Genomic DNA, 208,031 nt, shown 5'->3' on the forward strand with positions numbered 1-208,031 from the left:
GATGGTGAAACATTTCTCTGACAATTGACCCTAACCCTAGTTTTAAACCCTAAACCTTGGTTTAAATCCTACTTTGAAACTCTAACCCTAGTTTTAAACCTTACTATGAAACCCTAACTCTAGTTTAAGTCCTATGTTGAAAGCCTAACCCTTGTTTTAAACCCTAATTTGAAACCCTAACCCTAGTTTTAAAACTACTTTGAAACCCTAACCCCTAACCTTAACCCTACTTTGAAACCCTAATCCTAAACCCTTACCCTAACCCTAGCTTGAAACCCTACTTTAAAACCCTAGCTTTAGTTTTAAACCCTAAGCCTAGTTTTATGATGACCTGTTGTAATGCTGATTGTGTGTCAGCAATGTTACTGCGGCGGCAGCAGTGCTTGCGTGCAAACACAGGGAGGCGGCACCCACCGCATTTCCATCAACTCAACAGCTGGTGAGTATGAGCAAAAAACACCCAGAGGCTATTCAGGATTACCTCCCTTCAATAGCTCCAGTTCCGAATATAAGCAGGAAAGAAACAGAACTTTGCACATTGAAAATGATGTTCAAATGGGTACATACCATCGTGATAAATTGATTTGAATACCTTTGATATGAATGAAATTCAGCTTGTGCTTTATTGCCACCCTGTTGGAAATCATATTACACCATGTGCTACAGTGCAATAATTGGTTTCTGCTGTGATGTTTGAAAAATACAAATTAAGTCAAATATTAGTTCCTGTGCAAATTTCTCCCCGCAACAATGGGGAAATTAAACACACACACACACACACACACGAGAATCCCAATTCTCTGTGCAGTTTACATTCAGCACACCCTGTGAAACAGTAGTCGTCTTTTTACAAAACGAGGTGTTTTTCTATTCATGGTGGGGAGGTAGCAGCTAATGTGCTCATTGCAGTGAAAGTACTTCAACACATAGCAATTTTATCAGAGCATATCCAACAAGACCTCTGTGGAACACAGGTTTTTCCGCCCTGCCCTGCCCTCCCTTTGACTTCACTTGTCTAATTCCGGCTTCAAATAAAGGCCTGTGAACAACAAGTGTTCCCCAAGTAATGCTCCCTGCTGATTGAAAGCCATAACTCTCCCTCGTCTATCTCACGAGGACACTGCCCGTTTGTAGGGTATCTCGTTTGCCGTGACAGCCAACACACGAGCTAACACAAGCGCTACGTTAATGATGCCGGCCTATGACATTTCTAAAGTATCTTTCCACTCGTGCCTATGCGGTTGTCTGTTCGCAGCACATCATCTTCTGTAGAAGAGAGCTGTATGCTATTTTCAGATAGAGAACCCTTTTAAACCCTTCACCTCCTCTCTGCACTTGATTTTCCTGGAAGCCGATTGGATTTCTGCTTACCTGCATGCCGAATGAACAGCAGGAATCTTTGTGACAAGTGAAACAAGTGCAGGAATTTGTGTCTCTTCTGACCCATGGGCAAAGAAAACCCAAAGTATTTTAGCGTTGGTTCTATTACTGGCATGATATTGAACTTTAACCCTAGCAGTGTGGGATCACGAACATTGTTTTTTATCTGCTTCGTAGAATTTATCGTGAGTTACTTCCATCGAAAAAACGGCCCGGAATATTGTTTAGATGTTCCGAGACACAGTAAATGGTTGATTATGTCCGCCAGCCTTTCTAATTTTGAACACTAACTGAAATCTCAATCCTGGTCATTTAGTATAATCATGCAAATGTAATCAAGCCAAACATTTTGGGTGCTTCAGATACTGTGGTTAAGGCTTGTTTACGTTCAGGCATGACTGCACACGGCAAGGTCGATAACATCCATGGCCTTAAATTTATCCACGTTAGTGCAACATTGGTGACCTCTGAGTTTACATTGAGAAATATTCCCACCAAGTTGTGTTGTTGCATCTGCGATGGAGGACTTTAAATTTGCAATCTTGACTGGGAACACCGAGGGGTTGTTCACATTTCACTAGTTTGACATTTGTGTATTCATCTTGAGAGTGAGAGGAAGAAAGTGCTTGTAACATAAAATAGAAAGAATTGTTTTGTGCCGAATATTTTATGCTCTCTGGTTGCTGTGATTTTCACTCCATCAACTCTGGCGATGTTACAGTTGAAAGCAAGCTGGTGAGAACTCATTTTGTACATGCGGCGCTTCATTCGCTCTTTCATCGCTGCTCTTAGTGCAGACGTCTCATTCTGATTCACTGTGGGGACTGCATGTATAACTGAGCAGAGGGCCAACAAATGTAATCATGTGTCTGTAGATGGCAGCAAGACTCTTGGTCTATCCGTCTCAATAACATGAGGGGAAAAGGCTCTTCTGTCTTGGCTGTCAAGGACCACGGATAAAATTGAAATGAATATAATACTGCATGAAGGATAAAAAAAAAAAAAAAAATCATCCATGAAATGAATTCCTTGGCTGTCCCGCCATTTGCAAAACATGACTCCCCACCTGTGCACCAATTCGAGCTTAATTGATGTCTCAATGCACGATTTGTCCTCTAAATATTTGTATTGGTTTGCTAAAAGCCATAACATGCAGATATGAATTACTAGAGCATGATTAATTCAGCTTCCATCACACATCTTCCATGACTCATTTAGCAGCAGAAGCTCTACAGAATATTTTCTTCTCTCTTGTTTAACCTGTAAAGTGGATTTCTGGCTGATTGTATTGTATTTTGCTTTTTGAGCAGTGACATAATATTTGAATCTGCATTCCCCTAACGTGTGAGCCAAAAACAAACAAACATTCAGGCTGTGTATTAAAACCTGTCCCTGAGCTGCCTCTTGGCTTGAAGGGCCTGCAAGTCGGTGGATATGCACGCGCTGAAGAAGAGCAACTTTATCGGCTCCAGTGTGCTGACAGGAGCCTCTTATCCTTCTGTATGCACATCGTGCAGTTTGTCACTCACTTGTTCTGTCAGCCTCACTTCAGCCCTCGCCAGCTCCCTGAAGCGTAGCGCCCAACATCTGGCCCTCCGTCCCCTTTCGGGTCATATCCAATTCAGGAGGATGCACGGGATTCTGAGTCTTGAGGTGTCTCGGACTTTCTAAAGACGGCCTGAGCAGATGGTCCAAGCGTAATAAGGTAACTTTTTTGTCTGCAGGAAAGACAATCACGCACACAATTTGTCATCATCTTGGAACTGATGGATTTTTTTGTGCTTGATTTTCATGATAAAGTGAAGCACTCATCTAGAAAAGTTTATGCCAAACCTACAGGTATTCAATTATTGCTGGTCTTATCATAGTGATAGTTACTACACATAAGTGTATATTTTTGCACATTGTATATATCATGTTTATTTTTTTGCAGGAAATGGAATTTGAAATGTAAATGTACATGCTGGACCGGTCCCCAGCAAAGTAATAACTGTACAACTATAAATAAACGATATGCAATTAGTATTCTGCAAAAAAAACCAAGACATTTCTTACAGAAGACAGCAACAAATTTGCATGCTCGACCAGTCGGTCTAATTACATCTGTGGGTTGTTTAAAACGTACGATGATGGTGGCAGGGCTTGAATTAAACGGCTTCTTTGTGCCGACTCCATGCCTTTAAAGCTTTCATTACTGCAAGTGCAAGTGATTTAGGTGATCAAAAAAAAACCCTGTGAAGGTCAATATTTCTGATTTGATTAGAGATCCCTATAGTCATTAACTCTTCATTAAAAAAATGTGTTATGTGAATAAGTTTTTGGCTGGCATTTGATTTGACAAATGTGTAATATCTCAAACCTGACAATTAGCTGCAATGACTGTGACATATTATGGGGACTTTTTACATCATCTGGAGAAAACTGATTGACTTATTGAACATTTATCACAGCCACGACACAATATTTCTGTTTAATATAGTGATCCAGAGACAGCCTGCTGTTTTGTGTGTGTATTGTATACATACCGATAGAGCACAGATGTTTACTTTCCTAACTGACTTGAAACTGAGCAGCACTAACACAAAAAACACTGAGTGTACCACAATATTGCAATAATAATAATAATAATAATAATAATAATAATAATTAATAATGTTTTTTATTTTCAAGGCAATAATTGTATTGGGATTATGACATATTTAGTATTATATTGAACGAGATACCCCAAGGCATAAGTACGTCTGATTCCCACCCATTCACTTCACACTGTCTGATTCATTTGCACTAATTACCCGTCATTCAAATCTACAAATTAAGTAAATGTCATATTTGGAAACTATTTTAGAATATTTGGAAATGCTGTTAATGCCCCACTTCTCTTTGGCTTGCATTTTCCCTCGATTAGGCAATGTCTTATGAGACAATGTGACATTGTTTTATAATTTAGTTGTTGATCACTCAGAATTGCCCTGGAGCTTGGCTGTGCCTGCGTGCGTGCAAATGTGTGAATGGGGTAATCTAAAGAGGTTATTTGGATGTAAAGGGGTTGTGTGCATTAGAGGCATCATTGGTAGCGTGCAAGCCAACTACTGTTTGTCATGTGGGCTTCAAGTTGCTGTCAGTGGCACCCGCAATTGCATGTTGAAGCAATGGCCTCTGGAAACCTCGCTGTCCTATAGCGTGCATCTTGTGAGTCTGTTTTTCTCACGCATTTGACACTGGGAGTGTCAACAAGCTTGATAGCCAACACTTGGGTCAGCGAAATACATCCAAATGCACTATACCATGTGCACGCACGCACGGCTTCGCATTATAAGGAATCTGAAGGGAAGATGTAGGCCTAATTAAATGAGGGGATCTTCTATTTGGATGAACACATTTGAGCAAAGTAGCAACATCTACTTTCCACATGACTGTTTAACGCTACACAGCATTGACCCATGACACGAACAAGATACTCCCTACTTTGTTTTCATCAACCAAAAAGTGCAGAGATAATGATCAGGTGTGTAATTGTCACGTCAACTGACTGAGGCAAAGATCATTCAGTCAAAATATCCACTAGTCACCTTCCAGACCTGCAGGGGGCAGAGAAAAAACAGCCAGATCACAATTCACCAAATGTCCTGTCAGATGCCAGGGATGAACTTATTGCCTACAGACCAGCATGTGAGCTGGGGGAACAAATACGTCTGTTAATGAAAAGAAAAAAGCTTAAACAGAGAAAGCAAAGAAAAAACCCCAAAGCTACTTCTCAGTTCCTGGTCAGCAACTGGTAGGAAATTGACTTGGATGTTTGGTTTATGCTTAGTTTGATGAAATGTTTGGTGTGAGCTACAAGCTGTGTTTATCTGAATTTTGAGTGGCTCAATCAATTTGAAGTATTCGCAATGGCAAAGTGGATGTTTATGTTATGCATATGCTTATGGTGAAACACTCAGTTACTAAGTTCCTTATTTATTTTCACTTAGTTACCTATGCTTCCTATTTTCCTGGTATATTTATGAAATTACTGAACTTAGTTCAGTGTAAAATAATGCAATGTTTTCTTTGTTTAAGGTTATCAATCTAATCACCCTTTAATTAACCTTACAATAAACTGCAAAAAGACCAAGGAAAAGCGGAAGATCTGAGTCATTTTAAGGACCGAGGCCCTTTTTCAAATTGGGGCAAAGAACTGGGGAAAATCAGTACAACTTGACAGTGATGATTATATGAAACTCTCAACTACTGTATTACATAAATTTACATCGATGTTAGATAGCAGTAGGGTGGGAGTGCAAAATGACATGTTATCAGAAAAAGATAATTGAGCAAAAATTTACTTTGTTGTATAATTTCACACTTGATAAAAGTATTCCCCCCCCCAAAAGAAATAATAATTTGCTTATCCTGTTCAGGGTCGCAGGGGAGTGCCGAAGCCTATCCCAGACGGCAATGGGTGAAAGGCAGACAAGACCCAAAACTGGTCGTCAAAATATCGCAAAAATATTTGTCGTCGTTGGCACCTCTAGCACACATGCAAACTGTAGGTCTTCCCCTCTACCAGTGCTTTCTTTATGATTCATTTCTTTTGACACACAGTTTGTCGGCTCAACATGCTAATGGATGAATGAAATCACCAGCAAGGATCAGAAGATGTGCCAAGGCTGCCTTAGTCAAGCTGCCTTTTGCATTTAGTTTGTATAACTGACGGCGTGTGTTCTGAGTTCCTTTGACTGCATTTTGACTTAGTTCTTTTGACGACGATGAAGCTGGCGGTGACGCATAGTATTAAGCGTATCGTCTTCAAAGGTCAATATGAATTTGTCTTGCTTGTCCTCTGGGAGAAAATAAACTGGTGGGCCTCAACGGTCTCATTGCATTATGTAACTGATGCATTGTGTTGCGTTCTGTGACTGGTCTGCAACACATGATGTACGAAATTGTTGCTGGGCGGAGAAAGATCAGAAATGTTGAATTCAAACTGATGAAAATGTTTTTTTGTTGTTGTAAATATTTTCTTATTTTAAATTTGAAAAGTTGTCACAATGGTGACAAGAGACTGGGAAAGTTGAAGAGGTAAAAAAAAAGCACAAAAAAAACAAAAAACATTTTGAATATTCCACAGTTTAATTGAAAGGTGGTGAGCGTTATGATTGGTTATACTCAAAATGTTTGTCCACAAGTAAAGATGGGCTGAGGTTCACCACTTTGTAAAAAAAAAAAAGGTCAGACAGTTAAAAACAACACTCAACATACAATTGAAAGGAATTAAGGGATTTCATCATCTATCTATAATATCATCAACAAATTCAGAGAATCTGGATAAATCTCTGCACATAAGTGCTATGGCTAAAAATCACCATTGAATGCCTGTGACCTCCAATCAGTACTTTAGTATTAAAAAAAACTCAGGAACTCATCGGGAAACCATTGTCAGTTAACACAGTTTGTCGCTCTCTATACAAATGCAAGTGAAACCAGACCATGCAAAAGCGTATCAGCAACATGCACAAACGCTGCAGGCTTATCTGCGCCGGAGTTCATCTCAGATGCAGTGAAGCAAGGTCCACATTTCAAATTGTTTTTGAAAATTATGAATGGCGTGTCCCCTGGGCCTAAGAGGAAAAGGACAATCTGGATTGTTATCAGCCAAAGTTCAAAAGTCAGCATCTGTGACGGAATGGGGGTGTCTTTGTTGCCAACTTGCGTATCTGTAAAGGCATCCTTAATGCTGAAAGGCACGTACGGATTTGGGAGTAACATATATATATATATTCTGCACGTGTGACAAATGTGTGGCTTTGTAGTGAACGGATACCAGCAGTTCCGACCTTGATGTCTCTTCTTGTCTTGAAAATGAGCAAAATATAACCATGGCGGACTGTTGAGCATCTCAACATATCAAACGAGGATGGGAAAGGATTGCCCCTACCAAGCTTTAACGATTCGTGTCCTTATCGTAGTTCCCAGTGTCCCAACTTCATTGGAATTTGGCTTTGTATTTCATACAGCACACTACTGTTGAGTACAGTCTTCTCCCTTACGTTGAACCACAAAACGACTTTCTAGGAGTGCACATTATGGAAGGCCATTCAGTCAACGGTAACTTGGACTCCCACGAAGACGTGCAGTGTGTGCACACTGCGCCCGGGGGTGCTTTGCTACAGCGTGTTTGACATACATACACATCAACAACCACAGTCGGCTCATTATGATAATTCATTGGTCCTGAAATGAGAACGTGCTGCTCAGATCCTGCGGGTGAAGCTTAGCGTGCCTTCCTCAATGGTCTAAGCTGGAAAACAATATGAACTGACAACCAACAAGTCAAGTGATGTGCTGCTTTTTTTTTTTTTTTTTCTTGCGATGCTTTCAAATCTGCAGAATAGTGATTATATTGTATATGTTACACTTGACTTATTTGATATCTGTTGTTGCAGACCAATATTATGAATTCACACAAATATCCCACTTAGCCTGGAATTGGCTGGCAGCTTGTTCGGGGCACGCAACGCAAGCTGGAATAGGCTCCAGCTCAAATTAGACACGAGAGCGGATAAGCACAATGGGAAATGGTTGGATGCATTCTAGTTTTCTTCAAATACCAAACTAAACTCAAATATGTACAGAAGGTGGTAGATTTCACCTATTCAATTCAATTTGACCTATTTTATATTACTTATTTTATTTCTTGATTGTTAATTGTAACTTTTGGGTTGATTCGATGAGGGAAGACAAATGTGTTCTTTCCCTACAAGAATAGAAGGACGAATGTATGAGCAGATTGACAGACGAACGAATGACTAGATAAACCTCAAGGGTTCCGATCCGCCACCAAACAATAAATTCTACAAGGAGATAGCACAGTAATAAAAGATATCCATCTGATTCACTCAGCCAGGTCACTTCCATGTAGGTCACCGGGTGATTCATCGTACCGTCATCATTGCACGACGAAACGACATGAAGTAAAGCAGCGTGATGCTTCCATCTATCTCCGTCCCGCTGGGTCATTTTCATTCTGTTTGTGGCTTAGCACCCTGACTATTTGTACCCTGGACTATATGGCCATCCTATCTGCCTTGACAAGGAGGATCTTGCCAGACGCTCATTTGGAAATGGGTTAGGGGCGCGTCATCAATTGAGATGCATCTGAGGATGGAGCAGTCATCGCTAATGTGGATATAGCTTCAATCAGGCTGTAGACGGTTATCTATTTGCCCGAGCGGGCTCATTAATGCCAACCCAGTGACACTACTGAGGACCATTTGCAGTGCCAATTTGTTTCTCCGTTGTGCTGCATTGTCAGAGTTCTGCTGGGATCAAGCAGCTGAAATTTTACAGAACAGTAATATTTGTTGAGTGATTTGATCATACAGATTTAGAGCAAGTGGATGGTATAAAGCGAGAATATTCACACGGACGTCGCAAAATATACTGTGTAAAATCTCGCTTTGGGCGTCTTCACATGATACCGAATGTACGCACATTCCCAGTCGACTGGACCAATTTCCTCCCAGGGCAGATTTATCAGGTTGAGTGCCATGCAGTGATGTAACTGGGCGCTGACCTCATTAACTCCTAGTGGCAAGCGCCGCCAGCCTTCACACAAAGTCACAATGCTGCGTAGATTTTGTTGAATGAAGCAGTCAAAACAAAACAAAAAAAATGCAAATAAAATTGAATTAATTACATCACAATTATTGAATACCCAAGTTAGACAGAATATGATTACCGTTTTTTAAAACGAGACTTTCTGTTAAAGGTCTGTTTAGCATGTTCCTGCTCTCAACGGAAGGATTTCCCGCCTTGTAAAGTCGTTTTTATGCACATTCATTGTTCACTTTTCATGGATTCACCTATCTGCAGAATTTTTGAGGGAACTTATTGTTTGTTATGTTCTGAAAAACTCATGCTTTGGCGACGTCTTGGTTTTAAGGCTAATATTGTCAGGACTCAATAGTTGGTTTAAACATGGCAAAGTTGGTAAAACTGAGGATTCTTACTTAGGTAACTGATGCTGATCTTGTATCGTATACCAGATGGACATTTTTACTGCCTATGCTGCGTAAAGGCAGATAAGCATCCACTCGCTGCCACATATCTCAAACTCTGGTCGTTTTTAAACCCGCAATCTTCATAAAATGATGACTTTTTGTGGCCTATTGTGTGCACTCATAATTTGAGAAAGCCCTCCATTTAAAATCCATGGAGGTTTTGGGCCATCCTACCAAGTAAATGATTGTATTTTATTTCAATTCAAAATTTCTTCTTCTCCTGACCGTTTGACCGTTTGTTTATTTTTTTGTAGCCTCTATATTGATCAAATTAATCTTTGTCTCTCTGAAACAATGATAGATGGCATAACAGGCCATTTCTCATTCCAAAAAACAATTGGTATGATATTTGGCTTAACAGATGCACAGAGAATCCAACAGGGTCTATCAACAGACAAACCGATTGAGGCAGTGGAGTTTTGCTTATAACAGAATTCCCTTGACAACACAACAAAATCTGAGATTGCCACTCTTTAGTGCCTTTACATATAACAATATTTAGATTATATTATGCAATAAAATGTATAAAAGATGCATGAGTAAGGTTTGTAAAATGTAAAAAATACATTTGCACACAGTCTCACAGCGAAGCCGGGTTTGCTCTGGCCTGCCTGTCGTTCAAAATGATCGCTTTAGTTTTTGCCATGTTCAGTGGTGATTTCTTCTCTTTCAATACATAATATAGTACAATATCACTTTTGTTAGAATGGCATCTAAAAATCTGCATTACTACATAAAATGCGTTCATCTGGTTCTTTAAACAGGACCTTATTCTGGAATATTTCCACACTTCCTTTGTTGTTCGCATTGTTTCAGCCTTTGCAATCCACAGACTGCTGTCATAATGAAGTCACAGAAGGAAAACAAAATGAAATGCAAATTAGTGCTGCCTACTGGATTTAACTGGAACAATTCCAACACAAACCCTAGGCATGAACAGTCAGCCAACAGTTGTGGTTTTCAGTTCATCTTGAGAGTTTGGCTACTTAAATGGTGCGCTCTGATTTTCCCGTCAAAAGCAACATTATACCCAAATTTAAAATTTATTAGTTTAATTTCAAGTGGTTAATCTGAAATTAAGAATGACAAATTTGCTTTATGATAAACAACCGTTTTAAATTGAACCTGAAAGTGTGGGATTCCGCAGCCACTGAAAAGCGAGGCAGGCGGGGCCAACCCCTCATCCCACAATGCTTCAATTTACCCACATAGAATGTTGACTTAAATAAACACACTTTGACCATTCCTTTATAAACTCTCATTAATTGTTCATTTTAAAATCACAAACTAATTAGCTGACATTGTGTTCAAAACAAATTGGACCGTCCTCAGTCCACCTTAACCATAACGCATCCTATTGCATATAAAATCGCGGTGAAAAAAAGACAACCAATAAATGTTTGTATTTTTCCCCCCACAGATTAAAACACTGTGATTTCATCTGTATGAAAACAAATACAGCCATTTCTAGATTGTCTTTTTCAAATGTGACAAATATATTCATGACATTTTGTTTGGGGTTGTCATAAAGCCAATTTAAATATTTCAGTTTGGGACCCATTGAAATAACTGGCTTGTTTCACCTTAAGATATTCGTTGACTTACCGTTCAACATTTCATCTTGTACTCAATAAATTATTCACCTCACTTAAAACTAAAATATTAGACGTAATGATGGATTGCTTTGTTTATCCATTGTTTATTTTCCGGGGTATACAGACACATCAAGTTTGGTTGGGGGTGTACCCCACCCATAGTAAGCGAGGATATGGCCGCCCAAAACCAAAGTGAGGATAAGTGGAATAGAATATGGATGGATGGATGGATGGATGGATGGATGGACGGACGGATGGTGGATGATGGAAGATCTAAAAATGCAATTTTGACCTAGCACACAACCAAAAACTGTTTTTCTTTCTCAGACATCCCATATTTTTCCAAACTTCAGATACATATTCATCAAGACTTCAGAGTGGACTAAACTAATCTAGATGTCATTAAACATTGAGCTGCACTTTGGTCTCTCCCATAAGTTTTTCCCTCATTCATTGCACTTAATGGAGCATGTGGAGATTAGCTGTCAGCTCCCCGATGGTTATTTCATTTTTCACCACTCGTTTTAAATGTTTAAACAAAAGGGTAGCATTTTAAAATGTGTGACCGTACTCTAGTGCCAAATGGAGTTCTGAGATTTGTCAAATGACATGAATACATAGCGAATTAGCAATCAATTGTAAATGCTTTTCTTGTGTTCTCTGGAATAACTGAATTATATATCCTATGAATTATCATTTAAAAAAACACATTGAAATTTGCTATATTATCATTGTCTAAACTACAAATTATAATTGGGTCATTTGTGAGCAAATTAGACATGCAACACAAGAAGAGAATAGATAAAAAGTGCTGTTTTCATTTGTAAGGCAAATCCCCATGTTACAAAGAGTCTGTCAACACACATCTTTGGGATGTTTACGAGCAGGGTCTGTGGCAATTGTTATTTTAGGCACATCAGCTTGCTGTGTCGCACACATTATCCTCGAGCCAAAAAAAACAAAACAAACATTATACATAAGAATACCGGTCCAATGGGTTGCTCCAAGTATACACGAGTGCGCACTCTCTTCTTTCATTGTTCCCATGCTGTTACCATAGCAAGCAACAATTCATACTGCTTGTTTTTTTTTTTTTTTTTTTAAGTATGAAAAAGAATGACGATTGTTTCCTGTCCTTCAGCATCCTAAGACTCACAAAATCTGCTGCAACAAATACCAAAGGATAGAGTCTCCCTGTTGTGGTTTCCTTGGTGGATACTTGTGCTTTAATGATTGTGATTCCAGTCGTTTATCTATTTATGTATTGGAATTGTTATTTGAAGCAATCCATAAGCTACGTTTTTCTTTGTCAATTTGCACTGTGTCTCTGATTGTATTTAGGAAAGGAGTCCAGCCAGCATCGTGCCTGCTCTATTCATCAGTGGTTGTTCACAGCCGATGATACATTGGCAGCTGACACTTGTGGGCCACTTTCATGGGCCACAATGATAATCACTGAATACAATATTGCAGGAAGGTGTTTTGTTTTGTGTGTGTGTTTTTGAAATATAAAGCTGTGAGCCATCCTATTGACTAAAAAACCCCATCGGTCAGCTCTCTATTGTTTAGTCTGATCTTGACTTTCTATCGGATAGGCATGCTTCTCTCTGGAGGAAAAAGCAGGAGCAAGCATGAAAGCAGCAAAGAAAATGTGAATGTATCAGTAAATCAAGTTGATTCGACTTGAGATTTGTGATGACTATCTTCAGGCTGTGTTCTATTTGGAGCAAACCAGTAAGTTTGCAAATGTTTTTAGGTCACCAAATATACCATTTGTGTAGTTGAATTGAACAAGGCTAGCTCAACAGTTTAAAACCTTCATAAGTATTCTTGTCAGGGAAAGCCAAAGGGTTTTTTTTTATCGTTGTTTTGTTTGAAGAGGGTTTATCTGTGTGTGTGTGTGTGTGTGTGTGTGTGTGTGTGTGTGTGTGTGTGTGATGTTTTCATGGTAAGATGTGCACCATGCACCATGCCCCCCCCCCCAACACCACTCCCCAAAAAGCCAATTGCGCTTCAGATCTTATAATGATGATGCCTCAAGCCATGGAGGATGAACACATTCATTGAATTACTCCTCATATTGTAATGGATGGAACAATATTGGAGAGAGGAGTGGAGGGAAAGCAAAATATTAACTTCCAACACCAACTCGATGCCCATTAGTCTTTTCCCCATTGTCAAATTTGGTCTTTGCTAATTGTTGCTAATGTATGTTTTGCCATTTCTCCCAAATATGCAAAGTACATGAAATTCACACCCCACATTTCAATCTGATTACAACTCCATGTTATGAAGTGATGAGCTGTCCTGCACTGCACATCTCCCGATAACATTGTTATTATTGTGGCTACACTTTAAATAATTCCATAACAGCAGTTGTAATCTTTTTGAAAAATATGCATTAAATTCCACACAGCTCACTCTAAAAGTCATTAGACGCTTCAATGCATGCAACAGCGGAGACGGACGTTCCTGCCAGTGGAGCCGAGGAAGCATCCCGCCAATCTGTTTCTTTTAATAATCAATAGTTGTAAACAGAAGACAGCTGGAAACTGTCGTCTTAAGACTACTGCAGTGTGACTGCTTTTTTGGTGGGATTTGTGTTACTCTCCTGCACTTCTGTGCTTCTGGCCTTTGCTAAATCTAATTCATCACTACCCAAATAAACTGTCAGCGCACACCTCAGAGCCAGCAAACCCAGAATTGAAGACATTTTGGATGCAGACACTCCATGGTGAGAAGACTCTGGGGCTGGAAGAAAATCTTTTCGGTTGACATTTGTCTCGGGTGTATATTCATAACAAAAAGGAAGAAATGAGAGAATTTAGCTATGCCTGAATAATTGACAGCTAAGTTTGATAGTGATTTTAGTACACTTTATATATCGTGTCTACATCTGTTTTATGTCTCATCTAAAACAAGTTTAATTTCCACAAACCTCTCGTGATTTATTTTATTTTTAAGACAGCAAGCAAAGAATCCTATTTAAAATCATCCAATTAAACTCACCTCTTGTCCATAGCCTTAAAGTACTGCAACAAAGCCAGTCAAACTTTTTTGGGGAGAAGAATTCCTTTGAGGCTTGGAGTTGAAAGACGGCACGAGTAAGCAGTTTTTATTGGAACCGAACCGTGACGCCACCTACTTGCGGGACTGCTCCACAATGGTTGTGACCTGGATATGTAGAATTGACAGAAAGACAAAATATTTTATTTGAATGCTTGTGCGTCTGGAGTTTGGGCTTGAGCTGCAGAGAAAGCATTGTCGAAAGCATTCACTCGCAGACAAAATCTGATTGTGTCATTGGGAAACTCTATGGAGCATGTTAAATATTTACAGTCCAACCGCTGTGCACGGTGATATTTATGCAATAATAGTGGAAGTCAAAGGCAAAAAGGTATCCCTTTCCAGAGTCAACACAGAACTCAGGAGATGACACTGCACAGTAAAACGCCCTTTAAGTTACTCATTGTTTTGCCCTTGTGCACAGATTCATAAAAGATAATGTGAAATTTTATTGATCCCTGTGGGGAGGTTCTCTCACAGCAGTAGCAAAGAAATTGGTTTTGGTGGAGAAAAAATGAAAACAACAAATAAAAACAGAATACTAAGAGTGCAAATATAGTCATATGAAAAATGTCAAACATGTAGGCCAAACTTAATGTAGGGTTACATTCCACATGATAAAATGGAGCCGCACACGCATTTTTAATTACATTTGCAGCTTTTCATATCTTGGACATTAAAATAATACCTTATTGGTGCAAAACGCATCTCAGCCTATTCGGTGACACTTTTTCAAGTTTGATTTGGTCCACATGTCCAAATCAATTAGAGTATTTCATTCAGCCCAAACTTTATTATCATCATCACATAACCTCAACTGTGCAGACAACATTGTACCGTAACATTTAATTATTTATAATATCTGTATAGGCAAAGGTTAACCAGTTAGATATTTATCTAATAAAACAACTTTTTAAACTTTAATTCTGCCACCTCACGATAGCTGAGATATGCTACAGCACGTTCGAGTGAGATTGAATGGTTCAGAGAATTGATGGATGGATGAATATGAATATTTTATAAATATTACCACGTTGGTGCACCACACTAAGTTTCATATAATTCTAAAACAAAACCCATCACTAATGAATTTGAAAAAATACCAAAATACATCAGACTCTTATAACACTCTTATCATTGGCTCTTAACTGTTTTTTTAAATATTTGAATGTCTGAACTCTACGCAGTTGAGACCAGAATGTAGCTGAGGGTGGAAAAAAAAGGTTTGACTGCAACAAGAAGTCATTTTTGTCATTTGAGCTCTCAGTCACAAAGTCAGCACCCACTCTCCATTATTGCAAACGTTCGCCCGGCATCAACAATGCACCATAATGGCAAATGTCCTTTTTAATCAGTCCACTATCATATAGGAAGTGCAAAAAGCAGAAGGTCACTTTTTTTGTTTGGAAACACAGCATCTGGGGAAGCCAGAGGTCACAAGTCTTATGTAGCCAAGCATGTGGTGAAAAATAGCCACGGGCTTAGTTTCTAACATCACATATCATTAGAGCTTAATTAGTAAAGTGGGCTTCAGGGACAACGCTTTCCATCTGCCTCAGTTTGACATACCTCGTCCTTCACATTTCATCCAGAAGAAAATCCGGGTGTTGCACCACCACCTGAAGATATTTTATGCAACAAATATGCACAAGCAGGTCTTTTATTTATTTTTATTTTTGCAATGACAAGCAGAGCACCATCATTTGTTTGATGTTCTTGGTTTCCAGACAGGAAAAAAGATCAAGCATAATATAAGAATGAATCAACACCGAATCGTGCATCTTCATCTTCACTTCTGACACTTTCAAAAAGCGAAAACACGGCATTTCAATTAATCCACACCCAAATTTCATCTGTTTAATAGTTTCCTGCTACATCAAAGTTCACTTTCAACAAACTTCAGTGGAAATGTGCTGTGGCGGGCGCCCTCAATGCAACGAACGGTAAAGCAATCAACAAAGCGACTGTTCTTCCTTGTCCCGGTTTGCTCCTCTGCCGTGTTGTCGGCCGACCTGGCTTCTTCTGACCTGCCGATGCGCCTGCAGTTGATATCAAACCATCACTAATCCCAGATTAACACATACCTGCCTTCTGTCACTCCATGTACCTTAAGCGTATCCACTGACGATCGCAACAACTGATTGTTGTCTTGTGCCTTTATCACACTAAAACCTGAGGATTTAGTTCCATGCTCGTACTAAGTTGATCTTGTTTTTAATTTTGGCTCCAGGGTTACTGCTCACCCGCCTGCCTCTATGTGCTCACTTGAGCATTTTATTTAAACTCACTGACTGCAGGCCACGTAAAACGATGTGGCAGGCCAGCTCTGGCCCTCGAGCCATTAGTTTCACATTATAGCACATTTTCTGCTTACATTCATGTTATACAGCCTCCCGACTCAATCACACACGTGCACACGCACACAGTGCAAATGACATATATACAATGGATGCATGGATGGATCGTTTTTATTTTGATGTATAATTTATTTCGGTTTTGATCAAGTTTTGTAGGTGTTTTAAGCACCTGCTACCTACTTTTGCACCCCCATGTAAATGAAAATTTTGAACTTATATTGTGTAAGATTATCACGAGTGTCACCCAGAATTCCTTTTACGAGTTTTCTTCCGCTCGGACCTCATCCACATTTGGCGTGCCTTGATGGACATTTTGCTAGAAAAGAAAGGGATGTGATTGTGTATAGATTCCGCCCCCACTCCTCTCTAGACATTTATGTTGAGCACAGAGAAAAGATATGAAGGCATTGTTTCCTGTTCTTAAGATGAATAGAGACTCATGATAAGTTTTCCTTGTGTCCATCAAGAGTGAATCGAATGCATCACCTCTATCTTGTAATAACAACAGTGTAGAGTGTGGCTTTGAAGTATGTGTCGTGTTTAAGAAGTTGGTGAGTTCTTTTTGTCTTGCAAACTCGCTTTTTGACAGGAATGAAACATTTGGTGAGCGTATCTTGCCTCCACATCCAGAAAAGATCTTTAGGTAGGTTTGATAATTTATGTACGTAAATAAAGTTATCATTTCAAAACCGTATTTTGTTTACTTGAGTGGTCTTTCTCTAAAATTCAAATTTTGTTTGACTATTTTGAACATTAAAGTGGGGAAACGATGCAAAAAGACAAGAATTTGAGAGCGCAAATCGTTTTTCACAGCAATCTAAATACATTCTCCTTTCTCTTCAAGTTTAAGGAGCAAAGATGGCTGAAAGTTGGTAGTGAGCGTGCATTTCCTATTCTTATACAGACTATACATTTGTCAGCCTCCCAGTGCCCGCCCACCAGTCTTGTCAAAGGCTGCGGCCCCCGCTGTTCATGTTTGCCGCTTTACTGCAAAAAAAAAAAAAATCATTAGAGGGGGGGAGGCTGAAGGGAAATAAATGTCTTTTTCTGCCTCATCAGTAAGATTCAAACTGAGCGTGAGTTATGTAAGGGCTGCTAAATTTATCAATGCTCATTTTATGCAAAGCCGGAGCTCCTGGGCGCAGACTGTGTAATGTTCAGAGCGAGAGCAAGGCTGTTGTTTCCCTCCAAGCCTTTTCTTACTTAGTATTAATATACAGAAGCGAGACATTTTTTTTTTCTTTTTGCATCTTTTTCCTGTAGAAAAGGCAGATGTTTTCACTCAAGCATGCACAGACAATCAAACCGAAGATCAGTCAATTTAGAGATGCACTTACACAGGGGATTACAGTCAAGTGGGAGTGGCAAGTGATATGATGCATTTCTTCAGTCATTTTTTTTTTTTTGTGAATGAAGCCCAGTAAACTCAAGGGGCGATTTATTGAAAGAAATAACACAATCTCTGTACCCTACAAATTGGTCTCAGTGCACTTTGGACAAGCTCCACTCACCAAATCCATTCCTGAAAACATCACCTACTGCTCATGTTTATTCCTAACTCCTCATTTAAATCCTGAACCGTAACTTAATCCTGGTTCTGAACCGTAACTTAATCCTGGTTCTGTCATTTGTTATTTTCCCTCAGCTCTAAACCTTAAGATTTCATATTTATCACTTGTGAACAGATACATTTTTTACTCTACTGTTTGTTTCTGTTATACCGGTTCAGGGTCATCAGTCAAGCCTGCTTCCAAATTTCTGTCCAAATGACTTCAAACTTGTATCATTTATGGTTATATTAGGCACCTGGAAACATTACATAGTTTATCTTACTTTACAGAAGTTTTGTAGTAATTTAACAAGATCATTTAGCAACAGATCATACACCACATTATACATGGTACACTCAAGCACCCATGTATTCTTGACACAAATTAGATCCAGTAAAATAGCTGATCAAAAATGAAATTAACAAATCATTTAATGCTCAGGTTTTAATTAACATTACAGAGAGGGGGAATGCAATGGAGTACTCACAAAAAGAGTCCAAACTGCTACTACAAAGAAATTTGCTACCGAAATTGCATTTGCAAACAGTGCATCATGTCCGGATTGAAAATGAAGTCACGATGCAACTAACGCTACATTAATGCGATTATTGCAATTTGGTTGTATCTTTAAATTGTTTTATTTGACAATCAATCAATTATAGCTTCTTTACAAGGAAGGATGGTGCGGGGTTCACCACGTTATGAGCATGGCCATAAGCAAATAGTTCACCAGCTTAACAACATATCTCAACATAGATCTGCTAGCGATTTCGGGATTTCATGATCTGCGGTCTATAAAATCATGAAACAATTCAGATAAAAACAATTTTTTGGTTAGGTTTTTGTTTAATTTGGATCACCATGTTAGGCTTTTTTGTGACTGTATGATCTAATTGTCAACCATATGAAAATGTGCCCAGGTGGCATTCATGTGTTTGTAGACCATCGTACTTGTAAACAAGTTTTAAGAAGAAAACAAAAAAGCTCCAATCTTCATGAAACCAATTTTAAAAGTTCATACGCCAACTCTTGCTGCTGTCGACATTTGTTTTGTTTTTTTTCCTCTCTCTGAGCTTTACACTGAAATCTCACAAGACAAAACAAAATCCTCTTCCACACAATCATCCCAATTCAGCAGTGCTTCAGACACTGTGCGTCTTTCTTTAGCTCCCTCAGCTGATCTGTGCGTTTCATGTAGATGTGATCGTAACGCATCATTACACATTTGCACCACAACCAGTGTTCCCATGTCCAAAATGGAGGAGGAGAGCTGCGGCGTGCCGAGCTTCTGGATCCCGATCAAGCCTCTTTGCAAGGGATGTGTTTTTGCCACAGCTCACACTGCCTGTTACCATGACAACAAACAGAGATTGCCCTTCTATACAATTTACCCATGTGCTGTTCAACACCAAATCCATTCTCTTCCCTCCTCACTGTGTCAAGAGACTACACGTCTCTGCGTTCTCTGCATCCTCGAGAGTCGGTGGAATACGCTCCAATTGATCTGCTGCAGACGAGTTGAGGAAGATGAATCACATGACTAATTTAGATGTCACTACGATCACCGCCTTCTCTCGACTCGCCTTCAAGTGCTTTCCATTTATGAAGGAGCTGAAGAATGAACTGATGTGCTTTTCATACACGCGTCAACACCAAGGAACATATTCACCGTTTGGGGCTCGAACACATAGCCTGGCCCACAGTGTGAAACAGAATGAGGTGGAAAGGACACAGTCACCTGTCTGTGTCCAGCACATGTTTGCAAAAATGCATTTTTTTTTTTTTAACCACAAACCAAAATAGGTTGTTCTCCTCCACTTTACTGTAGATCCAAAGGTGCTGATGGACAGCCTTACACGCAATGGGAGGCCATCAAAGACCTGCTCTGTACACACACCAAGGTAGACCTAGACCTGTTTTTGGACATCTCCACCTTTGACCTTTATCCATGCTTTCAAATGTCAGAGCTGGATGAGAATCTGTCACAGTGTCTATTCTGGGTTGACTGAGCACAGTATATGGCTTTATGGAATGAGCAGCAGAGCTAAATAAAAATTTGAGAAATCTTCTTTGGTATTGCCAAACAGCTTCTTTTTATGTTGCCATTGACTCGTGTGTCGAGCTTCTGGTACTAAAGTTCTGTGTAATAAAGGATGGCAGAGCCAGGCCACAAAATGGCTGTTTTAAAAAGACAAGACTCCAAAGTATGATTTGCGTGTAAGTAAGAAAGTACCATGGGCTGATTTAATTGCCATTTGTAGACAAGGTTTGCAGGATGATATGGCAATCTGGAAAGCCAAAGTCCAGACCCAGAGGTTCTTTTGCACTGGTTTTGGAACTGTGTGAGCTGAAACCTGAAAATGTGGAGGACTATGCCAAATTTTCCCTACGACAGTTAAATTGTAGAGGGGACACAAGGAATGCTCTGCTGATTGCCAAGTCGATAGAGCCAAATCTTTTTGTGGATGTGGCAGTGGTTTTGAGTGGCATTTCCATCATTGGAAAAAATGAGGCTTGTCTTGGTTGGAGGCAATTTTATTGCACGAGAGATATTGAGATGAGATTCTGCAACCAGAAGCCATCTGTATCTCCAGTTTGGGACCAAACTCTGTCCTCCAAAATCACAATGTTGTTTACTATTGGCAGAGAGGATTTTCCTCATTGCTCTGCTGCTCATTTTACAAATGTCTATTCCACATAATGATGCCCCATTTGTGAGAAATGCGCATTTGTGGGAAGGGTAGCATAATACAATACAATATAATACATCTTTATTCATACAGCATTTGATTGGCTCAGTCGGTGTGAAATACTTTTACCAGTACGAAGCACGGTATCTGATCACAGACACCCGCCAAATATCTTTTGCACACTTTTTTTCTTTGTGTGCAGAAAGTTTTGAAAGCTAACAAGAATGTTAAGCCTAAAAACGTGTTCCAAGCGCTACTGGGCTTTGAGATAAATCCACTAGAAATGGGTAGTTGTTTGATGTAATGTTGCTTTGATTGCTGATCCCTCTACTCTTCCTTGTGTCTGTCTCCCTTGCAGCTCAAAATTGATTGAACAGTCATGTGTGTCAAGATGCTTTTATTGAGTGCCCGTTGCTGTAACCGTCAGTAATTTATGGGCTCGAAGAAAGCTAGGCTAAAATGCATGTTGACACTTTAATCTGACCTTGTTTGAGTATTTAACATCCAGACTGCAGTATTTGATTGGAAGCCAAATTCCTCCGGCGTGTTTACTTAAATCGACTAAACATCAAAGTGTTACTTCAATGATGACTGAGCAAAGCTGCACAATTGTAAGAAATATCAACATTTTAACTCAAAATGGGCATTTTTAACATCATTTCTGGTAAATAAAAAAATAAATGACTAAACAAATAAATAAAAAATGACTAAATAAATAAATAAATAAATACATGACGAAATAAATAACTAAATGACGAAATAAATAAATAAATAAATAAATAAATAAATAAATAAATAAATAAATGTCCATCCATCCATCCAGCTTCATGAAAGGCTGCAGTAAGGACCCTTGCATATTTAATGCTGCTTGTTCTCCTCAGTGTTATGGACGAGCTGGAGCAAGCGGCAGCGTACACCCTGCATTGGTCACTTGCCAATCACAGGGCACATTCAAACCATGCATGCATGCTCACATCACACTTATGCACAGTTCAACACTATTCAACAATTAGGCTAGCATCCGTGTTGAACATCCAGTCCAGATTTGAACCCAGATTAGACCCACAAATTTAGTAACTGTGACACAGTCACAGCATAACCACGACTTCATACACATAAAAAAAATAATACTTTTTTCCTTTGCGCACTTGCACTCTTCCATCGCTCGATCGCTGTTCTCGACCTCTCCTGCTGTTACTCCTGCTATCAGGAAATCTTCTTTCACCAAATTCATAAATCTCTTTATAGTCTGCCTCTTTGCCTTCAACCCGGCAGCTCCATTTCCAATATCTTTGTCGCGATATATCCGGTACCCCTCCTCTGCTCATGTTCCAACCATCTCAGGAAAATTAAAAATCTAGTGGAGCTGACGGGGCACTGTCACACCCTGCCCACAGATACAAGTAACCTGTAATCCGTCTTTCTCATGTAGTGAATGGATTGAATTGTTCGCAATTTACTCTGTATGGAGTCTCAAACAACCAACATTAGAGCCATAATAGGAGGTGATAACTGTTATTCAGAAGTCATCTAGGCAGGGTCACTGATTGTCCTGTCAGTTGACTGAGTGTGAACAGTCGATCAGTCCAAGACCATTCAAGCTAAATGTTTCCCTGGAGGAGGTCACGGGGTGCATTCATAAATCAGATGGCCAACTGCCATTTCTCTGGATGTAAAAGAAAGGTTTACTGTCTGTGGAACATTGAACACAATTGTTCTGCTTCTCTCCAGCGTCAGGCATCAGAGGCATTGTCTGAGGAGGTGAGCAGGTTTACCTTTTAGGATTTGGCTGATTGGGTTTCAGCGGCTGGCATTGTGCTGTATTGCAGCATTGAGTTTCCATGAAGGAAAATGGTGGAGACCAAGTTCACTGGCATGGCTCCATCCATGTGACTAGATATTGTTCCATGTCAGGTGTCATTTTACACCTGTGAGTGAGTACTCCTTTTCTGGAAGGCCAAAGCATGCGCTGACTGGAGTAACTGGAGATGACTGCACACCAACTTGTTTTCTCTTTTTTAATATTCATTCTCAACCTCAGACTGATAGCCGACATGTTTTTCATGGTGAACCCTGAATGTATTTTAAATTTGAATTGTAATGATCACATGTACAGCTTGAAAATGTGCTATACAATGAATTTGATATGTTCCCTCCTCATTCATGTTTGCATTCAGGTGAACAGGGTCACTCTAATACTAATAATTATTGATAAATGCTCACGAGGACACTGTTGGATAATTGCAAAAGGAAACTAAATGGTCTACTAAATAAAACCAAAGATGTGGGAACGCTGTCACAATTGTGCATGATGGGAGGTTTAGCTTCCATCATATCCATACCACCACAAGCACTTTAATTTGAACCCAATGAAAAATGAATAATTTTAGAAATGACATTTTGATGTCTTTCCCATGGCCTGTGAGTGAAGGTAAAAAGGTTACACCCTCACGGGATAGCTCCATGATGTCTGTCAACTGGCCTGATGGATGAACTGGTGTTTGTCCAAGAGTCAAGTAATTGCACCATCCAACACCCATTTAAAATATTTAAATGGTGTTCAGCATGTACACTCAGGACTCGGGTTTCAGAAACAAGCACTGTAAAAGGCTACGGTCGAAGAAAACGTTCGGTCGCTGACTTTTTCCCGCCTCCCCATCACGCAGGGCTCGAACTGATGCCTCCATCATCACCGGTTGGAGAGCGCAGAACTCTGACCTTTGATCTAAAAGCCTGGTCTGACAGTTGAGTAGAACACAATCCATCAATCAAAATTTTAATCCGAAAATTTTGTCCATATAAACGTCCATTGACACAGGCGTTCATAAACTTGACTCAACAATTCAGTCAACGAAGACTAAATTGATTCATAAATTATGATTTGACTAATTAACCTCCTTTTTAACTCAGGATAAGTGTTACAATTCATGGTATTTTCTGACCGTCTTCCCTAAGTGCCTCTCTCAGATTAGTAGCACTTGTCGCTTACTTGACCCACCAATTGGTGCCAAAGAAAGAGGCCCAGTCATCAACTGGATCCCAGGAACGTCGCCAGCTCTACTGATCATCACCATTGTGTTTATAAGGGATTCTTGCTTTTTGAGCTGGCTGGCTGTGATTTCAGGTGAACAGTCTGTCCTTCTAGGCTACATATTGAACCGCTGTCCATTGTATTTGCCTGCAGACTCGATAAGAATGTTTGAGTTGTCTTTGTGTAGCACGGGCAGACTGCCCGGATTTGTGATCTGTAGACCGCAGTGAGAGAAGCACTTTTCACATGTACACGGTAATTTTAAAGCCAAGTTGCTATTAACTTGCTGCCCACTATCACTATCATTGTGTGTGTGCTGTTGTTTTTCTCCTAATGAATGCCCCCCCCCATTGGATGTGCTCTGGTACCAAAACTTCCAGCACCCCTAAACGTCTGGTGCTAGAACTACCCCTGATTCACCAGTTGACCAAAAAAAACAATGGACACAAAATGTTTTAAGAATTTTTATTGAATATATTATTTTCTTGATTCAACATTGCACATAGTCCATTTTCAATCACATCTCATATTGCTGCCTATAAAATGTTGTGAATGTAGAAAATGCAGAAGTCAGGAAGGTTTTAATAAGAACAAAAAAAGGATCATTAAAGACTCCAAAGATACAACGCAAACAGGTGTGTGATAGAGAAGAAGAAGAACTCAAACATACTTTGTTTAAGGATGCATTGTTTTTAAAACAAAGCTTCATGCAGGTTAAAAGCAAGGCTGGCCAAAACTCACATGGATATTTCTTACACCTCAACTGTAGAAATCTTATACATGTTTATTAATAGTCAGTCATTCCTTCGTGGAAAATGACAATGGAATGGGCCTTTTGAAGCGCTTACGCTATAGCAGCTACAGCTATAGAAAACACTGCGACTGCAAAGTACGGAAACTTTGCAGCATGCATGCAAAGAGCATCTTTGCTGACTGCGTTTGCAGATGATTCGACAATGACTGATGGAGATAAACCCAAGTCCTCAAAATTGACCTTAGCTGTCCACACTGTACCAACTTGCACGTGAAAGCAAGAATAGAAGTCTGTGCAACCTGTCAAATATTTCTGAACTCAACTAAATCTTCATGTTTGTATTTTGGACACATCTTTCATCTGCTGATTCATGACAAAATACGCCACGGCCAACAAAAACTATTCTATCTCCCGTCCCGTGTCTTTAATTTCACCTTACCAATCGACTCGAATGTGTCACTGCTTGCTGAGTGATGGCTGGTGCCAAGCGTGCTCGCACACAGCAGCAGTGAGCGACGCCTGCGTTGCTTTGCTCAGGGGCACTCTGACAGCCTTGCATTCATTTGCTCCTCTCCGCCATCTAACACAGGACGCTGCATGAATGAACATAATCACTCTGACAATCTGCCGTGCCACTGCATGTGTGGTTTTTTTTTCCCCCCAACCACCACACTATGTTAACAATATAAAGTGTGGTGGTACATCACAGTATCCACAATATTCCTTTTTGCAATTAACTTCATATGCTAAGACCTTTCAACCAATGTGTGTTTTGCTGTGTATGATTTTCCTGATTCAATTATACATCCAGTCAGTCCAGCCATCAGCAGCCAGCTACAATCATCAGATTGTGTCCGATCTTCCTTCCACTTAGTATTGATGGTCTTCTATGGGATCGATGTATCGAGTGATTAGATTGATTTGATCCTCTGTTTGGTCTCACCGAAATAGAGATCCACATTTTTATGTTTGTTAATTGATTATGCTAGGAGACATCTTGCAATGCTGCATTTGAGACTAGGAGATTAGAAATCTGGATTTCACAAATGCGTTTTGCATCATTGAATTTTATCGCCTGTCTGTTGGCATTTCTGTATGCTAGTGAAGAGTACTTCAAGACCGATTTAGGTGGCCCTCAATAAATTAGAATATTAAGAAAAGTTCATTTATTTCAGTTGCTCAATTTCAAAAGGAAAAATGATGTATTATACCAATCAATACTTTTCTGAAAGTTAAATGTCTGATTAATAATTAAAAAAAAAAAAATCAGGGAATTCTTTTTTTGAATGATGATTTTTGGGTTCCCGTAGCTATACGTTATGTTGACTTTTTGAATCAAACAACTGAAATAATATTTTTCCACAACATTCAATTTTAGAGCGATGCACTCATTCAGGGAAGTACACAAACAAAGGGTCACTGCATAGCTACAGTGAATGTTGGTAAAACATCAAATGGTCTCGTAAATGTTTGGTCAGATGGATTCATACACAGCATGAACACGCCAGCAGTATTGTGTGATTGCACCTTACAGGTCTTGCCAGCAGGTCCACTGTATGGTAATTGGAGAAGTCATGTCTCAGAATAACTGTAAACTATGTGTGATGAGCGTGGCCTCATTGCCCTCCTGTGGCTATGACACCTCTGTCCTCTGTGCACATAGCCTCCGTGTGTTTTCTTGCTGGAGGCTGGCCTCATTAGAATTTCACGTTTCTCCTCTCACCTTGTTGCGATTGTTGTCTGATGGCCCCACCGGCGTTAGTGTTAACGTGGAAGCCGGCGGCTAGCGTGGTCCCGTGTGAGGTAGTCAGTCATTCATCTGTAGGGCTTGCTAAAAATTCTCCATTATTTCAATTACAAATTAGTATCATAATGAGGAGTTTGAATTCACCAGATGCGATAAATGCAAAACGAGAAGACAAGCCTCTGAAAACAATGTTGAATGGTGATTCAGTGCAGGTAGGATTTTTTCTTTTTATTTACTGTGTCGGCCATATACTAGTAAAAGTACAATACGTATTTACTATTACAGTATACAAAACCACAGAAACAATTGTTTATCTGATCTATTTTCTGAAACGCTGACCCCCACCCTAAGAACAGTCAGATTTTCTAATCACCCCCCCACCACACTGTTGTCTTTTTGATTTCTGATCAATGAAACATTAATTGTATAATAAATATATGATCTGAGTGACACAGCCACTTGTTGCTAGGCAAAATTTGCAGGACGTTTGAACTTAAACAGGTCACTTTCTCGCCCCCCCAACCCTTGCACAACACACTCCACAAATGCTATATTATATACTTTACTATAATATCCCTGAAAAATATGACTTTTGATATTTGGTTGAATATTCTACTGCTCAAGAGAATGATGTGACAGTTTAGAAGATGGATATTAATTGTTACAATATTTCTGTAATGTATTGAAACTTTATATATTCATACATGACAAAATCCAAGTAGTTATTGATCCTCATATGGAAAATATGACTTGACCTTGTTGTGTTTAGCATATCAACGGGGGGTCATTGTGATATTGCAGTGTTATCATTCACATCAGCAGTGTGTGGAAGAAGTGTTGCTCGGCTCAATTTGCAATATTCTGTAAGCATAATCTTTCAAACCTCCATACTTAGCACAAACTGAACATTTTTCTGTCATTATTCTTTCACTCTTTTTTTAAAAAAAAGTATGAATGACCACTTACATAATGTGTTATAATGGCAGGTTAGAAACCTTTTCCAATTAGTAGCGTGTGCTATTCAATCACCTCGAAAATCATGATTAGTGTCTGCTGTGCTGACAAAAGCAGATTTAAGGGACTGTGTCACGGCTAGTTGACATAACCGCAGCCTCAAACCACCTTCATTATTTTAATTAATAGCCCACTTGAGGAAGTGGGTCAGTATGGTTCACTTAAACGGATTCCTTTCCTTGTCTTTTGTTGCTGTTTGATGGGCAGTGACTGGAGGTGTTGACTTTAACACCATCAAAACTCGCTCTTATTTGTCAGAAAGACACAATCAAGCATGTACACGTTAGTAGGAAACAAATATTTCTTATCGGTAAAACACTTTCCAACCAGGAAGACTTCAGTGTTTGGTGCAAACATTGGGCAAATAAATAATGTGCAAACGCTGCATTCAGTACTGCTTGTATGTTGGAAATTTCCCTCTAGGAAATGACAAGATCCAGCCTCAGTTTTAGTGAATATATAAGAGAAGAGAAAAAAAAAAAAAGGTCATTGTGAATTATTTTCTGTCAGCGGACATTACTGCTTCTCTTCCTACATAGGAACAACTTGAAGCAATGTTCTGACTCACTTTGCATAGTCAGCGGTCAGAAATTTCCAACTTCTGAATTCTCGGGAATGCAGCATGTGCATACATGTGTCCTAACAATCTACACAGTATACATACAATGCTCGTTGTTTAGCAGTTAGTATTCTGAGAGTAAATACTTTGTGGATAGGTCCCAAAAATGTCACACTCCCCCCCAGCCCCCCCAAGATCATCAAATTCTTGCCTGCTTAGTTGATTCATATTCTCGGATGATAAATGTCTTACAGTGCACATTATTCAAGAGTTGACAAAGAAATGACTGAGTCTAATCTTATTGTTGTAGACGTTAAGAAGCTTGATCAACAGGATTTAGGTCCTTCTAACTTGTAACATGACACAATTGGTTCACTTCACCCCTGAAATACTTTTTCTATGCTATTTTTTTTTTGTTCAAACAAGAAACATCTCTGTGAATTTTATTCCAGTAACTCTGCTGTTAAGTGACAAGATAAACAGCAAATCTAGTTCCCAATAAAAACATCTTCCTTGTAGGGTAATTTACAACAACAACCACTGACATCAATTGTAAAACTACTGTGGCTATCCTGTATTGTTACAAGTTTTTATGACACTCTGGAAATACCAGGAACATTCAGTGAATAGCTTATTCCCCCACAGATACAAGGAGTGAGGTAATTACAGATATAAATTGTTCAAATAAAGAGCAGTAATGTGTACTTTGGATTTTCTGTAAAAGAGGGGAAATATTTATAAAAAGATATTGGGCTCTAAATCTGGGATTCTTAAGTGATAGTATAATTAAAACCGTGTGTTGAATAATACCCAAATACAACTGAAGATACAGTTCATAATGCAAAACTGCTATGTGAGTGAACAACATGAGAGAGGTAAGAGGGAGGCAATTAAGCTCCTCAGTGCCCAAACAACATTAGTCATCTTGTGTTTTCAAATAATGACTTTTTGATAGGCTATGTTTTAAATAAATAAATAAATCAATAAATTAAAATAAACATTTAAAAAAAAAAAAAGAAAGTAGACGTGTGAGAGCAGCATTCACAACAATATGAGCAACATAATCGTATCGTTGAGGGCAAAACAAACACTGATGATTATTATGATCGACGCTCGTACTATAACAGTCAAATAAAGTTTGAAAGTCTCAAATGACTCCGCAATACATCTCAGGACACACAAGTATAAATGTCTGCTATATACATTGTCTCCTATTCGGTGTGCATCTATAACACAACATCTGAGCACAACATAGAATAAGTTCAGGGTTTCACCTTTGGTTATGTATTTATCAAGGCTAGGTTTAAAAAAATAGAGAACACGCGTTCATGTTACTTTGCATACACTTAAAAGTGGAAACAAGTCAACAAAGCAGCTGGTCCATTTGTGGTTTGCATCTGAGAACAACCTAAGGTGTATTGTCTTTACGAGTGGGAATCTTGGCGATAGTACTGAAGAGTTCCATCCATCATCTAGGATGGAAGGTGTGTGTGGCAAGATATTTATGGTGGGGGTTTATGTGCCTGACATCTTTGTTTTGTTGAGAGTAGATGTTAATGTGCTGGGCGACGTGATAGCAATTTATCTTTCAGTCCGAAAAACAATTCAGTGTCAATGAGAATCGGAATGTTTAGGACACAGCTCGGACGAGGGAAAACTGGGTTTCAGGCTTTTGAGCAACTCGGGTCAGCCTTGTTTGGATGACAATATGAAAGCTCAAAATAGTACAGCTGACGGCACGTACAGGTGGAAGGACAAGTTACAATTTCATAACACCTACGAAAAACCTCCTTTTGACTTTGAAACCGAAAGTTGTTCTCTCTCTGGCATATTAAAATGTTCACAACTGTTTCTTACAAGACATTTTTTCCACGTGTAAAGAAAACATAAGTCTCATATCATCCCTTCATCTGTTTATGTGTGGAAATTAAGGCAATCATTCTGGGCCACAGTTTATTCATTTATTCAACCCTGCATGGTTTGTTTACCTATTTCAGAAAGTAGTAGTTCCACCCCCACATGCCCCCACATGTTGTTGAGCCCCCTCCAGCTGTTGTTTTTCTTCAGTGTCCACTCGTAGCCACTATGGTGGTCACAATGCTGCGATGGTGAGATGCTGGGTTTACGCCCTGTCACTAGCAGAGCTGCAACACACACAAACAGGAAATAGATTCAAAATGCCAGCATTTATTTTTTTTTTATTTTTTTTTTATTTTTTTATATTGCACTCCAAGGTGATGCCTCAGCTTTCAGCTTCACATGACCACCACACTCATTAGCTGCCAGCTCACACATGAGCACTGAGTGAGCTTAAATCACAATTTGAAAGTTTAGAAAACACCGATTTAAAAACAACCACAGGACAGTGTATCACTCTTTCTAATCGGCAAAGTTAGTCTTTTTTTTTTTTTATACCATTGAAAGCAATATCAGGCATTGCAGAAATACTCTAGCTACAGGGGTGTCAAACTCATTTTTGTCACGGGCTGCATCGTAGTCATAGCTTTCCTCGGCGGGCCATTACGATTGTCAACGTATTCCATTAATAAAAATTGCAAGTAATATCTCTTTTTTTTTTTAAAGTGAAGACAATTTATAAATTAAGTACTGACACAAAGCCAATGCAAAATTTGACTTGGCGGGCCAGATAAAATGATGTGGCGGGCCGTATCTGGCCCCCGGGCCTTGAGTTTGATATGTATGCCCTAGCACATTGAATATGTACAAATTGCTATCATGTTATGTGACGTATTAGTTGTTTTAGTTGTTTGTCTAACGTTGTAGGGACTTTTACTGTTAGAGTGTGTGTGTGTGTGCGTGCGTGCGTGTGCTGATTTCCAAATTGTTAGGCGTTTCGTTAAAGAAACATCATGTTACCATAGCAGTTAATGAAGCCACACAAAATTAAACGCCTATTGTGGTTTTGTTTTGAGCATATATGATTGATGTCATGTCAATTTTGCTTGTGTAGCACTTGTATGAACTCTATCACATTTTGTTCCAATGCAGCATGATGAGAGAGACAAGAGGCTCAATTTAAGTGCTGAGATTATTAATATGGTTAAACAACATATATTGGATACAGACAGGGCCTTACTTCAATCACTAACTGATGCTAATCCTATGCGAATGCCATCGTAAAGGCACAATTGCATAAAACCAGTTCTCAGCCATGACTATAGAACAATCAAAAACAAAACAAGTATGGTGTCGTGTGACTTCTTTCCGTGACTTCATTTGCGACCTCTGATCAAATGGCAGTACCCAAACCATGTATTTAGAAAAGGTTCAGTTTGTAGTCCTGACAAAAGCATTTCATGAATGAGTACTGAAGCAACAAATAACAATCATAACCATAAATAAAGGTTTTGTGCTCTCTAAAATGAATCAGTTAATGAAACAGTAACCAACAATAATATTGTTTTCACGCCAGTTATTTCCTTATCAAGCATTTCCGTTTTTCCGTCTTGCATTTCGGGCGACCGTATTGCAGAAGAATTGCTCCACGAGAGGTATGTGCCTATTAAAATAGAAGCTATAAAGAGGCTTATGCAGACTCTAAACAGAGCAGCTGTACAATTCTCCACCTCAGTAGTTTGAGGATTTCCACGTCGTCTCAGAGGAGCTGGAAAAACATTTTGTATGCAATCATAGCTGCAGTAGCAACAAGACAATTAGCACTACATAGTGAGCCTTTTACCTAATTCCCCCATTAGGATTTGACTGCAGAAGCAGTGTTTGTTGTGGTTGCTTTGCTGTCTACATAGGATTTAGTCCCCGCCACACAGAAGATTTAACAGATCTGTTTCAAATATTTTCCCAGTGTAAATACTAATCAAGAGGCATTGTCCCTTTAAAATGTATATTTCACCATAGATGTGAGTTTATCGTCTGATATCACGGCACTGACGGCGACATTTTGGGCACAATGGTTTTTATAATGAGTGTCCTTTGAAATAAAAATAAGCCATTTGTTGTTCACTTTGGTGCAGGAAAATGATTTGAAGACAGTGTTGGGCAGATTTGAAATGTTTACCAAATGTGGTAGATTGTTTGAAGATTTTGTAGCTTTCTTTATAGTAACTCACATTAGGTCTTCAGCAGCTTCATTTTGGCTTCAGATATCATGTCAATGCTCTCACTGCATGTGAATTTTGTCGATAATTGCTTTCATTTATAGACCATGGCCCCAATCATTCATGTAATATAAGGCCGAATTTACACTGCAGGGTTCAACTGACACAATTCACAGTTTATTCTTTTTTTTTTTTTGCTCGCCAGTTGTCCAATTTGGATAGCATAGCAGTGTACAGAGAAAAACATGTATTTAATCAGATATCTTTGGATCAGAATAAGACTTCTTCCAAATGTTAAAGCAAATTTGATCTGCATACCTCCCGACGTTTGCGCAGCATTGCTGGGCAGATTGGATTCACCGTCAATGTGATTCTGACATCATTACATTGATTAGTGGTATACACACGTTATACTATAGAAAGTGCCTGCCCAATATTAAAACAATATTAAACACTTCAATACGAAACAATAAATCTAAACAAAAACAAAAACAGACCATCAAATGTTGTGGAAATAGTGTACCTGTAGATCATTTAAAAAAAAAATTGCCAAAAGTGTCCAATGGAGTAATGCCAAAGTTAACTTAATTTAAAAGAATGGGGGACACAAAGTGACAAATATGTAAAATTTGTAATTTTTTTATTTTTACCTTTTCATGTCATCACTAACAGATGCTTGTAGAGGTATTTACTTGCAATTGTCAGAACAATTAAAAGTTGAAACGGGCACTTGGTTTTCCAATTTAAATAAAACTTAAAATTGGAATGTCACATTCTTAAAATAATGGCTTAAGTCACAATTGGACTTTTTTTTTCTTTAGTTAACAATATCATTTATTTGGATGCCTGCAAATAATATAGATGTATGTTTAGATTTGACCATCCAAGTACTCAGCTTCTAGTCCAAGTCAGCTGGGAATGGCTCCAGCATGTGTTTGCATGTTATAAACCATACATACATATAATTGCCCCCATACAGATAAAACGTTTTAGTTGAACCAATTATGACACAGTTTCGTGACTGTAGCGGCGAGGTTTGTCTCATTAGTATTCTTTGCAGTTAAAGTCTGGCTCCCTCCTGAAGGCTGTCAGGCTGTTTCACTACACTTCGACTTCTCGCCATTCTGCAAGATGTTAAACAGGATTAGGGTCAGCCCATAGAGTTGGAGCACCGTGTTTTGGATTAGTATTATCACCTATTTGCATGTGTGCACTATGCGACATTTCTCCCCAAAGACGCAATAATCTAGTCCAGAGATGAGAGAGCTGCCACTCATTAGTGGCGCCATGAAGTTTCAGTGATAGATCATTTCAACTGCAATGAGGAATCCCTTGAAAGTCACATATCTTTAAAGAAGCATGTAGATTTGAGCTAACTGGAAATGCATATCATAACAAGGAAAACATTGCTTAAATTTCTGAAGGTTGAAAATATAGTAATCGTCATGTGAATGTTTTGTGCCCTTCCCGATGATTTAAAAACCCAGAAGGTTAAAGACACTACTTTAAATCCTTTTATTCCTTTCTCAGAGCAATATGTTGAATTTTCTTGACAAGACATCCACTAGATAAAGAGCACGTTTCCTCCTCCGCGCACATCTCCGTGGGCAACTAACTGACTGGTATTGTGTAGCAATGCAGTCATGATTCAGTGCTGCACGTCATTGTTATTGCGGAACATTGACCTCTGTTTGAATTGCTGTGATGATCTAAGCGTAAACAAAATCTTGTCATAAGATTACATGCTCTATTTTCATAGAGAGTGCATGTGTGTGTACTCAGATGTAAAATCTGGTTAATTTTTTGTAAAATTTTTTTTACCGGAGTCATTTTATACATAAGTATATAAAAATCTTCAGAGGAGGACTACAAAGTGTAAGAACGTTTGCCGTCTTTGCTAATGATGGCGATCTGTGTGATCACAAGCAATAACACTACAGCTACTATCACTGTGGTTACTGTTTGGAAGCACTGATATTCTCTGATGACATAACTGACAGTCTATGCATATGTACATTTTCTGCACTTTTAACTTTTACATAGCTCTCTTAGCTCATTGCAACTGTGACATCATACTTTTTTTTTTTATGTGTAACACTTCTCTCAAAATAGTGCGCAACACTAAAATGTGCTTACTTCACCCTGCCACTGCATACAAAGCTGATTTCTTGGTTTGTAACCAAAAAATGGAAAAGGTCTAAACATGGTGGTTTTTACATCTACGGGATACTGGGGCTTGTTGTCACATGGGTAGGTCACATTGCAATTCTTTTATCCGTTAGAGAAATTGTATCCCCCTAGATCTTGTAGGAGAAAAGATGAGTGCCGACTGACCATTTTGCACAACCTAAATTAAAAATGCTGTTATCCAATTCATACGGGCCTGCTAGTGCACAGATTCAGGCAACTTTTGTATGACTACAAATATGGTTCCGTTTCGAGATAACTTTAAACTAGAAGTAGAGCGAGCAATCTGTCTCAGTTGTTTTGGTGTTCGTCAGCACATGTGACATGTCATGGCCTATGAACAATGCACTCCTGGCAAATGGGTATAGGCATGAAAGAATTGTCATTGGGTGTCAAACGAGTGAGGAAATTCATTTGTCAGGTTCTATTGAGTGTTTATGGATCTTCCAGTTATTTTACAGGACAGGTTTAGTAGGTTTCATGATACAACTGCAAATAAATTGGATTAATTGAGCCGAAGGACGTCAGCAAAAGAGATCAGTATGTTTAAGCAGAAGATGAAACTAGTGTTTTGGTTGTTGAATATATATATGATGACAGATTGCACTTGAGCTCACCTTCCCTGGAGACTCTCCTTTGAGACGCGAGCGTTCATGTTAATACTTTCATCAACAATTATGTGATCTGGGTGCCAGGAGCAGCTGAAACAACCTCCATCAAAGCTACGAGAAGAGCTTCACAGGCACGTCACCTGTCGGAAAGCCTTAGTGGCGGTCTTAGATGGTATTAGGACTGTGTATTATAGGACGCCGAGTGTGCCGTGCTGAAACGGTGTTTGACGGCTTATCTGACTGTCAGTGGTCAACTGTGGGAAATGTTGCAGGAAGTTCAATAATCCCATCAAGTGATTTTTACCACATGCGCTCATCATCAAAACGTTCTAACCTTGAGCAGGCGTGTCATGAATCTTCCGTTTTAATCCCATCAAATGACTAACATCAACAGATGGAATCGTCAAAAAGAAAAAGAATGTGTAGGTTTCTGGCTAATCACCACAGATCTAAGTGAAATTTTCGATTAATTTCCTCACAAATGAAGGCTTTCCAAGACCGAGAAGCACACGACTGACTGGAGAGTGCACATGCACATGATGCCTGGCTTCCCGCTTGCTGACACTAATCCAAAGGCGGTGGGGATTTTCTGCTTCTTGCTGCTTCTTGCCTCACGCTCCTGCAGGGCTCTCACATCCACTGTGTGTTTCCCAGTCACTCACACATACACCAAATTAGATGAACACACCATTCACACTATAAATACTCTGACCCGCATCGGCGTGGATGCAGCGACACAAAAAAAAATCGGCCACCAACCTGGGTGTCAGCACTTTTAGCGGAAAAAACTTGCACATCTGCTAAACGGTTATTGTTGATTTAGGCAGAATGGTGCATGACTGCGCACCATACTCAAATAAGTCCTGTTGCTGCATCCATGTATGCTGGCCTCATTGAGTATCACGTGTTGTGCGCATGAATGGCAAAATGTCAAAAGGAGGGAATGTTGTTTGGATGTCACTGAAGCCAGGAATGGTAAAAAAAAAAAGCTCCAAAGAAATGTTGCTTTATGAGCAAAGTACGAGGAATACAGCAAAAGGTGATGCTTCCTTTGTTGTCATTGATGGAGAGATTCTCTAAAAGGTACTGTTGGGCCTTACGTAAGCAGCGTACATGGCATGCTACATGAAACCAGATAGGAGAAGCAGCTGAAAAGTAGGTTAGTACCAATTACTTCCATGCCATCAGACAAATAATCTATAAATCTTTTTCTTCTTTACTATGACATTGATCAAATCAGACAGCAGTTCTAATCTCATCTTTCAGGCTGATAACTTGCTGACAGAGCGAAGCGATTCAAGAGTAAAATGTCAAACTTAAGACTGATCTCTTGATGTATTTTCCCTACAAGAACGAACAAGAATACAAAATCGAATGAAGTATATTATAAAAATGTACAGTAATGTCTGCAGCACATATGGAAAATATTGACAAAGAAAATATTGTTTGGATTATTATATGGCTTTGAAAAGAATGCTACTTAGCTTGGCACTCCAGTAATTTTGTTTCCAGACATTGATTGCTATGAGGGCCACTTCTTTCAACCCAATAGAATCACTTACAGGATGCAGATTGTTGCTTTTGTTCATATTGACTCGCACTGATGGTACATTCATCACATCTTTCCGAAAGTGAAAGCACTGACAACAAATTTAAATGCACCTCTGTAACCCTGTTGGTCACTCTGTACTTCTATCCCCAGCCTGTATTCCTATTGCATAGTTTACCATACATTTCACACACAATGCACCACCAGAGTTTCGTTTGTATTTTTTTTATTTATTTTTTTCAATCGTGTGAAGCTCAGCAAGTGTCCAGTGTGCTTTTATGTAAGATGAACTCTATCAAACAGTCCATTTGTGTCAAGGACTGAGAGAGTCATGTTCTTATGAATATTAAAGAAGTAGAGTTCAACGCAAAGGTCATGACGATGGCCATAAAATGCACCCGAGCAGTTTAAACTATTCATTGCACAATTACACATCCATCACTATCTGCTGCCCGAACAAAATGGCCCATCTTTTAGTTGTCGACCAATGCCCACACTTTCTAACCCTGCCGGACCTTCTGTTGGGAGGACGCCATGTGGCTATGAAGAAGTACACCATCTGGATACAGTGGTAAAGCAGGATGCAAACCCAAACATCATGCTACAGTGGCTCATGCTTATACTGCCATATGTGCATGTTAGAGTTGGGAAAGAGAATTGACATTCTTATCTTAAATTTGAAAATAGGGTTAGGGTTAGGGTTACACTTTGGAATCCGCTAATATTACAAAGCAATAAAAGAAGATCATATTTACTTGAGCAAAGCGAGAGGTCAAATTGTCCACAGTTGCCAGTCAATAAACTAGTGTAGGTGCATTATTTGGAAACTTTAATTTGAAATAACCCTCTAAAATGTACACTTTGCCCAAAAGCATTTGACATATAGGGGTGGTCAAATGTGCATTCATAATGCTCACTTTTAAAGTGACTTTGCCAAAACATGATTTCATTTATTACAGATGGCATATCCAGCTGCACTTTTCAGCAATGTGTTTTGGCATGTGTCCGGAGTGTGACTTTATGCGACAGGACGTACGGTTATTGCCCACTCAACCTCTATTTTTCCAGAGTCATGCATAGACAACACCAACAACATAAAAAAATTATGCAGAGGACTCCATTATATGCTTATAATAAGGGACTCATACACAATCATAACACACATCTTATTTCAGAGACATTACCTGCATTCATGACCCACTCTTAAAGATCAAAAAGCATAATTCAAACAATAACAGTAAGACAATAAGACGGTTGTAAAATGATGTGTTTCCGTAATGTAATGTAATGTAATGTAATGCAAGTGACAGAAAAGCCCTGCCTTAATATTTCATTGCATTCTATGACATGTTTCCCCTGCAGAGTGTTGAGACGTGTTAAACAGCAGAATTAATTTTTCCCCCAAAATCCCAGCAGCATCTCCTGTCTTTTCAATCACACCATTATTTACATCCACTTACCAGGAAGGGAAGAAATCATAATGAGTAAAACACTTAAGGCTGTGAGTCAAGAGATTTCTCCATTTATTTGCTGCTAATGCGAAATGCAGGATGAGACAAATCACAAATCCAATTCTCAAAAGCAATCAGATTTTTGGGGAAGCTTTTTAGAAGAAGCAACACAAAGGTCTTGTCAATCCCTTCTCTCGGTCTAAACGATGTGGCCTGTTTCTAATAACATCCTTGATCAGTTTTATTGCAGCAGGTGACATATAGCAGTTCGTATTAAGACGTCATCAATCGCATAAAACACGACACAAAAGTCACTATCAGCTATCACAAAATACAGATTACGCCACAGCTAAAACACTAGCGATATTCAAATGACAAGGAAGGGGAATCCTTATGTAACAAATGAATTAGATTGCAGTAATACCAATTTCAAGACAGACATGTCATTTATGGTGGAAATAGCACATGCTAATTAACGGTTAATTTATTACTTGTGAATGGTTGATGACCAGTCCAGGGCATGCCTCGCCTCTCGCCTAGAGTCAAATGGGACACGCAACACTCAGGATGGATGGATGGATGGATGGATGGATGGATGGATGGATGGATGGATGGATGGATGGATGGATGGATGGATGGATGGATGGATGGACAAATGGATGTTTGGACAGATGGATATTGTATCATGATAATCTCTTCTGTGGTTTGGCATCCCTGCTTGAGTTAGCCAAAGGACACAAACCCCATTGTGAGCTATTATATTTTGTTTGTGTATATCGTGCACATCTATTGCAAAGGCCTAAAGCTTAAGAACGGTTTCCAAACAATTCAAGCCTGCAGGGTGACACAGGCAACTGAGCATAAAATCAATTCAATACACTGTCTTGTTACACCATTTGTCTAAGTCTTATGAATGAGCAAAATCCATAGACTACAAATATTTACTATTTGAAAATATGACTGATTTAGAATCGATTAGTTTTTGGTCAATCAAGCTTCAAACTAAGGCCAGTTGAAAAATGAAAACAAAAGTCAGCATTCTAAGAGGACAAATCAAGCACATTTACAAACATCCTGCTAAACAGTTAAACTAGGACTATAACAGAAGAGTGATCTGCCCTTGTGTTTCGCATCCAAGCAGTTTGATCAAATTTGGCCAAAACAGCAATGAAGAGCTGTTGTTTTTTTTTTTGTATGTCAAGGTGGCACAAGTTTTCAATTTTCTTACTTTTCAACTTCAACTTACAACTTTTCTTATTGACTGCAAAGGATGTGATTGACAAAAACATATGTCCAATCACAGGCCAAATCCTGCTTGTTATCAGAGGCTATTATGTTTTTTTTTTCCCATTTAATTAGAAAAAAATAATTTGGACTTTAAAACGTCCTCCCTAAGTGCTAAGTGCACCCCCCTACAGAATGTAAATAGATATGCACATTTTGTACTGTACCAATTTTACCTTTACAGATCACTATCAATCATACAACTAATGAGAGAGAGCCAGAGTGTAATTTTTTTTTCAAGTGGAGCCAATTTTGCAATCTGCGACTGAAAAAGCCTCCTGGCAGAGCAATGAATCGAGATGATCACGCTGTACAACTATCAAGCAGAGATTTTATAGTGTCGAATATTTTCATTTTACTGTCAGTCTTCAGGCAGCACAGTTGCATATTGGTTATTGCTGCTGCCTCACAGCAAGAATGTTTTGAGTTTTAATCTGGGCCTCTGGGTTTTTCTGTGTTGGAGTTTTGCAACTTCTACATGTTTTTGTGGGCGCTCTCTATGAGCACCACTTCTCCTCATGAGGGTCGTAGCTATCTCAACTGTCTTATGGCAGCAGAGAGGGCATACTCTGAAATGGGTCGTCAGCCAATCACAGGACACCAATATATCGACAACCATTTGCACTCACAATCATATCTACGGGCAATTTGGAGTGATCTGTCGGCCTAACATGCATGTTTTTGGAATGTGGGAGGAAACCCAAGTACCTGAAGGAGACCCACACAGGCACGGGGAGAACATGCAAACCACACAGGAAGGCTGGAGCCCTGCACCTCTGAACTGTGAGGAAGAACTAACTAGTGCATCACTGTGCTGCCCAGTATCTTTCAGGTAAAATGTAACTACACACAAATAAGGTGTGTTTTTCATTGAATGGTGAGCAGCCCAGGCCTCATTATCGCAGATGGGATGGTGCCAGCTTCTATATGGAAAGTGGTGGAGCAAAATAATGGATGGTTGTTGTTTTTCTTAATTTTTTTCATAAGCATTTCTTATGAGAGTTTCCTTTCTACAGCCATATTTTTTTTAATTTGCAGTAAAAGACACACACACACACACACACACACACACACACACACACACACACACACACACACACACACACACACACACACACACTCTATTTAGAGATTACACTTGATTTTCCACAGCCATTTCTATTTTTTTTCTCTGAAGGGAGGGCTTCTCTCTGAAATCACCGAGACAAGTTTTAGTCTGACAACACTTCCATTTTAGGAATAAACAATGAGGTTTCCATGGCTCTGCTGAAATTAATTAATCATATAACTCTGAACAGAAATGTTCAAAATTTGTTCTGGAAAAAGGTTTGTAATTTTAAACCAAATATCCCCAAATTCTTCTCTTTGTCTGAGCAGTTAGCGTGTCGGTATCTGGTTTGATTGACAGTAGCTGGCAGGCAGGCAGATTGTTGCACAGCACTGAACAGAGACAAGGAGAAACGTGAGGCGACAGTGGGTCACCAGAAGGCGTTGTGAAGGGCCTCCCCTTCTAACAGGAACAAATATCTCTGGCGAGCACATTTTGAGTTATTTTAAGGTGCCTCACCTAATTGCGACAACAACAAGAGGAAGTTGGCAGTTCAGTTTCCAAATGCATGTCTGTATGGTGGCATATCATAAATATGTGTGTTAATCGGGCTCATTTTCAAAAGACTCTTTTAAAATGGCAGAAATAAACAAACGTTCATTTACAATCGTGAACAAAAAATGAGAACTTCCATATGGGGGTCTCAATGTTTTCTGACTTATTTCCCTGTAAAAAAAGAAGGGATGAAGTACACAGTGTACTTTTATTTATTATTACTATACTATAAGTGCAACATGTACTGTTTGCAAAGTAAAAATTAGTGTTTGGATAAGACTGCGGGCCCTCTTTTCATTCCAGTGTAGCGATTTTTTTCTCTATATTCACATCTTGCTAGGTTTCCTTTCAGTTTGGCACAATATATCTGACAGGCTGTGAGGCTAAAGGCCTGCAGAGTTCCAGAAGCTCAAAGGCGCGTAAAGGTTCAACCCAACATCTACACCTGGATACCATTGCGGTCCCTCCTCTCCCATCACCTTCTGATGGGTCCTTCACGTTTCACACATTCTGATCAAGGTCTGACACATTCTGTCAATGCTTTTTGCAGATGAAACAAACGCAGGGCAGCAGTTTGTGACCTCCTCCAAGTTGTGCCCTTATGTAATGTCATGTTGTGTTGCATTCTTTCCACTTTACTACAGCCGACTTGGTTTCTCATTCAAAGCGTAACTGCGTGTTTTTGACATCTTAAAAATCTGGCTTCCACGGAAATCATTGTCACGTTTGCCCATCTTGTTCCTCAGTGCTGTGTCATGTCCATCCCGTTTTGTCTGCAGTGGCCTGAAACATGAATACCTATTTATAATTGATGTGAATCCAGCATAGAGATGATTCCTTTCTTAAATGCCACTGAGGTTGTTTTCAGCTGAACTATGGGTGAAATGAAGCCTCCTTTAAGCATTTGGAATGCAGTTAAGCATTTGGACATAATTAACGTAAGATTATAGTGAGGAAGGCAGGTGACGCAAAAGTCTTTTCAAAGAGCTGAAAAGGTTGACTAAATAGGTTTTCTTTGTCCTTGGATATTGCTTGATTAGACAGTTGAGGTTAATCACAATGTAAGGAGGACTACTGATTGCGGGCCAGTTTCCCTGATTGTCATTTAATCTCATTCTAGGCTCAAATGTGATTCTTTCAATTGAGATAAGATTTATTGTTCTCCATAAGTGTTTTTACAAAGTTGAAAGGACAAGACAAACAAGGGCCAAGGTGAACACTAAACAGCATGTCTCAGTGCCATTGTCTTTCGTTCCTTTATATCTGATTTATTGTGGTATGGGAAAGCAATTAAAAAAATCAGATACGACTCTGGAATCTTAGATACAATAACAATTGAATCTTCTTGAATCTTGAATAACAAGATCAACTAACTGAACAACATATAATTGTAAAACCGAACTACCGCAAAAGTACACGAAAAACGTTATGAGCATGTATAAATGTTATTTTTCACAAGTGTTAAATTGATTTGAAAGCGTGATATCCACATCGGGGCACTTGAAAGTACATGTACAAACAACGATTATCGTCTCAAAAACAAAGCGATAGGACTTGCTCGGTCAAGTTGTGTTATCTACACTCAGGTGCTTGCCTGTGATGCAAACTTTGAGATCATGTTTGACTTTTGCTGTGAAGCACTCAGTTAGAAATAAACTACACTGGCTAATAATAACTGACAGTGTATAAGCCGCTCAAAGCAACAGTATTATCACAAAGCAAAATGTAGACTCATATGCATGACTCAAAGCGCAAGAGTTGGGTTCAGGTTCAGGACAGACATAAGCGGTCCAACACATGCACAGCTCTTAAAGTTTACAGCAAAAACAAACTCAAAAACCTAATCAGGTATTATTTGAAAAAGAATCATATTTAGCAATAGGTTAACTTAAGCTGGCAAGGAACCATATTTCCAAACTGAGAGTTCAAAAGGAACCTTGCACACCTCATTAAAAAGAACTAACCATGTGCCCCCCCCCAACCAATCAGCACAATAATAATAATGGTGGTACTAATAAAAGATATACAATGACAAAAACTCACAAAAGTTTTAAATGTTTCACTAAAAGGCACAAAATGGACTATGAAAAAGTATCCCAATGATGGTCTCATAAAGGGACATGAGCCATGGTTATGGCTGCATAACTCATCATGGTCATTTCATAAGACATTCTGTCTCAAACGGAATCAAGAATCTGCAAGAATAAAGAGTCATAAATGGTATCTGGATAAATCATAGGTTTTAAAATCTACAAACTACAGCAATCTACACACCAAAGTATATGAAGTCAACCAAAATATAACTTATAAACAACCACATTAAAATGACGAGAGGTACTGGAAGATATCAGCATACAGAACTATATTGTCTTCCTGTTTCCTGTTCTACAGCAGAGTAGCTGCATTTAAATGAAAACGACATGGTGTAACATTCACAGCATAATGCATAATTCAGACCACCACTGTGCCTTAAACGCAACTCCCCAGCTGTTACGTAGTCACACTGTGTAGTACGGCAGCCAAGTTCTCAAAGCGCAATGTTATGGTGCCGCAAAGCACATTAGACTTTGCCACAGAGGGAAGCATTCTTATTATTTTGCATCTCTGTCATTAAATTGGTAGAAAAACTGTTCCTTCTCAGCTAAGAGAGTCTCCAAAATGTTTTTTTTCATCTACTCACAGTCACTAGTCGTGGTAGAGTTTTCAATTGGAAAATAGCTCCTATCTTAGATTCCAGTTTTTGTTGCCATGGTGATGATTATGTTTACCTCAAACATTTGTCATTACGTGGCGCTTCTCCACTCTGACTTTGGGAACATGGCAAAGGGCAGTAATGAAGTCCTCTTCGGAAAGATGCACAACTCAATTGAGATTGTGATGTCATTTAAAATGTATCTAAAGCAATGTGGATAAATACTCATATGAAACTAAAAACCCTTATAAGGTCTTAACACCAGGATACCAATGCAATTTGTTAGCCCGTGTCTGATGGCATTTGACATTGCTTGTTAGCATTAAACTAAATGGCAAAGCTATGAGGCTTTTTTCAAAACACAACTTGTACAGTAATCCTCTTTTGTATGCTTAGTTTGACAGTCAACTACAACCAAGAGTGGCAGTGAACAGCAAGAATACATTTTTGAAAGAAATCTGTCAAATTACTGTTTACATGATTGAAGTTGAATCCACAGGCACCATTTGACATATTTGGTGATAGTCGAAGTACAAAATCTGATGACACCTATACTTGGGAAAAACTCAAAAGTCCACTCGCTCGTCTGTAAAGGCACCACTGTACTACTCTTGCAGAGTTATTTCAAATGAAAGTAGCTTCTCTCATTTAATGTAAATTATTGCGGAGAAAAAAACTCACCATGCTCACTGCTCCATACATCAGATTTTATAAGCGAGTAGCTGCTTGACTTCAACTCGCGTCAATGTTTTGTCTAATCCAATATTGAAGATCATGATGGCTTGTCTCCATAAATTAAAAAAAAAAACATCAGCATCTATCTAAGTTGCCTCTTAAGAAAGGACCACTTATTTTGGTCAATAAATATGTATCAGTATGATAGAGACATTCGATAATTTCAGTGTTATTCAAGCATTACATTTCAGTATGCTGTATGCAGCCAATCATTAAGTCCTTTTTGAGATTGCCTTCTCCATAAAAGGAAATGAAATATTCATCTTTGCTTGAGGAAAATTTTCAACATAATAAATGGGAACGTAACCCTCGAACAACATTAAATGGAAGCAATTGATCAAGGGTGACAGGCAGGATGGAGGCAGGGTGCACAGGGAGCACATTTTCACAATCATAAATTGGGAAAAAAAACAAAACTGACCAATCTTGACACTCTGTCGCTTTCACTGATTTAGTATCTAACAAAACATATGACCTTGCATTTATCACATGCATGGATTTGCACGTTTTTTTAATTAACTATTCAACTGTCATGAGGTCATCATTTACTAAGCTTTAAACCTGCAGAATATTATAACACAGTCAATCAAATACTAGACATTATTATAACAGTCACATCAGCGAGAATACTTTTCTTCTGACATCTTCATACACAGTCGATCTTAAATTTAGCCTACTCAGCATTTTTGATTCGATTTTAGTCAGCACAACTTGATTAGCTGTTAATTGCTTCACTCTACCATGCATGAAACACATCTGAAGTCATTGTTCCGTCACACATTTATTCAGGACTTTCCTTTGATTCCTTTTTGTCTGTTCAAGAACAGAGACAAAGAGACAAAATCATCTCACACGTGGCTTGCTAAATCGGCTGATTGGCTTCTTAATCGCCACATTATGTCATTTGACATTGCAATGATTTACGGGTGAAAGAATAAAGCAATTATGACAACTGCTACAAACACATGTTGACAGACAGTAAGTTTCCAGAAGTTCTAACACTAGTTGTGACTTTTTGGATTTGAATAGTACAAAAAGTGTTGTGATCAAAATGTCACTTCCATGAATGATATGGCTCTGAAATGCAGTAACCAGCGAGTCAGTGCAGGAAATGCTGTACCTATTTTTAACCACAAACATGCATTTTTTCAGCAGGGACACATGGGAGAGGGTTCCAATTAGCTCACAGGAAACCCACAGAGACAAAGAAAAAAAAAAAAAAGGGATGGCTCAGAGTAAGTCTTTCCTCACACTGCACCAGAGGGAAGAGGAGTCAACATTATTAAATTCTTTCAAAAGATCTCGGCTTTTATAACATGCAGGTATTTGTTTTTTATTTTTTTATTTACATTCGTAGAATTTCGTCTTAGGATTGTAACATGGACAAGCCCAGGAAGTATTTGTAGGTCAGAGTATTTTATCCAGTATTAAATCAAGACTTTGATTCAACAATTAAGTAAATGTTAATGATTTGTGAATGCACCTTTAAAAAAAAAAAAAAAGTTTTCACAATCAAATGTACAAAGTTTTTCTGGATACATTGTATATCTATATACATTTGTCTTGTCTTTGATAATGAGCTTGTTCTTTCATTCACATTAACTCATATTGTAGCTTTTCATTCATGGACACCCACTTACTCATTTATTCACCTCACCTTTTATTCAAGCTTATTGTAAATAGACTTTATAAAATGTGTTTTCATGAACTGATGGTCAACTCACCACAGTTCTCGGAAACACAAAAGATTCAAACATGAATTAAAGCATTACTACATTCGTTGTCATAACTGAAAATTTTAAATCCTCAAATATTATGATGCACAAAATCCCATTCTTTGGCCAACTCTCCAAAATGCTGTCAATTGCAAACTGGATTTTGCTTTTGCATTTATGCATTTGTAATGAGCAATTTTGCAAGTTATTACTTTGTTTTTTCACTCCATCACTTCTTCTTAGATACGCAAACTGGATCTCTTCGGTCTCTGCAATTCCAGCTGTGTGAATATAAAATGCTGGCAAACTGGACCGCAATGTTGTCTTTGCTTGTATGTCTCTTTTTGTGACTGACTGACGACCAATTCACGGTGTGGTCCGTTATTAACAAAATAGCCGCAGGCTGCAACCCTGTTGCCTGCTAATTACATAATAATTCCTTTGATTTGATGGTCGCGCATTGCGAGGTCAGTTTATAATGTGAGTGATGCAAATTTTAATTTGAATGACAGCTAATCTGCTTTGTCCTTCACAGCCAAATCAGTACCACTCCTTTAAACAAGTGATGTAATGCTTTTATTTCGGCACACTTTCAGAAAGGCAAAATTCCATTATCGAATGAGAAAGCCGAAAAAGATTTGACGGTATCTACTTTGTGCCAGAGTAAATTTAATTAGGCTATTTTTGGTGGGAAATTTAAGTGGTGAGTCACACTTGTGCACGTCCATCCATCTGTTTCCTAGCCGCTTTGGGTCACAGGTGAAATTGGAGCCCATAACATTTGATTTTGGATGAAAGCCCTCGGGTGATACCCAAAATTGCAGGTCTTGTGTACTTAAAGATGAAAAATATGATTTTCTACCATTTAACAATGATGAAACAGAAGGCAGCAGTTGACAAGCCTTATGCATAATTAAAATAGCTCTTTTAGTATTCTTGTCTTCTAATTATTCTCTATCCATCCAGTTTCCCATCATTTTGGTACGTGCGGAAGATTTATGCCTCACACAATGCGATACTAAAGCTGAGGCAAACGTTTACAAATCAGCCATTTGTTCGCTATGTAGTTATATGGAACTTTCCATCAGTGCTGAGGCAGCAATTTTACCCTGCCAAGTCGGTCTAACGAAGAGGCAAAAAAAAAAAACCTCATGATTGCATAAAGCCAGGAGTTGGCTGGATGGAGAATGGATTTACTGTTAGTGGCCTAACAAGTAAAACAAAAATCCTAAAAGAGGATGGTGTGGTTTTTCTTTCCATAATCCAGCAGACTACCAGTGACAGTTTTCCAAAATAGCAACATGGGCTGGACCAACAAAAAGGAAACTACAAAGTCCCTTGAATGGATGCAAGGATGTTTTCTAACCTCAGAGGTGGGCCTACAATGTGAGAAAAGCCAAAAACGGTTTCAATTTTTCCAGATTTATTTTGAAATAAGATGTCATTGCATTAGTAAGGTCAACCACTAACATAAAAAATGGACCTTTTTAACAAGCCTGGTTTGTATTGGCAATGTGGGATAAGGACCAAACTAAACGATGTCATTTCTCCATGTCAGTGAAAAGTTGCTTTCTAAGCCATTCACCGCCAATGAAAAAAATACTTTATGTTTTCATTTATCGAAACATAAGTCCGTTTTAAAAGATGACTTTGGCCCACACGTGTTTTTATTGACAGGCAAAATAGTGTGAGAGACAAGCAACATTAACATTGTTGACTTACATAACCAAAAAGAGCACAATACTAGAAATTAATAGGATGGAATCATAGAATTGGCAGAAAGAGACAAGGGGCAGAAGGGCAAGATAACAAACGATCTGAAGGAGAACTATTGGAGCATGAATAATTAAAAGCTTTCCGCCGCAGTCAAAGAAATAAAGTAAATTGTGGGAGCCAGTGGGAGGATGTGTGTACAAGTGGGGAGCGAAGCAGCAGCGCAGAGGGACACAGTCAAGCAGTGTGGCTTGTCCCATTTAGAGTATTTGCTGAAAACGAGGATGTGTAAGCAAAGTTGGCAAGCACAAGTGAGCTTCGAGTGAAGGCCACCATTGCTACATTCTTAATCCTGATCTTGTTCTACATTGTTGTCGTTGGCTAAATGTCAAACTTAACTTGGAATAACAACTGGAATAAATGCTTTTCCCAGTTGCAGCAGTTAATATTTGATTGTAGAGTTACAGAAAGAACCCTATTTGGAAACTTTAGAAAAAGCTCACCATTAGTTCTGGATTGTTAATTGTGACTCGTGAGAGAAACATTCAAAACCCCGACGGTTTCATCGATGCTAGAAAAAAAGCGCTCACGATATAGGACCACACCTGAACATGTGATTTGTTAAAAAGCAATATCAAATTATGAGTTTTGTCGCATGAATACATTTGGAAACGCTCTTACTTTGGATACTAATAATATTCAGATAATTCCTATTTTCTTGCTATTAGGTGAGTATTCCATCCAAAGTGTACATTAAATAGATGTTTTAGAGACTCTATATGGTCTGAATCCCCTTTTCACTGTCTAATCATAACAGGAAGAAGCAAACATACAAAGAAACACATGAGAAATTCTCTTTGACAAATATTTCACTCACTAATCTCGCTATAAATCTGACTTGTGAGACAAGCAAAGCACATATCACAACCTTATCTCACAATGTGCAGCTTTTTACAAACAATCCATTTCCCACCAGAATTCCTAGCATTTCTACTCTGCTTCCTCCCGCTCATCATCATAAGTGGGCAAAAGCCCCACAATACATCTTGACCGTTCAAGTGTAAACTAGTCACAGCAAATGTTATTGTTTATGGCAATGCTTCTGCATCAGTCTGACCCCTGACCTCCTGTTCTGGCTGTAGGGCTCATAGCGTCAGCGTCCAGTCTTTACATACATGTGAATTGGCACTATAGTGTTAAGATTCACAGCAACTCCTGTGCACAATTACAAATCAAAGCATTTTGCATGGATCGAGATGAAGTGTGTGTGTGTGTGTGTGTGTGTGTGTGTGTGTGTGTGTGTGTGTGTGTGTGTGTGTGTGTGTGTGTGTGTGTGTGTGTGTGTGTGTGTGTGTGTGTGTGTGTGTGTGTGTGTGTGTGTGTGTGTGTGGGGATCTCAGTCTTGACTGCCCATGAAAGTGAGTCATCTTCATGGAAGATAGTCAAGTCTCGGCATGCCGATTGGTCGAGGACCGCGTCCTCGTGCACAAATAAATGCGCGCGCATGCACACACAGCGAGATACACCCGAGGCCCTTTAGAGCAAGCATTAGTCACTCCACATAAAAGCATCTCGTCACTCCAAAGCAGGGGAGCAGAGAACAAGTGGGAGACAAGGTCTGTGGAGGTCTAGTCATGGCGGCCATTTTCCAACACGTGAAGAGAAAACCGAGGACGTCTTCACCTTAGAGAGTCCAGCTCAAGTTTGCATAAGGAGACCAGGCTCATGTTGGATCTGTGTCTCCCATTTCTACAGCGACCTTGTCTAGAACATGGCTGAAACCTGAGGCCATATGACTGTAATAGATGTTGACTGCGCATGTGACACTTACATAACCACACATTACCTATCAGCATTTAGCAGCAATAGCAGTCAAACTGTCGTCAAGAAAAAATTACGGTATACTTTGATTTCTGTGAGTTCTCCATCTCTAAGACAGGTTGTACAATTACGATTCACCATAATCAGGGATTGTCAACTGGTGGCCTGCGGTTCTCTAGTGGTCCAAGCGGTATTGCAGGTGGTCCACAAAATGGAGATGGAAAATAATTGTCACGTAAAATTGATTTATTTTCCAGATAAGTTTGTGAATAATATACAAATGATTTCAATGTAGCTGAGATTCCTAAAATAGACATACAGATGCAAATAAATAGCCTCATCATCCGTTAGAGCATAATAAAATAATGTTACGCCAAAGCAGTGGACCCCGAGTTGCTTCTTGATTATAATGGTGGTCCCCAGGTGAAAACCCCTGGTCAAAGTGTTGATGGACAGTGTTCCAGCATGTACAGTGACATTGAGGACACGTTGTCATCATGCAGCTGCAATTGAGAGAAAGGTTTGGAGGCTAAAGAGGATTTTTTTTTTTTTTACTGGTAGTCTTCATCAGATACTATGGGGGATGATGTACAGGTCAATCCTCTTACTATTTTGGGAAGGGCAGCATGCCCTTACCTTGGAAATAAGTGTCATCTTGTGCAACTAGTTCAAATAGGTAAAAACATTTAAAAAAAAAAAAAAGCCTACGAATCATATATTAGTAATATTGCTCCTTTATCCAGTTTCATTGTAATTTTTTGTTTCACATTTGTGTCGGCAATCAAGTGTGTTGTCCTTAATTATAATCAAATTCAGTGATATGAGCTTGTGGTAGAGAATGTGTAAAATGCTAAATAAAGATTCCAGTCCTGGACTAATAAAATAACAAATACACCAATGAAGCAAAATGTAACAAATTCTTATATAGCTAAATCATAGAGATGAACAATTTCCCTACCAATGAATGACTTGCTTTCTGTGTAGCGTTGACATGGAGACCGGTACCGCTTTCCACAAGCCGACCCAACCAAAACACAAAATGAAGGAATACTTTGGCCACAAAATAAACGGCAGCTGTTGAGGGCCTATCGTACTGTGTATTTAAAGTCACCCGTTACACAAAATAGTCAAATGTGACCCCATGTCATACTTTTCCAACAAAAATGTAATAGTTTCCATTTATCTTCTAACCTCGAGCAAGTGTTATTGGGGAGGTACTTTTTTTCTTGGACAAAATGTTATAATACACTTCTCAACCCTCATTGACTTTAATAGAAAAAGAACAAGAGACATTATCCAGAACAATGCATTAGATAAATCCAATGAGACAGCAATTGTGGCTCATCATAAGTTTGATTAGATCTAAACTCCGAAAACTTGGTTCAGTCGTTTTTTTTGCCCTTTTAATAACACCAATTGAAGTTATATTATATTGCTGTCACTTTTCCAACATGTGTGGATGGTGCTTCAGTGCAATGACAAACAGCTAAATGTGCGGGTAGTGGCGCAATTGTAGCATAATGGCAGTCGTGGCGCTCTTGGGTTTTAGTTGCTTTGAGGACTGGATGATTGCCTCCTCCCACACTAATAAGTAAAAAAAAAAACTATATGTGTCATTTTGCACCGTTAGGTACCTCAGAAACGTGTGGAAACCACAATTGCCTGTCGCCCTCTTCTTGACCAGCCTGGTCATATTTTGCTGTGGAATGGCATGACATTCTTCAAAAGGGATTTATTAGAGATTGCTGAAGGTATTTGTGGTTGTCACACTGTCACAGGGATCCTTAATCTTTCTGAAACTGAGAGCTACATCTTGGGTGATGAATGTGAAGGACTTCCTGTTAGACATTCCTCAACAACAAATTTGCTGAAATTACTTTTAACTGTGTTATTACTAAAAATGTACGAGATTCATATAATATTGTCTCTGAAAAAAAATTGCGAACTATGATTTAACACAGTGGGAAACAGATAAATATCAAGATGAAACACTTAACACTGTTTCTATAAAGCTGCAGGTGTTTACGTAAGAAGTCTCCGGCGTTAGCGGGGAGGCAAATGCATTCGGATTTATGTATTTATTGTGTATAATCTATTATATAATTAGTAATCAATTAATTTTCTGATCTGCTGTTAGCCACTGACAAATTTGCCTGGCAACAGTTGAATAAGGAAAGTACAAGCACTTGTTTTGTTTTTTTTTTACTTAAAGCACTGGATTAACATTATTGAAATTATTGTGTATGAATGAATGGATGGATGTTTTTATTTTGTAACACTTTTTGAAAGCGTCCTTTAGCGAGTCCAAAATACACTCTGAAAAATTTGGGATACTGTAACTCCATCAGGAGTCAAACGCTCATCTTCAGTATAAAGGAGACAGAGAAGCACTTCCTTTACTCTTTTTTTTTTAATAAAGAAAATAGCAGTACTATGACATTTTATTTGTTTGTGGCAACGATGGGGGTGGGTTCTGAGAAGTCCGGTATTTTCAGGTACCCGTTAACAAAAGTGTCTGTGTGTGACAGTGTAACTAATCCAGTTTTTGAGTATGTGTACTGACATACAGTAAATCTATAATTTATGCAATATTGCATTTGCCATGGATATTTTCCTGTCAGTGATGTAAACGTCAGAACAACAATATACTGTTCAAACTACAGCATTTGAAGCCCAACCCATTACATCATAGAAGGCATTTAAGCAGATAATTTCTCTGTTGGAGTTTGGGCAACACGACACCCAAGGCATATGTTTAATTAGCAGTGCAATGTACACGTCTAGGATGAAGTAACATAGTAAAGCTGGGGAAATTGTCAGATTAATGCAGCCGCTTGGAAAGAGGGGACGGAGAAGAGGAGAAATGACTCAGGTTGCTTCCTTTCAATAGAATAACATTGCTTAACTACCCAGTAGCTACAAGATGGTGTAAAATTACACTGGGCTTGTAATTCCCAGCGTGCTTTAATAACTGCTCTTGTCACAAAGAGCTTTGAGCATTGAGTTAGCAGTGGTAATGGGAGGTGACAAATAATGTTTATTAAATTCTCAATGGCCAGACGCAATCCAAAAGTTACCCTGGAGCAGTTAATGGGCATTTTTAAACACCCACTGACTGTTTTATGGTAATCTTGCAGTTTACAATGGGAATTGATTTTGAGAGGCCGAATAAAACAAAGATATATTATTGCTCTTATTTTAGTTTATTCCCCTGTATGTAAGAGCACTTGAATTCCTTATCTCACAAAAGCAATTTACTGAGACAGCAAGAGCACTTCATGACCACACTAACCTCCTCATTATCGGAACATACAACAAAGAAACCGTGTGAAATTGTCTCCAACAAATCTTCTCTTCATTATCATTGGAATGTTGTGTTTTAATTAAAGGTGTTTGTGAGCTGATGTTGTTTCTGCTACTGAACTCCACTGCGTTATGCTATGTGCTGTTTTTTTGGTGATTGGTCGCTGTGATTGGTCGGTGTACAAGCTGAAGACCACGTTCACTGTTGGATGATTTAATATGCTGTATGTAAAACAACGAGCACTAAAATGTACACACACTGCAATCCATCATACTGAGAGCCGTTTCTAATCAAAACAGCACAGCAGCCGTACACCATTTCAACATAACAATACTGCACAGCATATTAAATTAATACTAACACCTGAGCAGCAGTATTTTGTAAAAGCATGTTTGAAACAGCATGCGTATTCTGCGTATATTCTTTTTTTTTTTCATTGTCTTTAAATGTGCTTTTTGCTGATATTTAGACATGGATTGACTGAGAAGACTCTAACGCAGGGTTAAACTGAGTTAGTCCCACAAGAGATGAGAAAGCTTCAAACAGCTCAAATACTTCCATGAGGATAACTGCTGGGAATGTCCACTGGCAAACCTTCATCAGGCCTGATTAATGGAATAGCAAGACTCTCTAATGAGACTTTCCAGCTTTTTGACATTTTGTTCCGTTTTCTTGCCGGGTTGCTTTGGTTACCTCCAAGCAAAAGATTTGATCAGTGAGCCATATCAGATCATCCATGAGTAATTCTGAAAAATATTCTACAATCTTCTGAGGCATTGTGATGCTTTCAAGAGTATGTCTGATTAGAGTCTAATCAAATCCACTAAATCATAATCATTCATTCTTTAATGGCTCTGCAGCAGTGAAAACGTAAAAATCTAAAAAGGTCAGTGGGTCTTTTTCACAACACTCACTTGCACACATGGTCCCAATCACAAGCAATCAAAATGCATCTCGAAAGCAATCATTTTCACAGATTATTATTTGCCCTTGTGGTCGTGTTACATCAGCCTCAGTGGCTATTTAGGGCAAATGAGACATTACCAGCACATTCACCAAATGACATTGTTGAAGAAAAAAATATTCAATTTAGTCATAAAATTAGTGCCACGAAAATATTCTCAATATCTTCTGCTGTTTTGGGATGAATTGTGTGTGTGTGTGTGTGTGTGTGTGTGTGTGTGTGTGTGTGTGTGTGTGTGTGTGTGTGTGTGTGTGTGTGTGTGTGTGTGTGTGTAGGTTGGGTTTTCTGTCGTTTTGTAGGCTTATGTTTGAACTGCATATAGATCTGCTCACCATCGCAGTTTTAGTTCATCCCTAAGGTATGTTTGATCGAGTAGAGGTCAAATTTGTACTTTGTTTTGTGCACTGGGGCATGTTGGAACAGAAAAGGTTTGTCCCCAAACTGTTTCAACAAAGTTTTGATAAACTGAGGAATTGAGATTCAAGGGAAGTACGAGGTCGAGTCCAACAACTGATTAATTAATTGATTATGAACTGGGTAATTGCTTCAGTCACATACTGATCCCTAGCATCAGGACCAAATGAGGATTCAATGACTGGATAACTTCTACTTTGGGTGAATGCGTGTGAACAACCTTAGTACTATGACCAAACAACATTGCTAATATCCGAGCAACACCATCACCAATTCAGAGCAAACAAGTTTTTATTTTTTTTATTCCTAAAGTGACTTCCCTAACATCAAAAGAAAATGGGAATCGAACAACTGTCTCTCAAAACAAGTCTAGGATGGTTCATTTTCATCCACCTTCAGTTTCATCAGGCTTCCCTCATGGCCAACAGTCAATTCCTTTCTCTCAATGTTTTATCTGATTAAGAAGCACATTTGTGCAGGTGAAGGATGTCGTGTGACTGTCACCTGCATGCTAATGTTGTTGGCACTACGTGCTAAAAATTCTGAGCACAGCTTCAACCATCAATAATTTGGTGTACAGTGCCTCTAGAAAAGCTCAATACAAATAAGACTAGATTATAAGAGTTAAGATCACTACAGGGTTCAAAATAATCAGGTTGTCGTTGAAATTTGCGAGTCTAAATGTGCGTTTCGCTCCCCATATTGAAAAACAAAACTGCGAGCGGCCATAAGTGACTCAGCATGCTTATGTCACATATTGAGAATGCGGTAAATTGAGATAAATGTGGTGGCACTTCAATCCGAAACGCAAAGCGGAGACTGTGGCATGTAATCCTTGTAATACGGATCTTGCTCTAAAAATGAGAACGGCCAGTGTGAAGCCACTAAGTACCTGAAATAAGGTAAGATTAACGTAGAGCAAATCAAAGAGTCATGTCATTAAACTTTACTAATGTAACATTAGCCTCTGTTAGGACTCTGTTAATTATGATTACGGTAGAATTTGGGGCAGTACAAATGCAGTACATGCCCCTGACCATAATTCCATTATACAGGTGCTTATACGTTTTTCGTTTTTATCTGGTTTTGGTGGAGTCAAACGAAGGAAATATTTGTTTTCTCTCAAACTAGTGCTCCACATGTGACATTGCGACCAGCTTTTTATTTCCCTTCATTGGAAGCTGAAAGAGTAAATAGTTATAATATAATAAATATTTACGTTCATATTTTGTCATTTTCATCATAGGTGCAGTAGGATAGTGTCAAGGCTCACATGTTCAACCTTGTCATGGTGAACTTTGAATTTATCTGTGAAGCAGCTTGAGAAATTAATCATGTAGTAAAGTTTTAATGTGCTCATTATTGTAAACGCTTAACATTAGCTGGAAAATTCCACACTTTTACATATTTTGTTGCTTGCACAAACCTTGACTTCTTACAGTTTATTTATAAAACAGTTTGGAGATTGACTAGTAGGTTTCTTATCTTCTTAATAAAATGTTATATAAAGTTGAATAGAAAACTTCATTTTTTTGTGGGGGCTGTGAAATGGTCAAATCTCAAAGGTGCGCTTTCGTGATATTGACTCATAACCGTAAATGTGCTTGGATGTGCTGTGGTGTGGTGACAGACGCGAGCCCCCAATGTCCCTGAGCAGGTTTTTGGCTGCAGGTATGACTGTTTTCCTCAACAGTTAAATGGGCCATTTGTCAGCGGGGTCAGTGCGGACTTTCAGCGCTGGTTGTCAGCAAAATTTGCCAGTTGTTTTGTACAATAAGTGATTACAGTTTCAGAAAGCCAACTGTATCACAGCCACTGTAGTTAAAATAAACTTATACTGTAGTTGTAAACTGTGATAGTCACATCGTAGGACATAGTATGCATCCATTCCTTTTTTATACCAATTCTCTTCATTAGGATCACAGGTGAACTGGAGCCTATGACAGCAGACTTTGAGCAGTAATTGGTTCACACCCTGGACTGGTTGCCAGCCAATCCACACTTTGGTCAAATGTTAAATAGATGTAAATCATCACGTAAGCAGGAATGAAGCTTAAACATCAGCTCTTGTCATCTGAGGGTCTGTGGTGATGTATTAAAAAGGTGACTAGATGACATGACGAGGTTTAAACTTGCCATTGGTGTCAAGTCACGGTCCCCTTCACCATTTGCCTGAGCGAGGAAGAAGTGCTTTAACACGTTTTGTCGAATGTGGTAGTAAGTTATGCATATACCGAACGAGCCGCGCATTTTAAACCATTTACACATATAGGCAATTTTAAGCTTGGGCTTAACCATTGCATGTTTTTGGAATTTGGGGAGGAACAACCAAAAACCCCCTTAAGTACAAAGAGAACATACAAACTCCACCCAGGAGAGCCTGAGATAAGATTGAAGTTGGGAACCTCTCTACTGTGAGGCAGATGTGCTAACCACACAGTGCTGCCAGGCAAATAAGTTGTAATATTTTAGTAAGGTCCATGATCAGTGGCAGGACACGGTATGTTAAAGCTCCAGGGATGTGTGCATTTCACGCTGAAATGACTAAAGGTTCTCTTTTCGTGACCAGCATAAATCCTGCGCAACTTTGCAAAGGGTGTATAAGACCGTCCAACCATCCATTTTCTGAACGGCTTATCCTCACGAGGGTCGCGGGCATGCTGGAGCCTATCCCAGCGGTCTTTGGGCTGTAGGTGGGGGACACCCTGAACTGGCCGCCAGCTAATCGCAGGGCTCTTGTAGACAATCCTCACATTCATACTCACACACCAAAGGACAATTTAGAGTACCCAATTTACCTCCCATGCATGTTTCTGGAATCCGGGAGGAAACCAGAGTACTCTGAGAAAACCCCCGGAGGCATGGGGAGAACATGCAAACTCCACACAGGCCGGAGGTGGAATCGAACCCACGAGCTTTGTGCGGTGAGGCAGACACGTTAACTAGTGCATCACCATGCTAAGACCGTGTTGATAATTTTGCAGATGAACACGAGAGGGAGGGCTGCACTGCTGTGGGAGTGTTCACGACTTCATTTATGGCCAATCAAAACGCCTTCTTTCATTCCCTTTAAGTTTGCCCACCCATGCCTTATCGTTCTTGTGTGCCCATAGCTGTGCCACCCAGAGGGATGATTTAAAAAAATAGAATACATACAATTATTCAGAGGGTGTATTTATGAATAAAGCTACAGTGGACAAGCTGTCTTCCCTGCGTGTCGATGTTAGATGTGGTCTGAGCATGTGTAAGGTTTGGTTTTAACTATTAACCGAGTAGTAGTGATGATCAACTCCGTTTTTAACATTACCATGAATGGCATGAAATGTAACACAAACTTTCTGGCAACCTTGGATGTCCTCTGACCGGCGTGGGAAAACTTCTGAGAAATTGGCATAAATAACTCCGTTTGTCACATGGCCCGGGCCATATGGTCTAAATCTGCACAGCAAACACTGTCCACGCATGTGACACTATCAAAACCATTCAGCTTTGTTGTGTGGCTCGAAATGATACAAGCTGTTTTCACACTCGGCTCAGCAGCGCAGCACTAAGAATATGCCTGACCCCACTCACTTTGCTTGAAAAATATTTTGGATTGTGCCTATTGCCATAAGCTACATTACGTAAGTACTAAGTGTGAGGCACAAAGTGAAGATGGCCATGGGCCAGTAAGGCTGGGGCTGTTCCCGTGTTTGGTTTCGAATGAAAATATTGTGTATGAATAGTTCTTGTGAGAATATAAACACAGTGCAAAAAGTAATTACATGCTGCCGCAGTGATTTCGTGTTGATGAGAGCTGAGTGACAAGGTGCATTGTTCGGGTCCTTGTGTTGCACTTGTAATTTTTTATGGTTGTAAATGTGCTGCAGGGAGTTGTCAAACTACATATTGGTTTGTTGTTGTTGTTGTTTTTCAACATTGAGTGCAAATGTACATGACATTAAACATAGTATTGGCTCATGTAAAAGTGGCCTTCCTGTAAATGTGTAGACTAAAAGATTTAAAAAGGTACTCAAAAAAACTTTTTTTTCTTGAATCATGCTTTTAACAACTATTTGAAAGGTCAACAATTCTTAAAAGCATTGCCCATGAATTTAATTAAAAGGTATGGGATGAAATGAAATGCCCAGAAAATGCATTTCCCTCTCAAAGTGGATTGCTCAATTGTGGTGGATGAGTGGTACACAACCAATTTTCATGCAGCCAGCATGGGATTGATTCCCGCTTAGCGACTTTATGGTCTCTATTTTCATATGAACAAATAAATAGCACATATATTTTTGTGCAGGGGCAGCTCTATTTGGGTATTTGGCATACTGCAATTAAACTCACTGAGGGCGTTTTGTACGACACGCATCTGTGTGTATGGGCTGCAAGTACTGAATTATTATTCAGGTAAATAATTTGGTGACAGAAGTGAGACTAGACTTTAGACCAGGTGACTGTAGGTCTACGTTGTGGTGTAACGCTATTTTGCTGAACTTAATCCAGGTGCAGTTTCCGCACTCTGGTGGTTATTATATGTCATTCATGAATTTGAGATCATTTCAAAATCAAAAGTCAAAGTCAAAGTCCGCTTTATTGTCAATTTGTGCATCAAACCATGGTTCCCACCTATAGCTCCGCTACACGATCAAGAGGATGCTATTAAAATATTTTAACAATGATATTTTGTTCAACTAATTGATTCAAGTCAAGTCAAGTCAGACAGAAGACTTGACTTGACTAACTAATTGATTCGTACGATGATTTTGTGGGATTGTCCCACAGTGATGTCATACTTGTGAATGAAATACAATGACAACCACCACACGTGTCTGTTGAGTTCAGAATCTATCTGCCTGGGCTTATCTTAAATTCACCACAGTGAAGTTACATAACCTGCACCACACCTTAGACCAGGTTTTAGGATTTTTCTCACCAAATTGCCAGATGTGCCGGTGGGCGTGCAATCAAATAAGCAGTGCCTCAGGGCTCAGTTTGCAAACGCCACATGACCAAACCCAGCAAATTGGTGAGCTGTGGCATTTGTTACCCGAGCCCTGAGCAAGTGGCAGTAGATGGCAAAATGGCATTCTTTGGAGATGGGTAAAATTGGGTGGCTTTTCCAGCTTCATTTGTATTCCACAAATATAAATTACAATAGCGCGTTAAGACTGGACATAGAACATGTTATTGTGAAGAAAGGTTTTGACTTGACTTCTTTTACTGTCGTTATTGCTCAGTGGTGCTTTTGGCTGGTCTCAGTGAAACGTGCGGTTCAGGAAACACCTTTAGGCGGTCAAGCAAAGTTTCACATTTTTAATGAGGTGTAAGCACCAACCCTTGCTGGGTATAACTTTACACAGTGCTCATCTTCACGTTTAATTGGTCAGGTTACTGCACTGACAGATTCTCCATGGTCTCTAATTAAAAAAAATTGGAGGGCTATTAGGGAAATGCTTAATCTTTTTTTAATCACACACTTTTTTTAAATTTATAAATGATGTATTTTTTTTCATCTTTTCTTGCATTCTTCTCATTATTATCGTCATCTTGCTTCAGTGCTTGCTTAGGAGAAATCACGTGCATTAATTGCAAATTCAGTTTAATATACAGAACGTGTATTTGTTTTATATAATCTTGAAATGCAGCCAATCCAAATCATACTTGTGCAATTATCATGTTCTTTATTAGGATCTTTAGATTCCAGAAATATTAGGATCTTTAAACACAAAAAATACTTGCCAATTGAATTAAATTATCTTGCTCCAAATGTGAGCAACAATAGAGGTCATCAATAATTTTGAGATACATAAGCGTTTAGTTTTCCTAGACAGAATATATGAAGAAAATATGAGCATGAACAAAAATGTTGCATTCATATGTGACCATTTTGAGTGCTGGTACCTCGTGTGTCACAGTCAAGCTCATTCAAACGGTTTTGATGTAACGGAATATGCCAATATCAATCAGAGGGAACCTTTATGTATTAGAAAACAAGATTTACATCATATTTTGGATATTTGCCATTTTAAGCAGATTGAGCTTTTTCAGCTTTTTTTTAGGACTGAAATTTTGAAATAGTCCTTGATCATACATATGTTTTAAAGACAGGAAAGACAAGAATGTGTAATTTTGCAATAGCACCTGTTTAGCAGATGTAAAATTGTGCTTTTGATACAAAATGTGTGTTGTAACTGATACTATTATAACTTCAGGCAAATATTTGACTGTTCATAATTTTCATTAATATCGTGAACAAGAGAAACACCAGACTACATACCTTGGAAGACGTCCACATCCAGATGCGATAGTAATAGTCCTCTTGAGTTAAAAAAAAAAAAAAAAATGTGCACCAAGTCCAACTAACATGGGGAAGTTGCTCACAACCTCCTCACAAGGAGTTTCCTCAACAGAGTCTTTTTTGCTTCAATTTTTCCATTTGCGTCCGTGTAAAGGGATATTATCATTTGGAGGTGACTTACGGTAAATGTGTTTAGGGGCACTGACGTCGTGTGTTGAGGCCTGTTCATTAAAAACGTGGAGGGATAAGTCCTTCCTCCCGCTGTGTTTATTAAATGCGTTGATTCCTGTGCTTTGCTCCCATGGCGGGTGCACACGTACAGTACAACACGATAATTTCTAGCCCTGGTTTACGTGATGACTGCTAAATGCACTGACCTTTCATCGAGCTTCACTTCATACAAGTATCAGAAAGCTGAACTTTTTGGCTCTTTCAATCGGGTTTGAGGGCTCATTTTTACTGAGAATATTTTTGACTGTGTATTTTCATATTTTTAAATGATCAAATAATGTATGCCAGCCGACACTTTTTGTTCCTAAAATTGTAAATCGAGCGCAGATTTCTCTTGAGTGCAAACAAATGGCGACTATACTGCATAAGAGTAAATTGACCATCACTACTCTTTCCTGCTATTGACAGATGAAACTCATAAAGTGCGAGTGCAGAGCCTATTTTTCTATCATATGTGTCTAATTTGGTATAACCAGCTAAAATTAGATGAATGAATTTGGCATCAGTGTGTCCTATTGTTGTGGGGAAAGATGTGCATGGAACTATTGCGTGACCTGGTAACCATGGCGACCTTCTAAGCGCTTGTGGAGGAGGGCGGAGGGGGAGCTCTTCGGCCCGTGCGTAAAACTTGTTTGGGTGACTAACGTTATATACTTCGGGTGAATTGATATTTTCTCCGGGAAAAGAAAAACAAAATAAAAATATTTGTAATCACACGTCAGTCTGAATGGATTTGGAGTTCGTACTGTTCCTTCTGCTTATGTCTGTGCCGTTCCCTTTGCTGGGGCTTTTGTCCAGGCCGCAGAGAGACTCCGTCACCCCTTCTTCCATCTCCATGTACTCCGCTTTGTGTCCCACCGAGGAGCCGGATGCCGAGCCTTTATATTTGCATAAAAAGTTCGAGAAGTAGGGGAATCCCGACGGCAAGCTCTCAGCCACCGGTTGCGCCTGGTCCTCGTTATTGTCGGTCTCCCGGTGGTAAAAATAGTTGAAGTTGGACACAATGACCGGCACCGGTAGGGCGATGGTTAACACGCCCGCTATTGCGCACAGGGAGCCCACTATCTTGCCACCCACGGTGATGGGCTTCATGTCCCCGTAGCCCACCGTGGTCATAGTCACCACGGCCCACCAGAAGGCGTCCGGGATGCTTTTGAAGTGCGAGGTGGGCTCGTCCGCCTCGGCGAAATAAACGGCACTCGAGAAGAGGATGACGCCGATGACCAGGAAGAAGATGAGCAGGGCAAGCTCTCTCATGCTGGCGCGCAGAGTGTGGCCGAGAATCTGGAGGCCTTTGGAGTGTCTGGACAGTTTAAATATGCGGAAGACCCTGACCAGCCGGATTATTCTCAAAATAGCGAAGCTCATCGTCTGCTGCCCGTTTCCTTGATGCTGGGCCAGGTCCGTGCCCAGGGTTATGAAGTAAGGCAAAATGGAAACAATGTCAATGGAGTTCATGATGTTTTTAAAGAACGCCGTTTTGCTGGGACACGCAAAAAAACGGACTATAATCTCAAAGGAGAACCAAATAATGCAAACCGTCTCCACGATGAAAAAGGGGTCGTTGAAGGGCGTAAAACCGTGATCCGACTGCGTGGAGTTGTGTATGGGCTGCAAGTACTCTTTGTCATCCCTGAACTCGGGCAGCGTCTCCAGGCAGAAAATGACAATGGAGATGACAATAACCAGCACGGACACCACTGCGATGCCCCTGGCCGGACTGGAGCTCTCCGGATATTCAAATAACAACCAAAGTTGGCGCTTGAACTCGTCCTCCGGGAGAGGCTTCTCCTCCTCTTTGACGAAACCCTCATCCTCTCGGAACTTCTGTATTGCTTCCTCTCCAAGTTCATAAAACTTGACCTCCTCTGAGAATATGTCAAAGGGAACGTTGGCAGGTCTTTTCAAGCGCCCCCCAGACTGGTAATAGTACAGAATGGCGTCAAAACTCGGTCGGTTCCGATCGAAGAAGTATTCGTTCCTCAGCGGGTCAAAGTACCGGATGCGCTTGTCGGGGTCCCCCAGGAGGGTGTCGGGGAACTGAGTGAGAGTCTTGAGCCGAGTTTCAAACTTGAGGCCCGACACGTTGATGACAACTCTTTCGCAGCAGCCCAACTCGCTGTAAACATTTGCATATCCCGATTGAGGACGTCTGTCAGTGATCGAAACGGTTTCGTCATCATTAACATCCTCGTCCCCCTCATCATCATCATCCATGTTGCACCGAAAACTGGACCTTTGGAGTCCCTGCTCCTCCTCATCCTCGTCGTCCTCCTCCTCTTCTTCGGCGCCCTCTTCCTCCTCAATCATGATGTTCTCCACGGAGCCGAGTAGCGCCAGTTCGGAGTGGCGCAAGTCCCCGCCGAGAGAGGTTCGGGTGCGTCTCCACCCTCCGACGCCGCGTTGCTTTTTGCGCTCACTGAGGAGTCTCTGCTTCTCAGGATCCTGAGAGGACGAGGAGGAGGAGGAAGAGGAGGAGGAGGGGCGCGAGGCGGTACCGCTGCCGTTGGTGTTGCGAGACGGATGCTGGCGGTTGTTAAGGAGATGCGCGCCCGATGAGGCGCAGGGGGTTGTTGTTGTGGTGGTGGTGGTGGTGGTGTTGGTAGAGCAAGAAGACCCTCCATCCGCTCCGGATCCACTGTCGGCTGCTGCAGCTGCTGCCGCTCTGGACTGGGCTGCCTGGCGCTCCCTCTCCCGCTCCCTCTCCCGGGCGCGTGCTTGGGCATACCCGTAAGGCGGGTGGCTGTTGCACCCGCCGTCCGCACCCACCATTGCGAACTCCATTTTAAGTCAGAGGTTTCAGTCGATGAGCTAAAAAAAAAAGAGGCCAAATTGAAGTTGGAGCTGGAATGGACCAATCAGCTGATCAAAGGAGCCCACCCAGTCAAATCCATCCTGCGTGTGCACTCGTTAATGATTAATAATAATCTTTTGACACAGCCCCCCCCCCAGCATTTTATGACATAATTTTCCCAGCAAAGGTGAAGGCCGTGGGGGCCCGGCCTGTTACGCACATACCTCCAGCAGCATCAGCAGCAGCAGCAACAACCTTGATGTGGTCAGCATTGTGAGTCAGACACAGTATCTTTGGTGGTCTCCATCAGGTGGTTAATTTCACTACATCCGTCTTTTGATCATCCTTGCCTTGGTCACTACCGGTTGCCATTTTATGAGGCGCGTAAAAAAAAAAAACGATCCTTGCTATTATTCTAGGTCTGCTGACTAAGATCCTCCGACGTTGTCTGGAGCTGCAAGAAAATAGCACAAAACGATTCGTTAGTGAAACAGTTCAGACTACTAGGCATATTTGTGCAGTGAGGAAACTTCATTGTATTGTTATTATCGGGGTTAAGGCTATTCATAAATCCAATGCTGCGCGCCTTTGCTGCTCATTTATAAGCTCCTAACATGTATACTTACATGTTAAAAGGGACCAAACGGTTTCCAGATGTATCGGCCAGCGGGCGATGGGGTGTGCAAAAGGTGAGGATGCACTTCCAAATCTCCTTGTCAATATTGGATGTAGCAGCGGCGACTACCTCATCCACTACATCCATACGAGCTCTGACGCACTCCGAGAAGGGCACTTTTTGGCTGCTTGTCGACGTCTCAATTCAACAGCATCTGTTGCGACTTCATACCACCGTGTCAGCTCCATCGCCACACTCCCTCTCAGTGCAGTCGGTGGTATAGATTTAAAAAGGTGTGCGAGCGGCGAAAATGACATCGATGACAACCCCGCACAGTTGAAGCGAATGCATGCGAGGATAGGCAAAAGTTTCCCTTCAACCCGGTGAATGCAAACGGAGCCTGTATGGCGGAGTGTGAGCATCACACATCTGGATGTCTGCAGCTGTATCCCCCCCCCCACCCACCCTACCTATGCTCCTGTATCTCTCCTGTGTGCGCGCGAATGCGAGTGCGTGTGTGGCGGAGAGTCTCTCAGTGCGAGATTGAGGCGCGTTTACTGCAGAGCGTGCAGGCGGTGCTCGATCCTCCCCCAGTGGATGCACTCGCTCACTGCCACCGTGGTGCAGTCTCACACCTTTAAGCCACACCACCCCAAAGCCATCAATTAGACGTGTACACAGTTGATTAGGCATGATGAAAAGTGGCAGAAAGGAGGGAGGATCGTGAGGTCAGCCTTTTATGTCACTTTATGATGTTTAATCCCTCGTGTGTATGTAGAGCAGCTGTTCAAGTGCGCTCAATTTCCCGTGGGATCGATATCCGTCGATCTGCCTATATCCATCTAATAATAGCAATGCTGTTGTTCCAGTTGTTTAGTTGACTTGGTTGCAAAATTAGAAGTCCAAGGAAACAATAAAGTCTACGCTGAAAAATGATGTCACTGATCGGAAAAAAAGGGGAGTTGAATTGAAATTTGGTTCATCTGTCGGGCCTTACCGGGCTGGCTACACCTGAATGCCACCATGGCATATGCCGAATCTCATATGGAATATGTGAGTACATTGTAATATGGAATATGTATGTACATTGTTTTGCACTATGTTGCACTGTCATTGTTTTTAACTAGGCAAAGCGCTTGCATTTTACTGTATGAAAAGTGCTCTACAAATAAAGATTGATTGATCGATTGATTGGTCAATTGATTGGTCAATTGATTGATTGATTGATTGATTGATTGATTGATTGATTGATTGATTAATCCATGCAATAATAGAAACCATTATTACTATCACATAACGCTAGCGTCCAGATGTGTTGTGCTTGTAGCCGACATCATCTGGATGGATGGATAAATAAATAAATAAATAAATAAATAAATGTTATGCTAATCGGGTAGCTGACTTGCCATAAAAAACTAGTGGTTTGTGAAAAAAACAGAAGTCTTAACATATTACCCCAATGGTGAAAAGTACCATAAATTAAGAATGCATATTTGCATTATAATAAGTGAGTCATCAAAAGTTTGTCATGCAACCATCAAGAAGAGTAGATAAATACATTAAAGTTTTCAAGTAATGCATTGACAATGATTAAAGGTCTGTGCCACAAAGAGCCAAAATAATTTCGAATCAAGTACTCTCCAGGTAGTCAATAAGTCGCTCAACAGAAGTTTACGCAGGCATCTCATCCACACCACTGGCACACAAGAAGTCTCCTCAAACACACTCTGACAGTAAATCTCTTTGTTTATTGCACTTTTAGGTTTAATGCGGTTGTGCAGGTAATCTGTGGGTCCATGCAGCTCTGCGTATTTAATCAGTATGTTGCCCACGATACCTATTCCCTCTGAATTGTACAATTAATCTGACTGAAACACTAATTAGAATGAGAGCAGCTTGTCAATGCTGACTGTAAAGTCACCAGAAAATTCCCCTATTCCTCTCGGGAGTCATTCTCAACGGGAACATCTAGTTGTAATCTTCCTAAAGTGATAATTTGGTTTCCTGAGTGCTCTCGTTCAACTGGTGCCTGTAGCGGAGATATCGAATTGCAATGGTAGCGTATGCATTAAAACGAGTATTATTTCATTATTTCAGGGTTCCTATGTTTTGTGACATTTTTGTTTGGTGGTTCGCCAGAAGTTTATCAAACATAAGCTGTGTGCATACTTAAGAAACATTGACTGTAAGATTTTGAGCGAGTTCTTTTCTATCCTGAAGATTACGGCAACCTCCCACCTACAACACATTGATCATGCATCTAACTTAGCACAAGAGGGAGATGTAAGGCCACAGGTGATAGAAGGGGACAGAGTGAAAACGATGATGTTTGTGTGCACTGGAGCACCACAGGTGCATCTGTGCACAAAATCTGTAAACATGATACATAGCTGACAACACAACTATAGCTAAGTTCCATTAGCAGGAACACCTGCCATTGGGAGGTCCTTATTAATAAAGACTCCTTCGATTTTAGCAGTTCAGTTGTCAAGATATTTTTTACAGACTGTACCTTTTTTTCTGCAAAAAAAAAAACAACAAAACAACCTAGGATGTTCATACATCAGATCAATAAAGCCAAGTGGGGGAGTTGTCAAACTTAATTACTGTATACAGTAATTAAGTTTCCTATCATATATCGGCTCTTTATAAGACGTACGAGACGATCACCTCTCCAAGAATCCGTCTTATTTTCCATTATATGGTTCCATAACATCTTAAAATCTGTAGCCCTCTGCCTCAAAGTTGTAATTCTCCAAACATATATAACGTTGCACCCCAAGGCTCGTGCAAGATAGTAATAATCACAAATTATGAAGCCATTAAATTGTTAAGATGGCTGGAAGCTTTTTGTATAACATCTCTTAATGATTCCCTGTGGATCATTAGTCTTCTATCATTTTAATTCCTGCCGAACGCCACACCATTTGCAAGTATTGAGTCTTTAAAGTTCAATGTCAAAAGAATTATCCAATGGATATAAATTAAATTAAAGGTTTTCCTCCTCATTGTTTGGACTACACAATGGCAAAGGTTTTGTAGTTGTATGAGATGCATTTCTTGCTAATGCTAATTTATTATCGAAACATGTCACAGCAATTTCTGTTTAACAGTTGACTCATCAGATTCAGGTGAACGTGTGTTTGCCATAATTCCATGGCATAAATGATCAGTCAGTTCCTCGTATTATGTTCTGTGCAGCCCAGTGTTCTGAAGAAGGTTTCATTCATGGACTATGAATAAAACTGGCAAAATCGACCTGTTTTTATCCATCTCAGGGGTTGGCCATTTTGACAATTGCTGTTGACTGAAAATGACATTAAAGTTGCCAGGTCCTAGGTGACAACCAATCACAGCCCAGCTTCAGAAAACTAGTGAGCTTTTTAAGGGTAACAGTTCCCAGGAAGACACTTCATAAAGGTCCTTGGAGTTTAGGTGGTATTTCAGCAGAATGAATTGAATCCCTGGGGGGTGATGAGCCAGACAGAGCCTTGCAACCTGACCACTTTGTGGTACAATGTATCTTCTCTCAATTAATGCGCCACAATACAAACTATGTCCAACATAACACGCATGTATTTAGAATGTGGGAGGCAGTCGAAGACCACGGAGAAAGTCCACGCAAGCACAGAATGAACATGAAAATCCAAAAATTCAGACATACGAGGCTAATGTCTTCACCACTTGAATCCACCTTAATACCACCATCACACATTGTTGTGAAATTAAATACAAAAAGTAAAACTTTTTATTCAGAGTTGATTTCGGTTGAGAATGGATCGAGAATTAGTGACCCGCACTGCACCTGCAAAAGTGTTGACATTACCGAAACAATAGAGAAAAAAAAAGTGACTGCTGATGGATCTTCGCGGGTTTCTATTTTCTGTTGAAGCAAATGTCATTTTATTTTTCTGTGCTTGGTCCAAGAGATATGGTCAACCCCTCCTACGTGCAGGTAGGCGGGAAGGCTTTACCTGGCCTTATCTGCTGAGGGAAAAAGAGGAGGATTTACTGTGTCAATGCTTGGACTAAACACATGGAAAAAAACAAGACAGAGCTAAAGCTGAGAAGATTAACAGAATTTGCAAGAGCGGCCTTATTTAAGAGCATGGGGAGAAGCAAAGGATCACAAGGCGTTTTAGACATTTAGACATCAGGAGGACGTTCAAAGCGATAAAAGCCACTTCAAAAAGGTAGTATGACTTTGGGCAAATGTGAAACTCGGGATGGAATTTGATCACATAATCGTGATCAAACAACTGTGCATGGATATTGTACATTTTTTAAAATGATTAATTGATGCGATATATGCCATATCTGGAACTCAATGTTTTTGGACATCTTGATAAATTTCTTTTATGCATCCAGATATGGAAAATTCCAGTATGTTGAAAGTGAGCTCATGCTGATAGTTAGACAAAGGTCACCACTTTAATAACTTTATTAATAACCTGATCATCGCACGCTCAAGAGAATGCCTGAAAGATCAACAGATGCTGGTAGTATTTTCTTTAGATGCTCTCAGATATGTTCAGTATCAAATGAAGGACCAGTGGGGAGCCAGTTTGGAGACCAGAATTGTGGTTGAACCTTCTACAAATCAAGGAACCATCAAAAACGGGATTTTCAATTTAGAGCAAATACGACTTGCTGTGCGGGGTTTCCAGATGGGGAAACACATCTGAGTAACCGAAATACTTTGTTTGGTTTCAGATGACTAAAATTGACTCAGATTTTTTTTACATGACTTGTTTTTATAATGTTATGCCTGATCCCCTCTCGTGGCAGAAGCTTGTGCTGCACTCATCAGAGGATGCAGCTAGTTGTCATGGCAACAGTGCTGGCACTGGCAGGTGCCTCCAAGCATTGCAGTTTAGGCTGCACCCAGCGAAACGTCACCATCCCCGTGGAGAGCTGTGGCAGAACCGAATACGTCGACACCACCGTATGCGAAGGACAGTGCTACAATAAGGTACTGCCAAGATCTAAATGTCAACGACAGTTAAGCCTGAGCTTGACTTTCTGTTTTAGAAAATTGCCACAAAATTACTGGCAAGTATTAAAAAGATGCTTTCATCATTTTTAACATTCAAGCAGTTTCCCACGGCTGACCGACAATGGTTTGGAGGTGACCAGACATGCAATTACTCACTTACTCAATTACTCTCTCATAACCAGACTCTGCTGCCTGAGAGTAAGTAGCGACACCTCTGCTAACATTCAGAGTCAGTCTTTTTGCATTTCCTCAGCCCATTGGAGCATGTGAAACCGTTGAAATGACGCAGGCAAATAGAGAGTGTCTCAAAAGTGGCGTCGTTCTGCCACTCAAGTTGTTCTGTGTTTGCGACCTGGTTATCTTTGGCCATCACTTCAGTCAATTTAAAGGACAATTTGAGTTGTTAGGTTGACGCAAGCCCCCTTTCTGCCCATTTTGAAAAGTTGTTTGAAGAACCATTTTGATTCTTCTGCTTTCGATTGACTTTCGACTGTTATTGTTCTGCGACTGTATACTGATAGTATTTATTTCACTGTCTTAGTGGTTGTTAAATTCGTATATGTAAAGAGCTTTGTTTCAGATGCAATTGTTGTACGTATATGAATATACTATTGTATTGTGTTCTGTAAGTTACATTTACATTGGGATTTGTTCACATTTACAAAGTTTAACATTGAAGTCAGACTCATAAAATGGTCACGATTAATACATGAATCAAATTAAGTAAGTGGCTGTATCTTGTCGTTGTGTTGCCATCGACTCTAGCTTTCTCCCATATTCCAAAAGCAAGCATATTAGGGTTATTAAATACCAAATAGTAAAAGTTGGAACGTGAGGGTGAATGATTGTCTATACGTGCCCTGTGATTGGCTGGTGACCAGTTTTGGGTGTACTCTGCCTCTTGGCCCAAGTCATCTGGTTTAGCCTGCATCTCACTCAGGAGTCCTAAGCGGCATAGAAAACGGACGTTAAATTGATCACCTTTTGTTCCAATCTCATCATCTCCCATTTGGGGAGTACTGCTTCGCAAACAACTGTAGGCTTTTCTTCTGTCGGCAGGATCCAGTCTACCTGTCTGCAGTGAAACAGACCAAACAGAACGTCTGCGATGGGAACTGGAGCTACGAAGTGAAATACATCAGAGGCTGTTCCGTAGGTGTCACCTACCCTGTGGCCAAAAGCTGCCAGTGTACTTCATGTAACGAAGACTACACAGATTGTGGACGTGTTCCTTCGTTCATGCCAAATTGCATTTGAAGCTTGCTTTTTAGTTTCAATTAACATTGATACTGGAAAAAGTGTGTTTCCACATTCAAATGTGGAAGAAAAAAAAAAGTTAATTGTTGCTTTGTGTAATTGATCACATAAATGCCAGTAACTTGTAGTTGTCATAAACCAGATTTTGATTTTGCATTGAATTATTTGACTCTTTGTTCAGATGTCACTTTGCATGAAGTTTTGGGGAGATGACATTTTTCTGTACGGTTACAGAACATGACTGACATCAGTGGATTGAAATCTTTTGGTTGAATTTCCATAGCTGAGGACCGCATTGATGTTCAATCATCTGAGGTTCATTTGAACATATTTGGGGATAGATAATGGTTAGCACATCCACCTCACAGTTCAGAGGTTGCAGGCTTGATTCCATTTCCGGCCTTCCCTGTGGTGGAGTTTGCATGTTCTCCCCGTGCCTGTGTGGGTTTCCTCCCACATCCTAGACGCATGCTTGGTAGGCAGATTGAGCATTCCAAATTACCCTTAAGTGTGAGTGCATGTGTTTAGTGTTTAGTTGTTTAGTGTCGGCACTATTTATAGGCAGCAAGGACAAATGTGAGCAACAAATGTTTTTTGGCCATCATGAGATGACTGCATTCTCATACTCAATGTCATGAGTACAAGACTGTTGAGGTCAAGGATGGACATCTTAAAAAGAAAAAAAAAAAAAGTGACACCACCACCACCACCAATTCAGAAAATGTGTATAAAATTTATTCGTATGACTAGGCACAATAAAAAAAAGGTTTTCATGAGAATAAACAGAACAGGTTCAAACATAAAGGAAGGCAAAGCCAAAAGAAATTAAAATCCTCACATTGTACTGTGTTTAATTCTGTGATGGACAGTAATGTATCATGATGACCACTTGTAATAAAAACAGGTCCTTCATAAGCCCAACATTTGGGTTAAGTTGAAATATTAGGTACACTTAACGCACATTAATAAGATCCATTGCAACAGCTCCAATATTATGCCTCTCCCGTGTAGCTAAAAAAAAAAAAAAGCTAAGTATGATGTAATGCACTTCTACACCACTGGAGGCCACTACGCACGGAAACATTTGTGACATTTCTTGTGTAGGATTGGATCTAAAGCTCCACTGGATCCCATTCGATTGTGGCCATGCAGTGTAGCTACAGTTTATCTTGCTTTATTAAAAAGCAAATTTGTTGCGGATGATCTCTCCTCCTTCCACCTCCATCTGCTCATAAAGCCACTTCCTGTCACAGCGGCACTCAAATCCACACTTGCGTGAGCTGCAGTCGGAGCAGGGGTAGAAGCAACCCATGCAGTCCACATCCAAACAGTCGCACATGTCCTTGCCGTTGGACAATAGTCGTCCTTTGCTATCGTAGACTCTGCTCTTGGCTCCAAGACTCTGCCTGTGGGAGACATAGGAAAAAAGCCATGGATTGAAATGTATGTATGAACTTAACCGCTGAGTTCAAAGTTTGTATTATTGATCAGATGATCAACGTGCACCATTGCACTTCATACATTTATGGGAAATTGGGAGGAAGGGTTGGTGGAGCTTTACGTTTAACTTTTTTTTTTAGCAGGGTGCATAGTATTTGAAAAAAAAAACCCCACTGGTTTGGCAATAGTTCCATTATCTACACCCGGGGGTCTTACCTGTCAGAGAGTTTTCCACCGCGGCCACCTCGTCCACCCTAAAAGAAGAATAAGCATCTTCAATTAACTTAAATCATGAAATAAAATTCACGTGTCTCTAGCAGATGAAGCTGGCTACAGCTGGGTATGATGAATGGAAGGATAGATAGAAAAAAAAGAAAACTTACTCTTGCACTACCTCTCTTTTCTCTGCGGAGAATGGCCAACTCTCTCGCTTTGTCCCTCTCTGCCTGTGACCCCATGTTTGTGACACTGATATCCTTAGGAAGGGGCATCGATTGTCGTTTTCGTAGTTCAATCTATCAAAATATTTCGAAGAGGTTATTTATTTTGCCGCAATGGCAAGGAAGACATTTTTGAGCATTGTGAGCGAGGAAGCGACATATTGGACCCAAACCTTTAAAGCGTCTTGCCCGTGAGGGAACAAGGACGGCACAGCATCCTCCCTCAAAAACTGTTTTCCATTGTAGTCCCTGAAGCAGTCAGGTGAAAAATGTTCTGAACACAGGCAGGTGTTGGCAGTTGGGATGAAGTTTCTCAAGCCCAGACTCTGAACCCATCTGGCGGAGAGTGAAGGTTTGCTCAGTGGGAACCTGAGAGGAAGAAATTTTCATTTTTGAGAATAGTGTACCATTGCACCAGAAATTATGATTCAATAGCTTGTATTTGCCTTTGTTAAGTGAGGAAATAAAGCAAACTTATGCATGATGTACAACAACCTGTGACACAGCTCGGCCATAATCACAACATCAGGTTTAAATGCCCGTTTCAAGGGGACTTATCCAGATGATCATTTTATCATTTAAATGATATTCCTTATTTATTTTCAGGACAACGTGCTTAATTTGAGTTCAAAACACAATGTCTGTGAATTAAATGTTCAACTTAAAGAGATGGAAACAAAGTGACATTTACTATTACATTTAGGCATTTGTCACATAATAATCTTAATGACCACTTGGTAAAATCATTTGCATTGAAGGAACACATTACTTTTAGACTGTGACCTATGCACTTGTATCGCATAAAGACATTTTACAGAAAGAGTCTGAATTCAAAAGACCGGATAAAGATAAACAATTATGGAGTGTCGTAAATAATTGTACATATGACCGGGTTCACGATCGGGTTGTTAGGACAACGGGTACTGATGTTTGCCTGGTACAGTTACGTAGCAGTGTTATCTCAGGTTGAACAAGTATGATCGAGTGATTATATAAAAAGATAATGTACTGATTTGTCTCGACGTAGTTGCAACGTTAAGGTAGAAACAAAGTGCGTGTCTCCCTTATTAAAAATGGACTTTCTTACCGATAAAATCGTATGTCCGACCCCTTTACAAACTTATTGTTGCATCCCAATGACGCGCATGTGACGGGCATAGTGTCGTTGCACCCAAATGGATGTGAAAGAAACGGATTTAATTGTGCACAGACAGAGACTTGTGTATTCAGGTCTCCGGATTCCGCATCAAGTCGGTTTCTTCCGGGTTCCGCCAGCGAACAAACGTGTGGATCAACCACGCAACAGCGGCCTCTAGAGGAATTTATGTCTAGGCCTACAGTATGTAGTGTTTTGGATTTGGGTTTATTATTACTCTTGACAACATCATTGAGAAGTGTCTATTTGTATGAGAAAAGGCAAATAGTTCATAAAAAAGCAAAGACAAATTGATTTGTATCATGTGCTGCAGGTTAAAAAAAATTGTGTATTTATTCATTTCTAAATTGGCGTATTATTTATTCATATATATATTATTCATTTTCACTTTTTCATTTGACGTTTTTTATTACAGCAGTGCAATTCACATAGTTAAACTCACATAATACGTACACATTTATGAAACAGAGGGAAAATAGACTTTTCTGAACGACAGCCAATTTAATATCCAAATATTTTTGTTGTTGTTTATGTGATATTTTAATTGCTTGAGATTATGATGAGTTAGTTTTCGTTATAGCTCTTTTATAATATTACATTCGAAATTTTATATTGATTCCGCTCTGTGTAAAGTGAATCTATACTTTCACTTTTTGAACTGAACTACTTAAATTAAGGTTCACACGATACTCAAATGTTTTTAGATTATAGCTGTTTTCGTTCGAACAGGTGAGGTCCTTTGCAGCCATATGCTGGATGTTTTTGTGAATATGAATGAGTTTTCTTCACTTCCGGTGTCTTCTTGGGCCTCCGCATCATATGATGCAATTACGTTACGATAGCAAACATGCTAACTGGCTAGCCACGGTTGTCAAAATCGCTGTCAGTTAATACAAACGCCCGGTGTAACCTCAGTAAAAGAAGTGACAGACTCGCAAACCATCAGGCAAGTTTACAAATGTTCGCTTTTATCGCGTTTTTATTTGTCGCCCAGGGAGAACGAAGTTAGCCAAGTTGAGGTGTTACGAGAGAGTTCCTTTCGAATACGGGTCGATAACCTCCAGTATTGTTTTTGTTTAGCTTACCCATCAAAATGATTTCGTTGGCGTTGTGTGTCCTATTCAGACAAATTATCGAGCATTTTAAGATCGGTGTCACAATTCGTGACAGCACCTTTAACGGTCATTATATTTGTCAGCATTTGTTGGCTCCAAAGCTAACGCCCTTGCTGTGTTTTTTTAAATTTTATGATGCTTAACATCGGATTAACTTTGCTAGGATTGCTAACGTTGTTGTGCTAACATCGACACGTTCTTTAAGTATGTCATAGTAGAACTTATTCGGAGTTTTGTTAGGTAACGATCCATTGTTGACAAAGGCCTACGCTCACTCTGCACGATTACCTCTGTGCAATTGTAATAGTAGAAATGTTCCAAACAAAACAGTAATATATTATTTAGATGGCAGATACTGTATATTTATTAAATCAACTCAAACTTCGGACTACAATATTAACCAGAGACAGTTCTGCCTTCAATTTTAGTTTGAATGTTTTGGTCTGTTAACGTTTAATTGCGTTTGGCTCGTAAAAAAAATAATAAAATAAAGGCACCTGCTTAGTTGAATGAATTATATCGAAAGAAATGTTAGTCTGCTCGTCTGGGAAAAGAGTTTATAAATTTTTTCTAAAGTTGTTAATCCCTCACACAGGAACATATAAAGCTGTAGATTGATGACTCAACAATCAGGCACAACAAAGCCTTGGATTCTGTAGAATTTGGCCCAAATTACATAGGTTTTATGTCAAAATAATGAAAACAAAACTAGTTTACTGTCAACTGAAGCAAGTTGGCCAGCCATTAAGTGATTTTTATGTGTGTACAAAACGAAATGTGAACGGAGAAATTCAGATAAAAACATTGTCATATGAGACCTATTACGCTTCTTTAAGATCGCATGATGCAATATTACTGCACGAGTTTCTCCAATTTGACAGGCTCAAAAGTAAAGACATAATTGGCTAGTTAAAAAGTTGCAGTCCTTGTGATTGTCCAAATTCTGTAAAGTGGCTGCAAAGCTTTTTTTTTTTTTTTTTTTTAAATATATTTGTGCCTATTTGTGTTCTAGTTTGTCACTCAAGAGACATGCTACAATTTCCTAAAACTGCTATGTTGAGTCATCATCCCAAAATATTTTAAGTTCATATTTTGTTTCGTTAGTCAAGCCCCATTTGCTGGTCACAGAAGTGAAAACATTTCACAGTATGTGAAAGGGTGTGTACGAATGATGTACTTCTTCTTCTAGGAGTATTTGTGGGAACTTTGATTCATTTATGGACAACCCGTCCTTGTGAAAGCCCTGATTCTTTGCTTTCACACCAAGATGTTGCTGAGTATGGTGGTTGTCCACTTTTGCTTCACTAAAGGGTGTGACACCTAAAACTATTAAGCATGCTTGCACTGTGAAGACACAGACTCTTTAGTAGTTTAGCCTGGAGAACTTGTTTCCGTTCCGATGAGTTTGCAAGCGTTTGACATTAGTTGGTTGTTTAATGACTGTATGTGACAATTTACTTCGTATTGATGAGACTGCAATCTACTGAAAATGCCTCTGACATTTTGACACAGTTTATTGTGCTGATGAGAATATGCAGGAATCGTGCACTCATGCAACTCTTGGCTCAACATGTTCAGTTTTGACTTGAGTTAAATATTTGCACTTGGTACAGAAACGTGCCCAAACGACATGACAATTACCCCCTTCCAAAAAAACTGCAAATGAACTCTCGTGGGTTGAATATTGCTCCTATATTTGAAAATAAACTCAGTTATTTGTGCTCACTGAGTTATTTGTCTGTCACACATCATCATTAGCCAGTATTGTCACAGGTCACGTTCATCAGGCTTTAATTTAATTGTTTTATTTGAAATGTTTAATTCCCAGTACTCTATGAAAACAAAAGGTGACTGACCGATAAGATGCAGTGGACATTGGACTTGAACAGAAAATCAGTGTAAGGATGACAGGTCACAGGATGTTTTATAAGCAAGATCGGTGAGTTTTTTTTTCCCCCCTCATTGAACGTTCCACATCGGTTAAAAGTATTGTGCTTGACATCACATTGTTTTGCGGATTAACATTGTCAGACATTTTATGAGTGAACTGGATTTCAGGCAGGTGAGCTTTGTTTTTGTTTACTGGCCAAACCGCGTCAGGGGGTTTGCGGGGGGGTGCTCATCATTTGTCGTCTGCTATGTCTTTGTAAAATAGGCTGCTCCAACAGGAAAGGACTGGAGCACTGCTGGGGATTGAAGAGCCATGCAAGTGACCAATAGTGACCTCTTGTGTTCCCTCCCCCTTCCCTTACCCTGTTTTCCCTCTTGTCCCCCACAGAGCTTTGTAGGAAGGAACTCATCTTCTCTCTTTCTCTTATCAAGTCAGCGAAATTGAGTGCAATAAATTGCAGCGCATTGACACCTTCAAGATTCTTCAGTCAAAAAAGTCCTCCTTTGGTACAACCATCTTTGACTGGCTGAGACCATGATGGACTTGCAAGCAAAATAAGATATCAACATCAGAGGTAAGGTCAGTCTTGAGTCATGTCCTGATCTGTCAAAATGTCATGTTTTGGAGAATACATTTTCTTTTTCTACTTTAGTATTTAACAAACACAGTGTTTTGCCAGACTCTTGGACGTGTTTCAGATTCATGCTGTGCAGAAAATAATGTTTGACTTCTAACATGATCTATTGCTTGGAAAGGTTTGTTTAGCTGTGCAAGTATAGAAATGACAAAACAAGGTTCTGGTTTGGCCCAGAGCACATTGCTGCTTGTGAATTGTCTTGGGCTTTTGGGAAGTTTTCTGGTGAAATCCAGTGTGACCATTTGAAATAAACATTGTTTATTGCAAGGAATAGGGAAAAAATACTCTTATGTAAGGAATTTAATTCAGCAGAAAATATTATTTAATATCTTCAAATAAGCCCATCTACGTATGTGCTCTGTAGTTTTGCTATTACCTAATTATTTTATAATCTTATTTACAAATTGGTCTAGTCCAAGCCAATCGTGCAAATCATAGTCAGACAGTTTATACTATATTTCTTATTGTAACATTTAAATGAGTACAATTTTTCATCTACTTGAAAGGCATGTTCTTGGAAGCTTGGTTCAAAATAGCAAAGTCTGGGTCTGCTGAGTTTCCTGAATCCATCTGTAGGTGGCACATGACATACTTTCATTTCTGCTTTCCTGCATGCTTTTACTTTTATTTATAATTGTGCTTAAAGATTATTTCAATTTGGGTTTTGGTTAAGAGCACTGCGCCCCAACCGCCTAGTACCACTTGAGATATCACGTTCCAACATAACATTTTATTTAAATATGCCCTTGAGCAACTAGCACAATACATTGTACAGCTCTCATTGTTAATTCTGACTCCCCTCTGCTTTTTTTCTTTTTTCATTTTTTCCCCATAGGTAAATAGATTTCGTTATGACAACCAGCTGTACAGAAGATGTCAACGCTGCCTGTGACTGATATCCCAGATGTTGGTCATGGTGAGATATTTGTCCTTAATTTTTTGGGCTTGGATAAAATAGCATTGTGGTCAGATGTGAAACATAAATAATAGTAAGAAACCAAATTTAACTGCATTATACTCTAGATCAGGGATGAGCGACTTAAAAGCTAAGGGAGGGCACACATTTTCACCAGTGCTGCTTGGGGGGGGGGGGGCACATAACACCACGCGCTTCTTGACCAGATGTATGCCAAAAATGCTATTTTGAATTTGGACACAAGACGCGTGAACATGCAAAATGAGAGCGAAAAAGAGCTAAGTTCGTGTTAACGGGAAACACTCAGTGGTTTGCCATCAAGCGGCGTCACACAGGGATGCGTGGCTGGTCCTGACCTTTTGAACTGTGTCATTGACCACCATATGACCCAGGTCCGCGAGCAAATCACAGGTGTGACATTTGGCTACCTCAATCTGACTGACATACTGATGACACCACCCCTGTTCAAAACATTTTCATATTTGATATTTTCAATGCATGTCTAAAAGATCCACTGTCCCACCACATGAAAAGGTTTGAAGCAAACGACAAAATAACCAGAAACTTGATTTTTCCCCCCCCATTACAAAAGGCTCACTTGCGTGAACAGTACCATTGAAGGACAGAACAAAAATCTTGAACAAGGAAAGATTGAATATTATTGAGGTTTCATATTTGTCTTGCGTATCATTCTCAATTGACACAAAATTATTTGGCCCACACGCTTTAAAATATACTGCGACATAAGAGGCAGTGGGCGTGCAACTAAGACACGCCATCGAGTGGTGAATGGTGATGTTTCAATTTAAAACTACAGTTGGCCTGTGTATTTGCAGTTCAGAACCTGCTGATTCTTATATTGGCAGATTTGTTTCTCTGTTTTTCATATTATGTTCACCACTTTTTCCAAGATTCTTCCCCCATTTTATTTATAGAACATGCCTTGTGAGGAAATCGGTTCGGAAAATGAATGTATGTTGAATGTTTATCGGTGTTTTTGTAAAAAGGTTCTTCTTTCGTGTTTTTTTTTGTTTAATTAGTTAAATCAAGCGGTCGCAAGTCATTTGCTCATACTTGGTCTTCATTATATTATGACATTTTTCCAAAAATTGTTATTTGATGCAAAAAAAAATAATACTAGTTTTGTCCCAACTGGTTAGACGAGAGTAACGTTTTTGACGGAGCTGCGGAACTGCAACTTCATTGCATGGTGGAGAGCAATGGCAGCATGGCAATGAAGCACGAAAGCCTGCTCTCTCTTGGTGACCTGTCCCAACCAGATGACTTCCCTGGTTCATCTCATAATGGCCCAACTCCCACTGGGATTAGCAGTCCTTTGCCAGTCGAGCTGAGTGACACTAAGCCCGACGTGGGCGACACAGCCACCAGCACAGGTGAAAAATGACTTGTGAAAAATCGTTCCTCTGTACACCTTTTAACCATTGTTCAGTCAATTCGGATTATTTTGTCTTTTACATTGATTTAAATTCAGAGACTATTTAATATCTTTTATAAAATTGAATAGCCAATCGTCATTAGTACTGCAAAATGGAAGGGTTGAGTTGAATGTTACTCAATAAAAAGTCTACATTTAAAGATTAATACACCAACGGTCAGGCAAACAGAGAAAAGAGGTGTCACTGTTGTTTTTAAATATTAAGTGTGGTCATCCTGTAATATGTAGTTTTAGCAAAGTCTCAGTCGAGTGTAAAAAAGGTTTGCATTTTCAAATTCACACTAAGTAGATGTTTTGTTTGTTAAAATGAGCTGCTTTTCACCTCTATTTTACGTGCATGTTGTATAGATGGTCAGCCGGTAAAGAGAAAAAAGGGTCCCGCCCCGAAGATGCTGGGAAATGAGGTGTGCAGCGTATGCGGTGACAAGGCCTCCGGATTCCACTACAATGTGCTTAGCTGCGAGGGCTGCAAGGGCTTTTTTCGACGGAGCGTCATTAAAAGTGCCCAGTACTCCTGCAAGAACAACCAACGGTGTGAAATGGACATGTACATGCGGCGCAAGTGCCAGCAGTGCCGCCTGCGCAAGTGTCGTGAGGCAGGCATGCTAGAGCAGTGTGAGTGTTTCCATTTCAAATTTCACTGCCTTGTGTTTACCGCCAATGTAGTATGGTAGTATTTTCAGCCATTTGCAAACTCTGTCCTCTCTGGCACGCAGGTGTGCTTTCTGAGGAGCAAATCCGTCTGAAGAAGATGAAGAAGCAGCACGATGAAGAGACGGCCCGCTCGTCCGCAGTGGTTACGCCCACTCCTCCGCAGGAAGTAGTGTCACTGGATCCTCAGCAGCAGGAAATGATTGAGAAGCTGGTGGCCATGCAGAAGCAATGCAACAAGAGATCCTTTCTTGATAGACCAAAAGTGACGGTAAGTTGGTAGCTCAGTATTTTATTGAAGCAGCTTAATTCATCTTTGACCCCCCCCCCCTTTAAGCTTCACTCACATCCGACAGTATTTATTTTCTATGGGAAATTAACACTCGGCAAATCAGTGGTTGATGCTTCTCTTTCTCATTATGTATTTACAGTACAGTGAAATATTGGAATAATGAAAATGTAAATGTCATACCTTTATCAAACCAATATTATAGCTAAAATGTCATGATGAGAGTGTGCATGTCCACCAAACCACGAGCATGCATGCGGGGGTCCACTGTATAAGCATGTGGGTGTGCAGATGACTAAGCATGGTGACGATGTTTGTGTGTGTGTGTGTGTGTGTGTGTGTGTGTTTTGCAAATAACAACCACAGCCATGGCCGCAGAATCAAGATCTCCAAAATCGAGAAGTGCGTCAGCAGCGTTTTGCCCACTTCACTGAGCTGGCGATCATGTCGGTCCAGGAGATTGTGGATTTTGCCAAGCAGCTTCCTGGATTTTTAGAGCTCACGAGAGAGGACCAGATTGCTCTATTGAAGACGTCAACAATAGAAGTTTGTGATGTTTCTTCTTTCAATGTTGTCGCTGTAGTATTGACACGTTCACTTTTGCTCTGGTGACACGACATTACCTGGATTTTAATTCACCCATTTGTGTCACACACACACAAAAACAAATCATTTTCTGCTTTCGTGACCACGTCGGGGTTACAAATAAAAAAACATGACAGTTCATACCGCTTCTAGGCTTCTATAGGGGAATCGTCTGTCTCCATAATGCTGTGAATCATCGTTCTCCCCAATGTGTTGACTTTGTGTGTATAATACGAAACAAACAACGATGTTTGTCTTTGTCAGATTATGCTGCTGGAGACATCTCGTCGATACAACCCTGCCATTGACAGCATTACATTTCTAAAGGATTTTAGCTACAATAAGGAGGATTTTGCAAAAGCAGGTACTTTTTATTGTGCAATAGGTTTTATTATAATGTAAGCCATTACTCCATTAAAGGCAAAAATATCCAAATTTGTAATCTTTTTTTCCATATCCCTCTGTTTTCAATAGGCCTTCAGTTTGAGTTCATTAATCCCATCTTTGAGTTTTCTAAAGGAATGAATGACTTGCAGCTGGATGAAGCTGAGTACGCACTGCTGATTGCCATCAACATATTTTCTGCAGGTCAGATTCCCCCCCGACCAATGATTGTAACTATTCAGAAACAAGTCAAATGAAAACTTTTTTTTTTTTTAAAGTGATGTTAATGATTGGTTTGTATTTAGGGACATCTAATATGTTGTTTTCTGTCTGTTAAAGAGAATTCTGTTGTGCTCTTCCAATTTTTCAGATCGGCCAAATGTGCAAGATCATGATCTTGTGGAAAGGTTGCAACAACCTTATGTTGACGCCCTGCGCTCTTATATCACGATAAAGAGACCAAATGTAAGTGCCCACTCATTTATATAACCTCTTCTCTTATTACCCGCAGTGTGTCAACATGACTTTGTTGTTTGTCATACCGACAAGCACATCGGGTCATGACCGGAGTAACTTTTGGAGGCATCGGATTCAGCGATACTAACCTCTTTGTATCATTTGATTTGTTTTCTCAGGATCACTTGATGTTTCCACGCATGCTGATGAAGCTGGTGAGCCTTCGTACACTGAGCAGCGTGCACTCTGAACAGGTTTTTGCCCTTCGTCTCCAGGACAAGAAGCTTCCCCCGCTGCTCTCTGAAATCTGGGATGTCACTGAATGACTGCAGTCCCAATATCACACTCCTTGGCATGTTCAATCTTGACACGGACGTGGCACCAGTAACAGGCTTGAACCTGTCTCATCTGGTCATGGACGACTTGCCGCATTGAGCTTTTTTTGGGGAGCGTCTCAATGCCTTTTGCTCTCAGAGTCTGAAATGGTTTGTGTTCAGAAGGATTTTTTTTTTTTTTTTTTCTCTTAAGGCCTGTTCTTCCTTTTTGTGGATGTTGGCATGGTTTTGCCAACATGAAATGCCGGCGAATGGTTTGAATTATTTTTTCCTGATTCAATAATGTGTTAAGAGTGCGGTTCGATTCTTTTACAGTCTGAATGCTCTCGGCGTATAATTGCTCTCGCTTCATGTCATGATTCTAGCCATGCTTTTAAGTTAATTTATTCAGTAGTCTTGCCATCGATGAATTGGAAGTTTTGTTAGACGTGACCTTCTGCTGCAGTTTACGTTGATGGTTTTGCATCCAAGTATAAAAAATGTTTTGAGGCTTTTCATTACAGAGAACAAAGTTGGTGTAGTTGCTCAGGTAAACTAATGTGAAGTAGAGGCATCTTCTTATTCTTATTCTGCTTTCTTTTTTTTCTTTTTTTTTTAAGATCACTCGAGTGCCCAAAGGGATCCTTTTTATCAATACTGATGCACACAAATTATTTATTTTCATAAGACGTGTGTGGAGTGCACAAGTATCCACAAGATTGTACGATTAAATACTAACCCTTAATACTAGCAATCTATACATGGTCAGAGGTGTCGTCTAAGGGAACAAAGGTGTGGAAGAAATAGATTTCATATATGTTGGATCGGTGGTACTCGTACTACTGCCTAAAATTCCTTCATGTGAACATGCTCAGAAATGTCAAATGTAGAATAAAATTAAATGACCACTTTTGTCATGAAATATGAGATATGTTTATTTCCTCACAGAGGAAAGGTTGACCCGAAATTTTATTCCACATACTCGAGGATATGGCGGGTATGCAAACATATTTGTCAACACCTGGTAAGATCTCTTCTAACTTTATTAGGTGTGTGAAATAAGGACAGCAACTGGAGTTAAGTTAGTATGACTACTGACTTTCATGCGTTTAATTCCTCTCATGCAGTAAAAAATTGACATGAAGCAAAAATAAATCATAGGCTATAAATTTAAACATGTTTACTTTTACAATTTTGATGGGTTTTACATTCTTCAGGAAACTGAGTCAGAGATCACCTTTTTGCACTGTTTTAATGAACAGCCTGTCAACTGTATTCACATTAATCATTACATTACTGTAACTGTTGTTTCATGGCAAATGCCAGCAACCATTTCAAATTGTGTTTCATACAACAGTGGTAATTACTTTTTTTCCCTGACCTTTTACGATACTTAGCTATAATTTGTGATGATTTAAGTAATACAAAGACATTTACTTTTCACATAAGCACACAACACTTTGCAACACTTGCAGTAAAAAAAGCACTGTATTTCTCAATTGTAACAGGCAGGCCTGCTTTGGCTCTGCGATTAAGCTGGATGTTTTTTGAATGACTTTAATTTCTTATTGTATTTGAGTTTTTTTGAAATGATCTCCCAGATGGTCAAAATATTAATAGCTTTTTTCCATAGCAGACATTTGTGCTTATCAGAGTGAGAAACGCACAGATATTTCAAATATAATAAACAACTGATGACTATGTTTCATTAAGGTTCGCTGGCAAGCTTAAAAAGTAATTAGCTGCAATTTAAGTGGCACGGTACAATGTGCAATTTACAGTCATGGTTTCAACTGTGTTAAAGGTCTTAAATTACATCTGTCCAATACTTAGGGAGCAAAAGTTTGTCTTACAAACTTCAACAAATCAGAAGAAAACCGTACTATTTAATCAACTTTTTCAATCAAACTATTAATTGCTCATTTCGTTTCCTTGGTTGCATTTGACATTTAATTGATATGTAAAAGAAATGTATTAAATTATCAAATGCTTGATTAAATTATTAAATGCTTGATTTAAGCCAGTGGATAATTGACATATACTCCTGATGTCTTTGGTGTCTGCCATTTAAAGTAGTCTGTTTGATTATTCTAAATGGAGCAAAATTGTTCTCAAAAAATAAATTTGTTTGACTTAAGTCTTGGCTGCGTAGCAAATTGTGCTGTTTAAATTGTCATTTTTAATCTTGTTACGTTTTTTCTGTCTTTAAAAGGTGTATGTGTGTATGTATATTTATATATATTATATATATATATACACACACACATGTATAGTTATATATATATATATATACAATTATATTTTAATACTTGTAAGCCCTGAGAATCTTCTGTTTTGTATGTAAATTAAATTAAAGCTGTAGTATGACTGCTTGGAACCGGAATCATATTTTTGGATAGCCATCCATCCATCCATCCATCCATCCATCCATCCATCCATCCATCCATCCATCCATCCATCCATCCATCCATCCATCCATCCATCCATCCATCCAGCCCCCCCTAAAAAAAGCCTATTGACGCCACTGCTCCGAGGTATATCAGTGTAAGATTGCATTGTACCATCTTTTTTTTTTTTTTTTAGCCAACGTAAACTTTGTAGAGTGCCGTGCTCACCCCTATGCACCTAAAAATAAAAACTACTTATTTCATCAAACTAGTTATCTCTGTTCCACAAAATCTACGTATATACTGTATACCCCCCCCCCCCCCCCCCCCCCACACACACACACACACGCATCCACAAATACGAACAGTTTAATGCTTTTTCAACACTAAATGCCATTACAACGGTTCGAATGGGGGTGAGCACTTCGTAGTTCCGCGAGTCTTGATGTAGTTTCCGTTCTAGAAGTCACCCTCGCAATATGCGGATTGCGGAACTCCTCAGATGAGGATGAAGAGGAGGATGTTGTGAAGGCAGGTTGAAGCTGACCGAACTGGGTGGGAGGTGTAAACGCACACTTTGCATCCATTTAACTATGCCCCCTACGTATCGCTCGACGAAACCAAGCTCTCCAGACGACGCCTTTTCCTTGTCTCTTTAAATGACAAGTTGCATCGAGAGAGGCAGAGGACGAGTCAGGCGCACGACCGAGAAGGGCATCTTACTAAGCAGGCCGTCTGTCACCAGCAGGGCAGCTGGTGTTGCAGCCACTGTTAGCTGCTAGCTCGCTAACGTAAGCAGGTAAGGATGCAGTTTGTCAATGATGCATTTCTGCTTTTTATGTCATCAACAATCGCGACATGAACGTGTTTTCGCAAATTTGCCCTCGTTATAGGATTTGCACAAGTATTGCGGATACGAAACGATAACGCTACCAGGAGCAGCTAACTAGCTAATCCAATAGTGACGTACGAAATCACCAAGCTAGCAGTGGGGGCGAGAGAGGCAAGTATAAGTCAAGACAAGGCCTGTCAGATATTGCTGTTTTATTATTATTACTGATAACACCCGTAACAGCTATACGAATCAGTACAGCTTATTAGATTTGTCACCATGCCATCTACCTTTATTTAACCGTGCTCTCCATTGCTGGTTTATTTCATTTGACATTATACTTTTACATACTACTCGTACACTTGCGTTCAGATACCATAAGTGACATTTGCAGGCGTGACTGATCGACTTTATTTGTATGATTAATTTCGTGATGGTTTTTTTCCCTCACCCATCCGTCTGTCACACAGTTACTGTTTTTTTTTTTTTTTTGGGTGACATGACTAATTTTAAAGGGGAGGTCAACCCCCCAAAAATCTTTACAGTAAAATCTTGTATGTGCCCCCACGAGTGTAAATAAGGCATTTTAATTAATATTGAGTTAGTTATTTATGACTTATCTTTTTGAGGAAATAATTGAAATAGACAGCCCCCCTGTATTGCCTTTGTAAAAGACCTTTAAAAAAATGATGGCTGAATTGAGTATTTGAGTGTGAAAATTGTATTATGCCAAAAATAAATTCATCACATACTACACGTATACTTTTGTGTTGCACACCACATACACTCGTGCAGTCATGCAGCATTGAGTTGATGGCGTGAAAGGTGTGCAGAGTGTTGTATTGCTTGAGCTGGGTGACGATGCTTTGCTGAAGGGCACCTCGACAGTAGCAAGCAAGGAGACTAGTGTCTCTGCAACATTTATTTGCTATTTTTACACATTTGTTCAGCAACAGGAATCAAACCCTGGTCCTCCATCTGCTAAAATTAGTTGACAGGTCCTGCTGTTTATCAGCACCAGCACCCCTAAATCAGAGACTGCCACGCCCACCGTGTCCGATAATTCACTGGGATGGCTGTCTGTTTGCACGTTTGTGTTTTGCACGATGCATAGTGTTCTCTCTGCCTTGCATTGTGTGATGTGGCTGGTCATCGTGCAGAGTTATTTTTAAAATCTGTATTCATTCTAATTGGTCCACTGGCGGAAGCTGCAAGTGGGGCTTGTTGATTTTGCACTGTATGCTAGTCAATCCTGCCTGTTACTTTCCAATATATAGGAGAGCTGACCTTGTTGGGTGTCTTTTGGAAAATTAATATAGATTTTGGTGTGTGCCTTTTGCAGTTTGACTTGTGTGGACATGACAAAACCTTAACAAAAAGTGTGTACTTGATATCAGTTGTCCAAATTTATTTGCTGTTTGCTGTAATGGAGATGAGTTTTGTTTGCACAGCTGCTCAATTGTAACTGTTTAACAACCATAATGTCTGTTGTAGAAACACAAAGGTTCCTTTGTGTACAACGCAATACACGTGTCTCGGACTTATGATTGTCTGCAGTGTATTGAAAACCAGACGTAAGAAAAAATTGTGTTGTAGTTTGTAATATATTTTTTATTACCGTAATTTCTGGACTATAAACCGCACCTGATTATAAGATGCACCAGCAAAAAATCAAGGAAAATTGTGGGTTTTTTTTTTTTTAAATAAGCCACACCGTACTAAAAGCCACATGTGCACGCGAGTTATTTCCGAGGAGAATGATGGTACACAGAAAGCCTTTTTAAAGTTTTAACAACATACTTTTAATTTCTTTCCAAACTGTGACACAACAGTAATACCGCAGCAACACATAAATAACAGCACTAATAGGGCTGGATAAAAAAATACCAGTAAAAGTCACTGACAGCCATCTTCATCTTCCTCCTGTGCATTGAAACCATAGAAGTCTTCCTCAGTGTTCGATTGGAATACTTGATACTTCGCCGCACACTTTCTCAGTCTCTCTTTCGTTGTCGCTTTTATGCATTTCTTCTTGATTTTTCAATGATGAGAGTCTGTTCATGCTAATTTTATTCAAGCACAAAAAGCTAAGTTACATTCAACTAGCGAGCTAAACGTATGGCGCCAGTGTAGATGTGACCAGGAAATAACGAAAGGGTGATGCAACAAAATGTCATCAACAATAGCCCAGTGCCCCTAGTGACCGCAAGAAACCTCTACAATGCATGAGCAGCTGTAGTCCCTAAATTAAGAGCTAAATCGACTGCCTTTAACCTAAAAGCGGCCTCATATGCATATAATATAATGAGGGTTTGTGTATAAAAGCTTCCTTTCTTCAGTAATGTTTGTCTTAATCTCGTTCTGTCTCTTCTTTGTGTGAATTATACGGCACTAATTGCTTGGCGAATGGACATGCGATCAACACAATACTCTTCTCCCCAGTGACGGTGTCACATATCCCTCCGCCCAGCAAAGCGGTGCCGCACAATAGCGATCCACAGCCTTTTTTTTACGAGTATATAAAATTGATCAAGTCATCGTAAAATCCATAGATACGCCGCACCGAACGACAAGCTGCAGGGTTCAAAACTTGAGCAAAAAGTAGTTTATAGTCCGGGAATTACGGTAATTTTTATTGGTCAGACTTGAAAAGAAAAAAAGAAAAAAATACTGTGTTTGTTTGCTACATTGCAATTTGATTCAATTCTGCTTCACTCACACTGTTCGGAATGTTGTTCAAATGTGCAGTTAAGTTATTCACAATGTGTTTCTATGTATGATGTGACCTGTTGAAAGCAAAAAATAGCCACTGTAAATTGACCCCTTTATGTTACAGGTTCAATCGAGAAATTCCAGAACCTTCAAAATGATTACGACACTGTATAATCTCATAATACAATGGACATTTCCAAGCTTGGAATGAAATCATCTACTAACTAACAAGTCACCATTCATCACAGATGACGTGAAATATAAGACGTGGTCGATCCAATATGGAGAAAAAGAAACCGTGCCCACGACTCCTCGACTACTTGGTGGTGGTTGGTGCAAGGTAAGAATTTTCTTTGCCTGTTGTCAAAATATGTGAAGTTGTTGAAAACTATTCTCATTCTATTTTTGTTAGTTTTTCCAGCGGTTTACTCATATGAGCAAGCATGCAAAACGGAGTACAAGTAGTTCTGTGTCTGAATTTGCACTGGAGGACATAACCGCATTTGATTGTTCAGCAAAGAGGTGCAACTGTCAAGAGTATGGTTATAACATTTCAAGTGTTCATAGAAATGGTGATGAAGGTTCCGTGTTATTTCTTTACTTCTACGAAACCATAACCTTACCCAAGTATTAATTCTAACAATGTTGAAGTGCTGTTCTCAGAATTCCTTCTAGTATGAAGAATTGAAGCAAGCACAATGAAACTTTTTTTTTTTTTTGGAGGCGAATGAGTCACTGCTCTCTGTATATTGCGCCAATGCATTTGTTACCATGACAACTATGAACACAGCTCGGGTGCAATTGATGTACTGTTTTGTTGAGTCTAAATCAAAGTGTGAACTGCGAAGCCCATGCATGTTCCCACAAAGACAGTTAAAGTATTGATTGTACATATCTTCCCCTAGGGATGCAGCACTTCATCACCAAGCCGCCAAATTACTTTTGTCAATTAGTTTAGCAGATCTCTGTATGCAGTGGACACATTACCAAGCGTTGGTCTTTTCTCCCTCCCTCTCTCTCTTTTAATGTATTTATTTGTGTTTATGTCACGGATGTGACTTTAGCTATCAACATGTGTATTTTGATGAACTTGCCCATTTTTACACACATTTCAAAAACCGCCGGTACTATTTGTCACAGCCCTAGCTAGTTTCTTTTGTAATTAGCACAAAGCACTAAGATTGTTGTAAATGTATTTTACACGTTGCATACATTTACTTTCGCAAATTCATTCAAATCACTTTATTAGATATGCAGATAGATCCACTAAGCATAAAAAAGATGGAGTCCCCCAATTACACCAGTTACACGAATGTTATGATTCATTACAAATCTTGCGCTTCTCTATTTCCCATTTAGGCAACCGAGTAGCGACAGTGTGGCACAGACCCCTCAGCTTCTCCGCCGATATCCACTGGAGGACCACCACGACTTTCCACTCCCACCCGATGTGGTCTTCTTTTGCCAACCAGAAGGCTGCCTTAGTATACGTCAGCGTAGGGTTAGCCTTCGTGACGACTCTTCCTTTGTTTTTACACTGACTGACAAGGACTCAGGAATTACTCGCTACGGAATCTGCGTCAACTTCTACCGATCTTTTCAACGCGGGCATCACCGTACCCGTACGGATAAGGGTGGTCATGCAGACAGCGCAGCGCAAGGAGGGGACTCCACAAGTGAGGGGTCTGATGGGAGCACTGGAGGAGGCCAGTCTTCTGGGTTGTCACCATCCAACAAAGCCGAGTCAGCTCCTCTTTCTGCTTCTGGAGAGGAGATTGAACCGCCAGTTCCTGAGCTCAATGCCGGAAAGGCTGCAGAGCTCAGGCGCAATGCCGCCAAGATAGCTGCCAGGAATCGTAACAGTACACTGACCTCGTTGTGTATACTCAGCCACTACCCCTTCTTCTCCACCTTCAGGGAATGCTTATATATTCTTAAGAGGATGGTAGACTGCTGCAGTCAGAGGCTCACGCAACGTGCTGGAATGCCCCGTACATTCCAAAGGTGAGGAATGTTTGATTCCCGTGTGCTTCCGGGATTTCGAGTTAAGCAATGGGTTTTGCCTAAAATGTTTTACAATCATTGTTACAAGAATAACTTGTATGTCTTGTGTTCTTATAGTGTTGCTTTTACTCTGTTGTAATTACTTAATTACGCCCTGATTTACACACACATCTGCGTGCTGATAAAAAAACAAAAAAACAAAAAACACACACACACCATTTAAGAAAGCGTTCAAATTGATTTTGTAATGACATACAGTATCTTACTTGCATTGAAAATTGTGTTTTTAGGCAATTGTTTTTTGGACAGACTTGTGACTAATGACGTGATTAGTTTCTCTCTGCGTTTTGATGACTTAACATCAACAAAATACGGATTTTCCAAGAATTAAGTGAATTTAATCATTTGACTTGAAGACAGCACAAAGGATAGTAGCTGAAACTAAATCATGTACTCCTCTCCTCACTTGAAAGAGTCTATTTCTAGAGCCATCAAGCAGCACAGACTAAGTCATTGTGGTACTCCTGTTTGGCTTACTCGTGATAGCAATTTAAGAGTGACAAAGTGTTTCTTATCCTGTGTGAATGTCTTTTCTGCCAATACATTTAGATTCACAGTCATCATGGTCGTAAAACCACTAAATATTCGCTTGGAGATCGTAACTGAGCCTTGTCTATCACTTTGTTGTTACACCAAGATATAGTCTTTGCTTGTGTAAAAACTTCAGAAAGCAACCCAACACGAGATAGCTCATCATTTTTCTGTCTGACATGAAATGTCAGCAAATGACAGAAAAGAAGAGCCATTATATTGTGGCTGAAAGCATTTAGGTTTTTTTTTTGTTTTTTTTTGTCGTCTCCTTGCAGCGATGCCATTAACAGATTGAGGTCTCCAGTTGCCTTTGGTGAAGCTAATGGGTTTTCTCGCTCTGCCACAGACACAGACAACACACTCGGAAGTACTTGACACATTCATCATTTATTTTTAAATGCATAGTATCTGCTGTACTCACAATCATGCCGACACACACGTAACTACACTAAATGAAGATGAAGACTGTCGTAAAATCCTGCGCATCTTTAGTTTTTCTTGAACAACAGTTGCAGTAAACTCTTGAAAAGCCAAACAGACGATATCTTTCTCAACTACAACACAGATGCTGTTTCTGAGCCTGGGGTTGTTCGTGTGGCAATACTTCCGCTTTAAAAACGCTATCTCCTTGGCCCATGTGCCTCCTATTGTGATCGACTCCTGCTCTTTCACAAGTTGACGTATTTATCCAAAATAATATTCTGTTCTCCACAGAGACACAATGTGGCGGGTTTTCACCGGCGCACTATCAGTGGAAGAGAAGGGAAGCCATCTATTGGCTGACCTTCGAGACATTGAGTCCTGGATTTACCGTTTGCAACGTTCGCCCGTACCAGTGGCAAACCAGAGACGTGTGGATGTGGAAGTACTGCCTCATGAAATGAAACGACCCCTCACCTTTGCACTGCCTGACAACTCTCGCTTCTCCATGGTGGATTTCCCATTGCACTTGCCTTTAGAGTTGCTGGGTGTGGATGCCTGTCTTCAGGTTCTCTCGTGCGTCTTGCTGGAGCACAAGGTAAAAGTAGATCGATGAATTAATCCAGGATCTTAAATATGTTTGACTTGTATGTTGTAATACTCTCATCATTGTATTAGGCATTGTGGTTAAAACTCACCCACTTTATCAGTCGTCTGCAATTTCCACATGGTGCTTAACCTTTTAGTGCAAGATAAAGTCAAAATGGTCCATCAATGTGCATTACATAAATTAGTTGAAGTCTGTGAACTGAACGTTTGTGGTGTGTTTTCATGAATTTTGTGGCTGCAGATTTTTTTTTTGGACATAGTTCCCTGAAATAAAACTGAAACCGTCTACAACTTTGTATCCAGCAACTACGACATTTGGGATTTTCTTAGCAGAGGCTCCAGTTTAAGTTTGGGTTATTGAGATGAATTTTTTCCATTTTGGTTTTCCCTTCAGGTTATTCTCCAGTCAAGAGATTACAATGCTTTATCCATGAGTGTAATGGCGTTTGTGGCCATGATCTATCCTCTGGAGTACATGTTCCCGGTCATTCCCTTACTGCCAACCTGCATGGCCTCAGCTGAACAGGTAGATTATATCGTCGTGCCATTGGTGTGTGAAATTATTTGAAGAATGAATCAAGCGTTGTGTAATATGATTCAGATTGTGTCATCAAATATGCTATTCCATTCCAATGACAATTTTCTGCTTATGTGCGTACAAATGTTGAAGGACAGTAAATAAAACAAAAGAGATAAGTGTTTTCTTTTATTCTTCCCAGCTTCTTCTTGCTCCGACTCCCTACATCATCGGTGTACCAGCTAGCTTTTTCCTTTACAAATCCGACTTCAAAATTCCAGACGATGTGTGGCTTGTGGATCTGGACAGCAGTAAGGTAACTACAATCACATGATAAAGACTTTCCTTGTGTTACTTTTTTGACATTTGTATTTTTGAAACAATCCAAATAAATGGTCTTACTGCATTTGCAATTGTTTTTCAGGTTAAAGCACCTACAAATGCAGAGATTCTACCACCTCTTCCAGAGCCTGAAGCTGGTGAGCTCAAGAAACATCTGAAGCAGGTACTTGTACTGTGTGACTTCTTTAATTCTTACTTTTTTTGCCCTAAATCTACCTGTGCCACATGGTACATCTTTCTGGAAGCCAAGCATTTCTTATCAGCCGAACATTGTCGTTTTCCATCATACTTGTATCGTTTTGTTGCTCTGTAAGTCAATATAGAAACCTTTCTTCCAGCCGTGTGAAGAGTAGGGGCTTCCTGCCCCAAAAGACTTGTATGTATTTTGTCTAGCTTGTGCGAGCAGTGGAAATGGATTTTGTTGTGCACTAACAAAAAAAAATTGAATGTTTTTTGCTCTTTTCTGTTTTCTTTGCATGCTCTAGCTCTTGAAGGTAAAATCAGTTTTTAGAACCTTGTTATGTAGGAAAAAAATAGTATTGCTGTTAAGACTGGTTGTGACATATAATCCCTCTAACCCCTATAATTAAAGACCTCATCAGAATTTGGTTCTGATTCATGGAGACAGACACTTTGTATTTCTACTTCCATAATATTTCAAAAGTGTTCATTCGTTTTTATATGAACAAATCATGCTAAAGGAAGGTGTCTTAACTTTAATCCGAACATTTGCGTATACGAACCATAAATTAAATGATGTGGAATTATTTGTTCGGATTAGAATTTAAACCCATTAGGAGAATGTTTACAATGGTCTGGCTATATGCAAGGTTTTGCCCTCTTCGATTCAAAGAAGGCAGGTTTAGGTTCTATTCAAGCTGTGATTTATTTTTTTATTTTTTTAATATATATATATATATATATATATATATATATATATATATATATATATATATATATATATATATATATATATATATATATATATAATTTCAGTGAAACTTTCTCAAGACTGATATTGTCACATACACTTGTGCGTATATCAACGTAAATATATTACACTGTATAGCATTGGGTGGAATCCTTTTACCACCAAAATCATTACTTTTTCGAGAAAAATATGGCATGTTTTTGCAACCATGAATCATTAAGTATGAGACGTTTTCAACACTTAAGATTGGCCAGTAAACTAAAAATAACACACACACACATGCGCACGCACGCACACATGTACTAACATGTGGGCAGACCAATTTTAAAAATTTGTGAGACAAAAAAAAGAAATTTGCCAAATTGTGACACAGAGGGTTTCGGCCAGACGCCGTCACTGTGCAATACATATCTACCTTGAATCAGAGCTAGTTTGATGGCTTTGTGTGTCTCCTTGGTCTTTCCTTGTGTACTCCTTGGTCTTTCCTTGGCGACTGGTATCTGGAAGTGTGTGAAGCCTCTCCCTTTAGCAGTTTAAGGGATGTGAATGGAGGAACTAATACAGAGATTTTGAAACTTGCCACATTAAAACTGAAGTAGCCTTTGATGTGAAAGACTTGAAAACGTGTATGTTTTTTAATCTTTTTATGTTTCAACGTTTATATATAATAAGCATGCTATGAGGTAACCTTTGCAGAAGTTCGCTTATGCAAACATTACTTCGGTTTCTGAAAAGATCCGGTGGTGAGTCATCATCATCATCATCATCCCGTCATAACCACTGGGACCTGAACCTCATTTTGACACGCTTCGATTCCACACGACTTTCTGTCCAACGCGGTTTGGTCATCGACCACAATTCTGTTTGTCGTAAATACATTTTCAAGTCATAGTTCAAATGGATGGTATAAGGACCGTATGAAGCTAAATGATTTGATTTGATGAATTTCCGTGACCAATTCAAACGCGTTTGATAATAAGAAATCATGCTGTTTGATCTTTATGACTGCCTTTTGACAGTGTTACGGATAGCTAGGATTGTTTTTGATTCGGAAAGGGGCAAGTTCGTGGAAGCACCTCATCCACACAGTCACAAGTCAAAGAGCGTGGCCGGACACAGTAGTAGAATAAGTGAATGCTTTATTCTCTCTTCCATTCAATTCACATAGCATCAAAATGACTTACTTAATCCGCCTGATATTGTCATCTACATATTGCTTCTCTTTTCATAAAATGTCAACAGACTTTGATCTTCGGCTGCCCATCATCGACATGCCTGACTTAAATTAACGTAAATAAGGACTTTGGCTGTCTAAAAACATTTCTTTTTTTAAGAAAATACTTTTTATAACTTTCTGTATTTTGGGGTTAACATGATTCCCAAATTCTGGACCCCAAAGTCAAGGTTAAGGGTAGTCACGAGTACTATACGTCCTTTCACACGGCCCAAATGTTTGCATCGGAACCGTAGCAAAAAGGTTATTTGTTTGTCTGTGCACAGTCACACTCCTTTGTGCATTCAGATACGTGTCCAGCCAGGACGGTGTTTAAATTTTTTTTTTTTTTTTAAAGTACACCGTTACACGCATATTTGTGTCCAACACTAGCAGTTTGTGTATGGAAAACAGACAGCAGAACCACCATCATTTTTCAGTAACCCAGTGACTTGGAATATCTTTGTCACAGAAAATAAATCAGAAAGCATATTATTTTCCTGTTAAATGTTGCCATTGAAAAAAAAAAATTGAAAGGGCCATGATTTTATCATGTGCTGCTCCAGTGACACTTTTCACCTCGGGCCTTCTTGTGATTCTGCCAACATCTCTCTCCTAGTGTCTGGTTAGGTTGACCGTGATCACCCAAAAGCAGATCTTCTCTGGTGAAAATAAGGTTACTCATTTATTCTGCTGTGGAATGCTCCCGCATCCTCTTTCACAATGCTTTACTTTGCTCATAACGATTACTAAATTTTCTTTTCTCAAGAATTGAGTTACATGCATAACAGCAGCGTGTCTCCGAATGTTTTATGGATCCCTTAACGTGCTGCTTAGCTCTGGCTTGAGCATGACTGAATATGCGTGCCTTGATTCTTGCATCAGTGAGTGTCCTGGTAACCAAAAGGAGAGCAAAGTGGAGTGGATACATTTTAACAGACATTTCACCAGATCCAACAACTCAATATTCCATTATGCTTACTTTAACACTGACAACTCTGCAGCAGAACATTCAGTACATTCTGTTCTCTTCCTGATAATGACACCCACCACAGGCATCAACATGCACTGATTCCAACTACCTAGTGCGTGTGTATCATAAGATCACAAACATGTGCCAAAATGTAATTCTTAAATCAAGGCGATTCGATTGTTTTGGATTCATTTGTGTAGATATGCTCGTACGTAAGAGCATTTGTACATTTTCCATCAATGCTTTGTTGGAAAAAGTGACTTTCTCAAATTAATAGATCTTTTTTAGTGGGTAGATAGTTGTAGAGAAACTATTGTAATGGTGGTGCCTCATGTGGGAGTGACTCAAAAAATGTTTTTGTTTTTTTTAACTGTTGCTTTCTCACTAATTATCACTCTATCACTTGTTCTAGGCCTTGGCGAGTATGAGTCTGAATACCCAGCCCATTTTAAATCTGGAGAAGTTCCAGGAAGGTCAGGAAATGCCCTTGCTTCCCCCTGGACGTGATAAAGCTTCACCATCATCCACTGAGTTCAATCCCCTGATTTATGGCAATGATGTCGATTCTGTGGACGTCGCCACCAGGCAAGCCTTTTTGTCTAGTTAATACTTGTGTTTCATATGTGTTCATTTTCTACTGCCTGTCCTTCATTTTTGAAAGAAAGCTGTAGTGTAATCCAGATATTTTATTTTACCGAACAGGGTGGCCATGGTACGGTTCTTCAACTCTCCAAATGTTCTCCATGGTTTTCAAATGCACACCCGGACCCTGCGCCTCTTCCCTCGTCCTGTTGTGGCTTTTCAGTCGTCGTCTTTCCTCGCATCTCGACCGAGGCGATCTAATTTTGCTGATAAGCTTTCCCACACCCAGGCTGTGGAGTTCTATGGCGAATGGGCTCTCAATCCCACTAATCTAGCATTTCAGAGAATACATAATAGTAAGATGATCTTGTCTGTTTTATAGCTTCTTTCGAATTGTAACTTTTTATTACATTCAACAAGACAGTTAAGTGTACCCCCCCCCCTGCACAAATTTATTTCAGATGTTTTCGACCCGTCCTTAATTGGTGATAAACCCAAGTGGTATGCTCACCAGCTTCAGCCAGTCCTTTACAGAGTTTATGATGGGGGGTCCCATCTGATTGAGGCTATGGCAAGTCCATTTGAGGATGAGAGCAATGACTCTGACCCCACCGACAGGTAAAGCACTCGGTTTTTATTTATTTTTTTAGTTCTTCATCATTGGTAACAATGCATACAACTTGATTGGTAGTAATCTGGATTTAAAAGATAATGCATGTTTCTTTTTTTCCTTCTTCTTCTTCAGCGGTAGTGACAGTGAGGCATATGATGATTCCAGCTCATCCTATTCCTCGCTTGGAGACCTTGTGAGTGAGATGATTCAAGGAGACATTCAGGGAGACACACCAAGTATGTTTTTCAAGTGTTGTTTTTCTCCATTTTGCATTTGAGATTCTTATGTCAAAGCCTCTTTTAAGTCTAGCAATTAGCTTGTATAGAACATTTTTTATTGCCCAATTAGTTTTATATTAATTATCCCTTTTTTTTTTTTTCTTAGGCCTACAACCACATACGCATGCTGCTCTGGGAGATGCAAGCGAGGTGAACTTCCAGGACTTAAGAGAAGGCTCCGAGGGTCCATCTAGCGGGGATGCTTCTGTCGAAACATCTGACGGACAGCCCCTCCGCTCGAGCTCCAGCACAACTGCAAGCTCCAGTCCCAGCACAGTCATTCAGGGAGTCAACCATGTACGTATACCATCACCGCCAACGATAATTTGCTACCCACCTCCTACTTATTCCGTAATCATCTTTGTTAAAAGGTCTATCCATATTTTACATCTATATTTCTTTTTTTGATTTTTACTTTGTCATTAAATATAGCTTTGCAATCATATATATATTTTTTTAAACAGGAACAAGGGGAAGCACCAGATAGCGAGGCACCAGCCGGTGCTGGCCCACAGAACCCAGTCATTGGAGTTAGCAGCCAACCGTCTCTCAGATCAACAATTGAAGCTGGCCCGGTGGACCCAGCTATCAAAAAACGAGAGTATGACAACCCCTATTTTGAGCCTCAATACGGCTTCCCCTCTGAAGATGATCCTGATGCAGAAGAACAAGTGGAGTCGTACACCCCTCGATTCAACCAGAACCTCAATGGCAACAAGTGTGTTCAACTTGTTCATCACTTGAATGAAATAACTCTTCATTCAAAGGGGGGGCTCTCTGACCAACCATGTAATGTCAAAACCCAGTATGAACAAGTAGTTCTCCATTCATGGTGGTCTTGAATCTTTGGCAATGTAATATTGTCATTTGTATTGTATACTATAATATATATTTCATATACATATATTATATATGTATAGAATGTTTCAATATGTTCCTCTTGTTGCATGCAATTAATTGTTCTCTGAGAAGATTTGAAGAGGGTTTTTTTTTTTTATTCCCCCGTTTATAGAGCACAGCGTCCTTCACGTCCAAGTAGTCTGAGGCTACCCGGGGAGTCCGATGGAGAAGGGGACAGCTCACCAAACTCGACCATTTCCAACAGCAGTAATGATGGATTTGGCGGACTAATGTCTTTTGCTAGTAAGAATATTTTTAACTCGTATTAATTGGTGCTCTGTTCCTACGATGTAATTATGTGTTGACCTTTGAATGCCTTCTCAAATTCTGGAAAATTGTGCAATGGAAATCACTTTTTTTTTCCTCCAATAGAAAGAATGACTTGATTGTGATTTGTGGTAAACAATGGCTAACAGCTGCTGTTGTTGACAACCTGTCAACATTAATTGTAGGTAATCTTTACAAGAATCACGGTACCAGTTTCAGTCTGTCCCAGCTGGCTCTACCAAACAAAGCTGCAAGGGAGAAAGCAACACCTTTCCCCAGCCTCAAAGGTAAAGTAGCACAACCAATCACACACATTTAAACACTCTCGATGGACTCCTTTTTTGTTTCGAAGGCTGTATACTGGTCAATTGATTTTTCCGAGCCCAGCTCATTTATTTTTATTTTTAAATCGTATATTAGTCTGGAAGAGTCATCATTTTATCTTAATTAGTATAACGTATAGTTAAAGTATGTGCATGGCTTAATTATTAAGGCATTACTTTTAAACATGAGCCTATATGAAAGTTTAGGTTCTTAATCATTTGAATGACTGTTTTTTTTTCTGTTCTGCTTTCTTCATCGAAATTATTTTTTCTTTTATAAAAGAATATTTAAATTTTGACATTGAGGAGGAGCTGGACCAAGCAGGTCTGTAGAGATTCCATTTTTATAGCCTGACTTTTCTTTTTTGTCCTCCCTCTGATTGCTAACAGTTATGGCGCTATTTTAAAGGAGGGTATTGAGGATTTTAGGCAGAGTTTTTTTCTCAAGTTGGTAAATGGGAGAAATCACACACACACAAAAAAAAACCTGTTCTTTTGTTATGCTTTTCTAGGGCTCTACAATTTTGTTAGCCTTCCCTTATAAAATCAAAAAAGCTGCTGAATTTGCAACACTTCTATCTATCTTTAGAAGTTGGGTCTGATGATGACCACTTGTATGCACTCATTTTAAACTTAATGTAAAATTTGCTATCGAGTATCTGGTTAAATCAAAGTTAAACAAATACAAAACATATCTTGAAAAAATAGTCAAATGTTTGAATAGTCGATTTAAAAGTGTATATTCTAAGACTTGTTCAACTTCGATGTGTTGGGTTGTATTTGCGTCCTCCTTCTTTAGCCTATGATTGGTCAATATGACAAATTCAAGCTATTGGCCTTTCCGTCCAAAAAAATGAAATTCCTTTTCGAACAATATGAATTCTCCAGAGGTTGTATTTTTCAACAGAAAGAAAATAAACAGGTTTAGCATGGTACTCAATAGCTCCAATTCATGTGGAATAGCTGCCATAGAAAATGTTGCTGTTCCTTTTCATTTCCGTGTGTTCTGTCTTTGTTGTCCAGATGCACCTGACAGTCCGGGTATGTCATGTATGTTGTGACAGTTTGTAGTGACACCTTACCCTTAGTAGGCCCATACCTATCTTGGTTTTTCAGTCTTGGACTAAGATAGAAGACACTGTGGTGAACTGTCTGATCCACACCTTCCCATTTTTTCCATATTAACTGGTGGTGGTGGTCCTATTGATCAAGATATCCCCCAACATAACACAAATTGAAAGACTTTTACTCTGGGAAGGGCAAGCAATTTTCATTGTGACAGCTGGATATTTGCAAGTTCCGGTGTTCCCCCACATATTTTCGAGTCACTGCCTGTTGATGTTCCATTTTTTCAAACTATCCTCTGTTAGTCGCCACAAAACTCCTAGATCCGCTGTTTGCTGTTTTTGCATTTAGGCCACTGCCAAGGAATTATTGCTACGGTGACATCTTGGTGCCAAAGAACTCTTCAGACTTCACAGATTTACTGTGTATTGCTTTTTTCCATTTGCCCGCATCTTTGTGCCAAGGAACTCTATAAAATCGAACAAAGGAGCGTCATGTAGTGCTTTGGGGCAAGCTTATGGCATAAATAGGCAATTATAAACCGTTTTTGAGTTTTATCAAATTCTTGCTATTTGCGCCAGGGTTCAAGCCTTATCCCCAGCTAATAGCAGAGGAACGCTATACAGCGGACAACCGATTAAGCTTTGTTTGCCTTTGAATGAATTCCCAACAAGTCGACTCCTCCCCACTCGAGACTACTCTTTTGTTTTGTCTTACTATGCTTCATAATTGTCAAAATGACAAGTTAAACAATGGTGGCCTATTATGAGCGTCCTGATGCTTTTGAGTTTTGTTCCATAAAGCATTCAAATATAATTACAGTCCAGCGTGTGCATACTTTAGGCCTATATATGTTTTATGCTTAACACGACGTGAAGAACATTGTCAATCCTTTTCTGGGATGAAATCATCATCAGGACATCATGGGCCATCGTGTACTTTTATGTTGTTTGGTTTTGCTACTTTTTTTTTTTCTGTTTCCCGTCATATTAAGCGTGCATGCGTGATGTTAGTATGGGTTGATGTTCAGACTGGTTGTGATTGGGCCGGTATCTCCGTCTCTGTCCACTCCTGGTAGCAACTAATTCTGGGTTTTGTGTGCAGTATTTGGGCTAAATTCTCTAATGGAGATAATAACAGAGGCCGGCCCGGGGAGCGGCGAAGGTGGGTTCTGCTCTTTTCCCGAGTGAGCTGCATGCTTCTCCAAGCCAGTCAACTACATCTCCCCACATCCTTTGCTCATTTTACTCCCTGTGTGTGCCACCAAGGATTGACTGTGTTTTCCCTCAGTCTATTTTCATTCCAATTTACACATTATCAATGCATTACAAACAATTTAAAAGTGTGGGGTGGATTTAAGTGAAGTACCACATTAGGCATCACAAATTACCAGCACCAAACACAGACCAGGATAAATTAAAAACAAACATCTTGTCGCGTGGTTTATTTTATCTCTGCTTCTAGTTTCTCGATTGGGATTGGGCCTAATCACGCTGTACTGCGGATAGTAGCGATACATTGTTATGCAGCTGCAAACAGTTATTTCCAGAAAACAACAATCAAGGTTGTAATCTTATAGTTTGTTGAGCTATGTTGTATTTACATCAGAAACATCATACTACGGCGTATGGATGCATTTGTTGTTTGTGAGATTTTCAAATCACAGAAATGGCATTGTTGTTTGTCTTTTATTTATTTATTGTTCTGCTGATTTTGCATTGTCTTCAGCCTGGACTCATAAAACATGGCGATAAGAAACATTTGGTAACTGTAACCTTGTGTAAATTGTACTTTCAAAAATGAAATAAGTGAGATAAAACACTCAAAACCATATGCAAACATTTTGTGGCAGTAAACCTAAAGATGCATAGATTCACAAAAGTAAGGTACTTACAAAATAGTCATTGTATCTGAGGTTTGTATAATTAAAATTGTTTTTTTTTTTATATAATGAAATAATATAAGGTCACACTTGATGCTTGCCTTTGTTATCTTTGCTGCTGTGGTTTGTACTAAAAGCATGATTGACGCAACGCTTTATAAGACTTCAACAACATTGCGGCAGATGACTTGCGTCAGCTTGTGCTCTTTTGTTTTCTAGCTTTATTGAATTTAGCAATCCATCCTCCTTTTCTGTTGGGCATGTAATTGCAGACATAGTTTCTACACTAAATAGTTTTGGTCTCATATCCAGTATGCACCAGTCCAATGTTATGCCACCACCTTGAGCAGGATTTAGCTCTCCTTTTTGTGTGTGTCTTTGTGTGCGTGTCTCTTCTATGCTTGTTTGTTTTGCCCTTCAACTCTCCTGTTTCAGTATTGCTCTTGCAGCTTTGGTGATTATGTGGTCAGTAGTTTACTCGGATTACAAGTCTTAAAACAATGATGGAGTCTGGTGGTGGTGGTGGTGGGGGGGGAAGCTACTTACATTGTTTCTCTCCTGGTACAAGTGTGTTTACCCAGAATTCCTCAGTTTTACCTTGTGTGAAAGCTTGTGATGCTATTTTTAAGGTGAGCTGTTGTGTTTCGAGATCTCATTGTGTTGCTTTGTGTTGCCGCAACAGGTGCACGTGCACCTCGGGCGCTTGTGGACCAGAAGTCTTCTGTAATCAAACACAGCCCAACGGTGAAGAGAGAATCACCCTCTCCTCAGGGTCGCATTAATAATACAAGGTATTCTTTCAAATCATTTTTTAAGAGAATCATTTCAATCCTGCTTTTTTTTTTTTGTCAGTATGAACGGCCTTTGCATATCTGTTGACTACACCCTGGTCTCTGCTATCAATACAGTGAAAACCAGCAGTTTTTGAAGGAGGTTGTACAGAGTGTCCTGGATGGACAAGGTGTCGGCTGGCTCAACATGAAAAAAGTCCGTCGTCTGTTGGAGAATGAACAGCTTCGCATCTTTGTGCTGAGCAAACTTAACAGAGCCAGCCAGTCAGAGGAAGACTCTAGACAGGAGATCATACGAGATGTGGTAAATTGTTTCAATCCCATCATGCATTTTTGTTGTTGTTGGTGGTATGATTTAGTTTTTACTAGTTTTCTATATTAATATTTCATGTTTGCTCACCATATTGTTCATTAACTTAAGTTATTATAGACAAAGCTAGGGCAAATTTTATTATGCCAGGATATGAATACTAGATATTGTCTTTAACCAAGGAATGTTTAGTTAAGATTAGATTATGATTGCCATTTAAATGCTCATGAACTCTTTGAAACATCTATACTTTTGTCAAGATCCTCTTTTAGTTTAATCTGAAATTAGTTACTGATAATTGAAAATACCAGTGTTAAGAGCGATTAAGCAATTATGACCTGATTTATTTAAATGTTTTTCCCAATGAAAACCAACACAAAAATAGTAGAGCAACTTTGCACAGTGTAAAGAAAATATATATATATCTCAAATCATATTTATTTTGCATTTTGTTGCATGTGCAAAACTGTTTCAGTTTTTTTTTTTTTTTTGACATGAATCATCATTGTCTTCAGGAAGTGAGCCGGAAGGTGTACAAGGGCATGCTAGACATACTGAAATGTACGGTATCCAGTTTGGAGCATTCCTACACAAACGCAGGCCTTGGAGGAATGGCCAGTGTCTTCATCTTATTGGAGATAGCACGCACACATTATCAAACCAAAGGTAAGTTTAATTGAGAATCTTTGCAGGTTTTTTTTAGTATATTACCGGTAAATACAATTCATGTATTCATACTTAAAGGTTTTTTTTTTTTTTTTTTTGCAAAGCAGCATGGGCTTGTGCCTAAACACCGGCCAAAGCTTTGTGTTGTATTTATGTCAAGCTCTCTTTTATTTAACTAACGAAACTAACAAACTTTCCTCTAATTTTGCTAAACTTGGTCTGTGGCCCCTTTACTTTTGATAACTTGTTAGACCCTGAAAAGCGCAAGCGAAGCCCCACAGATAGTGCTGGCAGCCCCGGGAGTAAAGAGAGTCCTTCTGGTCAAATGGAGGCCGCCAGACCACAAGGTCTTCTGACCATTCCTCATCTGCAGCTGCCACATCACGCAACGGGCAGAGGAGCCCACCATTTTGACAGCCGGAGCCTGAATGAAGAGAACTTTATTGCCTCGATTGGTGTGTACATCACTCCAGCCTGGTTGCATGTGCACAGTGAGACTCCTTAAAAAGCTCATCTACCCCAGAACAAATTCCTCTCCCTTCTCCAACCATTCCCAAGAAACTTACATTCACGACAATGCTGCAGGAGTTACAATATTCCATACATTACGGTTAAATTGGCTTTCGAAGAATTACAGCAATTGTCGAAGCACCTGAGATTGTGCAATGTATTTAAAGTTTACATCCAGGTTGACATGTTTAAAAATTGACCAATATAAAACAATTCCACAAGTCTGCAATAGTACAACCCAAAAATGTTTGGAATAATGTGTAGCCCTGCGTCCCTGCTCGGATTGCGTTTGTCCCGCCCTCCTAAAACATTTGTGTCCCCGTTTGCCTCCTCTCAAGAGGTCTGTCGTCAGCCTCTCGGCACCTTGAATGCATGTCTTTTTGCTTTGATTTTCAAGACCTAAATCTGCAGTAGTGGCCAAGTCATATATAGGCATCAGTTGAAAAATTAGCGCTTGCTTGTGCCTTTACTGCAGGTTCCGACAACCTAAAATATGGCAGTTCCTCTTGCTCTCTGCATGGATTGTGGAAACAAACTCCCAGGAAACAGTCCCAGTTAAGAACAAAATGGATGTTATTTGAGTTTTTCATAGCCAAAGCATCAAGTACAAAAATTGGTTGAAATCAAACTTTTTTTTTTTTTTTTTCTGGGCCTGTATACCAGGGACACTATGAGTCCAGTTACTAGTAGCTTGAGACCTCTCTTCCTATTAGAAGTTGCACCCTCAATTCTACAGAATGCTGTGTGACGTGCATATCCCAGCTTTTGCAACTGCTCCCATTTCATCATGTGGCTTGCCGGCCCATCGACGACATTCCATGCTCTTCTCCAGTCCGACAATGTCTCGCTCTGATCTGTTTACTGGCGAGCCAAACCACTTCATTTTTATTAAGAATGTTCTCTGTTCTGAGTCAGAGCACATTCTTGTGTTGGTGTGGCTCTCCAGGTGCTCTGAGTGTGTTGTAATGTTACCATCTTAGCTATCTCACATAATGGGCTCAACTTGAAAAGCAATAAAAAGTCTTTCAGGTTGTTACGCAGCTACATGCAAACATTACAAAACATTCTACTGACGTCATTCGGTAGTCTATGTTTTTTTTAAAGTTTATTTTTAACTTTATTTGACTTTGCTTTCAATGCTCATCCACCATACTACATACTTTTTCAACATGCTCTCTGACTATCTGTCTTTCTCTCCTTGCTTGCAATGCATCTTGGGTAGAATTGTGGAGCAAGCACCAGGATAAGCAAAAATCTATGGAAAAACCACAGAGTAAGAAACTTCACACATCCCAAAAAAAAGATTGGGGTATTAAGTTGTTGACTCTTTTCCCACCCCTCTCTGTCTTTTTATAGTCAACTATGTCTTTACCTCGTCGTACAAAAGGGACACAAAACACGATGTACAAAACAATTAGTGTAATATCTTAATATTGACTCACAAGTCACATAAACCCAGTTTAGTCAGTTTCTTATGGTTTACAGTTTACAGTCTAGGCTTGATAAATCACATGTGCAGTATGCTTTGAACAATAAGCAGGTTTAAAATCATAGAGCAGCTTATTATTTTTCTATACATAGCAAATTCTATGCTGCGGTATAGTTTATTGGCATCCAGCATTTTAAGCTATTTCTACTGTAAGACGTTGCATCAAAATTTACACATGCTGCCCTTTCCTTCTCTTTATGCTTTCCAATGTCTCGCTTTTCATTTTTTGGGTTTTAGATATTATTGATGCTGTTTCTTAATGTTTCATATGACAAGATAAGGAAATATGTCATTTTCGGCTGAAGGTGACAGACTAATTACACTTATTGTTTCTCAGTTTGTCGGCATGCCTAACTGCCTGTGTCTGTGTTTCTGAGCCACATCGGCAGCACTGACGAAGAGTTAATGTTGCGATCTGTGATGGAGTGTTACACTGCTTCACGCTCTTGCAGTTTTGTTTTCATTTGTGATTGTTTTTCACAATTTTTATTGCACTTTGGGCTTGCTCCCTTCTTGCTTCACTGTCTGGTCCTCTCGAGGTTTCTCAATATACACTTGGATGAATCTTTGTCAGTTTATGTACACTCACCATCCACATGAATTCACAATTGCACAATTTAGGTGGGTCAGTGACATCACGAATATGTCTGTTTCCTTCTGCTTTGAAGACAATATTAAGTCACTGTGTAAATACCAAGCACTTGAAACAATCCTGCCATTTTTTTTTTTTTTTTAAGGATTCACATTCTTTTATTTATCATATAGTGTATTTATATATTTTCAAAAAAAAAAATGTTTTTTTTTTTTTTTTTTTGAGAATGTTTGTGTACTTTTTCATTATCTAACTCACTGGCACAATCCTGCACAAATTAAGCAGGACAACTACATAGAACACGAATGGTGTCATTTGACATCTTTTATATAATTCTTTATTATTCAAGAAAACAAATCTAAATTTATGCAGATACATACATTTCCCTAGTCGTACAGAAATTCTTATATTGCCGTGACATTCATGTCCCTGGTGAATGTATTTATAACTGTTTCTGCAATTGCTAAAGTAGTGATAAAAAAGGATTTCATACCAAGTATAATGGTCTCCTTTATGTTCTGACCAGTAGATCAGATTATGTGTCAAAAGATTTCTTAAATGAAGTGAAAACTTTGTATATATTGCTTTTGTTGTTGATGTGCAATGCTGGCTTTGAATCGGGTGACTCGCAGCAAGGTAAGATTGTGAAAGATTCATTGATAATAGTCTGACAGTTGTATTTCTACTCAGGGGCTGAAGGAGCAAAGCAGCAGCGCCCCCAGGTGGCTGATGCAGAGGAAAAGAAATCTCAGATGAGTGCTGATAGTGGTCTCAGTGTCACCTCTGGATCTCAGGTTAGCCATGCATGGTGTACATAAACATTAGTAGGTAAAATCTATCATGGTCATAAACGGGTTCTGGTAGACCTTGTAATATCTGAGGTTGCCTGACCCAAATACATTGCTGTCATGACTCCTGATTTTTGTCTCTGATCTTCTGTCGCTTTGTCTTCGTAGAAGAGTGACACAGAGTCTGTAACAAGTTCTGAACCGCCCATCTTAACAAGAAGTACCAGCCAAGACTCAGAGGCGAGCACAGTGGTAGGGCAGGACCAACCCAAATAGCGCAATTTGCCTTTGTCTTTTTGTTTTGTTTTTTAATCTACATTCATTTTACATCTTCGATGATAGTTATGATGAATCAACCGGTCATTTATCTTATTTTGAGTAGTTGAATGATCTGATTTTAACATTTTGGAATACTTAAAAAGCAATATGTAAAGATGGTAAAGGAAAACTCAAGTGAACTAATAATCTTTTCAACTACATTTATTTTGTGTGTGTGTGTGTGTGTGTGTGTGTGTATGTGTGTGTGTGTGTGTAGATAAGCAATAGCTCTGGAGAGACTCTGGGTGCTGACAGTGACCTGAGCAGCACATTGGGAGATGGTTTGGGTGGGAGAAGTGCTTTACATCTAGCACAGTCCAGAGGGACCCTCTCTGACAGTGAGATTGAAACAAATCCTGCTACCAGCTCAGTGTTTGTAAGTTCAGAAATCCTGACTCAAGACTTATTTTATTTTGCGGTAACATTCCTTGGCTTGTTTTTTTTTTTGCCTTTTTTTTTTTTAAGAACAGGTTTGAGTAAAAGCAAGGTTTCAGTTATTGTAGTCCTAGTTAAAGGTATGAAGCAAGTTCAGAAATTGACCACCCTAATTGATCAATTCTACTTCATCATAAAACCTTTCAGTATTGTCAGTGTATTGTTGCATGTATAATGCGCATTAAAAAAAATACATTATTTTGATGTTATAAAATGTGCATGATTTGTCTGGTTTTACCAGGGAAAGACTCACACACTAAAACCTGGCACAAAAGAAAACACGTCTGCAATAGCAAAAGGGGCGCCCACTCAGCCAATGGAGGACATCAGTATGAGGATCTACCTCTGTGATGGCCTCTTGGGTATGTTCAGTTTGTGTTGCAATCACTTCTGTCAATCTGATTGTCTCTGTCTATGCTTTTGCATTTTCGGTTTTTCGTCTCAACTTCATCTTTGGGAGTGTGTGTTTTGTTTTTGCAATTAACGCTTCTCAATGATGGCCTAACCCCCTCTGCTTCTCTTCCCTCCTGCATCTTTTTCCTCCTGGGCAAATATTCCAGGCCGCGATAAGAGCTCCGTTTGGGATCAACTAGAGGATGCTGCCATGGAAACCTTTTCGCTAAGTAGGGCTAATCTCTTTCTGTGGGCCTTTTTCCCTTTGTGTAGGGTGCAAATGTTGTTTACCAAGTCTTGTGCTTAATTTAACAGATGGTTTTTTGTGGCGTTCTCCACTAGATTAATTATCTCAGAATCAATGCTGCATGTTTTTTTTTTTCCTAATAAGGAAAGGAAACCTTCAAAATATAACTGTCGCCTGGCTTTATACCTGTAAATACGTTTCTCATCCTTCCTACCCCTTCAGCCTCTCACAGAAACTAATAACGGTGTGAAATGATGATCTAATCATAATGAAAAGAGTAAAATAATACTATTTTCTTTCTAACTGCAGTTCAACCCCTATTTTAATGGAAAGCACATATTGGAAGTTAAGCACCTTTTTTTTTTTGAAGATTTTTTTTTTTCTTCAATTCATTTCACTTCTTTTCATTTCATAAATATATATGGATTTTCACTGTTCGTGGATCAGGCCCAGCGAATTGCTGTCTGTATTGATGAATCATCTCTTCATAAATCTTAATCCAATCTTGTTGTGGTACCTGAAAATTGTGCTGCAGCCTGTTCTGTGACGCCGTCTTCAAGTTGGTCTGTCAAAGTTAATCATAAAATGGTGTTTAAGCACTTAAGAAATACAAAACAAATTCCACCACAAATTTAATGAAAGCTAATCACTCGATCGAGTTCTTTTCAATCATTTCAAAGTGGTGGACTCAAATGCAAAATATTGATCAGTGAATATCCAAATGCATTTTTATTATTATTATTTTTTTTTTTACAAATACCTTCTCTGTTAAATTCCTGACCAGCTGCAACATAACAAAAGCAGGACGTAGAAACGTATTTAATTAGAACTGATATGAACGTTATGAAACCTTTATGCTCCATCATCCACATGGTTAAACAACTCCCCCATCACCACCCCAGATTTATCTCTTACCTCAGCCACCAACCACAAACATTTTTCCACAAAGCCAACGCAATCTAACCTGACACATATAATTCCACGAAGCCGCAATGACAGCCCACCTGAAATGATGTCACATAAGTCGTTTGAACTTTAAACCATGCCTAATGATTATTCAGCATCGAGCTCTGCACACTTGAATGATGTGATGTTTTTTTACAGGTAAGGAACGCTCCACGCTCTGGGACCAGGTGCAGTTCTGGGAGGATGCCTATTTGGATGCTGTCATGTTAGAGCGGGAGGGGATGGGATTGGACCAGGGACCTCAAGAGATGATTGAAAGGTTTGAGAAGTATATTATTATTTAGACTTTTGTTTTCTCTCCCAAGCTTAGATTGGAATTGATTTGTGTTTAGATTGCTGATTATTTATAGGTTGGTTAGCTAAAGCTTTGCGGAAGACTGGGTGCCATTTCCCTTCTGAATAGAGTTCTTGATGGAATTGATGTAAGAGAGGAAAGTAAATTCATGAACCTTTCACAGTGTTCCCTAAAGTATGTTACTGGTCTGCGTTTCACTAGATACTTGTCACTGGGAGAACATGACCGCAAGCGGCTGGAGGATGATGAGGACAAACTTCTGGCTACACTACTGCACAACATGATTGCATTCATGCTCATGCTGAAAGTAAGAAATTATATTTGCATCATAGCTTCTACAATTTTAGATACATTCATACATTAAACAAATTTGCCATGAATGTTTTTCTAGGTGAGCAAAAATGACATCCGCAAGAAAGTGAGGCGCTTGATGGGCAAGTCCCACATTGGCCTTGCCTACAGCCAAGAGATCAATGAGTTGCTGGACAAATTGGCCCAAATGGTCAGCATATGCCTCTTTTAATGTCCTCTTTGAACTATTGCGCATCAAGTTTTTGTGTTGTCCTCCTAGAATGGCCGTGAGCTGTCAATCAGGCCCTGTGGAAGCCGTCATATCAAGAAGCAAACGTTTGTTGTACATGCTGGTACTGATACTACCGGGGACATTTTTTTCATGGAGGTTTGCATGGTTTTCATCATTCTGGTTTAATATTACAAATTGAACTTTGGGCCTGGTTTCAAAGTGTTTTTCCATTTCACTCAATGCCTCAGGTTTGTGACGACTGCATAGTCCTCCGCAGCAACATTGGCACCGTGTATGAGCGCTGGTGGTATGAGAAGCTCATCAACATGACTTACTGCCCCAAGACCAAGGTTTTATGTCTTTGGAGACGTAACGGCCAAGAGACTCAACTCAATAAGTTCTATACCAAAAAGGTAGGAAATCTCTCCCTCTGTTTTTCTTTCATTAAGCGGAGTATCTTCCCACTCCCTTATCATGGAGTGCTTTCCTGTCTGCTTCCTAGTGTCGGGAACTCTACTACTGTGTTAAAGATAGTATGGAAAGAGCTGCAGCCAGACAGCAAAGCTCCAAACCAGGTATGTTTTTTTTAATTTATTTTTTATTTTTAGTACCTTAGATTTGCAGTATTTGTTGGATAGCCCAAGCAGTGGAGATCAAAATCTGATTTTACTCCAAAACAGAAACAGCTATTTTTTTGTAAAAAGCTTCCACTAAGCATTGCAATAAATCTATTCAGAAAGAAATCACCTGATGCAGAAAGCTTCCTGGCTACAGTGATGATGTAACTCAAGTTTGTATGCAAGCTGTAGACTTATTTCTAACCTATGTGAACAGTCATAATTGGTTTAGAATTTAAAAAAACTGGCCATGTATATACATATGTCAAATTAAAAGAAGCAACTATAGCAAAATAGTTTCAGACACATGTAACTAAGCTCTTAAATTTGTCTAAAAAAAATAATAAAAAATCTGCGGAAATAGCAGCAAACTTTGGGTTTATTTGGTTAGGTCCAGAACTTGGTGGAGAGTTTCCTGTCCAAGATATGAAAACTGGTGAGGGAGGATTGCTGCAGGTCACATTGGAAGGAATCAACCTGAAGTTCATGCACAGTCAGGTAAGTAGCAAGCACCACTGCAGAAAGAGGCTTCATACCTCATTCAAGGGCATGAAAACAAAACTCACTGTTGGTAATGGAGTTTTCATCCCATCTTACTCAATGCCTTTCTGCTCATCTCACGACTTTGCATTCCCTTCCATGTTGTCTTCCTCTAGTGTTACCCACTTTAGCTGATAGTAGTCCAAAGGTCTGGTCAAAATGTTCAATTGGCCTCATGCTAAATATTTTCCTTAGAGGAAGAACTTGTGTCTTTTGCGTTTTTGATTTTGCTGTTTTCTATTTGTGTTTGTGTGTTTGCCTGCATGCTTGCATTTCTCAAACAATAGCAAGTAGAATCACATCCCTCCACGTTTCTTTTCGCATTTGGGAGATAAAGCTTCTTGTTCATTTACTCTGTGGGAGGAAATTAAGTGTTGTGTGTTTGTTGTGCATCAGTGGTAAGACTGATGACCTTGATCAAAGACTTTTCATTAATAATTGGCGATTCAGTAGCAACCTGGACATTTTAAGTTTGGACCCTCAAACATTGTCATGTGTTGTCTTCGCATCTGCACAGTTAGTGAGTTAGGACAGAAGGGTGACGAATTAAAGGAAGATGCTTCATAAACGTGACTTGGTTGGTGGTGGTGCACATTGGCTTCGAATTACGGCCACGATTCAAAACACACAGGGAGCCAATGCAGCCATTTTAAAACTGATATAATGTAGGCCCACCCTCTGATCTTCATCATCACACATGCAGCATCATTTTGCAGTAACTCCAGATAAGCAGTACACTTCTTTGCAAGACCAGAGAGCAGGGCATTACAATAAACTATGGGCAAGATATAAAAGCATGCATTAGCATGCATCATTTGGTCACATTTATATCACGTGGAATGAAATTAAGATCAGCACTGAGTTACACCTACATTCTTTACCTATTTCAAGGTATTCAAATCAAATAGATGGGATACAAGTTTCTCTCTTTCACCTGAAGGTCAGTGATCTGAACCTCTGTCTTGGTTGACCTACAAGAAATTCATTGCCATTTATGACTTTATATCCATAAAACATACCCAAAGAAGCTTATGCTGTGACTCCTGATTAAGTCCCTAAAGGGAAGCATATCAAATTGGACCTAACATTTCAACTTTCATTTAATGTATCCCTGAGGAACATGTATCAATCCTTAACACTGTCAAAGAACTGATTAAAAAAAGTTCTTTGATAAAGTTAAAGCATGTTCATAACTATTGAAATTTACAAAGATGTTCTTACTTGTACAGTGAAACCTCTACTTACGAACGTACACACTTCTGGACATTTCGAGATACGAACCGGAGCCTCAACAATTTTTTGCCTCCTCTTACAAACCAAATTCAACTTCCGAATCTGTGAACGACTCTCTCAGATCTAGTCTGGTGACGTTGTGACGTGTGTGTGTGTGTGCGCGTGTCATTTACCTATTTTCTTATTGTCTCTACTTTTTGCTCGGCCACTTCCTGTGTTTCTGTGTGCGCATTAGCATATTGACAAGTTCATCCGGAGTTCAATCATGTCTCCTAAGAGGGCTAGTTCAAAAAACAGTCAAGGTAGTCAGAAGAGGGTGAAGCTAACGTAGAAATTACATATACGCTACATGATTCTCCCACTTGCCATCTCCCACCGCCCCCGTATCTCATGTGCCTACTCCTATAGCAAGTCGTCATGTCTTTCAAGGTAAAACACTTAAACATTCATTTTACATTAATTTTTATAGGAAAAATCGCTTCTACTTACAAACTATTCAACCTAGGAACGCGATCACGGAACGAATTAAGTTTTTAAGTAGAGCTTTCACTGTACTTGTGATAATCTTTCAGCGACATTAGAGAATTGGAGAAGTAAAATGCTCAAAGTCTTTCCGATTGTTGGTGTATGGATTGTGTATCCCACCTTTATTGACTTTTGACGCATTCATGTCCCACAATTTTTTTTTGGGGGAGTAACAGTTTGACTTTGGAAGCATTTGACATTTGAAATTACACTGACTACCACCTAATCTTTAAATCTTAACATAATAGAGCTACCTGCCTTTGTTCTTAAATTGTATCTCCACTCGTATCACAGCTGTCAATTCCGACATTCACATTTAAATCTTAATTTACGAGTTGTAACTGTGCTCAAAACTGGAACCCCGTTCAATCGTAATGGATTGTTTCTCGAAAACATTAAACCCACAAAATGATCAAGTACAGGCTGTTCCTCTCCAGTAAGACAATGCCAGATCTGACATTTATATGAAGCTGTAGGAACCCAAGCGTCCATCATTTGAGTGCCCTCGTGAATTTCTTGTGCTTGCGTGAGCGTTTGGTGCCAGATCTTGTTGCTGGAGGAGGAGGCATGGAGGGCTCTGGGGGATGGAAAGCAAAAGGGAAAGCCAGCTTTTTAACACCCTAGTCAAATACTTGCCCTGTTTTTTTTTTTTTGTCTTCATAACGTCTAGGGGTACGGTCTTTGCTAGATTCTCGGCTGTGGACAGTGCCCACCCAGAGTGTCGTTGAGTGTTTGTGCTCTTTTGTCCGATAATAATCCAAACCATTTCTCTCCCATGCTTTCTCCCCCTGCAAGGAGCGGAAGGTACACAACCTCTGCTGTGTTTGTGTCTTAGCAGTAACATCTTATGGGTTCCTTTTTGTTTTCTATTGTTTTCTTTTTACTCTTGTAGCTGTGTGTCCCTTTCTCTTTGATATGAAAATTCCATGTATGCAGCTATGGGCCACATTTCTTTTGACGAACACCTCAAACAGAAAATGATTTAATCTCCGATGTGACTTTCAATGCTATTATCAAGCAGTTGTTAATTTTCAACAGTCCCACTGCATTTAACTGTTGCCCATGTATCATGGAAACTTCTCATATTGTGCTTTATTTTTATTTTTTCTTCCGTTGCTGTTAAAAGCTTTGCATTCACTTTTTTTTAATTTACCTTTCATACTGAGTAAGGCAAGTTTTAACTTGATTATAATTTTTTTAAATATATAAAGTTTGAACTTTCATCTAGTATTGTTAAGTTAATAATTGTCTTTTGTTGTTCTTTTGTTTTTTGTTTGCTTTTTTAGGTTTTCATAGAGCTGAGTCACATTAAAAAGTGCAATACAGTGAAGGGAGTCTTTGTCCTGGAGGAATTTGGTAATTACACCATCTATTGATTGTAGGCCTGTACTTGGCGCGGCAGTAACTCAGCTTCGTGGCATTAAGCTAAATAAATGTTCACTTAATTGGACGTGAGCAATAGACTGATGGGCACACCACAAAATGGAGCAAAATAACATTCATTCTGAAATAAAAATTGAAATTAACAATGTAAATGAATTACTTGATAAATCTATGTCTCATGGTAAAGTTACTTACTACATCGATAATGATTTTATGGTAGGACTACTCTAAAAATCTATTTGGGGCAGTAAAGTAAATAATGAACAAAAAACATATAGAATAAAGCCTTGAAAACTCCAACAATACTCCAACAGATGTTCCCAAGTGCGAAAGAGAAATCTTCAGTGCAGATGACAGCAAGTCACCATATATTAGTAATATATTACTCATCAGTTCTCAAATCAGGTCATTTTTCCTTATGCGTTCCACCCTGATTTTTGAGATACAAAACTTATCTTAATGCCAACGTCTTGTGCCAGGCATAAATGCAAACTAACCACCATAATACATCCCAATTTTATTTAGGGGATTGTTTAATCCGGAGGTCAGTGAATGATGGAGTCAAACACAGAATGAGTTGCCGATATTATTGATATGAGTCTAGGTTAACTGAACAGATGGCTAGAAGAGTGTAAGTAGGTTAGTGTTGTAATTTGTTGTTCTGAAGAGCAGGCAGAGAAGTCGGAAATAGTTTCCAAAGGTTGAAGTGAAGCGCCAGGCTGGGTTACTGTCGTGTCTCTGTGCTGATTTTGTAATGTTACCCTCATCTTTGCCACTATGAAAACCTTCATTCTCCAGCAGGTAAAGTGTTGTCACCTTTTTTTATTCAGACAAATTACACACACACACACACACACACACACACACACACACACACACACGCTGTGGTCTTTCGACTCGTTCATTTTGCTGTCCTATGCTCACCTCATCAGCTGCGGTTCATTTGGGAGATCACCCCAGATTCCATCTATCATGGGCCATTTTTGACACCGCAATGGGGGATCTTCCTGAACTGTGGCTTTTTTTTTTTTAGGGTGCTGAGAGAAGAGGTTTAACATGTCCTTCATGTGTTCAGTCTCCTCTTCTCTGCTATGGGTTCAGTTACTAATGAAAAGTCAAACTAGGGCCAAATATGTTGGGCACTGCGTCGATGCTTCTTCATCATGTCACCTTTCACATTCATTTCATTGAGGTGGAGAGAAAAACTGTCTTTGTGTTTGTTCTTTTCATTTCATTTAGTAGGTCTCTTGAAAATCACATTTGTCCATTTTTGTGGGGTTTTTTTTTTTGGTGGAGATTTATTGGATTTCATATGAAGTTCAGTATTGGGTTTTTTTTGCACACACACTCACGGCACATTTAATTTGTGTCCACAACCTATTTTGAAGCCATGTTCAGATTTCACTTCTTTAAGACCAAAAAGCTTTCAAAGATAAACTGACTCAAGTTCCTGCTGCCTTTGAATTTCTCTTCTGTCTCTTGCATCGGCATAGTTCCTGAAACTAAAGAAGTGGTGATCCACAAGTACAAGACCCCCATGGTGAGTCCTTATCTATCTGCTGGCGCACCACTATCTCTCAGTCAGTATGTCTCACAGTACTAATAGTAGATGTTTGTATAAATTAGTCTAGCTGATGATATACCATGTCAAATTTTCATCGTCTGACTTGCGCGCGTTATCTGTTTGGAATATGATGGACACTTCCTGGCCTCTTTGCTGCTCACAAGTCTCACATTCACGATGTTCTGTTGGGAAACTCAGAACGTTATTCAAATGTTCAGTTGAGTGTGTCAGCGTGGCCAGATAGTAAAGAGTTGAGTTAGTCATCCGACCGCAGAACAACGACAATGAAACTATGTCTTCATAATGACATCATAACTGTTGAAATTGATCTTAACTGTAATATGGTATCTTTAGCCAAAGGTGTAATTCTTGTGGTTTAATGCGCGCCTTGTTTATGTTATTGCTCAAAGCGAAAGTAAGTCACCATGAGTACTTTCAAAGGCAGTGCAGCTTCTTCGTCATAGTTAAAGGGAGGAGAAGAAGACAACGGTGGTATCAAAAAAGAAGCATCAGCAAGAGGAGCACCAGCCATAGCCGCCAACATTTCTTTGGCACACCAATGGTTTAAAATCATATTAATCCACCAGGATTGTACCTTTGGCTAAAATACACCATTTTAGGATAAAAGTCAAACTTGAACGTATCGTTACATCCTATTGGTCCACTGCCAGGGCGCAGAGCACACTCCTCTCACAGCCTACAGCTTGCTATTTATCCTTCATTATGCATTTTTAAAAATTAGATTAATCAAGTGTAACAATGTACCAAGTGGAAGGGAACAGTTTGGGAGGGGGAGGGGCTATGAAATGGTGCAATGGAGGAATAAATCCCCCGAAAAAGTAACATAAGTCATGCTCTACTTATAGCTGACATTTGTTAGAAGGTGACACCCCGGATATTTGAGGGAACACCGTACCACCATAACAACCAAGATTGAAATACAGAAAAATAGTACAGACATCCCAATATCACAACTTTACTTTAGAGCCAATCACAGATCAGTGGGTATTAAAAAAAAAAATCACCTTTCACAAAATAGAATAATCTATGTAATCAATTTATTTACAGTTGATCACTATCCGCGGGAGATTGAGACCAGACTGGCCTACGAATAGCCAAAATTCGTATATCACTGATGCTTATATATATGCTTCATATATATGCATGAGGGGATGACTGTTTTTGCTTAGAAATCTTGGATTTTGACAATGGTAGTGCAACAAAATCCCTTAATGAGATTGTTTTCTATAATGTCTTATCGAGCAGATCCAATGATGTTATGGTGGATTGGCAAAATTATGACATTGCAAATGATCGGATCTTGAAAAAGAAAAATATCTGCAGGTAAAATCTAGCGTAACTAACCTTTTTGTTCATCAAAATTTTTTATTTATTATTTGAAGTCACTGTGGCATTATGCAGTTTGACCATTGAACTTATAGGAACGTTTAAAAAAAAAATAACTATCCTTCACAATAAATACCTAAATATGGTGGATTGGCAAAATTATGACATTGCAAATGATCGGATCTTGAAAAAGAAAAATATCTGCAGGTAAAATCTAGCGTAACTAACCTTTTTGTTCATCAAAAGTTTTTATTTATTATTTGAAGTCACTGTGGCATTATGCAGTTTGACCATTGAACTTATAGGAACGTTTAAAAAAAACTATCCTTCACAATAAATACCTAGATTAATTTTTAAAAATAACAATTGTTGAAGATCAAATGCAAATATTTCGAACTTACAAGTTATATGCAATTCGACTGTACTACTGCAGTGATTTGCTTATGTGCCACTAGTAGGAGCCCATGTGGCACATGTGCTACATATAGCAAGCACACCTTGAGAATCACTGTGCAGGGAAGTACAAGTCCTCAAACAATGACGTACTGTGTTTGCTTTGCACATTTGTTCCAAGGTGCAAAATCCACTTTTTGACCAATTAAACGAGATCCTTGTTTTTACGCCGCTCCCACTGACTTTTCAAGGTTAGCAACAGCATGAAATGAATTTGTAACAACATGTAAACTATTAGTTGCTGTTTTTCATTGGACTGATTGATATTTATGGGCCAGATTTGTTTTTCATACAAACATGTACTGTTATTTTGACTTCAGCCTTAGCGTCGCTAATGATGTCGCACCAAAATAGTGTCATCCATGTACAGTTGCTCCTCAATGTCCTTCGACCTACAAAAGACAGACATACCCTTGTTAAATCAAAACTACTACCTACGAGGGGAGCAATTTTTAATCATTTCTTTCATTATTGTGTATTTGTTTGCATTTTTTATGCATTTTCCATGCGTTTGGTTGATGTAGACCGTCATATATCAGTTAGATCACTACATGATGCCACTGATCTAATCAGAATTTGATTTACAGTACACCACACAAATACTAAATGTTTACCCAAAAAGTTGAAGGTAAGCTGGAAATATGTTGACAAATTTTATTTAGGGGGGAAAAAAAATCATTCAAAACAGACATCTGTGAGTGACCCTCAAACTTTTAAACCTCAACATACTGGTGCAAGTTTACATAAGCAGTCATTTTCACGCTGTTGACATTTTGACATGATGACAACAGCTAACATCTTCCACCGCCTCCTCATGTTGTGCAGGCCCATCAGATCTGTTACTCGGTCCTCTGCCTTTTCTCCTACGTGGCAGCTGTGAAGGGGAAGGAGCCGGATGGAAAAGCCAAGATTCTATCGCCACGACCCCTCCCGAGCTAGTGCACCCTCTGCCCCCTCTGGTCTCCAATTCCCCTCCTCCTCCTCCTCCTCCTCCTCCTCCTCCTTCATGTGCCTCTACTTGAGTTCCAACACCACAGACAATCCCTCAGTAACACGGAAGCACACAAATCTGTGTAAATATTGGCCTGTTTTAGACCCTCTGTGCTCTGTGATGTCATGTAAATATTTGTTCCCAGGAGGTTTGTCCACATCTCTTTTCTTTTACGATACGACCAGATGTTCCGTAAGAACATTAGAGGAACCAAGTGCATGCAGGTCCCGTGCACACAGCTCTCTCGTCATACAACTTTGTGTGATTGCGTGCTTATTTAGTGTGACGTGGCCGCTAAGAAAACGTGTTCTCTTGCTGTTAGCTCAGTCCGCCGGGCTGATTTGCTGTCCTAGTTCCACTGTAATCTTGTCTGTGCTCTGCTGTTGATCAATAGCATGTTACTTTGACCATTCAGGAATAAATATTATATATATTGACATATATAGTATTTATTTAATATATAATTATTGCTGTATATTTCTGAAAAGAAATACCCTTAAATATTGACTTGCCTAAATGTGCAACATTTAGATGTTACCCATTGTTTGTCTCGTCAACGTGTGAACTGTGTAATCTTTTAGTAGGTCGGTCATACAATAGAAAAGCGCTCAATTGAATGTGACCTTCAAACTCAAGATGCAATGTCTGCCACCATTAGCAGACTTTGATTGCAATGGTAGTTGTCACATGGCCACAGTTTATTTGGAAAAGCGATAGAGGCTTCATTATTCCATAAAGAAAGTTCACTAAAAATCAATAATAATGTGAACACTGATGGAAATGTGACATTTTCTGGACTGTGATGGAAGTCGCCCCTTAATCGTAAAGATTCAACTTTGTGTCTGTGTGTTCAGTATTTTCCTCCACATCCAGCAATACACTGGTACAATTCCATTTTAGCCATAGACTGTATACAAGTGAATAAGTAGGAATCACCGCTAATTCCAACTCATCTGTCACAATAAGCCTGAATCCAAAATTCAATACAGAACTGCGAGAACACTTAGAGGATCTGTGAATCTTTCCAACTGTTTTGTCACTGTGTTGACTGGCTACTGTCGTCTAAGGAAATAAATGCCAAATGTGAGTATTCTATTAATCGGCGTATTTAAAAAAACAAAAAAAACAATTAGCCATCTAATAAAGTGGTCCAAAATAGAGCCCTGTGTTCTTGATTCTTTGGAAGAACTACATTAGACACAGACTGCTAAAATGTTGCTTTATTGTAGATGCAGTAAAACAAACGCTTGTTGATTTACTTACAACTTTGGAGTCGTGGCTTTTATGTATGTCAGGGATTGTCAACCGATGGTCCGTGACGGTATTGCAGATGGTCAGCGAAATTGGAAATGTAAAATTGTAACATTTTTAAAAATAAATATTGAGTTATTATTTAGACTTGATTTTCCAGCTCTTTTTGTTCATCGTTTTACCCATCCAAATTCATTTAACCATCCAAATTTTGTAGCTGAGATTTCCAAAATAGACTTACAGATGCAAATAAATAGCCTGTATAGGTTTATCCTCCTTCGATGCAAAATAAATTAATATTTATATATTAATATTTAAAGCATTGGTTCCTGAGTTGCTTCTTGGTTATAATGGGGGTGTCCCTTGGACAAAACCAGTTGAAAATCCCTGATGTACGTGATTTGAGACCAGCAGAAAAGGATAAAAGGCACAGGACTACATCCAACCTAATCATTTGGCTTAATTTACCATATGACATCAAAATAAATAAGGAAAGGCTCTATTTGCAATGGGAAGAGCTGATTTTATAGACATCAAAAATCAAGTGGTAGAAAATGCACCTATTGAGATATGGCAAAACGGCAGACGAAAACGCAGCTTTGATGATTCACTTCAAAATGTTTTTCAAGGCCGCCCTGTAAAATTGTTCATAAATAGTTGCATTGGCGCGTTGCAGTGAAAGTTAGAGAGTAATGGCTCAAACTCCTCCAACTGTGACAAAGGCAATTGAGATGCGGCGATTAAAGTGTCACTATTTAACTGTCACGATGTCATGGCGTGACATGGGTCACCCTAATTGACGTTATTGCGGAGAATTCGGAGACGAGACATGACTTCGTCCCAATCCAGGTAGGCGCCCTCCAGGTGCCGCACCTTGTCCGGACTGCTAACGTAGCTCTTTCGACCATGAAGTAGGCGCCAGTTGTCGAATGTCACAATGTCCCCTGGAATGCAAGCAGAAAGACTTTTGACTAAGAGCAGGTCTGCAGAGGATTGGTAGCTGAACAAAAAGTATTGCTTTTTTGTGTGTGTGTGTGTGTGTGTGTGTGACCAATACTTAAGAGGCTGAGAAAATAAAATATATAAATGTATTTTTGAATATTAAATAAAATGCTGGGGTAGCTTAACTGGGGCTAAACAGGTTTCTGCTGCGGCTTTATCAATTGGGCTATTTTTGTCCTTATTTTGCTCCATCCTGACCAAGGACATAAAACTGTCTCATGGGATTCTCCTTTGGTCTGAGGTATGTTATAAAGAGATGATTTGTTCAGATTAAGATGTCCGAGGCAGATTGGGTCGACAGCCTGAAATATTAAACGTGTTGAATATTTATGATAAAAAATCTTCATGTGGAGGGGGAAAGCTGACTATCTTATAACTCATTTGACAGTTGAACTGTGACGTGAACAGAATTTGAATTGCAAGTAAACTGTTTTGTCTCTTGTATATTTTCAGTTTCAACTATTAATATAGGCAATGACGACAAATGTTAATTTTCTTGTTATTCGCGGGAGGGTTCGCTGTCCCTAATTGACCCCAAATGAAATGTTTTGCAGAAGTGGTTTTAGAGACGACAGTTGATGCTGACCTGGCTCCATCTTGTAGCTGACCACATTCTCGGGTCGCTTTATGAGGTTCACGTAGGCCTTGAGCGCTCTGTAGAAGGGCTGAACCTGATGAAGTGGGAGGTCCAGCACCGAATCCCTCGTGGCGTTGTTGTAGTTTATCCTCACAACTTGATCTTGCTCATTAACGCTGAGCACAAAGACAGACAATACTAAAATAAAAGGTGACTTGGGCAACTACAAGAAATTCATACTTCAATATAACCACTAAAATATTAGTATTTTACCAACATGAGATATTAAAAATGGCTCCCATGCAGTGCAGTTGTCCACCACTTTGAAACAACAGCATCAAAATGAAGTCAAATGAAATGTGATGAATCTTTCATATTGTACTTGTCAACACACATGTTGGGCAGCAGATGGCAGTGTTTCTCTTTCTAATCTCTCCTTCAAAGAGTTCTATGGCATGATAGTGTGTGTGTGTGTTTTGAGAGGCCTCCTCACTCACTCAATGATCCTCTTCTTGGACTGCAACATAAAGTCACAGTAGTCCGTCCCTGTGTCAGTGAAGTCCACCAAGAGTGTGGTGAGCGTGTGGAAGGCCTCGGGGTCTTCGCACCGCAGCTGCTCGGCCGTGTGGAAGCCGTCGACCACCTCGCTGTCGCCGCCCTCTTTGGCCTGGGCGATGCAATGCAGGAACTGCACCTATGCTCAACGGGCCGTGATCATACCCCTTTTACTATGCATTCAATGCTAGGGGGGCTCAAATTGAAACATGCAACTGAAAGTACTCACTCCGGGAGCAAAGTGTAATGCAGGGTAGTCTGTGTGGAGACTGAGATTTCCTGAGGTATAGGCCACGTTGTTTGCATTGTACTTGTCCACAACCTGCCATGTATGCCTGAAGACAGTAACAGGAAGAAAACCCAGACATCTTTTATTATAGCACTTTTCCGTCATTTGGGAAAAGCATGTGAATAGCGGCTTGAGTATTCATCAATATATAAATGGAGGCATTGAAAACCCGTAAGTGGTGGATGAGTGGTTTGTTTGATGTTTTTTTTTTTTTGTAGAAGCTAAATTGAGTAACTCCCATGGGCTTTCTTTTTGAGATGCAGGTAGACGGTTGAGTCTTGACCTGAAGCGTTAGCCCGTCCATGTTGTGACAATGCCCGCTCAGTGGTTGCTTGTGTTTTCCTTAGGGCACTTAGCGGCATTCACTGAATCATTTGTTTGGTTTTGGGGTGTAGCAGCCTTGGCTTCTGATTTGAACCCGTGTGTCATCCACACATAAAATGGTCTCCTGAATTGAAAAGATGTGTTTCAGCACATCGACTATAGCGCTTGTGGGGCTTTCTGCTGTTCATTAAGATGTGTTGAGAACGAGCTGAGTGCTAATGAGGTCACGTTAACTCCCATGTTTTGACGATGAGAAGTAGACAGCTCTTTACTTCCAATTCTGTGAGCTCATCCTCTGGCAGTGGAATGACACTCCAAACCTCTGTTCTGACCGAGTGCACCAGGTAATTCCTCAGGTTTAAAGCAGCTGGAATGACTTTGGCTTGCTTATCCCGTCTGCTCCTTCGTGTAATAAACCGAAGCCATTAACTCCAATCAACGCATATTTTCCTCATAAAGAATATTTAGCGCAAACTCGTTTTTGGATTCCTTGGGAAATAAATAGTATATCGAGTTATATTTAATTACAGTCTTTGGGCTGAGCACCAGCGAGATGATGCACATGTGGAAAATTTACCATTTGAGCATTTGGTGAGGTCAAAGCTGATTTAATAGCGGCTTGGCACGCAATCGGGTAACGTCACTGAGTCTTACCCGTAGAACGTCAGTCTAAGATAACCGATCCTCTCGGCCAGTCGGGCCACGTGGCCTCGCTCCGCTGGAGCCCCCTTCAAGTAGACGATACCGACGCGTCTCAGCGCCACAAGCCACGCCAGCGCGGCCTTGTCATCGCGGAGGATGTCCTGGTAGTCGGCAGTGGGGATACGTAGTTTGCTGTCCCAGTAGTAGCGCTCTGAAACGGGAACATGACAATCAGAAGCATGTTTATTGCACAAAATGCAGAGTTAAGATTCGGATCTTGAACTTCAGAACCGCAATGAAATTTTGGAGCTACTGAATGATCCAAAGCAGTGCCCATCACATCAATTGCGTTCGACCAGTTTTCCAAAACTCTCGCAAAGTGGCCTCATTAGCCACTTTATCTACTCTAGACTTAAGAAATAGTATCAAAATTAACCAAGATAAAAAATACCTCTTCCATATAGACTGGGAGGAAACTTATTTTTCCACAAAAAGCTTATGAATATTATTTTACTGCTGATACTTGAAAACATGTTCAGCCAATGCAACTAAATGGTGTCGAGAGGTCAGAGGAAGGGAGATTGTTTGGCTCAAGTCTACTGCAAGTCCAAATTGGGTAAAGTGGGAATAGTTGATCCCCTAACTCTCATATCTCTGCATGTACTACAGTGTGTTTATACTTTTGACCTACATGCATCTTAATTGCGCTCAAATCTATTTCACATTCTCTCCAAAACCTTGCACCACCATTTTGTGAGCAAAACCTTTTCAACTTTACAGTGGGTATATAAGCAATTCATTACAGTATGTGACTCTATTGAGAGATATGCTTCCTCTGGAGGTAAAACTGGGACACGTTCTGCTGCAAAGGTAAATTGATGCAGTACACTGGGACATGCTCTAGTTTTTGGGCTTTCATAGCGATGATTTATTACAGTGAAAAGAAGTTTTCAACACTAGTCATTATGGCTCTCACTTAACTATTGTTTGAATCCCTTCATCATTTTAAAGCTGTGATGAGATACTATTCATATTCAGCTAGCGTTTAATTGTCTGTGAGGGGTCAACTATTGGCTTCCAACTACATTTTAGTACAAATTCATCTTCCTTTACACGAGGCCCCACAGAGAGCAAGCGCAGATGCTCTTCTCGAGTTCACTGTTGCATAACGGACGTTCTACAAGAGTGTCAGAGTCTTCTCCAACTTAACCACCAAAGTCCAAAGAGACCACCACTTGGTACATCATTCTCAACAAAAGATTCAGGCAACTTTTCTCTCTTAGTTGGGCCTTGGCCTTCACATGTTTCAGAAAGGAGGAAGTGTTTGTCCTAGACAAACACTTTATTCAAATCAGGTGTATTTGCTTTTGCAAGCAATGTGTACCGTTTGTATTGAGCTGGAACTGTCAGGTACTGTTGGGAGTTTTCCATCAGCGTTTTTTGTCCCCATTTCCTTTAACTGACATGGTAAGCTCGTACCCTGGAGCTGTTGGTAATCAGCTCCTAGTGTTAAGCTCTGTGGCTACACCAGATTGTTCTCTTATGATGGAGGACAGAAGATAAGGGAAAAATGACCTACTGGGAACATGGGCAGATTCCAATACTTATGTGAAAAGGGACATAAAAACAAAGAGTATCCAACAGGGAATAGTACACAAAAAAAAAGCAAGACGGGATGGAATATGGTATGCAGCTTCAAATAAAGAAAGTAAAGGAATGATCTGGTGTGGGTGAGAGAATAGGTGATCATCAAAATGACCTTCTTACTCACGCCACCATGGGAAAAAGTCAGAACGTGACAGAAAAACCCATCATGAAATATCAGGGTTAGTCTCAAAACGCACTTGTAAATATATATGCAATCAATCAAGAACAATGACAAAGTCCCCAGAGAAATCCTTTGCCCTCAAGATAACATTTCAAAAGGTTGCATTTTTCTGCTCTGACAACAGAAACTCTTAATGTGTTTAACGCTTTTCATTGCTAAATGTAATGTAATATTGATGCAGCTTAAACAATTTCAAGCCATACTATAAAAGGACTTTCCTTATTTTGCTGTTTTGTGCTGAGGTAATGAGGCCTGGATCATAAAATCCACCCTGGAGTGGTGCTGATGAAATGGATAAGAAGCATCTCAGTTTGGAGCTGAGATGAGCAGTAGAGCGTGCCCAATCTCTTAAACACGCATCACTACCTTGAGAGCGTATGTATTATCATCCTCCAAGGGTGAATCTTTTCATTCTCCGAAATAAAACGATATATTAAACAGAAATGGTCACCTTCTATAGATTGAGCTTCCTATTGCAACCCAAGCACTTTGGTAGTTTGCTACTGAAAGCGATTGAATATGACAGACATGCAGAGAAAAATCAGCAAGCTTCTTTCAGACAGACAAATGGAAAAATTTCTCCTGCTGCTATACGCCATCTGGTTACACTCCTTTTTCCATGGAGCCGCTCTCCAGCGATTTCCATCTAACAGCTGCAAAGTGTATTTCTGGTGTGAGGAGGATTTAAGCGCTTAGAGTTTGTACCTGGCTGATGCTTGAAACTCCTCCATATCTCTTTTTTGTCGCGATTTCTTCACAGCCTTTCAAATGTCTGTATTGCAATCAGACCACAAAGCAGAAGCGGACAGGCGATGGACTGGAATCTGCAATTTATATCTTTTTCGACAGCGGTGGAATTACAGTCCTTCATATTGAAAGGAAGGATTACTAAGTACTACATCGGTACAAAACACAAAGACTATTCCGGTTTGGGCAGTTAGACGAGATATACCAATAATCGCAATTTAGATTTTGGCATCTCATGATTATAAACACAAATGTGCCAAATAGTGCGGTGTGTGTATGTGTGCAAGTTCCGATAATGTGAAGGGCCCCTGAATGCATATTGAGCAAGCTTTTAATATGTAAAGTGACTTTTCAATCTGAATTCGAGAGCTTCCAAATGTATTATTTTGTTTCGGAAATCACTGAACCCTCTTTATGTCTGCAGTACTGATTGTTAGATGGTAAGTTCATGTATGCTGCAGGGACGCGAAGGAGGAAAATCGCTTCCCATCCCATGTCAACACAGCACAGTGACTAATTACAGCCTCCATGCCAGTGAATAAGCTACACTAACTAGTACCATTGTCATGAAACGAGGCTGGGGAGAAAGATGGAGAAGCATTGCTAATTGCTCAGTCATTGACATGCAAAACACAGAAAGAAGTGATTGGATGATACGGTGCACTCATCACACAGGCCTGGCTGAAACAGAGTTGTAGCGAAATACCAAGCAACTCAAGTGTCTGGAGAAAATATTATACACAATAAAAGTACACAGATACAGAGGATCAGAAAATGGAAGGAAATTAGGACGTCACAATGACATATGTCAGTTGAGAGGAGGGGCCTTTGTTGACCTTTATTGGTCCCACAATGGAGAAACTCGAATTGTGTTGGCAGCAGTTGCGGATAAAGAAAATACAAAAAAAACATGCGAGAAAGATATTTGCACAAGATGTACATCATGCAAACTAGAAATCTATTTTTCCAAACCAATCTCCCAGAAATGTTATTTGTTTGCAAAATAGGGAGTTTTAATTTCTACTTATGAGATCTGATTTATCCTTTATAGGTTGGCAGCTCTGGAGTTTACTATAAAAAAAAATAGAATGAAAAAACATTGCCAGCTCATTGCTAGCGATCACTGGAAACTAAATTGACGGGCGAGCTAAAACTAGCATTTGAATTCAAAGATGACTACACAGCAGCAATAGCAGTTATTGTTTTATTACTGTTGCACAGATCAAAAGGTCAGGAACTTTCTGCTTCTGATGACAAAACAGAACATGGGCCAAAGGTCAGTCTTGGTTGTAACATGTACGCTTGTGAAACCTGGTGTTTCAACTTCCTCACGTGGACGCTCGCTCTGCTCTGTCAGTAAAAGGTCCAAAAATGACACACTATCTAAATGTATATAATGTAAACAATGTGACTTGCATCATTGCAGAGCTGCAAGTAATTTCCTGGGGATTGGACAGCACTTGGGGCGTAGAAAAAAAATGACTCATCAAGGATTAAAAGAAAGGCACGACTGGTGATTAAAACTCACGAGTGTCTTCGTCAATCTCCCCCATTAAAAAAAAAAAGAAAAACGGAATGGAAAACTCTGCAGATTAAATCACCCCTCTTTTCCTCCCATATGAGAAGGCCTGTGCGTCAGCAGTCAACGAGAAATCAACGTTGCTGTCTTACATAGTTTCCAGCTGTGCTGGACTGAGAGGTCATGTAAGAATCAGCATGCATGTTGTTTGAGGAAAAAGTCGATGTATTTGAAATGAAATGACAGCAGCAGTCAAGACAAGATAGAGACTTTAGAGTCTAAAGCGTAGTCCGCTACAGCGGCTTTTCCAGCCAAGAAAAGCTGAAACTCCGGCTACTTCGGTAGCTGTCAGACAGCTCAAGGCAGTGTATCTCGCGCCTCATTGTGCTCTGTTGAAGTCTGAAGGTCTGCGTCACCTCCTCTACAGCCCACAAGCGAACTTTGTTTCGACCTGAGTGGATTTTTATCACAAAGCTGCCATCAGTTCAACTGGCCATCTGCGGAATGCACACACAGGCGGCTCCAGCCAGATGGGACTAACTCATTTTAAATAATAAGGCAATGTGTCTTGACATCTTTTTAATTTTTCTAATAAAAATAACCTGGTAATGATGCCCAATATTTTATCGTACAATTCTTCTCAAGTACTGTGTTTTTTAGTGAAGAGGTGCAAGCAGAAAGAGATGCTACAAATGAGACTGTCTCACCTTTTTCCAGAGGTTAGCTTGGAACTGAAATTGGAATTGCCACCGCCACTGATACAATGAAAAGTTTATTGAAGTGGAAAATCCTGTTCATAATTGAGTTCATTCTGAACAAATGATTTCTGCAAGTGCGTGAAAGGCGTTCTTGAGAAGAGAAAGCACACACTTCATGAGTATCCTGCCAAGATGCATGTTACTTTCTCAGCAATTCACTCTGCGACATCGGCTTAAAAGCTTTGTAAAAAGACTCGAGAGTTCATTTTACACGTTGACGTTCAGAGACTTTATTCCTCTCAATTCTCTTGGCACTGATAGTGTAGTGTTACATTCTTCTGTTTTTCAGAGCCAGCCACTGCCGGTCCCAAGCCCGTCCGTATCAAACACAAAAATCGGGAAGGTTGTGTCAAGACATTTCTTTCAAAACAAATCACATGAATGACTTGCTGACAGCATCAGCCGAAAGGCGCAAAAAGTGTTTGAGAGTTGATTTTTAAAAAGTGATCCTAAAACATAGCTTTTGCATTGGGAGACAATAGTTTCAAAGATTTAAGATTGGCAAAGAACTGACAGCAGTAGTTTCTCGACAAGACGTCTTGGAGAAAATTCTCTGATTAAGCTGAATATGTGAACTGAAGTGACTTTGAGAGAACATCCAAGTTTTCCATGGTTGAACATCCACAGCTCTGCTTTCAAGATGCTTTGTGTCGCCAAGACAAAATTCAGACCAGATGGAGAAAGAGGAAACCAGATAGACAGCATGATGAATCAGCTTTTACTTAGCTGAGACATGAAATTAGTCAAGAGACTGAAATTGTCGGCGAGAGTTGCAATGAAGTTAACGGTTAGACAGTTTTTTTTTTTTGGGTCAAAATTCGAAATTAGCTCATCAATGTCTGTTCCTTTCTTTAGGATGTGATGGCAAGATGTTTAAAGAGTTTAAACATCTTACACAGTATATACATATGTACAATCACAATTCTTAGATAAAATGTGAAACCTCGATCAGCACTAGCTATCGAAGCAAAATAGAAATTTTCAGTTTTCGTTGTAAGCCAATTCTGATCTAAATACTATATGACCCAATTCCCAGATTTGAGGTACTTTTATAAACACACTGAACATAAAAGTTTCCATTTTTAAGAAAATGGCAGATGCGTCAGCATAGGAAGACGGTGATTAACGTCAATCGGTTATGTGAGAAGAACGTATTAAAATGGTGTAGCTATGATTGCTTTCCATAAACATTCTTTCCATAATTTCTTACCTTTAGGCACGTATTAAGTCATTAGTCATGATTTGAGCTCCAACTAAATAATCATGACATGCATAAATTGCAAATCTTGCCATAGGTCAAATATTACGACACATCTGACGGGGAGTGTAGCAGGCAAATTTATGACAAAAAAAAAAAGGGTCATTACTGATAAGAGACTCTGCACGACAGAAACTTTCAGTGAACCGGAAAGCATTGCTCTCCTTATGCGATGAGTGTGTCTCTTATGAGCAAAGGTGACAAGAAAAAAATTGAAAATGCCAATAAGTTTCTCAAACAATAAGTGATTTGGTTGTAGGCTAACATTCTGAAGAACAGAAACAGAACAGGTCACCAATGGCCTAAAGCATTAAAGTTCCTCAGTAAGGAAACGAAGCGGTAAGTCTGTATCCAGCTAAGAAGCACATATGGGCTGGGGGAAATATTTGTTCATTCCCTGGAAAGGAAATATTGACAGCGGTGGGCTTGCGATTTGGAAGAACATGCAGATCTTTTGTTGACCCTCACTCTAAATCAGTTTTCCATGTGGCAGAAAAGAGGTGCTCACAAGAGCGACCTGCTCTTACCTAACGTTGTCGAAAACTGCAGAAAAAGACTTACCTCGCAATTCAGCTGTAAAGCGACGTCTGAGCATTTAATTTAAAATCTAATTGAAAGTTGTCACTAGGAAAACTGTCTGAGCATAAGAAGAACATTAAGCTGAGGGCTAGGATTGAAATCTATGTTATTCCTTATTCTTTTCGGACAGGCAGTACTAGTAGATTTTTAATGTCTTTGTTATTTTTGTACTGTTCAAAACTGGATCACAATGTGTGCACTTCACATTGTAATGATCTACAAAAACATACAATACTCTGTCTTGGTGAGTGTTTCCAAGTGCTTACATACACAACATAAACTGTGATTCATGTAATTGTCATGTAAGAAGAGATTTTTTTTTTTCAGGCATGTGCCTCTTATTGTGACACAAATCATTTCTTCCCATTTCTATATAGAGTACAATTTATGTAATTTAATAAGACTACGTCATAACTTTTGCACCAACCATGAATCCAGCATAATGAATATAAATGGTAATGAATATGAATTGAATGGTTATGAATATGAATTGAATTTACCGCACCGTAATTGGTTTTAACCGCATACTGGAAGGCACCGGTAGAAAGCATTACCTCAATGTTGAAGGGACTTCTTATTTGGTTAACGTTTTAACAGACATTCTAGCCCCCTCTTAGATTTTAACAAGAAAATTCAATTTCTACTTGATACAGTAGAGCCAATAAACTCTAGGCAAATCCTGACCACCACAGAAGAACACTGAAAACCAAATTACTAAAACGGCTGAAAGGAAATGGGGAAAACACAAACTTGAAATCTCTCTTCAAATTTTTAAACACAACCAACCCATATGATTGACCCCAAATATTTTCAAGTGAAAATCATTGGCTGCCATACTAACAACATTCCTTAATTTAAAAGTAAAGTTTGGGGCTTTTGACTGACTTTTGGTGTCTACTTTATATTACGACTACTGTATATTAATTTGTGTTTTGTGCAGTGTTTTATGTTATATGTATAGTGTTTTGTTCTAGCTTCAACTGTTGTGAAATGTGCTGCATTAATAAAGCTGTGTTGCATTTTAAAGAGAGAGAAACTCACGCAATTTTAGTTTGCCAAAGTTAAACACCTGTGTATTTCAACTCTGAGCTAAATTTGATCCCGCACATTAACAATAGCAAAAACTGGATTCTACCACTTGAAGAGCATCGCCCGGGTTTGCCCATTTGTCTCTAGAGAAAACACAGACACACAAATACAAACTAATGTCCAGGTTCATTGATTTCTGTAATGATCTGGTCTTCCCTTAAACTAAATAAACCTATAAGTAATTTACAATTGCTGCGGAATTCAGCAGCTCGTATGCTGATGAGGATCAAAGAGGCCATTATAACATTGGTATCCTGTGTATTTCCCGATCAATTTTAAGGTCTGTTTCTAAATTTATAAAAGCGTTCATGGTGTTAGCTGCTTTGGTATCGCTGTTCTTATATCATTTTGAGCTGCTACGTCCTCTGATACAGGACTTTTAGTCATATTATACCCAGAGTCAAAACTACTGTTCGACCCATAGCGAGGGTTCCACAATCTGTGGAACGAGAGGAATTCAGGGCCTCACAGACCATTGATATTTTTAAAAAGAAGGCTCAAAACCCACCTTGTTAATTTAGCTTTGAAGCACTTTAAGCATTTTTGTCTCTTTGCTTTTTGAGTATGAAAGAAATGTGACTAGTAGACATTTGCCAGACACTCATATTAAAAATCTACGTTTATCGAATTGAATTACATACATGAGAGCCAAATATCATAAATGAGTTATACTATGATAAGACACCATAATCAAGACTCACAGGCATCTCAGGGATTTCCAGGTCTTGTTTTTCTCCTCTAAGCATGACATTTGACTCATATCAAAGAGACTCTTTGAAAATAACACTTGAATTTTTATGGATTAGTTTCATGCCCAACCAAAAATAGCTACCGTAGCCCGACAACATACGGCAGTGTGCATAGACACAGAAAGAACAGCAGCAGAAAGGTAAAACATGCTCCAACACACAAACAATGACACGCAGTACTGGCTAAAAACCAATCCTCAGAGGGCCAGTTATCTTAGTGACCTCACAGTGACCTTTCCCAGTGAGTATATTCACGTTAAAGACTTTTGAACAGGCACATTCTGGATTGGGTTCACCATATGAGTGGGGGAGTAAGAACAATGATGAATAACACATATGTGACATTATGAGAAAACCTCTTGGAAGAAGCTGTTTATCATTAATTTGTCCATCTTTTCTGTGTTTTTTTCCCAGTGGAAGGAATTTCAATCTGGCTCCGAGGAAGAAATAATTAAACCTCAAGAGTGTGTCATTTTGCTCTGCAAGCAAGCCAAGCAGCATTTTAGAGGACTGCAGTTAAAATCTAGAAACACACTCAAGAGGTGTGGTTGGTTTGCATGAATGTTAAAAACAAAAACAAAAAAAACACATTTGTGGTAGTTTTTGCATAAGCAGGCTCACAAACTCATAACTGCAATGAAAATTTAGCATCCCGCAAACGTGTCAATACGTAGTAAGCAATCTGGAACAGGTACAGCAAGAACCATTCAACCCTGTGGGTCCTTCAGGACCCAAGATCGAGCACATAGTCCCCTTCCCGCGCCAGCCACTCAAGTGCAAGACCTTAAACTGTGCAAAGCAGACTGGATCAATGTCAAGCTATCAACCAAGTCCAAAACTAAATCATTTCTCCTGGTTTCATGTGAAAGATTTAGAAGGTGTTCCATCCTTTTAGGACGATTTTCAGACACTGGCACAATGTTGTTTCTGCATAAACTATATTTTTGTTGTCAACCACAAGATCCTGCTTTTACTGAATGCCAGTAAACGGTGGAAAAATCAATTGAATCATCAAGGTGATAAGCGGGCCATTTACTGTCCAGAAAGAAAAATCTGAATCTCTAATTCACGCTTGCTTTCACAATGTCTTCGGCTTGTTGTCGTCAGATGAAAACGGGTGACTTAATACTTGTGGGACGACAGGAATCTGACAAACATTTCTGCTCTTTTAAAGTCGTTCAAAAATAATTCCGGTAAACTTTCAAATCCAAACGAGGAATAAAAACAACAACTCACCATTGAGGAAGAGCTCTTCTTGCATGGCTTCTCTGGCCTCAAGAGAAAAGCTGCGTTTCTTTAGCCACTCCGCATCAAACACACTTGTGTGATGATCAGGCCACACAATGGACAACTGTGGAGGAACCAGAAAAAAAATCCCATTTCCTTCATTTTCTATAGCACTCAATAAGTGTCGGAGATTATGAAGCCGGTCCCAATTAACTTCTGGCGAAAGGCAGGAGACATTGTGACTTGGTTGTCAAAGGTGAACTTCCCATTTGGCAAACAGGCAATTGCCAAGAGGCGCCCTCAAACGCTTTCATGAAGATGTTTGCTTTTAAGTAATAATTGTTTTATTTTGTTCATGGATATTGTGTTTGATCCAACGCTTCCCCATCCTTTTGCCTTTTGGCAATGGACTATTCTTATCTTCTTACTGCTATTGTGCAGACTTGATTTAAAGGACTGCAAGAAAAAAAAAAGTTATTGGAGGAGTTGTGATTATGAAGCATCGCCGTTAACTTTGTGAAGTAAAGAAGGCAACAAACAGTTTTTTTTTTTTTCAAACCTTTTCAAGGTGACACATGTGCGTAACAGACAGCGACAAACACAAAAGACAGGACACCGTTGCCAGCCGGTAGCACTGCTGGCGATGGAAATGGAGAATGGCACGAGTCACACTCCTTATCACCGAGATCTAAACATTCAAGCTGTCAAAATCTTTATCCTTTATCAAATCTAGTAGAAGCTTAGGGATGATTTACTTGTTAGAAAATCTTCCAAGACAGGAGGATACATTTTAGAAAATATATTAAAATCGGTACGTAACTCGTAAGAACAATGTAACAATTAATTCATGAATAAACAACCAATAAATACTATTACGTACTGTTGTGGGTATGGGTGGGTCTCGAGCTATCAGACTGTTGCACGCTTAAACCCCACAAACATATTTGTGTGTCAAAATGAGACAAAATTCAGAACGGGTAGTTTACAGACACAATCTCAGAAACAGGAAACAAAGAAAAAATTGACCTTGTAGTACAATCTCACACTTGAGCAGACACTCCAGAGACACAACTATTTGTATTTAAAAACAACAAAAAAAACACATGTCTTCTTGAATGCGTCCCCCTTTGTCGTTTGTTGAGTTCATACTTTGAAAATGCTCTTCCATTCGGCTTTTGAGCAGATGCCCTAAGTGTTTGTGCCAAAATATACTGTTGTCTGAGACTGATCACAACCTTGACTTCAACATGTGTTCCAGCTGAAGAGAAAACAGCCTCAAAGACCGACGCTGCCATCGTGGATTCATCTCAACTTGAGTGTACTTTTGACAGTCCATTTTTATTCAGTATGCTGAATATGCATGGCATTCTCACACTAAAATTTATCCTCACATTTTTGTTGCTTACTATATATTTTCTTTATTCCAAGAGACTGGATTAGTGATTATCTGTCCACTCCACTCCAATCAATTCATCAATGGTTAACATGAGTGAATATTTTTTATTTTATTTTTAATGGATTTGAAAATGATTCTATTAGTCCACTACTAGATGGCACTAAATCCTACACATAGTATTTTTAATCTGTTCACCCATGTTAGCTTCGCAGACTGCACGCTGCTCACTGGCACATCTTAAGAATACAATTATCAGAATTTTTAGGATTGGATTCACTTGTGATTGGATTTGTGTGACTTCTGTTTCCTTATCTTTGCTTTGATTGGTGCATACTTATTTTTGCCACATAACGTATTTGCTACCATCCCAAAAATGTGCAATCAACGGTCAACATTTGAGTAAATATTTTTTATTTTATTTGGTTTTATTTTTAATTTGTTGGTGTCCACTCATTTATGCTGCACTTCATTTGTGGACCAGAATTTAATCTTTTACCGAGTTCTGGAATTTTTACACATATGTTCTGAGATTGTAATGTTAAAGCTGTACTCCACAGGATTTTGCCCCTAAATAACTTTACCGTGACTTTCATTTGTCCATTAATGGCTCATACATCTTGCAAATTGCACACTAAAACAATGGGTATTCTTGCTGGCATATGGAAAATCATTTTCAGGCTGGAATCAGGTTTTCTGCGCATGTGACGTCATGCGCGTTCTCGTGTTAGCTCGTTGTCTCCCAGAGTCCCGACCAGAAGCTATTATTTCACCATAATGGATTCTACATCTGCTTGGAAGAGACCAACATCTAGCGTGCCCCAGACACCCAGTTTCTCAGAAGAAGGCTAAAAAAAGGAAAACCCATGCATGTAAGTGTGCAATTACATTTTTTGGCCACACGTGGCAGTAACAATTAGAAACTTAAAATCCCGCGGAATGCAGTTTTAAAACAAATGCAGCTGAAAGCTCATCAAGCCATCTGGTGGTTTGTTAAAAAAAAATAAAAGAAAAATGAAAGGAAGCAATAAATCACTCTCTACCCGGCCTCATTGTTTTCAGTGAACAATATAATGAGATTAAATACATGAGCTGAATCAATTATGTGGCCAATATAAAAGGAATGAACGTTTAGTTTTGACTGTTAGCGTCAAATGCAACATTACAATAAAAATTACCCTGCATCATTCACGTTTTTGCGATATCACGATTGTAATATTTAATCATGGATAAATGGTTTTTTTTTTTAGGTTCTTCTGAATGTAACTGACAATGACATCCATAAATGTAATTTATTATAAAGGAGGTAATAATGATATGTTAAGCCTACCTTGCTGTCATTGGTAACCTCAACAACGTTAATGCCTGTGTCAATGTCCAGATCGGACATCAAGAGTTTACGGGCCTGAGCTGATTGCAGTGTACAAAGTGAGCACTGGCAGTTGTCCCTCAGCCACGTGAAGGGATACAGGTTTTGTCCTCCATCTTCCCACTCAACCTCCACCAGCCGCTCTTCATCCAGTGCTCGGACATGTCTCACAGAGTGGCTGGCCACAGAGAAGGAAGATGAACCCAAAGTCTGCTGTCCACGAAGCTGCACCACAAGTGTCGGTGGATGTGTAACCTTCTGTGGTCTACGACAAAACTTGACCGTCTGACTGGCCACGGAAGATGTGTATCTCTGCAGAGCAGGCCGGGTGACACGGGCCAAGGTACTCAACATTGTTCAGGCTTCCTTTCCAAATGACAGAACCACCAACTGTGAAGTAATACAAAATGTAAACAGCAAAAAAGAGACACCAAATAACATTGTTTTATTTTTATCTGTTTTATAGTACAACACAACGCACATATGGTCCTCTTAGTGTACAGTGGAGCCTCGGTTTTCGAACGTCCCAAAGACGCTCCTCAAACAGTGCGACAGTGAGCGCCCGGCCGGCGCGCTGCCGGCGGTTGCACGATCGGACAAAATTAAGCTCCCTGCTCACTGAGGTCCACTTACATTTTGGAAAGTCCATTAGGACTTTAAAAATATTTTCTAAATTTTAGCGACCGCTCTGTCACAATAATGCGACCAGCGCGGTGCAATTGCACGGTCGGCGGCGCGCTACGGTTGCGCATTCGGCGGTGCGCTGCAGTTGCGCGATCGGACAAAATTAAGCTCCCTGCGCACTGAGGTCCACTTAAATTTTGGAAAGTACATCAGGACTTAATAAATATTTTCTAAATTTTAGCGACCGCTCTGTTACAATAATGCGACCAGCGCGGTGACGCGCTAAGGTTGCGCGTTCGGCAGTGCGCTGCAGTCGCGCGATCGGACAAAATTAAGCTTCCTGCGCACTGAGGTCCACTTAAATTTAGGAAAGTACATTAGGACTTTAAAAATATTTTCTAAATTTCAGCGTGGGCTCTGTCACAATAATGCGACCAGCGCGGTGCAGTTGAGCGGTCGGTGACGCGCTACGGTTGCGCGTTCGACGGTTCGCTGCAGTTGCGCGATCGGACAGAAATGAGCAAATGAAAAAATGCTTTAAAAAATGCTTTTTATTGCATTGACATTGCCCTAACGGCCACATCTGGGATGGGAAGCCAGTTTATCTGGAAGCCAGTTGAATCTAAAACCTGGCGTCCAAGTCGTATCTCCAAGCAACCTGGTTTCTCAAAAGTCTATTCAAATGTATATAATGATTCCTTGCAATGCCAGACAGACTTTTCATGATGTCCTCGTAACTCATCCCGAACCTTAAAATAAAATGTGATCACGCTATCCCTGTATATTTAGTGTAACCTTTCCCTTTCAATTTTTCAACAATTCACTTATCCATCTGATTTGCACGGAACAACAGTAACTTGGTTGTTAATTAATAAGTAGTAATAATACTACTTATTAATTAGTAGTCCATGCGGACTTAGTAGTAGTTTGTACCCACAACGTAGTTGTCCGTGATCTCATAATAGAGTGCGCATCATTATTATTATTATTTTTTTTTAAGCTGTCATGTCTGGGGCACCGTACGGTGCAAACAACCGAGTGTCCGAAATTTGCGTTACTTCAATATTACGTTTCCCAACGGTGTACAGAACAAATAGCAAAGATCTAAAAACATTAACATCTGTTTTATTGAAGAATTGCATGCCTCTGTCTGCTAGGAAGCTAAATGACGTCATCGTTGCTCGTAGGGCTTTAAATGCCACATTTACAGCTCGACCTGTTTTTTTGTTTTTATCAATGGTATTCTGCAGCCCCGAGAAGACAACTAAACACATCGGTTTGAGTACTTTTGTAGCACTGTACCTGATTTCTTCGGTCCCCGTGTCTCAGTGTCTGCCAACACAACAAATGCCCCGGTTGTCAGCGTGGAAGCAAAAGTAGGCGAAAGGTCGCAGGAGGAGGCAGTGCAACGTGACATAACCACAGCGCCCCTGTGTCTTCAACCCTTGTAACCAGTACCACTGAACCTTCCTTGACTTATTGCCTTTTATATTACGCTTTGGTCATATTAAAAGAATAAACAGGGATACTAATTAACAGGGAATATTGTGCAGCCAAAATATCACTATGTTTCAACAGTATTTTATTCGCTTACATGTTCCAAAGGCCAATTGATGTTTACAACTTAGTCATAAAGGTGACCTGTGCCTTTGTGACAACAAATGCAGTATGCTAATTAATAATGTGTTTGACAGCCACAAAAACACCCCGATAAAATTGTTTATTTTTTTCCAGGAATTTAAATGGATTATGCCCGCATTGTTGCACAGATATGCATCCAATGATACAATAAATGTACATGAATAAGCGGCGATCCATTTAGTACAACAGCTGGACAAAATTGGTGATCATAAGCATGAAAGTAATGCTTATATCAAATTATTTTCATGTCACTTATCTGTAACAGAGGGGGAGACTTACTCTATCTACTACTTACGCTGTAAATTACATTAAATTACATCCGTTACCGTGTTTTGAATCATGAAACTTTTTTTGTTTAGTGACAAAACGTTCTCTGTGCCACCGACTGTGACTACACACTGTAAAATGCTGTTTTCAGTACATTGGAAAAGAGTAATGGGGGGGAAAAAATGTTTTATGGAGGCCCACTATTGTACATCCTATGAGCAGGTTGTTCTTTCACAACACTCATAATTACAGGGCTTCTCTCTGTGTTTAATTTAAAGCGAACCTCGAAACTGTCAAAGATGTGGCAGGACTGTGTGCCCATTGATTATAGTGCTGTCATGACACACTGTCGGCTGTTTTCCCCCTAACAGAAGAAAGGTGATACTGCATTCACTCATAGGAATGACTTACAAAGAAACTGTCCAAAAAATTCTTATAAAGTCTAAAATATTTTGAAATAACGTACAGTTGACACCAAATAGGATACTTCAAACACCTCTTTACTTGTGAAAACACAACACAATCTGATAATGTCACACAAATTGCCATTTTAGGTTGAATTTCTCGAGTGCTGCCTGCAGTCTTTATCTACTATATTATATTTTTATACAAGTATGCTGTCTCACTCAGATGGTATATTACAATACATATAGGCTGCTCTATTTCAAACTTAGCATGAATAAAGGATACACATTAAAATATTTTTTAAAGATAGATACTGGCACTCAACACACATACATAGCTTCAGAACATAAACATTATATTTTATATTGCCTGCCTTACATTTTGAGTTAAATATTTAGCACCCCAACAGTCTGGAACTGTGCAACATCTGCTGGCCTGTTACAAAATTCCTAGGTATAAACATCCCTTCGAACGTTGGAAAAATAAATCCTACATACTCAGTAAATAATTATTATGGTTTGAATTCTTCTCTCCATTTTTCCTGCTCTTCCCTTCCTGAAAATTAGGTTATCCAGCGAATCTGTCAGACATGTGTCTTGCCAAAGGGGTACAATCAAGGCTGCTTCCAGGAATTCTGTGTGTGTGTGTGTGTGGGTGAAGTACAGTATACAGTTGTGGTCAAATGGATCACACTTTCCATGACAGGTAAACTTTGAGAACCTCATACATTTGGAAAGTGTCTGCCATGAACTATTTGTGTATTGCACAATTATAAATGAGTTGTAGCTGATTACCATCCTTGGACATAAGAAAAATCTGATAAAAACAGATTTTCAAGGACATACAAAATGTTTGGGATTATTATAATTACAATCACAACAGTATGGTTTATAATTCATAAGTAAAGTATCTGTGCCCTAATGGGTATATTATTTCAGCAAAATACACCATGCTATAGAGAATGGTTTTTTTTTAGGTCAAACCTGACAAATACAGCTGACAAATGAATTGGAATAAAAATGAGATTTAGATAAAGAACAGAATTTGGCATCAAATGGGGGGAAAACTGTACTTGGTGATCTATTTTCCACCGCTGCTTGTTCCCAAGATTAAGGCGTTTAAAATTTTGCAGAGCCAGCAAAAACTGAAGTAAAAAGATGCTTATGCTCATTTTTGATGGACATGTTTATGTCTGGTTCACCAGTTTGCAGCACTCACTGCAAAATACAAACACAGTGATGTTGAATCAAAATTGATTGCCAGAAGTAAGAGTACGACTTGATTGTGCTTGTGGTCAATATATGTGTAATTACGCTTCCTCGAGGTCAAACATCATAAAAGTACAGTGGGGGGGTGAAGATCAGGACAATTGTCTCAGAACTTCATGTACTCATTCTTCAGTCTACTGAGCCGTGTGCCGTGACTGCGGACGATGAGTGAGAGCAGCTCATGTTTGTCCCTCAGGCCCAGAGAAATGTCCAGTGTCTCTTTGAGGGTGTCTCGGGTGTTCACGATCATGTTGAGAAAGTCGTCACTGAGCCGGTGCTCTTCCTTCAACTCGCTCTCCTGGCTCTGCTTGAACTTCACCTCCAGCTCCAGCAGGGACTTCTCGGAGTTCGTGAACGCGTCACTTATCTGCGTTGTCTCTCTCCGCAGATACTTTCCGTAGCTGTCCTCTCCGTCCAAGTCGTATGAGATGCTCCTCCCGAGCCCCTCCAGAACCCGGGCAGAGTCTTCAATCTGCCTCCTGATGATGGTGAAATCGTCCCGGATGACCGAGTCCTGGTCCTCATCGGGACCACACTTTCGTTCATCGGTCATTCGGAAAAGTAGTTGGCATTTCTCCGGGTCGTCGTTCTCCTCGTAATCACCGTCCGGCACGAAGTAGTGGTGAAAAGTGCCGTTCGACATCTCTGGCTGGAGAGGTCCGCTATAGTAGGCTCCACAAAGACGCAGCGTCAACATCCCCGCACACAGCAGCAAGTGCGTAAAAGCCATTCTGTTGTCTGTCAAAATAATAATAATAATTAAAAAAAAAAAAAGTCACTCACACAACCAACCTACTGCAGACTTAGTGCAGTCCACACGGAAGCATTTCGAACATTCAAAAGCGCACTATCGAAGTGTTCCCCCTTCGGTGCTTGGCAGCTAGAGTAAAATGCGGGCATCTGAATGGAAACCATTTAACTTCCGACTTTGGTTGATGCGACAAACGCATCATATGGATGGATGGAGTGGCGAGCAAAGGAGTTGTGCACATTTCTTTTTCCTCAGCCCGTCTCGGATTACATGTCGTCACTTCAAGGCAGCACTCGGGTTGGAGGGGTCAGTCTGCTACTACTACTACTACTCCAAAAACAGAAGCACTTGCTGGTTTTCATTATTGCAAGGAATCGCACACCAGTGGCTGCAATATCACGATTTACTTTGGCACACTACCAAAAAAGTCACAAAGAGGAAAGGGCTAGAGCAAATTGAGACAGAAGAACAATGTATATTTTCTTTGAAAATATAGGTCATTTGAATATCTATATCATCTGTACATAATAGTAAACACATTTAGAGGGTGATGGAATCATAACAATGTAAATTCCTAGAAAGGGACACACATAAAAATTATTCCTAAATAACTAAGAATTACCAAAGGAACACTTTTTTTTTTTTTACCATTGCTCCTTGTTTAATCTGACATATTACACTTTTCTAATGCAAAAGTGTCCTAATGTTTTCAGAAATATTTGTCAGTAATGGCTGCTTTGCACTTAATTCTTTTCTGGTTTCAGAATAATAATCACTCAGTAATTTATAGGTCAGTGTAAAAACCTATATTGTCACGTGTTAGTTGTTTCAATCATTCAACTTCAACTTAATTAAAGCTGTTAACATTTAGAGTACCATCGTAAATGTTTTGTCTGCCATTTGTCAATTTTTATTTCTTGTACAAGTGCTTTTCTCCACGTTATTTATAGACCTTGGACTAAAACCCTATATCTGTGTTTGCTTTTTGTTTACTGTGTGGCGTGCGAGCTGGGAGGGTCCATCTCTCCAAATTTGCAAACTCCCTTTGCGCTTGGGACGGCGTCAGAGGCCGAAAGCGAAGTAACAACAAAGGCTCCGGTTAGATGGGTTTTATTCATTGAGAATTTAACAGCTTAACATATGTCGTTTTATACGACACATGCATTGCTGTGAATCATTCTCACTAATAAAAAAAATTCAGATTCTGACTTTTTAATTGTCAATTTGCATCTCATTCCAAGTCACTACCGATTTCTGCAGAGCCCTACTCGTTTACATCCACGATGAATGCACTCCAGGTCTAGCTTGGGATGCAGTTTTACACCACCCACAATCTAAAACCATAATCATGAACAGGATAATAAAACTGAAATAGTGTTATATTAGATGGTACTGGGATGTACTGGTGTGCCTCATGTCGTGCGTGCGTGCGTGCGTGCAGTCTTTTTCTCAATGTGTCTCTTGGCAGCACGTACTAAACTCTAAATCAGCTGCTCCGGGATCCATAAAAAAGGTGTAAAGATAGCACATTTTGCTGTGACCACCTGTTCTTTCAGTTGCCCCGCTGGCATTAAATGAAGAGTCAGGATTAGCTTGAAAGAAATATGACTACATGTGACTTTTGTACCGAGAAGCATTTGACCCTGTTTTTATTTATTATAGCCCACAATTCACATGCAGAACAGTGTTGCAATACAATTTTTTTTTTGCCAAATTATGCATTGCAGAAATGAAAATAAGGCTGTTTGTTACTTTTCTGTAAAACAAATGTAATTGAAAAATAATCAGGTTTTCTCTGAAGAAGAATTTCAGTTTCAAAAGGCAATCATGATTCCCCTCACATGAGAATATCTTTCCAGTGGAAAATGGAAATGACGCAGACCACCGGCTTTCCCACTGCATGACTGTTTATTCGGAAGGCGTAGGGGTTGTGACGCTCATCCAAAAGTCTTAAATTGACGTGACAGTTTGGTAAGTTTTGGTTTATTTTATTTTTTTGATTTAGTGATGGAACTGGAGAATAAATTTAACATAGAAAATCTTCACGTAATCCAGTCTGAGCAAATCAGCATGAGTCAATATTGCGTGCTCGGAAGTCTGTCTTCATGTCATTGTGGCCCTGATGTTTATGACCGTATTTACGTTTGCCAAGTTATTTAAGGGCCCAGTCCTGGACAGAAAACTACTTGTGCTGTGAAAATCAAATAGAGAGACTGGAAAAGTTATTTTCTTTCTTTCTTTCTTTCTTTCTTTCTTTCTTTCTTTCTTTCTTTCTTTCTTTCTTTCTTTCTTTCTTTCTTTCTTTCTTTCTTTCTTTCTTTCTTTCTTTCTTTCTTTCTTTCTTTTGCTCGGCACACTACCCCGTTATGAATTTAATGAATTGCATTGTCATTTTTATCGAATCAATCTGAAATGAACTCGAGAGACACTCACACAGTAATGTGCCATTAAATGAACGAAGGCTGTGAAAGTTATTAACTGTAACAGCACATATCATTGCTCTCTAATGCAAGCTCACCCAATTTGTGCTTCCTCTTGTAGTTGAAGTGACTTGGTAAGACAGAGAAGCAACATTATTGTGTGGCAAATTAGAAGTCAACTGTGAAAACAAACAAGAAAGAACTGTTAGGTAGAAAGGGAGTCGACTTTTATGTGCAGAAGCGTACAATTGCACAGTCCACGCAGCTACAGCTTGACAGCAGCTTCACATGCCGAGTGTTTAATTAAGGGGAGCGAGATGGAGAAGCAGGAGTGGCAGAAGCTGATGATTAGGTGCAGGCTTAATTGCAGGATGTGACTGGGGACAGATGTTTAACAGGTGAGCTGACCTGGCAGCTTGCAACTGGCAGATGTGCTTATTGGCAAAAAGTGTCATGAATAATTGGGCCAGACTTGACTCTGTTTGCAAAGATGGTTCTGCCACACACTACATCCGTCAAGACTCTTCGTCTCCCCTGGTTAAGCACCGAAATCTATCAAATTTCAAGAGTGCATTTTCTGATTAGAATATTCTCACATTTTGAATCTGATGCCTTTGACGCCTTGTCAAAAAACTGGGGCATGGACAACAAAAGACTGGGGAAAGTTAAGGAATGCTGGAAAACTGTTGATTGAAATATATCACAGAGACTTTTAATCAATCATTTGTCAGCAACATCCAGAAACGTCGTTGACTTGTGCCGGCCCGAGCTCATCTGAAGAATGAAAAAGTGTGCGTCGGTCTGATGACTCCACATTTGAAATTGTTTTGGGAAATCATGGATGTCGCGTTTGTGTTTGGACAAGACTGGCTTGCCAGCAGTCCAGACCTGTCTCTTATTGAACATTGTGATGCATTATGAAGTGCAATATACAAGGATGAAGTCACCAGGCTGTTGAGAAACTAAAGTAGCACATCAAGTAAAAATAAGAAAAAATACCACCTACAAAGCCTCATGAATAAGTGTTATCACTTCCCACATGCTTATTGAGTGTTTTGGAAAGGAAATGTGATGTAACAATGTGGTAGACATGCACGTATCACAATTTTTTGGGAACTTTTTGGGTGCAAAAAGCGAGGCTCGCGGAACCTCTTCGAAACAAATTCAGACGCAGAATTGTGCTGAGTATTTTTTTTTTTTTTTAAATCTCTCTTAAACCACAAAGAAAAAGTACCTCACTTTCCTCGTGTTTGAACAACCGCAATAAAAACATTTTCGGATGAACATCTGGAATCACTACAAACTACCCTTATGTCACAGTTTGATTCAAATTAGATCCAGACACCATGCACACTTTAAACCATCGACTTCTAACAGTCTACCACATTAATTCAAGCCAAAGAAGTGACCCAGCAAAACGAGTGATGACAGGATGGTGTCAGTAGCGCAGACTCTTACAAGTTCTGTATGTGCAATAGGACATATAACCAGTTTCATACACACTTACTTAATAGTGCATGCGTACTGCCAACATTTGGTTGTGAAAAATAGGGAAACATTTTTCTGTGGCATCTTGGCCCAAAGTTCATTTGCCAGGTTTCCAATTTTTTATTTTATCCTTTATATTTACCGCATGAAGGAAAACTATCCTCTGTTTATCATTAGAGGCAGTGGATAAAAGTTTTATTTCATGAAATTAGTGTAAAATAAGGCTAAATCAGGCATGTCCAGCTCTGGTCCTCGAGGGCCACTATGTTGCCTGTTCAACATTTTTCTTCTCATCCAACACATCTGATTTAAATGATCGGCTCATCGGCAAGCTCTGAAAGAGCCGGATAACAATCCTGATGATTTGTGAATTTGGGCGTGAATTGAGATGACGAGTATCATTTTAGTGTTTTTGTTTGGCTCGATCAAGGTTGGGAAACTGGAATAGAGGTTTCACTAACTGCACCAAATCAGAATATCCAGAAGGTTGAACAAGCTGGTGTCATTATAGAGTACACGCTTTTCATGATTTTTTGTTCTATAAAATGTCACTTTTTCCTCTGTTGTGTTCTTGGAAGCTATTTTTACACTTCCAGTTGTAATGAAGAATGGCTGAAAGTAAAATATTTTCAGATTTTTTTGACAGCTTGTTTTATACATTATTCCATTCCATGTTCTTATGTCTCAAGATCTTCTTTTCTGTATTCTGACACACCTCAGCTGTTGCTCTACATAGTCATGCTCGTTTCCCTTGACTTGGTATAGTATATAAATTAAGACACTTTTGACAAGCAACCATGAATGCCAGTTGGCAGGTCACTCCAGATTGATAAGTCCAAAAATTTTTTTAAGATCAGCCAATATTCTCTTTATCTTACTTATTTCTCATCTTTATGCTGGACAACCATGTAACGACTATGTTTCATTTCTGCTTCAGTGGAAACTTGCATGAATTAAATTGAAGTACTTTGCAGCCCAGGTTTTATTTCGGGATTCTTCAAGAATTGGATTGCTCAAAAAGATTCACCACAGAAACTACTGACGTAAAGCATCCTCTTTTAGACGAACCACGCAATTACATGCGTCGTGATGTGTTTGATGATTTACACAAACAGGAAGCTAAAACGAGTCACAACAACCATGTATCAGAATTACAATTAAATAACAATTTGATCATTCGTAAACACATACAAAAAAAATCTAAAACCAGCTAGTCAATCATACAATCCATCATTCTATATAGTATGTTACATCCCAAGTCACTCTCATTTTTAACAGGAGCAATGTTTTTTGTTCCTAATCATGCATGAAAAGGAGTTGATATAGTGTACGGCATTCAAAGCACATTATTGTTGAGTTGGACAACATATGCATACATTTGAACTTGTAAAATGCAGTAGACAAAATCACAGTAAGCCAATTGAAACAACTGCAAAGGTTGTCTAATTCCACACGGAAATCACAGCAAATATGAAGTGATTAGAAAACATTTTAGCCCCTGTAAATGTCAACTCTTGTTGCTTTACATCCTTTGAGTACCCAAATTATGTATATGCTGTAGGCTTTCCAACAACAGCCTCAACACACTTGGTTACTGTAATTAGACAATTACTAAGCACTTGAAAAAAGGATATGTACAAATATTTCATTGAAATCTTTTCATTTTACTATGCTACGCACTACTACATGTGTCCTCTTCTATTCCAGGAATATATTAAAGCAAGCACTGTTGTAGGAAATAACAAAATTGTAAGCTACAGCTGTGCCAACATGATTATTTTTACTCCAGAAACGGTATCGCATATGATCAAAAGCTACCAGGCCTTTTTTAATACTATAAAACACCATTGTTAAGAAAACAAATACGGTAGGTAAAACTGCACCGTTTGTATCTGTTTTCAGATAAAGCCAACAAAAAACTCAACCACCTAAATGGCCAAATGTACAAACTAATCAAAACCACTGGCAGTCCAATGCAGTCACATATTTAAAATAGAAAAATAAAAACACTTGCAGGAATCAAATTCAAAACTTGGCAGTTTACTAAGGCCTTAACACATTGTGGAAGACGGAACTTGGTGATTAGGAGTAAAGCTGCCAGAAGTATGTCAAACCAACTGCAAACTGTATCTACAAGCTTAAGTCTAAGCCCGGACATTGTTTGCGAGTCAATTGTCGAATGAAATTCAAACCTTGGATCTCAAAACCACGTGGCAGGGATGCAAACCACTCAACTACAATGCTGCCAATCCTATCTTAATATAAATATATAAATTAATAGTATTTGCGCCAAGGCTGGTGCTGTTCACAAGAATATACGTACAATTGTAGAGTGACACTGAAATTGCATGAAAAAAAAAATCGAATCCAAAGACAACGCTGTGTCCAGGTTGTAATCAAATCATTCTGAGAACAAGGTTGTTCAGTGGGTGTCTGATTGAAAAGATCATAACTTTAGGGACCTAATTTGAATGTGGATGGAAAGAATGACGCACACACATACACACGTGGAATAGAGAGAAAAATCAATATACAAAGCAGCAAGGCCAGTCTGCGCAACTGAATTGAAGCCACAATTTTGATGAAAATAATTACCAGAAATTTTCATGCGTGAAAGAACGTTGCTGGCGGTTTTCTGCACACTGACAGTGATGACAAGAGTCCTGCCCAAGCCAATAAAGGCAATTATGTTGAAGACAGCTTGGAGACCGGGTGGCAAAGTTTCTAGCTACTCGGTGATGACGACGCCCCGCTTTGAATGACCAAAGCTAGCCAGAAAAGTGGTAAGGTTACGGAAATCTGACCTTTTGGAAAAGCAATGTATATTTTCAGTCCTTCCAGAGAGCAGTGATCCTCTTTCACAATTCCAATTTTCATGGCATAGTACTCAAATTTAATTTGGTTGATCGGTTAATAAATTTATTTTAAAATATATGTCTAAAAGGTTTGTTTTGTTTTATGTTTTGTCTTGTTTCCTTATGTCTCCTGTTCATAACAACTTGTTTTTGCCTCCACCATGTCTTGTCAGCCGAGTTCCTTTTGTCTATCTATCAGATCCCTCCAGCCCCATATTTTTTGTGTCTTGTCGTCCTGCCAATTTGTTTGTATTTCGTTGTCTGCTTTTTAATCATTTTTTGTCAGATCATTTTTTGTTGCATGTCACGTTTCTAGTAGTTTTTTTTCATGTTTCCTGATGTGACGAGTGTTTTTATTTCTTTGCTACTTTGAATCTTGATTTTCGGGACTGTGGGAATTAAGCATTCAGATATTTTTTTTCCTAAGTGACTTGTCATTTTGTGGTTTTGATTTTTTTTTTGTTCAGATTTGTCCTGCCTTGCCTCCTTGCTTCTTTGTACTGGCATCCTGCACATTTACCACCATCACCACAAAACCCTAACAAGTGGAACTTTTATCCAAGTTGTCACATCTACACACGTCTCAACAATGTCTGAGACAGCACAAAGTATTTTAACAGCTGTCTTGGTGCAGAACAATGTTTTTCTTACACAAGAGGAATGTACAGCAAAATTACACGTGAATGCTTCACTAAATTGTGAAATGTAGTGCAACATGATGATATCATGCAGACAAGGAGTGAAGGTCAGAGTGGAAATGAGTAGATGTGATGTTTGATTGCTTTATCTAACATTAATCTAGTCTAGTGATAATATAAGAAAATATTAACATCCTTGTTCATACAAACGTGAAGAGGGGTGGGAGTGACAACAATTTATGTTGACAGAACACGACGCAGAAATGTTTTTAGCCCTTTTGAATGGAGAATTATTTCAACCTGTTTGATCTTCTCTCTGCTGGTTGAGCAACATTGATAGCTTTGGGACCACCTGGCCATGATTATCACATATCACAACATTTGTTGAATTACGTAAGAAATGCAAAGTTCTCTTGATTAGATTCCACATTTTGTGCCATAAGAAAAATTGTCTCCTCCTACAATTATTTTGAGCCATTTTGGGTTCCAACTGGTGGCAAATTTTGACTCCAAATAAGTTGTCCACCATGACAATAAAAGAAAGACATTTAATAGGATTATTTTGACCACGGTTGATCGGTCTGTCACTACCGTAGGAGAACTAATACCAACAGGTATAGAGCCAGAAATAAAAATGAATGTGATGCTTTTGACTTTGATTGGGCCGAACGCTTTCCAAGGCAGCAACACATGTAAATTGGGAGCCCATCAGACACTCAGCATATCAACACCAGATTCGACCAACAATCAGTGGCTGATTGGGAGTATGTATATGGAAATGCATTTTGTGCAGGAATAACCTGTTTGGGTTGACAATTACTGTAAAAGGGTAAAAGGGTAAACTAAGGTCGAAAACTAAATTACGATAGGTGCAGTTTCAACACTTTTGCACTTAATTTCCCAGTGTCTGGAGAAGAAAGTTTTTCTTTGTAACAAACGATCAAAACAGAGGTCACAGAGACAATTCACTCTGGCAACCAAGTCCATAAACAATACACCAGATCAATAGAACCAGGCCCTGAGCGAGCTGCTCTGAATTCTCCGTCATTGCAAAAACGAGTCTGCAGAAGTGTTCGCATTTTGAAGTGACACAGAGTCTAAAACGTATCTTTTGTTTTTCATCGTCGATGCAAACATCTGTTTTAAAGATTCTCATAGAATTATTGTTGTCACAACTGATTGAATAACACCTTCTTTGGCTGTTACGTTCTTTCCCTAAGGTCACAAGGAAATCAAATCCAGCAAGGGACCGTGATTAGTTCCATACAACATGGTTTCCTTGTCTTTACTCTCGCATTTTCACTTTCAATGTGTCTGTAAAGTTCCCCAAGGTAAACTTGACTCTAGACAGGAGGCATGACACCAAATGTGGCAATAAAATGCTTAGGTGTATGTTTTTGGATTTTTTGCTATTGTTCCAATTCCTATTTGCAACTTGTGAATTGTCAGAAAAGAACTAAAACAAAAACAGACAATTGCTACAAACATGAGAAAGGGGCATCATAAGAACGAAAGGCTTCACTAGTGTTATAAACAGGTTCCATGTCCATACATCCATTCTAAAATCCGTCTGTCCGTCCATCCATCCAATAAATGCATACAGGGTGACCTTTGAGTATGAATTTTTTTTTAAATGAAGATGATTAAATTCCACAGATAGCAGACGGTAGCGAGATTTAGAGTTGAGCTGCCGAGCTGTTTCCCATGATGAAAAACAGAGGGCACAGTAAACAGCACAGAAGAGGGAAATTGAAGAGAACAAACAGCAATGGTGTCTTGGAGAATGTCAGACAGATATGAAAAAGGAAGATTATGAATTGACAAATTTATGCGGAAGTTTGAACTGAAGTCTGTACATAACCGGGAGCCATTGGAGTTGCTGAAAGAAATGGGTGATCTAGTGCGGAGAGGTGTTTGGTGAGCAGATGGGCTTCAGCATTTTTCATCCGATGAAGTTTATTGAGAGATTTATGAAGAAGACTCGTGATGAGGCTCAGGACAAGAAAAGTGGCAGTGTTTGGGGGGTTGGTGGTGGTGGTAATTTACAGAGATGAAACCTGGGTGATTTTGTGAGAGCGAAGAATCACAACCCACAGTGCAATCAGACTCTCGGAGGAAGGGGAAATTGAAGAGCTCAATTATGAAGGAAAAGCTGTCAACTTTGGACAGTGTTATTTATTTTAGTGTTGTTTAGATGAGGAGAATTGTCAATTTTAATGCTATAAAGTTTCAAGAAGTTTGAAAGAAATTTGGTGGAAAACAATCCATACAGGATGGAGGTAAGTGAGGAAAAGTAAAGGCCCAAAAACACAATCCTGGGGAACACATGGTAACTCGGAAAAGAAAGTATTGTAAATATTTGATCTGAATGAACTGAAAGCATTTTTTGAAAGTTGAGCGTGAAACCAGCTGGCATGTGTGTGATGCCAAAGGATGAGACTCACGATGGTGGGTAAGGTTTGAGATGGTATCAAAGACTACAGTAAAGTCAACAAGAATGTCGATGAATTGGCAGCAATGAAATAATAAATTTCAATTTTATAACCACAGCACAATTTTCTTTTTTTTTTTTACATAGAAGCCAATGGCAGGTTCATACTCTATGCAATCGTGTAATCACTCATTGAGCAGCTGTAACAGAGCAATACGTGCATCTTACACGATGACTGTCTGTGGAATATGTGTCATGCAGGTAATCAAAAATCCATTCAAAGACAGCACAATGGTGTTGTTCAGTAGCTCGACTAAAAGTCTGCCTCATGGTCATTTATTTGAGCTCAATTTGTGTGCATGCTTTCCACATGCTGTAAGATATTGTGGTAGTTGGCAACACGGTGGAACCAGTGCGGTAATCTTTGGATCACGCTCCTAAATGAATGATGGCTGACACCATGTAAATACGCTGTCTGTCTGGCAGTACTGATCCTTGTGAATGACACCATTAATACGCTCAACTGGGACATACCTCTGGCGCACACAGTTGAAAATATCAAGTCACTTTTTATACTGGCTTATTTTTTTAAACCAGTCAATCCATGTAAGTACAAAAAACAAGTTGACAAGCCTCACTCCGTTCGACTTTGGAGGTTCCTGAACCATCTTGGCATACTCGTACTGATTGATTTTGGCCTCATTGCACCCTACTGTCATCACGGAGGTTTCTTGTCAGCGCTCTCCTGGGTGCAATTCTCTGCTTAACTCCAAACTTGCTAATGATAACTGACAGAAGATGGCTGCGGTAACTGGAAGGTCATACATCTAATTAGTGCGGCACATGCTGTGTTTTCAGTAATTTATTATTTTCAATGAATCAGTATATGTTAGAACTTGTATCATATTCTCTGTGTTGTTTTATAAATTAATACACTTTAAGTTTTGCAGTGAATCCTTGTATTATTTGTGCTGTTATTTTCCACAAATGCTACAAGAGCTGAGGCAATGTCATACAATTTCATGAAGTGAAAAGTAACTTTAACGAGACATGTCTCATAGCCATATAAAAGGAAGCATTGTAAGTTGCGGTGAGTTTTTTTGTCACGGAAAAAAATACCTATCTAAATCTGTCTGGCACATGATTCAGATTATCTGCTAAAGTCTTTCCATTTGTCACATAAACTCAAATGAAATGTGCAGTGAGATTCGTCAATGGCTTTTAACTTTAGCCCGAGGCATTGGTTTAAGTCTTCTCATTGTTCAAATAGCTATTAAATATTGCTGTGGTCATTTTGAGAAATCATGAACATTTTTCTTTAATGAGGGGAAAGCTGCAGGAGAACATTTTCTTCAACCATGCCATTGAATTTTGTTTCAGTTTAAGAACTATTGCTCTCCAACTTGTGATAAATTTCAGTGGGATATTTTTCCCTCCAATTGTTAGTCAGGGCTGCATTATTTTTAGCCTGACACATAAGCCCAAAAAAAAAAAATGTGGAGGAAAATATAAATAGAGTTTCAACAAATAGGTAATGGTGGTTCCAAGCAACAATTGGTCACACAACAATAAACATTCCTATCACAGGACCATCATTGGCTGAACTTCCAGTATTAAAAGCAGGCCAAGAGCAGATTTGAACAGACGCAGCTGCCACACTCTGATATAAAAGGTTTGTTATCATTTAATCATAGAGCTTTCACAGACCTTTCTTTGGAAGGATGAAGTAGTTAAGAAGTTTACGTTATATGAAGAATAACGGGCAATGACGTCAACCTTTTCATTCAATCCCAGGTTCTAAAAAAACAAAAACAAAACAAAAACCAGATTGGTACACTCCAAAGCCAAGAAAATCCAAACAAATGTCATTGGATGGAATTTCTGTATTTTCCACAAATATTTGTCAGAGTCCCTTTTGTCTTCCTGGCAACTCTGAGTTGTGGTGCAGAATGTCAGTTCTTTTTGTCACTCAGTGGACTTTCAATACAGCCTGCTAGGAGATTTCATTCTCATTTTTTTGTTGCATTAATAGTTTTGTCCTTGGCGTTCTTGGTGCCACGCAGGAACAAAATAAAATGTGTTTGTTTGTGTGTGTGTGTGTGTTTGTGTGTGTGCGTGTGTGTGTGATCCTCTGATGTGTGGCACTCCAAACAGTAAATCAAGGGCTGTGGTTGCAGAAAGGATAACATTTGAAAGGATTTCTAAGGACACAGCCAAAGTCAGTACAATTCAAGTCAAAGATATTCATGAGAAAGATTCACTATGTTAGTCATGTCATTCATTCATATTCCAATGCTACTGAACAATTTGGAAGAAATGCCGTTTTTTTGCACCATTCCAACTGTAAATTATATAGTATATAATTTTGGGCTTCAATAAATTTGTAGCATCATCCTCAGAAGTAATTGATGATGTTTCTCTCATCATCTTTGGAGTCTTTTAAACTTGTGTGCTCATTTATCATTCAAGGGGACAGGCTAAATGCCAAGGATACGTCATAAATGCCATTTTGAAATACAAGTGGAGCTTTTGATCGCTGCTGAGTGGCTGACATCTAGTGGTGAAAAAAGCATGAGCATCTATCTATCTATCTATCTATCTATCTATCTATCTATCTATCTATCTATCTATCTATCTATCTATCTATCTATCTATCTATCTATCTATCTATCTATCTATCTATCTATCTATCTATCTATCTATCTATCTATCTATCTATCTATCTATCTATCTATCTATCTATCTATCTATCTATCTATCTATCTATCTATCTATCTATCTATCTATCTATCTATCTATCTATCTATCTATCTATCTATCTATCTATCTATCTATCTATCTATCTATCTATCTATCTATCTATCTATCTATCTATCTATCTATCTATCTATCTGTCTGTCTGTCTATCTGTCTGTCTGTCTGTCTGTCTGTCTGTCTGTGGGTCGGTCTGTGGGTCGGTCTGTCTGTCGATTGATCTATCTGTCTATCGACCTATCCCAGATATTTAGCCTTTCTATCCCTTTTTTTTGTTTTGAAAAGGGTGGCTTTTGACTGTAGTGACAACATAACTGGGCATGCCTTGTAAATGTCTTAGGTATCCTCTGTCTAAATTGTAATAAAAGTGTTTTTTTCCATCACTAAGGCTATTTGGATAAAAAAATCTCCAGGTAATTTAGTACTGGAAGCCTTTTTGCATCATCGTGATGAATAGCGTAGGAAGTCAAAGCCATGCCCATGATGTTTGTTATTCTCTGCCCGTCAAAATAAAATGGATGAATAAAAGACGACACATAATAGAGAGGGTGTCTTAACCACAGTTAATCATCATCTGAGTTGAATCATGAGACAAATGCCGGCTCACCAAAGGTGAACTACAAATAACCAGACCAAAGACCAAAGGTATGTCTATGTATGTGCTTGAGATAAAATGCTGACTGAAAAACCACAAAATGGTGAAGAAGGGTGATGCTCATCTGAGACACAAAATGATGTTAACACCGGTAGAAACATTTGCAAATAATATGATTGAAGTGAGTTTATTGTTTAAATACAATAAGTACATCCATTCTTACAATCCTAACTACTTATCAATCCTCATAGTCACCCAACCCATTTCCTTTAGCTTCCCCCAGTAAATTGCTTTGGGTTTTGAGACAGATTTACACATTTTTTTTTTTTTTAGTGCAACCATGAATCAACTTCCCTATAACATTGAAAAAAATGCTAGTCTGGTATATATGTCCATGTGGCTCATATCTCTAGAAGAGAACAAACTACAAAAAAAAGGAAAGAGGTCTTTGACTTCGGGAGCTCAACACACTAATGCAATAAAAGAGGGTATCACAAATGAATATGATCACCAACTGAAATAAAAATAAGTGTTTTAATGTGTGTTTTGCATCATATTTCAGCAGCGATAGTTCTAATGGTTCCCCTTTTCTATTTCCAGAGGAGAAAATAAATTGTCATAAAGCTTTACAATTTTAATTATATCGCACCTGCTCTGTGTCCTTGAATAGAATCAATAGATGAAGAAAAGCTTACCTTCATTTGCTTGTAAAGCTATATTGGCTATATTCTTGTCTACTGTGATGAAGCTGTTTCTATGCACTCAAGAGTCCTTGAAACTATCAGCGCAATGAAGTAACATCTGCCCAGACACACATTTTAACAGCATAAAGTAGGACAAATGCGGAGTATCCAAACATATATTAGAAAGAGGGATGCAGCAGATAATATTGGGGCATATTCTTCCATATGCTGAAGTCAGAAAACACACGTAGTAGCTGCACACTTGTGTGCTGCATAGATTGTCACTTCCACTTAGAAAATGCAGTTTGTGATTTTTATCCTTATTTCAATCATCTCAACCACCTCGATTCAAACCAAATAAACAGCATAGACTAGCATGGTTTTGTTGTCTTCAAGTTTTTGTTGTGTTTCAAGGAATAACCATAGTGTATGAACAAGTATGCCAATCATAACGTAACAGAGAATTACAGCAAATAAATTGCAAAAACGTCAAATACAAAGAATGAATCCAAATAATAAACCAACTCAGAACTTTTAACCCAGCACCATTTCCTTCAGAAATACTCCCAGTGCTTATGATTAAAGATATAGCTACAATAAACTCCTGCTGCTAACAAATGAAATGCCTCTCAAATATTCTCCCAATTATAGATCCAAGGGCCCCTTTGAGAAACACGGACAATTTAAGAAATGGAGAAGTCGAAAAAGATATGGGAAAAAAAAAAGGCTCAATGTGAGGCATCCTTTTATCTTTGCAACAATCTGTTGGATAATTATAGTATTTCTGGAATATTTGCAGTGATTTGCAAAGAATAGATGATGGTCCTTTTATCCCTGTGAGAAACCACACTTATGCAAAAGTTTTGGAACCCCTGATCATTTTTAAGATTTTCCTTTATAAATCATTGATAATAAATAATTTGTGCATCTGCCAACTTTTGTTCAAGTAATGATTGCACACTTTCTGTAAATCCTATAAACTTCATTTCACTTCATTTCACTTCTCAAATATCAAATAAAAGTGTTTGTCTGCAATATGATATATTTAAATGAAATTGCTGATCTGAACAATCAATGATTTAAAAAGGAAAATCATGAAAATGATCACGGGAGCCCAAACCTTTGCATGCGACTGTATATGCTCAAGTGCACAAACGCATTGTCCAGAGCACTCTGCTGGTAAAACCTGCAGTTTAGGCTTCATTTATTTTCCTATACATACACCTTGTTTATTAATGGCTCAAAGTGAATTATGCAACCATAACGTAGGTCAAAGATTCATCTCCCTTTTCATAACTACTGTCTGTATATTATGTGTTTTACATGAAGATTGAAAATATTACAGTATGTTTGAGTTCAAGGTTGACAAAGTCGCTGTTTTTATTAGGGTAAAAGATCAGTTATTGTTGTATTTTAATGCATATTTCTAAATAAATAATGTGATTCATCAAACTTGTTGTTGGTGTCCCCCCTGGCAGAGGAGGGATTTGTACCGATACGAAAGAAGCCTTCACATGTGATGTACGGATGAGTTCAAATGATACTCTCCTTTTAATCCCATCTCTGATAAGGAAAAAACGTCTATGACTTTGACATTTATTTGCAAGTGGCGAGCAGACTGTAAATGGGCTGTTGCATGTGTTGAGGCAACAGGGTAACAATGGCAAGAAGCTACTGAGCACTTTTGGAAGGCCTGCAGCTACCAGTTGGAGTTATTGACATTGGGGGGGGGGGTGTTAGAGATGTGTTGTTTGCACACAAGGCTGTGAAGGCATGATGACAATTAACTTCTGCTGGCTGGCCCATCAGAGGAAACATTTGAATAAGAAGCAGGAGAATACGAATCAGTGGGGGATGGTTGTCTCCAGTCAAATTGTCACAGTCAAATCATCACAGCAGCTACTGTTAACATGAAACTTTGGTGACTACAGTTAAAAGTTTATTGAAACGACAGAAATATTTTTAGAACATGTTCAGTCTTAAACAGCTTTTCTCTTTACAAGTGTCACTACAATATTGCTTCCAAATGGGACCATGAGAAGACTTTTAACTGAAAATAGGGGTAAAATAGAAATATGTTAACTATAAAACTATGTCAGCTAATAGTGAATATAAATGAAACTTAAGCAAGAGCGCAGTAACAGTAATGAAGGTAGATTTACAATTCATGAGATGCAATAAATGTTCATTTGAAAGTAAAATTCAACACTAAATTTTTAAACCATGGCTCTTACTTTCATTGCATGTGATATATAGTTGGCCTCATAAGGCTCGATGTAACGGCAAATCTAATGTGTATGAATGTAGAATCTCATGAAATGACTTAATTGCCTCATGCATTTGATTATTATCTATTTCAATCAATCTACGTGTGTGTGTGTGTGTGTGTGTGTGTGTGTGTGTGTGTGTGTGTGTGTGTGTGTGTGTGTGTGTGTGTGTGTTTGCTGTGTGTGTGTTAAAAGTGTAGACTAGTGAAATTCTGGTCTAAACCCAACCCGTCTGATGAAACATGTTTGATAGACAGAATTGACAGCTTTGGATTTTGTGCAACGTTCCTTTTTCTACCGGCCTTAAATTCACACGTAGAGTGTCTCATTGAACTCCTGTCATGTACTTATTTTTTGCACAAATAGCTGACGCTGTAAGACCCACGTCTGCTCCCTCATTAGATTTCATTCATCTAGCAGGGTGGCAGAGGTTGCATGTTCGTCCTGTTGTTTTTGTGTTTGACCTAAACACATCATATTTTACATTTCATGCAGGCAGCTCCACCCAGGGAGTGGTTTCTTTGTTTGGGACTGCATTGTGTGTATTTATGCCGCAAGGAAAACTGTTGTGTACATGCTCTATATCTTATATGCACTGCTCTGTTTTTTTTTTAGCTGTTCTATCCTTAATAAGATCAAGAAAATACACCAAATAAAACGACCTTCTTTTTCACAAAAGCTCATGATCCTCGAGTAACAACTCATCCACTTGTCCCCAGCACTGGAATCTCATTTCAACCACATCATGACGCAGTCATAGGAAACTGAAACAACAACAATCACGGTTCATTTGATTCTCAGCAGCTGAGTCACTTGGCAGACTGATATACACCGCACACAAAGGTGTAAGGACGAAACTCGAGCTTGTCAGGTACCTTAGGGTTGCTATGACGACAGCAGCCGCTTCCTTTCTCTCAATTGGGACAGAAAAGACTCAGGGGACCTGCAAGTTAGAAGCTCCACCCACTTGATTCACAAAGGTATCACTTGCAAACCAGGATACAACCAAGTTATTTCAATACAAACTTGACATTTAACTGTTCTGTCATGCAATCTGGGTTCACTTATTTATGTATGTATGTTTGTACTATCCGTGCATAAGATTGGACTTAGTTGCGGGTGTGTCGCTTTTGTTGAGAGGCGTAGAAGCAGGTTTAGCAGGTTGTTCCTTGCACGAGTGCTCCCTCCTCTCATGGGGTGACTGCTGAATCATTCGGGCTGATCACTCAGTGAAGATAATTGTTGCTGGAGCACCTGTTCTCCTATGAGAGAGCCCAAGAATAAGGTAAGGATTTACTGGGGAAGGCTTGATTTGTTTCATTGTCCAGCAAAGTACAAGCTAAATGTCAAACTCTAAGATCAATAGACACTTTTCTCATAAATAACTTGTGTGGGAGGATCTTAGTCAATATTTCAAAGAGAAACCCATAACAACAACAGAAGCTCAAACATCCTCACACAATGACAGTTTAGAATTGAGTAGTGAAGAGTACATCAACGTAGAATAGAAATATTGTTTGCAATGTGGCCATTATCTGGCCGTTTATTTTATATTTGCACTTTAAGGAGTAATGTTTTGATGAATGGAATGGAATGACGAGGTAGTTAATAAAGCTACGATCAAAACACAGAAAAACGATTTAGAATAGTGAAATGAGGGTAAAATTATAATTAGAATTATTAAAAAATAAAATTATAAAATAATAATTACAGTTGAATAAAACGACCAATTTGAGCCATTTAATTTTAATCGGCAAAACCTAATGAGTTGGTGTACTTACATGCTGTACGGAAGTTTTGAATGGGGATTCATATGAAAAACATCCAGGAGCAGCACAAAAAGTTCAACATAAGATACCAATTTGAAAATGTATTATTTTACTAACAGTTGATCCGCAAATCAAATAGGTAAGTGTAACGAGTACAGGGCAACATAATGATTCAGGTTAGATTAGATGCATCACAATGTACATTAAAGCAATCCGTGAGACACATCTTGTAGTAAGGGCATAAAAAAATGGAGACATTATTTTTTCAACCCCAAAATCAAAGCGTAATATGTGTCTCTTGGCTCGATGATGTTGTTTCTAAGTGACACGTGGTAAATAAGCAGTTCCCAAATGGCTTTCTTCTTTTAAAATAAATAATAATACTGAAATAAATACATTTCAAATCAACCCTGAAAGATGGAAATGAAGAAAATGTTTGCAATATTTATATGTACTTAGATTTGTTTGACTATTCTATTTCATTCCATTTACTTTATTTCAAATTTTTGTTTTAGTTTTTTTTCTTTCTTTTTTTGTAACTTGAATAGTCTTGTATCTCAACTACCATGTTAATATAATTGAAACCTCTAAAGTGCCCATGCACATAAATGTTAGTGTGAATGTTTGTTTATCATAAGCCCTTAGATAGGCTAGCGAGCAGTGCAAGATGTGCCTGGCCTTTTGCCCAAAGTCATCTGGGATAGGCAACAACCATAACCTTAATGAAGACAAGCACTATGGAAAGTGGCTACAGTAGATGATCAAGGAGAAACATAACTGCACAAGATCGCCTACCTTCCAATGGTACTAACAGAACGCTGGTCCCTTTGAAACTAGATCTCCCTGCATCACTTAGACTTGTTTGATTGTGATACCTTCCACCAATCAGGGAAGTTGTGTCGTGTATTAGGAAGTAATGGCTCACAAGCTGAAGTGAGGATGAATGCACCACAGTGTGTGTGTGTGTGTGTGTGTGTGTGTGTGTGTGTGTGTGTGTGTGTGTGTGTGTGTGTGTGGGCGGGGACTAGAAAAGGGATGGGTGATATTGCAAATGTGCCATCTGCATTGTGACACTTTACAAGTTTGAAAAGTTGTATGTACACTATTGCATTTACTTAATATTTGCTTTCACGTATAATCACAACCATGCTTATCCAGCTCAGTGGCCTAGTGGTACAGTGTCCGCCCTGAAACTGGAAGGTTGTGGTTTCAAACCCTGGGTCATACCAAAGACTATTAAAAATGGGACCCATTACCTCCCTGCTTGGCACTCAGCATTAAGGGTTGGAATTGGGGGGTTAGATCACCAAAAATGATTCCCGGACGCGGCTCCGCTGCTGCTCACTGCTCCCATCTCCCCCATGAAAACACATGGGGATGAGTTGATTGCAGAGGACTAATTTCGCCACACCCAGTTGTGTGTGTGACAATCATTGTGACTTTAACTTTAATGCAGGCATCTATTTATCCATTTTCTACCATGGAAGGGTTCATATATGCTTTTGAAATGTTTTGAAACCTGCCACAGAACTTTAGTGCATATGAGACTAACATCTAGTTACGACAATCCACCACAAGATTGTCAGAGGATTGGGTGAATAAAGGTTGTTTGTTGATTAATTTAATGTTTTAATGGAATCACTGCAACAGTTGCAACCTTTAGATGGTGGATGCATGTTAATGTGGGAAAATACATCATGGCTGTTTTATGTACTGCGCTATGAAGACGATAGTAGGGTTGGAAATTTCATTAGGCTGATCACTTAGTGTCGATAGTCAGAGGAAAATAACTCTGTTTACCTCAGAGAATTGTAGATCACTTAGAGCCAGTGGGATGTGCAATTCTCTCTGCTGGTAAAGAATACCATGTCAAAATCTTTGAAATATGTTGTCACATAACAGCCGACTCTGAAATAAAGCTTCATTACTTACAGATTTGAGTTTCAAAACATGAGATTTTGATGTATATATTTATATTTATATGACTGAACAAACAGTTGGAATGCCACCACACTGGTTTGTTTGCAGCCTGACTACATATGGACTGAGGGAGACATTATTACCCAAGTTAAGTTTATTTATACAGCATTTTAACACACAGGAGTCTCCAAAGTCTCCACTGGCCCACAATCTACCAAAAAAAAACAAAAAAAAAAACATCCCCTGGTCTAGACCCGCATCCAGACAACGAAAACCTCTGAGAAATCCTTTAATAAGTTCCTGAGAATGGGCAGGACGGCAATTGGCGGATGACCAATCCAGGGCGTGCCCTGCAACTCGCCTATAAAGACAGTTGGGCTAGGCTCCAACTCAACTCCAGCCCTAACGAGGAAAACCAGTACAGAAAATGGATGTTTGGAAGGGTGGGACTGCAATACAATGTGATGTGTGACGATGTGATTAGATGTGTTAAGATTTAACATTCCTCAAAGTATTGCAGATGTATTAGCATGTTCTCTGCTGTATTGTAAGCAAACTTTAGGAGCTTAATTGACAGTTTAAGGGACCATTAGCAACCCACCACTTGCATTTAAATATGTGAGCAAAACAAGGACTAAATTGTTTTTAGCAACTAACTGCATGCTTATTTTAATTTTCACTAAACTTTCATGGAACATACAGTATGAGGTGAGTCAAAAAATGTTCCAGGACTGATGTCATTCAAAACCTTACTCAAGCCCTGATACTTCCTTTCGGCGTGTGGCTAATGATTAACCAGCACATCTATAGATCTCGGCGTCCTTGAGTGCCTTGAAAGGCGCCTTACAAATAAAATGTATTATTATTATTATTATTATAAAGCAATTGTGTGGGTGTTTGCTTCGTTCAGTGAGTGAAAATAGGCGAGTTTTGTGTCACGACAACTTGTGACTTGTTCACCATAAAAACACACCTGCTCGGAATAAACTCTCTAGCTGCATTAGGCTCCAGCGGTACTTTGGTGTTGAATCATAATGTTTTGTTTCAATCTCGTCTTTCTGATAGTGCTGGTTTTTGAATAATGGTACTTTTTTTTTTTCCAGGAGTTAAAATCAGTTGGTATCCATCAAATTGTTATTAATAAAAATAATCTGTTGTGTGTTTTAGGGGCATACCACAAGGAAGAAATGGAAAGGCATTTTATCATCACCATACACCTGCTGCTATTTGTTCATACCTTTTACTTGGTATCGCTCCAAAATACAACAGATTCTCCAGTGCCCACTTTTAATAACGACTGGTTGCGTCAGCAAGATCTTGTTGCTAACGAGGAAGGAGAAAATGGGCAGGAAGGTGATGTGTCTCATATGGGAAGAGGCAACAATTCCAGCAGTGTAGTATATGATGAAGAGAATGACGTCGAGCAGAATGAAATTGAAGTATCCGACGATCTGAACGTTGCCATAACTACCGAGCCTCCCGCATCCCCAAATGCCTCAACAGTGCAACCTGAACTGTCAGATGATAAAACCAACATCACAAACACAGAATCAAAACAAAACAACGTCAGCACAACCGACGGGGAGTTTATGAATTCGACCACACCTGCTGCGATTGCGGATGTTGATCTACTCGATCAAAACTCAACCATTTCTCCTGATTTCTCCAATCACACCGATACAAACAACACCACTACCTTGGCACCAGAGATCCTGGATTTCAATGAAAACACAACAGCAAACACAACAACAATAAAGACAACAACCATAACAACATCAGGGAATGAAACGGTGTCAACCAATGTAACAGAATCTAGTGACATCAATGTGACAACCACTGCAGCAACAGAGATGAACACAACATCTGCAACATCTTCATCACCAAACCCTTTTCCCCTGGAACCCACCACTGTGACAACCGTTGCTCCTGAAACACCCGAAGGCAACTTAACAGATAAACAGGCATCTTCAGGGAGCAGCTCAAACACAGGTAGAGTTGCATTTTTGGCTGTCCAAATTTTGTTGAAACCCGAGTTTCTTGTTTTTGTCCACACACAAATTTTGTCTAAGGTCACTAAGAACTGAAATCTAAATATGATACCAGATTGAAAGAAAAAACAAGTGGCATCAATACGATTATACTCTAGTTGGCCCAAAATGTTGATCCTCAATTTAGATGTAACGGATTGAAGCAGAACTAGGGGAACTTTATAGTGATATAATCCTCTGACGATCATTTTTAGGTTTGAAGTTTGATATTCAAACTCATTGTTTAAAAGCATACAGTAGCTATCAGTTGTCACTTATTTGGTTACTTTATTCAGTCCACCTTCTCACCTATATCCATTTAGTTTTCCACAAGCTGAGGACAAACATCCCTTCTTTCAATAGAAAAGACTTGGGCTTAGGTTTCAGCTCCCTATTTTGCCTAAAGGGTCCTTTTATAACGTCTTACTCAGCAGGAACAATGACACATTATTTCAGTGGAAGGAAAAAAAAAAGCGTTCAGAGATACCTGATCTGCACCTACACCGGCATATAAATGATTTTCAAATTCATACTATCTGCATAGTAGTACAGAGTGTGAAATCAACTTTAAAAGAGTAATTTAATCATAGTTAATAATTATGAGTGGATTACAACATACTATTTCTTGAATGTCATTACAATGCACGTGGAGTGGTCCTCTTCCAATCTAAAGGTTGGAGGTTCACTCTCTGTCCATTGTGACAATGTTGAAGTGACCTCGACCAAGATTTGAACCCAAGTTGATCCTGATGATCAATACGTAAATGAGGTAAAGGTGTTTGAGTACTGAAGGTAGAAAAGTGCCATACAAGTGTAAGTCCAAGTCCAAAGATGTGTGCCTTTAACGTTAAAACAAACTGCTTCAGAAAAGTTTTTTCTTAAAGAGTGAAAACTAAATACATGAATAAAAACATAAAATAAATCATTTTGAATTCAAGCAGTTTTTTCCCCCCACTGTTTCTTCATAGGAGTTCTGGTTTCTGTTTACCTGCTTTTCAAAAGCAAAGCCATAAATTGGACATGTAAAGTCACAAAAGCGTCTCAATGCTCTTCGCAAGCCCACAGTTCATAAAGGTCAATGACATTCCCTCATCTACGCCCAATCAGGGCAAGGAATAACGCTGAGAAAACTATAAACATATTATTTTGTTCAGACAATAAAATTTTTAGATGTTACCTGCTGACAGTTTTGACTGCTACTCCAGTCTTCTTCAGAGCCGTCCAAGGGAAAAAACATGGTAAGGCATCACAGTTGGTGGGATCCCCTTTCCAAGATGGCCAAGCTGAAATAGATGCAGTGGGGAACATTAATCACATCTCAACTCAACAGTATTTGTAGAGAGAGCACTTTAAAACAACCATTGCTACATATAAAGAGTTTTTAATGGAGGAAAATTAGGCCTTACAACACCAAGAACGGCTAAAACAGTAATTAATAACAAAGACAGCAAACTCTCAAAAACAGTAAAACCAAAACAAAGTCACATGCTGAGTCAAAAGCCATAGAATAAAAATGTGTTGAGTTTTAAAGATGGGCTTGCCTTAACATTTAGCGGGAGATCATTCCAGAGAGTTAGCGTCCGCTGGACCTGGACTGGGTTGCTCAAGGCACAGAATTGTTATCCAGGCAGGTTGGGACTAAATAGCCATTAAATTAGTTTTTGATTAGCCTGATTCAGAAACAATAAAAAATATATGCGCATGCATTAGACTGGAAGCGACGCTACTAAGAGAAGGGATAGCAAGAGTGGATGACTTTAAAGAGAAGAGTGGTCACGAGTATATCCGTAGAAGGAGGATGAAGATGGCACTGCTCGGAAAGGGAACTAGAGAAGGAAGACCAGAGAGAAGATTGATAGATCAGTAGTGAGGGAAGACGTGAGAGCAGCTGGTGTTATAGAGGAGGAGGTAAAAGCTCGGCTTTAATGGAAAAGTATGAGGCACTGTGGCGACCCCTGACTGGAAAAGCAAAAATGTGAAAAATTTAAAAAAGGAAAAAAAGAAGCATCATAATAGCAAAAAGATCCTTTTTTTTAAAATTCCACAATTCTCAATGTACTTGTAATCTGAATATGTTGGGCGAGGTTGGTATTTGTGTGCATTTCCAGTGGGGTAGAGTCCTAAATTTAGCTCATTCACTGCCAAATATTTTCTGACCCCCAATGGACTTGAAAAAGATTCCTGAAAAGACACAATTATACGTCACTGGCAGTGAATGAGTTTCATCATTAAGAGATAATATTCAGATTAATTGAGTGGTAACTCCAGTGGTCTGTCTTGTAAAGATATTCAAAGCATGTTTCAGCCAAAGTTACAAAATACTACAGTTATGAAATCTCTTTTCGCCCTTCCTTCTAACCCTTCGTTTCCTTATCTTTTTCTGAAGATTTGCCATCCGAGACCAGCAGGAACAAACGAAATGAAGCGTGGGGAGCTATATTAGGAACAGCAGTGGTTGTATCCTTAGTGGGACTGGTGGCATACATCATCCTGAAAAGAAGACACATTAAAGGTTTCTCACACAGAAAACTGGTTGAGGAGTTCCCCTCTGAACCAGGTAAGATGATACATCATAATGCATAGGAGTCATATACAGATAAAGTAGACAATGGACAAATAATGTCAGTCTAATATTGGGTTGAAAAATAAGAAAAAAAAAGGTTAATCTGAATACACAGTAGAAACGGTTACTGTATGTAAAACCACTTCAAGTATAAAAGTGCCCTGGTGTTTTTTTCTTATTTTCAACTAGATAAAAAACAAACCAATTAATTCACTAACTAACTCCGTAACTAACTCTGTAACCAACTCGCTAACTAACTTGCTAACTAACTCACCAACTAACTCACCAACTAACTCACCAACTAACTGACTAACTGACTGACTGACTGACTGACTGACTGACTGACTGACTGACTAACTAACTAAAACAAAAAAAGAGCAGCTGATAAAACCAGGCATCAAGTCTAAGAGTTTTGGCCAACACTGCTGTTTTACAGTCTGATGGTGTTGGGCAGAAAGTATGTTGGTTGCTCATTACACATTCAGTTTTACTTGGACAAATTCTCTAACAGTTTGAAGCAGCACATTGACAACATCACTGACATTTGTTCATAATTTAAATTGCACGCACGCACGCACGCACACATGCACACACGCACACACACACGTGTAATGATTTCACAGTGTGTTAAAATAGGCAATTTGCAATCAAGCAAGAAATGTCACTTGTTAACTAGAATTACATGCTTAACCTTCTTGTTAAAGTCAAAAACTTAATGTAGGTACACAATGAAAAAGAAAAGATCATGCTGTTGTATTCAATCTCTAAAGTATGTACTATGTATGAATTTCTGAGTTTTATTTCTGAGTTCACTTGCATCACAATAAAATCAAGTGTAAGGCTTTTGAGAGCTTTAATTAAAGCCACTTCAATCATGCATACCCCACAATCACAAAATAAATGGCATGATATATACTATACTATGAAACATTCTTAGAGTGATTACAGATAGAATGACAAATTATCTTCAATGTACAAGCCTTTAGTTTGGCAGTAACAAAATAGATGAACTCCATCTCCATCACAACCATAGAAATTGAAATATAGCTGGTTGCAAAGTAGAACACATATGTCAAAGTGGACAAGAAGTCACCAATTATTGAATGATAAAAGAAGAATGGAACGTAGCTCCACTAGAAAATTAGACACTCTGGGCTCTATTTTTGTAGACAGCGGGCACAAATCCTAATTTTGTGTGAGGGCAAGGCTTGAGTTGGCCAATTGGAAGACCAAGCTGGGTGTGCGGGTGAAGCATGTTGTTGGATGAGCCGACTCAGACCACATCTAAATGCTGGCGGAGGTTAGACAGCTGGTTGAACGTGCATTTGTCAGACACATTTCATTTGTAAATATATGAACAGTGTACTTCACAAAGCAGATGTACGCATTTCATTTCAAGCGAATGAGAAAAAAAACACTTTAACTTGCTGAGATTAAAGTGACTACCCCCACAGTGGTGCAGACCTCCCCCTCTCTCAGTTCCGCTCATCTGTCAAATTACCAAAACTTCAAAACCTGCTTCCCCACAGCATAACGCTGCACATTGTGTAGGATTTATGCCGTTCACAAAAAATAGAGCCCTTTTAAGTTTTTTTTATGAAACGTCACTCACCTTCCATTCAGTAATTTAGTGTTTCCAAACTAAACAGCTGATGATACACAACCAGTGCTTGAATTTCATTTTTTTTTTAAATAATAGTTTTATAGCACATAGTATGTAACCTTTTTATGTCCATGTTCCTTTTCCAGTTCTGAGATTGGACAACAGTGAACCTTTGGATCTGAATTTTGGTGGTTCAGCTTATTACAACCAGGGACTACAAGGAGACAACATTCAAATGGCCAACCTTCCTCAGCGTCAGATAAAGTAGAAAGACATGGACCATGGATCTTTCGACAGGGAGTTTGTTGAATGACATTGCCAAAATAACATTTTGGGTCAACCTCATACCACCTTGAAGTCTACTTGATTTGAAGTGAAGATGATTTTAAAACTCATTCAATGCCATCTATTTTTAGACCCTCCTTTACCATACCACGTGAATTTTAAATACATTTAAATATGTGCCACTGATAGAATTTTTGGATGAAAAAAATTCCCTTATTTTCATAATATTTTCTGCTTCACAATTTGCCACACATGTCTAATAGGAGACAGGACTGGACTGCTTTTCATCCAGTCTTGCTTGCAATACCTGAAAATAATTTGCCTGGATATGTTGCTCCAAAACATATCTGTGTATTCATTTGGATGTTTCTTGAAAAGGATTTGCAAATATTTGTAATCTCTTTTTTTGAGATTTTAACAAATGTCCCAACTTCATTGAAATTGGAATTTATAACTGTGCCTGAACGATATAACATTAATGCATTTATGAAATAAAATGAGAAGCCAATAAGAACAATTAACTTATGTGCATTAGTTTTTGCATGCTACCTTAACCTGTTTAACCTATTTTGTCGCTCTATCCTCCGTCGTCATTCATTAAAATAATCATCCTTCCGTCACCGTCCGTCTTAAGTTGTGCTTTCAGTTGCTGTTAGCCTTAACCACACTCCAAAACAAGACATGGCTCTCAAAGAAAACAATATTTCAAGTAGCTGTTGGATTCATAGACTGAGGTTTTGGTATTCCGTGAAGTTAAATATTTGGTTGTATGATAGCTGCATCAATAATATATTCCCAAACATTCTATGACCTCTACATGTTGAGAGATACATGACTTCTTTTGTACAGTGGTGTGATGCACCTCTGAGAGTTACATCACATTCACCTACAGCATACCAAGCAGAGATTGTGAAATACACAGTAGTGTAAAAAACTTCTTCCCAATTTCATTGCAATTCTTCTCGTGAGCTTTCTTTGACTTTTAGTGATGACCTTCATTCAGCAAGTGTCTCTAATGTCAATATATTTTTTTATACTTGGGGAGAATAATTGTTTTGTAAATATTTTGTTAGTCAGTCAAACAAAATAAAAACATATTATCACAATTTCTTTGCCAGATAGACTAGCACTAATGAATGTGGTCTAATTTTGATTCATAAGCGCCACTTTGGTTAGAACAGCCAACTATAACCCAAGAGATACGTATGTAACTTTTTGTTGTTGTTTAATCCATTGGTGACAGGTCAGCTTTGTTCTAATTTAACTTTGTTCTAAAATATGACACGATCAATCAAAAGCAGCACTTTATGCCACAGTAATGGGGAGCAGCACTGTTCAAAAATAATGCTGTGTATTCTGCACGCCATATCACTGATTGATTAAAGTTTTTCTGTTACCTGTCTTGATGTTCCCACCCTTAATGCATATCAATACAGTGATCCCTCCTACTTCGCGGGGGTTACGTTCCAGACCCAACCGCGAAATGGGAATTTCCGCGAAATAGAAACTAGATTTTTTTGAGCTATTCTTGGAAGATATTCTATTTTTATCGCTGACATCAACCAGCTCGCTGCTAGGGGACTTTCATATCAATGGACTGTGCGCTCCGCATTCATGCCTTAGCGACGAGACTAACAGTGTATTGCTATGTCCAGATGAAGGCCACCGCCGGTGGAGAGTGTTATATCTTTACTATTTTCCAGGTTCTGATGTAGCAAGCATGGTTCGGACAACGACGTGATGGGTACTGCTTTATTCCTTTCATCACAGTCAGTTCACTGGCCGTACATCGCGACACTGAACGTCCCCGAAGCTCCCCCTCCCACATCCGGGGTTTTCCCACTACGGAACATGAGTTAGTCCAAAATATACAACAGCGAGAACGCCCTGAAGTCACATGTGACGATAAAGTATACTGTACTGACTCTTTAATTTATTCATTTCACTTTTAAACGTAAGCTATCATTATTAAAGGAAAATGAAGAAACTCAAGTGGCCGCGAAACCTCGTGAAATGATGAAATTTCTGCGATAAAATAATTCATTTCCGCATTTTTGAAAACCCGCGATATAGCGAAGCCGCGATAGTTGAAGCCGCGAAGTAGGAGGGATTACTGTATTCAATTTGCATGTTTTACTCCCCCCCCCTCCACTGTAACTATATGTATTGTTTGTGTGAGAATTTGCATTTATTTATTTTCCATATATAAAACTTTCAACTGTGGGCAAAAATAAACTGTGGTTGTTTCTAAGTGGACTTGGATTTAAAGACACACATTGGAACCTTCACCCAACAGATATAGAATAGAATAGAATAGAATAGAATAGAATAGAACGTGATTGCAACTTGACTGCTCTGTTGAACTTTACAGTTCATCACTTCATCCAAAAATGCCCATTTGTAGACTGGTCAGGACTACTGTAGCTGGAGTGGGAAATCCTTCTAAAAATGTTTTTTTCATCCCAACTTAAACCGCTATCTTACTGAGCGTTTTTGAACGCAGCACATGTTTTGTCCTCGTCATTCAAGGTCCGAAATGTTTACCAAACGGCTGCCGGAGGTTCTCCTGCACTTTTCCCTTCTCCTTGCGACAAGAAAAATCAGTAAAACAGTTGCCATACGCTTTGCAACCTTGACAAACTCTTACTTTTTCTATAGCATACAGACAAAATGAATGAATAAAATCTATATATTGCTAAACAAATAGTAAACGAAAGATCAACTCATCAGTGAGGTAATCAATCAACATCACAGAGTGGATTGTGTTTGACACACTTCACAAAGACAGCTTGGAGTCAATCACAGCGCACATTTAGAGAAAGACAACCACGTCATGTAATAGGAAGTCAACCTAAGCCGACTGCTTAGAAGTTAGCCAACGTATGCCGTCACTGACACTCCAATTATTATGTTAAGCCACACATCACATCACATCACACTGTGGATGGACACATTTGTTAACTTTGCAACAATGAAAATTAAAAACAATTGATTCAGATTATACGGCCTAGAACCTGAACTGACTTTTGTCTCCTCTATGGCTTAGTTTGCTTTATCTTCACACATTCCATGCACTCAGGAACTGGTATAGACAATCCAGTTGCTTTTCCTTCACCAAGTTTGTTCTGATCCACACAACAGCTCAGCAGTTTGGAGTCAACACATTTGGCAGGGTGCTGAAATCAATTATATGACCTGCTCGGAAATGTTCGTATTACATTTGAGGCTTTGGACAGGTTCATTTTCTCCTCCAGCTGAGTCAAATCAATTTAAATGGAATTAAATGATTACTATCTAAATTGAGGTTGTGTCAAACATTTTAACAGCTAAATTCGATTCATTCTTTTTGATAACACCCAGTAAATGAATTTGACATCAAAAACCAAGACTAGAATTGTTGTTTTAATTAGATGAACAATAATTGTCCTCAGTACAGCATAGGACTATTTTAACTCTCATATAAACATAAAGATGTACATAAAGAGTTACAGGCTTCTTATTATGTTGCTGGTATGAAACCACACAATAGAGTAAATATAAACCTGTCAATATGCTGAAAAGTGTCAAGATGTTACAAAACTGATGGCGCAGCATGTTACATAATAACTCTGACTGCCCAAATGAAATATTTTTTTAAAGGCAAATGGCAAAGAAATGACGAGGTCAGTTTCGTGATCTCAAACCAAGGGAACAAGCTTTTCACCAAATTTTTTTTTCACTCCTCTGAAGACAGTATAAAAACATATTTTTACTTTTATTATTTATGCAGGACAATTCAATAATCCAGAGTCATCAATAACAAAATAATTACTGTTGATGAAACGATTAAACCTAGCCCATTTGGATGAGCGAATCTTTTTCCTACAAGAAGGCAAAGCAAATTTGCATTTAATGCAAATTTATTCAAATGAACTGCATCGTAGTTTGTCGAATTAAGCAACATTGTATTCCATAAGCATCTATCGAGAATTTATGTGAGTGTATTACTCCAAAAGTATCATAACCGTAGGTGCGTGTGTAAATATGTTGATGCTCTTGTTATGCATATTAAAAATACCCAATTTTGAAAATGAGGGCACAGGTGGGTTGCGCTGAAAAAGTAACACATCACAGTAGAGTGTTATAAAGGGGTGAGAAATGAGGCCAATCCTCATTTTAACTAGCTCTTTGTTAATGCACCATTAAATGTTGCTTCCTGCAGTTTAATCATTTAGCTCGTCGAGGGGCTACAACAATACACCACGGCACTGATCTTTCCAAGCTGTTGCCACAGTCAGGTCACTGGGGTGGATGTGAAAGGTCAGAATCATTCTGGCACTCACGAGAGATAAACAAACATGGTACAAAAGGCTTCAAAATATACACGACATGACCGACAGGGAAATTTGCATCACCAGACATTGAATACTGAAGACGCCTCTAGTAAATTGGGTTGCAGCTTGTAAAACAGAACAATGGCACAGAGAGATATTTTAGGGTTTGCTGCATGAAATTTAATGTGGAAAATCTATTCTTCACACCAAACAACTGAAATCAAACGGTCATATTAATTAAAAAAAAAGATGTGAATGTACTTTGGAATATTATGTTTTTCTTGATATTTATTTTTATTAAATATACCAACCACTGCAGACTTGGTTGTAGCACTGCCAGTATACTTTTGTTTTATTTATTACACGATTTGTCATAATCCAGTTAGTGAAACGAACAGCTCTGCCACTGAGAAGATGAAAGCATGAATCAAACGAGTGCAAATTAATCGTCATCCGGATACAGCATCATAACAAAGCTTGCTCTATATTTGAAAATGGTATATTTATCAGTGTTTGATATCCTTGTGTGTCATTTGTAAATGTCCTATTAACAGCCTCAACTCTCCCGTGACTACTGTACAGTAGTATACGTACTTGATTTGCTGGAAGGTGGGCGGGGGCAGTAACGTAACATATCTCTCCACGATTAGCAAGAAAGCATCGAGTGTGCATGTCGTTCAAGCTCGATTGGTATTCAGCAGTGCCTCAAAATTGAAATGCTGCATTGCTCAGGCCCTAAAAGTCAAACTGTCAAAAAATCCATTTGTGAGGATGAAGTAGTGGTTATATTCAGGCTTTGGGTATGACACATGCTACAATGACGATTGTGCAAATGATCCAGAGAGTCCTTGACTTCTTTTAGTGTCCAATAATGTGGAATACAGATCAGCAATAGCCATGCGAATAATGCAGAGTGCAGCGGCTACATTAATGGATACAGTAATACAGTCCCAACAGGGACATGAAACATTTTGTAACATCCTGTTCATCCAGAGAAGGCAGCTGGCCCAGATAACGTGTCACGTGTGTACCAGAATGTTGAAGGTTTTTGCAGACCAACTGGCTGAGTCTTCTCCAGGTGCTCTCCCGTAGGCAAGGAGGGACCTGGTCATGTCTTGTGAACCGAGACAAATGAATACAGAATTGTAGCCTTCATGTCACGCATTGTGAAGATAGCTTTTTTTGTCATACATGTGGTTAGAAAGTGTGTGACCCCCACCCCCCCAGTAGCGCTGATGAAAAATTGTGGCCTCCTCCAGATTGCCCGTCCCTGGCTGAGATGCAACATGCACACACGTAACTACACTTAAAGTGAGCTGGTGGACAAGTGTCCTTCTCTGTCTGCAACTGGGGTTGTCTGTGAGTCTCACAGTCTTTGAGAATTGACAATAACAACATAAAAAGACAAATAAAAAAAAATAGAGTCACTAGAGGGGTCTGTACACTGCTAAATATTTACTCAAGGAGTTGACATTATTTTGACTCCCTCTGCCACTTGCTCCTTCCTTGAAAGGGACACATATAGGACACTTTACCCACTAACACAATACATGAAAAACCAAAGTAACAATAAATTAAAAACTGAAACAAAAAAATAATTACTTTCCAAGTTTGTTGAAAGTGCCTGCCTTTTCCAAACAGTTCTTAACAGTTCACTTCCAAATACCTTATGTAAAAATTCCTTTGTGAAAAGCATCTAGTGTGAAAACAAAACAGAGAGCTCATATTAGTTTTTATATTAGTCATCAGTCAATTCATAGCACAAAATGAAAGCAGAAAATTGCCCATCGGGTTTCTCCAAGCAGCTTGAGCAGCGTAAATCCAGACAGATGTTTGCAATGTGGTTCTAAATGTGCAGTATTTGCATCATTATTGCTTGGATTACCCACATCTCAGATCTGCCAACTGCCAACAACGTTCTAGAATCATTTTTAAGACTGTTTACTGAGGATTATGTGAGAGATTCAGCGAAAACAGGTGGTTGAAAGAGAATAAACACAAAGTACAGAGTGGCTTGTGTGCAAGGTTTTTTTTTTTTAAAATCATGTCACATCATCTTGTGTTTTAGTACACATGGAAGATGCATAAAGATGCATATTTGCATTTAACATTTTTTTGACAGGATGAGCTGTTTTATTTGCAATTGTGCAAAACATCTCAATGGGCTTAAAATGCCTGGCTTAAGATGACAGCGATGACTGTACGTATTTAGAAATGTCTTAGCATGTTTACATGTTAATACGGAATGTGCACGTTTAAAGATTATGTTGTTGCATATGATTTACTGGTTCTAATCCTAAATTGATGTTGAAATTCAACAGTCATAAGTGCCAATCAGGTCTAAATTCAAATGATAAATGGAGTTCATTTGAGTTATCCTCATGTTCCTGTGTATATGCCGAAGGCAATTGAGGGACTGAGCAATCATTCCTGGTTTCTCTATAAAAGTGCATACATTTTGGTATTGACAGTACTTGACCCCAATGTAAATATATTTTATATGAATTTAACATACAAACAGGCCAAATGTATTTCTTTGTAAAGTTAGGGAGCCATTCAAGCTTTGCCTGTAAATATCCTTACAACATTTTCTCAATTCAAATGCAATGCAAGAAACTCGCATACATCAGCATCCTGTGAAACAGTTTAACGACAAATTTGACAGAATGTTGTACAGACGGAATCCTTTGGGGAGACTGTTGGGCTAAAGTAATCAATCATCACGCCTCCCAACACATTCCAGTCGCAGGCCTCACTTGATTATTTAAGGGAATTAGCTATCGATCCACAAAGAGTCACCAGCCAACTAGCCGGTCACATACACCGCATTGGGGGAATGGTTGGTTCAATACTATGTTCTCTTTAGCACCTAACTTAATATGACTGGAAAGAATTTCAGAAATGAAAAGCTTATATTTGAAAGGAAAGCTCAAAGACTACAATCACTAACAGCGGCACAATTACTTTTTTCCCAGCATGTATTAGTCCGGAGGTATTGGCAGACAGGGTCCTAAATTCAGCCTGGGAATTTGAGATTGAGAGCCCCCCTGGTACACAACTGATAGCTGCATTATTTTGTGGCAAGGCCCCAAATACTGACTCCTAATTTTTGTTGCATAAAGTAACAAGGGTCTAATAATGTTGTCGACCCAAGACACTTTAAGAAGACAGTATTTGTGGACTTCATTTTGATGTTTCCTGAAAATTATATGTTCTTTCTTGGTTCTTACAGTTTCCTGTCCCTCATGACAATCATGACCACTTACCGGTAAGTGTGTCTCAATTTTTATTATGGAAACATATCGTCACAATTTGCCAAAATGTGTATTTCTTTGTCATTATTGCTCTTGTTGTTTGGGGACCGCACGACTGGGTTATCACGAAGGATTTAAGGGCCAAATAAGATTACAGCAAGTCTCTTCTACATCCTGACTACTGTCAAGCTGCCCTTGAGTCTGTCCTCCAGACTCACCTAAGCATTGCAGCATCATTTGCCATCCCTACCACTCACCTCATCTCTTCTTGCATTCCTCTATGTTTGGGCTCTGCTTCTCTGTAAGCTAGACAACAGAAATATACAGCAGAGTGTATAAAAAAAACAAAATCCCACCAGGCATCCTCTAGTTGTTTATGATATCATATGAGAAGAATGTGTAGCAATGACCAACATTTTCAAACATTTGCACTTTTACACATAAAACAAATGGCCACATCTTTATGACCTCATGCAAAAATCTGCCAGAAAATTATTTTAACTCTACCCCATGATAAACCTAACTCGAGCGACAAAAAAATGAAACACGAGAGACCCTCAAAAAGGTGAAATACAATGGTGAACTATTGTTGAAGCAGCAAGTGTTGCAGTATACAACAATTTCAGCAATCAACATGGTTCCCTTGCTTCATTCTTCTCTTTAATTGACACAATAGGTGAAAAGCACGTATATGCCTAATGCAGTTATTATGTGGATCCTGCAAAGTCAAAGTACTCATATCTGAGTGACTGGAATCGGGATTTGGACTTGTTTGTGGATCCTGCAAAGTCAAAGTACTACTCACATCTCAGTGACTGAAATCAGGCGTCAGACTTTTTTGACTAATCTAGTTAAAAAATGTAAATTAAAAAAATGATTCAAACCTTTTCACTTCTTTTCCGTTATGCTTTCAATAATCTCACCTGCAAAAAATATGTTTTAAGGATTTTTTTCTAATATTGCCATTGGCCATTTAATCATCTAATTCCTGTGTGATTTACTGTCGCTGTGTATCACTGCAACTGTTTGATTCGTCATTTAATTCTTCAAGCAGCAAGAGGATGATCATTTGCTCTTCAAAGCTGACTCCAATTTTCAACCTGTGCATCCCACATCTAAAATGATGGCAACAGCCCTTGTACCAGAACATAAGCAGGTTTTGCTCCGGTTGGCGAGAGACCACCTGTCGCATCACAGTTTTATATTAACAGTCCACTGAGGTACAACTGCTGCACCATTCTCCCAAATCACATCAAAGAGTATGGGAAGTGGACGAGTGTACTCCCTTGCTCTTGAATCTCTCCCTGGTGATCAGAGGTGGCAATGAACAACACACTGTCCCCTTTGGATGAGTTCACTGCCTCCGAAGAGTCAAAGTCATCTCCAGCTGAGCTTCAGTTGAAACTCTCCCAGATCTCTCTCATTTTGTGAATTTCAATTGCAACATTCATTTTTTATTCAACCAAACTTAAAAATATTGACCGCAACCTACTCTTGTTTTAGTCTCTATTACTGAGCATATATATTCTATACTATAGACTCTAAAATGATGCTACCATTTTCTTTTTTTAAATGTCCATGCTTTGCTCTACTCTCACTTCCTCTGCCTTTAAAGACACAGTATATTTCACGTGAGTATATTTCTCTCCATCCTCGGTCATCAGCATCTATTCTACATAAAATCAATGTCTTTGGGTTCTTTTCGGTGCGTCTGAAGCATTGGTGCCACATAATGATGAATTAGATTTCAACAGCATGCCTCTATTGATAATTGCTGCTATGTATAATTAGTCCTTTTCAGTGGCAATAAGAGGCTCTACTTGACAGGTCTTTTTTTTTTCTGTGAGCCCCACAGCTCCTGTAGAGCGTGTCATGCTGCGGATGAAACAAAGGGCACATTAAACCTTCCACAGCTCACTGCTCCCCAAACATTCAGTTACTTGTGTGTAACATGAAGAGGATACTCCTTTTCATTGTTCTGTTGAAACTACAGAACAGACACTAATCTCACCCATTTTTTTTTTTCTATGGTAATAATGTCTTTGGAACACAATACTTTAAACGCCCCTCTATGGAATTCACAACATGTTTTCATAAGAGTTACGAGAACTGAAGTTCCCCAGCAGAGGGAGTTTCCAATGAGAATACTTCAGCACATTCTCTCTTAGGACTAAAAAGGGACGGCTGAGTGACTTAGCTGCTGTGTATTGTGAAAAAAAAGTCAGGAACAAGCCCCTCTGCTTTTGGGTGGAGGCTATCCGCTCATCCAATTGGATGAACCAGAACGTAAAAGCATTGAGGAAGGGGATAATAAATACGTATGCCCATGTCTCAGTGCCTCTAACTGGGAGAAACTCTGAAGTGGAAGAGTCCAACTTCACTCGAGAGCACTTATATACAGGAGTGTCTAAACGCGCCCGACTAGATCTGGTCGTAATTTCTCAACCTCACACAGAGGTCCTCTTTAAGACCATCACTGAGCTCGAGGGTGTTTGCAAAATGCGCAGTACATTTAAAGAGAATTTGATATATTTTCTGGCTTCCCATCTACGGGAGATAACTATTTCCATTCAGTTTCCAGGTAGGCTGGCAGATGAAGCTCACAAAATGCAAAGTTTAGTTGTTGCTTTTATCACATTACAAATTTCCCTGGATTTTTATTGTTTTTGTTGTTACATCAAGGAAACAAGAACAGTCTGTCTGATGACAAACCGCCATTTTTCAATTAAATAAAACTCCAAAAGCATTTCAATGTCTGACATGGATGATTTTGAGACAGTTTATGCAACATCTGTCATCCCAAGATAACATGTAAATTGCCCGCATTCTGTACTTGATTGTAGACTGAGGGAATGGAATTAATTCAACATCTTTTTAGGTTTAGTGTATTTATTATTCATGGTTGTATTGCTATCATCTGCCATGCTGCCATTTCTCCCCCATGAGGTTTTCTGAAATGAAATTATCAACAATTACCAATTTTAGAGTTGCCCATTCTTCACAAAAAAAAACCTTTTGGGAGGTTTTTAAGAATTCTCTGTTTAAAAAAAAATTAGATTGGAATTGGCCCATGAAAAGTGCTTCATGAATAGATTTCATTTCAATAATGTTTTCAGAAAATAGCTTTTTATGTTTTTTGGAATGCCACTTTGAATCAACTCACTTAAACTTTTTGATATTTAATTTTTTTTATATGCACCTCTTGATGAAAAGGGGAAGGCAGAGAGAAGAAACTATTATTTCACTTCACATTCTCATCCACACCCAACTGAACTCCATTATCCAGATTAATTAGTTTGACAGAATAAAATTCAGTGTATATCATGAGGTCACTGACTCTTTGACACCAATCAGTGATATGGACATTTTAAATCTTTTTCGAGAGTGAATGCCTCCGTTATTTTTAAAAATGTTTTTATTCATATTCAGAAGTACAGAAAATTCCATACATTCACAGGATATAACAATGTTGGTGATTGGACTCCAGAAATCTGACATTACACAAAAGATGGATTTTTGAGTCTCTTTGAAACAAGGCGTCGCGTGAAGTTCTCAACTTTGAATATTAATGATAGGAGCAGGTTGCTTTTGCATTTTGAAGGTAAACTAATGCTGCTGGTTGTGAGTGTATGATTACATCACATGCTTCCTTAATGCTGGCCTGAAGGTACATCTCTAATGATTGGGCTTCAACACTTCCAGGTCTAAAGTTAAGAACTGACAGCAAGAGAGAAAGCGGTTTTGAAGGCAGATTGGCAGATACTAAAGCTGTGATAAGACCACATTGGCACAGCAGACGCATAAATCGAGGTAGGTCAGGAAAAAAATAGCTCGTGGCATCCCAGAGAGCGTGTGGCGTTTATGACAAGAGCCGCGAGAGACGACCTTGAAACAGGAATTGTTTCATGTTCATCCCTCTGTGGTTCTCATTCAGCCATATGGTCGATCTACCTTTCCAAACTGAATAAAGGATGTCCATTTTCTGTGACCGTCTGATTGTAGCTTCCGGCCTGTACCTTTAGTTTGCATTTAGTTGAAGCAGACTCCTGTAGGAGCAAATCTTTTCAACAACACATTTGGTCTTGATTCACTGAAATATATTACATTCCGCCTTTATGTGTGAGAATGCAGCCCAAGAGAGTTTCTTTGGCAAGTGAAAGTTTCTGTCTTGTTATTTCTAGCCATGCAAGGTTCAATACTTCAATCATTACACATTATGCTACTCTGCTGTGCTGAGCCACAAATGCACCCAAAGCAGGAAGCGCCTGAACCTGCTGTGGGATTAAAAGGAAGCTTTGCATATCTAAACAGTGCAGCTTCAAGACATTTGAGACTACCGAGTTTATAAATCAATGCTGACATCAAATGTGACAATGTTACAGCTTTGTCTGGACTTGACTGTTGTTAAATTGCAATGTATTTCTCCTGGGTCACACCAAAATGACCGTCATTCCCATGTTGAGCAAAAGGAAGTTAAAGTTGAGTACTTTTCCATTCTTTACTGTCAGTTTGTTTTATACCGGCAATTCTTTAATCTGCGCATCATTTTTTTTAAGCATTGATGATTCAGAAACAAACTTAAAATTAAAACAAAAACAAACAAAATCATCGGATGGAGCTCTTGTTCACTTGCTCCTTACCTTGTCTAGCATTTCCCCATATTGTTATTCAGTAAAAAATGTGTGCAGAAGAACAAAATCTGGTATGGGAGTTGAAATAGAGTACTAAAGCTTCTACTTTAAACAGCCATTAAATGAAACTCGCTGGAATTAATAAATGGACTGAAGCTAAAATATGCTTTAATGAGGAATTTAAATTATGCCATTTTCAGATAAAGGTATTTCCTTTGTTCCGCAGAATACGGATTTGAATAAAGTAAATCAAGCTCGTTCCTGTGCCTGTGTCAGCACATAGTATGGGACCATAAAATAAGAATTTTATGGTTGCAGTTGTATAAAATTCTAATTATGTCACTGGCAAATTATATCTATTTCTAAATGTGAAACATTTAATCACTAACCATTAAGTTTAGTTCCTGGCTGCTGCACCAAAATAATACAGTGTATATTTTTACTTTACATTGATTTAAATACATGTATGAGCATGCAAACAGACATTTAAAATGCCATTTAAAGTAAAAGCTTATAATAATTCTCATAATAACTTTAATAATACAAGATAAAAAAAAGACATTTCTGGTCAAAAATAGTCACTTTAAATTTCACCACAAAGTTCATGTGCTGAGGGAGCGAGCATGTTCTTTTCATAGTCGCATCTGCCATCATTTATGTCTCAGAATTATTTACTCATTTGACACCATGCTTCACTGCTGAGAGATAATGGGTTCACCTACAGATGTATGCAAATACTCACATTTGCATCTTTGTTGTTTGTGTTTGCATGCAGAGGTTGTGCGTGAAGCCCTTCAAATGCTTGTGTTTTAAGCAGCATACAACATGTGCCTGAAATAGTCCTCACCCTCAAACAATGATCTCACAGAATCCAATTAACCAAGGCTGACGTCCTTTCGGACTTGCGCTTGGTCTTCAAGCTCAGACTGTGATCTTTTAAATGCTGAAGTCAACAGGACATCAAAATAAAATGATCTCCCAGTCTCAAGGTGAAAAATAATAATCAGATGCTAATCATGCTGTTTGCCCTCAGACAAGTTTAAAATATTTCCAAAGACTTGGGCAGCATGTTTAATGTAACCTCATTAAATTCATTTTTGACACAAGCAAAGCCTGGAGTTGATAGAAAATATTTGATAAGTGGTACAGAAAATGCATGAATGAATGTAGGACCTCGAGTTTTAAAATGCTTTGAAGTCAGACTGAGTGAGCATCAGATGAGTAAACATTAAACCAAAGCTGAGATCTCTCATATATCAATTAAATGCATTTTACGATTTAGGCACTAGCTATTTTCACTTTTACACCGTCAGAGGAGTGTCTTAGTTTGTCATATTTGATTCAACAGCACTACGCGAACGTGAAAACTGAAGGTAAACTATGTGACAGTACTTGTAAGCTTGTAAGGGACCATAGTTTAGATCTAGCGAGATTCCTTGTCAGCTGGTCTAAATCATGCATGTTAAATGTTTGCAACTCAAATGAAGTTGCACCTAGCTTTTAACTTTTAAATTGCAATAATTGTTAAGTTTAAACTAAAATGACTATTTGTGTTTGTTATTCTTCCAGTTCCAATCACCCCATTTATAAAAAAAATCCTGATTTTTGTGCTAAAGTGTCGACAGCAGGAACAGAATGCAATGGCGTTATTGAAAAGAAGAAACAAATATAATGAATAGGTTGGATGCAACCTGTTAAAATGTAATTTGGTGCAGTTTATCGGTTAAGAGACCATCCTGGCTAGCATCATTTGCTATATCATTAGCTGCAGGCGCCCACTAATGACAGGTGGTTGCACTAATTGTTGCCTTTTCTGCTTATGGAGCAGAGAGAGGGCCCTGAATATAAAGTAGTATATGGAACCAACTTCTTAAATATATTCTATCTTCATGAATGCTAAGTACAGTAAAATTAAGCTGTAGTAATACCGTACTGGCCCGAATATAAGAGGCGCCTGATTATAAGACGACCCCCTCTTTTTCAAGACTCAAGTTTGAAAAGAGATAAAGGCATTAACCCAATATTAAAATGATAGTTTTGCATGAAAAGGTTACAATGCAGGAGGTGGTGACAAGGGAGTGCAGTATCTCATTTGGGGGAAAGCCCACTTCACTTTGTTGCCATCTTTAGAATACGATGCATGCTGTCAGGATTTTAATGATGTTTGTTTATTTTTGGATTGCTAACATTCCCACCTGCGTTTCCTGTTTTTCTTTTCATTCTGGGTGGCACAGCAGGCACAGCATACAGTGATCAGGCAATGTTTCTTTGTGATCACCTCGAACGCTCCTGCAGAAAGGGGATGATGCCAGATTATTTGGTTCCTTCTTTGCTTAATTGAATGAATTTTTATGTTGGAAACTTGGAACAGTAAAGATGATTTGTTTCTTACACTAGCAGTCCATGTTTTGTCACCCAACAGGCACACATACCCAGACACACAAAACAAATGGTCTACTGCAGAATGTAGAAACCAGCATACTCTCAGATCGATGGCAGACGGAAAGACGGAGACATTTATAAAGAGAGACAGAAAGATAAAGTCATGTTCACACGGCACTGGGAATGAGCCTAAAAACAGAAAAGGCAGGGGAGAATGGCAAGAACGTGTAAATGAGCAGAACTCAAATCATTCTTTACAGTCCACTGCAATATTCATAATATATATTTTTTTGTTAACCGTAATAGATGCAGCTGCTCAGTATATGAACAATTACAAATAAATAATAATTAAAGTTGTACACACAAATACACACACACACACTTATACAAACACACACACCGGTATCATAATCAGGGCTCGGACTTATCTATGTTCATGGAATCGAAATAATCAAGTTCTTTCATTGCTGCAGACAACACATAATTCTTCTTAATGCTTGAATTCCTGGCAAACTGATATCACAAATGCCCAACATACATTGATTGACATAAATGTACCAGACCAGGAGGCTAACAATGTGAGGGAAGGAGCAAAAATGCATTGGTTATCCCACTTTGCTTCAAGCCTATGATATCACCTTAGGGCAAAACGTGTAGCAGCGTGCATTGAGACCACAGTAAAAGTAACACCAACAATTCTGGTACAAGCAAAGCTGCAACTGGCAGAAAGAGAGGAAAGGAAATGTGGTGTGCCCTCTCTCACCAAAAGTCAACTGGGTGGTCCAGCTTTGACTCTAATGAAGATAAGCAAGGTGTGAAATGGAAAGGGTTGTTCGGGTTACAGGTCACAATAATTGTATAAAACATTGTGAAATGCTTTATCATGGGTGTGTAGACCTTTCTTTCCACTTTATGTGCTTCTGTCTGTTTCTTTGAGTTTATTGCACAAATTAAATCACACAAGTGACTTCTTTGCGCTCCAAGACATCTGACCTACGGCATCTAAAGCGCTCAAGTGGAACAGTAACTTGTTTAATTACCGTATTTTCCGCACCATAAGGCGTACTTAAAAGCCTTTAATTTTCTCAAAAACCGAAGGTGCGCCTTTTAATAAGGTGGTCCTTTTATGTGGACCAAATTCCAAGATCTGTAAACGTTGTTGTGTGGCTGCCGTGTTTAGTGTGCAGTGTGAGTGCGAGTCCAATATGTAATATGTAGACCCGGTCAACCAATCAGAGCCCACAACAGCATGGGGGCAAACTTTGATTTCCAAGTTCAGTTACTATTTGCTTTTTTCCTGGGATGAACAATAGATTCAGTTTTGAGTGAGTCCAAGCTTTGTGCTTTTTCTTTTCTTTTTTTCCTTGAGCTTCTGATGTAATCTGCAGCCTCACTTATTCAGGAATAGCAAGAAGGCAGGTGTCTCTTCTGACAGAAGGTTCATGTGCAACTCATCTTGAAAAGCCATTCAGCCCCTTTGTGTTTGACATCAAATAAACCTTGACTTAAATTAGAAGCCCATTAATGGCACATAATGGAACTTTGCTGCACTCCTTGCACCGAGGCCCATCACACATCGTCCATGAGGAATTACACTATGCTGACCAAGTAAAGCCTTGAATATAGACCACACTCCATTAAAAAGTTTCAGTTCTAGATGGGAGAGCTGCAAGGGGAGGAAGGCTAACAACCCCTTGGCAGCACAATTACTTGCTATCTAACAGTATAATTAAAGACGGCCTTGCAGTCATTCTGACATTGACCCCCTTTAGACCAGGTGACACTACCCTCTCTGTCTTTTTGATTGAGGAGATCCAAGTCACATTTTTCATTTTGCTTATCCACAGCACAATTGGAAAGATAACCTAACCTTTGCAAATAATATCGACTGAGACGCCAGTAAAGATTATCCCAATGAAATACAATCTATGACTGATATTCTCATTTTTCATTTGTTGTTGCATCAGTTTTCTGGCATCTTATTCAAATAGGATTACGCCAAAAAATGTTGTCACATCAATTGATGCAGCCTCTTTATTTTGCTAGTGGATATTTTTTTTCAGATGCAGGCAACGTGGCATTAACCAGAGCAAATAAAAACAAACATAGCGCGGAATCCTGTCAAGATGATTCAAGATGTGTGAGACTGTCCTTGTCGTACCGTCGACTGGTTTCTTTACAAGAATGGTTCGGTGCAGCAATTGTTAATGCTGGGCTGCCTGCACTGTCAGGAAATGCTACAATAGCGTCTCTTTGTCTCAGGTTGCTGAACCTCTGTTGAAGCAACAATTCAGAGAAATATCTTTTCACATGCATGCCTAGGTTTTTCAGTTTGGTTACCTTTATTTATTTATATCTTATTCCCAGTCGATTTTATGAAGTCAGAAAGGCAACCCCAACTGGATAAGGGAAAATGAAAAAAAAAAAGAATGATATCTGAAATACAAGGAGCAAAATGACCGGACCATGGGGTACAGATACATCCCTTGAAATAAATGCGATGAGAATGACTAGATATTGTAAGCTTTTTGTTCAAAACATCCATCCATCCTTCTATCCATCTGTCCATCCATCACCCCTATCCATCCATCCATCTATCCATCCATCCATCCATCCATCCATCCATCCATCCATCCATCCATCCATCCATCCATCCATCCATCCATACACCCACCCCTCTCTCCACCTTCTCAGACCTCATCTGCTTTACTTCAAAGCCAGTTTGATGGGTGGATCTGTTATTACTGTTTGTACATGGGTTTGGGTAAGGGTCAAGTAGTTGTTGAGCTAAAGTTCAGACATGTCAATGTTTCTTCAGTAGAGACCAGGGCTTTTTGAGTGGCCTGCTTCATAGTTCAGTCAGAAGTTTGGTCGGTAGTCAGAGCAAAAGCTTGCTCATTAGGAACAGGAAGATGGTGTCACGTCATGGGCCAGTTTTATACTTTGCTTCAACACGGAGAAAGAAGAGATGGAAATACTGCCTAATTATGCTTAAGCAATAAAAGTATACTAATGGGGCCATTTTGGATATTCTACTTTTTAATTGCTTATATACAAATACTTAGTTGGCTCAATGGAAATAAACAAATGCAATAAAATGAATCTTTTTTTGTCTGGTTACTTTAATGTACATGCAAACAAGATTTTCTGCAATTCTACCCACTGCTTGTGGTGGCCATTCATTTGCTGTATGGGCATAGGGGAATAAAACCACATAACAAAACCAAAAGGTAAGCAGATCTGCACAGTAATTTAATTCAGGTATTATTAAATTTTGCTGCTTAGTGCGGCCTCCACGAGGGGAAAAAAGCACCGGCCGTAGCTCTTACGGTAACATAATCTCCACTCACCATTAGATGATGACTTGCTTTTTGGCAATGCAAGAAATAGGGTGTGTAAAGTGTACAGTTAATCTTTATCCTCTTGGTAATTTTTATGATAGCATATTATGAGATATGATCAAAATGTGACATATCCATAATGACAACATATTCGATGATCAACCAACCACACCGCATCTCCTCTGTCGACTTTTTGAAGCACAATTTGATATATCAAATACGTGATTTTTTGGGATGTATTAATTTTAATGGCTCTTATGAGTGTCAGCAGACATCTCCCATGGCACCACTGTGCAAAGCGAGCTTGACTGTGTGGAAACAACTCTATCTGTTTAATTACCATTCTTTGAGTTGTCAACTCATCTCAAATGCCGCCCCCATAATTCATGAATTAATGATGCACATCTCTTGTCGTTATTAGTTAGCTGCTTTGGCAAACAAACTGGTTGAAGTTAATTTAAGAATCATGATGTTTTTTTTCCCCTGCACTATATAAAGTTGTATTGTTTTGTACACAAAAAAAACTATGATGATAAAATGAAATAAAGATTAAATGAAAATATATATAAAGATTAAATAAAATATATATATAATATGTATATATTTTAGTCCTTGTGGCCTGCTCACAGTCATAGGTTTCCCATTCGTTCAACGTTTTCACCAAAGGTCCTATGATAATATAAACTTAGATGCAGTCTGTTTCAGTGAATGAGAGCCTTCCACAAATGTCTTTTGGTGCTCCAATAGAAATTGTATATAACGATCATAAAAGCGAGATTAATTCATATACCTTTTCTGAAATTCATTTTAAAAACCAGATAACTTCATAAACGTCCCATTTCTCTATGATAGTTATACCAAATTACAGTTTAAATTCTCAAAGAGCAGGCTTGCGCTGACCGCCTTCATATCAGTGGGTCTCAATCCAAACACTGTGGCAGGTCATTATCAGTGTTCATGCAAATAATTCAGTGGCTAGTGAGCTGTACCCGAACATTAGAGAGGTCTCCCCACCATGTCGACTTCTGCTGGGGGAACAGGAAGCTTTTGATCGAGAAGCTTGTAGGGATTCTCCGAAGCATTTTCACAGCACATTGCACCACATCAGTGCTGCCTCAGGGCATCATAGTGAAAGAGGTAGGCTGATGTAACCCTTGAAAGAGTACAGAGATGAAGCGGATACAGGTCAGGTGAATATAATGACTTGACATGCTACGGAAACTAGGTCACTTTGCTCCTTGGTAACGTCAACATCCAAGGGGGTCAAGCATACTAACATTCTTATTTTTATTTTGATCACAGTTATTTTACAGTTCATGTTCTAGTCTATATGCTGTCATTGATCATAAACTGTATATTCAGTTCATTTGCTGCATGTACAAAGTTTGCAACAATACTAAGAACATAGCAAAAACGGGTTTGAATCGGAAAATGAGTTTGAATTTAATACAGTGCATCGAATCGAACCCAACTCATCATGGCCAAAGGCCGTGGAAGACATCATTCCTGAGGCAAGCATATGAAAAGAAATGACTATCTGTATTTTTACTGTATTTTTTAATTTATTGTTTGAGTTGGTTGATAATCAGTCCTTTGCTGACCTTTATCGAAAGGGGGGAGCCGGACACAAATTGTTCCAATACACTCTGCGTGCGTGCCCCGTATTTGCCATAAAGGACGCACAGTGGTTTACTGATTTTTGACAGACCCAGTGTCGGATAGAGATCTGTACACCTAGTGTTCAGTTCAGAATGAAATAGAGAAACATAAGAATTAATTGATACGCCAATGGTTTCACAGCTAATAACCAATTAGTGCTTCAGGAAAACCTCCTACAAAAAGATCAGCAGAAATGATATAAAACCTTGAAAGGGACGAAATGCAATGTAAGTCTAGAAAGACGATCTGATTGCTCATTGTTTGAAAGATGGAGTCCTAAGGCACAGCTGGGTAAAATCATTAACAAATCTATTGTACAGGAATGATGAGCCATCTGCTCTCAAACCGACAATTCTGTGGGAAGTTCATTAAAGATGTGAGCGCAGACTGTGCACTGATAATGCTTAATGACTGCCATAAAAGGTATTAAACAGAAAGTCATCATTGATATACGGGGGAATGTAAGCTACCCTTTAAAGTGTTTTGAGATGGACAAAGTACGTTAAAATGTAACTTCTTTTCTATCAAGAACTTTTCATCAATTCAACAATCTTTGATCTTTATACATACTACGATAATATTGGAACGAACGTAGAGTGTACAGTATAACGGTGTGTCCATATTGGTCCATGACTAAGCAGAAATGTGTTCATCTCGCCAATATAAGACGATGCGGTATGTAGCTTGATACGTGGAGCACAATATCAAAGATGAAGAAGTCTATTTGTTGAAACAAAGTTGCAAAAGCCCATAATATTTCACTCCTAATGTTATCCATAATTCATTTAACAATATCAAGTTGTGTCTTTAGAAACTTTAATTACCCCCCCCCCTTCAAAAAAATATATGGTGGGCCAAAGATAAGATGGACCATCTCTGGACCACACCAGAAAGGACTCAGCCCAGGTATCACTCTTGCCACCTTTTTTTAAATTCCTCCCACAAGTTAGCTTGAACGTGTTTAATTTAATTATTGAAACACTTGTTTGCCATGTATCCAGAATTAAAAGACAAAGAATGTGTATGTACGTACATGTAATATTATTTTGCTGTGCATTTGTCCACCCACTACTTCTGTTGTGACACACTATTTTGTCTCAGGAGTACTTTGTGCCTCAAGCAAGATTTTAGTTCAAGGAGAAAAATAAATCATGTGTAGTATTTTAGTTCGCTCTATTTCGTTCTATTCTGTTTGTGATTCAGTACAGTGCATACAACTCTAGCTTTAGTGTTTATTAATATTAAAGTTATAACTGATACTTGCCCTATGTGGATTACTGTTAAATTTGAGATAACACACAATATTATTTTGTTACAAACCAGGACAGATTTACAGTGTTGGGCCACATTTTGTAGTTTTAAATAATTTCCTACATTTTGTAATACAAGAACCCTGGCTGTAAACCTCGCTTTCTTCCCTAAGATTTCACTGCAGACCCCAAGAATATTACCTTAGCAATAGACTTTGGTAAATTTCTCACTCCATTTCTTTAAAAAACCGAAAAACGTGACATATTAAGATTTTCTATTTCACATTTTTGTTCGGGACCCATGGAAATCACCTTCATAAAGAAATGGTGGCAGAAAATATAAATGTATTCTGCTCTTGTCCCTTAGCAGAGACATTGACATTGCCAACACAGCAACAGATACAATTGGTTGTGCAGCATCTTCCTCAAGGAGAGCAATGTTCTAATTTCTTGACAGCCACTCTATTCCCTACGGCCAAGCCGCCCTGCAGATACTCGGCTACTACTGTAAACCTGACATCTACTCAAATTTATGATTTTGCTCTTTTTGTCAATACACCTTGACAACTCTTGCACCAACAATATCTCCACTGTTTATGTGTTAGTGTTTTGCAGCTTCTTTTTTACAGTCAGGTGTATTTGTTTTGTTTTTGTATTTTGGGTGTTTTTGCAGCTACAGACAAATACATAAAGTACTGGTGCAAGATTTAGTACTGACCTGAGACCAGATAGGAAAATGTTGGTATCCCTCATACTGTTACTTTTAGTCCTTCTTCCAATCTGTATCACGTTTCATTTTGGATTATCAATTACTTAAAAGCCAGGAAAGATTTTGTCAAAATGTTTGGGCTAGTAGAAAATATATTATATTATCAAAATGTACTTTTTATCACAGCTGCTTTATTCTTATTCATCAGATCCTGCCAACTATGGGAGTATCCAGTAACCCACAGCTACTTGTGAATTTTGCAGCCTTCTTGGTGAATGGCTGCACCTTGCAACACAATGAGCGTATTGACCTTAGCATTTTCAGTGGTCATCTGGTACTCTTTTATTAAAGTCTGAGTGCAGACAGTAAATCAGCGACAGCTGGCACACAGCACAAAGTGGAGACGCAATAGAGGAAGCTTGCACAGATTTGATTTTTAGGGGTCACACCAACCCCAGTGTATAACCGACCCTGGAATAAACATACTACCTTCAGGCAAGTTTCTTATTTCACGTACCAATCTGCAAACTACATGTTCCAAACTGTCCTTATGGATGACAGCTCAATGATGCATCGGCAAAAGTGTCCCCTGGATGTTTTGCCCCACCACTAACTGACAGGACACCCACAAGATCTTCGTGAGTCTATTCTGGTCCTGGAAGTGCTTATTTGTATTTGTGAGTTTAGGGAGTTTTGTGTTGTTCATTCAACCTGAGGAAAACATGCGGGGAAAAAGAAAGTTTAGATTTTAAATAAAATTGGTGAAAAGAACAAGCAAACGTGGCAGGTGAAGCAAAACATCACGGAAAGACTGAGTGGGGAAGCATCAATAGAATCTGTCAACTACTTAAAAACAACAAGGCTCTGACCAAGCTGTAATTTGGAGGTAAAGGTCATCTGGCAGGAGGACACCTGAGATGAGGCAGATGGCATAACTCTTTAGAACAGCAGGGCAGCACACTTTGGAGATCGACCACAGATGTGTAGCCTGAGGCCTGCAAGCTCAGAGAAAAGGCTCTTGAAAGCCACTGGAGTGCATGCCTCAGAGATGAAGTTTGAGTACTAATGGAAAAAGAGCAGAGGGGCTGGAGTCTCAACTATGTTCCAAAATGGACCACATGAGAGCCAGCATATCTGTTAGGGAAAAAATAGCTCTTATGAGATAGAACGACACTGATTTCTTATGGAAATGTTGATAATTGGAATCACATAGCGCATATTAGCATATTTGCTGCAACTCGTGCCAGATGATCGCAGAACGCAGGTCTAAATATGCAAAATACAATGGAGCCTCGGTTTTCGACCACAATCCGTTCCAGAAGGGTGTTCGAGAAATGAATTGTTCGATTTCCGAATCATGTTTTCCCAATAATGGAAAAAAATGTAATCCATTCCAAGCAAAAAAAAAAAAGTCATTTTTTCCTTTGCGCATTTCGTCCGATCGCGCAACTGGAGCGCACCGCCGAACGCGCAGCCGTAGTGCGTCGCCGACCGCGCAACTGCACCGCGGTGGTCGCATTATTGTAACAGAGCCGTCGCTGAAATTTAGAAAATCTTATGAAAGTCCTGATGTACTTTCCAAAATTTTAGGGGACCTCAGTGAGCAGAGAGCTTAATTTTGTCAGATTGCGCAACTGCAGCGCGCCGCCGAAAGCGCAACCATAGCGCGCCGCCGACCGCGCAACTGCACCGCGCTGGTCGCATTAAAGTGACAGAGCAGTCGCAAAAATTTTGAAAATATTCCTAAAGTCCTGATGGACTTTCCTAAATTTAAGTGGACCTCAGTGCGCAGGGAGCTTAATTTGGTCGATCACGCAACCGCCTGTAGCGCGCCGGCCGGGCGCTCACTGTCGCATTGCGTGAGGAGCGTCTTTGGGTTTTAGGATGGCTTTACTGCTCCCACTGAATATGTATTAATCAAGACCTACACAAACGTATTTGGGAGCCACATTCTAAATGTTCTTTAACAGGAAGTCTGTCGCTTTGACTTTGTGCCATTTGTGACCTTTTATAGGGATCATCCGGAAGAATTTATCCGATTGTGCTATATTCCAGTACCCTAACATGGCAGTACCCAGGATTGTAAAGGCCTTTTATAGATGCTCACACCTGTAGAATTTTAAATATGCCCTGTTGAGAATTCAGTAAATATTTCTGATTTTTCTTTTCTGTTTAATACTTGTGCTTTGTATTTATTTGTGTACTGCCCCTCAGGAGTTATCCACTGTTGGACTCAGGTCTGCAAAATCCAAACATTCTGTTCTACAGGGTAAAATGAGACATTTATTTTATTTCAGTCTTGTGTGAAGAAATGTCTTGGTGAGATCAATCTAATGACTGCTGTGATTATTGTTGCTGACAGCTGTTGGAAGACTTTGCAAAAACAATCACAGTAGTAATAGCTTAAGGTAAAAAATAAAAAAAAAAAAGGGGAAAAAAAAGCTGGCTGGGAATATAATGGGTTTGCAACTCACAAGAGACATCAATATGCAGCAAATGCACTTACAAAGAAATATGGCTTTAAGGGTGACTTACAGGAGTGCAGGTAGATTAAATATGGCCGCAAATGCTTGGCTAAAATATCACTGGGACTAAAAGCTCAGAATTAGGGTCTTTTGGAAGAACTCGAAGGTTAGCTTGAAGAAAAAAAAAAAAAAAAGGAATTCACCAGCATTTCAAGAGAAGACCCAATTCAGTGCAGTCAAGTATAACAGCAAATCACAATTGTGTAAAGAGACTGGATTAGAAGAGTTTATGAAAGTACAGTGGTCATAAACGGACAATTGTAGAGAAAGATTGTGGCTTGGAGCTGCTGACAAAAGGGACTATACAAGGCAGCATTTCAAAGGGGACCACCGGTTGTGTAAAGAGCTGATTACACGCTACGATGACGTGTATCATAAAGTATTAAAAGATGTTAGAAAGCATTCAATGCAGGGCAGTAGCTCGAGCAGAGTCACCAAACCACTGTAGTGTGACAGAGAGACTGCAAAAAAAAAAAAAAAAGGAAACGGGACCATAATACAGATTCTTCAATACTTTGAGAGAAATAAGGATTTTTTCTGACCTATAAATAACAAACAAATACAAGATAACTAGTGGCAAAAATGTTTTCACATACCGTATTGGCCCGAATATAAGACAACCCCGATTATAAGACGACCCCCTCGGTTTATTTCAGTGCAAAAAACCTCGTCTTATATTCGGGCCAATACGGTATTTCATTAATTTAACCACTTCTTCATGGGGGCAGCTTAAGTTTTTCTGACTTGTATCCTTATTCAATGCATTTCCGTCTTGACTTCGGTGTACTCACGGATCAGTTGAGTTTCCTTTTGTTTTCTTTTGAACGCCTTGGTTTTATCAATTGCTGTCCACGATCGTCTCACGATGCTGTATGCGCGTGCACCTACCACACTGGCGGTGGCGTGCGTGCCCGGTGTGTGGCTGCTTTCCAAACAAGGTTTGACAGAGTTTGTTTCCAGCGTTTCAGGATCGTTCGCTGAAATTTATTTTCTGAGTGTCATGTTGATACTACACGTACGAAGGTTCCAATAATAAAGCAAATTCACTTGATCATACACCGTCGATCTTCGATCACTGCCTTCTTCTGGGCCGTCTTTTATACTAAATCACCCGTATCCATAGCAACCTAGTCTAAAGCATTACTAAACATCTCTCTGTCTTATTAAACCATCCCAAAATTAAAATCACTTTCCAATAAATTGGCTCTAACAATAAAAAGTCTCTTGACCTAAGCAAAACATGAGCGTATCCTCTTTGAATCAATATGAAGGCAAAATCTAGGATTCTGAACGTGATTGACATGTACGTCGTATTTCATTGTGATTAAGACACATCTAATGTTGTTTCAACTACGGAACAGGGAGCCGTCTGTATGAGAATGACATCTGTCACAGGGCGAGCTTATATTTGGTTTCTTTTTCCAGACACCGACAACATTTTCACTTTTGATCTTACCTGCTATGATTGTGCAAACATCAGATGTCTTTGGCAGTTTTTATTTTGGACAGAATCAATAACGTGCGCACAATTGGTGACAGTCCTCAAAATGACATTAGGGCAATTGACAGTATTCCTATTTTCATTTCCATTCCGCACACGTCATTTTCTAACATCGTCACAAACACAGTGTAGGTTGGCACTAGATGTAAATTAAGGTTGGCAAATCTTCAAAATAAATGTAATTGCCTCAGCCTCTGAATTGGAAGAAATGCTAAGCACTATGACGGTAAGACGCATTAATGTGACTCACAGTGCATTTAGTAATGACGCTTGGATTAGCAGCCCCGTGGTTCCCCCAACACAGAATGTTACTCATGCAAGCCATAAATGATTTTCACCTTTTAAGCAGACATCTTAAATCACACCTGACGCTTTACATGTTCACATGCACTAGAGGTTCTGAAAAACAAATACCATCTAAACATACTTTGCCTGGGCAACATACTATGTCATGGAAGTAGGTGGTCAAGGCAAGCTCGGTCTACTAAGATCGCAGCCAGCTACCAATCAACGATCTTGGGCTGGTTACTAATGTGGCTAAACACGATGTAATAATTGCCTCCATGTTGGCTAATAAGATACACATCTGAGTATCATTCTCACAAAGGGATGACGAGTGGTCATTAACAAAGGACGGGGAAGCCACGCTAATTGCAGTCCTGAGTTGTCTTGTGAGATGTGAACACAGTAGATCTCATATTTAAAATAGATGCGTTATTTGGCAGATGTGATTGAAACATTTAAGACAACATAACTAAGTGTTGATTATTAACTGTAAAAATCAATACATCCAGTTTAGAGTCAAACATACGTAAACCCATGGCTTTTGTGTTTCACAAGTACTTTTCCATTGGAGTCATTGACAGTGTAGTGATTCAACTCAGTGACTTTGATGCAACTTGTGCGGGAGGAATTTCTACTCAATCCTATACTGATGTTCTCAATTTATTCTCAGACTGACTGGCGACCATCCCAGGGTGTAGTGAACCATTAAACCTAAGCCTCCAGGTTTTGCTGTGACCTTGAACACGTTGAGTGATATAAAAAAGGAGGTGAATGGAAAACATGTCCTATGCTCAAGGGTTTGAAAATACAAAAGGTTGCAACTTCAGATACGACATTATAATGGCTTTTTAAGCCTTCAAAGAATTTCTGCTGGCTAGATGTCAACATGCTTTGAGTTGGATTTTAAATATTTTTTTTCACTAGCCAGTTTTGGAGTCCATTAGACGGAGTGATTGAAACAATTTGGAGTTGACCCAAGATTTAATGGAGAGAATCTAACCCAAAAGTCACTCCAAGTTTAGAGGGTCAGAGATCATTCTATGTGACATTTATAATCTTGTGAGACTTTAGCTTGGTAAAAACATAATGTCTTTTTTAAACTTGAGTGCAGTGTAATGGCTATAATGACTACCCTGAAAGCTACCGAATAGGCCTGCAGCACATTTTCTTCAGTAAAAAAAAAGCACCTTCTTTTTTGTTTTTCCACACCAAATCCTCTTGATTAACAAGTATATTCTGTCGAATATATTAAAAACTCAAAGCAAACACATAGTTCAAGATGTGTTCTTATGCTGCCTGCCAATCGACGCACTTATTAATTCCAGCAGTACCTATAAAAAGCCACTACATAAGAGTGTCATTCTGCAAATACTTTTCAATTCTTTGTTGTGCTTCTTTATGTGCTTATTCTGCATTTGTTGGATATTTTCAAAGAGTGGTACATTTAATTTTAGAGCAGTTAAGTCAAGTCAAATTTGTTTGGATAGCCCTTTATCACAAAAGAGTCTCATAGGCCTTCAATGACAAACATAAACAATGTCCCCTGTGCTAAACCTCTCCAAGATGTCAAAGAAAAACTCAAAAACTCTATATGAAGAAAAAAGTCTCTCAGGATCACTAAAAGAGCAGCGTGTTGTGAGTGAATGATTTTGGGAAGGAATGTACGGTAAAGTCAGCATGATAAGAAGGTTTTAAGTAGTGTCGCAACAGAATCTTGAACTCACATCTCAAGTGATCCGGGAGCCAATGCAAGTTGGCCAGTGTGAGGGTAATTTGATCAGCAGTCTTGCTGTACGCAGCATTTTGTTAGAAAAAGTCAAGTAGACATGGGGAGGAAACATGTGTGCATGAGAAGTGCATGTGTGGCAGTGTAAGGAGCACTTGGAGAGCAGAAATACGCATCTTGAGCTGAATTTAATGAGCAATGGGAACGAGGGCCATGAAAAGAGCCACCTCTGCAGTGCGACCCCGTGAATTTGCCTCGTGTTACAAGAGACACTGAAGCCAGTAGTACGTTCTTCTTTCTGCATGCGATAATAAAGAAAGAAAGAGCAGCTTCCTGAAATCACGGAAATGTGTATACTGACGTCACAGACATGAGCGGTAAAGGCGGTTTGTTCCGAAATGTTGGAATGTTTTCATGCAGGCCGATCAGATTATCAATTGAAATAACCCTCCCCCTCTCATTCGATAATAAATAATAATAATATAAGACATTATATACAATAATGTAGACAATAATAAATACAATATTGATTGGAATGGACTTGATACCACCAGAATATTTCGAATGGATAATTTTTATTCCAATCAGACTTTTAATCAGCGTAAATGGTTCTATGTAAACGTTGCCAAAGTCTTGAAAATGTTTGTCAAATTCTGACAGACAACTGTCAAAATACCCTGTGCAGACGTGCACTGTCAAGGTGCATACATAAATTCCCTTGAGTCGCCAGCTCTGACGCAAAGCTCTGGAAGCTTGCCAAACCATGGTGCCGGAGCTTTGCATGTGTGATAAATAAAGCTGAATCAAGATGCCCCATTCGACGTCCAAGGAATGAATAAATGAATGAATGAATGAATGAACGAATGAACGGACGAATAAATAAATAAATAAATAAATAAATAAATAAATAAATTAGAGTCCATGTTGAACGGATGTTCAAGAAATGAATAATTAATTAATTCATGACCGCCATGTCAAATGAATGAATAATATATAAATCTGAGTTGAATGTGCCTGAACAGAAATACTCAGCCGTAAAGGACATACCTATACCTATAGTGCAAAAGCAGAAACCCTCACTTCACAAGTGGGGAAAAAAGAACATAAAAGGGTACAAAGGTTTAGAAAACTGTTCAAGAGAGAAACACAAGACACACAACACACAAGCAACCTAAGACGAGGCATGAGGTATGAATAGAAAAACCTTTTGTACTTGGAAACGAAAAAAAAAGGTGAAACATAGCCAGCAAGCATGTGATCGATATGAACAAGACAATTATTAAACAATATTTTAGCAATCAGATTCCATTTAAAAGTGATTATGTGGAGCAGGTGTTCCCATTCACCAGCCATGGCCTAGAGAAATAAAACAGAAGCAGTTCAACAAACAGGGTCACGACACAATTCCTTTTTGATTTGTTCCTATTTGAACTTTGCATGTCTGCATTACTAAGGTCAGATTAATTATCCCTTAATGTGTCACTTGACCTTTCAGACCGTACTTCACTGGGACATAAAATGAACAAATCATGTGATTGTGCTGGAACATCAATGTAAGTGTGGAAATCAGGATTAGAGGGTAATTCCCCAGATGTTACATTTGGACAATGAGTATGCAAAGGTTTGAATCTCTTTGCAGTTAGCTTGGGCTCCTTCCCTGCATTCAAATGGCCCCTTTCCTGTCAGAGCCATGACCACACAATGTCTGTCTAGAGAGCTATAAATAGTGATGGCAACAAGGAACCTTTAGAATTGTACTCTCCTGAGGCAGTACTGACCTGAAGTGGATTTGAACAAGTTATTCTGTTAGACACTGCTCTGAAACTCCACTTTGGGAAGAATGGGTTCTTTTCTCTTTAAGGTATTACATTGAGAAATAGTGCCTATCGTAAATCTAAAACAACACTCCCCCAAGCTTGAATGGCTTATAACCGATAACTGAGTCTCGTGTTTGGTCCAGGAAAAATCTCATCATTAAAATATGCAGCATCTAAGTTTTTGATGGCAACTGATTTCTTTTTAAACCGAAGTGATGACCTTTCTGCGCCCAGATGGGTTTAATTAATTGCTGTATCTCTTTAAAAAAACGCTTATGCCATTAACTTGTTGACTCCATAATTGCATCCTTGAATATGTGCAAGCACACATGCGGCAGGTCGAAGACTCGTTGCTCCATATTTCTAGAGCTTTGGCACTGCATTTCTTGAGACACATTTGGTATTCTTAATGGAGACAGATAGTTTTCCTTATTTTTCTTGCTTTTTGCAGATGCACAGTTTCATCCTTGACTCACCGCTTGAAGAACCCCCTCCAGTCAATGTCATCTTCCCTTTTATCACCATAATATGGCACATAGCAGTAGAGCTGTTATGTTCTTTCCCCTGCCACAACCTGTCCCAATCGAGCATGCTACACTTGATCTTCAATACAACACCTTATATTCTGTGCCACGTTCAACTTTCAGCAAAGATTTCCTAAAGTTTATGCATAAATTTCCATGTGGGTGACAAATTTAGCCCACACACCTCTGTAATATGTCTTGGCTAATCTTCATACTTAGTTTTCATTGTTTGCGAGTGTTAGTACAATGAGATGCCTCATTGATGGGTTGGCCATGGAAGTACAGTTTGAGGTGAATTCCCCAATATTCGTGGTAGATTATTCCGCTGTCAACTAATGCAAGTGGATAGATGAAACTTTGTAAAATAAATGCATTACATTTGTTTTGCTAATAGAGCAAATTCACTTTAAGATGAATTATGATATGAATGGCTTTCCAGTGTATGTGCTGATTTCTATGGAGCTAAACGCAACTGACACTTTAATATTCCAAGTGGTGAGCAGATCAAATTGTCAATAAATGAACTTGTTTTGGCAGTCCCAGATGAGGGATTATACACCTTCCCATAAGACTAAGAAAAAGGAAAACCCGAAATCAAGGCCTGCCTGTCTGTCTCGCAGCCATATTTATAGGTTTGATGGATTAAGCACCTGTATTAAGGCCCTCTCATTAATTTCCCGCTTTGTGTGATTGGCCACTATATCATGATCACAATTTGTTGGGTCTCTCCTCATCATGCCGGTAAATACTTGACACCAATTGTCCCATTGGATCATTTTCTGGGCCAGCAAGGCACAGTTGAGGGAGTGCTCCTGTTATAGTCAAGCCTATCGAAGGAAAAAAAAAGAAATAGTATCAGCTGACGTTTACATCATTTCCATTCGCTTGAAGCCAAGGAAACAAAACATCAATGCAACTGCATGATTCCAGTGGTACTTCAGGGTCTTAGGATCCTGAACTCTCGGCTGCATAACGTCCTGGCCTTTTGGGCCACGTTGGCTGCCTTGCACTACTCCTCCTGTACTTTTGCGCTATATTCAGACTGTCTGCTGTATGAAAAAAGGTTTACTTACTCCATTTTTGCGCCTCTTATTTATTTATTTATTTATTTATTTATTTATTTATTTATTTATTTATTTGTTTGTTTGTTTGTTTGTTTGTTTGTTTGTTTGTTTGTTTGTTTGTTTGTTTATTTATTTATTTATTCATTGCTCTTATTTATTCGTTGTATGTGCCTTCTTTTACTTTTGTGTCCGTGGACCAATAATTTGTAATATGTCTTGTCACCGTGAGGTACTAGGAAACGAAATTTCAATCAATTGACATTAAAGCTGCCACAAAAATCAACAGAGTTTGTTCTCAGCACCACATGGAAGCTCACTAAATGAATAGCTACTCAAGTTTAGGTGCGAACATTTCTGGTTCATTCCAAACATATGTAAATAAAACAAAAGCTGCACCATTCTGGGGATTCTAGGAAACACAAAGCCCTCTCATTATATGTATTCTTTATTTTGCATAAGAAAAATGATTGTAATCAAAATTGCCCATGCGGGTTTTACTTTTTATTCTCCTTAATTATGCTGCTCTTCGATTGCTTGATACCCTTTCTACTTTGTCCTTCTTTCCCATTGCCAGGGTGATGATGGATGCAGGGAGTATTAAAGAACTGCTTTGAACAAAAAGCTCTTATATGAAAAAGAATGGGATATTAGGCACCACGAGGGACTCATGGCGTGCCACCACTCCCTCCCTTGAAGTTGTCATATAATTAGATAAAGGTAGACTCTCCGCTGCAAGTCCACCTCTATTGAGAATATCCTGCGACCCACAGTTCAGCCCATAAATAGAAAGGCAGAAGGAATACAGAATGTTTTTTTTTCCTTCATGTCAAGGTGACATCGTCTCATCACAATGAGAAAAAGAAAAAAAATGTGGTAAAGGAATAATGATTGAGTATCATCTGATGGTTAGAAGGGAACAAAGCAGGTATGTTTGTGCAAAGCTTGTTCCCGTGTAACCTCACATGTGAAAATGAGCTCGTCAAGCACAGATCTCTGCTTACGATCGAACCCTAGGGGTTCGGTGAGTTGGTCTCAGGGGTTCGGCAGAGCCTCCACTGCAGAGGTCCGAACACGCCTGATTTATCGTGTCAATTTATGATGATGCATATCTGACTTGGTTTCACAAAGGCAACAACAGAAGTCACACTGATTTGCAGGTATGCAATTTGTTGCGAGTTCATGCAATGTGTTGGTTTTGTTCTTTGAACAAGGTGATGTTCATGCACAGCTCATTTTGTGCACCAGTAAAAAAACATCCATGTCTTGAATTTAAAAAATAAATAAATAAAATTTTCACTGAAGAGGGGTTCGGTAAATGCGCGTATGAAACTGGTGGGGTTCGGTACCACCAACAAAGTTAAGAACCACTGCTCTAGAATCACAGCACAATATACTGATTTATGGAAATAAGTTCTTCATTTGTATGGGCATCAACTCCAAAAAATACAGTAGAATGTTTTTATAAAGACCAGATTGCGAGGTGTAGTTTTTGTTCAAAAGTGTGAGGAGAGCAATTCATTCAATACTCAATTCATTCAATACTTCAATAAATAAAAGTAAACTGCAAATCAACGTGGTAATAGCACAGTAATTCAGTGACAGATGAGGCGAGCCTCAAATCAGGAAACTGTGGATCTTTTGAGAGACTTGTGGAAGTCACTGAAATCAATGAGAAAAGATGAAACAATTGAAATTTGAAAATGTCTCTCACCAAGTGATGCAGGATGTGGATATAATAAAGGGGGTGCACATAAATATTTTCAGACAACAAGATGGAAACAAAAAAAGCAAATTATTGAATATAATGATATTGAATGCTACTCTAGATCACAATTGCAGTGACTGTCCTTGGAATTAGTGGACAAGCTTTCTATGGCTGTTGTCAAAGTATGGTAACCTGTCAAATTTTTGCGATTTTGACAAGTGCATTGACTACACAAGTGTCACCGACCTCTATTAGTGTGCAAATTATCTTGTAGGTTATAGACCGCTCACGGCAGTGACAGGTTGAACTAATAGCATGACCATGCATTAGTAAACATTGCGAGTCAACACAGATGCAGCAGAACAGGACAGTAATGCTATTACAGCTGTGTATATTCTGCAAGAAATCAACTAGTACATGCTGAAAGGTTGGACAACTTAAAAACCAGTGTCTGTCCCTGCAACTTTGATATGATCTTCTTTTAATGATCAAGAGGAAATTCTTAAGATCTTTCCCAATGCCAAAGGTTGAGCACTTGACAATTCGGTCACAAAATGTATTGATCTCCCTCCTTTGTTCTTCACTGTCTGCCTACAGTGCCTTGGAACAGAAGGATGAGATAAAAGTGGATGACACCAGGAATTAGTGACATGTGAGGGCACAGCTCGGCAAGAAACTCCTTTTTGTGTAATAGAGAAAAGACACTGACAGTAAGTTAGAAGGAGAAAAAGAACAAGTTAAACTTGAAAACTCACACTGACAGTCTTAGTCTGACAGTGGTAAAAATTTTTTTTAAAGAAAGACACTAAAAAGCAAGGTTAACTCTCATTTTATTCATACATATATATATATATATATATATATATATATATATATATATATATATATATATATATATATGTACTATATATTGAGTCCATCTTTGAACTGCTCTCTTGTGTTTCAAGGCTCAGCCTCATTTACCTCGCATGCTTTTTATTTACTCATACTGTTTGTTGCTTTATCTCAGAAGTTCTTTGTCCTTTGGGAAATGTACATGAAAGCAACTATACACTAGCAGCCAAGAATCAGCATTAAGTTTTGTACACGGAAAAATTCACTTTGAATATTCGATATGTCTGCCTATGCCCACCCTCCCACACAGAGTGCACTCAGTAAATCAGAAATGTCTGGACGAGGGGTTACACATTGAGGCTCCGTTGTTGTCACAAGCAAGTGAGAAAAGCAGCTGGTGGCTTTGTTGGCTTATGTAAGAAAACCTAACTAAAGTTTAATTAGTTGGGTGCTATTTGGGCACTGACATTAAGAATCACAAGTGGTAGTGAACTAGTTTGCATTGAGGTATTATTGAGTGCTCCACTAAACTCTGGTTCAATAAATGTCCGAGGAACTGTTTCAAAGCAACAGTTGTTCCATTAGTTTCCAGTAAAGCCAGTTGTTACCAAGATCGATGGTGCATGTGGGAATAATTCTCTGACACTATAGGGGCACGGTTTTTGCTGAGACTTGGTTGCAGTACTTATGTTGTTGTGTTCGTGTATGTTGAATGTTTTTACAGCTTGTGATCTGTCTTTGTAGACGCTGTTCATATAGGCAGATATCCACTACTTCTACCATCCATCCATCCATCCATCCATCCATCCATCCATCCATCCATCCATCCATCCATCCATCCATCCATCCATCCATCCATCCATCCATCCATCCATCCATCCATCCATCCATCCCTCCCTCCCTCCCTCCCTCCCTCCCTCCCTCCCTCCGTCCGTCCGTCCGTCCGTCCGTCCGTCCGTCCGTCCGTCCGTCCATCCATCCATCCATCTATCCATCTATTACTATATTAGCCACTTAGCCCCACAAGGGCTCCGGGCGTGCATGTCAATCTGAATTTTGTAAGTCACCCATGACCTGTGCAGTTTGATACAACATAAACTCTAGCAAGCTTCGATATGGAATTACTAACATGAGTGGATTCAGCTAACATTTTTACAAATTTTTCCTGTCTTGGAATGGTCACTGATATACTAGTAAAAACAGACTTAATTGAAATGCAAGTCTGAAAAAGCAAATGCAAATCAGAGTCCTGGTTTTAACGCATACAGTTCATTACATGTATTAATTTTTTTTAGACTTCAAAACATTTCATCACCGTTTATTGAGGGAGGATGAGGGACATGGGCATACGTTTGGTGTTCAAATTATTATTGATGTTCAGATGGTTCTATTTATTACTGTATGTGCCACAAATATCACCGTGTGGAGCGTATGCTGATATATGAATTTAATGTGACAGTGGCGCATTCTTAGAAAAGTGTGGCAGGGGCTGGTTCAAACTGCTGTAAGACTGCAGCACTTTGAAAGGAAGCAGGAGGAGTAGATTCCTTGTTTCCATGGAAACCATGGGGACGTGCAAATAGGAAGGGGATGCTACAATGAAAGAGCTAAAGGTGAGCTCACCATTCAAATTATTTGACCATATTATTCTACCCTAAATAAATGGGCTCATGCCTACATCTCATGCCTTTGTTGTAAATCCCAAGCTATTTTTGTTGGGCTCCATCTCAGCATGTGTTCCATATTTTCCACAGCCCAGCAGATTGTACATGAAATAAAGGCTACATGTGACGTTAAAAGACTGGCATGTCTGGTCTGTTTTGGGAGCACCCCCCCCCCCCCACCACCACCTTTCCTTTCTCATTATTTTAGATTTCTGGAGAAGGGTCTTTGATCTGTAAGACTAACATGAGTGAATAAGTGTGCACATGATGCACGTCTCAATTTACGTCATTTTTCAAATCTCCACAGACTTAGTGAACAAGAAATGTTTTATGAACTGAGTTATAAGTAAGTGCAAAAATAAAACAATACATAAGTATAAAAACCTTACACTTTTATTGTTTCTTAAGTAGAGCGAGTGGTGTGACCAAGGCTGAATTGGTTCAAAAAGGGAACTAGATTGAGATGATAAGTGATAACACATGGAATCTCATTAATACAGGATCAGAGAAAGCACTTGTCAGAGGGTGCACATTTAGCAGTCAAGAAGGGATTAAACATGATAAAGGACCACTCAATAACCTTCTCATTTATACCCTGCTGTTGTCCATCTTGCCACTTTTCACACTTTCTTCCTCCGCTGCAATGTGGTTCTCTCAAATCAACTGTTTATTATAACATTTTGAGGAGTGCATTTCCAAAGCAGAAAAATGGAACCAAGCAGCCATGTCTTATTTAATGGAATTGTGAACATGTGTTGGGTCCTGGGCTTGGAAGGTGCTAGCGTATGCCAGCTGACTTTGGACAGGAGGTGGGATACACCCTATACTGAGTACCTTTAGGGGGAGGGGATCATTTTGAAAAGTGATCAACTTAGCATCACCAATTTTCACTATACCACAAACCATTTATGACTAGAATAATTGCTATGGAAAAAAAAAATACTTGACTCAACCACCTGATTGCACTTTGCTTAAAAACAAGTCATCTTTATCGACAACAAGTCAATAAAACAGATTCAGATATGTAAAACCATCACTGCATTTTGATTTTTGGCTAAACAAACATGGACAGACTAAAGTGTTGGGATGTATTTTAAAAGTTGAATTGCATGGATTTAAACCTATCGACTGTCTCATAATTCATGTGTAATTCTGTGCGCTTTGCATGTTCTCCTCATGCTTGCGTGGGTTATATCTGGGCATTCACAACAATGTCATCCACTAAAAGTGCAGCCATCCCCCTGGGGAAATCCAGGAGAAGAAAACACACATTTGAAACTTCTCGGTTGTCTGCTTTAATATCCGGGATGTCAGATTTTTTTTTAAGATGGGAGGTCCTCAGCCTTCAGAAACACCTCCGTAGGAAAAGCACTCTGAGCCTCGGTGTCCATCCATACTGCATGATCGTAACAAGTGACAGTGAGTTTTTAGCAAGAATACCATCCATCCATCCATCCATCCATCCATCCATCCATCCATCCATCCATCCATCCATCCATCCATCCATCCATTTTTTTATACTGCTTCTACTCATTGGAGTCATGTGTGAGCTGGAACCTATCCCAGATGACTTGGTGAGAGGTAGGGTACATACGTAACTATGGACAATTTTAAGTTTAAGTTTCAGCTTACATGCCTTTTTTTCGGAATGTAGAAGGAAGACAGCAGTGGGACAAAACCCATGAAAAAAAAGAGAAAACATGCACTAGAAGGAGGGCCGAGCTAAGCTGCAAACCCCAAACCTTCGACATCATGACTACTATGCCACCGTACCACTACGTGGGCAACCCTCTTGAAGCTTTTAGCTAAAATATTCCATGTAATTGCACTTGGAGTATTTTAAAATCCATTATCTATGTTTGGTTGAGGATTTGTGGCCACCGATTACACTCTTCTCAGTCCAGGTTAGACACAATGAGGCTGAACAAATTGGAAACAATGCTGAAATCCAAAAGCACCTCGAGGCATATTCTCCTGGGTGCTTAAGTTAGAAAAGGTGCACTGCGACACACTTTTGGGACTGTGCAGATTCTCCCTTAATTGTTTGTTACACACCTTAATGAAATGTAGGCCCTCTTGGTGGAACGACATTTAAATGAGGGTGTCCCCTGTTAAATCTAGCTTGCTCAAGATGGCGTACTAGGGACTAACGCTTCTTGAAGGAGAAACATCATATTACGTACATGTTTTGATTTGATTAACTGCTTCGGTGCTCCACCGTGCTGGTGGCTTGGAATCTTTCTAAAGGGGCAGCTCACAACTGCAGTCATTGTAATGTTTGCAATGAGGAGCTCGATTTTGAATAATTTGTTCTCGTTTGACATATGCCGGTCGTGAAATCCATAAAAGTAATGTGCGGCAAGAAGTGTTACTAGGCAACACTTAAACAGATCACTGGCTTTTAAAAAAATGGAACAACTCCAAGTATTCCTTTGGTCTTGAACACAGTCCACTGATTAAATTGCTTTTATTGTATTTATGAAATACAGACTGCAAATAGCCTATATATATATATAATAATAATAATATAATAATATAATATATATATATATATATATGCTCCTTCAAAGTAGCCCATGAGATGCATGTCACAAAAGATAATTAGTAAACAACTTCCAGCTTGATACGCAATTCAGTTTATCATTTCAAGTTTGATATTTATTCCAAATGTATCTCGATGTTATTCACATCTCAGTATAGGCCAAAATGGGTGCTTAGCATTCCTAGTGGCGCTTGACCATATACAGTAAAGTCAATCCAGTTTGTGCGGTCAGGCACGGTTGCTTGCGCGGTGGCCCATTTGAAATCTTCCAAGCGCAAACGTTCCTTCCTAGCCCATTCCGTTCCTTCTTAGCCCATTCTGCTAATGTAGGCTGAAGTGAACTTTTGGTGGCAGTGCATCGGCGACAGCCAAGTCAGTGATGAGAACATACATGCGCGTCAAAAAGCGGACACAGCCAAATAAAGTAAACAAAGAAAACATGCCTACAAACACAACGCATGTGGTGAAATAAAAACTCTATGAGACAACAATATCATTGGGCTCTGTGGGATGGAGGGGTTGTTGTGAGTGACCTGAATTGTTTACAACTGTTTAACTGCCGACCAAGATAGCAGCCAATACAACCCCCATCGGTCAGCAGACTGACTGACAGTCTTTTTTTTCCTGTCAGAGATATGCCCCTCTCTTTGTCTGCCTCAAAGAAACCTGTGAAGTCACCCCTGCGTCACAAACACACGGGAGACAAGCAATGAGTCATAATATTTCACATTCAGTCTGAACTTAGCATAACTGATATAAAAGCACGCGGGAGAATATGCCCACAATGCTGATTCCTATTGATAATAAAATTTCAAGCTGGTGTCTATTGCACATACAAAAATATTATTTTATTAATCCAACATTCCTATACAGCTCAACTTGTTAAAGGGGTCAGGAAAGATGGAATCAATACCAGCTGATTTAATGTGTGAACTCATCACTCAATCAGAGCAGTGGCACAATCAGAAAATAAGACAGAATTAATAAAGATGTAAAAAGTCAAGATGAGGTGAGTTGAGAGTTATTATTTGAATATTTTTGGCTCTGTAACATGGAAACAACAGAAATATTAGACATAGCCCAGGTCATCCACATCAGTGTTTCCCAGCATTTATTGAGCCAAAGCACCCATTTGACATTACAAAAATACAAAAAACAAACAAACAAACAAACAAACAAACAAACAAACAAACAATAAATGTCACAAACTGTATGAATGCTTAAATAGTGATCTCATTTCAATTTACTCAACAAATGTACTTACGCAATGTGAAATCTGGGCATGTTTAATTGAACACAACATATGATTCATTCTTGTAAGGTCACCGTAAGAATGGAAACACGTTTATGGTACCATTTGCTAGCTAATTGAAGAGTGTTTTAATGGTTCTGTTGTCACTTTATATTGCTGGCATTGATAGGTTAACAATGTATTTGCACCTCATAAATAGCATTCTCACCAATTACAGGTTTGTGAACACTAGTGATTTCTCACGCCTCACGCAGCACCTTGACTGGAAATCGCAGATTCACAATGTGGCCGGTCAGTGTATATTTAAGAAAGCTAGTCACTGCTTTGTAATTATGGTAAAATAATGACTTTTACATTGACAGTCTCAGACTTAGCATATGTATGTCCATGAAATAAATGTGTCCTTTATACTGTACATTACTCGGCTCATTGGTATTGATTAACAGCCTTTTCACTCTTGGTAATTTTCTTCTCAGAGGCAGTAAAACCTTGAAACAGCTTATTTGATAAAGGCTATGCCACAAACCTGTCAATGGCTCGGTCTCTAAATAAGGTCAGTAATCGAACAGACTCATGCAATGCCCCTGTATTTCATGATAGCATTTCCTCCAAGGTTAACCATGTCTCAAATCACTTCTATATTTTTTTCTTTTGACATTTGTCAAATAAGTAGTTCAAATAAAATAAGACAGCCTAATATGCATTGGTCTGTGTAGCCTCCACTGACTACTGCACTACAGCTCAAAACAGGCACTTTGAGAGGTCAGGACAAATGTGATATTGTTAGTTGCCCTTAGTGTCTTGAGATTTGTCTTTGATACAAATGAAGTGTTTGTGCTACTTTCTAGTGACTTTATTTCATTTACTTTACTTATTACTTACAAATGGCAGACTTTGTCTAAAAACTATTTTAAAATTGATGGGAATAGAATAGATAGTCCCAGCTCATTAAGACAATTTACTCAACACATTTGCCTGTTAGGCTTGCTGTGTTTTTTATACAAAAACAGTGACGATGAGTCATCCAACAGACTTGTGCATGTGTATTTTAAATGAGCATTGCCAAACACCTGCAGCTTTGTAAAATGGGAAGACAGCAAATTCCTTTGCTGATTCGGGTTTGTAGATGTGGAATAAAAAAACAAACAGAAAAAAGCTAAAATGTAAAAATACATTCTTAGGTCAGAGTCCCCCCACCCCCCTTTAAATTGGTTTGTTTTCAAACAGGGATTCGTCTCAGCTTTGCCCAAATTAAGGTCAAAGTAAAATGATTCATTTTTAGCCAAGTAGGGACCAGAGATGTTCAGCAAAATGGTTTTGTAATTCATGTTTTTTTGTGTGTAATTAACTCACTGCTGCTGGGTTCTTTAATATTTGTGTTGATGTACTGGGCCTAACAAATATATTAAATATTTTTCTCATAGATCATAAAATAGTGAAGCCACTTTCTATTGTCTGAGTTTATCTTAATTACGAAAAACACAAAATTCAATTTGGTTATACAGCTGGATAGGGACAGAGTTGAATAAAATGAGATAATCTACAGCCTTTGTTTCCACATAAATTGCAAATCACTTCTCATCGGTCTGTTGAATTCAAAAGGATCTCAGCTTCAAATAAAGTCATTTAATAATTAGCTTCAGGATTTTTCATGTGTCTGTGTCAAAATGAAATTGGCACACCAATAATACCTTGATAAAAGGCCCAAACCTGCGGAAGCTTTTTTTTTAAGATACTGCAACATGTTGACCTAACCTATGGGAGTCACTCTGTTTTGCACAAAAAGAAGGATTTTAGCTTTGGAAAAATGTAGTACACCTGTCATCTAGCATTTTTAAAAAGGCACATTCTAAGATCCTGTGGTCACACCAAATGTCACACGGAGGGGTTGCTGGGGCTAAAAATAGATGGGGTTGAGCAGCCAGTTTAAAAAAAACAGACAAACATCGGGTTTTCTCTGTCAAATGTGGGGTTGTCAGTGGATGATAGTAAATGATAGTGATATAAATGCCCCACAATACTTGGATGGTACGGTGACAAGAAAATAATGCTATAAGGAAGCATATTATATCCATTTTCTTGATTGTTTGCCCTGTTCAGGTTCACAAAAATGTGTCTTTTTACCCAATGGAAGTCCGAAAAGTAAACTGACACAAGGTGCTGAAAAGAATTATAGTAGCTTACTTTACGCTTTACATCATTAAGGAGACATGGCCTATGAATGTATATGTAAATGTATATAAAAACATGTATATAAAAGTATGTTCATATTTTATGAAATATTCATGATTACAAGAATTTCATTTAGTTGTTTTCACAATAGAGATTTGATTTTGTTCTCTGCGCCATAAAAGTTGTCATAATTACCTTACTGTACAGTAGGCTACATCCTAGATTTAGTTTTTTTAATCA

General features: G+C 39.1%; 8 protein-coding genes across 38 annotated transcripts; 4 read left to right on the forward strand and 4 right to left on the reverse strand.

Moving 5' to 3' along the window:
- Positions 1-4,986: 4,986 nt before the first annotated feature.
- Positions 4,987-70,245, forward strand: fshb (follicle stimulating hormone subunit beta). 2 transcript variants are annotated; one of them, XM_085907110.1, is made up of 3 exons: positions 4,987-5,155; positions 68,620-68,803; positions 69,887-70,245. In XM_085907110.1, the coding sequence occupies exons 2-3, from the start codon at positions 68,645-68,647 to the stop codon at positions 70,082-70,084; spliced, it is 357 nt and encodes a 118-aa protein (XP_085763236.1). In that variant the 5' UTR covers positions 4,987-5,155; positions 68,620-68,644; the 3' UTR covers positions 70,085-70,245. The 2 variants fall into 2 exon arrangements, with proteins under 2 accessions (XP_085763236.1, XP_085763235.1); XM_085907109.1 differs by lacking the exon at positions 4,987-5,155 and adding an exon at positions 64,649-64,884.
- kcna4 (potassium voltage-gated channel, shaker-related subfamily, member 4) lies at positions 29,841-64,209 on the reverse strand. 2 transcript variants are annotated; one of them, XR_015065614.1, is made up of 4 exons: positions 63,842-64,209; positions 63,440-63,669; positions 60,170-63,232; positions 29,841-29,929 (listed from the first exon to the last, which is right to left on the reverse strand). XR_015065614.1 is itself a non-coding variant. In XM_085907108.1 (3 exons), exon 3 carries the CDS (start codon positions 63,203-63,205, stop codon positions 61,133-61,135), a length of 2,073 nt encoding a protein of 690 aa, XP_085763234.1. In that variant the 5' UTR covers positions 63,206-63,232; positions 63,440-63,669; positions 63,842-64,209; the 3' UTR covers positions 59,688-61,132. The 2 variants fall into 2 exon arrangements, 1 of the variants encoding a protein (XP_085763234.1); XM_085907108.1 differs by lacking the exon at positions 29,841-29,929 and having other exon boundaries at positions 59,688-63,232.
- A 552-nt stretch (positions 70,246-70,797) lies between the features above and the next one.
- Positions 70,798-73,252, reverse strand: arl14ep (ADP-ribosylation factor-like 14 effector protein). Its single transcript, XM_085907446.1, has 5 exons — positions 73,052-73,252; positions 72,138-72,333; positions 71,908-72,039; positions 71,741-71,778; positions 70,798-71,490 (listed from the first exon to the last, which is right to left on the reverse strand). The coding sequence occupies exons 1-5, from the start codon at positions 73,120-73,122 to the stop codon at positions 71,262-71,264; spliced, it is 666 nt and encodes a 221-aa protein (XP_085763572.1). The 5' UTR covers positions 73,123-73,252; the 3' UTR covers positions 70,798-71,261.
- nr1h3 (nuclear receptor subfamily 1, group H, member 3) lies at positions 73,173-83,951 on the forward strand. Of its 10 annotated transcripts, XM_085907442.1 has the most exons (13): positions 73,900-74,066; positions 76,064-76,174; positions 76,391-76,440; positions 76,514-76,700; positions 77,599-77,679; positions 78,840-79,073; positions 79,484-79,750; positions 79,852-80,057; positions 80,442-80,621; positions 80,925-81,024; positions 81,135-81,248; positions 81,415-81,509; positions 81,680-83,951. In XM_085907442.1, exons 5-13 carry the CDS (start codon positions 77,637-77,639, stop codon positions 81,824-81,826), a joined length of 1,386 nt encoding a protein of 461 aa, XP_085763568.1. In that variant the 5' UTR covers positions 73,900-74,066; positions 76,064-76,174; positions 76,391-76,440; positions 76,514-76,700; positions 77,599-77,636; the 3' UTR covers positions 81,827-83,951. The 10 variants fall into 10 exon arrangements, with proteins under 10 accessions (XP_085763570.1, XP_085763569.1, XP_085763565.1 ...); XM_085907443.1 differs by lacking the exons at positions 73,900-74,066; positions 76,391-76,440 and adding an exon at positions 73,177-73,303; XM_085907441.1 differs by lacking the exon at positions 76,391-76,440.
- Positions 83,952-84,613: 662 nt separating this feature from the next.
- madd (MAP-kinase activating death domain) lies at positions 84,614-119,387 on the forward strand. Of its 16 annotated transcripts, none has more exons than XM_085906769.1 (36): positions 84,614-85,000; positions 87,870-88,085; positions 89,105-89,749; positions 91,055-91,358; positions 91,764-91,895; positions 92,089-92,202; positions 92,311-92,391; positions 94,992-95,048; positions 95,758-95,930; positions 96,048-96,283; positions 96,389-96,545; positions 96,673-96,776; positions 96,925-97,115; positions 97,283-97,536; positions 97,831-97,961; positions 98,171-98,272; positions 101,938-102,046; positions 102,164-102,350; positions 102,872-103,022; positions 103,274-103,477; positions 104,755-104,805; positions 106,304-106,407; positions 106,570-106,641; positions 106,937-107,095; positions 107,396-107,516; positions 107,715-107,777; positions 108,899-109,019; positions 109,257-109,362; positions 109,447-109,557; positions 109,627-109,734; positions 109,827-109,991; positions 110,081-110,153; positions 110,587-110,693; positions 113,780-113,849; positions 115,370-115,416; positions 118,066-119,387. In XM_085906769.1, exons 2-36 carry the CDS (start codon positions 88,027-88,029, stop codon positions 118,177-118,179), a joined length of 4,983 nt encoding a protein of 1,660 aa, XP_085762895.1. In that variant the 5' UTR covers positions 84,614-85,000; positions 87,870-88,026; the 3' UTR covers positions 118,180-119,387. The 16 variants fall into 16 exon arrangements, with proteins under 16 accessions (XP_085762895.1, XP_085762901.1, XP_085762899.1 ...); XM_085906775.1 differs by having other exon boundaries at positions 97,283-97,419; positions 106,570-106,653; XM_085906764.1 differs by having other exon boundaries at positions 84,615-85,000; positions 106,570-106,653.
- A 31-nt stretch (positions 119,388-119,418) lies between these two features.
- bbox1 (butyrobetaine (gamma), 2-oxoglutarate dioxygenase (gamma-butyrobetaine hydroxylase) 1) lies at positions 119,419-137,553 on the reverse strand. Its single transcript, XM_085906782.1, has 8 exons — positions 137,314-137,553; positions 135,349-135,777; positions 132,635-132,749; positions 122,884-123,082; positions 121,846-121,951; positions 121,559-121,755; positions 121,071-121,237; positions 119,419-120,426 (listed from the first exon to the last, which is right to left on the reverse strand). The coding sequence occupies exons 2-8, from the start codon at positions 135,739-135,741 to the stop codon at positions 120,275-120,277; spliced, it is 1,329 nt and encodes a 442-aa protein (XP_085762908.1). The 5' UTR covers positions 135,742-135,777; positions 137,314-137,553; the 3' UTR covers positions 119,419-120,274.
- An 865-nt stretch (positions 137,554-138,418) lies between these two features.
- On the reverse strand, positions 138,419-165,110 carry fibinb (fin bud initiation factor b). Of its 5 annotated transcripts, none has more exons than XM_085907750.1 (5): positions 163,732-165,110; positions 163,368-163,473; positions 151,883-151,972; positions 142,862-142,942; positions 138,419-140,330 (listed from the first exon to the last, which is right to left on the reverse strand). In XM_085907750.1, the coding sequence occupies exon 5, from the start codon at positions 140,320-140,322 to the stop codon at positions 139,699-139,701; it is 624 nt and encodes a 207-aa protein (XP_085763876.1). In that variant the 5' UTR covers positions 140,323-140,330; positions 142,862-142,942; positions 151,883-151,972; positions 163,368-163,473; positions 163,732-165,110; the 3' UTR covers positions 138,419-139,698. The 5 variants fall into 5 exon arrangements, 4 of the variants coding, with proteins under 4 accessions (XP_085763876.1, XP_085763878.1, XP_085763875.1 ...); XM_085907752.1 differs by lacking the exon at positions 151,883-151,972 and adding an exon at positions 157,350-157,736 and having other exon boundaries at positions 138,419-140,264; XM_085907749.1 differs by lacking the exon at positions 151,883-151,972 and adding an exon at positions 157,350-157,736.
- LOC147059096 (uncharacterized) lies at positions 157,610-168,901 on the forward strand. Its single transcript, XM_085907748.1, has 4 exons — positions 157,610-157,759; positions 161,331-162,152; positions 164,577-164,747; positions 166,503-168,901. Exons 2-4 carry the CDS (start codon positions 161,351-161,353, stop codon positions 166,622-166,624), a joined length of 1,095 nt encoding a protein of 364 aa, XP_085763874.1. The 5' UTR covers positions 157,610-157,759; positions 161,331-161,350; the 3' UTR covers positions 166,625-168,901.
- Positions 168,902-208,031: the final 39,130 nt, after the last annotated feature.

This window comes from Syngnathus leptorhynchus, chromosome 3, assembly GCF_054491065.1.
Source record: "Syngnathus leptorhynchus isolate UIUO chromosome 3, UIUO_Slep, whole genome shotgun sequence".
NCBI classification, from domain to species: Eukaryota; Metazoa; Chordata; class Actinopteri; order Syngnathiformes; family Syngnathidae; genus Syngnathus; species Syngnathus leptorhynchus.

What these genes read in the sequence shown, in the direction of transcription:
- kcna4 (XM_085907108.1), bottom strand. Translation starts at nt 63,205, where the DNA reads ATGGAGTTCGCAATGGTGGGTGCGGACGGCGGGTGCAACAGCCACCCG.
- fshb (XM_085907109.1), top strand. Translation starts at nt 64,847, where the DNA reads ATGCCACCATGGCATATGCCGAATCTCATATGGAATAT. An exon ending in CCGAATCTCATATGGAATAT is followed by an intron (nt 64,885 to 68,619) that starts GTGAGTACATTG and finishes CTCTCGTGGCAG; the next exon opens with AAGCTTGTGCTGCACTCATC. An exon ending in AAGGACAGTGCTACAATAAG is followed by an intron (nt 68,804 to 69,886) that starts GTACTGCCAAGA and finishes TTCTGTCGGCAG; the next exon opens with GATCCAGTCTACCTGTCTGC.
- arl14ep (XM_085907446.1), bottom strand. Translation starts at nt 73,122, where the DNA reads ATGCCCGTCACATGCGCGTCATTGGGATGCAACAATAAGTTTGTAAAG. An exon ending in TCGGACATACGATTTTATCG is followed by an intron (nt 72,334 to 73,051) that starts GTAAGAAAGTCC and finishes TCTTCCTCTCAG; the next exon opens with GTTCCCACTGAGCAAACCTT. An exon ending in AAAAGAGAGGTAGTGCAAGA is followed by an intron (nt 71,779 to 71,907) that starts GTAAGTTTTCTT and finishes TTCTTCTTTTAG; the next exon opens with GGTGGACGAGGTGGCCGCGG.
- nr1h3 (XM_085907444.1), top strand. Translation starts at nt 77,637, where the DNA reads ATGTCAACGCTGCCTGTGACTGATATCCCAGATGTTGGTCATG. An exon ending in CGACACAGCCACCAGCACAG is followed by an intron (nt 79,074 to 79,483) that starts GTGAAAAATGAC and finishes CATGTTGTATAG; the next exon opens with ATGGTCAGCCGGTAAAGAGA. An exon ending in TCACGATAAAGAGACCAAAT is followed by an intron (nt 81,510 to 81,679) that starts GTAAGTGCCCAC and finishes TTGTTTTCTCAG; the next exon opens with GATCACTTGATGTTTCCACG.
- madd (XM_085906764.1), top strand. Translation starts at nt 88,027, where the DNA reads ATGGAGAAAAAGAAACCGTGCCCACGACTCCTCGACTACTTGGTGGTG. An exon ending in TCTTCTCTGGTGAAAATAAG is followed by an intron (nt 95,049 to 95,757) that starts GTTACTCATTTA and finishes CACTTGTTCTAG; the next exon opens with GCCTTGGCGAGTATGAGTCT. An exon ending in CTTTGTCCTGGAGGAATTTG is followed by an intron (nt 113,850 to 115,369) that starts GTAATTACACCA and finishes GCATCGGCATAG; the next exon opens with TTCCTGAAACTAAAGAAGTG.
- bbox1 (XM_085906782.1), bottom strand. Translation starts at nt 135,741, where the DNA reads ATGTTGAGTACCTTGGCCCGTGTCACCCGGCCTGCTCTGCAGAGATAC. An exon ending in CTTAGACTGACGTTCTACGG is followed by an intron (nt 121,952 to 122,883) that starts GTAAGACTCAGT and finishes TACTGTCTTCAG; the next exon opens with GCATACATGGCAGGTTGTGG. An exon ending in CAGCTACAAGATGGAGCCAG is followed by an intron (nt 120,427 to 121,070) that starts GTCAGCATCAAC and finishes CTTGCATTCCAG; the next exon opens with GGGACATTGTGACATTCGAC.
- fibinb (XM_085907750.1), bottom strand. Translation starts at nt 140,322, where the DNA reads ATGGCTTTTACGCACTTGCTGCTGTGTGCGGGGATGTTGACGCTGCGT.
- LOC147059096 (XM_085907748.1), top strand. Translation starts at nt 161,351, where the DNA reads ATGGAAAGGCATTTTATCATCACCATACACCTGCTGCTATTTGTTCAT. An exon ending in AGGGAGCAGCTCAAACACAG is followed by an intron (nt 162,153 to 164,576) that starts GTAGAGTTGCAT and finishes CTTTTTCTGAAG; the next exon opens with ATTTGCCATCCGAGACCAGC. An exon ending in GGAGTTCCCCTCTGAACCAG is followed by an intron (nt 164,748 to 166,502) that starts GTAAGATGATAC and finishes TTCCTTTTCCAG; the next exon opens with TTCTGAGATTGGACAACAGT.